At 38.8% G+C, this 288,358-nt stretch overlaps 1 protein-coding gene across 1 annotated transcript; it reads left to right on the top strand.

Moving 5' to 3' along the window:
- The first annotated feature begins 88,338 nt into the window (after positions 1-88,338).
- On the top strand, positions 88,339-272,033 carry LOC129106361 (protocadherin-9). The gene is given in 5 exon segments (XM_054617753.1): positions 88,339-90,365; positions 90,367-91,372; positions 137,149-137,250; positions 216,947-217,148; positions 271,663-272,033. Coding segments are annotated over 5 exon segments (3,708 nt in total).
- The last annotated feature ends 16,325 nt before the right edge of the window (positions 272,034-288,358 follow it).

Below are 288,358 nucleotides of genomic sequence, written 5' to 3'. Positions count from 1 at the left end.
TTCTGTCATCTCCAACGCTCTGAGTAGAGCTACTCTGAGGAAAAATACTATTAGGCCATTTTATCCCACAGTCTTCCCTTCTCAAATAGAAGATAGGACCTATAGGTCTCCTACTGCCAGTCTCAGAGCTGTTCAATAGATCTTATCAAACAGATCTGGTTACACAAGCTGTAGCTCTAAGGAGGTGGAGGACCTCCAAAAACAATATTAGCAGTATTGACATCTGTAATGTGTGGCAAAGGTCTAATCCCAGAGGCCACCGCACTAATGGGGAAATATTGAGTGTTGCCAGAACAGAGGTTTTCTTCTAATCTGTCCATTATGGGCCTCGGACAACCACTTTCACCAGAGACGAACATACTGAGATGGATGGGAGATAATGTGATCATTTTTGATACAATAAAAGGGGTGATAACTCAAAGTCAGTCACACTCTCCCATGATTAGCTCGGGCCTGTATGAAAGAATACTATTAAACTAAAATCTCTGAGCCATTTCCTCTCTCGCTCTCTCTTTCTATGGTTTGCAGAGTAATCCAATCAATGCAACCATATTCGCCTTCCCTCATTTCATCCCTGACTTATTGCAACCTCTTGAAAATCTCTTCCGTGTCATTCATTTTTCTCTTGAAACTTAGCGGCAATCAGCCATTTTCCACATTCCTCCAGTCTATTAGGTCCAGCTCTTCACACCGGGACACCTGAAAGACAGCAGGACGAGTCTTAGGATGTAGGACAGCAACCGGCAGTCTCCAACATTTAAGCCTGCACACACAGCTTTGCACGTTTGACTAAATAAGAGAGCTGGCAGCATGTAAGAGACAGTGAGGGAATTGGGTAGAGCTGAAATTGGGCGATTGAAGAAGACACATCCAGTTCTCTGATGCATAACTAAGACAACATCGTGGGTCTGTGGTTTAGCAACACACACACTGCTCTTCTTTAGCCCCCCGGCTCTATCACGGCACCCTATCTCTCCTGCACATCCAGCCACGCTGGGTCCGCACATCAGACCAGCCAGCCAGCGGATGGCACTGCAGCTGGCGATAACACACTGCATTGTCTGAGTTTGGAGCATGTTTGGCTGCAGTCTTGTGCTGCAACTCCAACTAAAGCTGCTGCTGGGTGGGAGGACGACTGTGGAGCTGAGACCCACGTTTGTGAAGTATTGTTTGTATTATATTTTCTTTATTATGAAATGTGGGGCTGCCACTAATGATTACTTTCATCACGCCTTGATCTATTGGTTGTTTTTTCAATTAATCATTTTGTTTATAAAGTGTTATAATATTGACACATGCCCATCTGTAGTTCTTCAGATTTCTTCAATTAACTGTCCAAAACCTAAAGATATTCAATATACAATGATTGTAAACATAAAGAAAAGAAACCTGGTGCATTGGAGCAAGTTAATATTTATCAATTCAGTAAATCAATGTTTCAGCTCTGATTAAATAACATTACTTTGTGGTCACATAGTGTGAAAAAAATTGAATTCTCATACACTGAAATACATATACCACGCACTGAAAAAGTTTTCAAAAAGCTTGAAGTTTTCTTGTTGACTGGAGACAAAAGCTGTGATTATCTTGAATACAGTCAGTTAACGTTAATGGTGTCCCATTGATGCAGAGATGACGATGTTTTAGTAATTAGATTGACTGCTGTGTGTTACTGAAAAAAACATTAGGGTTTTGCATTTGTGTAAATATTTATTCTTTGTATTCTATCCAAGTTTGTTGTTGTTTTATGTAAATAATTGTTATATCAAATGGTCTGCCTTCCCCCCGCATGGTATTTTCCGACTAATTACCCACAGCAGGAAGCTATAAATGGCAGCTAGACGCCTGCTGAACTTGTTGGTCTTAGTGAAGCTCCTGGTGTCATATATGGAAATCAATAAATGCCACAACTGGTGGACTTCATTTGAACTCAGCCGTGTGCCTCTTTGTTGTGACTTTAATGCAATCTGAAATAAACACACAAGCATCTCATATCCCTTGTGCAAAATGATCCACTTTTACACTGTTTCATCGAATTATGGCTGTTATGAAGATGAGGAATAAAGGTGCATTGATGAAGCTTAACTAATTTGAACAAAAGACAGGCTTTGTCTCTGACTCAAGCAATTATTGGGTGCATATAGGGAGGAAAATTATTTAAAATTAAAGCAGCATTCTTCGTTGACTTTGTTTTCTTGTCGTTCATTGTTTCCCGCTGTCATATTATTCTGCGTATTTCCCTACTGAGCTACATGCTGAGACCTTTCTACCCCTGCCTGCGACCTTTACAAATTTTGCCCTTTGCCGCTGCTTTGTGTAATCTGACTTTATTAAACTTTATTTTATACAATGTGGTCACAAGAGAGAGTCAAGTCCTCATCTGAACACCATGTTGGTGCCATTCTTCATATGGAAAGGAGCCCGGGCACGGAAGACACTCATTAAAGTGAAACTCAAGTCTAATTTAAGTATAAACACAGAGCACGACCCATTTCAAAGGAAAAGAGCAAGACGGATACAGAGAAAGAGGGGGGAGGTGAGAGGGAGGTAGGTAGAGTACAAGGGAGCAAAAGAGAGACGCAGGCTTTGACAAAATTCCAGTACACAATGACTCATTACTCTACATCTGTGTGTCTGGCAGGGCGGCACATCTTCACGCCACAGCAGCTGCCCAGTGCAGTCTAGCCAACCGTCGATACGCTTTAGCAGCCTGCAGGGTGGAGACACCGTGCATAATCTGTACCTCACTCTGTTTGTCTCGCAGTCTCTCGCAGTCTCTCTCTCTGCAGGGTGTTCTCTTCCCTTTTCCACACATCATGAAAATAAACATAAATATTGTATGTATGTAATTAGGAGTGTGTGTGTGGAGGGCCAAGTGTTACATAGTTACGACGGGGAAATGTATGTGTAAGCATGGCTCTCCGTAAAGCAATGCTGGTCTGTCAGTTCGCGACTTTGGTCCAGACTGAAATAGTTTCCATTGAATGATTTCCTTTGGACTTTGTAAAGACATGTATGGTTCTTAGGGGGTCAAACCTATTGACCTTGGTGATCCCCTGACTTTCGATTTTGAAGTTTATTTGATTTTTTTTTGTCTTATTGGATAGTGATGGAAAGGGGAAGAGAGAAGGGACGGCATGCAGCAAAGAGCCACAGGTTGGATCGAACCCAGGACTCAGGCTTCAAAATCAAAATGATTAACTCTCCTATCAGCCTCAGCTAAACTTTATATTCAGTGCTTATTATGTTAAGCTAAGATGATGAACATGGTTACCCTACCTTCTAAATGTTAGCATTTTAGCACCGTCATTGTAGTACAAGTACAGCCTAACAGAGCTGCTAGCATAGCAGCAGACCTTGGTATTGGACTACTAATACTACTACTACTACTACTACTACTACTACTACTACTACTACTACTACTACTACTACTACTACTACTACTACTCTACTACTCTACTCCAGTAGTTATCAACCAATCAATTAAATACAACAACATCCATGTCAACAAACAAGTTCACACACAACTCACTGGCTACTACAAAGCAACCATATTCGAAAAAAAACAATAGACAACTCATTGGTGATAGCGTTGTTTGATGAGTAGATATGGCAATATATATATATATAGATATATATATCTATATATATATATATATGTACTGTGAGACATTATAAAGTTGTTAACAAAAAGAGATCGTGGTACTGTTTATATTGTGGTAACTATTCTGTCTTTTGTGTGTTTAAGGCCATCATGTGCAGTTTTGCAGATAAATCAGCAGGGTTGCTTCATAGCAAAACTGTATTTTGTAATTGCAGGATAATACACTAGAATAAGGATTGCCTGCTGAGATAAGTGACTAATGAATGACACGTCAGGCTCGTAAATCAATAAAAGATGATTTTGTCTATTTCGCCAACTCCTTGTAGGAGACACTATTACACCTATCAACAGCTTTCTGAAGTGGGCTGCAAGACATCAAGCAAGCGCACACCAACTTAATCACATGAAACTAAGAGCTGAGGCTTTGAAAAGAATGACAGGATGACATTCACACTTTTTCATCTGTACATTTTCTTCTTAAAGGTCTCACTGATATTGATGACTATATTTAAACTACACATTAAAGAAGCCATTAGAAGTCCCTCTTCCTCTTTACACAGACTGCACCCCCCACTAGGCTTTCAAGAAGGATCAAGGCTGAATTAACCAACTTCCTTCCTCATTACTTGAAGTTAAAAATAAATGTGCCAGTGTTGGATTGGTAATGACAACAGGGTGGGTAACATTTTTTCCCCATTTAATCCAATCATGCTCCTGATGTCCTGGTAGATCGCTGACAGAAAGATGGATGATTCTTTTGAGGGTTTGATGGCTAATTCTCACAAGGATGTAGTCACCGTCTTCGAAATGCAATTAAAAATCCAGCTAAAATTACTTACTGTGTCTTTAAAAATGTTCTGGCCCCTCAGTGATCTCACAGCAGTCTGCAGCACCATTACAGTCCTTTCAGACCCACCTTTATTATCAGACAGATATCAAATCATGTTTTGAAAATGACTTATTTCAGAGGATATAGGTAATTTACTCCAATGTTAGGTGCTGCTCTTTGTAGAATCATCCTTAAATGATCTGTAAAGACTGAGGCAACATTTTGATACACCCAAAATGAGGCTGCTCTCAATCTCTCAGATTAAACAACATGGGTTGAATTGTTCATTAAGAGAAAATACTTCATGACGGAATCCGCTTAAAATTTAAAAACTGTGGCATTCCCATCGCGGGAGAGTTTCTGAGAAATCTCAAGAAACCATTTCAAAAAACCATTTGAGTCAAATTTCCAGCTCATGAAGTCACTTCTTAGTTTAAATATTAAAGTTAACTTAAACTTTAATTTTAAAGTTTAAATATTAAATTAAATATAAACATCATATCAGGTGTATTGAACTTTGACTCAATTAGTATCTCCAATCTGAAATCACTCTACTGTAAAATTAATGGATTTGTGATGAACCTCAGTTCACGATGGTGAGCCACATTTAGAGTTGTGTGCGTGGAAGGCCATGTGGGATTCAGGTTGCCTAAACTAAGTTATTTTAAAGCTTTAACAACTTAAAATTAAGGAGCTACTTTACTTAGAAATTGTGAGGCAATCGGTTTCCTTACTTTTTTAAGTAAAGTCAACTTATTACATTTTACAGTGTGGAGGGTTTTTCAAATATACTGAAAATGGGTTGAAAGGGTCTTTTTTCTTTGTTTGAGATTAAACTTTATTGAGCCCCATGGGGAGTTTGGGATCTGGCAGCAGTAAAAGTGATTTATCAGGAATCACAACAGATTTGCAAATATAATACAAACCTACACAATAATGTTATTATTTATGCCCAGATAGATGCAGTAGTAGACAGAACAAGGAAGAAGAATGATCATTAACATGTGTGGTTCAATTTGTTAATGGAGGTCCCATTACGTTCCATTATGATGCGTTCAAGCAAAATTGTATTGGGCGAAGCTTAATTATAAAGTTATAATGATGTATTCATATATGTAAGTACAGGTATTGGAATCGGTATCGTAAAGGAAAAAATGGTATTGGAGCATCAAAAAGTCTGCAAAAGCCACATTATATCAATGAAAAAAAAAGCCTCACAGCACGTAGATTAGTTTCAAACTAAATGCCTTCACTACCACAAATGCTGATAGAATTTACTCTGCAGGTTGCTGTTTGGATTTGATTGTTGCCAACATCCGCCTTCACAAAAACTCCATAGAGGTATCATACAAGTAAAAACTGGTATCATGCAACTGTTCATACTAACAAATATTAACAGAAAATGGATTATAGTGTAATTTTTGCAGAAATATGTGCAGGAAAGAAATGCTCCAGTGAATGATGATGAATATATTGATGAGTCCAGAGTCTGTTGATGTGGAGAACAGTGCAAGATATTTGTTAATCTCAGGTCAGTACAGACGGCCTGCTTCAACATCTTCCCAGTTTGCGGAGACTAAAGGGCCATTTAGAAATGAAGGAGTCTGTTGGTGGGTGGAACAAATGAGAACCAAGAGACCTTCATGCTGCCACCTTGGGTTGTTTAAGCAGATGCAGAATAAAACCATGGAGGCGGAGGGAAATATAATAGAGGGTGGAATTTAGTTTTAGTTTTTGTCTCAGTCTCTCCTGCAGCCTCCAGGTCGTCCAAGTTCAGACAATAGAAACATCCATTTTCCTGAAGTTTAGTTTGAGCTCCTTCACTCTTGCTGTTTTCTCCCTTGCACACCCTTGCAAAGAACTGTATGCTGGCCACCACTGATAGAAGTGGTATTTTTGAAGAACAGCATCCTGCCACCTCATGTACAATATGTTTTATTAGTCCTGTCTAGCCTGTTGTTGATATGCATCCCCAGGTACTTGTAGAATTGCACCATGTCCACCTCCTCACCCTGTATTTTGACAGGTGTCACTGGCTTCCCGCTCAGTAATAAGCAGTAAAGCCATCGTAAATGACAACCTTCATTCCATGAGGACAAATTCTCTCTTGATGAGTGGGCCACTTCGAAGGTGACAACTGCCCGAGAGAATAACTCGTCACTGGATTGTTTGAGGAACAGAGGAGTGACAGCCTATATGTGGAGTCTGCTTCAGTTGCCATCTCAGCCCAATGAACACTTGCAGCACACACACTTGGCTGTGGATTTCTCAATTGTTTACCACCACTACATAGCAACACACCAAATATAGTGATAGCTTGTGGAACGCCGGTGTTACATATTCCAGGCAGCGATCCAGACATTTGTTCAAAGCAAACCGCATTGGTGGTTGGTAAAAGCTCGGCTGAACTGGTAATGTTATTTTTAATATTAATTTTGCTTTGACATTTGATCCCATAAAATATTCAAAACACTCATTGAAATAAACTCTAAATTGTTAATTTATATTAAATTAAATGGCAAAAGCAATGTACAAAATAAAGCTAAAATAAAGCTAGACATTTTTAGCTTTGCCTTCGAGTGGAAGGTTTTAAGGGTGCTGGTGTATGTCAGATTTTTGGTCATAATAGCCTTTAGGCCATAAATTACTATTTAGTATTTTGGTAAAATCAGTAAACTCTGGTGTGATCTCTCGAATGGTGTGGTTTGTTTGAACAGTAATGGCTGCCAGTGGAGCTCTGATGATACAGAATGACTCTCTGGGTTCAGTTAAGGCAGTGTAAATCCTGAACAGATTAGGATTCTGTTTAGGATTTAACAAAATGTAGCAGTGATTTTAACTGTGAAGCAGCCCTCATTTAGCTTTCCATCTTAAACCTGCAATAGTTTTTTGGCAACTTGAGGAGAGTGCAACAAGCTGTAAACACAGCATTGACATTTTATCACCTCCTGACTCCACCAAACTCTTTAGCTGCTAAATCACCCAAAATGTTCACCAGCTAGTCACCAATTTTATTTTTCTCTAATGTGGTGCAGTACAATGGGTTCATCAAACATTTTTCATAGAAAACAACTGCCTCCTGAAAATAGAAATGACATGGATTAAATTGAACCAAAACAAAAAAAGCAAAATAAGTCCAAAATCTAAGAGTAGGGCTGCAACAACTAATTGATTAAAAAGATTAAAATTGATAATAAAAATAGCAACAAATATGATGTAAGTACGTCTCCAAGGGGGCAGTAAACCAGCCAATATCATGGCTTTCGTAGCACATTCTGTGAATTACTGGATAGCTTGATAAAGCTAAGGCCTGGTGACATTGAACCATCACAAAACGTAGATCAAGAGAAGTATTTCTGTCCATTACCATTCTTTTAAAATTACCCTGTGAATGGCTTTTGTCCATCAAAATGTACACATACAGCTAACGTTGATCAGCTGATATTAGGTTGTAGGGACGCTGGAGTAACAGTAGATGCTAAATTATATAACCATCTGGAAATGGTAAATATATATTAGTTACATTTCCATTTTATTCTTCTTATATTTTTGAATAAAATATTGTAAAGAAAGTTTTTTTTATCCAGTTAATAATGGATAATTTAAATTCATAATTGACAGATTAATCGATTATTAAAATAGTTGTTAGTGGCAGCCCTAGTTACTGACCCATTGTAAATGTTACAATGATGATTAGAGCATCTTTAATTTATAGATTCTGCAACCACATTTAACATGCCGTTAAAACAAACAGCAAAGTTGAACGTCTTTTTGATAGGGTATTGCTCTAGTAGAGGTTGATAATCATTTAGATCTGTATGCTAAGCCTGTATGATTTTAATTACCATTTACCTATTTATCATCAAGAAAGCAATCCAGCAAGTGTTCTTACACGGAAATACATTTGAGGTTATGTGTTGTATAATATGTAAGTAAAAAGGCAAATACTAATTAAAAACATATTATTTACATTACTATCCATTATAGTATCACTTCCTGTAAGTCGCTTTGGATAAAAGCAGTCTGCTAAATGACTGTAATGTAATGTAATGTAATGTAGCACAATCAGTCATAATCAAGGTAAGTTTATGTTTCCATAGTTTCTATTTATTCTTTCAGCTGTTTATCGTGGAAGAACGTATTTAAATGTTGTTAAATTGAACCCATATGTACAATACTATACATTACGGGCATTAGTGTACAGTTACCCTACAATGATAAGTGTTATCTTAAAACAACATGCATTGTGGTGAGCTATGGATGAACATCAAAAGACAACTTGTTAAGTACAGCAGTACAAGAACAACAGGGAGTGTTGATCGCTTGTGTAATGAGCGATGACCAACGAGGGTTCATGAATAAAACACAGTGGCGTATGTGTGTGTGTGTGTGTAAGTTATAACAAACTATCAAACAGCACACTGCGTATGCTACTACTCGCATACAGATTATGTTTCCATATTGCAGAGCTGACATGAATATTGGCTGGTTCATTAATTATCTGTGTTCATAAGAGAAACCTACTTCTTGTGGAGGAATCCTAAGTTATTCATTTCATTTTACATGCTGAGATCAAAATGACGGAGCAACTGCAACAACAGCTTTGTTTTGAATAAAAATGTTTTGATAGTCAGTTTTTTACTTGATAAATTCTCATTTATCCAGATCTGTGCTTTCAGGTTTCTTTTTTTGAGACATATTCGTTCTTTTTTCAAGTCTGGATGCAACAATTTGATGACCAAAGGCAGTTCAAACTAAAAAAAACACCAAGGCTGATATCATTGGAACAAGAGCACAATGTACTCATGCTTCATATCACTCCTGTTCCAATGATGCCTCACATCATTAATATAGAATAATGCTTATGTTAGTTTTAAGTCAAAACATTTAGTAGCGCTGCAAAATCTATGGCACCTTCCTACTATACGAAGAGGGGCAAATTAGCAGCTTGGGGCGGTAAATGCTGATGGCATCAAAGGTTTGGTCTTTTAAACAACCAGACCAAAGCCCTTTACACACCTGGGATGTTTTTTTCTGATTTTCGATTAATTTGAACGTCAATACATTTTTTGTCATGAGTACTTTAACCCAGCAAATATTTTTCGTAGACAAAACAACATAGTTTTTCGCGCCACGAATAAAGCAACCAATCACGTTGTGCCGAACGGACACAAGGCTTGTATTGTACAACACAGTGAGGCTCAGTAGTCCGAAACAAGAGGATAAACTGTATTACTACTTTCATCCTTGACAAAGGCAGCGCATACAAGATATGTTCATTCCCTTCTTACCTTTCACAATAAAAGCCCTGAACATATACAGTACACTGCGTAACTGTTCACCAGAGAGAACTAAAATTCACTCAGAGCATTTCGCTTAAAGGAAGATCAATGTCAATGTCATTACAACATTATAAAGCTAAAATTAAACTACTGCACAGTCGTTTCCTTTACTCATTCAAAATGATTTATCATGAACTGGCCTGTGAAGAGTCCCAGGTCTTTAAACCTCTGCAGGTCGTACACACCATGTCCCATGACGGGTCGATGAGGTCATAGGGTAATTGATTAAAGGTAAATTAATTTAGTCATTGATTAATTCACTTAGTTCCTGTGACTATAATAGCTCTCACTTGACTGCCTTGGGACTCTAACAACTATCCACACTATTCAGTGTTGGAAGTAGTAGATATCAGATCCTTCACTTGTAAAAAGTCAAAAGTCATGCATTAAATATTTTACTAGTACAGAGGGTATCAAAAGAAGAATGAACTAACAGTATAAAACAAAAGGACTGATTATTCAGCATTAGACCATAACAATACTTCAAATTATTCAGAAGGACTGCTTTGAGGCAATACAGTATATTTAAATAATTTTTGTTTTGCATTGCTATGATGAAGGACTTTGAAATTTGGTGAAAGAAAATTGTATTCATATCTTCCCCTACTGATGCTTAAATGTATAAAAAACAATTAAATGTTGAGGCTAGTCAAGGTGAAGGTAATAATACTTTAAATAATGTACTGTTGGTTTGTTGGATCTATAAAAATATGCATACTTAATAATACTCATATCATAGAAAAATCATATTTCATAATCTCAGCATGTGTTTTAAATGCCAAATACTTATCCAGAAAGTAACCTGTAACTACAGCTGGAAAAGAAATCTAGTGGATTATAAAGTAATGGAACTACTCAATTACACACAGAGGTTTTAGTACCTGAGACTTCCCACCAGCCAGCAGAAGTCTCCAATGAAGCATCTTGGATGAGTGGTGAAATCTTTCATTTTACAACGGACCAGTGGATAGTTTATTTTCAATTTGACAATATTCCAATCCATCATTTTCAACAACTCATATAACTTTTTGGATGAAATTGAGACTAATCTCCTGCTAAATGGGCAACAAATGACTTTTATCCATAAAAGTACTTTTTAACCATGACATTTCGGTCTTAACATTTCTCTACATCCATAATCCTTAAGCACATCTTAATGAGATGTACTAATCATGGGGAATAGAGGTAAGGTTAGGGAGAAAATTAAAGTTCCCATCACTCTGGTTTAAAGACCCATCGCAGCGCAAACACAGCTCCTATACAACATCATTTTTATTCAATAACTGAGATGATTGACATCCCTTTTCATAGCTACTGACAACATAAAAGCCAGCCTGCCAGTAAATCGGCCAACACTCCTAACATCCACAAAACAACAATCAAACATCCCTCCACATTGCCCTTCTAAATGCCCGCCGTCCATCCCCCAGGATTTAAGCGGCCCTAATAACAAGCAAACCAAGGCCATGAGCTCCGCGATTATTCCATCCCTTAATTAGAATTCTCATTATTTACAGAGTGAAGGGAAAGGCTCTGCAGTCACATTCACATCAAAGGCGTCATCCGAAGGCAAAGATGATAATTAGATAGACTAATCTGTTCTCTGAAGTGTCTGTTCCAAATCAACATTTCTGGAGTGTTTGTTTTCCTTCCCCCTCTGCCTTTGCTTTGCTAAGAGACTGATCAATTAAAAAAGATTCACTGGTGACTCATTTTCATTCTGCCATATGCAGCCCTTTTTACTTTGCTCCATTATAGCTGACGAATGTGATTTCTATGCATTTCTTTTTACATTTGTTTTCAGAAAAGAGGCTTGGGAATAAATGAGCTTCACTTGTGATTGTGTAGAGAAATGTAAATTGTTTTCTAGGTATACGCAAGTACAAAAGTTGTCCTTAAATTTGTGGCGTTCCTGCATTGAAACTTCTCTCACTGGTATCAACAGATGGCACTGTTTCCCTGCTAAGTGAAACACCATTCTCTCTCTCCCTCTCTCCCTCTCTTCCTTTTTTTTCTCCATGTCTCTGCCTCTTTGTCTGTCTCATTCCCCTTTTCCCATTTACTTAAGCAGAATGAGGGCACCGGAGAATCATTAACTGTAACCGCTACCTGAGATTAGTGAGAAGGGCTCAAATGAAGTGTCACTAATATGAGGATTACAACAGTAAAGCCACCTGAAGTCCTACCAGATCTGCTTCTAAACATGAGACAGAGAACGTGGTGGTGGGAGACGAGAGGAAACGTTTAAAACGTTTTTATCTTTTTCTCCTGTTTGTTTCTATATGTTACTGTACAATAATAACTGCACGGAATGCTATAACTTTTTTTTTTATCATGGAATAAAAATCTAACAACCTTTATATGATGCAATCAAAATGCTAAATGTATGACATAAAAACTTTCAGTATCTGATTAAATACTTTACTACCATTTGCTCGAATATTTCATTATTGTTTTGGTGGCTTTTCTTTATGAAAAATTCTCCATGGGAATTATTGAAGCATTTCAGAGATTATTTCATGATTAGCATTTAAACTGTCCAGGTGTTTCACTACTGCAGACCATTGTTCACAGGTGGGAAGCCAGTGAGGGATGATTTCCTGGTTTTAGCAATCAGTTTTATGAATAAGAGTCATAATGAAACTTGGCGCAAATACACAAGCCTCACTTCCAAACCGACAGTTAGCTATAAACAACCCATCATAGCGGCCAAATCTCAATCAACATTATTATGAAAGGTCGCAAGAATAATGAATGATTCAGTAATAGGACTCATGTTGAAACAGACTACCCAGAGCAATTTGGGATAAAACAAAAGAATCATTAAGAGGAAGATGAAGACTCAAATATAAATAAAAGAATGATGAATTCATCTAAAATTTTGTTTATAAATTTGCTTTTGATTAACAGTTTATAAAACGATGTGTAGCCTGCAAAAAAGTTAGCTATCTCAGCTAAAACCCTGTGTACGAATTAATCCAAAATACTACAACGTTCTCGAAAGGCACATGGTACGACCTGTTTTTTGTCTTTATCTACCTTTCTATTCAGGATTCAGCTTGTACTGCACATCTGTTACCTGTTTAGTATGTGTTCTTGGGCAGCCATCACCTGGAAATCTCATTCAATCAATCCGTGGCAGTACTTTGCTCAGCACTGGGAAACTAAGAAGCAGTGAAAAGAAACGTGTTGTGACTAAACCTAAGTTCTTATTCTTAAATCATGAGCTCTTGTCCTTGCTGTGCTACGAGAGGGAATGCTTTAGTTAGATGATCAATACGTGTAGGCTGCATCAGCTGGAGAGCCCTAGAAAGAGAGAGACTTTGAGATCTTCAAAAAACTAACCAAACACAATGTTTTATTTGCAAAGGATATTAAAAGAGAATTTTCGATGGCTGCACTCACACAACAGGCTACTGAGAGGCTGAATCCTCAGTTACCACAGTCCACATAACAGGGTATCGAGGGCTGAGGATCGCTTTCAAGTAAATCAAGCTTTTCGGGGCCCAAGATTTCATCAAAACAGAGAACTGTTTCTGAATAATGATGCTGACTGTGGATTGGGAATTGTCTTGTTTTTATTTTTGGGATTTTTTTTGCTGCATTTTGCCTTCATTAGCCGGAACACAGAAGAGAGGGCCGGGACAGAGAAGGAAAACACCATTTCATCCCGGCTAGATTTTAAAACCAGGAAGCTGTGGTGATGAAGTGCGTACTGTAGCAGTCTGAGATGCTGGTGTACTCTTCTTGCTAAGGAAACATCCAACAATCCTGCTGTGAGATTTATTCTGTTTTTCCTCGAGGTCAGGGACGATTTCAGGTGTATAACTCAGTGTAGCATGTACAACATACATTTATTAATAAAAGTCTCATTAGTTCACTGGTGATATTGATTCATGGTGTTTAAGATTAGTGGGAGAAATATTGCAGGATACTGTCGGCCCACTGTAAGTGTAGTCCTGCAAAGTAACCTCACGTTGAGAGTGTCCAGGTATCTCCACAGGGATCAAAGTCACCACAAATACGGTTTTCTCACCGAATAAAGTGAGATTTTTTTTTTCTCCATTTGCCGCAGAGGTACAATCGTCCAAATAGAATTTAGGATTGCCTATTCTCTCGCTCTTTCAATACAGACTTTGCCATCTGTCTTTGGGTAGAAAGTGTTGAAAGTGCTTTTGATTGATTGGTTGTATCAAAGGGAATTCCTCACATCAGGGAACATAAATAATGGAAAGGTGTGCAACGAACGGAAGGAAAGGAATGTGAACTTTTCCCTGTGTCCAATTAATGTTTTAGCTGACTTCAGCTAGGGGGCAGGTTCACACAATCAAGATAACAAGGTGTTCAACTAAAAAAGGGGATGGTGGCGCCGCACAGAGGGGAAGCAGTCACAGGAACAATAGGCAATAGTTACATGGATTTGCTCCAGTGGTTGGCCATGGAGCAGAAAATATCAATAAAATTATAGATTTCTAGGAACCTACATTTATAAGACTTTGTACAGTACGTCAAAGTCTTAACACGAGTATAAAGACGATAAGGTATATATAATATTTTGTATGTGTATGTTTCAATATACTATATGAAATGGGTGATCAGAATGTAACCACTAAGATTAGCTTTTACTCTGGTCCAGAGTAAAAAAGCAAAGCAGAGAACACTATATGTCATTAAAACCACAGCTGTGAGCATGAACAGCAATAAGGTACATTTGCATAAAGCGCCTCATTTACATAAGCCATTGTACTTGCTATTTATTTGAAGTCACATGTTGTGAAATCCAAATCTAACCTACTTTTGCTCACTTACCCACAAGTTTGGTTTGTTTTGTTTATTCTAAATTGCAGGCACATTAGAAAGGCTTTGACAACATAATACACCAGTGCCATTACACAGACTAATTGGGCTGTTTAAGACTTTCAGCAGTTGAGCTACTTTAGAGATACATCGAGCTCATAAAAGAAGAATTAGGGAAGGTAAAAAACAAACAAAAATTCCTTCACATTTCCAACAGTCACATCCACATCTCGGTGTGCACACTATTAATGCTGGACACTTGGCGGGTTCACTGACTTGAGGGTCTGGTGGTTTACTTAAAAGAGTTTCCCTTCCTCCATATTTGTGAAACCTCCATTAGAATATATATTCTATATCTGCCATGGAATAGATGTAGCCTTACATGGGTTTTGATAATATTATGATGATTTTAAAGATTGAAGAAAAACTGAAACTATTGGCTTTTATTTTCATAGCTCTGGCCATTGTTTATTTCTGTTGTAAAATTGTATTTACCAAGTTAGTTGCTGAGATCTAAGAATGTGGTGTAAGAACACAAGAAATAGATCCGTCAGGGCAACAAACATCAGTGATCAAATGATTATACTACCTGGCGCAGGGCTGTGGCTCAGAGGTAGAGCGGGCCGTCCTTCAATGAGAAGATCGGCAGTTGGGCAAACCACTTAACCCCAAATTGCTCCGGAATTGTATGAATGGTTACTTAGGCGCCTTGAATGGTAGCCCCCTGCCATCAGTGTATAAGTGGATGTGAATGTTTGAATGAAGTCAGAAAGACAGAAAAGGCGCTTTACAAGTCTATTTACCATTTTACTATTACCCCGTACATTCATATGAAAGTTGCTCACTGGCACACAAAAAAGGCTTGAATTTGTAGTTCAAAATGACCTGGATCTTTCGGTGAGCTCTTGCATCTATGGGCTCATAGATCAAGAGCACTCCAAGCCCCTCAGACCCCCGCTCATTCACATTAACGGAGGAAGGAACAACAGCAAGTCTGGTTTTGATTATTTGTGCATTTTCCAACTTTTAGGACCTAATGAAGTAAATAAGGGCTATTTAGATGTCCATACTGGGCAGATGAAAAAATAAAAAAATAAAAAAGACAATAGGAAAAAGTAATTTTGGGCCCAATGGCATCCAGTGATGGACCCAGAACTTTTAATTCGATGGTTTGGGCACTTTGCTAGGCCTCTCTACTCTTCCTGGGAAATTGGGTGAATGTATACGAAAGACAGTGTGGGTTGTAATGTAACAGTAACAGCCTGCGATTTATTTTCCAAATTAATACAAGCTGGTTTACAAACTGTAACTGTTGATGATGTGACTATATGTGTGTTTAAACATATATATATATATATTTATATTTATATAAGGAAAAATATATATTTATTCTTGAGCTGCAATTTACGAGACATATTATACATAGACACTGAAACTCATGTCCCATAAAAAATGCATGTGACTATCCTGCGATTAAGGCAAGAGAGATGGACTTAATTAATTTCATGTTCAATTAAGTTTATTGCTCTTCTAATGGTTTTGAGCACTGTGCTTCCTCTACTTGCTATCCGTTTTTTACTCTACCACAAACCTCCAATAAAGCTGACTTGATCCATGTACTCTTACATATAAAATGTTGCATGTGTAGGTACAACATCAAATCCAAATTTATGCATAGAAATAGCCATCTGGATTTGTTTTTTTATTTCTTTATATTTTTGCAGACACACGCTTTATAAATTAGGTCTCATGAGACACCAACATTGCCAAGACGAGGAAAGGGTGAAAGACATGTATGCAGATGCAAATATACACATGCAGATGGATTGCACATGTAAGATGATTAATCATTAATGATGCTTTTGATTATGATTTCAGAGTGTGTTTTCCTCCACGTATCTATGTATCTTTAAAAAAACAAACTCATAACCTTCGTGAATCAATATGTAATTTCTTATTGCTGCTTACAGGAAAAACAAACTCAATGCTCTGATGAATAGATGAAAGTTAAGGCTGACACTTTCTGCTTGACTGCCATGGTGTGTTTGTCACATTTCCTCATATGCTCCACATGAAATTGTGCCCTTAGTTTGAGGATTAAAAAGTTTTCAGAAGTAAACAAGTCAATGAGCTGAATTAACCAGTGCTCTGGAACACAACATCAAATTTCATGTACTTTAAACAAAAGAAAAAAGCAAAGACTTTAGCCGGTTCCAGCAGAAGAAAATCTGGTTCCAGCAGTCACCACATTTGCTAAACCTCCACATTGTTGTCAAGGAAACCAAGTGTTTAGTTTATAACCCTCAAGCTTGTGTGCCCCAGCGGTTCAAACCATGTCACTCTTTAGGAGCGTGCATGCCAACCAGACAAAAGTGAGATTTGCCTGCAGGAACAACAAGTAGTGTGATCGCTCAACTGTTGATGCCGGCCTTCTGATTGATCACAAGTATTCATCTTTGACAAGCAGATATTTGTAGTAATTTATGGGGTATTGCAGAAACCAACAAAAAAGGTTACATTCACCTTTTTTTTTTTGTTCCTGCTGCCACCACATCTACTACTGCCAAACAACAACAACAGAAAAAAAAAGGCAGGCAGTTGTCACTTCTTCAAGCATCTCTGTGTAACGAGGCACGGATCAATGTTCTCATCTAATGGGCGCCGCAATCTTATAAAAGTCTCACTGCTTCTCTCTCTTTCATCCCTCTGGAGGACAAGCGCATGGACATGCTGTCAACTAAACACAATTTGAGTGGTTGTAATATTTACTGTTGGAAATGTCAGTCTGAGAATGCCTCTAGATGCGGCTGTAGCTATCCTTCTGACTGGATGTATAGTTGTGGTTGTGATGACAAAGTAATTCCTCGCCTTAAGTTTATCATATAGCTGTCATCCTCGGTTTGAAGGGGGCTTAAGCATTGTTGAAACATCTGTGAAAATGAATTTCTCTGCAGTATTCATTTTCCATGAAACAAGTAAGAGATGCTCAGCGTGGGAGTAAATGTTCGACATATTTATCACATGACAAAGTGAAAAAAGAAGTGTGATCGCGGTAATCAGATTGTATGTCACCCACTTAATGCACCTACATCATCTTACAGTCCTCTGACGTTCTTCTGCATTTTATGGATATTGCCAGTGGATGGCCAACCTAATGTGCGTTGCATCTAAAGCTGTGGGTCCTCTGCAATGCCACACTGACAATTTATGTTTGGATGTTCAGTAGAAGTGTAACAAATCTTTGCTTTTCCATGTGTAGCAGCTTAAGGGGCCCGATCATTATCCAAGACATTGCCTTTAACTGACAAAGAATCTGTAGCTGCCCTGCGTATAATAGAAATCCGTTTCAGGAGCGGTGGATGATGGCGGGGGTGCTGCCTGATGGAAAATAAATAAATAAATTCCAAGTTCATCATGCAAATTCATCCTCCCAACCGTGGCACATTCTTCAAACAGACACCTCCTCTGGAGAGAGGGAGACACAGTCTGATAAAGAGACAAATGAGCTAGTGTTCTCAATACCAGCCTCTTTCCTTGTGTGCTCTATTCTCCTCGTGTGTGTGTTTGTTTGTGTGTGTGTATGTGTGTGTGCGTGTGTGTAAGCGAGTGACAGAGGGGCGGTGTGGGGGTGGCAGGGTGGGGGCTTCAATGACCTTTGCAATGATGACAAGCATGTCCAGGAACCAGACTGTGCATGTGGGCTTTATTTATACTAAGTGATTACTGATCTCTGCTGTATACAGAGGGGGAGCTCATAAATATAGCTATACCTCCTCAAGAAGCTTCTGCATCCATCCTGTGTTAACTGCAGCAGGACTCATAATTATATAATAACACAATAATAATACATGATTATGTGATGGTATGCTGCACGCTAGAGCAGACGAAATGTTAACGCAAACCTTATTCATCTGCTGTTTGGAAGCTGACAAATCAGAAACAAAAAAAACGGGATTTATCAATAAGGGCAGCAACTTTAATTGAATTACTGATCAAATTAATGTTTTTAAGATGAATTGATTAGTTGTGAAATGTCAGAAAACAGTGAAAAATGGCCATCACAATTTCTTATAGTTCAAGGTGAAGGAGTCATATTTATTGTTTTGTCCATTCAGCAGTCCAAAATCCCAAAATATTCAACACACACTGTTATGAAACACAGAAAAGCAGCAAAACTGTAATTTGAAAGGTTAGATTTAGCAAATATCACAGATGCTCCTCCAGTGTGGAGCTACAGTGCAGCAGCAGTGCTGCAAGCAACGGCACAGTTGCTCACTGAACACCAACAAATATGTCTAACATGTTTCCTCCTCTCCTTTCCTCTCCTCTCAGCAGATAATGTATTCAGATATTCCAACAAGGTGATAACAAAATTGCCTGACATTTCCAGATTTATTGCTGTATTTTCCTATTATCGCCAAAGAAATATACAGAGATTCTGTCCCATAAATCATAGTGAGAGAGCAATGCAGACACCATTGTGTTTAGCCCATTGCCACCATTTTTTGGATTAGAAATAAATTGCTGGCTCATTTTCACAAATGGAAACGAAAACCCACTGCTGGAGCCACAGCGTGACTTTCTCAAGAAAGTGTTTATCAATGGATGGATTTCCTGAGTGTTGCTGCGGCATGGGGATCAATTCCGATTAGCTCTTACTGCTTTTGACAATGTACTGAGATGCTTCTGCATTTTGTAATATTTGATTCCTCTCTTCTCTCCCCCTGCATTTGCCTGAGTGCCTCGCGCCAGTGTTAGATTAGAATATACACATTTCTTAAGAAGAAAAACACACTTTAAGGCAATATAAAAGAGGATTTATGTGTACGTGTCATGACAACGGATGACACACATTTGTGATTAATGTGCCAGCCTTTGCAATAAACATTTCCATGGCCATACCATTGATGCTCCCTGCTAGGGGCTCCCCTCTTTCTTTCCCTCCATCTTCCTTCTACACATACATTATGCACAATGCCACACATGAATACAATTTTATATGAAAAGTGTAAAATAAATATTGCTCAATATCTATTTCATCTTATCTTACAAATAATACTTTGGCTGGTTTTCATGGTGCAGTTGTGAGGCCTGGGGTCGTTATTGGGAGTTACTGGGGGTTCTTTTCCACAGAATGACGATGATGATGATAACGGTGCTCAAGCAGAGACCTTACACACGATACACAAAGTGTCATTTTCTGGTGTTAGAAAACAGATTTAGCCTCGATTGGGCTGCGACCTTTCCCAGCTCCGACGAGGGCAAAGGATCCAACACAGACTTTTTTAATATTTATGGGCTTTTTTTTGATGCCACACAAGGTCAAAGCAGATGTTCTTCCTACACTTCCTAGATAGTTCTACCCTTTGAATCTGAGAAGACGCTTTTTATGTTTGGAAATCACTTTGTCATGCTCAAAGTCAGCACATCACTGGGAAGGGTATTTGAACGGATTTTAGGCAGTTTACTTTTAACTCGGGGACAAGAATGTTGGCCCTAAGTTAAGGATCTGCCTGCCTGGTTGCTCTACTATCCACAGGGTTCATCTTATATTACCATTTCTGCAAGGTTAAAAGCTTCAGCAATTCTCTGACTCCTTTGATTGTTTAATTGAAATGTACAAGACATTGAGCATATAAAGGTTCTAAAAATATGTCCAGGCATTATTCCTCTAATTCATATGAGAATAAAACTCTTACTTTGTTTTTTTCTCTTTGCCATGAGAAGTATTAAACCTAATAGGCTTTATAGCTATACATCAAATAAAATATACTCCATGTGTTCATCACAGATAATGCACATAAATTAAACAACACATTCATTTTAATACTAAACCTATAATAGGTTCAGAGTCTCATATTCACAGCCGGTATTGCAGTAGCTTTAAGAGTGATTTACAACCATTGTGACAATTCTCCAAGGAAGATGAGCCTAAAATGACGTACGAGAAACAGACGGGGGCACGTCGCGTGAATTCATTTTCACACCGCCAACATTAAGTATCCCAGCATGTTCCACTGAAAATATCCCGACCAGCTACATGAGAAACAGAAACAGGGAAATGGTGTCGCTCACAGACTCACAGATGCCTCCGTGTATTAAAGTGAAAGTCCTGACTGCCACGGCTCACAAGGCAGTAAAGCAACAGAGGTCTGTGGACGCAACTATGAGGACGAATTTGGTCTCATCATTTGGAAAGCCACAGCAGGACCAGGATCTCAGGGCCGAGTGTTTGTACTCAATAATATTACATATGAATGAATAACATAAACATGTAGTATACAGTAATGTTACACATAAAATAAACATTGTCAAAGTACAGCCACGGTACCCACTGAGCCAACATATTACCTGCAGAAGCAATAGAATGAGTCCCTCAGTAAACATTTTCATTTCCCCTTAGCTTTTCTTTTAAATGTATTCTGTCAAATAATGCTATGGCTGAGTAGTGTAGCACATCCCCTGCCTTGACTGTGTAACATAACGGCACATTTCACATATCCAAAGGGAAGAGTTTTAAAAGTGGATTCAATATCAGATAATTTATTGTCCACTTTCCACAGTATGTAGAGTCAAACTAGATCCTAGAAATGTGGTCGCTCATTTCATTTCATTCCCTGTAGGTCAATGGCACATTTTGTAATCCAGCATTGCAACAGTCCTGCTTTCTCTTTGTCGTATATCACTGTCAAAGTAAACAGTGTTTGGTATCTGGACCCATTTTTTGACGTTTGATAAACTAAACAATTATCATTTAATTGAAAATAGATCTGCGGATATATCGATAATGAAAATTATGAATAGTTCCAAGTGTCAGATATGGGAATAGAATAGATGAATCAATGGCCACAAAACCCCAAAAAATTGCAGAAAAAGTGGAGTGCAATGTAAGACAAGTGCCTCATATAAGCTTTACTTGGGAGGGGGTTAGCAGTAACCTTTTCCCCCTGCAACCATCTCCCTCATTAGATGTAGGTCTTTCTATCAAGCCAGCAGCTGAGTTATGCCTGGTCTGGCAAATTAACACACCAATAAAAAACACCATCCGTCCACTTAAGTGTACAGCAGGCAATATCACCTGTCCAGCTTCCTCTCACACACCCCGATAACCATCTATTCACCATATGGCTGCAATTTTGAACCCCACAGTGCAAACACTATGGAACTAACTATGCTGTATTACCAGGTTTGTCAGCGGGCCAAATTGATCCACTTAGCTCTTTTAATTCATTGTTTTCTACCCTCTAAAAAAATTAAACACACCAGTGGTCTAGTTTTTAACTTAAAAAACTAGGTCTTAAAGATACAATGGAGCTTTTGTAGAAACGCTCCCTTCCATTTGCAACAGCTAAGGGGATTTAGCGTGCTAGGGCCCATATCAGATTTTGAGAAAGTCACAGGCCACAGGTCGATGCGTAGTGGCAAAGTGCCATGGCAAAAAAGTTTAAGATATGAAATCAGTCCGCTTACAGAGGTACTCCAGTTTTAAAAGATGGACCCTATGACACTTACACCATCTTTCACCTTCATTTAGCATGAAGATATAGTGGTTTACCTCGAGCAAACTGTTGGATACTGTGGACATGGAAATGTCTAACCTACTGAAATTCTGCGAAATGAGCAGTGTCGTACAATACAAAATTAGATTGATGTATAAAAAGTGAGCGAGGGAAATAGATTTTCCTCCCACACAATCATTAAATGAGGGCATGACTAGAAACAGATATAGTCTCACATAGAGTTTAAGGGTGCTTTGGATTGATATGTGCATTTGCATTCAACTCTGACAATCTGTTTAATTCTTAAATGAATATTTTGGTCATGTTTTTTTCTTGCTGAGAGTTAGATGAGAACATTGACACCAGTATCATGTCAATATATGTTAAATTATGAAACTGCAGCGGACAGCTGCTTAGCTTGGCTTAGCGTAAAAACTTGAGATGTGGAAAACATTTAGCCTGGCTCTGTGCAAAAGTAACAAAATATGCGTACCAGCAACTCTTAAGCTAACTAATTAACAGGTTATATCTCATTTATTTATCTGTAGGGAAACCAAAGTCTAAAAATGACTAGTAAAAAAAACAATTATAAATGAATTATCTCTCTAGAAAGGGCTGCGTTCTCAGAGAAATGCTTGGCCCTCGCGATGTTATGTGATACTGTATTGACTCTCAAAATACATTGTATCGTTTTTAATTCATAGTTTACATGCAAGGATTTGAGCCAGACAGTGGATACGATTGCACAAAAAGTGTTGCTATGATGTGTTTGAGAAATGCAGATATATTTTATGCATTTGTTCTTTTTTGAGCGTTCAAATGTATTTGAGTTCAGTGAACTTATTCACCAAGTTGCTCTCGAAGCATGAACTTTAATAATAACCTTTCGGTTGATGGACAGGTGAAAATGGTTTGCCCATTTAATTCTGTTATGTTATTTATTAAATCTAGGCGGAAGGGAATTGTTGTCAAATCTGCAGCCACAAAATGTAGACTGCATTACAGACTTCATGGTTCTTTCTTTTGTTGAAGCTCTGAACCCTGCAGGCAGGATTGTTCCATGCGTTTTGATTCTGCACCTTTATAGTCCTGAAACTAAAGAACTGAATTGTGACTAAATACATTTTTGGACAATATTTACATTTGCGAGTCAGGAATAGAAGCAAGCAATGCACGACAGAAACTGAGAAGTACTGGGGAAGTCAAATCCTTGTTTTTATGTAGGAAACTAGCAAATTAATGAGAGTCATTTGTTCATGCACTGCTGTATTATAAACTGTTCAATGTGAGGGTCAAACATTTCTCTGAGGAAGCAGCCCTGTCTAGAGAGATAACGTCTAATTATTTTTGATTAATGCTGCTTTGATTAGCACTAAACATACAAACTGTATAAAAAGAAACAATGCCTCTGTTTAAATTGCTAGGAAATGTCTTTACAAGGAGTAGCTGTTACTAAAGTGTGTATGGCACAAAAAGAAAAAAGAAAAGTATTTCTGGATTGAATACACTGACTATCACAAATTGGTGCCATAAAATGGTTTGCATTCGTGGTTGAATTCTTTAAAATACAAATTGCCCGACCAATATTCAGATGATGGCTGATGTAACACAAGTTGAGAGGTATTTGTTTGTGTCCGGGAGGATTTTACAGTTACCACTGCTATTTTATAAGACATGACAGGCATTTGCAAGTCCTCTGGATTTATGTGTTATTGAAACAAAACGTGTCTCGTCTGCCTCTCAGCGATATCCATTCTTTTGAATTTGTTTGTTTGACCCTGTGGTTTAAAACAATGGTATACTGAGGAAGTATCACTGCGGATCAGACATTACATTCTCAGTTCAGGGAGGCACTTATCGTAAATTCTCCCTTCTTCCATCAGTCTCTGTCTGACTGTGTCACTCTCTCTCTCTCTGCCTCTAAAGTTTCACGGGCAATTTCTCTTCCTCCCTCTTGCTGTCCTCTTTTCCCCCACACCTCTGCTTGTGTCTCTACTGAAACCAGACCAGGAAGAGACACAAGAACTGCAGTCCATGTGTTGTCAAAAGCATTTGATCTAAATACAGAGATCAACAAATTAATGATGTTTCTTTATTCCTGTCCTTTTGCATCTCCTTAAGCGAGTGTAGTGTTTAAAGTGTTAAAATACAGTCATCAATCAATGATAGATAAAAAAAAAAACACAAGATAACAGATTAATGATACAGCAGAGTATTCATAGGAAAGTTTGTAATTACAATTTTTGGTTCATAATATGCCCACTGAGCGCTAAAGCATGCCAATCTGGAATGTGTAAATTCAGCCATACACCCGTTTGTTGACCTAAAGCGTTTGTTCATTCAATTCACTGTATAATTAAGAAGAAAAACAAAATCTGATCACTCAAAAAACTTGGACACACTACTGAGAGTCTGCTTCCTCGTTACTGGGCTGGTTGAAATGCAGTTGAATCAAGTTTTTGAGTCAAGTAATGGTGTACGTAATGTAGGGAAAATGATTGATTTTGGATCGTAGATTTCCTAGAAGCAAAGCTCATGGGGAGTGAAAGTCCTCTATTCACACATCAGTAGCTGAAGCTGTTAGAGCTTTGAGCAGAGAGGACAATTTATGTACTTTTCAAACACTGGAGTCCAGGAGTCGGCTCTGTGGTTAACTCCCCCGGTGTGAGATCAATTAACTCCCTTTCATGCACAGAAAATTAAAATGTTGGGTCATCAAATGTAGCACAAACCTGCATAGTGGTAGGTATAAGCCTGGTGCCTCACTAGGGACATTCTTGGCTTTTTCACTTCAATTTCTTTTTTAATAATTTTGGTGTATGAATGCGCATGGCACACCTTTTGGCAAAGTAAAATTTTGGAACTTCACCCACAGCTCCTGTAATACGTTTATAATAAACAGTTTTAGCCAGAAAAGCAGACAGTCAAAACCTTTAACGACAAAAATGTGGCTATTGAAACCCATTTCAATTCAAGGCCAGTACAGAATAAAATCATTTGAGGCTTCAAATCTAGACTTTGGCTTCAAAATTTAGACTTACTATTTTTCACCAGATTGAGCCGTTTTCTCATGTTAACATACATGTTATTTTTAATGCTTCAAGTTCAATAGAATATAACATAATATACTCCACCTATGTGCATTAGATTTCTGTGCAATAGATTTCTGTAGATGAGTAACAGTATAGGCTGTTGAGCGTTTTAAGATTTGTGTTAGTACGTTTGTGTATGTGTGTGTGTGTGTGTGTGTGTGTGTGTGTGTGTGTGTGTGTGTGTGTGTGTGTGTGTGTGTGTGTGTGTGTGTGTGTGTGTGCGTGCATGTATGTTTGCTTTACTTCTAGAGCTAAAATAATGAATAGGCTATGATAAGGTAAACACTATGACGAATAATAGGAGTAATACAAAAAGCGAAATTGTCATTTTATTGGACTATGAGTTAACAAGTAAGAAATTTAAAATATGACCCACAAAAATAATAATGCATCAAAATCAAAGTGTTACTAGTCACTGTCATATCCCAGACTGTGATAATCCCCATATAAAAATCCCCCCGTGTAAAGAAATCAAATTACTTTGTTTATTTGTTGTTGTTTTTTCATACCAAGACCGGCATTTTGTAAACAAACTGGCATTAAAGGAGTTAAAAACCAAGGCTGATTTGAGTAAGTTTGTCCTCTAAGGAAACAAGCAGGGTTTTTTATGTAAATCTGAAGCTGCAGAAAAAATAGAAAATGCATCAAAACCAATGCTGTTGCTAATTAGACTCCTGGATTATTATTTATTGTCCAATACTAATCAATCACAGGTGCATTACCATCTGTGTATGTTGAGCAAATTACGCCAGTTGAAAGCTTTGAGTTTTGTAGAATTTAATACAGAAAATGCTGCTTATGGCTATATTTAACTAGTGTCATAACATAGTTTATCTAGCCAAATGCACTTTGATGAATGACTGATGACTGAGACAAATAGTACAACATAAGTGACTATTGGCAAACAAATACAATGTTTACTCTACATCATTCAACTCAGAATGAAAACCATCAGCAATGGAAAATTTAGCACTTACACTAGTTTCAAGAATGAAACAGCCAGCTCACTATGGTTAAAACAATGAATCAGCACAAAATGACAATGACCTGAACAGACAAATTACAATAAAATAAGTAACAAAAACAAACATGACCAAAAAGTAAAACTAGCATTTTTTAACATAAAACAGCTAACGTAACAAACTACTTAGTCCAGCACTAGGCAGCAGGCAGGCATGGTGGGAAATTTAGGTCATACCTATTGTTAAAATAGCACCGGCAGAGTTCATGACTGAGCAGGCTCAAGCCCGACATGAAAAAAACCAACACAATTACAGTGGCTTTATGAAACCATACTAGCAATTAAGAAGTTTAATTATGAAAATTAGTAAATATTTGATTATAATGATAAGGACTTAAGTCGTTTAAAAGATTTAACTCACTAAAGGGGGCTGTCATTATAATTTTTTTCAAAGTGAGGCACAGAGGGTTAAGATGCTGCATAAACACACATTTACATCACAGTTAATATTAAGGTAATAGACTGTGTTTGAAATCTGGTCCAGTCAAATCAAGTGTGATTATTGATAAACTCAACCAAAACTTTTATTGTGAAAGCGTCAGCCTGTGAGCGTTTAAAGCACAATTGGGGAATTCTGGCTGAGAAAAAAACAGCAGCTGAATCTTTGTATATTTACAGTGGCAGTGAGTGAATGACATGAAGCCAAATTAATTCAATACACATTTAAGCCCCTACAAAATCACAGAAACCTGCAAGCTTCTATTTATATTCCGTTGATGTGAATGTGTTTTTGTCAGCTCTCGGTGTCAGTCTTTATCATCCTATGAATCCGTCTGATGTGGTAATCACTATCCCAATTATGTCCTTTAAATGCACTGGCTTGTACTGTATTTACAAAACTGTACGGCCTTGGATATTTGTTTCTGTTCTACTTTCATTCTTTGAAAACTATTTAATACTGTTGTGCATGTCACGGTGCAAGATCAATCGGAAGCATTATGACGAATAGCTGGTTTGATCCAATGAGGAAGAAAAAACAGGACCGAAAAAGCAAATTACATTCATTAGTCCTTGGAGCACACTGTAATTGCTTTAGAGATACATTAGGGGCAGCGTTTTAGGTCTTGTGATGAAGTCCGGAGCTACATGAGACATAATTGAGAGGTTGAAATAATGTTATTGTGTCCGTGTCTCTGAAATAACTTCATTTTCAACAACACATTCATATCCATCATGTCAGACCACATTAAAATCAGCGCAGATGTAAACATGACCTACTCCATAACTCTTGATGCCAATCGGAGCTCCATAGCATATACACTCATGTTTGGGAGAAGAACTTGATGGCATTCATATGTGGCTTACATGTTTGTGTGTGATTCAGAGGGAGGTGTATTTTACTAAACTAGCCAAAATTCATTCAAACTCATTTAGCATACCTTAACTTTAAATCTTTATTAGGTGCACAATAAAAACACTTCCAACAAGCTGAATTGTGACCGTCCTCACTTGTGTACAGAAAAAAAAAAAATCTATGAAGCACTGGCAACATCTCAACCAAGCAGACCAGGAATCTATTAAATGCAAAGCTCTATTAAGTAGTGCCATGAACCTTGATATAGACCCACTTGAAGAACTCGCTGTGCAGTCCACAACAATAATGGAAAGTGTGAATCATCAATACAGTAAATAGGCCTACCTCAAACACTGCAGTTACAAAATTAGAGTTCAAATGAGAAGATGCCCTGCCTTGCACAGCAAAGACATACTCGCAAAAAGTAAAATATCCAAATCTAAGCTGAATGTAAAATCACAACCCAGTAATAACACCCTAAAATGTACGAGGAGACAAAGTAAAACATCTTGGAAGCTTAGACGAGTAAAAAGTGTCAGAGCTGTGAACCATCTGGATCAGAGACAGAATTGGGCTATTATAATTGCTTGTTTATTTGTTGTTGTTTGAATAGCACAATATGTGGCCATAAGGGACAAATGTTACTCTGAATTTCAAAAAAATATATTCAATTAGGCTGCACGGTGGTGTAGTGGTTAGCACTGTTGCCTCACAGCAAGAGGGGCCTGGGTTCAATTCCCGGGCTGGACAACCTTCTGTGAGGAGTTTGCATGTTCTCCCCGTGTCAGCGTGGGTTCTCTCCGGGTTCTCCGGCTTCCTCCCACAGTTCAAAGACATGCAGCTTAAATTGCCCGTAGGTGTGAATGTGAGCGTGAGTGGTTGTTTGTCTCTATATGTCAGCCCGGCGACCTGTCCAGGGTGTACCCTGCCTTCGCCCATTGACAGCTGAGATCGGCTCCAGCACCCCTGCGACCCTTAACTGGATAAGCAGGTTATGGAAAATGGATGGATGGATGGATGGATATTCAATTAGTCCTTGCCATGTCAACCACCTGTAATGCTTTGAAGAGAGAATATATAGTGGTACTTGACAGCTTGCATCCCAAGCTTCAAGGTATAAATATGTTTACTGTGTCAACGGAGAACAGGTACACGCCACTGAGTTTTTTAATTGTACATCAGGGTGTATCTTTACTGCATTTCGTGTTCCTTTATGTTGTAATCCCTACATAATCAAGCTTACTTCCTTGGGATGGGTTGTGTGCTCAGGCTCAATATCAATAAAGTTACAGCATCAAGGATTTAAGGAGCACACTATGAATTCATGGTCCCTAGTTGGAGTGGACTCTGATAGACAAAAATATCCCCCAAAAATTACTTTAAAAACCCTAAACATGCTTAATACGGTAACATTGTTACGGAGATTTTGATTTTAAAAGTGCATTTAAAAAAATTGTACTGTATGCAAGAGAAATTAAGATATGTTTAAAAACAACTCTTCGCGTCATCAACATATTAAAGGTGCAATGCTTAAATCCTTGGGTGCTTGGGTTTGAACTGGCTGAATTAGAGCCAACTGCTAACTGGGGGTACGTCTCCTAGAGCTGCCACACATTCTACTCCCAGCAAAGCAGCCTCCTGGCGGCTGGGAGGTCGAGGCAAGAAATCGTTTTCTCATTTCTGCCAGTGTGAATTTATTTTAATAAACATTTATGAAACATGGATGTTTTATTGACCAGCCCTCTGGGCAGCTCTACTTATTTATTCTCTGGATTTAGGGCAGACTGGACACTACAGTGACTCACTATCGCCTCTCGAGGAACAAGAGGTATTACAAGACAGGATGGGCTGGTGCTAGTATATATATATATATATATATATATATATATATATATATATATATATATATATATATATATATATATATATATATATATATATATATGTCTTTGACATGTCAACACTATCACCTCTTCACATTCTGTTGATAATGAAAAAATCATTTATTTTCATATTACACACATTGCATCTTTAAACCAATCTGATGTTTTTGCCCACTGATCGGCCCTTTTCCAATGAGACTGTGGAATAGTAATAGGATCTAAGGGGCCTTATGGTACTATGGGGTGTTAGTAGATCTATATTGTAAATAGATGCAAGACCATGCAGGGCTTTAAAAGCAAGTAATAACACTTTAATTCAATATTTAAGAGGGGGCCAGTGCAAGGATGCAGGATTGGGGTTTTATGCTCTGTTTCATGGATGGACAATAATCTACCAGCAACAAATGTTTCGGGCAGGAAACATCTGTCTGCAAAATTCAAAATACAATGAAACACAGTAGTCAAGTCTGGAGGATATTGGTGCATGAACAATTACTCCAGGTCAGATGGGGGTAGGAAGTGCATCATTTCAGATATAATTCTACAATAAAATAAACAAATACATTCAATGAAATGATTCATCTCTTTGTAAAGGTTTAGAGTCAAGTCAAGTTTAATAATGGAGCACATTTGAAAACAATAAACGTTGACCAGAGTGCTTTACAAAGAGATTAAATAAAACCACAGGAATGATCAAATAGAAACCCAGACATAGATAAAAAATATAAGGGAATTAAATAAAGCAAGATATCGTGATAAAAATCACAAATGAATCAAACAAATAAAACCAGAGTGTGGTCAGACATGTCTTTATGATGATAATAAAGCGATTTATGAAAAGAGAGGGCTGTTTAGATTTAGTCTTAAATGGTTACATGCACTTAAAGCCTGCGTGCATGGCCAAGGGGCTCTAATCAGCTGCTTGTTGCTACCATCTTGTGCCAGCTCTGCATTCCAAACTTTACATACAGCTCTATCAGGTGGTGAAAAGCGTTGCCATGGAGATTCAATGTAGTACCCTGTTTGCACCCATGCTGCTAATGACCATGTATGTACATGTAATGTGTATGACATGGAGCTCTCACCGGTGATGGCTCAACATGGAGTTAGAGAGAGACGAAAGAGGGGAGAGTGAAGGGAAAGGAAGCAAAGTTGTAACATGCTGGTCTATTGGGCATTACATTAATATATCCCTAATTCCTCTTTCTTTCAGCGTGGGTGGGCAATAAACTGCATTTTCCAAGTAAGCCATATGTGGTTGTTAGTCTTCAGGGAAGTGAGGGCATTAATAGAAACCCTGACCTGCATGGATTTCTATCTCTTAATGAAAGATATTGTACACACAGTAGGGGATGCACTCAGAGTAAAGTGCAACTTTCAGAGTAAAGTGCACCCTTTGGCCAACGCAAAATAAATATGTATTATTTATTTTATTAAGATTATCTAGAAGCTAGGGAATAGTGACTTTTCTTTCTGCCTTTGAATAATAGCAGGATTAAAAGCATGCTGGTATTATATGGCTATGTGGTTAGAATGAAGGTTGGAACTTTTTGCGTGTTGTTCTGTAAAATTAATGAAATAATAATAATACGGATAGCTATTCCGAACATTGACCTGGAATGTCCACCGCAGAAGGCTTCGCTGTGATGTAGCTGCATGATCACATCTCCTCCGCAGTGGCGTCGACTGTAAGTGTTTCAGAAGCAGCGGGTCTTCACGCAGCCTGTTTCTTTAGCAAGCAGATTTTGTGCTACTCGGTTCATTGTCCTTGTTTTCATCTCTCTCTCTCTCTCTCTCTCTCTCTCTCTCTCTCTCTCTCTCTCTCTCTTTGTACTTCTCTCTCTCTCTTGTTAGCTGTCCTCCTTCTGAAAATAGCTCATTAACACCCACTATCATTGTAGTGATATTAGCAGATATAAGAAATATTAATAATGTATTTTTCCTTTCATATATGCCTTTCAACTATTTGCACATTGTAAAGTAACGTCCTTTTAATATTAATTTGAAAACCATTCTTTAATATGTATGTTAAAACCATGGCTATCGTGGCTGTGATTTATGCATGCAACATATAATGGGAAAAAAAGACGAGATAATTAAGAAAGAAAAAATGAAAACATCACACAAAAAGGCAATAAATAAATAGATGTGTGTAAATTGTATTTAAACACAGAAAAGATGAACACTAAATCAGGCTGGTCTTTTACACATCTGCTCCTATGATGATTTTTTAAGCTGAAAGTTCAGACTCTTATTGTCTGTTACAGTTTCCAATGTCAAAAAAAAGGAATACTTCTCCAAAAATATTTCTGATTTTTAAGCAGACTGACATGTGATTGGTCAGTATCAGTGAAATCTGTGTGGGCGCGGTGAAACCTGTGTCCACCGCCGTCACACTGACTGTGAGACGTCGCAGACTCCCCATCTATTGTCTGTCATCATGTCACACTGCATGGGATAAAACCCCCGATTATTATCCCCGATGACAACCAATGCCCGTTAGATTACTCCACTGATATCATGCAGGCTGGAGGCCACACCAGTGAAACAGTAAGTAAGTAAGGTCACCTTGACTGATGTTTGCCCAGAAAAAAAAAAAAAGTGTACTCCATGCTGCGTAAGATAATGGACTGCTACTGGGCTAATTTCACCCTTAAAAAAAAAACGGTGCTATGGAACAGCATGCTCCTCTATTCAGTCATTTAGTTTGAAATCATCGTACATATTACATTTTACTTTTCATTTTACAGAGACAGTGTTGTATACAAATCGATAGTTGGATGGATGGATGGAAGGTTGGAACAATATTTCAACACGATATTGTTTGGCCTTGATAACAGAACAATATTCAATTGTGCAAAGACTGTTATGAATGTAGCTGTATATTCACTCTCCCTCTTTTTTCCGTTGCTTTCTTTATGCTTCATGCATTGCTGTATTGTATCAAAAAAAGATAACATGCTAGCATACCTCTGATTGTGTTTGTGCTTTGTTTGGTTATATTGCGGTTAGACAACCCTGTCAATACATTTAAGTGTGACCGCAGGGATCATTTCGCTTTTGAAAGGCTAAACGCAAACAAATGTAGATTGAAGCATCTATTTTTTATCAATAATATTTCACTATTTGAGTCGAGGACACACCACTGCCTCACTCTCTGTTTGTGTGTGTGTGTGTGTGTTATATTTAAACTCACGATCCAACAGGATACGTAAGTCTGCCAAGGACTCAATCCACAAAGAGAAGCCGGAACTAAAACAGTTACCACACTAAGCAATCAACCCTCAATAGTCGGGGCTTTTGCAAAGGCAACAAAATATAAACGTGACAGTCACCTGTGGCGAAACTGGACTAGGGCAGTAATTACCAGTTTGACAGATTTATTGATCTTAGCCTGCTCTTGTGTAAAATGGTACTTACTTCCAATTCACTTTGGGGCCACTTATGATAGATATCTACGTGAGTCTCTCTTGAGCTTTTTATTTTCCATTACTGTTTTTCTTGAAGCAATATTGACCTCAACCCCAATGGATGGATGTATTGTTTTTCTTACGTCATTGAATGGATCGAAAGTAGATCAAATGTTTTGAAAGAAAAGTAAAACACGTGCACATTTAATTGCTAGCTAATAACAAAAGAAACGGTGTCCCAGAGATTTGCTGCCTTGAAACTTGCAAGGACTGAGTGCACATCTCTCACAAAGCCTGCAAAGTGAAAAAGCCCGACAGTACCATAGCAATTTTATGGCTTGGCAGTTTGACTAGGTATGCCCCTGTGAAATGGTGCTTTAAGATGATGCAATAAATGTCTTTTATTTCTTACACATGCCTACAGCCCCCAAGGCAGTTGCAGAAACACAAAAGGACAGCTGCTCTCTCTATATGCTGATCAATCATAATGAAACATTGCAACAGTCCCTCTTACCATGCAAAATGGCAGCCAGTGCAAACAAAGGCACTGGTGAAGTAAAAAATAATATTAATATTGATATTATTGATTAATATTGATAAAATAATGATTACACAGCTGGACTTGAGACAGTAGCCAATCCTAAGGTTCAGTATTGGCGCTCAAAAACCAATCCTTACTTTACTGTACTCTACTGTGTTTCGTTGTATAACAGCAAGGATCTACAGGTTGGCAAAATGCATGGATTCGCTAAACTCCTACACTACAATACAATACTTTTTAAACAGGAACACCAGTATTTAGATCACGTAGCTTGTGACAGAGGTGTTAGATTTAGTATGCTACAGCTATTACTTACGATGTCGGATAGATATTTATTAGTATTTAAGCAAATACAGGTATCGGAATTGGCAGTATTGGCAGATTCACATAAGGGCAAAGAAAAATTGATTGGAACATCCAGACTACACAGTGAAGTAGAACCACACCTGCTGAAATTAAAGCACCGTTTTGGTATTTCAAATTAAACTGTAAATTAAATCAATCCTAATGCTTATTGTCGTGCCAGTGCCACCGAGAAAACATATTTGGAGCGACGATGCTTTGCTGAGTATATCTACCTGTAACAGGCTGCCCACATTTGATTGTGCCCTGGATCCTCGTTAGATATGATGAGAAGGTACAACTGTTATGTGGAGGTGTATGCAAAAGTCAGTTGCTGACTTCATGTCACAGATTCGAGAGCTACTGTAGTTAACCGTGCAGGCTCAGGATCTATCCTGACTCCACACACTGGTAGCTGACAGTTTTCTAAGATAATGGTAACCATTACATCTTTAGAGGGCCCCTTGCCTCTTGTGAATGGCTGCTGCAATTTCTATCAGATGTGGAGGAGGATGTGAAACACACTACTCCTCTGAAGGCTCCTCTGTGGAAAATTTGCAACTCAAATCATCACAATATGCATTTTTTCCTCTGGCTTTAAAATATAATTCTCTCTGAAACTTGTTATTCTAAATCCTTGTTGCAATCTAGAACAAAGGATAATGTTTGCATGATGATTTTCCTCTTCTGAAACCCACTGTTAGGAATGTCATAACAAATTTGAGTCAAGAATACTGTAAATGACATCAATCAATATGGTCGTCATGACATATTTGTACAACTTGACCAAATGTTAGTCAGTTGCCAGTTTAAGAAGTTCACCTAGCTAACACTGATGCACACTACAACAGCCTGCAATAATCCCTACCTGCATGAAGGTTACAGTGCTCATTGTTTGTTTAAACTGTTTTAGAGAGGTGATAATTAACTTAATGATCATTTTGGAGCTAGGGTTGGTGGTCTGAGATTATGCACACCCTGTTATGCCAGGTGTTTCTCATATTGTGTCCCCCCAGATTAAAAGCAGCATAATGAAAAGCGTTCACTGACAGGTTATATTTAAAAGATCACAATGCATCAATCAAATAAATGACTTACACACTTGTCCTATCTATTGTATACTAATGCACCACCATTGCTTATCATATTACTAATTGTCATTGTGCCCTTTTTACTGCAGAGCACTTTGTAACCTTGCTGAGAAAATATTCTATACAAATACGATTATTATTTCTATACCAGTGTTTGTTATAGTTACACATACTCACAAATTAAAAACAAAGAAAGCTGTGTGCTGTGAGGATCGGTTTGTCGACAAACAAAACATGAATTTCACACAAAAACATAACTCAGTGAATATTTACTGCAAATCAATGTGACTTTTGCTGTTGCCTTTCAGATACAAGTTCAGAAATGCGCGGCTTCACCTTGGCAAGTGCCACTCTCATATCATTTTCGCAGCAAAGTCTGTTCCTTTTCTTAGTTTTCATGTCCACCATCCTCGAAAAGGATGGCTCACAAAGACACGTTGTAACAAACGGTGTGAGTATCTCAAGGGCTTTCTTGGCAATACGAGAGTATGGTACGATTTGGTGACACCAAAACGTTGAGAGCGTTGTTGTTGTTCCGAAGAGTTGCTGTTGAAGCTGCTCTGCTGAAGTTCAATGATTTCATCAGGCATTCATCGTTGACATCTGCTGTCATCTGCTGAACGCAGCATAAGTTTTAGCTTTCTCCCTGATTTTTGGGCTACCCGAGCCACCATACAGGTATGCTGCTCGGTGTGAACCTTAAGGAATAGACGTCATTACTTTTTAAAGTGGCGGCTCACTTGACCGCAGTGTGTGTCTGCCGAACCCCTGAGAGTGACTCATTCGATCGAACCCAGGTTAAGAACCACTGCTCTAGAAGCTACTAACTTACACAAACGTCTCCTTTTAGGAAAAGAAGTGTAAGCAAAATAACCACATCACTACCCACAAAAGAACATTATGTTTATGCAGACATTTAGCCACCAGTAAAGCCATGGAGGATCAGAGGATCATGTCTCTCCTGTCCACACTGTCCCTCTGTCCTCTTATTCTACCGGGTTCAGGTCCAATTTCAGGACAGCAGCCTCTCTCATCACATCAAGTTTTATTTTCGGCCAACCATTTTGTGCAGAATTCTTCACTTTGCTTCTTGCTAGATAAGTTGTCTGCACAGAAGCTAATAGCTAACATAATAAGCAACAATGGAAAAACTTGCTAACAAAATAACTGATGGTGTTAACACACTTTTTCGCGAGAGTCCGGACCTGCCTTCCTCCAACTAGAAAGAGTTCAGTCCATGGCGGTGCATCACCACACAAGTTTCCTGAACCTCATCACGCAGGGCACATTGCGTTCCAAAGGGGGGCGCTGTTTCAACAATTTTAACATTCGTATTCCGCATTCTGAAGACTTTTAAAGAACAAAGAACAAAATAATACAAAATAACAAAATAATTACAAATTAATAATATTAAGTGTAATAAGTACAACATTGTTTACGTAATATACTTTGAATAATTATAAAATAACTGACCCTTCTGGCATTACTTGTGTGGATCTGTGGCATAAACTAATATTCATTAGTTTCCATTCATAAATGCATTCATTTTTTGCTTCATTTCTCGCTCCGTGTCTAACTCAATAGAGGCACTTTCAAACACAACAGTACATCAGCACCACTGCACTCTAAAACACATTATTTACAATGACTTTGGCTGCACCACGGTGGCTTTTCACCATGCCGAACAAAGCATGTGCACGGGAGAGCAGGCCCTCCAATGTTATTGGTGGTGGAGAGCTGTCCTGGTGAGTGGTCCAGTTTGCCATCCCAGGACTACGACTGTGTTTAAAGAATAACAAATTAAATTAAACTCTGTCCTATTTGCTTTATATGACCAAAAAATGGCATTTACATATATGCAATAAAAAAATATGGGTAATATATACGTTTATGTTGCCCAAAGTCAAGTCTTGTACAATTAGATCACTGAAAACTAAAACATAACTATATAGAAATAGTTTCACTTTTACTTCTTTATTTCCTCTTTTCCTTTTACTGTTCCCTTTCTTGGATTTTTGGTGTGATGGTAGTCTAACTAAACACATTCAACAGTTTTCTCAATAATCCAAGGTGGCACTTCCAAGAGGCAATAATAAATCTCTATTTGGAAAGAAAACTTGAGATCGTAAAACATGCTCATAAACGCTGCACAATGCTACTAAAAATACTTCTGGGCAATTCTCACCTTGTAAATGCCAAGACCTATAATTTAAACCTTAACTTAATGTGAAAACCTCCAGCTCACATAATTCATCGGGGCTGGCACACTGCAGGCCGTTGTCACAGGCGTGGATTAATATAACAAAACTGTACCACAAAATCGACTGTAGCAATGAAATGCAACTGTGTTTATCTTGTGGAGTTTGAGCTACGCTGCTGCACCTCCGAGACATGATCAGCTACAGGTTTAGTCACTAACACTGTGTGTTTCAATTCAACAGTTATGAATACTGAAAAGCAGGTAATGTGGATATTTTCCCAAGCTGAAGAGCCAACAGGATACTAGCTACTGATTTACCCAGAAGGCCTCATGCAGCATAGTTCACTTGCATTTTGGATTAATGCATCATGTTACAGACAAATGACAACAGACCTGAATCTGTCTTTCAGCACAAGTTTGGTTTGGCCATGTCATCTGTTTTCAACTAAATGTTGAGGACAAATTGTTGTGAAATTCAGGATATCCGTCTTGTCAACTGTCACATACATTTCTCCATTTGTCATTTGACAGATATTGATTTTTTTGTTTTTCATTTTGTATTCCTTCCCTCATTCCAAAGGTAACAGGCTTTGCAGAATGACACCATGCATCCAAAGTTGTTAATTAGTTGTAATTTGAATCCTTTTACAGATTATAATGTGGTATATTTTAAACTGACCTTTACATTTAATTCAGCAATTAAATTAATTATGAGTCTTGTTTAACATGCAATTTTAAATGAGGTGAGTGAATGCATAATCTTTGGTTTTATGTGAATTATTGTGGTTTGAGCATACATAATTTAGTCCATATATTTTTTTATATCTACAGATCATGATTAAACAGTGTAATTTGCTTGCTGTGAATTATTGTCTTGTTGAGAAAATCAACAAAGGGGCTACCAATGAAAATTAATAATTTAAATTCAGTATGCTTTGCTTTCCCTTTTGCAAAGACAGAGGTGACAAAGCCCTGTTTTCCCCCTTCAAATTGCGGTTCACCTTTCTTTCCGCAGGGCTGTGGCCAACAGCTCATTGCCGAGTGTCCAGAGGAATGTCAGAATGCCGACAGGTTGTTATCATCAGTGCCCTTATCTTCCCGTTGCAGGTGCACCAGCACAGGAAAAAAAACAGCCTGCGCATCCCACCAGTCAAGGTTTTATGGCCTACTGCAGCAGACGTGTAACTCTATCGGGTGATCAACTTCACACTCATAAAAGAGCAACATTCAGCATATTCCAAACTAAAAATAAATATATTTAGAAAAAGGTTTAAACAAAAGGGGGAGTGGTTAAGAATTGGTCAAAATTGTATAGCTTGCGAGATTTTGTACGATGATTGCAGCACCTATTATTTTCTTATGACATTGGGCACAGAGCCATCAGACGATCAGTTAGGGGAAAGTCATTAGTCTAGGAAACAAGACATATATGTATAGTATGTGTATTCATTGTCTGTCTGTGTAGTTGAGCTGCTGCAACACTTGAATTTCCCCCATGGGGATCAATAAAGGAATATAATAATAATAATAAGACACTTCAGTCTGTGACGCTACAATCCAAAAAATCTCCCTTTGGACAGTTACTTTACAGGGACTATTTCTTTGTTACAAAGTAGTCACTATAAAACATCTTCTTGCAGAGACATATTGCTGTTGTTGATGAATGTCTCAAACATGGGGAAATTAAACAAAAACTGTCTGCATGGCAAATGGTACGTCATCAAATATTCCTTTGTAATTTGGATGAACCAACATTTTTCACCTTTATCATTTCTCGTATTTCCAAATATCAGTCTAATTGGAAAAACAAGCTAACATAGACAAGTTTTTAAAAGAGTAAAAATAAATGTAAAGAACTTCAAGCAAACCAGCGCCGGGCTAAGGGACTCCACTTACATTTTAAGCATCCAAATCAAAGCATCACCATTTGTAAAAGAGATCAAGCAATGTTTCTGCATTAAAATTTAATTCAAACTTAATACAGGAAATGATGGGACCCTTTTTTCTTCTAAAGGTTTGTTTAATCTTCACACACATGCCAAAGAAAAATCTCTTTGATCCCCTTCTCGCCTTTAATCAGGGTACATGCTCTCATGCCCCCCTCCCTTTTCTTCTGTCTCTCATTCAGACTTGTTCCTCCTCAAACCTTCTGTCTCCTTGTACTGGTTTCATTTCTGTTGACAAAGCATTACAGAGCCCCCATGTCTTGTCTTGCCTAATTGGTCCATGTGGACTAATTTAGCATCTAATTACCAAGCTAGTTTCATGCTTCTGAATTTTCAGGGTCGTGTTTTGCCTTTAGATAACTTTCCTCCCTCTCAAGGCTATAGTTGCTCACATTTCAATGAACCATATGAATAATTGTATAGCCTTTTGTAATAGGTCTAAATAATAGTTAAAACACAACAATGGCCCTGACTTGGAGCACCATGACTTGGTAGCAACATTAGGGGGTTACAGGAGAACTGGGGCTTTGTTAAAAATCTATAAACATGTGTGAGGATTTCAAAAACGATAGATGGTCATTGAGTTGTGGCCGCTAATGCGACCACATGTCTACTGAGAACTTAAATCGCTCAGAGCTTAGATAGATGTATAGCTGATTTAGTTACAGTATGATCAGATAATGTTACAGTTGTACATGTTAAGGCATACGGAAAATATGATTACTATGGTTTACAATAACAATTTGAAATAAGAAACAACAAACAGAGAAACAAAAATGTAAATTACTCCCATCAACACAGTGTGGTTAAAAACAAATATCTTAACATAAATACTTTCTACATACATAAAATATGTAGGTTGAAGCTTACCCTAGCTTTACTCTTTTTCCATCTTGCTATTCTTTGGTGATTTAGTTTCTATATTGCTGGAAATTAAAATTAATTTGACACCAGAATCTGAAACGAGAGCATTGCAAAGTAATGTTAGAGCCATATGGTTTAACATAACTAAATGTAGAATCGGTTGAACTGCTGTAACAATTGTTAAGATGGGTTTATTTCTAGATGTCCATTAGTGACGTATGAGGCACCAGCAATGTTCATCACCTGTAAAGTGATCTATTACTACGGTGTGTATATTGTATTTTGATTAGTGTTATGGTGTGCTGGACTTTGATTGTCTGTTAATTTAATCAGACCCCATTCAAGAATAGCCTGGTTTGATTAAGCTAATGGGGAACTAATCAATTGAAATACAATGGAAGCTGACAATATAGCTGTTTGTGCTTCATAGGAAACATGAAAACAAAATTGTACACTATAGCAGGCCATACTAAAGCCATATACCATGCTGAACATGCATTCTTACATTTGAATGTGTGAAGGCAGGTACATTACATTAGATTACATTACAGTCATTTAGCAGACGCTTTTATCCAAAGCGACTTACAATCAGTAGTATATTGCATATCATTACATATCATTCACCCATTCACACACTGATGACAGGCTACCATGCAAGGTGCCACCATCAGACTCTAACTAACATTCATGCAACATCCAGTCCACACCGATGGCAAGCCTTCGGGAGCAACTTGGGGTTAAGTGTCTTGCCCAAGGACACATCGACTGCCGAAGCCGGGTATCGAACCAGGTAGACATGCAGGAGGGCCATCCAATCACTACATTGGGGCCCAATGAAATGATTGGATGAGTTTAATACTGTCCTGACACATCCACATATACTGGATATGTGCTCTTTTTTTCTGTCACATCATTTGATTCATTGATTGCTGTCATGATCTAATGAGAATTGCAATAGAAATATCAAACATTTTTAAAAAGAAGAATACAAACCCCTGTTTTTAATGTAACCCCCCCCATTGCACTCAAGTGACCCAAATGTGTTACACCCAACAGGTGCATTCTGGGTGCGGCTAACATGCGTGTGAGGGCCTGTGATGCACTTTCTCGCTGTTTGTCATTGTTGATCTCTGTCGCGCACGCGTCTGCAGAGCGCTCATCCAGCCACATCAACATGTTTGAAAACTTTCAATAGCGCAGTGTCTCACTGACACAGAGATCTACTGGTTACAGTGGGACAGAGGGGCTGACTGGACTGGTTACAGTGGGGCCGAGTGTCTGTGAACTGGATTTTTTAAGACTTTGAGAATGGAGCAGATTGTGGAGGACCCACACGAAGCCAAGCTCAGACAGGTGAGTGCACCAAAGTGACAACACTGTGTGCGTGTTTGTCCACAAAGTTGCACATTCTTTAAAGCTCTGCAATTGCAAAGGTGCAATTGCAAAGGATTGTGGCTGCAACTGCGCCAGAGTTTTTATTGTTTACATGTATGTCTGTATTGTCTGCCTTGTTGGTGATGCTTTATTCTGGTTATTTAATGTCTGTAGCCTAATGGTGTTGCAAACGGCGCGGTGTCCATAGCTTTAATTATTTATTGCCACTGGTTGTGTTTGTCCTCTTTTCTGGTTTAATCTGGAAGGCCTAGCCCAATGCTACATTAAGAAAGACTGTTAGTTGGTGTATTGATCAGTTGTATGTACAGGATGCAAATGTGTACGAAGAGGAATTCATTTTTGGTTTGGACATACAGTAAGGGTTCTGTGGTGTGATGCATACGTTGAAATGTTAATGTATTTTATATTTGTTTGCTTGTTTGTTTGCCAGTAAAGTTGTCTGAGAACATATTTACTGACCTACTTTTTTAAAAACATTTATCTATGTGCATATTTAAATAATTTACTTGTACTTGAGTAAAAAATTGCAGTGCTTTTTCTGGTGAACTAGCAAAATATTCTAGTACTCTTTCTATCCTTTTATAGAATATACCTCTTTTATAAGAAATACAATGATTCCCCTTACATTAGTTTGACCCTTTTTCTTAAACATTCCCATTCCTCTCAGGTCATATTGAATTCCTCTCATTTAAATAAACTGTTGCATATTTTGGGGTAGGAATTGGTTTTATATTGACATGGCAGTTTTGAAAAAAGTCATTTCAAGGAAATGTGACTTAAATGTAATGACAGGGACATGAGAAGCACAAGCTGGGCCTAGAATTGGACCAGTCTAGTAAGAGAAAATTGTCCTAAGTGGATCGGTACAAGATTAATTGTGGAAAGTATATTTAGCATGTGTAATGTAATGTCTGTCTAGACCTGGAGACGGAACACCTGTGAGTCCATCAAAGTATCTTAAATTGCTACCATAGGGTGACTTTAATTTCTAACTAGAGTTTGCTATGGACCATTATGTTATACTGTCCACATCATTGTGTCATCTTGGAAATTAAATTTACAGCAGTGCTCACTTTTATTTCTGGCCTATTAATGATGGCCATTATTAAAAAGGCTTATACTTTATGTGGGTTTTAAGACTTTCCGCACCATAGTTACTTCAAAATTACCTTAATTACACCTACAGGCAATGGGTCTGAGAGGGCGAAAACCTTTAGAGTGCCTGGGAGATGTGAGTGCTGGTGGCAGTGGTGTAGTGGCTATTTGGAGAAGTAGGAGTTTCTAAGAGTGTCTGACAACACCAGCATTTTCAGAAGTATCCACTCTGGGGACCGTTTTTGGAAAAGCAACAGCAATGTGAGAGTAAATTGCTGGCCTTGTGTGGACATGGCCTGAGGCTGGAGTGTATATTGCTAACTACAGCTAGATCAAGAAAAGCAATATCTACTGTTGTTATTGGTTCTTGTCCTCATTACTCGTGCTCATGTTTTCTGTTGAAGAGAAGCCAAATGTCTTCCCTGAAAATGATGCAATGCTAGACGAACGCTGTGGTGAGGACGGTCTTTGGCCCGTGTACTGTACATTTTGTGGAGCCTCACAGTTCGATGGGAAGCCCCCTGAGATGTGACATTTGGAAAGATGCATAACTTCAGTAATCTGGCGGTGGAGGCAAAAAAGCAAAGGTGTTTGTGTTGTTGAGTTTGAACTATCAAAAGTCATCTTTGAATTAGGGCTTAAGGATCCTTCCTTGAAGATAGTAGTGTAGACTATCTGCAGTGGCTTTAAGTATTCAGTAGTATTTCTGTAATGTTTCCCAAAATTTTGTATTATAGACAGAATTTCGGATTGTTTTTGCCATCCATCTACACAAAACCCCAACACAAAATAAACAATATATTCTGGCAGTTCTTTTAATTTATCCTGGAAAATCCTCTTTAGGAGGATAAGACAGAGTGGGATCTATTATGTAAGTTTACAGATATGGAATTCATATGTTTAGAACAGACATAATTACGTTACATGCAGTGTCCTTTATAAATGGCTCGTAATACTAAATGTGTAGATGTGTTATGTGATTGAATGAATACAACCCACGATAGGCTAACCCCCCATCTAGACACCAATGGGCTGTAAGGCCTTGTGAAACACTTTCCATTTACTGTCAAAATGAAGCGGTTATGACTGTAGGTCCAAGGTCTTCGTATAAGATATTTCATACAATCTTTCCAAACACAATATTAAGCTCACCAAGCTGTCTAACTGTATAGAAGCAGCTGAGAAGTGGCAAAGTACTCAGCAGTGTGTGTACGGTTAGTTGTATTGGTTGTTGGCTGTTAGCCAAACACACCGTCCAAAACACTATAAGAGAGCAACCTGTTTTCCCCCATTGTGTCTATGGCTGCAGAGTAGCAGCTGGGGGTCGGTTAAGAGTTGTGAGTGTTGGTTAGCAGGCAATGGCAGTGTAAAACAGGCAACAAAAGGTGTTTTTAGAAAGTATAAATCACAGAAACCAAAAAAGGCATGCAGCCATTAAAGGATACCAAAAGCTTTGGAAAAAGACAGAGGTGCACACTCACTCACTGGCGCATACACGGACGCACACTTAAACAAACGCAAGCAGTGTCATGATTCTCCAGGTAGAGATGACCAGGAAGTACACAGTTTGAGTGTCTAAGATTACAAATCTGTAATAGCCAGGTTCACAATCACTAGACTTTGTATACTGACTTCCATATGACACAAAAATCACAAAATCCTACTTTTAGGTATTTGTCCTAAACTCATATTTGAGGTAAGCATAGAGAAACTTTGAGGTAAGCAAGTTTTTACAAGAAGGCAATTCAAAAGTGCTTTACATAAGACAGAAAAAAGACATTAAAAAAAAAAAAAGAAATACTAGGCAATATAAAAAAGACCATAAAAAGACACATAAATGTGATTTTATAGAGCAAAATAAAAATAAGCTAAAATTGAGTAAACATTACAGTGCAGCTAAAGTGCAGGATAATTATATCTAGTTTAACTTAATAAAAATGCAGTAGTAATGTTTTTGTTTATAAAATGTTTAAGCACAGATTTAAAGGAGGCACATTTTCAGAATCATATTTGTATTTTGTTTGTTCACATTCATTAATGTACAAAAAACTCATTATTTTCCTTTTGCTGGCTGTCTGAATATACCTGTATTCACCCTCTGTCTGAAATGCTCAGTTTAAGTGCCTTTAAGCCCCCTCCTCTCTGTGTTAAGTTTCAGACGTTCATAACTGAGCAGCAGATAGGAAATGTATTTTGGCTCTATATTACTCAGTGCTTAATAAACCAACAGTGGTATTTTAAAATCAATTCTTTGACAAACAGAAAGCCAGAGTAAATACCTGGAAACTGAAGTGATCAGTCATCCACTCTCGTGGTCTTAGTGAGGACTCTGGCAGCAGTGTGCTCAATCAGCTGCAACTGTTACATCCATCTTGAGAGCCCTCTTAAAACAGTGTTAAGACCTGTGTGGCGGTGTATTTTTGTGGTCAAAACAGCCGCACCTATTTCATTCTATGTACAACCCCCAAACCGGCAACGCCTAGACTCGCACTTCATACCAATGTCCTATTTCCAGCCTCACCGCCTTTTGAAAAAACTCATTTTTCCCCCAATCACTCCCTTCTTGTATATCCTGTCTCCCATGGCACCACTTCTTTCCTGATGCTATCATGATAAGGTCCTTGCAGAAGTCAACAATTTCCATTTCCACTAAGAACATAGGTGGGTAGGTTACTATTGTGCTTCTGTGGAAAGTAGCCTGATTTGTAGCTTATAGTGTAAGTTTAGGCTGTATATTGTAAGAAAACAATTGGTATATGGTAGCCTACCAACTATGCTGGTTGATCTTCTTAATCTAATTTCACTGCTAAGAAGTTTTCAAGGTATTAATCCAAAATTGACAACTACTACAGGCATTTTGCCCATGGCATTCCTTTGCTTTTTATAAAGTTTTTTTCTTATCAGTGTGATTGTTTTTTTATATTATTTTTATTAACCAGGGCCTACCTTTACTGCAATGTGGGGCAATGACATCAATACCATTCATATTTTTTGAACTGAAATTATCTGAAGGATTATTGACTGAGAGCTAGTCGAGCAAGGTCGGGTGTGGAAGAGGGAGCCTGAATAAGTCATTCACAGGGGTTTTCAATGCTACACCGTTTTCTGAGTACTTCTTATTTGAACATTTGTGTGCACAGTGAGTATTGATTAGAAAGAGCAACATCAGTTACCACAACCTGAGAAATGTTAAATTCCATGGAGATAATTCCAGAGTGTGCATTGTATTGTGTGCGGTCTTCGTCACTTGCTGAGGCAGTCCATAGTTATCTGTAGGTGGCTTTGCAGATGTTTCAGAAAACCGGCCCATGTGGGGAATTCAACTTGCTTATGCAAGGAGGTGGGAGGGTTTGACTTAATAAAAACTGCTGCACTGGTCTAGCCAAGTTTCAGGTAAAAACATAAAATCAAGATTGTGCTTGATAAGGAATCATTAATTAAAAAGTATTTGCCTGCCAAACACCTGATGGCTTATAGGAATGAGTTAAGTTTTTTCAAAGTGATCTTAGCCAATTTGAAGTGTTTTTTTGTGACAGAGCTGTAGACAAATTTTGGGGGACAAGGATTTAATGTCAACTTTGCAGAATTAGTTGAGTGAATCTCGTTCATGCTACCACTTATTTAAACAGGAATATAAATGTCTTCACAGAGCATTTGATACATTTTGAGGTGTTTACTTAATACTTTTCTTATGTCATCGACCGTAACAACTGGGAAGCAATATGTTTTAATTGGGCAGCCAAACCCTTGTCTAAACAAATGCAGCCAGATTGATTTGCTTGCTTTCGGTTTATGTGGACATGCCTCACTGGCTAGCTCACAACCGCTGAGTTGTTTGCCATGTAAGCTTAGCTTAGCTCAGCCTTCGCCACGTTGAGAGATGTCTTTGGGAGGCGACACAAATGCTCCCCTTTTTGTTTTGCATATAGCACCTTCTCAGTCAAGGTCTTGGTTGGGTTTTATTCACTTCAATGTGCATATCTCTCTTATCTAAGTTAGATTTTATCCAAATCTGTGCAGTTTCAACTCTGGCTGATGTTATTGTTTTATCAGAAACGTGGCTTAACAACGTCAAACTCCATGAGAGGTGGTGGCGTTGCCCTTTATGTGAAGACACCTCCACGCCGGTGACAGCTGTGGATGGAGGCATTATGTTGTGTTCAAAGGTCGAGGGTCAAGTTTAATGTGACCTCACATTAACCTTAAAGCTTCTGCACATTGTAAAGCCCTCACTCATCATTGTCTTCTTTATTCCAGGGCTGGTTTTCAAACACCTCTCGTAGTCTGACTCATTGGTACCTGGTTTATTTGTAAAGCCATTCTGGATAATCTCCCATCATACATTTCCACTTTGATTGCACAGATCCTGACAGGGGTTATAGCCTGAGATTACAAGATATGGTCTTGTTGTCTTTCTTGTGTACAGACTGAATTGGAAAGAAAGCTTTTTATGGGCTCTGCTCCCATCACTTGAAATACCCTTCAGAAGAGTTAAGGGAGGAGGAATTGACCCTTTGCTAAATTCCGCCCCTCGAATGCAGGCTGGCCAATCATAGGGTATAGAATCTGCCAACTGGGACCAGAGTCCGTCAATAAACCAGCTGTGCTCCTTATACACATGCAATTGTTTCTGGGTTGAGCTGGGTTTTTTGTAATACTTGAGCACTTCTATGAAACTAAGTGGTATACTGAATGCTTCTTAATGATTTTAGCTGTGCATAAAGTAGGGCTGCACCCATCCGCCCTGAAAAGATGCCTTAGTTCCCATAAGAGATTTAAGTTTTCAATGGAGTTGATCCTTTTTTCTAACCATAGGTTCCGTGAAACAAGTGTTGAGTCCTAAGAGTCTCTCTGTTGACTGCTGCCACTGATCCACCTTAAAAAAAAACTGGCCTTCCAGTTTGTCCGGACAATTAAACAGTTTAATAAAATCCTGCTTTAGCATTTCTGCATCATTGCAGTGCCCACATGTAGAATAATAGGATTCATTTTGAGGTTTTTACCCGTCACTTTTCACAGACCATAGCATCTGGGAGGCTGTATGTTTTAAATGTCTCACTGCTTATGTTTCTGATAGTGGTGTCCCCCACAACAGTAACAGGTTTAATTTTCTGTTTTAGATGCTTTTTTCCCCTTTGCTTCACAAGACTTTTTAGCCTTTTTCTGTCAGCTGGCACTCTTCATATTTAGATTCATTAATGATTCAAACCTGTTTTTAAGTTGTGTTGTGTCTATGTTTATGCTTACCTTTGGCTATCGGCCAGATGTCTGGGGTCGAAATAGGCTGAGTTGAAGCTAGGGCTGCAGGATATATCGGCTCCAGATGTCTGGGGTCGAAATAGGCTGAGTTGAAGCCATACATTTATCCCTCTGTGGGAGTACAGTCAGGTTTAGCACCCAGGTAATCCCAGCAGAAATCCCATTCATCACATGATCTCACTGGTTTCGTTTCAGTGGGTCTTGGGGAAAGTTATGGTGTCATTTTTAGAAAGCTGTCCATTTAAATCTTGTCGAGTTGAATTCTGATGAACTAGCTCACCGGCAGAAGACACTGACTGACTGCCGTGGAGTTCAGATGATTTCTCCAGCGCGAATATAAAATCTTCTGTGACAATTTATGACAGTCTGTGCACTTCATCGATTCTGATGAGCGGAGATGTGTGATGGAGGGTAAAATTCTGTCAGCAGTGCCACTAAGTTGCCTTTTCGGGTCCGTCAACGTCGTGGGTAGCAGGAGGCAGTAAAAAGTAGATAATCGCAACAAAGAGTTTTTAGAAATTATCCTACCAATGATTTAGTTGATACAGGAAACCTCCTTTAATGTGTTGTAGTTTTAGACAAGACAAGCAGGGAGCGAGAAGAGCGAGTTGCCGCCTAAATATGTTTTCTGAATATATGCTGATCATCTAGTAATTGCCATTTCTAAAACATAAACAATAAACTTACATAAAATGTTATAGCAGTGCAAAAATACTTGTGCTCAAGCTGTTGGCACCCTCTCTGCATCTCCCTGCCTGCCACAGAGTCAATAGTTCCACTAATGGTCATGGTGCTCCACAGCCAGCAGGACTCTTGCACCAGAAAATACTATATATTTATTTCCTTCTCAGAAAGAGCCAACTTTACACGTAGATGCCCTGAGTTCAGCTACATTGAATAAACATCCCCTGTTTTTTATGCTAATTTAGAGGTTTTTTTAACTAAATTATTGCTGTTACAAAAGTGAAGAAGTTGAATAATTCAAATTTCTTCTAAACTTTCGAAAAATGCCTAGAAGACATTGCAAACCATTTTGTACAAACAAATTTTGGAATATTTTACCAGTGTTGTGAAAAGACATGTATCTCTAAATCTATTATCAGGAAAATCTGAGCTGAATTTTTAAGGACTAAGATGCCATACCATAATTACCTTTTTATTCAGTTGCATGGATTAGAGCGGCTTTCAATTTCACTCTTTTGCTAAATGGAATATGAAAAATCAATCCCCAGTGAAATGTTAATACAGTCTGAAGGTACACAGGCACGATTATGTTTTCTAACATAATGAACTCTCCCTGAGCACGGACTTAAGGGAACAATAGCGGTGGGTAAAATGTGAAATCGGAAGTTTGCTGCACACACTTTCTGGCGTGCCTTCAGCCTGTGTCAGACGCAATATTAGTTCAACTGCTCCCCACATACAATTAGTTAATAAGAGTATTAAATGCACCCATGGGTGCGCTCAGTCAATATGGTAATTTGCTCAACTTGCTTTTTCTTCTATGGATTTAGGAGGAAGAGGAACAAAGGATGTCTGTTTATCTGAAGCCAACCTAAAAATTCCCACCCTAGAGTGAAGTTATATTAAGTGGTAGTCGCAAATGATATGGATGTAACTGTGTTGCACTGATGAACTTGCACATAATGAAGTTGTGTTGGGACACTGACAAAATGCTGCTGTATTTGTGCTTTTCAAATCAACTGGGGTAGAGGTGGACAAAAAACATTTGCAATATTTAATTGCATACAAAATAATCAAAATACAAATGCTGTCAATCCGTCCTTCTTCCCTTTCAAATGAAATTCCTTATTTTAAATATAATTCTTAATAAAAATGTTTTAACAATTTGTTATGCAACAATACACTTTAGCCTGAACACAGGCTTATATGTAACCGCAGCCTATATCAGAATGTGTTTGTTATATGTCCTGTCCACTAGAGGGGAATTTAACATTACCTGGACACATTTGGAATAACGAACAGGTGTTAGCTTTCTTGCTAAGTAATAATTAAGGTTAGGCACCACCTGTCGGTGATGGTCGCACGGCTAGGAACCGTGTACCTTGGCTCAATCTTTTATCTCAGACCCCTGCAAGATTTTAATCGGTCTCATATCTTTCATAAACCGTTTCAATTTGTCTGTAATCGCCTTTTTGGCAGGCAGCCTTGTGCTGAGGAGGAGGGAGCCACATATGAGGTAATTCTTGCCTACTTTGGCTGTGGTTTCTGCAACTCTAGATCGCCTAGCTTGCCAGGTTGTAGTGTTAATGTGCCTACTCAATCATTTGGACCTTTGCATTTTCTGCAGATTGCTATATATTTGTTTTGTTATATTTCCGTTTGTTGAAAGAAATCAAAAAGCCTGTCAGTAAACTGCTTATATATATATATATATATATATATATATATATATATATATATATATATATATATATATATATATATATATATATATATTCATATAAATTTATATAAATAAATAAAATTGCATTCAAAGCAGTGCCTCAAGGATAAATGGTTGCAACCCTGTCTCCTATATATTTACATAGTTTGATTTGAACCACATGGTGTGCTGAAAAATATAAGGTAATATTTAAAATTTTAAATGAAACACAACAGATTAAAAGACGTGTATTTTAATTACGTTAATATTAAAGCTAATGCAAATAAAATACTGAATGGAGCACATATACATCTAGTCTTGTACAGAACAGCAGTGCTTTTGACAAAAACCGAATTACAATTCTATAAAACCTACTCAAATATCCTTCTGCATAATGACTTGAGATTAGATCAGGCACTAAACAAACATACTCACAGCTTCCCAAGGGCACTACATGATCTGCTCCAGAGCTGTACAGTAATGATGAGGTGGGAGGAAGACACAGAATAACACAAGGCTGCAGTTCACAATTTAAAATACTGATGAATTACAGGTCAACAACCTCTTAGTGCTTGTATGGGAGGACACGGGGAGGCTGGGACAGGAGAATGGGCAGGGGCAGTTGTGCTGTAGACCGTAATCTGTGCTTACCAGTGCAGCTCTCTGTGGCGGGGAGCAAATAAATCTGCCAAGCAGCAGCAGATTCATAAAATCCCTCAGGTGGCTCTGTTCATTTATCTACATTTGCCAGGGCTTCCAGCTGCCAAAAGCAGGTGGCACACTTTGGCTTGGAAATTGCCTGTTTTTAAGATGTAGAGCTCTTTAAAGGGGTGCGACAGCAGACAGGGAGCGGCTGGTGGGGGGTTAAAAGGGTGGCAGTGGGGTATAGGTGACAAGGTTGTAAGGTGAAGGGTATCAAGTGAGGGAGGGTTCCATATAGTAGCCTTGAAAGGCCCTACATCAAAATTGTCTCATTGGAAAGATGAATTGAAATGAAAATGCCCTCATTTCTAATTTCCTCCCTTCAAATTCAATTTCTAGATTGGGTTGAGGGGGAGGCAGAAGGAACCAGATAAGAAATTATAGATGGAAATAATCTGGGGATCTATTTCCTCTCCTCCCCTCCCTGGCCTGCTGCAAATATGATATGGGGAGGAGGGAAATTAAAAGTCACCATGATGCACCTCATTGCAGCTAGCACTTGTTGGGGACCGAGGTGCTTCTTGGGATTGCACTTGGGGCCCCAAACAGCTGCTAGCCAGCGCACACTGGCTGCTTGATTCATATTAATGCACTGCTAACCTGAGACAGCATCCACAATTTACACTGCTCATTCCTGCACCCAACCACATAATTGGATTTAGTCCGTAGACAGTGTGAAGTAACAAATGCATTAAGGTCTCTTTAATATATTAATCCACATTATTTTCATTCAAATATTTTAATATTTTGGTCACATAATAGTCAACTTGTAGGGAATAACTTTTATATTTGCTTTTCTATTAAGACTAATAGTCTTCAGCTGAGGTGGCCAAACTACAGCCCGCAGGCCAACTGTGGCCTCCAGCCTGTCATTAAATGGCCCTTGGCACATTTCTTAAAATTAACTAGAGTATGGCTTGAGGCTGCACAATGTGACATTAGACTTACAGATTTACATCTTACATTTGCATCTTTAGGACATCAACCGAAACCAATATTTTGCCTGTTTTTAATTCAATTTTTTTGTTTACCAGATTTACATCCTAATATTTTAAGGGGGCACTTTAGCCATGCATCAAATTACAGTTTTAAATTATTTAATTGATTTAAATTGAATTTAATAGCAGCAGATACACACATCCTTTTTAGAATATGCGGGCACACCAATAAACAACTGTAATGTCAAACTGTTTAGTAGTGCTGCATAGTTATTTTGATGAAAAATGTATTTTCTATGGCACAAGGGTATGGCTGGTCTAGAAACACAGATTTTTCTTGCAGTGTAACTGGTTGAAAACTATGCCTTCACGGATTGGGCCATGATTCGTTAATCATTTTCTGTAGCAACTTCAAGATCATATTTGATATAATAGTCTATTCAAAAGTCTTTGCAATGACACAGGGAAGTCTGTAATGCATAAACATCCCCATGCTCATATTCTCCCTCAGTCTTTTTGCATTTAATTGCATCTCCATCTGAATTCAACTGTGGCATTACTTTGCTTTCAGTTGCTTTGAAATAGAATGGGGTACACGGCGGAATGAAATCAGCATAAGCAAACATGGATATGAGTTTTCAAACAGCCTTGCTCACCATTTCTTTTCCCTAAAGAGCTTAAAGATTGACATGAATAACTTTGATGGTTTTCTCTCTCACTACTCTCAGGAAAATGATGGAATACACACAGCACATGGGGAGAAATATCAATCAAAGCCATTCATGATTTTCAACATACAGTATGAAATCATCAAGAAATTAGCCAAATTCATGACCCTTCTATTCCAAATCTGAATGTATTCAATGGTCTATTTATTAAAGCGTGCAAATAAGTCTTCTCTGGCTTTCTCTGTGAAGTGGAGTAGAGTATCACCATCTGCCTAAAGTGTCCCTGGATATCAGTGGGGCTTGATGGTCTCTCCCAACATTGAAGGCATTATGCAGGAAACCACTGTGATTACACATCATTAGAGGCGGTGCAATGCTGCTGACTGTATTTTTTTTAAGAGCAGGTCAGGGGTAAGTAACAAGGAGAAAAGTGCAGGAGTGGCAGATTTATTTCCCATGCATGTGGTCAAGTCTTGCAGCATCACATCATGCCCACTTTGACACTGCTGCATTTTTACAGAAAAAAATGCCTTCAAAGCAGTATCATCACTTCAGAGGAGAGAAGGCTTAGGCCACAGAACGTTTCCTACGTTTCACAGTTACTAATATATGTAGCATCTGCTGTAACAGAAGTATAGCTCATAACTGCAGTATTGTGTGATTCTTCTAAAACATTTATTTTAATTCTCAATTATTAGTGTGCATTGCAGTGAGTTGGCTTCCACTAGATATTCAGTGTTTTTTTTGAGCTCATTAGAAAAGCCATGTGAGCCACTGCTCTGATTGGCTGGCTGTACATGGGGGTCACTGCTTGTCCTTAGCCCCAATTAGTTGTTTTTCATATGCACACAGCAGTGCCATTGCTAATGATACAGTATGAAAGGCATACTGACATGTCTAGGGGTCCAGAGCTGGAGGGTACCCACATATATGTCTGATGTAAAATACATTTTTATTTTTTAATATTTTTTAATCAATCTTCTCATCTAATTCTTGGCAAGAAAGCAAATAAATACATTTTCCAAAATGTCTAACTATTCCTTGAACCACATGTTTTACTTGACTAACCTTAAAGGGATAATTTGGATATTTTTAAGTGAGGTTGTAACAGTGTAACAGGAGTTACAGTAAAATTACACACAATCATTGTGTTTGTGTTTGATAGAATATTTTCATTGCTCTAGCTTGCCATCAGACAGGTGTGGAACTGAAGCAGTCATCTATGCTTTCTTAAAAACAAAACTCCATTGACAAAAACAGTGATTTAACCTCCTAGAACTTGGGACTTGCTGGTCTACTGCTGCCTCGTTTGTTTTTGTGTTAGTTTGGTGTTTTAAAAGATTTTTGAAATTTAAGTTAAGTTCAAAGTCACGCAACAACACAAACAAACTAACAAGGCAACTGTAGACCAGCAATACCCATATTCTGCATGGTAACATTACTCTTTTGATCAACAGAGTATGCTAGCTTTTGAAGAAAGCACAGATGGATATAACTTTCGTGGTTTTTATTGAATTGGAAGACTTGTAATAATTCTGTTTTTGACAGCATGTTCCAATTAGGGCCTCCCGAACAACTTCCTGATTTTGTGTCAATGTTTCTGATATAATCTGTTTGTGTCGTTGTTGTTATGTTGTGTAGCAGGCTCATCAGGTACATAATATCAATTTCTCTCTTTCGGGTCAGTGGCTCTTGGCAGGGCCTATCAAATAACTCGTAAACCCATGTGTGTTAAAAAACAGCTAGTTGAGACACTGTTTGTTGAGCTGCTGTTGGGCTGAGAGAGAGCCTGCACCATTTTGCCTACTTGTCTTTTGTTAAGAACTGCTGAGCCGACAACCTCGAGTCCAGATGGTTTTCTTTTGGACAAAACCTCACTAGACACTGATAAAGACCGAACTGCCTGTCATTCTCATAACATTCTTTTAGTGTTTTGAAGTCTCAGATTGAAACTGCAACATCCCTAATAGCCAATAAGAGCTGAGATCTACTACATACTTCATTAGATCTGCTGTGTTTACTCAATTCAATGAGTAGTACATTTTAATTACTCAATGATTTACTTTACGTTTTCTTTTTTTTTTACATATGATGCATAGTGACTGCTGCTCACATTCCATATAAAGGGTTAATGCAAACGTATGTCTTCATATAACATACAACCTCTCAGCCTTGTAAACTGCATGCTGCTTCGACTTTTTGTTCTGCATAATGTACAGACTCGGCTCCTTTTAGTAACCATGGCTACATCCAGATCTCTCATTTTGACCATTCTTTTCTTTTCTTTAGTGAATAACTGCGCGCACACACAGTGAGTGAGACTGGTCAGTAGTCTTGCAGGATAATTTCAGATTGACTCAAATCTTAGGCTCAAAATTTAGACTTCGATTATAGCGTAGCGTGTGATGCCAGTCCTTTGTCAAAAAATGTTACATGTTGGCTTCAGCAACTAGAAAATAGCTATATGAGGTCTTACATTGGCATTGTAATATCTTCTATAAACTGTTTCAGGGTTTCCTGTACTTTTTGTGTGTGTTTTAAAGGTCTTTGAAGTTCTTTGCATACTGCCTGCTGTTTCCATCAATGGCTCTGATCATGACGTTCTGCCAGACAAAAGAAGGACATGCTCTGGGCATCAAGGTCCCACCACGACACTAAACCGTGTGTTGCAATTTGGGAATAACAAATTATCTAGAAATCAAGCCATGTCTTTGTTAATGACCCTGTGGCTGCACAGCTGAAGAGCGAAATTAATTCACTGAAGTCTATTTTTAGACTCCTGTTTTCAGGTCCTCTGTCCAAAATAATGTTTTTATAAGTAGAAGAAACTATTAGAGTTTGATCCCTGAATTAATAATAATAATAAGATTGGTCTGATATTTTATATATCTAATAGTTTAGGGTTGCATTTTTTAATCTTCATTTTTTATGCCTCTATGGTGGTGACAGCCGTGACCAGTAGCATTATGTTTTGGCGGTGTCTATCTGTCCATCCATCTGTCTGCCGTCTTTCCATCTGTATGTCCAGCCATCCGGTATATCTCAGGTCCACACTTGAAGGAATTTCTTTGCATTTGGAAAAAAACGTCAGTCTTAACTCAAGGACGAAGTGATTCGATTTTGGTGGTCAAAGGTCAGAGCTCAAGGTCACTGTGACCTCACGTTGGCCCCGTTCTCGTAACTCAGGAACACCTTGAGGGAATTTATTTAAATGAGGAACAAACGTCTACATGCACTCAAAAATAAAATTAAAATTTGGTGTTCAAAGATCACTGTGACCTCACAAAACACGTCTTTGGCCATAACTCAAGAATTCAAATGCTAATCATGACAATTTCTCAAAAATGATTGATTGGATTAACTACTTAAGTGATGACATTTTGGACAGACATGGATGTAAAGGGCAACATGACTGGTTGGCGGAGGCATACAACAGCAAGACGGCAATTCAAGTTTAGAATTCATTTTAAGAGTTTCACATCTGTATAGTATGAATTATCATTGTAATTATTATTATTTAGAGAAGCACACTTTTAAGTGTGTGATTCAAAAACCCATTTCAATTTATTTTTTTCAGCTCCCTGTAGAGCCAGCAGAGTTGAGAAGCGGCTACATGCAGTGTGTCAGAGTTTCCACAGGAAACCGATTAAGCTTAATGACTGCCTGGATGTCCAATTATTTTCTTTGAACTCCACAATCTCAGGGAGGAATTTACAATACCATGCCTAGCTGGTACAATATCTTGAAGTGAGTTATTTATGAAAATGTGATCTGACCTGCAGATTATTGCATGGCATCCTGTGAGGAAATAAAATCGACTGCCATGGAAGTCATCTGTCGAACACTCAATCTGCATCTTTAAACATGCCTCCCAGGATATGAGTGGATGTGATTGCAGTGTTTATAGTGCACACTTTCCTGTTTGACTGGGCTGCTTTTCCTTTTTTATATATGACAGTGTGATCATTTTTATAGAAAAATGTGGGGAAAAATCATTAACATTTCATATTCATACAAAAGGATCACTTTTTAATTTAAAATGGTAAAGTTCTATAAAAATAGATACATGCATGATGCTTGTTGGCTCCGAAATATTTTACCACGGTTCATATTTTCTAATTAATCCTCCCCCTGCATGCACAAATGTTCCGATCTGTCATCATCAATCATAATGAGTTTTATAGTGTCTCCCATTGACCCCGTCATCTGGTCTACCTGCTGCCGCCCTTTCATATTCTTTTCATCTCATTAATTTAACAAATTTCGATTGTGTACATTTTTGACAGGTTTCATTTTCTGTCTGAAATTTTAAATGTTTTTTATCACTGTGGAATTAAGGACTGCCAACTTATGCATATATGTAAGGATCAGTAAATAATGCAAGGTTAATAACACTCACTCTGCCATCTCCCTCATTGGCTCGCTCACAGATGTGCCCGCACACGTTCACACACATCAGGAAAGACGAGGGTATTTAAAGAGGAATTAAGAAAAGAATAATGGAATCAAAAGGAAAGTGACATACGATGGCGTTCGCAAACAAGTCAGAGCCACCGAGGTTTTGAACTATGCAAAGACGGATTAATCACCTCAGTATGAGCATTACAATATGCCAGCAATCAATCAAGCCATGAAATTACCAACTGTGACAGCAATCTATTCTCCTGTTTAGCCCCCTTTGTATATATTAATTCTTGCGGTCAAACCACCTCCACTTCAACCTGCTCCACCGCAGGAATCCATTTGAGCAATAAAATGGCCTCTGGCAGATATCCTTTTACTGAAATGCCTTTTGAATACCCTCTGTTTATTACTTAACTTTACATAGAACAGACACGCACGCCGTCATCGCTGAATGCTCTGCAGAATACAATGTACATTGTCCAACACATTCTCCAAACAAAATGCGAATACACACTGTTTGGCATTACCTTCCAAAACAACTCTAAAAGCTTTAGTTAAGCTGCTATTGTTGGGTGGTTGGATGGGTCACAAAACAGGAGTGCAGGCCCTCCAAAAATATGTTGAGTGAAGAACAGGCTCCTGAGAGTGATTCGAGTTTACCACCTCAAAAATATTTCTGTGTACAAAGAAAACCTCAAGATTAAATGAAAACTGGTGCTAATTTTTATATATTCCATTGAAAAGGCAAATCCATCTAAATCATGGTTTTTCAATTTGTTTTTGGTGAAATAGTCAGTAGCTTTAACAAAAGTATATACATTTCTTATTCTATTCGGCTCTTTGTCATATACAGATATGCCGTGTGATTGCTGGGTAAAATCTATGTTGTTATTGTCCAATGTCAAATCTCTATTTAATCATGTGATGGGGCTATACCATTGTATGTTTGTGCTAATACACTCTATACAAGAAGTGGATGTAGCCATTGTGACGTCACCCATTGAAGAAGATTAGATACTAGCAATTTAGAACATTATCTCATGTTCACAATGTTTAGTGGGGTAATAAATTAAGTGAGTACATACATATGGACTTATTTTTGCAACCGGAGGAGTCGCCCCTGCTTGTAAGTATAGAGAATACAATTTTAAGATACTTCCACATCCTTCACTGAGCAGAACAGGAGGGTACCACTCGTATGTACTTCAAAACTGGTAACTAGTATGCACTGTGGCCCATTGTAACTACCGTTCACCGCTGCATATACAATTTAAGACTTAGGCTACTTATTTTCTTTGGTATTTTGTCATATACAGATATGCCATGATGATTGCTGGGTAAAATGTAAGTTGTTATTGTTCAATGTCAAATCTCTATTTAATCATGTGATGGGGCTATAAGATTGTATGTGGGTGCTTCATAACTAGTAACCAGCATGCACTATGGCACTTGGGCCCATCGTAACTACAGTATGCTGCTGCATATTTAAGTTAAGACTAAGGCTACTTGTGTCTTTAGTTGCGTTGACAGAAATAAAGATTTGCGGTGTTACATAATAACACATTAATGTGTCTACCATTAATGGAAATTAAAATATTTCTATGTATGTCTCTTGTGAATTTTCTCCATGGTGTTTTTTCATAATCAACAATCTCAACCAGCATCGCAAATATGGATGGGAAAACAAAACCAGCCCAAGTCGACCAATCACAGCCTCCTTTTGAGGAGTTGCATGTCAGCTTGAGCCTGAGCGGCACTCAGTAAATCTCACAAGTAAGAGTGGTTTTAGTGCAGGTTGGTGTCATGGGGATTTTTTTCACAACAGATCTCACAAACACGATAGTTAAAAAAAGCATCTTGTACTTTTAGTACTTATTTGACACAATCTGAGGATTGATATTAAGAATATACAGTATCGAAACATGATGTGAAATATTGTAGTTTTAATAATGTATGACTCTGTATATCTCGGATTGAAAAAAAAGTCAAATAGAGAATTTCTGATGGACGCAAATAGCACATTTCTCTTATTCATAAGTAAACAAGTCGAATCCATTGATTTTCAAAGCAAGCTGCTTGATTATGTCTTCACTTTTTAAGCATGGTTGATTTTTAAATGAGGTGAGGGAATTTGAAATACAACAGGGAGTCTTAGGCTTGTCAAGGTTGCTTGCATGTACACATATATTTGCAGGCTGCGCTTAATGTGGCAAATGGCTTTTGATGCACATTTTGATTTACATAACTTCGGAGGAGGGATGCGGTAAAGGATTCCCTCAGCACCAAAGGACATGGAAGATACTGCGGTGTATTAATGACTGCATCTTCTCCCCAGCGAAGAATCAAACAGAAATTTCAAGCAGGACACACAGAGAGTGAGGCCGGGCAGGGAGATCTGACAGATTCCTGCATCACACACAGTCTGCCATATTCTATTACTGAATGTGGATGTGTAATACCGTGACCTTCTTTTCCTCAGCTATGCTCTCCTGTTCTCCTCACACGCATTCCAAAACGTCCACGTATGTGGAAACGCACGCACGCACGCACGCACGCACGCACGCACGCACGCACGCACGCACGCACGCACGCACGCACACAGCTTGTTTTTAGCAATAGAACATGTCTGTAAGTATTTGAGAACTGGCTCCTGATACAGCCTGATCATACATTGCGTTTTTTGGTGTTGGACTGGGACCGTTTCTGTCATCATACGGTCACGTATGCAGAGGCTTGCCTCAGAACCAGTCTGAGGATCAATAAGGAATGTTTGCGTATTAACTCTCCCAGGCTCTAGCCGCACAAAAGCCCCATCATTTACCCAGACTGCATTAGCGGCCAGATAAAGGGGCTATGTGTTTTCTTGCTTCGTGATTTAAACACAGGGGGGATGTATTTATATTGCCTCCATTAATATCAAACATAACTAATGAGGCGTGATTATCCTGTGTGCTTATTGTGATAATGATGCGGATCACACAATAATAGAGAGCCAGCTCTCTGTGCGAGGAGGGCTTGGCTTGCCGCTCGGCTATAGTGACATTCGAGCTTGATTCTATTTCAATACCTGTGAGCATTTGTTACCACCATGAAGCAGTAAATCAACTGTAGCGCAGAGGAAAATCCAGCAACAAAATCGCTCCCACTGGAGAAAGTGCAGCGCAGACTTTGCAATGCTTTATGATGGTGATGAGTCTTATCTATCCACCTAACATAAACATGACACAATGCTCTAATATCAGTCATAAGGATCATGCAGCACAAACGGCTTCATGTGGGTAATTAATGTCTGATCATTTAGACGACACCTCTCAGTGCAAGTGTATATCAATTTTAATTTTTTTGTCAGTTTCTCCATCTCTGCCTGTGTCACTATTGCAAGTAAATTACTATTAGTGGCCCACAATTAGTGTGAATGGGTCACCATCGGTTTTCTGACATGGCTTAGCTAGCTAATTATGGGACCACTAAAGGGGAACCGGAGAAAACCCGGTACCAAATGTTACCATGAAGTACTAAAAGTTAAATTACTTGATCCACAAAAGGAAGACATGCTTAAGAAATATTTTATCAGTGATGGATCTAGTGTCTGTTAACCTAGGTCTTTATAAAAAGGGTCAGAGCAGACTCTTATCTGCTGAGGAGACTGAGGTCCTTTGGAGTGCAGGGAGCACTCCTGAGGACCTTTTTCAACTCTGTGGTGGCATCAGCCATTTTTTATGCAGTGGTCTGCTGGAGCAGCAGCATCTCAGCAGCCGACAAGAAGAGACTCAACAAGCTTGTCAGGAAGGCCAGCAGTGTGCTGGGGTGTCCACTGGATACGGTGGAGGTGGTGGGAGACAGGAGGATGATGGCCAAGCTATCATCCCTGATGAACAACACCTCTCACCCCATGCGGGACACTCTGGCAGCTCTGTGCAGCTCCTTCAGCCACCAGCTGCTTCACCCCCGGTGTGTGAAGGAGAGGTACCGCAGGTCCTTCCTTCCTGCTGCTGTCAGGTTGCACAACCAACTCTGCTCCCAGCAGACCACATGACACATGGGTGGCTGTGGCACATGAGGTAGAGCGCTTGTCCCGTAACCACAAGGTGGTTCAAACCCCTCTACCAGCAACATGCCGAGGTGTCCTTGAGTCCCTGGGCGCTTCATTGCAGCCCACTGCTCCTCCAGGATGGGTTAAATGCAGAGAAATAATTTCCCCATTGTGGGACTAATAAAGGATTGATTATTATTATTATTATTATTATAAAAACATGACAATAAAAACCTGTGCAATACACTGTGCAATAATAGTTAAAATAGTTTTTTCTGTCTGTAAATATAATATTTCAGTTATTGTTGTTTTTCTACTGTTTCTTATTGCTTATTTATAATAACTTTTTATTGATTTTTTATCTTGTCTTTCTTCTACTATGTCTCTTGTGTGCACTTTACTCTATGCTGCTGTAAGCCTGCAAATTTCCTTATTCATTATCTTATTTTATCTTATCTTAAAAATGAAGCCTAAAACTGCAGTTCCTCTAATGGCCACCTGTGTCAATCCCCATTGACGCCCCCATGTTAAAATGCCCAACTTAACAGCAGAAATAAACATACAGCCGAAATCATGGCTTTTGTCTCTATAGCTGATTTCACCATTCATCACAATTGTACATGGGGTGTAGTTTATACAACTCGCCTGTTGGAACTATATTAAGCCTTAAACTTATGTATAATTGATGGCAAGGCCACTTTGAGTTACGGGTGGTTGTTTCCTCTGCTGCGTCACCCGGGTCCAGCTCAGCTCCCCAGTAGATCCATCTGTTTCTCAATGTTTGTATTAGCCATGAGTTAGGCTGTTTGGTCGACGCCAAAATGGTGAGACTATGTCTATATTTGATACAGTCTATGGTATCACTCATAAAGTCTGGTATGACTGTTCAAACATGGGTTGAACATGTGTTTAACGACTCAATAAAAAATGACAAAATGACAGAATCAATAATTTGTTCAAACCTTTAGGACATATAGGCTAACATTTGTTTTGCTCACAATGACGGAAGTATACTGTACCACAAAGCTTCTAAGGCAGGAGGTCAGGATGGATTGTAGTCGTACAGAATATCAGACTTTAACGTGAGCGATCCCATTTCCTACTAACAGTCAGGTGCTTTCTTTTAACCATAACCACACGTTCTCCCTAACACCAACCACATAATCTTCTGTTCACCCAAACCAGTAATGATTTTTCATTACTCATAACGGAGTAATTTACTAAATTTTGTTGCCTAATTTTTATAATAAAAAAGGCTCTGTTTTTGTTCATTGTATAATTTGTCCTTTAACCCGGTGTTCCCTGGCAGTGAAGCAGCTTTTGTAAAACCTGTCTTTTTTTCACTCTACTCGTCGACAGCCGTGGCCATTTCTCTTCCTCTCTGCAACAGTCAAGTGGTTTGATGCTTTGTTCAGCTTTTTGGCCTGCCACTCCTTTTGCGACTGATGAGGCCTTGACACCGGTCACAGCTCTGTATCTCGCCTCTCTGCACTCCACCGTCAAATTCAAGTATTTGGATCTTTTGTTTGCCTCCCTCTCTCGGTTTCTGTGGCAGGGCTAATTTGATGCTGCTCCTTTTTTTTATTTTCTGTATAATATTTGCTAATGGGGAGATGTCTTTGTGAGCATTTTAAAGAGATTAAGCATTAACAATGTTTTTCATTGTTTTTGCAGTGATAGTGTGAGACAGACTAAGTGCTGTGCAGTCACACTGGGTTGCCTCACATTTATCATCATTGTTATTGTGACCTTAATAATATTTCTTTGATTGTGTGGTGTGTTATGCGCGCGGTGATTAATAGTGTGTGATTATCTGTTCAGTCAGTTTTCGTCACGGCGCTGAAGAGATTTATTGAGATAGGGGTTGACTCATTCTAGATATATAAACTCGTTTTATACAAAATTCAGAGAATAAAACGCTCAAGTTAAAGATGGGAAGGTTTCTTTCAGTGTATGTATTTGACAGATTGTAATCCTTGGAACTATCCAATTCTTTTTCAATTGCAGGTACTGAAGAGCCATCAGTGGCCATGAATAGATACTGTAAGGACACCGTTATAATGGGACTCTACAGTTTGGATGGAAGTAGAGGCTGAACACTTTGCAGCTCTTGTAGGAAATGGTTTTGAACCTGGTAGCTTCCTGTACAGGACTTGGTAATATGTGAAGCCTGAAGGGCTGCTGAAGTGACCCTTGATTTGTCCTTCCCATATAAATATTGTCTTTTAGCCTGTTCTTCATCCTCCGCCCTATATTGGCTTCACATTATTTCTATAACTCAAGTTTTCTTTGGTGAGGTCTACTTTGGCCAGCTCTCCGCCAGCACACATTCTCTTTGCATGTCAAGTAAACAATGGGGTATTTTGAGGGGATGTGAATTCCTTCAATTGATGATGTATCTAACAAGATCAACCACTTTCTCTCCTTATCTTGTCAATCAATAGAACTCTGCGGTGCTTTTCAGGGCCTTTCCTTCCTCTGGACGCCATTTCATTGACTTGTTTTTTTTCTCTATGTACTTCTGTCAGCTAAATGGTATTGTGGCATGAGCAATCCCTCACGAGGAGGCTTACCGAACATCAGGCACAGAGCGCATGCTGGGAAAAAAAAATCGTTCTATTAATTAATGGTGTAATTAAGGTTTTGTCATTGACATGCCACTAGCTGACAGGGATGGATGGGGTACTTGGTCCTGCACCAGGCAGTCGCACATTCGATAATGAATGGCAGCTATTACCAGCACGTTTGGGTAGTGATGGGGCCACCTGCAAAGGCTCGGCTTGCCCACCTCCACTTGCTCTCTTTCCTCCCCAAGCCCCTTTATCTGTTCCTAACACTTTGGTTTTCCATTTCTGACCTTATCCTTCATTTAGCATCCTCCTAATTTAACACAGTCTCCCGTCCTGTTGTGCTCACACAGATTTACTAGACCCCGCTGCTCTAACTGCCTGAAATTAATGTCAGGTAATTTAACCAGAGAAAATCCCTTGTTCCCCAAATATTTTTGTCGGCAATTGTTTGTCACCTTTGCACATCTTTTGCTGAATTCAAGCTGGGAAAAGTGTTCATGTTGTGTTAATGCGCAGTCCATCTGGATAGTCGCTGTTCCTGATTACGACAATCCATTCCATTGTTTAACACTGAAATGTCCCTTTACAAAATGCATTTCTGTTATATTTTTAGCTTAAACTTCTACACTTAGTCCAGCTGCACCTGCAGAGGTAAATTGCCATTACCAAATACCCATTTCCACCCTGGATATCTTTTTAACAAATTGTTGTAATTTAGGCTCTGATTGTACAAAGAACACGTGATTTACAGAGTTACCCCGGCAACCACAAGGAACATTATTGCAAGGCACAAAGTTTAGAGCTGTCGGTCTGCAGCCCCTAAGACCAGGACAAGTTCTTTCCACCCTCTTTGAAAGTGTACATGAATAGCTTGCTTCAGTACACTCTGGTAACTCAAAAGGATGCTCAGTGCTGAAGTGCATCAAGAATATGTCTAAGATGAAATAACATTTAAAATCATGAAAAAGTGGTGCTTTTTACATGCAGCTGTTTTCCCTTATAAGCCAACTGAAAGCTTCTAATCAACATCAATGGTTCAGTCTTTAATTATTAAAACCAAAAGGATGGCATGTAATATTAAAACATCTTCAGGCACTCCAGAGTTGTGGGAAGGAGGTTGGTGGTGGTGGTGATTGGGGAGTGAATCTAATTCTGAGATAAGGTGTTATTTTCATTTCCTATTAAGGGTAAGATTGGACGGGTTTGGAGCTTTACGTTTGAGGTCAGTGTCAATAATGGCTGTTATCATGATTTATGAGACGGCTAATTTTCTTATTTTACGAGTCAAGATCTAAAGAGCACAGTCTGAATGCTGAATTGTATTAGTCAACACAGATGTTCACATTCACTCTCCAAGCCACTCCTTTGAGGTTTTTTTTTTTTTTTTTTTTTTTTTTTTACTTAACTAGAGCAGCATGTTTGTGCAGCGGGAAAACCAGAGCACTTGGAGGAACCCCACACAAACATGGGGGAAATATGCAAACGCTGCACTGTAAGAACAGGGGCTGAAATATAAACCTGTGTTGTGATCTGTTTATGAGCTGGATGGAAAATACTGAGCCATGCAGCCAAATATGGCATCAAGTGCAAAAAATAAAACGGTAAAGAAAATGAAGGCAGCTCTGTCTTAAAAAAGTGTGTGGTACAGTCAGTGCATCTTGATGAAGGCTGCCATGCTTCAACACCCAGCTGCAACAACTTTGCAAGATTCAATGGCCAATTCAAAAAGGTTTTAAAGGCCTTTCTGAAGTTACCTTGGGTAGTAAAATCTAATTGTAGAAGAAGTATGTGTTCCATTAGCGATCCATGCACAGACCGGTTTTAATATTCTTTTTTCAGACAAAAACTCCTGATCTGAAAAATGGCATGTAAATGCTTGGACATGACAGTGTTTTCCAATTAATTACCTAGACTGTGGCGGCCCGCCTAAGTCAATTTTGTCCCACCACAGTTTCATAATGAACTCAAGATATTTTTACATTTGTCAACCGGTGGGCTGGTTGCTTGATGCCCATTTCGTCTCCAGCGGTGTGCAGCAACTGGCGGTTGTGTGGCTTGGAAAGTGAAAGGCTCTGGTTTTGTCAGCTTTACAGCATCCCTCGCTCGGAATGTGCTGCTTCCCCGGGCTATGAACTTATTGCTTGCTGTGCCCTCTCTCCCTGCGTGGAGTGACTGAGCCCCCTGTTAGCGACTTTAATCCGTGGCTGACTGTCCTCATTGTGCGGTCTGCAGTGATGTCTGCAACCAACCTGTCCCGTCTTGAAAACATGGAACCTGTCCTGTTTAAAAACGAGTGTGACTTTTTTGCCATGTCATCACCATTCATATTTTTTTTTACAACCAATGTGTTTATGATTGAGTTATTCACAAAAGCACAGTGCAAAATATACTCAGTAACAAGTAAAGCATGCATTCAAAATGTTACTTTAATAAAAGTTAAAGTATTGGCATCAAAATATAGCTCCTACCAATATAAGTCACAATAATACAAATATACGCATTATGCAAAATGGTCCATTTCAAATAAAATATTCACAGTAGGCCTATGTCACTGGATTATTATTATTTATGCATTAATGTGTTTATAATTTTTGTGTTGTCGGCTCGAAAAGGTGGAGATAATTTTGACTACTTTATGCCAGTTACTAACTAGTAACTAATATTGTCACACAAATGTAGTAAAACTAAAAGTACAATATTTCCCTCTAAGATGTAGTGGACTAGAAATATAAATCTACAATAAATTGAGGTACTCAAGTAAAGTAGGCTACAAGCAAATCAAAATTGTACTAAAGTACAATAAGTGTACTTAGTCAGCTTCCAACACTGCTAGAACAAGACCACTAAATTGTTTACAAGGGAGCTTTAAAGGTGCTGGGAGGCGGGTTTTGTTTCGTTTGGACATAACCCAGCTAGCTGTTTCCGCCTGTTTCTTTATGCTAAGAAAAGGTAACTGGCTGCTGGGATTATCCCTTTATATTTACCATACCGACGTAGAGCTGGTATCAGTCTCATCATCTAATTCCCCACAAGAATACTAAGAATATTCCAAGTCAAACTATTCCTTTAAATAAAGAACATGTGCAAAACAAGTTACTCTAATACTGACATACAGTGCATGTGCCATGTATATGTTGAACATTAAGTCATCCATTGAATCTTTCATTAATCAACATGTATTAAAATCTTTTTGTAAATTACAATCGGTTTTCTTCTATATTTCTTTTGGTCTTTTGTGTGCATCCAGCTCCATTTTGCTGCCTTCATCATGGTGTTACCGTGCCCGCATCAATTTTAAATTACCTGAAAACCTGTTACGGCCCTTCATCATGAAATGCTGGAGCAATAATGCAACTAATGTGCAGACACAAACCGTAAACAGCTTTTCCTCCAAGAGGGAAAAGTCAGAAAGACACTTGTCCTGTAATAATTTAAGCTCTTGTTGCCTGGCCTTGGTGAAGGTTTATCAGTCATAAAAAATAATCATTTCATCTCTGTGCCATCAGCAGTGTAACGGTTATTCAGCTGATTAGATCAATCACATGCATGGCACGGTGCATCTTTTTTCCTTCGTTGGTCGGGCAGGCTTTTCGTATCAGAGACTGCCAGCTTGTCAACATGTATCCCTATTTTTTATGATCATTCAGTCAAGGTTACCTCCTGCTTTGGATTCCTGACAAGTTAACCTGCCATGTGACCTTTTCCTGCATCTTATTCTCCTCAAGTACCCAATTCTCTCCGATGTAATATCAACTCACTGATACCAGCTGCACAAATGTGATTAGTCATTTGAGGAAATCAATCTTCCTCATATAAATAATTTTATCAAGTTGACCTGTTTCCAGATGAAATATTATAGTGAAGTGATGGGACTTTTAATTCCCTGCTCAAGGGCTTAGCGCTCTCCCTTTTTTTTTTTTTTGAAGGTTGAGCAAATATGCTTATTTGGTTGGTTAGTTTGTTCACATGATGCGCTGTATTTGATTTCGCTGGAGATGGCGGATCTTCCGACGGCTTGAACATGCAATATAATAGTGCGGATGTAAACCTCAGAAAAGTAATTCCACAGTTTTATTAAATGTATTTGTGTGCTGTTTACCAAGCGAAGTAGAAATGCACAAAATATGAAGGTACCTTCCTGTCAAAAATGAGTCAAACGTAGGGCTAAAGCTGTTCAAATATCAATTACCCTGTAGGAGGTAAGAGGAGGAGAGGAAAGAAGGATGGAGAGGAATGAGAAAATAGAAGGGGGGTGGGGGGTTGTCACTGAAATGCGAGAGAAGCTATATCAGTCTGATCAGTCAACCGTCCTCCTCCAATCTCCTGATAAAGCAGGTACTGCAGGAGGTGAAACGATGTGTATCAAAACCTCATGAAGATCGATGGCATCCTTCTGCCGGCGTTGAGAGAGACAAAAGAGAATGAGCGCAAGAAATCAAAAAGAGAGGAAGGCTATCTAAATTGGTCAACACAAAAGTGACAACAGCCGGGAGACGGAGGAGATTGTGGGCTATTAAAAAAAAAAAAAAAAAAAAGAAAAAAAAAAGTTGGAGGGAGAAGGTTTTATTTCACTGCGGCCTGTTAACACAATGTCATGAGATGTGGTAAATAAGCCCCCGAGAAATGATAGAGGGCTGCATTTGGAATTTGGTGTGGATCTTGAGCCTGGTGTGTTTATGTACACAGCGCAAACAGCGGAGCGACAGGTGATATCGGCTTCGAGAGCTTAACAGGCCTACAGATGTAGAGGTCATGTCTTGGTTTCACAAACACACATAGGCATTTAGAGAGCCACTATTTACATTTCCATCCCTCCCTCTTGCATCCCTTCCATTGGATTCACAATAACATAAGCATTTGGGAAGGTTGGTAGAGCTAAAGTGAATGCATGCAAGCTGACATGTTGAGAACATCTCTTAAAATTAGATATAATTCTTTTAAAGCCAGCAGAGGATTAATTACATTACAAAATGCTATAATAAAAAACACAAAAGAATATCATGCAAATTATGTCTCTGGAAATCTTTTTTAATAAATGCAAATTAATTTATTTTTAGTGAACAGCGACTCCTATCCCACAATATTCTAATCATAAGAACAAAGAAAAACATCTTTATTCCAGAATGATGTACTGTATATTATGTTTCCCATGTTTTATGCTATTGATCACAACTGACTTTCATAATGTCTACCATTGCCATCATATCATTTACATTGTATATGAATGATTATTTATTTGCCCGTGGGAGCTTAAGAATCCTTAATTATTCCACAGGGAAAAACTTATCACACACAGTGTCAAAACAAATGCTGTTATTTCTATATAACACAGAGACTGATGCAATGCAAACTGAGACAATTGAAGCAAACTGAGAAACCACAACCCAAGAAAAATTAGTATATTTGTGGACCTTTCCTTTTGCAAGATGCAAATGTCATTTCAGCCTTTTATTACTGGGACATTTGAATGGAACAGAGGCGTCATTAATGTTATTGGTGACACCAAGTCAAAATGTCTGCTGTGAAAAAGGTCAAGTGTTAATATTTATTCTCTCATTTGCACAGAAAAACTATCAGAAGCTGTAAGTGGACCATCACTTTCATATTAAATGTGTCTGTGGTGAGCTTTACCAGCGCTCAGCCGAACATTTTGAGACATTACATTACAGTCATTTAGCAGACGCTTTTATCCAAAGCGACTTACAGTCAGTAGTATATTACATATCATTCACCCATTCACACACTGATGACAGGCTACCATGCAAGGTGCCAACATCAGACTCTAACTAACATTCATGCAACATCCAGTCCACACCGATGGCAAGCCTTCGGGAGCAACTTGGGGTTAAGAGTCTTGACACATCGACTGCCGAAGCCGGGTATCGAACCACCGACCCTCTGATTGGAGAACTACCTTGCTCTCCACTACGCCACAACCGCCACTGAGTCAGACTGTGCTATGCTGTGCAAGTCTGCTATGTGAATGCTCACGAATGGCAAAAGGAAGGTAGTAAAGAAATTTACGCGAATACCATTACTAGACAAACAAAATTCCATTCGATTATCCAATTTCAACTTGGTCTAGACTAATCTCAAACATTTGACAGGAAATGACTAAACAATGACAATATAAATATATATGTAAAAAAATGTATATGTAAAAACAAATATGTATGTAACATACTGTATATTTTACGTTGTTTTTCTATTTATTTGTATGGTTAGAACCTATCAATTCCAAGGCAACAAGCTAAGCTTTGTCACAGTCAAGTTTTCCAATAAACTTTGAAGGGGTTTCTTAAATATATATCTTATTACTGGCAGGGAGATAAATCCCACAGTTGTAAATTTCAGTAAATCCAACAGGGACTGAGACAATTCTTATTTAATAAAGCCTTGAGAAGTGTCCTGTAAGATGTTTCAGATACATGCAGTGAACACATTACAACACAACTAGTAGATTAAATCTCTCACAAATAAGATAAAGTTCCTCTAGGCAGGAAATATCTTCATTTATTTGTCTATTAGATCAACAATGTGAGTGGACCAGTACTGTCTTATTAGAATAGTCGAATATAAAGACTCAGACCATATTATATTAACTTTTTGGCAGTTCAGTGCTGTGACACGTGTCATGCACCTGCTCCCTTGTTGAGTCTAATTAGTGATCGGAGGTGGGAGGGGCAGCAGCTGGAGGGGAGGGGCTTGTTAACAGCCCATGAATTATACTCTGAGCTTGGGACAAAGGGACAGAAAACCCCAAAATGAGGACAAAGAGACTGCCAGTGCACAGTTGCAAAAGAAATGTTCTGATTTAATGCTGTGAGTGTGTACACACAGTTTGTACCACAGTCTGCAAACTTTTAGATATTGTTCTGCTGTTGAGAACAAGTACTTTCTTAATGTGTGAAAGCCAATTTGCCAACCTGTGAAAATTTTTTGCGAACAAACGTGTTTAAAGGGAGGAGGAACAGTTGTTAATTCTTTCGCTAAATTACTGAAAACACTGCTGTCATTTTGGCAGCATCCTCCCACAGAATAAGGTTGGAAATCCAAATGTGTGCGTTTTAAGTAAAAGGGACCTTTGTTGTCTGAGGGATGACTGGAGGGCCGCCAAAAACGGGCCTGCCCACTCTTCACGTAGCCAGCCACAAGTGATGTGCACACGTGTTATTTTTGCTCATTTCACTCAAGCTTCAATAGAACTGCTTTAATAGTTGCTGGCTTTTTTTTTTTCACGGTGGATCCTGTGATCCAATAAACAGAATGGTAATTGTCTTTGCGCCAACTCTGAAGGCATGACTGACTGCAGACGATGAAAGTGGACACAGAGATGATGGTAAACCCCAGCAAGAGCTGCACATTAGAGGTTTATAATAGTGAATTATCATTTGCGCTGTCCAATAGTCATTACGCGTGTGTCTGTGTGTGTGTGTGTGTGTGTGTGTGTGTGTGTGTGTGTGTGTGTGTGTGTGTGTGTGTGTGTGTGTGTGTGTGTGTGTGTGTGTGTGTGTGTGTGTGTGTGTGTGTGTGTGTGTGTGTGTGTGTGTGTGTGTGTGACATCAAGTCCTTCCCTGGTGATTTAGGACCAAACAAATGTACGAGTGAGAGATCAAAAATCTGTGGAAAAAAATCACAGCCAATTTTAAGTGATTGTAGACCTTAGTATCCTCAAACATAATTACACAATCGAAATCAAGGGAAAAAATTATGTTTGTTTATGCAGATGCACATTTGAGAAATTCCCTTTTAATTTTTAACCACCTAACAAATCTCATGGTGTCATTTGAGAATTCTGCACACAAGCATTGATTACTGTTTAAAGGATGCCACTCATGCAGTGATTTCTGTCTACATGTCTGCTATAACATACAGTATCTAACTATAAAGCAAGGACTCTCTCCATTTATTAGTGTGTGTGTGTGTGTCTGAATATCTTGAGAACCATTTATCCGATCTACGTCACACTTTGTAGGGGTGTTGATAGGTATCAAAGAAAGTGCAGTGTCGAAGTTGATGTAATCTGAACACCCCGCACGTTCATTATTAATAAACTTAAAAAAAGACACAGATAGCACTCTGTGCAGCAGCGGGGTGAGCTTCAGGGCTCTGATGGACTGAGTGGAGCATGTAGACCGCAGCGGGCCTTTAGAGGCGGGGGCTAATTGACCGCAGTTCAATTTTTACCGCTGGATGCTGCTGGACTCCTGGTGACCTAGCAATCGGCCTGCGCCACCCGCTGCAAACAGCCACATGCTCCAAATGGGCACGCCACGAGCACTGCCTGCGATGCGAGAACATCGCAGGCAGTAATACAAGGAGCGATGCAATTGGCCTGCTCTCAAGGGGTTGGTGCTCCAAGTGGCCATGCCCTTAGCGTGCACTGCACTAGTCCAAGTAATGATGGCATGTTTCCCAGTTAAGACTTGAAAGTAGCTGGGAGTTAAATTACTCTGATATATAGTATAGATAAAGGCCACAAAAATGTAGTAATGATTTAATAGATGAGACTTTAATATATCATAGCCTCTCATGAATTATGAAGTAATTACTTGCCCTTGGCTAAGTGATTGGAGTCCAGTGGTGAACTGAGACAATATGCACTCCATGGGTGCTTTTCATTACGCTTAAGGCTTTCCTCGCTTCCCTCACTCGCGTCCGGTCCTCGCCCATTAGCTCCTCCCAGTGAGGATGTGAGAGAGACACCCGGGGATGGAGGAACCCAAGCTGCCAAATGAAAAATCCTTCGCTCCATAGTGTCAGTCTTCAGTGAAGTCAGTTACGTATGAGGTGCCAGCTTTATTAACGGTCAAACCGTTAATAAATAAATAAACACTTTAAGTACCAAAAGTAAAAGTGCTTTTCATTTCAGAATAATGTGTATCACAATACTGGACTAATCGAGTCAAAATTACAATATCTGCCTCTGATTGTTCTTGAGTAGAAATATAAAGGAGCAGAAAGTAAGTGTACGAATACCTCAAAATTATAATTGCAGTGCTAGAGTAAACATACTCAGTTACTTTCCACCACTGGTATTATGTGATGTATATTTTAGAATTTTAATTAAAAAGACTCTTCTGGGGTAGGGACAAGTTTGCCTGGGCTGGTTGCCCAGGTAAGGCCTATGTATTGGAAACACTGATCTGGCAAACACAAGCTGTTGGGCAGTTTCCAAGGCACCTCGCAAACTCACTCTTCACGCCTTCCCTCTGCTGCTGTGAAAGCCTCATCCAAAATGTTCTCCAAACACAACAAGAGAGAGTTGGGGCCATGGTGTTGGTCGTGTAGAACGACTGATTAGGCTTTTGTTGGTCTTTCCACAAAAACTGCTAAACCTATAGAGCAACGTCTGATGTTGTATTGCTCTACTCTTACTAATGTCACATTAACAACAACTATATGTAATCAACCATGTCTTATTAAAATGTGTTTATATACTTAACATTTACAATAGCAAGCATGTGCGCGCAAAGGTGCAACATGCTCATACTGTACATTTATTTTTCCTTATTTGAGAGCACAGGCAGTATGGTGCTGCAATGCAAGTCCATCAATATGCATATATTGTACACATTGCATTTTTTTTTTTACCCAACCCTTCTGGCTATGTTGCCTTCTTCAGGGGTTCATGCGGTTGTTTCCATTGTAACTAAAGGGTTAGGATGAATGTATTACATTTTCTACTTCATTTAGATTTATCCTGCTCATTTCTGTATCCATTGGAGTAAATATGTTATTTTATAAAACGTATATTGTTTTGGAAAAAGGATGACAATATTGTTTTGTATGCTTGGTGCCTATAGGTCACATGACTGATCAATGGACTGTGTATAAGGGAACCAGAAACAGCCGCAGACACCATCCTGTTGAAGGTAAGATAACTGAAGACATTTGGTGAATAAAACATGGTGTCCTGGGGAATAAACGTATCTACAAAGCATCCAATAATTCTATTTTATTATATCTGCTCTCAACTACTAAAGCATGATTCATGTTTTCATTGCTATGTTAAAACAACTCCAACCTCTTTGTTATCGTTAGGGAGCGATCAATGTCTTGGTCATCCACCAAGGCCACGTCCACACAACTTACATGCTATACAGAACAATGCTTTTTATATACTGTAAACTGTTTCAGTTGAACTTAATCCATGCATAAATTATGTTTCCTGTAAAACGTGTTAGACTTGACCATTTAGTTTTATAATGAATGTCAGTTTTTATGGCACGGGATTGGTTAGAATACATTTTTGCCTCATTTGAAAAGGAAAGATGCTGTCATGTTTAAATTCAAACCAACATATTGGTTATTGGTATGTTTGTAATGAGCATTTAATCCAACAAGTTATACGCCAATATAACCTTCTAATTACAAATAAATCCAAATCTACCACTGTAAGGCTGGATATCACTGCAGTATTAAACCAGCTATGTACCAAGGAGATGGGAGGCGGAGAGAGGGGAGGTTGTGGGGGGTTGGGGCTGGGATGTTTGTCTGCTCAATATTGCAGAAGTCCAGTCAGCCACAACACAGATCTGTGCGTGCAAACACTTCAGTAATAAGAAATCTGTATCTAAGTATACCTCTGCCTTTCCCAACAACAGTCTAATTTCATGGTGTGTCGTGTTTATTCTCACAAGATGTTTGACCCCTTATGGAACAATTCAGATTTAATTTGTGGCAGAAAGAAGCAAAACACCGCAGACACCGAGTCACAGAGTTAAGCCTTCCATACATGGAAAATTGCTATGGGGGCACAGGGGGCCGATTTGTTGGAAAATAAGTTAATGTATAAGGGGATTTGTGCTGATCTGCTGTAAACACCAACAATGGAAAGGCTATTATCCTATCACAAACCCTAGTACAATAATATGTTTTTAATTATAGTATTTGGTCCCCCAGTTGTATACACTATTTAATGGGAATTCATAAGAACAACTTGGCTTTTACAGCAGTGGAACATGTGTTGTATTGGATCATTTTCCACTCTTGCATATTCCACAATGAGTTTCATAAATTGGGTGAGTGATGTCAGAGACTTGAAGCTCTACTTGGACCATGAACCAAGAAACAATGCAATGACCCTTGGGCTTTACTGTATTCCTGCTAATACCGCGACTCCGTGGTATGATCCATCATGCTGGGTTTCAGCGTTGATACCCTGTATTTCACTAATTTAGTGCACAATAAAATAAACCAAGAGTGTACAAAACATCTTTTTCTTACAATCACACCTTTCACCTTAATCTGACCGCCACAAATAAACCCAGATCTAGCACAGTTTATGTGTTTCTGCAGTCTGTTTGGAGGGACCTTTGGGGATGCTTGGCTCCTCAATATTGTCAGCGATCAGGGTTATCTCCTTGACCTCTTTGTCGTATAGCTACTGTCATTAACATGTCCTAGGTGATTACATTGTGATTGGAAAGTGCAAAACACATAAAAGCCAGAAGCAAACGCTTCAAGGAGGCATTAAAACCTGATTACCTCAGCAAATTCTGATGGTTCATTATGATACAATCTTATACAGGAAACAGCATAAAAAAATGACCAGATAATTAAAACAACATTTGACCTACGTGCACAAAAATGAACATTGACAGCTTCACAAAAGTATTATTTATCAGATTGTAGTGGAACTAAGTCAGTGACTATTTTTGATATTTGATTATTGTGTGGGAAAAAAATGGGTTCAGCTTCTTTTATGTCAGGATTTGCTGCTTTTCTTTGTCATATGTCATTGTAGACGGAATATCTTTGGGTTTCTGAATTACCTTTGCATTTTTTGTTTTCATGTTATTGGCAAAAACAATACAGAAAATAACCTTTACATTAATTGAAAATGAAAGTAATTGGTAGTTGCAGCAGTACTTAATTGGCACCTTCTACTATACTTTGACTGCTTCTTCTTCCTGTTTTCCATGTCCTGCATGTACTACGGGCATCACATGCATTGAATATTCAAAAGCTGTCGTTTCTGTTCCATGTCTAAAGGAATATGTGGGACGAGGCCTTAATAAACTACAACTGAACTTTGAGGAGAACACATAGGTGGAAGGCAGTGTCATGTGTCACGTTTACGCACACACGCTGAGCACCAGCATTTCAACATAATGAAAGGGAACTACTGAACTCTCATTCTGCTTTATTCAGAGGAAGATGCCCTGTACTGTCACACACTAATTTAAAAGCTCATGCCCCGAAAATAAAGGGTCTGTGGAACAACATGCGTCATGAGACACTCCCTGAGAATATCTTCAGCTCTCATATCTACCGTGTGATCTCAAGTAGGGAATGGCTGAATATATTTTGGGTGAATGGGACTGACAAATAATGGAAATTATATCCACCAATTACCCATAATTTCAACCAAGGACATTGCTGCATTCATATCCCACGTATACCCAAGCTTGAAATGTGATACATGGGGCTCACGGGATCACAGTGTGTTATAGTAGAGAATCAGAACTTTTCTGCAAAAATAAAAAACGAACCAACCCAGAGCTACTCCTGAATTGAAGATGCATGCATTATCAACAATAAATGACTACCGTATGAGACGCATTGCAAGACAGCTGAACAGGCCACAGTTCTGTCAGAAACACTCGTGTCTTTTTCCTTTTGCAGATCATTTAGCCATGACAAAGTTGGCAGCGGAGACACAAACAGGAAGTGAGCCATATCGATGCTGCAATGCTCCAATCATGATTACAATTGCTCAGTAGACAAGTAGACGGGTCCTCATTGTACCTGTTTGCAATGCACTCTGCTTGATTGGCTGCTGCTTGGCTCCTGCTATTGCTGCGTGCATCAGTATCTCCTGTTTATTAGGCTACTCTGTAAAACAAAGGGAACAGAGTCAAGTGTTTCAAAGCTGTAATGGAACTTGTTTTTTGAGGAGCAGCTGGAAGATATTCCAGGCTAGTTAGAAAACAGTTTTATTTACAAGGGACACGTGTTGGATAGTCCATAGCTTGGCTGAAATAACCACTAGTCCTAACTTAGTGTGGTAAAGTCCTTATGCTCTGTAGCAATTTGGGCAAACTGGGATAGCTACTGATTAAACCTACAGAACACAGTAATTACCAATACAATTATGCAAAGCATCTTTAAAGGAGTGGGATGGAAACAAACGCCCTCTGAGACACATTTATCCACACTGAGTGCTACACACTAGATCAGGGAAAAGGAAAAAGTGCACACCCAACAGCTCCTTCCTCCATCTCTGCTTCGCTTCATCACTTTTAATTGACAGTGTGTATTTTTCTGCTCCGCTATTTCATTATGGTGTTACTATTATGGCATTATTACATCGAATGCAACACTCATTCGTACTTAGCAGGGAATACTCCCCTGTATCTCTTTGCGCCAACTGAAATGGGAACGTATTGATTCCCTCTGCAGCAAAGTGGCAGTATGCCTGTGTATCAGGCATATACTGTACATTTTTACTGGCATCAAAATGTATAGCTGTGTTGTTGTTTATGACACAGCAGGGGAGAGCTTTCCAAAGTTATCTAATGGGCAACAACACACACTTCTTTCAATTATCTGCATAGGACATGCCGGGGTCAGGTATAGTCTGCATAATTGACGACATGAACCATGCAATTAAATATGTCATGCACTTTGTATAATGGTGGGGCTATGATATCCTCACTGCCAACATGATGACTTCTTGCAAAGATTGCATACAGTTTGCATACAGTTTGTACTGTAAAGGGAAGTGCATCCTTTGCTAAAATAATATTTTTGCAGTCTACAGTTCCCCAGCTTTGCAAATTGAAACGCATTAACAAAAGGAAGAGGACGCAGGGGATAAGAAAGCAGTGCATATAACCGTAACTATATAAGGTATGGGTTAGAGGGAGGGGAGAGATGGATGTGTGGATCCATTTAGCGATTGTTATACAACACATGTATTTATACAATGTTTAAATTAGTACTTGTTCAAGTCGTGGTGTAATAACCTTTAATGGTAATACATTCCATTGGCTTTGATTCACACGTTATTAAACGAGTTATTAATACTATAAGCTTTTAACATTTTTTTTTCAACGAAATAGCTTTAGTTACAGCTACTGATGGATAGTAATCCTACCCATCAAGTCAAACTTGACTTGCTCTGGTGTCATGCACACAAAGGCAGTGATAAACTCGAGAGATTGAGGCGGCTGCAGTTTATAGTCGTTCTTGCACTACTGGTACCCTCGTCTCTAAGGCTATGGGTTTTTTAATGTGTTTTTGGTCAGATGCTTGAAATAAGTTCTGTGGTTAACAAGATTAAGATAATTATTTTCTATGATATAAAATACATCAGTAGATGGCCCTCATGTAAATGTTTTATCTTTTACGTGTCTTAAAAAAAGTTTTTTGCTAACAAGCAACTAAATAGTCTACACAACGTCATCACGCCCAACTAGTCCAACTTCACAGCTTTGTTGTGTGTACCTGCACTCAAGTGGCCTTGGTGAAGTTATTTCATAGCCTAGTTTGCTTTTTACTTCTGCCGATTGCATTCATGCTTAAAAAAATCCTAAAATTGGTGTTCATTTGTGAAGATTATCTCGCTGGACAAAACATCTAAGTATCATCAACTTGTGTTTGCTACAGAGCTTATTTCTGCAATAATCAGAAATCCATTGGCTTTTGTCAAAGGAACCAGCGCCATGGTTACTTCCTGGGTTGGCCGGGGTAGTTTTTGTGGCACTTATTGAAACGAGCAGCAATTACAAAGTGCTTTTCAAGTCGGCCATAAAAAGAATAAAGGATAGATACAATGCCAGAAACACACACATGTTCACATATATATAATTAAATATACATTGATCTGCAACTCGACCGCAACTTTTTACAACACCCCCTGCAGCTTTATCTCGTCCACTTTTCAGGCAAGTGGCGATCTATTCTTAGCTACTTGGTTTATGGAAATATTGGACAGCCAGTCCTTTTGCATGAATTGAGTGAGCTATTTTATTTTTATTGTGGTTGTTCACACTTTCATGCCTAGAAATAGATATACCTCATAAAGAACTGCAGGTTAAAGAAAAACTGCTGCAGACTGTGGCATCCAACTGAAGGAACAGGTCATGTTATTCACTGTTTATGAGTTTATTATGGATGTTTTATGGGAAGAACACAATTCATTAGTCAACAGTTGTGGTTACATTTTGCTGATACCGGTATGTGTGTACCAAAGATCGTAATAAGCAATGTGATCCTCAATTAGCGGGGAGAGGAAACTCATTAGGAAACAATTACAGTCACACATTCCTGTGAATCCCCACAGAGCCCACAGAGCAGTCTCACTGGCTGTCCCAGACTGCAGAATGAAAACCTGGGAGCGAAGAAAGTGAAATGCATCCTCTCTGCACCTGCGATTCCTCTTCCAGACGTCTCCACCAGCTGCAGCCCCTTAAAGGCCGGAGGTAGCAGTTAAATTTAAGTATTATGGATAAAATAGCAAATGGTTTTTCAGTGAAAGGTACCCAGTTTAGCCTGTTGCCACCGCAACCCGGACATGGATGAGAGGTGGAAAATGGATGGATGGATGGTTGGGATATTCAGTGCACTTTTCTGGAAACACAGAACAGCCATGCTCAGACCTAATGGGGTAACAGGACATAAATAGTATTCATGTTGCTGCTAACCTCCAAATGTGGTTTCCTATTTCAGCTGTTGGAGATATTTATACACAACAGAGGATGATGTACAGTCAATGAAAAAGGTAAATTATTAAATAAAATTGACCTAAAGATCAACCCCTAGGGGCTGCCTACTAAGGTTTGGTAACACCCTATTCTCAATGTAAATCAAACAACTTAATTTTGGCTTTGCTTATGAAAACATAACTTTCTCTCATGAGCTTTTCATGCAGATTGTTTGTCCATACACCTGACTAATATTTGAATGTATATATTATCTTTTTATAAAGATCACAAATTAATAATAATAATAATAATACATTTTATTTAACAGGTTTCATCACAAATTAGCCTTTCAGTGCCCTTGAAGGGGTTGAAGATGTAGGGTCGTTTGCTGTGTTCACCATGCAAACAGGGTAATTGGCAATCCCTGCATCAGACATCACACCACACAAAATTAATGACAACAACACATGACACTATTTTCTCCGCTGAATCTGTGCTTTTGGAAACGTGGCCATGGGCAGAGTGACATTTTCTATTCTGCGGCTCATTTGCCAAACATAAATTGTATGTTGTCATCTGATAATACCTTATCACTCTGGACAGTGATTTGAATGCTAAAAGCTTGTGTTGCCTGTAAAATGATGTGTGGAGTCACCCTGGTAAGCATTAACATACAGCAAGACACGGAGAACATAATAATTTCCTGAATTATAAAATAAGGTACATTTATTCAATATAGTTTTTTCTTTATGTTTGTCATATATGTTTTATTATATATGACATATATAATTAATTTCCTAAAATATCAAATCTCTCATCTAACAACTCTATACAGTGTTCTGAGTACTACTTAAGTTAAAGGATAGCTTAGACAAGATGTTGCACCTTGTTGAAATAATGAGCTTAGTAGCATTACGCCAAGTTATAGGGAAGGACAGAGGATGTCGCATGTGCACAGCCCTCTGAGGCAAATTTGTAATTTGTGATTCTGGGCTATACAAAATAAACTGAATTGAATTGAATTGAATTATAGTTGCTGCCCACATTCTATTAAGCACCAACTGCGATTTGTCCAAAAAACCTGCTATAATTACTACTTGAAAAGTATTTACCGGTCAGAAACTGGTGAATAAGTTCCACAAGATGTGAATGCAGTATTATGAAAACGAGACTCAGGGTCAGGGAGACTGCTGAGGAGCCTCATGCACTTTAGTTTAAAAGACACTCTCATTCTCACCGCCCCCACCCCTTCCCCGCCCTCCCCCAGCCCACGTACCCGACATCAGAATTACTTTTTGTAATTACAGGACACATCTATGGCACCTCATTCCGAGGGAGTGAGCCACTGCTGTAGACCAAATGATTAAAAATGATAAGTGGGTGTATTTTACATAAAAGTGTAGCTGCAACAAAGATTGCACACCTACAGGGTGATCTTAGTATTTTGACAGTGTAGATCAATGTAATTCAGCAGAGTGGGTCTTTGTTTCCTTTCTCTCTGTGCCTGTGTTTGATGCAATGAAAGACATTTGGTAGGGGACTCAGTTCATTCCACTATTTTGATGTTACCCAGGCTGCACAAGAGGCTTGAGCTCTTTACTGTAGACCATGTTTCCTGATGACAGCTTCATTAGCACAGGTTAACTAACAATATGAATCCCCAACAATGATCTGGTTTGATGTTTCTGATAAACAGTATGTTTCCTGTGGTATACATTTTGCTTCAATACTTTATTGTCAAATATTAAGCCGCAATTGAGATGAAGGATGCGCAGGACAGTATTGAAAACATTTGCATTCCTCAGGCAATTTAATCAAAGTGTAATATTAAAAAAAAAAAAAAGGTTATGATTAAATATGGAAAAGTTAATTTTCCTTTGCTACTAAGCCTTTGTAAGAGGTACATAATACGAGAATGGTAGCAGCCCTCTCACCGGCTCTCAACATGACGACACCTGAGCCGGCGGCTTGCAGCTAACAATGCTAACAGAGGCAACATTACAAAAGTGCTGACAGAGCTAACAGAGTTTACCTGAAGGTGGTCGCTATGCTTCTGCAACAATACTGTCAGCGGGACGTATTTATCAGCTGTAACCGCCGCACTAGAGCGATTAAATGTGGTGGCCTTGAGTTAACCAGGGGGGCAAGCTCACATGCACTGCCATGCATAAAACACTAAAATAATGAATTTCTGATTTTGATTTGGTGGCTTGGTGGATGGTGATAGCATTGCACAAAGATTTCAGGAATTATTCATTTAGTCAGCCTCCCAGTCTAAGTAGTATTTGAACACATTTTCCACAAGATTCTTTCACATTTTAATTTTGTACCGTGCGACTCCTTTCCCGCTTATTTAATCAACTGTTCTACAAAAAGTATACGATCACAAAAATAGGAAGACTTGTAGTCTTATCTGCCTTATATCAAAATTACAGATTAGCCATATCCTCTAAGTAAATGGGATTCAGCTTGGCTAATGCATGACAAAAACTGCCATGTAGCAGTTTGACCTTTAGGACGACACATTAGAGTCGCAGTGTATATGCAGCCATTTGCCTGCCATCTCCCCGCTTGTCGTGAGCTGTCTTCACTGCTAGAGTCATGATTACTACTAGAAATAAACGAGTTAAATATGCATTGCCTTACAGGTTCATGCAGACATTTAAACACAGATACTGTCACCGTAAGTCTGTAGTAGCACAACTAGAACTGTATGGAATCATACTACATCTCACACCTGACTGGAGCTTGTTTTAGAAATTTCAGAACCCGATAAAGTATGTGTGATGACACACCTCTGAGGAAATGGTTTCTAATTGCTTGTCAGTTATTACAGTTATCTTATAGGCAATACAAAACAATATATATATATATATTTGTCCACCTCTGCACAAACTCAGAACAGAGACAGAAAAGGCAAAGAGGAGAGAGACGGCGAAAAAGGAAATGGCGATCAAACCAATCAGAAGTACCAGAGACATGCATGTATTTAAAAAGTTTGTGTTGAGCGACCTTTGAATACTGTCAAAAAAATACAGCTCAGTTTGACAGGATCTGAAAAATAGAGTATTGGTGTTGGAGTGCATGTCAAGTATTTCATAACTTGCTATCTTTTCATTCATACTGCACAAGGTCAAATCAGCCTGTGCACTGAGCAGAAAAGGATCTTGCTCAACTTTCTTTCCCTGGTTTGCAGCGGTCTTTGACCGGGATCCATTTCAGATACAGGCAGGCTTCTGGCTTTCACATCAGTAAGAAAAGAAAATGGGAGGGAATGTTTGACCTTTTTCGGTGCACAGTCTGGAAAAGGATATGTGATTCAAATGAGTGAGGGAGCAGAAAAAAAAATGAGGAGAGACGGAATGCAAAGCGAGAGAGCAAATTATAGTCAGACTCAGTGGGAAGGTATGAGAACAGAAGAAGCATTTCTTATGAGGGATATCTAAACTCTAATCCTCCCAGGATATCTCCTTTGATCAAACAGTGCGTCAATCAATGTTCAAGGGATTATTATGACTGGCATTATACTTCTCAAATGCCAACCATCAGGCAGAAAAGGATGTGCTGGGTGCACGAAAAATATCTTTAAAAAAGGTTCTACGATAATTAAGAAGTCTCAGCAGCAACCATGTGATGTCTATGCAGTTGCCATATGGTGAATCAAAACATTACCTCGAGCAAACATTTCCATTTGAACTCTTAAGCCCGCAGCTGTAAAATATCACAGTATCTTGTTACTACCTTGTTAAGTAACATCACTTCCTCCAAAGGAATTCAAAGTTTTGATTTCGCTCAAATCCCTTCTCCAAAATCTCCAAAAACATTTCCTTTCTGAATTTTCAATCCTATGTATCTCAATTTTGTAAATTGGAGATGTCTGATTAGAAGCTCTGATTAGTATTCAGGGTCCACCGCATGTGTGATGCCAATTATCCACTGGGTCATTACCACTCTTGAGAGGAGTAGCGCTGGCAAAAGGTTTTTTAAGGGAAAGGGGCCCAAATTTTCATCAGCAGTTGCTCTGTGGTGGTATTGACGAGGAACAAATGGAACCAATGCACTCGTGGGATTAAATAAAGAGTGAGCTAAGCCATATGAAGAGAACGAGGTAACTTTTTATTTACACATTGCCAAAACATTAAAGAAAGGTGATGGAAGAAAGAGTCTCTCTGTTAGCATTTTACAAATTTGGTCACGACTAAAACCACTCAAGATAGTTTATTAATGTCCAATGTTAACTGCTGACACTTGCTTAGCTGGCAGGTGATAGTGGTACAGTATCGAAAAGCAGCAGGATTCAGCTCATAGATAATAGCCCCACTGATGTTTTTCTCTGTGAGTCAGCTGATTACAGGAACTGAGGTGGGAAAGCAGAGAGTAAAAATAAGTGTCCATTACATTACGAGGACGTACAGTGTGTTATTCAATTTATTTATTTTGACATTGCAATGGATTTGGATAATTAGAAATCTTATGGCTGAATTACTTTGCAATATTTTGAACGTACAACGGGGAGAGAGACGGCACTGAAATTCAAAAAGTCTCTCGCTCTCTAAAATTGCCTCTGCTCTATGACTGTTTCTCAAATAGAAGTGTTGGACTTGCGAGAGAATAACCCCAATTATGTTAAAACATAAAATGTTCTTATTAGGTTGCACTAAGTGAGAAGTACACACATGTATAGAATGGCTAGCAGCCTACCTGATGAGGGATTAAAACAATTAAGGCTCAGCCCGTGCAGTTTGGCTTTTAAGACTTATGTTGCTGCTCGCATAAACCCTCCAACAAGAAGCTCTTCACCTCGATTAATGTTATATCCTGTTAAGAAAAAAGGTACACCGATGCTTCAAACCACATTTTTAACTTCCATCAGCTTGTCTAGAGGAAGAATTTTTGTTTCAAAAGTGCAACGTGACACACAAACTCTTTTTAAAAAAAATAGTCAGTGGGACTCGTTCTTCTCCTGATAAAATTTGTCATATTGAAGAACTCTGTTACGGCTGTAGACAGTGTTCTCCGTGAGAACATCCACACAGTGAGGCCAATTTTTCTCACGAGGGAGAGTTGTTATTAAAACATCATGTTGCAGTGACAACAGTATTCTCTCTGTGATGTTCTGGGAAGGTGATAGAATGTTCCACAAGCATACAAATAATGCATTGAAAAAGGTTAAAATCAATGTTAGGTGTTAGCTGTTTTATTAAGGCTTCAATTGCACTCACACAGACAAACCACATTGGCTTCAGCTTTCAGGCGTGTTTGTTGCTTCTTGGCTGCGCATCAACTCCAAAGTTGCGACACGAACAGTTTCAATTTATCCACCTCCGGCTCCTCAGACCCTTATTTAAGTTAGAAAATGCATGAATTACCTGTTTGACCTTGTACTTTATCGGACCCGGAAAATAAACATATTTGTTCCTTGTATTATTCATGAGGCCAATTCAACGGCACGAACAAGTCAATAAGTCAGTGTGAGAATCAAGGTGAATAGTGTGATTGACTGCATCTGTATATAGGAAATCATAAGGCTTTAGGTTTGGACCCTTCCCTTAGGCTCTCTCTTCAATATGAGATCGTAGGAGGAACACCGGAGGACCTAGAGCATAATTTAGCATACTACATTATTCATCACTTGTCAGGAACTTGACTGGCAGAAACATTAGCTGCAGCCGGTTCAAAACAGACTAAATAAGGAGATCACAAACCTGAGAGACGGGGTAAATTTAGAATTAGGAGCTATGCAGTCGCTGCGTCTGCTGATTTAGGCCCCTTTTGGTGTCTCGAGTCAAGGTCACGTGAGAAATAATCACAGAAGAAACCATTCATAAGATAAGATAAGATAAGATAATCCTTTATTAGTCCCGCAGCGGGGAAATTTCCACAATTTGGATAATAAAAGCTTGCGAAGATCAACATATCTTTAAGTACCCATATAGAAGATTTTACTCACCCAAGACACAAAATGACCATTATACGTCTGTGGGGGGATTGGTAGATTTAGTGATCAATACAAGTGTCTTCACAAGATGTTGGGGATTTCTGGCTTTCAAAGTGTGCTATCTGTCCAGTAATAATCACAATCACTGTGTAATGAGCCCTGCACTAACACACACAAACACCTCAGAGCCCTGGCAACGTTGGAAAGTCCTATTAAATCAAAACGTGACTCTTGTTTCGCAGCAGCACACTCCCGGCGAAAGAAGTTAAAGCTAGAGATGCGTTTCCTAATGACTCCAGCAGGCCGGTCGGGCAAGACGGCGTTCCACCACTGTAGACGGTAACGTTGTCACTTTTCCCTCCACGTCAGGGTGTCAGACTTTAAACTGATGTGACAGATCACTCCTCTAGCTGCTCTCTCCCAGCAAAGGACACTGACGGCTGCATCCAGAGGCAGAAAGGTCAGGCCATCAGGTTGGTTGTGATAATGGACTGCTGACCAGGCAGTAAGCCAGCCTCTCAGGAGACAACGGCAGCCTAGTTCTCACCTCAACAGTGTGTGGGTCATTTTGCATCACTCCCGTCGCCGTTTGCCAACACACGGGGCGAATTCTCACTTCTGCTGTCTCTTTGTTCACACTTACTGCTCCCTACTGAGTCACTAACTGCTCCCTTTTATTCTGATGCCGCAGTTGTCGAAGCACATGCACGCTAAAGTGTTGGTTCATGAATGTGTAGTCATTTGATTTCTGAAGCTTCAAAGCTCACAGGACAGTTCAGGCATTTGTGTCAAAGCACCTCAAGATGGCAGTGTTCACCATGGCAGGCCTCTTTTTGGGCTCAACAGCTTGTCTGTCTCAGCAGCAGCAGCAGCAGCAGCAGCACAGGCAGAGAAAGAGAGAGCCGTGGATGAAATTGAGGGTTATCTACTGCATTGAAATTAAGTAATGATTGGATGGCAGTATGCATTAAAGGATGGCTGGATGTGGACGGTTGACTCTGATTTCCATGTTATTAAATCTGTCGTTTTCCAGTCGCATTGTGCCACTTCTGACATGTCATTATTTTGGGGGGGGGCTGGAGGTTAGTCGGCTGAGTTGCACAGTTCAGCCTCCTCTTGTTGCTCTGGAACTTGCCGAGTGAGTCACATCTCAGCCTCCTCAGATCTCAACAGCTCCCGGCACGAGGCGGCAAACTTTAAAACACAAAAGAAAAAAAGAGAGACGCAGTTCGCCCCATTACGCAAAGGGCTCGCACCACACGCTGCTGTGTGGCTTTGATGACGGGGATAACTGTCAAGGTTATTTCTAAGGGACAAATTCTGATGACTGGGCCGGAGGGGCATGGCGAGCGTGGCGCACGGGGAGTGAACATGCACCCCGTGCAAACATGCTTAGACAACGGCTTCTCTGTGTGCAATTATTAGAGACCTCTTCCACAAGGCTTGAATTGTCAGCCTATATGTGTGACTGTGTTTATTCTAAGCAAGTCATACTTGCAGTTCATCTGTTTCATGTGGTTCAGTCTTGTGGCTTTTTCAGTGTGTCCACCCCAATTAGTGCATCCTACCTGACAACAGCCTAACAGGTTGACTTAGTCTTCTGTCTTCTCCCTTTTAGAGGCAACGACTGCTATCTGCCTTTTTATATAATCATCAACAGCGTAAAAAAGCTAGAGGACAATCACTCTGTTTTACTACGTTATCATCATCAGCAGCACTAGCAGCTTCATCGTCCTCGTTCTCATCGGCGTCATCATCATCATCATCATCACCCCCCCAACACACACACACACACACACACACACACACACACACACACACACACACACACACACACTCCAGCCACGGGTTTTTTTTTTTTTTTTTTTTTTTTCTTCTTCTTTCGGTTAAGCGTCTCTGCAGCCTGCAGCATCTTCACGGAGCATCTCACCGCGGACAGCCCTCCGCTCCCCGCATCGGAGTGACGTGACTCCGGGCCAATCCCGTCGCCGCTCGGGCTCGCCGACGCCACTGAAAGAGAGGAGCGGCGTCCAATGACGGGGGTCGGCGGGGTGGAGGCGTCGGTGTGGTGTACTTCACCACCCCTCCTATGGGTTTACACAGAGTTAGTGCAAGATATTCTGCTCCGGGAGTGAGAGTGCAAGGATAAACGGCACATACACGCTGCGCATCGGTGTCACACTGAACAAGCTTTTTCATATTTTTTTGGTTGGCACTTCCAAGTGGGATCGACTCTGAGATCCCCTGTCTCTCTCTCTCTCTCTCTCTCTCTCTTCTTTTTTCATTTTTGTGTTGCTCAGACGCCTTCACGATCTTCTTTTTTTTTTAACCTTGTGTCTTTGCCGGCTGATGAACTTGAGACATGACGGGACACCGGTGTCTCCTCTTGCGTTCGCCTAGTCTGCGCCTTCACCTTAACAGGTAGCCGGGGGGGGTAATATATAAAAAAAAAAAAAAAAAAAAAAAAAAAAAGAGAAGACACCCACCGGTTTCCTCGGGACGTGTACCGGAGATGAGAACAGTTTTTGGAGGACCGGTTCTAATGGAAGACACCACAAGCCGCTGATCACCTGGCCGTGTCTGCTGGACAGCGACGCAATCACTGCAGGTCGCACAGATTAGATCCTGTCCGCTCCTGAAGTTAAATGGGGGAAACGGAACTGCGACATTTGCAGCCTCTTATTTATCCCAGTTTGTGCGACCAGCTGCTTTTGCTCCAAACCTGTTCTTGAGTCTGATTACTCCTGCGGGGCGAATATATATATATATATATATATATATATTTTTTTTTTCATCTTTCCTGGACCCACAGCTTGAGGAGGATATCTTTACCTGAATAAGCTTGCATCCACACTGGAGGAGAAGACTATGAGCTGACACACTCCAGTTTCTTTTTTTTTCTCCTCCTGTGCTCTAACGGATTTGGGTATGTACGATGAGAATAAGGTCTCAGTTGCTCACTAAGAATTCAAATTCTGTCTGAGCTCATTTTGCAGGCTTCATTCATCCGCATGCATTCGTTTGGGGCCCCCCACACACACACAGCTAAAGCTCTTTAATTTCGGCAATCTCAGTGTAAAATTAATACTAGTGTGTAATGTGTTGTGAAGTTTGGGGCAATGGGGGTTTGAGACGCTGGAAATTCTGAGTGACTGTTAAATGTGGAGGATTTCTTAAGGGAGCAACAGACATGAATGGCTGCCTTAATGGTTGCTGCAGTGTTATTGTTGTTTTTTTTTTCTTTCTCTCCTATGAATTGTTATAAAGTCCTATGGGCAGATATAATAGTGAATCATGTAGCAAAAAAATTAAAATAAAGTAGACAAAACAGCCGACTGTGAGATGGGTGGGCTGTTGCTTAATTCTATTTATATGACTGTGCATGGCAAAGTTATTTCACTGAAGATCAACTCTGTCATGTATTTGTAGGTTTTACCGTGGAAGATTCCTGCCATCACATGCAAGGAGTCGCTGCCTGTAACGACGCCGCATAGAAAGACACCTTTTTGAGTTGTGAAGGCTGGAAACACATTCACGCTGTCATGGATCTAAAAGACTATTACCTGTTGGGCGCCCTGCTTGCCTGCATATGGCTAGATCCGTCAATAGCCCAAGAGCTAATCTACCCCATCAGGGAGGAATTGCAAGAAAATGTCCTCATTGGAAACATACCAAAGGACCTAAACATTTCCCACACAAATGCTGCCACCGGAGCAAGTGCCAATCTTGTGTACCGGCTCGTCTCCAAAGCTGGAGATAACCCACTGGTGCGCGTTCTGAGCAGCACGGGCGAGATATTCACTACATCAAACCGAATCGACAGGGAGAAGTTGTGCCCCGGTCCCTCGTTTGAGGACAGCGAGTGCTCCTTTGAAATTGAAGTGGTCATCCTCCCTAATGACTATTTCAGGCTGATTAAGATCAAAATAATTGTCAAAGACACAAATGATAATGCCCCCATGTTCCCGTCGCCTGTGATCAACATCTCCATCCCCGAGAACACGCTCATTAACAGCCGATTTGCCATTCCTTCTGCCACTGACCCGGACACTGGCCCCAACAGTGTCCACAAATACGAGCTGATCAACGGGCAGAGTGCCTTCGGCTTAGACATAGTCGAAACGCCTGAGGGGGAGAAGTGGCCCCAGCTCATTGTGCAGCAGAATCTTGACAGAGAGCAGAAGGATACATATGTGATGAAGATCAAAGTGGAGGACGGGGGCAGTCCGCAGAAATCCAGCACTGCCATTCTGCAAGTAACGGTGACGGATGTCAATGACAACAGGCCTGTGTTTAAAGATAGTCAGATAGAGGTGCATATACCAGAGAACTCCCCTATTGGCACGTCTGTTGTGCAGCTTCTGGCCACAGACGCAGACATAGGGGCGAATGCGGAGATACGTTATGTGTTTGGGACTCAGGTGTCTCCTGCTACTAAAAGGCTCTTTGCATTAAACACAACATCTGGCCTAATTACAGTGCAGAGGCTCCTGGACAGAGAGGAGACTGCTATTCATAAGCTCTCTGTTTTAGCCAGCGATGGCAGCTCCAGTCCTGCCAGAGCTACTGTTACCATAAATGTGACTGATGTTAATGACAATCCGCCTAATATAGACCTGCGATACATAATCAGCCCCATTAATGGCACTGTTTTCCTCTCAGAGAAGGATCCCATCAATACCAAGATAGCTCTCATCACGGTGTCAGACAAAGACACAGACATCAACGGCAAGGTCATATGCTTCATAGAGAAGGATGTGCCCTTCCATCTCAAGGCCGTGTACGATAACCAGTATCTGCTAGAGACCTCTGCGCTGCTCGACTACGAGGGGACAAAGGAATACAACTTTAAAATCGTGGCTTCCGACTCTGGGAAACCCAGCTTGAATCAGACTGCCTTGGTAAGAGTGAGGCTGGAGGATGAGAATGACAACCCGCCTATTTTCACTCAGCCAGTCATCGAGCTGGCCGTCATGGAAAACAACAAGCGTGACCTGTTCCTCACTACTCTGACCGCCACAGACGAGGACAGCGGAAAAAACGCAGAGATAGTTTATCAGCTGGGCCCGAACGCGTCGTTCTTCGATCTCGACCGCAAAACGGGGGTCCTGACTGCCTCCAGAGTTTTTGACCGGGAGGATCAGGACAGGTTTCTCTTCACGATAACGGCGAGAGACAACGGGACACCCCCTCTGCAAACGCAGGCGGCCGTTATTGTAACCGTGCTGGATGAGAACGATAACAACCCCAAGTTCACGCACAACCACTTTCAGTTCTTTGTGTCGGAGAATCTTCCTAAATACAGCACAGTGGGGGTGATAACGGTGACGGATTCAGATGCGGGAGAAAATGCTGCCGTTTCTCTGTCCATACTGAATGACAATGAGAACTTTATACTGGATCCCTACTCCGGGGTGATAAAATCCAACGTGTCGTTTGACAGGGAGCAGCAGAGCTCCTACACCTTCGATGTCAGGGCCGTGGACAGTGGCAGGCCCCCTTGCTCCTCGGCCGCCAAGGTGACCATCAACGTCATCGACGTGAACGACAACACCCCCATCGTCATCTACCCCCTCCAACACGTCCTTCAAGCTCGTCCCTCTCTCCTCCATCCCGGGGTCTGTGGTAGCAGAGGTGTTCGCTGTAGATGGTGACACGGGGATGAATGCAGAACTCAAATACACCATTGTGAGTGGGAACAACAAAGGTCTGTTCAGAATTGACCCTGTCACAGGGAATATTACGCTGGAGGAAAAACCTGCTGTGACTGACATAGGCTTACACAGATTAGTGGTCAATATCAGTGACCTCGGGTATCCCAAATCCCTCCATACGCTGGTGCTAGTGTTCCTGTATGTCAATGACACCGTGGGCAACTCAACGCTCATCTACGATCTCATCCGACGCACCATGGAGACCCCGATTGACCGAAACATTGGTGAAAACAGTGAGACTTATCAAAGCGGCGACTATTTAACCATAATGATAGCCTTTGTCACCGGCGCCTTAGTGGTGATTATTGTCATCTTTGTCACTGTGCTCCTGCGCTGCCGCCATGCCTCCAGGTTCAAGGCTGCGCAGAGGAAAAAGCAGGGGGCTGAGTGGATGTCACCCAACACGGAGAACAAGCAGAACAAGAAGAAGAAGCGCAAGAAAAGGAAGTCCCCGAAAAGCTCCCTGCTCAACTTTGTCACCATCGAGGGGAACAAGCCCGACGACCCTGCCCACGAGCCGATCAACGGAACCATCAGCCTGCCCACCGAGCTGGAGGAGCAAGGGATTGGACGCTTCGATTGGAATGCCACGCCTACCACGACCTTCAAACCCAGCAGCCCAGACCTGGCCCGGCACTACAAGTCCGCCTCGCCGCAGTCGGCCTTCCACCTCAAGGCCGACACGCCGGTCTCCGTGAAGAAGCATCACGTGATTCAGGAGCTCCCATTGGATAACACATTTGTCGGAGGCTGTGACACCCTTTCCAAGAGGTCCTCCACGAGCTCCGACCACTTCAGTGCCTCAGAGTGCAGCTCCCAAGGAGGGTTCAAGACGAAGGGACCCATGCACACCAGACAGCAGGTAAAAGAGCACTTTTACTGGTCTATAAGTACTGCCTATAACTGCCCTGTTCCACAGTGCTAAAGTGCCAGTCTAGATTAGAGACTCACTCTAAGTTACTGTGAAGCAACAGAAAAAAAGAGTGCAGGAGACATACGGTTTCAGCAAGTTCCACTATTTCTCAAACTTAAAAAAAAAAGAGAAAAAGTAAGTCAAACTGCTAATTAATGGAGTTGAATATGGACTCAACAATCACATGCATAATTTTGGGGGAATAATTATAGACTGATGTTTTGTCACTACTATATATTTAATTCATATTTAACAAAAATGCAAGTGGGTGAGGGATTGCCTTGCCTTTTTTCGTCTATTCAGCACCAAGGTTAGATCACTGGTAAAATGTACCAACATAACATTAATGTGACTCAATGTTCTTTGTGAAAGAAACATTTTTTTCTTGCCTATATCTACTCCGATTACCGTTTTCATCAGATAGTCGCTGCACACATTTTTCCCCAAAAATTTGCTGACTTCACCTCCTCATACAACTCTGAGTGTATTCATGTTTTTATTTTATTATTTATTTTTATTATTATTTTACTATTTGTTTTGATGTGTATTATTATATCACAAAAGACTTTGTAACCTTTTCAACACCTGCAGCAATAACAACAGTCAATAATTGGCCTGCTGCGGTGCTATTGTGAATGTCACCGTAGGCTTTGCCACATCATCTAAACTCGAATTAAATGCCTCCTCTCAAAGCACACTAGCGGACTGACTGAAGCTTGTCTGGAACTTGATACGCATCCAATTCAAAACGGATTAGCCAATAATGAGCCTCAAATTTCAACGTAATCCATGCTGCTTTTTATCAAAGCCTTATTAATTTTTCTGCTAATAAAGCACTACTTCACAACACACAGTTGGAACACACGTGGACAAATACAGAAAAAGAGGGGGGGGAGAGAGACAGAGAGAGAGAGAGAGAGAAAAAAAAAAAAAAAAAAAAGGGGAGGCAGAGTGAGCGTTCACAGTGGGTCATGCTTGATGGGTGGTGGTACTGAACCTTTGGGTGGCAGTGTTGAGCTGCATGGCACAGCCTGGCAACACGCCAACCTGCAGTGGACTTATAAATGCAAGGGAGGAGAAGAAAGGAGTGAAACCTGTTTTGGTGTTCTTAGTGAAATACTCTCGCCTAATGATGTAGAGGCTGCACAGGGAAGATTGATAATGGCAGTTAGAGATGTGAGTGATAAGATCTATCCGGAGAGAGAGAGAGAGAGAGAAAGAGAGAGAGAGAGGAATTACAGGGGCGACACTGTGCGGCTGCCATCGATGCGTACCTCCGGGTCACTGCATCTGGGGTTGCGTTTAATGCGTTTCTGTGCGAGAGGTAGCAGTCAAAAGAGGCATTCAGTTTGGCGTCATTTGCCAGGCGAGGCTGGAGAGTGTGTGTGTGTGTGTGTGTGTGTGTGCGTGTGTGAGAGCGTGCGTGTGGTTGGTGATGTGTGAGTGAGACGGAGACGAGACAAGGCGATGAAATGGGTGATGGCGGTGGTGGTGGTGGTGGTGGGGGGGGGGTTCAAGCCCAGAGGGGGACACATGAGATATGACACTATACTGTAAGCACAACTTCATTGATTTGCTCAGTCATCCCACAATACCACACACGATTTATTGGAATCAATAATCCTGACAGATGATTCAAAGAAGCACACAAACGGAGCCGGCGTCGTCTATATAGCTCCCACTGATGATATAAATGATTTACCGTTTCAGATACTTTGGCTCACGCAACTTCCTCCGAAATGTTCTGCACACTTTGATTCATGATTTTCTGTGTACTTTTGTAGAGTGCAGATGTAATTGTTCTAAAAGCAGAGGGTTGAAAACAACCTCAAATTGTCTTAATCTCCTTTCTTTTCACTCCTTAATGACACAAAGCATGTGTCTTGCCAATCCCCATTGTAACTTATTTTTAGATCTGAAACATGAAGCATAAGCATCACCTCTTATTATCATGTCATTCATAAATCAAATCATAATCAAATCAGTATTTATTTATTGATTCAACTATATTATTTAGTTCCAGATATAACGCTCACTCGCATGAAAAGTCCAGAGGAAGTGAGATAGCCCTTCCTTTGGCAGTACCCATGGATTACTCAAATGAATATGCACTAATATATTTGACTGCACACAAGGGAACACTTTCTTATCTTCATTTCATTATTACTAGAAGGAAAAAGTCATTTTCTACCTTTCCACTATTTGCTAATATCGTTCTTTGGAGGTTTGTAATGAACACTATCTGGTTGGTTCTCAGTCATAATTATTCCAAAGCATCGCACTTAAAAGGAGCCCACTTCAGATTTGAGGTTAAATGGCAGTTATTGATTGTGGTGAAACGATTGCACTGACACGTCTTACTTGATAAAGCAGGGTATGTTATCAATGTCATTGCTACATCCATACTTTGATTGTTTTGCACAATGCCACCATTTGTATTGGCATGCGCATGTCATCTCTATTTCACGAGTATTGATAAGTAGAACTTCATCCAGTATCTCTAATTCCTTTTTGAATTCTGCCTGCGTATTGAATAAAAACAGAGAGGAGATGAGCTGTAGTTTAAAAAAAAAAAAGAAGGTAAAAGCCAAAAAAATACCAATTACTTTTGAGTGAATCTTTAAACAGACAGTATATCCAAAAGGTAATATCATAGGATTATCATATCATATTCCCCGCAGAGAAGGAGCGCTTTGGAAAAAGATAAGAACTGCATTATTAAAAGATTTCTTATACATACATAGATGAAAAAAAATGTCAATATCATCTAAATTTATAACCATTTATTTTCCAGATTTAAAATGGGGTTTGATGTCCTGCATTTCAAAATGAGTCCAGTCCGGTGCGATATTAAATAAAGCATCACAAGGGTATATACGATGAAATTTTGCATTCGCTGTTGCCTTACAAGTGACAAACCACCATCGATCACCCTGAAGTTGACACAAAATAAGCAATTAAGTGAAAGCCGACGTTCAAGAGAAGGAGATGTGGGAAGCTGAGGGCAATAGCTTTTAAAACTGACCTTCTCTCTAAGATTTTTAAAAGCCATTTTGCTCCGGTTCTCGTGAGTCACGTCTATGCAACATCAGCACCAATCAATAAATAAGGAAACTGAAAGGGAATTGATGAACAAGAAGGCGGGGTAGGTGAAGAGGTGGAGAACGACAGCAAAGCATGCAGGTTTCAGCGGTGTCTTCCTCTCAGAGAATACAGAACACAGTGTGTGGAAATAGCAGACATCTACAACAGTGTCATCACAGAAAAATGCCTCCTGGAATTGGCTTCATACAGACCCCAAACTTTGCTGATAGCGATAGAAGCAATCCTTGCCTTTCCTTTCCTTTTTTTTTTTTCGCCCCCACTTATTATTTACCCTCCAGGGACCTACGTTAGTGTAAACAACACTGAGGGAGAAAAAAAAAAAAAAAAAAAACATGAAAACACTGTCCTAGTTTCACGAGCATCCAAGAAATCAAGTATAATCGCAGCCGTTTCACTATCAGTCTTACTCTCTCCCTTTCAGTGGTCTTGTGGGGAGACGTAGATTTGGTTCACTAACAGAACACGAGCCCGGTGGCTACGCATTAACCGTGTACGGTGCATCAGATCCCAAGGCCCCATGTTGTGGACACATTAACATGCTTTCACTGAGGGTGCAGGATGTGAAAGCAGTCACGGAGATGGTGGTGTGTGACAAGTGCTACATCGATTACAATCCATATTTTAAGTTCTCGCACGTCACCACTAACATTAACAGAATCCCAGGGTGAATGTGAATTTAAGTCTGAATACTGAGAGAGCATATATGCAATAGACTCGTGTACATCCTTACAGATACACAAGATGCGTCCTCTTCACACTCGCTTTGTTATGGTAATATACATCATATGCTAGAATGCACAATAAGGGCCATTACGTAGGGCTTTCAGTTGTGCGACCATGTGGCCTGAAACGCCTCTGTGCAAAATGGCTTTATTGCTTTGGGTTATTAGTGTGTTTTTCTTGCTTGGCAGAGAAGATGCGAGCACTAAAAGGAAGTCTGTACCTACAGTTCAGTAAGCCCACATGATGTGCACTTCTGCAGCACAAGCCATGCCTTAGCTCTTGGGACGCAGTATAACAGCTCCCTTTTGAGTAGCTTTGCTATAGTTACAGCACGTATAAAACATCAACACATCGGTTGATGTTTTGATGTTTTATATCACAAAAATTTTTCTGTCTGTGTCCGACTTGCATATCTCTGAGTTACCAGTACATTGAAATTAAATTTGTATTACGGTATCATTCAACTAAATATAAGCAAAAAGTGAGATATTAGAGTGAATGCAGTATTTATATAAGTATATTTTTATAGAGCAGGGCAAGAGAGAGGGACTATGCGAGGAAGAACGGGGTATCTTTAGCAGGGTATTCCTGAAGTTCTCTTGTCAGTGCATTTAATGAATGGACATTCTTTGCAAACAGGAGTTTGTACAGACCATTGTAATTATGGAGCCTTGGGGGAGTCGTCCTTCATGTGCAGGTTCATTTGCCACATTAATAAGGGGATTAGTAGTACGTACGGGGGCTGATGGCAGCAGGAGAAGTTTGAGAAGATTAATGAACTATGACAATGTTGCACCTGAGGGGAAAAGTCTGTTGCAATATCTTCTGGGTTGTGCTGACACGGAGTTTGGCGATATGAAAGAGGAAGATGGAGAGAGGCTAGTGATTGTTGCCGACTGTGATCATACATCCTCCTCCTCAGCTATCCTGCCACTTCTTCAGGATGCTGTGTTTGTGATATCATATATTGTACACGTCCATGACACTTTTGAAGGAAGATGTTCCGTTGGAATTTGAAATTTTCTTGAAAAATAAGGACGCCAACTTGTAAAATCTCACACATTCTGTGCATATGAATAGATGCTTAAGCTGGATAAATAACAAAAATACTTGAATTAACAAAATATTTGTCTACAATTGGGTCTGTCGCCAATGATTAAGCAAGCTACCGGTAAATGCAAGAAGCGTAACCCATACTGTGATCGCTTATTTTAAAATGTAGCAGATCCTCAAAAACAAATGTAGCTATCAGGTGATCATAAGCCAATAAGTCTGTGAGTGAAGTTTCTATCAAAGCTTCAAATCATCAGTGGAGGATTTGCAGGGCTCTTTGCTGCAGAGAACATTGGGTTTCTTTAAAAAACTTGTCATGTCTTCTGTGTCTAGGTGGGTAAAAGGAAATGAAATGGATTGCGGGCTATACTAAGGTAGTGGGTGTGAGTGCTACCAGAGTAGATTATTGCCCCAAGGGGATCCAGTTTTGTCTGCACAAAACAACAAAATAAATCAAAGCTCCCTGTTGGTGCACTGGCTGAACTATGGAGTTCATTTATATGTTTTTATTTCCCTCTGTTGAGAAAAATGAAGTGCCACTGATTTTAATATATTTATTTATTTATAGCCTTTTGGTTTTTTTCGGTGTTGTCTATAACTGCCAGGGACAGTATTGCCAAAACACAGATGATGGCAAGTTACCAGGAATGAATTATCTTTTTTTGTGAGCATTTTTTATTAATTTTCATTTCTGTCATAACCATTTTCATACACGTGTTGAGATAACTCTCTTCATCATTGCACTGTTGAAATTTCAACAATACGATTTTGATAATACAAATACTGTCATATATCAAAATGCCTTGCGTGTGCGCGCATAGGCTACTGTACGTGATTCTTTTCTTTCTGGGTTTGTTGTTTGTCCATCACTTTCCGCTGGCAACCCATTTATTTCAAATTCATCATCCATGTCCTCAATTTCTCAAAGCAAATTGATTGATGATCAATCTTCAGGGGGTTTGCTTTGTGGAATGAGTGTTTTGCATGCACAAAAACCAAAGTCATCGCGGCTTTCATTACTTAATTCATCTCCATGTTTTTCGCTAATCCACAAAACACATTTCCCATTTTTCTGAGGCAATCAATCAAGTTGACATACTAGCTTCGTATTTTTCTCCCAACACTGCATGATGAGGAAAAAAAAGACAAACTGCAGCTCCAAACACTTACAGTATCAACACCTCATCTGAATTCTGTCAGATTTATGCTGTACAAGAGTAGAGGGTGGAAGAAAATGTTTCTTGACTACTTGTTGTCTCCAAGAAAGAAGATGATATAAAAAAGATGAAGTTATGATGCTACTTCATTGTTTGACTGCCCTGCCACCCCCCACCCCAACAACCCATCTCTCCTCTCCACCCCTCACCTAGTCCCTCCACCCACTCCTAATCTCTCCCCCCCCGTCTCTAGCCCACACCTCTCACCTATGCTTTATTGGGGTCAATGCAGTTACATGCGATGCTAAATCACCAAGGAGTGTGTTCACTTTTGTGTCCAGATTATTTGTGACAGATGCGGGTGCTTTGTGTTCAGCACGTATCCCCCCCCAGCCGTTACCATCCCCTCTCCCCTTATCATTAGAGAGACGGGGTGTGTGTGTGTGTGTGTGTGAAAAGATGGGCAAAGTGGTGCTGTATGTCCTGACATGACAAAACCCGGAGGGGGACGCGTCCTTGTTGTCGGGTTTGTTGTGTCAAGTGACATACAGGCCGCCGCTCAGTCACTAGCGTGTGCCAGTGTCTAGACTAATAGTTGTGATAATGGCATTGCAAGCCAAACCCCGCCTCCCCTCCCCCCAGCCCCCTTCCCCCTCAAGAAAAAGAGCCACACTTGACTTGAAATGTGACTGCCATTGACTGCTTTGCCACTGGGCCCCATAGCTCACAAAGACTCTGTAACCCTCATCGATGTAAATCTTTCTTGTATATATGAGATGTTTCATGTAAATTGAACTCCTGGTAATCTTGCCTAATGTGCTGTGTTAAACAATAATGGACTTGTTTTATTTTTCATTTGTTTTATTTATTTATTTGCCGTGCTTTCTCGTTTTCCTTTTTTATTTTTTTTCATTGCTGGGTATACATTAATTACATCTGAAATAAACTCTGCCAGTTATTCAGTACACTGCAACTCCTATTCTGTTTTAAAAAAAGCTTTATTTGAACAGTGCTATTCTACCTTTATAATTTCATAATAAATGTTTCAAAGAGATCATTTCTTTCTTGTTTTTAATTCGTCCGTTTGTTCTCCCTGTTGTGATGTTGTGATAAGACAGTATGCATAAAACTGGGACATGTTTCAGTCAAACCAGTACGTGTGAACCAGCTCCAATCAGCGTTTGCCCGTAAACAAGTGCTTCGGCTGATTTTAATGCCAAGTTGTGTATTTTAAGAAGCAAACAGATTTTTCCGGTTTGACTGAATCCAATATTTCAAATGAGGCACACAACGTCACTGACACACCGCCAATGTAATAATTCACTTACAGTGGAATTCCAATTCAAAGTTAATTTAAGAAGGTAGTTTAGTTTGGGGTAAATTAATCCCTTAACGAGTCACAAGAGCACATCGATGTCTTTATGTCTCTAAATGTTGAGTATAGCTTTGCTGACCTAAATACTGAATGTCAATGGGATCAAGTTAGCAGCTGCTCTCAAACATCTGATGCTCAGGCTATAATGTTTTGCACTGGTTAGTCTATACTTGCAATAAATGATTGCTTTTTATTTCGTCTGTCTTGAAACAAGCTCACATGCTGACATGTTCTTTTACAGACTAATAAGTATGTAATTATTCCAGCTGTTAGCTGTGAAGAGATCACTTCGTAGCACAATTTTGGCCAAAGTGCTTGCTTCATGCAGAGATTCATGTTGAAGTTCAGCGGAAGCTTATATGAGGCTTCGGAAGTCAAAGTTAAACATATTGGTATCTTACAAATTTACAGTCCTATCAGTCGTTAAGTTTGTCTTTTTCCTTTATCGCTTGTTCTGTAATTTCTTTTACAGTATCCCCCAAGATCCTTCTGCTGCATTACATTAGAACTACTTCTAAAAAATACTGTGTGCCTTTGTTTACTCGATCTGGCTGGCTGTGAGCTAAATGGATAATTGCCTAACAAGACTTCATAACATGGGAAGTCTCTCATGAGAGTGTCTGAGAAAGAAGGATGAACAGAAAAATGACCTCCAAAAATTCTCTTCATGGTAGAAACTTAGTCCTAATGTACTCCTTTCCTGCACTCTTTTTTTTATCCTGTTTTCACTCCTGCACACTTAATCCAATTCAGATTAAATTGTAATTGGTTGAGCAGCAGAGGCAAGTGTAACTGTACAGCTCTTAATTACATCTGGTGTACAAAAAAAATGTATAATAAATGTCAGTTTTGTGTCTACAGTACTAACTGGAATAGCCTAACCCACACCGTCATCATCCATCATCATCCACCACCAGCACCACCACAACAAACAGTAACACACTCAAAATGTGTTATATATCATAAGAGATGTGAAGGAAAAAAAAACTCAACAATGTTGTTTATTCTTTGTCTTGCATAAGCTGACTTTTTTTTATTTGTTAATCTCCGGCTACCTTCCAGTTTCAGAAATAAAGATGCGTCACCTCTTTGCTGTTTTTTGCAGAAAAAGAGAGGGGGGAGGGGGGCTGTGGATGGAAGTGCCACGCCAACACATCGTTGGAAAGAAGGCCCTAACTCAGCTTAATCTGTCCACTCCATTTGAAAGCCAGAAGCAGGGCTTAGTCTACATTTGAGTGTGGAAGAGGAACAAAAAGAGGATAGATAAATAAATAAATATAGGCTTTAAAGTTTGACCTCATCCATACGGTCACTTTCAGAACGCTGTGTGCACTTACTGACTGGAATCTGAAACCTGATGTCTGACCTAAAGTATAATCACATTGCCTGTCATTTTCAAAGAAAGGGAGAGACATTGCTAGTATTGCATCTTTGATAACTCTATCAGAAATGTCTTGTCAGTGTCTTCCAATCTCATTTCGCAAGATTTCCAAATTTTGTTGTACTCAATGTGGGACGGTAAGACTGTAGATAAGACGGATATTTGAAAATGCTGTGCTATCATTGAATTTGCTGAATTTCCTGTGGCAGTTATTTTTTTCTGCTCTGGCACAGACTATATTTACAAAGTCAGAGATGGAGTCAGATGTGACCTCTATATGCATAGTCTGCTAAGTGAAAGAATATGGATAGTCAGGCCTTTCTCTCTCTGCGAAGCATTTGTTCGATCAACACGCCTGTGGCAAAATGTAGCATGAGTTTTGCCAATGAGGAGGCAAATAGGAGATATAGCAGACAAGACAAAAATTCACACAAGATTTAAATTGAACTGCTCCAGCAACCAGATGCATTCACTTATGTACCCAAAAAGCATGTGTATGTACGCCAACATGCACACAGTCTTTTCGGCAGATTTATAAACCCTCTGTGTTTACATTGTTTTGCTGCACATCTCTGTCATCCTGAAATTGAGTGCACATGACGGAGCATAACATCCACTCTGACAATTATCCACACAGGGATGATGTCACATGCCTTTTTAACCTTGTTTGGACAGAAACCAGATTAATTCTGTCCTTGGTCTTCCACCAGCGGCGTCCTCAGAGCGAGCGCTTGTTTCATTATGCACGGCCATTATGCGTCGGTATGTATAGTAAGCCAATAAAAGGGGACTGAATGATGATCCACAGGTGGTCAAACATATAACAAAGTATTCAGGTCCTTCACTCGAGTAATAGAATAATTAAAACAAGGTAAAGATACTCCGTTGCAAGTAAACGTTCTGCATACAAAATGAAGGCACAGTATCTTCTACTGAAGTATTAATAGAAATAATAATCATTCTGCAGAAAGTGACTCCTGTGGTCATTATATGATCACATTTCATCTTATGTGATTGTAACAGATGCACTAATGTGTGAGTAACATTTTACTTAGGCTAATTTGGTCTGTTTTATAAACTGTTGGGTAGTTTGATCTTCATCAATGCATCATATTTTATTAATTAATATGTTCTGTTGTAAAAATCATAATTTGTAGAAGTTACTAGTTGTCAAAGAGATAAAACAAAATACTAAAATATTAGCCTTTGAAATGCAGTGAGGTGAAATTAAAATAAAATTGAAGTACAAGTAACTCAAAACTGTACTCATGTACAGAAGTTAAGTACATGCATTTGGTTGCATTCACTTCTGTTCACTTGGAAGTTTACCTGCGATCACAGTTTGGATGACAATTTGTCGGCTACATCTATTTATTTGCACCAGAATCAAAGTGTAACTGCACACATTTATAAATGCCAAGACCTCTAATGTGCTGAAAAGATTAAGGCTCCAAATATAAAAGTCCCTCTGAGGGGTTTTTCTTCTCTTTTCCACATTGTAGCATCACACCCTTTCCAGTCAGAAAGATCTGTATACACAGTACAGCAATGTTATAAATATGTGTTTGTTCTGTGCGCATTAATGACTAAATGACTATTATTGAAATTATGATATCATTATGTTTAAAGTAATACTTAATACTGTAAAGGTAAATTTTTTTGAATAAATGTTGGACATATTTTGACAAATGTGTTATTTACAGTCAGTACCATATAAGAGATTTGCTAAGTGTCAGGAAACATGTTTTGTCAAAAAAGAAAAATCAGGAGAAAGCACACATCAAGCCTTTACTCCGAGAATATGAAAATAGAGCAATAGTGACAGTGATTTGATAACTTTAAGTTCAGGTTGACAAACAGCTGAGAGATAAATGCAGGAATAAGCAGAACAACAAGAGATAAGGAGCCTCTAATGTGACATTTCTGTTAAAGAAGGCTGAAAAGCAAACATATTTTGACTCCACCGAATATGCTTACATATGCTGCGTTCTCCTATCTCCCCATGAATTGACAGATGCTTTTGGAACATAGAGCGTTGGTTGGGAGCTTCACTAAATTAGTCATCCACCAGACGCCATTGCACTGGATTAAAATCAGGATCAGTAAGAAGAGGGCCCGAGAGTTTCAGCCACGTCATTTGCTTTTTTCTTTCTTTTTCTGCTGCTGATGCACATGCTGTCATATTTCCCTGTAGTGACAGCGTGGGCTAGTCCCACTGACATTTTCCTCTTGTGTAATCTTGCCTTAACCAGTATCTAGTCATTCGTTTTTCCCCTTTCGGGAGAAAGAAACCAAAGAAAGGGGAATGTATTCTTCCTATTTAATTCCTGCACGTATTTGACTCTAGACAAAGCGAGAAACTATTTTCATTTTCACCCTTAACAGTCCAGAATCCTTCAGGACAGCGTTGAGTTATGCGGTGGTGTTGCAGGGTGGGGAAAACTCCTCCACTCTAATGTAAGATCTTTATTGAAGGAGGGAGCGGTGGTCACACCACTGGGAGCCTGAGGCAAATGTTATTTTTCTGTCTCCCCTTTGTTTCCAGAGACAGGCTGACATATTCATACAGGCACACATACAAGAAGAAACGGAAAGTGGCCTAAAGGTTGCTGAAGTGAACTTTTGACCGGGGGGGTTGCAGGGTCGATTCTTGGACAGGCATGAGAAATTAGACTGGGGAAGAGAAACTACCACTGGGGTGCCCTTAAGCAAGGCACTTAACCCCCACTTGCTCCGGTGGGGTCGCTCAGTGGATAAGACTAAGTTGTACTGGGAAACTACCAGGTGTTGATGTGTGCACCTTTGCTAGTTTGGAGCAGGATATTGATGGAAAACAGCATTCATGCTCTGCGTATGATAAAGTGTCCTACCAACAGAAATAATTATTTATGCTTCTCTTCTATATGTTCTCTTTTGACGGAGGATTGAAATGTAACTTACCAACCTTTCAAGCAGATACATATGATATTAGGATACAGTCCTTTTAGGACTTGGCAGTTGGCTCCACATGGATTCTTACTGGGAGCACACAGACTAAAAATAAAAGCATAAATGCGATTTTAAGGGGATCCATTTTAGCACAGAGTAATGAATAACATGGCAATAAAAGCGACATTTCACCATACAACATCATTGTCTTTATGAACAGCTTGCTTCCAAAAATATAATCTTAAATCCTAAACTATGGTTTGCATCCCTATATTATATCATACGGTGGCTTTTCCAGATTGGTTCCAATGACTGTACACTCATAAACCTCAACATAAAACCAATTCTGCTCAGAAACTGTTTAACATTGACTGTTAACAAAGCCACTCAAGGACTGGAGGTATCTTGCTCTAGATGGGAGCTTTAGCTGTCTGGTATTAACATAGGGAGAGTTTTGATCTTCCCGATTGAACTGTAGCGGATCCTAGAATTAAGTACAAATGATTTCCCTTGGTGAACTGGATGAAGAACCTTGATTAATTGGTGTTAAGACTAATTATATATTTCCTTAAATCTGTACTACATCATTAATAGATTCCCTTCATCACGACAACTAAGAGCAACAACAAAGAGCAACGACACTTAGCGTGGATGGCATATGATTTTCTCTGGCGGAGAGTGCAATGAGAGATATAGTAATGCTCTTCAGGGAGCTAATTAGATTAGAAGTTGTGATGTATGGCTGCTGGAAGGATGTGTGTCAACCCACTCCTGTTCGATGTATGGACTGCAGATTTGTATTGATTGTATGCTTTGTCTTGTGCCTCAGGCATCAGCGGGCTACAGTGTAAGCTGTGAGCCTTGCCTTTGTCTGGTGAGTTGAGCAGATAAGGGTTGTGATAAATCTGCCCAAGAATAAGCTGTCATAGAGGTGCCGCACATGGGAATATTTAACGCAAACATAAAATATGGCTTGTCTGTTGTTTTATCGTCGAGGGTATAAGAAATGGCAGGGTTTTAAAATACTCTCACCTCCTTATTTTTGCACTTTTCTATCTCTGCAGCCCTGGCATGCACAGAAGCTTACACAGTCCTGCTCATCTTTGTTAAGGCCATGGAGCGGACAAAAAAAAATTAGAAATAAGGAAAAGAAGAGATGCTTTGCAGGGAATGGTGAACCAGCACCTTATCGCCACTCAGTAATATGCAGAGGTGTAAAACATTTGGCTAGCTTATTTAGATGAAATGATTTAGTCCTGGTTGTGCAGAGTTAGCGAGGGCTGAATTGAGTAGTGCGTTGGGGATGAGGAGGGAGGAGGTGAAAATTGGTTTCCCCTATCTTACTGCACACATAGAGACCCAGCATGGTTCCTTCTCTCTCCACAGACTCCCCTCTGATGATAACGTGCCCCGATAATGGATATATGCACCCAGATTTATTTTCTATTTCCTGACACAACTGCTTTCCCAGGAAACTTTTTTTTTTCCATGTATAAGCTTTATGGCTGCTTTCAGCTGTGACTTTCAGAATGCAGAGCTCCAGTGCCAGAGTAAGGAGGGGGGACATTTACCATGCAAGGAAAATAGAGAAGGATGCTCTTTTGAGGGCTGCGACTTTTACTGTAACATATACAAGAAGGCTCTAATGCAAACTCATAAACAAGGGAAGGGAAACTTTGTCTACTCTGTTGGGTTTGTCTTCCAACTTTGTGAGTGTTTATCCCCTTCAGGAAACATTGCAGGGAACTTCCAGAAATCACCCCCTTCCCCTCTGATCTTTATAAAGCGGTGGCTCCCTCTGTCATGTGACATGTGACCCCGCTACATGCTTGGTAGGGTGTCTCAGTGTCCCAGAAAACCGGCCCAGGCTCTGTACCGGGAACAATGAGGTCCCTTCACCGCCACAGACTCAGGACTCTAGTTGCCCCAGGCCATACATCACATGGAATCCCTCATGAATGGTGCACGTGTGTCTGAGTGTGTGTGTGTTTGTGTGTATGTGTGTGTGTGTATGTGTGTGTGTGCGTGTTTGTGTGGTGATGATGGGACTTTACTTCCTCAACACTTATTCAACACTGCTCTAAGCTGTTAACCCATGGAGATCAGTGGATGCCTTGTTCTGGTCTACATCTTCACAGTGGGAAGTGTGTGTGTGTGTGTGTGTGTGTGTGTGTGTGTGTGTGTGTGTGTGTGTGTGTGTGTGTGTGTGTGTGTGTGTGTGTGTGTGTGTGTGTGTGTGTGTGTGTGTGTGTGTGTGTGTGTGTGTGTGTGTGTGTGTGTGTCCACTTATTAATAGCCCAGCCTCCGGGATGATATTCATAACCAGAGCAGGACAGAGGGGATTTCAAAGCAACACACTGGGCAGATTGAACTGATTAATATCTTAGAGGAGCATGTTCTTTGATCTTTTGTTTACATTGTGATTAGACAAACTGTTTGGAGCCATCTTTGTCCTGCAGACAGAGAAGGACATTATTGATTTAGTATTGGTCATGTGGTTATTAATGCATCTATTATTCTGTCATGATGCTAGCTATATTTTATTGGGATCACACTCTATGCACTGTTTTTTTCTGAAAAGAAGCCAAATCAATACTTTTAAACTTGCATGTTCTTTACTTTCCTATAATAAAAATAATGATTTTCCTCGAACAAAAGGGAGCTTTAGCAGTAATTATCTCAACTTATTGGCAAAAAGAGTTATCACAAATACATATAGAGTGTTGACGACTTAGAGTGGGACTAAACGAGTTAAGACAGGTGTCCTTTGCCAGGGTCCGTTTGCCGTTTTATGCATGAGCACACACACACACACACACACACACACACACACACACAATTGTATTAATAATGTACCTTCTCGACAGCCTTGACTTGGCCCCCTTCTTTTATCAAACAGGCTCTTCTACTCTGGTTAACCTATTATATACAGTATGTGCCAGTGGCCTATAAGCTGTATTTCTAAAGCCCATGTGATCCATAACTGACCTGATTTGTAACCTTAAGAGCAGAATATCTATAGGCTGCCATATATACTATTGTGTCTAAAACTCAATATGGCTTTGTGCTGACACAATATGATTGGTTCAATGTAGGCCGACTTTAAGACCGTCCCGACAAAGTATCATCAAAATACTAACACATGTTACCTGTAAAAAGTTGGTGTTTAAATTTGGGAATATTATATATATATATATATATATATATATATTTATATATATAGAGAGAGAGAGATTGTACAATTCACAAGTGCTCCACGATTACGACTTAATTGTCAGTACGTCCAACACTTTGTTCCAGACTATTAGATGTTTTGCTATTCAATTTTATACAGACACTCAAGCTCCCCAGAGGATCAATCCTACTGACTTTAGTGATCCCCTGAATTTTGCACTGGTGCTACCAGCAGGTTGACATTTGTGGTTTCAAAGTAAAATGTCTTAAATGAATTGCCATAAAATTTAGCACAGCCGCTCATGTTCCCCTCAGGATGAATTTTAATCACTTTGGTGATCCCTGATGTTTCTTTAAGCGACACCAACAGGTCAAAATTATATTTTATAATAATAATAATTTATCTTTGGTTAGTCACCACATACCCTTGTGCCTGCTAAACATCAGCATTGTCACAGTGCATATATTAGCATGCTGATTTTAGCATTTAGTTCAAAGCAACACTCTGCCACACACAGATTCTAGCATGCTTGTGGACTTCCAACATATGTGGGGCTTAACGAATTAATGATACAAAAATGCATATTATTCGCCCATTAATATATTATATGTCTTGGGCTTTTATTTTGAAAGGTAAGGAGGGAAGAAAAGGATCTGGTATGCTGCCTTGGTAAAGGTTGAAGGGAGTAATAAAACTTGCTGTCCAGTTCATACTACAGGGCATCCTTGTCGTTATATATATATATATATACAGTACCAGTCAAGTTTGGACACACCTTCTCATTCAATGGTTTTTCTTTATTTTTATTTTTATTTTTTTCTACATTGTAGATTAATATTGAAGACATCCAAACTATGAAGGAACACATATGGAATTATGTGGTAAACAGACAAATGCTCAACAAACCAGAATATGTTTTATATTTTAGATTCTTCAAAGTAGTTGAATGAGAAGGTGTGTCCAAACGTTTGACTGGTACTGTATATAGCAACTCTACCGATTCCACACACCGTGATTGGTTCGTTCATTTGCAATGCAAAAGCTCAGGAAAATCAGCATCGTTCAGAAAAAAAAAAACTTTTATATTTGTGTTCTGTGTTAAAGTACTCATGACAAAAAAAAAAAGCAAAAATATATATAAAGCATAATTTGATGTCACAGCTTCCTATTCCGCACCTGGCTGCCTGCATCAGGGCTTCACTAGAAGGAATCCTTTCTTCTTTGTGTGTGTGTGTGTTAGTGTGTGTGTTTGTGCGCGTGTGCAGGGGGTGTGGAGAGGTCACTGCCTTAATTGAATAACTGACTGGAAAAATGCTATCTTGCCAGAAAAAACATAGGCATAAAGAAAAAAATTAGAAGTGACTTACTTGAAAAAACAGCTAAATTGTCAATGAACCCTAAAGCTAAAAAGAAATGGCAAGTATTTGCTAATCAGATGACGGCTTCCTCCATCATTCCTCATTGTGCGGATGATAACGCACAGGTTTGTGTTTAGTTTTCCAATTCCTCAGGCTTTACCAAATGCCATCTCTAATTTTTGACGAGGATCTGGCCTTGAAGGCCCCGGTAATATCAAGCACAAACAATCAATCTCGGCCAATCTCTTGAGGCCTTAATGGACTTGGAAAGAATATTAAGAGGTTTTGTCTGCAGAGAAGCTTTCTGCCACAGCAGTCGTCCCTCAGCTAATTTGTGTTTGTGTGCCAAGGGAGGCCACACACTGGGACTGCTGTAACAGGCTCTCAGTCCTACTTTCTGAGGAGCTGCTGCCAGGCCAACAAGCACACACACACATGCAAATATGTGCTCCCACATAGACACAGAAAGACTAAACAGGCTTCATTCTGCAGTTTTCAGTCAATTCCATAAATCCCAACAATACATTTTTTGACTGTTGACACTCAGGATTTAATTCTTTTGTGTTTCAGTATTAATGTTGGGCATCTGTGACAAACCCGGGCTTGTCCATAATGCGTATTATTTTCTGTGTGAGGTTTCATGTGTTTGTGCAAGTGAGACAGAGAGAGAGAAAAAATGAGAGAGTGGCATTTTGGGATGCCAGACTGAATGTGGGGTAACCATGAGAATGTGGGACCAGTGCCCAATCCCTGTGTGGTCCAGTTGTAAATCCGCCCGTTGTTGCCGCACATCGCTAATGAAACTAAACACCACCCCAGAAGTGTCACCTCGTCTTAGCCTTACCTTTCTTGTTAGCATAAGAAAAATCAGCACTAAGAAATCTAATTAAAATGGGCTATTGTGGACCCCCTATCCTAGTTATTAGGTTTTCTGGAGAGAGCGCCTGTCTGTGTGGTGTGAGATGAGAGGGTTGGCTTAAGATCCTGACTAAATACTAGCCTGACATTTGTTTTTGTTTTTATCCTTTATTCCCTGTTCTTCTCTCTCCGCCAGTATTCATTTCCCTTCTCAGCCTGGGTGCAGGGAGCAGACCACAGGCTACCTCAGTGACAAGCTCCTCTCTACATATATGTATTTTTTTGCCATTCGCTGAAGAAGAATAAGCCATCGGCTTCAAATGTTATCAGCCGACTGAATGGGCCTCATCATCGGTTATCAGTTACATAGATTTGGTTTATAATTGGCTAATTACACTTACTTACTCAAAGGTTCAGAAAGCCGTTGATCACCAATACAAATACAAGAGGATGATGCTGACCTCTAGTGACCACAAAAATCATGATAGGAGAAAAGAAGGAAGGCAAGTGATGAAGAACAATGAGGAGGAGGTGGATGTGTTGGTCAAATAAACACAAGACTTTCACCCAGTAGACTGCTGTCCGCGGCCCGAGATACCAAAAGTCAACAATGACTTATTTTACTGTACTTTTGTTGCGTAACTTACGTACGTACCTAACGCCTCGTACCCTGATTACATAACAAACAGAAGCTTCTTATTTTAATTTTAATCTTTGTTAACCTAACCTAATTCTAACCAAGAAGTTGATGTGCCTAAAAGAAAAACAGCTTTAACTTTCACATCATGGTAGGTGCAGTCGGCCCTTTTGAAGCATTAGAATGCCACTGGTAACCAGTGATAACGGCCATTCAATCAGGTGGTAACATTCAAACTGTGTGCACCAGTCAACAAGTTTCTCCATTATTTGATTTTAAACTTTTCTCCTTGCCCCTGTATCTTGTCCCTCTCTTTGTCTTCCTCTTTCCTGATTTCCAATTTTCATGGCTGCATTTCGTTCTCCATTTCTTCCCCGCTGCTCCACTTGTTCCATTCTCCTTCTGCGTTCCTCAATCTTCTGTCTTTCAACGCCCGCATTTCATTCCTTCCTATGTATTCCTCATTTTGTTCTCTAATTTATTTCTCAATTTTCATCATTCGCCATCTGCCTGTCAATTTGATTTCACCTCACCCCTCTCTCCATCCCATTGTTGGAAAGCAACGCCTCAGCGTTCCAATTTTGCAGTATTCCACATTTTCTTCCCTTCTTATTTTCAATATGCACTCACCCTAAAGTGCATAACACAGTATATAACTGTTTGATTTTGCCCACCTGAACCTCCCTTTCTAAGTGGCTGCTTAGCTGACTGCCAATTTAGAGTTTAACCTCAGGAGAGGAGGGCTTGTGCCAGAGAGGCAGATGGTCAGAGGCGAAGGCAAAAGATGCTGGGAAATTCATCCCTTAACCTCTATTGCCCACTCTCTCATTCTGTCCGTCCTCTCTCTTTATTTCTGTGGTTGCATGAGTGAATGAGAGCAAGAGGCAAAGAGAAAAATACAGAGAGATAAAAAAAGAGGAGAGAATGGATGATATTTGGGTGTGTTTGCAGGGTGGCAGCAGCAGTCCGTGCACTAGGAACCTACTTCGGAACCTACCTGCATATTTCAAAACCCTCATGCAATATTGCCTTTTAGTCTTCTGCCGTTGTCTGTTGTCGTTCTCACCAATTTTCTGCCTCATTGTCATTCATGTGAAAATGTTTGTTTGGCCAACCTCCTCATATTCAGACCATCTCAGCCGAGCAACTTCGTGTCCATGTGTCACTGAGTGTATTCCGTGCTATCTTTTGTATAATCTGCATCGCCCTGATGATTCACTCAATCAGAAATGCTGCAGGACTTCTTTACAAGCTCAAGGCTTTCACAGCGCCTTGATGTGTAAGATTGGAACAATAAAACCTTCCAAGAGGTCTTACAATTGCACGATTGCTTTTCTTTACTTTGCCTCAGTAGGAGGGTGCCTTTATAAAAGTGTTATAAAAGCCGATAACCTGTACCTTTGCGTTATGGAAAGATTTAGAGAGGTTACCCCCACTGATACCTTTGTACTGATTGAAAATGATTGATATCTGCTATTTTGATTGCATATGACCCAGCAGGATACTTCTTTATTGTACACACAGCCATACTCTAGAATCCGCTCCGTCTTATCAACACTAATTAGCATATGCAATGTGAATTTATCTCTATAAGCCTACTGCACTATTTTCTATTACTATCAGCAGGTATATATGTGGAATATAGGAATATATGTGAACCTTAAGAGGTGTCGATGTTATTTAAATGTTGCTCGATATGTAAGACTTTAAGCTGGCACTGAACAAATATTAAGCTAATGTCAAAGAACACATTGGTTTGCATACAGCCGCTGCTATTCTTAATGTAGCTGGTGTGTACCAGTCCACTTTCATCATGAGAAACATGCTCAGCATAAAGTCAGGAACACAGGTTTTTCTTATTTATAGTCTGAGTGCAAGATGACTAATTTGTAGATATTATTAAGCTTTTTCATGCAATGAAAAAAAAAGGTCCAGAAGTGATTTCTCATGCTGATTTTCAAATGAAGATGAGACTCATTATGACCCTTCCGGTGAACATATGGAAAAATATCTGGATCTTAGCACTTATTTGCTGCCTTATTATAAATGCTACAGTAGTTCTGCTGTGCTTTGCTGCTCATGTCAGAGCTTGTATGGTTTCCAATGGTAACCAGGCAGGATAAGAGGATAAAAGGCTCATTATAACCCCACTGAGTGAAAATTAGCCCCTCTCTCTCTGAATAGTTCACCATCCTCTTCTTCACTGGACAGTCCTATATATCTGTTGTCATGATAATAGACTTCTTGTCTGCGAGCGGGGAGGCCATTTTCAGCTCTGTGGGTCTTTTCTTTTCAGGCTGAGAACGCTCGGTGTTCAAGAGTGTGCACAGCGTAGCGTGCATGCGAGTGTGTGTTTGTGTTCATTTAATTCCATGTTAATGCATCTGTGTGAGTAACTGCTTCTTTAATGATAAAGCATGAATCACTTTGCAACATAGACTTGTGTAATTAAAATGCAAAGCTAACTGGGACTGGGGAATTATGGGATGATCCCTCCACCGTTGGTGTGCTAAACATCAGGTGATGTGCTGTTCGCATCATGACCTTGACATTCTCAAACACAACATCTTTTGTGGTGGTTTGGTTGTGTACATTGATGGCCATATTGTGTTAATCTATGTAGTGTATGTTCTGCTATGGGAAATGTAAATGTACATTATTTGTTCACAAACAAGTCGGAACAACGTTTCTAGTTGAGTTCGGGTTGGAACATCCTAATCAATTTTTTTGTAACATGGTCCACATAAATGGAATTTAACTAACTAACTTAATAATAGTTTTTTTTTGTTTATGGACAGGGGCAAAAATATATACTCATAATGTTCAATAGCCACCCAGTGGCTCATAATCACTCTCATTACTGTGACTAATTATTGTGTGAACACTGAACACATTTTTGTCCTAAAATCCCACTTAAGAACAGACTATTGCTCAGTGTTTAATTATTTTCATTATCAGACCGCTAAAGTCCTGTAAAATAATGCTATGCAAATCCCACAAAATAAGCTCCTGCAAAATAATACCTCCAACTAAGGATTTATGGTTTTTATACATAAATGTTTCGACACATTGTGAAAAAGGATTCAGGCCTGCTCGTGACGGAGTCATTCATTGGCCATGGCCTGGGAAAAAGTTCACTTTCAGACTAGCTGGAGGCAAGTTATGTTCCTTCATCATACAGGCAGAGTTGCAAAACTCCCTTTAAAGGTCCTGCGGTTTAATTTTGCAGCAAACATTATATACTTTGTACAATACTGTCCACTCCACATTCTGGATTGTTGCTGTCTTTTGGTAAAGTTGGCATTAAGATTAAAATATCGAATGTCTTTCAGTTTTTTGCTGAATGTTTTTTTGCAGGAAACATTCATCTTTAAAAATCGTTCATTATTGTTCGCTGCTTGTTTCTTTCCCTGCTTGTACAAAGGTTACTCCATGTTGATCATTTCAGTCAATTTCTTTCATTCAGAAAATTGTAGAGTGTCCCCAACAACAGCACCTCTACAATTTGCTCCATATACGTATAACCAACCTCCGACAACTGTGAATAAGCCTCTTATTGTATATAGCAAGTATTTAGTCCTTTTTGAAAAAGTAGCTTGCATGATAAAATTGGCTGACCCTGCAGTTATTTTTGGATTATTAGTCTGTAGAAAATGCCCAAATGTTAAAATAGCAGAAACACAGATATTCTTGTCAATGATCTATGAACGCAGAGTATACGGAATACACACTTGAAAATACATCCATCGTTTTAAGAAATACGTGTTTCAAAACACTGCACAGGTACTGCAAACTCAACCATTTAGATGATCACAAACCCATTTTAATTTCTCCTCAATTTGAAGTTTTGATAAAATATTACAGTTTTGCTCTAGGAGTTTTTAGCTTTTCAAACAAGTCTTAATTTTATTAACTCTTAATCGCTGTTTGGTGAAAAGAACCACAATTTAACAAAAAAGCAATTAAAATCACATTGCTGTGGCCATCTAATTTAATAAACAAAATATGCTATGGTTCCTTGAGTTACTTGATAGTACATGCATGCCTGAACATCCAATCTCAACACAATCTTGCATCTCATCGGGTCTAACACTGTGTTTCTATTTTAATGGGGCAGTCACTAACACCAGTGCAAAGTGCGAGGTCATGTGCGCAAGGTCAATGAGGCCGGCTATTTTCGCTCGAACAGGCCCGGCGCACAACATGGTGGGGTTGTTGAGCGTATGTCGGGAGGGTGTGGTGATTAATCATTTTGTCCTCACCCAATTACATGACTGGCAGCGGCGCTGTTATATTTGTAAAGGTGGAAGAGTGCATCCAAGCACATTTTATTTTTTGTGCTACATCTAAGGGACACTTTTCACCAAAATGCCAACACATGTAATGGGCACCAAAATACCAAGTAGCCAGACAGTGTCTGTTTCAAGGTCAGGAATACGGCAAAACTTACTTGGCTGTCTTTGTTTCTGTGCCTGTGCTTGTTTTTGAGCTGTTCCTATATCCATAAATATCCTGCACTTACTGTATACTGTATCAGTCTTGCTAAGTAGCTTTTGCTGCGGCCATGTACGTGCAGAACAGAGTGTGCTTATTAGATAGTTGTTGACAGATAGTTATGATTAGGATTCCTCTTTCCCTGTTAGACAAATCCAGAAGAGCTCCATCGGTTCAGTCAGGGGCATGGTCACGAAAAGCAGCTGAACAGAGGAAATTAGGGGATGTCTGTTTGTATCATTATGCCTCAGCTGATCTGTAGAATCACATGAATGCTTTTGGTTTGCTTGTATGTTGCTCTACAAAGACTCAGACATATGCTACTTATGGGCAAGGACACTTAAATTGGCTTTATTTTTGTAAAAAAAGAATGTAAGTAAATAATTAAACCATGAGCTAAAAATTCAACCATCAAGTCTTTTCAAGGATTACTACATTATTTCCTTCCAACACATCCTACTGTCTAAATGCAGTAAATCATAAAACACTTTGTAGACTTTCCTTTTATTCGTTGTCTACCTTGTTTTTGTCTGAGTTCTTGTTTTTAAGCCATTTAAAATGTACAGCTTGTTTGCTCGGAATATATATTCATATTACAGTCAGTCCAAATGAGTTGACTTCAGAAAATCCCACCGCAATTATATTTAATTCATAATTAATGCGGAGCAGACTGGGGACCTAATTTACACTTGCACATTGTCAGTTTCCCTGCATGTGCTTGTCATTCTGCATAAGAGTAAACACGGCTTGCTTTGGAAAGAGGGTAGCATCTCCCCACCATTACCTAGGCTCTGGGGAGCAGTGCACTGTGGCACACAATTGTGCCATTAGATGATAAAAACAAAGGAAATTATCTGACTTTCCAGTTGCTCCAAATAGGAGCAGGTGTGCACAGCTGTGTTAACAACGGGGAGTAACCTCTTATTGTGTTGCAGGCAGCATTGTTTATTACTGAACACCTTCAAAAATATGACTGCCGCCTTCACTTTGACTTGATGCAGACGAAAACAAAGACTTTGTTCATCTGCAAGTCACATCCTCACAGAGCTTGATATTATAACAAGACCTGAATACATGTGCATTAATGTGTACTGTACGTGAGTGGGTGTTCATACATGAGTTTGATCTGATTTTGCGTGTGTGCTTTAGAGAAAGAGAGAGAGAGAATGGGCGTCTTCGACAGTCTTTAGGAGTGTCATACTGATATGGTGTGGCTCTTGATCTGCCGTATTGTGCTGAGCTGTGCTGAGCCATATAGAGTGGTATTTCTGACGCGCTGCAGCCGATGTGCACAGACAGAGGCTGCTTTGGATAACCACAGAGTATTAGTCCAATCACAGCGCTGGCAGTCAAGCTGACATCCTGAATTTGTTATTCTCCTTTATTCAAACTCCAACATTCACTCATATCCTGTCTGTTGGATCAGACTTGTCTGAGTGCACCCTTTCTCAGGCTCAGTGTTGGTTATGTACAGTATGTCTGCGCCATAAGGTGCAGTCAGTTTGGAATTGGAACAGGTTCTAAAAGTTGTTAGAAGTCAGGATTCATAAAGAAATTTGTTACTATTTTCCCAAAGCAAAATTGACCCACCTAATACAAGTGTGCAGTGTTTACAATATGGAATACTAGAACTAGAAAGAAGTGTGACTAAACTTCAGTGATACAATAAAATGTGCTCACTTTGGGAAGATAATTTCATGGTTTTAGAATCTAACATCCAAGACCATCTTAAATCACATTTACTGGAGCATGGTATAAAAAATGTTTTTTTGTCCCTAGAAACAGCAAGTATAGTAAACAACAAGATAGAGATTTCACCTCCTGAATTCCCCATACATGTGACTGTTGTAGGTCTATGGGCCATGCTAACTTTGCACTCTCAAGTGTTTGAAATTATTTATTATTTGCAGTACAAAATGCACACGCACATGCACACGCACACAGGCATTCACATTCCCACCTACCAACTGCTGCTTGAACTGCAAATGTTTTTGACATGGGAAGTTTAAAATTGCTATTTGTAACAGTCTGTGTGGTTCTAATCAGAGGGTAGAGGCAGAGTCGTTTTAATTTCATTACCACTGCTGTGGTTATTTTTAGCTCAGAACGCTTGTGATCCTTCTTTTTTGTATTGTAAGAGTTTGACAAGTCCTATTATTCACACAGCCGCTCATCCTCTGAGCCTGAACTTTTCAAAGCAACCTTTCCTGCTACTAATCACACACATTTTAAAGGCTGCATATAAAGGTTTCGAGTTGTTGTTGATTTTACAAGCGAGTCTGTCTGCTGCGTCTTAATGGGGGATGATCTCACCCAGAAGCAAATTAAAAAAGAAGATGCGTAATTAAGGGCAGACAATTGTGAACATTTGTTTCACTTTATTTGATTTACTTCTAGTAGATTGGACAGTAATTAAATACAAAATAGAGCAAACTAAGAAAACATGTGATATTCAAACTATAGATAGTTATCATCAAATGGCAATTGAAAAAGGGGAAATTAAACAATCAGAAACTTGGCATTTATCTGTTTTAACTTTTCATCTTATTTTTCTTTGTCAAAGTAAATTTTTGCTTTTACATTACAGTTTTTCATTACTAGTTGGACTGTGCCTCATATCATAAGCCAAAAATGTCAAACTGTTCCTTTAAAGCACTCGCATTAAATCTTTTCCATTTGTGATTTCAGGATTCTCAATTTCACTGCCCATTTGTATTTACATTTAATGACGTCATTACACATTACTATAATACATTTATTTTTATTAATTGATTAGTTTTGACTTAATTATACTTAGACGTCTTTAGTGGATGAGATGGTTCTCCATACTGTGAAGAACATGTATTTTAACGTCAATGTGTGAAAAGAACTTGTTCTTGGACTTTATCTTTTTTTATCAATATAAATATGAATAATATTATCTATACATAATTTTTACTCCTAGTTATTGTGTGTTTATATTGGGTACGAACACGATTCTCACTGTATTTCTTAACATCACAGAAGTCTTGCAAAGGAGTCTCTGTAGAAATGTTGGAGTAGAGCTTGTGAGAAGAAGAGAATTGAACATAAAACACAAATGTGTGTGCTCTGTGTCCTGAGTGATTTCAGTTTCAGTCTGTCAAATGTATTAGATTCCCAAGCAATGGTTTAATTGACTTCCGGTATGTGTGTGTGCGTCCATCTGTGTGACTCCATGTTTGCACTTTTGTTGATTCATTTCGTCTCCGTACATGCGCCGCCAAGTACAGACACGAGTGAGTCACAAGCTGGAACACATGCAATGGGAACACATGTTAGCGGAAGAGATCAGTGAGAAGGAGAGGGAGCTGGGACAAGAGGTGACCAGGGTGTCATCGATTGCTAGAGGGCTGAGGAGATGTGTCCCTCGCTGCGAGGCGAGTCAAGACGAGGCAAAGCTGCGTGCCGCCGGCCCTTTTTGTGCCTGATGACTCGCAGCTGATGTCTTATCTTGGACAGTCAACACTGAGGATTGAGTGTGTGCACAGGGAAAAAAGAGAGGTGGGAGAGGGAGGGGTGACAGAATATAAAAAGAAAAATCAGTTATCTTGCTTGTGATACGACAGATGCTACAGATTTGTAGCAGAGCCTCAAGATTCCGCCTTGGTATCTCTAAACATTAACGTTTAAGTTGAGAAACGGTGAATGGAATGAAATGCAGTAGAGCACTTGAATGCTTTTAATTCTTCAGCATTTGTGTTTGGATCAAGTGTAAGATGCTAACATATGTTCATCACACCAGCTACTCACAGCTTAGTTTGTTGTTCTACACAAATGAATATGGATATTAGGTGATATTTTGTGTAGCAGCTGATAGGGTCACTTTTTTATTAAATATTTACGTTTTCTACTCATTCACTTTCCTATTGCTAATTCATCATCTTACAAACATACAAACCAATGTCCTATTAAATTTCTATGATACAGCCTCTCTCTCATTTAGATAAATTTCATATTGCATTAAAAAGGTGGAATAGTTTTATGTGATGTATGTAATTCTGAATGATAACAAGTCCAAGAGGATTATTTCCTGAACTTAGAAAGTTACAGTCCAGTCTGCTCCCATATGAGCGCTGATGTTGATGGAGAAGATATATTTCAGAGCAGACATATAATTTTTTGGCTGCAAATTTTTGTACAAACCCTTTCATTTTCAAAAATTAATCCACTAGATTTGAATATAAAAAAACGTGCCCCAGGGCAGGAGCATCAGCTGTTGCATCTTAAGGGCTTGAAAACCATAATATTTCCGCCTCAGCCCTGCATTCCAGATAGTAAAACCCTATGGGAACATTAGCTTGTCTTGCATTATCTGAGTCAGATTCATCAAGTGATTTGGTGATTGTCTTCATAATATCATGATCTGGGACCACTTAAAACATTGTACATGGGATTTTATTTAAACCAGTTGGATGTTTAGGCCTGGCTGTCCTCTGGACATAATATTTTAAGTGCTGTCAAAGTGTAGTTTTTACAGCAAACTTTTAAAAATGACTTAACAACTGCCATGATACCTGCAAGTATCACCATGTTTGGAAGGTCACTACTTTGCATTGCAGGGCTCATACAGGCCCTATAATATTTACAGTCTTTAATGTCATTAATACCAAAATGTTTGTGCACTTATCGAGTCATACTTGCATAAATGTGAAAACTTATCCCAACATCTCAAACATGTATAGGAACATTAAAAAGGTCCTTCATTACTGTGGTTCATTATTTCTCACCATGGGTTAAAGCTGATGAGACAAGTATACTCTCTAACCAGTCAAAAGTAACAGCCATTAGCAGTAACTGCCTTGACAGTTATTAACAAGTGACAGTAAAAAGTTGCCTCAGGATCTCAGTAATGAGTGAACAGTCATTTCCATTCTGACCTTTTCCTGCTTAACTGTCAAAGTTATTTTCATGTCATAGTAACGTTTTTGCATTATCTTTAATGTCATTGGTTTTAATGTCAAACCCTCATTCTAAGGAAAAATGGGATTAATGGCATCGCTGTGACTTATTGATCATTTCTTATTTAAACAATTTTGTAATGATCCTAAAACAGGAACTAGAATATATGTCATCTTTTCATACATTTACTGAAGAAAAATATCTTGTTTTATACAAAATATATGCTAAAAATGTGGGTATATGTCCGTGTTATCCTAAGGTTTTACAGCTAATGTGTTCTAATTGAGAGAATGGTAGAGCCTTGTGAATGTAGCATACTGGGAAACTGGCCATCCCTATGACTTAAGAAGCATCTTTTATCTCGGTAAACTGTCAACCTTTAAGATCGATATGAGCCACTCACTATCTGCACTTACAGTGCATTGTGGTAGAAGAAGATAAGGCAGTAGGAAGCACAGCAGTCCTCAAAGTTTAAATCTTCTTGAAATAAGAGCTGCTTTGCGGATGATGGACGATGACTGCCTGACCCTAGCAATTGAGAAATGGCCATAGACTTCTGGCGCAGTCATTGTCTAATGTTTGAGTTTTGTGGCATCGGTCTCTGGGTTTAATGTTAATTGACTATGCATAACATCCCGTATGCTTATTGATAAGGAGATTAGGGCCAACATGAGGGCCGGGGACTTTCTGAGATGGTTTGGACCACATTATCAGAGCACAACACCTTCTGCAAAAAACTTGCAACCCTTCCCTCCCCCAAAAGAAAAGTCTGCCCTGCATTATCACAGACCTTGTGACTCTACACCAGCCAAAGCATGTGACAATACAATACACAGAATTGGCACCTCCTCCACTCTTCTTCACTGTCCTCATTTTTCAAAGCGCTCATAAAAGACAAGATCCAATTACTAAGCCGACAGATTCAAGTACTCTGTGTAAATGCAAGGGCATGATCAGGTTGTTCATTGTCCATATAGCATATCCAGATTCACATTACACTTTTATAGTAGGTGTAAATAATAGTCATAGTCCATTCAGCCTCTCAGTCAGGTATACAGTCAGTCAACGCTAGTGTAAGCATGAGCGCCGGAGCAAACAATGCCAGGGACACATGGGTAATTTTTGTTTTGTCATCATGTAACGGTAGGTTGACCAACAAGCTAATCTCCCTAAAACTCAGTGTAGTCCATTAAGCAAAGCCTCTTTATCCGTGACTGGCAAGGCTTACCACATAAAAAACACAAACATACAAACACAGACAGCACACAGACTGGTTCGTTGTCATTTGGCTGGTTTCATATGAGACATGTATACAATGAAAGAAAATAAGCAGAGACAAAACTCAGCGGAGAACATAATGAATAATAATCATAGCAATGGTTATCACTCGCGACAGCATGTGGCTGGTATTGTTTTCAGCTTGTGAGTCGCTGTTTGTGCCTGTCGTCATGGCAGCATGTGGTCCTGGAGAGACACCTACTGCAGCGAGAACTACCACGGAAGCGAACATGAGTACTTTGCGAGGTGTTTATATTTCTGTTTGTCACCGCTACAGAGCAACAGATGTGCAAGATGCATTCATGAAACCTTACAGATGTCTAGCTGAGATCAGAATGAAGGTCCAGTTAATGGTAAGGGGGTAGGAAGTTTGAAAAGGGCCATGGCCCCCCACACACACTTTATGCGTCAGTCGTGATTTGGTGTTGTGGCTCATGTGATCCTATTGCAAGATGGTTTCTAGTTGAGACTTACCATATTCATATAAGCATGTCCGGTATTATCCCTTTCCCTACTGTCACTTTATAAATTACAGGGATGATAATTGTTCCTATTGAATAAATGGGTGAAAAGGATGATTTTATGTACAACATATTTAGAACATAACATATATGGTCAATACACAGAAATATAGTAAGATATCAAGTATTTTTTTTGTGGATTTAAGATAGTGTTAAATTTGAACTTTAACAACAATTCATAAGGAAAACATGCATGAATGGATCCGATATAATACATAATGCAGTTCAATGCATTCAATGAGACAAAAGAACACAATTATACAATTTGTACATTTTTTTTTGTTGAGTCATTTGCATGTGTTATTGACAGTTCCCAAAAAAAAACTGACTATAGAATAAAGAAAACCACTGATCTAATTTAAGAACATGATTTGGTTTCCATCTCGTCACAACATCTTGTATAACAGCTTTGAGCGCAAAAAGAAAATAGCTGTTGATAGCTTGACAGTTTAAAGGAAAAGGAATCATTCAATAGTATAACATGGGATGTGTTTGTGATCAAAACTGATATAAACCCAGACAGCATACTGTTGGATTTTGCCAAAACATATTAATAAAGGTAATGAGTGACTTGTTGTGAACATGACAGAGAGGAATAGAATGTATTTGTTATTGGCAGCAGAAAAAAATATTACCCACTCTACAGGTTTGAAATGTAAACAGTTAATTACTTATAGTTTCGTCATATTTTTTTGCAATTCTGCACTCCTCTCTATTCCCATGTGATACTGAGTATATTTTCGTGCACAAAAACTTACATCTAAATGAATACTGGGTATTATTTCTATCATCTATACATGGCGCTATGTACCTGTACTTGGCAGCATATGAAAAAGGATGACCCAGGCCAATTAGAATAATCTTTCAAATATTCGAAAGCTTCAGTCCTTTATTATTTATATCCAAGTGGGTTTGAATCCTTTGATTTTGCTAACAAAGAAGGTAATTCTGATTGTCATCTGATTATACACTGAAGAAAAAAGAAATTCATATTATATTCAATTTCTGCCAATAGTTCCCCCTAAAAGCAACATACTTGTTTCTTTAATCCACATCTTGTCTATTACCTAACTTTAATCAATAAACATAAAAAAGAACAAGCAATGCATGAAAAGACCAAACATGAAACATGAACATTTAAACAAATTGGATCTAGAATGAATTGTTTCATATGCAACAATTACTCCTGGGTAACCAGGAGAATGTCATCCATGCAAATAATAATTTAATATTAGACAATGTTCTAAACTAGAAAACTGGTAGGATCAGTTATTTGAGATGTGGGTTGCGATGCTGACAAAGAAATTGCATCTGTAGCTCCTTTTGGCAGGAGCAGCAGCACAACAGCTCTTTGGCTTGCATACTGTGGTGTTTTCATTTGATTGACAGGTGTGTCATAGCCAGAGACGCACTGGGCAGACCCCCAACTGCCGATGCCTCTCCTGTCAGTGTGGTTGGTTTGAAGCTGTCTACATGGATTGTCTGGCCAACATGGAGAACATGGTGAATTAGAGAAGTTGACATGGTAAATCAGTGGAGTTGGCACTACAGTGCACTTCACTGAGGCATGCTTTTTATCACCACAGAGGCTGGCTTTCAGGCTATGAGTCGTACTTATCAACCGGCAGACGCCAGTGAAGGTATTTGTATGAGTGCATTTTAGTGTTTTTATATTTTTGGTATCATAAGCTTACTGTTCTCAGTCTTTTCAGACATCCAAAAGCGAGTAATGGGAAAAGGATCAACCGCCAAAACAAAGTATTTATAGTAGTGTGTACATTGAATTGTATGGTATTATGCATGAAAATATGTGGAGATTGAGAGTTACTTTACATTTAATTGTTTTACCTCTTAGTACAAGTTTTGTCATTTCGTCAAGAGTCATATTTTTAGAATCTCATATCTTGATACATATTAACAACATACATTTCCAATCACAATCCTTGCTGCATTGTAAAATGGTATGAAGAAGTCATCAGATCTACTTACAAGGAAACTAGCAATTTCCCTTTTCAAAATCTAACTATGGTACAGAAATATCAAGTAGCAGAAGTAAAAGTACTCATTAGGCACTAGAATGCAGCCTGTAAGTGTGTTATTATATTGTTATATTATTATCACAGATGGTGGTAGTTAAATCTATAACAAAGCATCCTAATTTATAGCCAATTGGGTGAAAAATACAATATTTCCATTCTGAAATGTGATACATGAGAGTATAAATTAGCATAACATAGAAATAGTCAAGTACCTCAAAATTGTACTTAAACAAAGTATTTGAGTAAATGTACACTTCTGGCTGTGAAATAATGTTAAGAAATTCTTCTGGCTACAATTATGATAAAAATTGAGGTCCCATTTAGCTGGCGTAGATCTGTTTCCCCGAGGGAATGACTGACATAGAGCACATTATGATATGCACATCATGAAAAAGATGAAAGGAAATTGGTGAAAATTCCACCTCAGTCAAATTTGCTGGAGGTATTAAGTTCTCAAAATGTGTGTTTACTGCAGAATTTCAAACGGTTAAAATAACACATGTATGGTTGAATTAAAAGAAGATATTTTGGTCTTTTTTTTTTGACATTTCTATCAACTGTTGCAAAAGATAAGCTGTGAAGAAGGCAGACATGAGTGAGCGTAATTTGAAATTGCTTCAGTCACCTGTAGTTCAGTCCCCTCGGGTTACGTTTTGGATACCGTGGATACTGCGTGTGGAGGCTAATAGCATTATGGCAAGGAGGAAAATAGAGATATACTGTACCGGAGGGTCTGTGTTTATGTGTTTGCGTGAGCAGACAAAGAGAAAGATAGTGACGCATATTCTTAGAAAGCGATAGCACGGTGCAGTGACACGGCAGACAGAGAGTTTATTTCAGGGAGAGAGAAAACTGCAGCGTTTTTGATTAAGCCCATCACACTGGGCTCAGACCACGCAGACTACAGACGCCCATGCTTGGCTGTCTGTTGGTGGTCAGAGTCGCTCGCTCCCTCCCTGACCTCCCTATAGCCAGGAGCTCTAATCACTGTAAAACCGATTCATTAAAATCTGCTGTTAGTGAGAGGACACACACGCGGGTGAGCAAATGGACCACGGCCAATTATGTGATTCCCTGCCAGTTAGGAAGAGATTTAGGCATTAAGTATCTCTGAGGAGGGAGACAGTGATCACTACAGCAGATCTGCACATTATTATAGGGTTTGGAAGAATGTGTGTGTGTGTGTGTGTGTGTGTGTGTGTGTGTGTGTGTGTGTGTGTGTGTGTGTGTGTGTGTGTGTGTGTGTGTGTGTGTGTGTGTGTGTGTGTGTGTGTGTGTGTCAGTGTGATATGTAGAGGATGATCAAGGTCCACTCTCTATGGCTTGCACAGCTGGAGTGATGGAACCTGAAAAACAAACACTGCACGAGAAATCACTGAAAAATGAAAAGTAAGTATAACGAATCGAATTATCAACAGCATAAAAGGCTCCAGGCTTAAACAAATGTGAGCAGGAAGATCAAAGCGAGCTAATACAGAAGTGGAGATATTTTTTTTAATGTTAACTCTGAAGAATATAGTTCTGATACAAACAATAATCGCACCTGACAAGTTATCTTACAATTCTAAGTGTAGTTTGAGGCAACAGCGAGTGGTTTCTGTTTGTACCGCTGCGAAAGTAACATCCCCATGGAAAATGCTTTCTATTTGCTCTGTTTGATTCTTCAATATGATAAGACAGGCAAAGGACTAAATTAGAGGCCTGTGGGCAGACCAAAATCCCAGGAGAAACCAAGGAGCAAATACAATCAGGACTTTCCGGTTGGGCCTAGCCGAAACAGTTTGATAATATGAGAGACACTTTAAAGGGCGTACACTGTTTTTATAGATATAATCAGCTTACCTTTCATGAGGGGAACTACTTCTCCTCACAACCTGTGAAAATAGTTGTATGATGTCCTCTGTGGATCTGAGGCAGGCCTGCAAAAGTCTGAGAAAATAACCCTGGTGATGTCACAGTGATGTCATCAGGGTTATCTCCAATTGGGCTTGAAACATCTAAACAGAAAGTCTGTGTTAAAATAGGACATAGAGTTTGGAGGGTGAGTTCATCCACCAGGTGGGGAGAGTCTAAGGAAAGCCACCTTTCCAGTTGTATTATGGGACATTAGGTATCTAGTGTTTTTGTATCTTGACCCATTCCAGGGACGAAGAGTCAGCACATCTCAGACTCTGTAGTGTAGATGATGACGTTTTTTGTCCCCAAATTAACAGGGACACTGTGGAGATTTCTTATCTCTCTACATTCATTATTATTACATTATTATTATTTTCAAAATCCAACTTATTTTTCTTTCACGTCTATCAATCACATCCAGTCCTTATGAAAAGATTTGCAAAGCTGATTTTTAAAGTATTCTTAATCAAGCACTGTCAATATCTAGGGCTGGGCAATACGGAGAAAATCTAATCTTTTTTGACACATATTTATGACCAGATACCTTCATATCGATATTTCGACCAAATTGTAGGGTGGACCATTTGCATTATTTGTATCCATGATCTTTGGCTTGCAGTCTTCTTTGACTCATAGCATATTTTGGCCTTACCACCACCTGTAGGTCAGCTGAATAGTGTGACAAATGAAACGGGATTACATTTTTAGAAAATTCATGGTGCTGCTAGAAGTTCCCCAGATAACCTTAAATGAAGGTGCAAGTGGAGTGTGGCTCCAACATTTTAATGATTACTTTATTTCATAGTATTGTGGCCACAAGACAGATATGCCCTGAATTTTCCAGCCCCGGCGATTTTCAGTCCAGGGTCTTTTACAATCGTTGTGCTCTCTTTTCTGCATAGTTTCATGCACTGTAACAAACTATAAAAAGAGATTCAAATCAGTTATTTTTCTCTTTTATTTTTTCTTGTGGTATATCTTAGGTTGGGTACACGTTTTAAGACTGTATGGGTCTTAAAATTTGCTATATCTTGCCGGCTCTTTTTTTCTGCATTATTATTGAAAATGTTCAAAGGTGCTTCATGTTCAACTCCACTTTTCTGACATGTTACAAAGAATTATGAGATAGTAGTACAATTAGAAGATTGGCAGCCTCTACAGCTTTCTACAGTGCTTCTCACATCCCCTAGCTCTAGGGTTGGATTTCATGGATAATATGCCGGATTGCATTCATTGCAATGAAAACTGCTTTATGGCACAGAACAGAGGGAGAGCCAGAGACCTGCAGCTTTTAGAATTTATTGCAAAAGGAGATTGAGGAACAAGTGAAAGGTTGATGGCAAAATCACATCTAGCCTTCTTCCATCTAACAGCCCTTTTAAAGTCTAACTGAACTTAATTTCTTCCCAAAGGCTTTGAGAACTTGGATGTGTGATTTCTTTCCCTTTTTATTTCCTCTTGTTACCTTTAGGGCCTAAGACATTTGTCTAAAGTATGAAGCCGAATCAATACTGCAATATCAAGTGAAACATTCAACTGTATTTTCCCTGACCAGAAATTGTGAGTGTTTACTGTGCGAAGCTGAAAACAGATCAAGCTGTTGAAAGATGAAGTGAACCACATTGAAAATTGTATAGTTGTCCAAAATGATTACATAAAAACAGTTATAACGCACAAAGTATGTTTCTAAAGGTACTGTTTTTACCTCTGGTTGCAATTAGTAGTACTATTGCTGCTTCCAAAACTTTCTTAAGAAATATCAAAATGCGTTTGCAGATTTAACTTCATCAAAAACATATATGCATCTCCCTTTTCACCTCAAATCAGACCTGGTACCCTAACAGTGATAATACTGTTCTCAAGGCAGTCATCTGCAGCACTGCTGACCTACTAAATCTTTTCTCTCACTTCCATTTCTCCTTCCATGAACCCCTAGATTCTCAAAATCCTGCAGGTTTATACTAGCTGTAAACCTTGGTGACACTGACAGGAACCATTGAGTTAGCCGACGCTAGCCTGGAGATAATCTATCTGGAACATTAGCTCTGCTGTCACACTTGACTTCATCTAATTCCCCGACATTAGAGATTGACCAGAGCAGATAACATCTGACGTCTCCTGTTATTAATTGTGGATGTCCTTATGTGGCACTACTGTTGACTCATTTGAATCTAATATTATTTCTTATCGCTTTGTGATTTATTACCAGGCTGTTTTTGGCCCTCGGCTTTAGGTAGATATATATATATTTTTTTTTTCAGGTTCACTGTTGCTTTACATATTCATGAGGAGAAGGTGCACTGCAACCCACAGATGAAGCTGGCAGATGCTCCTTTGATATAAGAAAGTGTTTAATTACAGTAAATTTGGTATTTTTGACATTCAAACCCTGGAGGATGGTTAACAAGATACTTATCTGTGATGTATAAAATCCTTCAAAATCTTAAAGTAGCTTCAAAGGTTAGAACATGACTTTACATCTTATGCTAGTTCCCCCTTATCTAATCTTCTGCTTAGTCATTGTTTAATTCCAGCTGCAGCATTTCTCTTAGGATGACATTTGTTTATGCTACTGTACTCTATTCTGCATCAAAAGGAGAAATATTGGAGACAGAATTAAGTGCATATACTTAAGGCTGTCAAATGGCATCTTGTGAGGATTATGCATCTGCAATAATATGATTATAAAAAGCTAAACTATAACCATTTCTTTTAAGTATACATCAACAAATAATGTGTTAACAGTGCAGTGCAACATCTCTAGTTCACATTCAGTACATAAACATGCACAAAATAATCTGACTGAAACACATCACACACTATGCAGTGACTTTAATTAGTATGTATCACCTTACTATGACATTTTAGATAAGATAAGCATTGTGATTCATGGAACAATGCAATAAATATACCTTAACGTCGCTGAATGTCAGACAATCACAGATTTTTTTAAATCAGATTTTTAGGATGATGCAGGCTGGATCTAATTGAATCTCAGCCCGCTGAATAAAGTAACATGGCTATCAAATGATGCATGCAAACTGGGTTACTGGTTGAAATAACGTCACTTCAGCGTGACTAATAAGGATTGTTTGCATGCAAATGTGTCCGCCGTCTAGCTAGCTTTTACATGTTCCCCCTGCAAGCACTGGAATCACTGTGTTTGACTTGCATCACGTTCAGAGACAGAAACACTGTGTGGAAGGGAACGCATCTGATGATAAAGATGTATAATTACTGCAAAACATCTTTAAAATTGATCTCAAGGGTCTTTCACGATGTGCAATCCACATTAATGGTGCAACTTATATCCAAAACAAATAAAGTTCATACCCACCAACTTTAGATGCCGTGGATGTTGACATAGCTAAAAAAACAGGGAAGGCTTTCCTCCCAAGTGATTAACTGTAACTATAATACCTTATGTTCAGATACAGTTCAGTCTTGAGAGAGATGTTTACATCAGCAAGGATAATGATCCCCTCAGTGTCTCATTTGAATGCACAACAGCAAGCACGGAGTCCATCTCAAATTGTAAGAATGTTTTCTTTTTTTTCTGTGCATGTTGACTGTTAAGAAACTTTCTGTATCCAAAACATCCTGGGGAGACCATTGAGAGCAACGCAAATCAGTTCAGTCTGCAATTCAAAACTGCAGCTAAAAAAAATTGTACAGGACCACCATATAATCTAACTTCACCTTGGTGTCATCACAGAAGACATTGTGCATACAGCATACAAAATGACGGTCATGTTTCCAATCCGAATTAGTTTTCTTTTGCTAAACTTTTTTAAAGGCATCAATTGTGCATCTTACCGGTAAGCATGGGAATTATTAAGACAGCCAACCTAAGTGTACATTCGTCAGAAAAATACAAACGCTGTCGTTTATAAGGACCAACAAAAACATAGAAATAAAGCTATAAACTATCCATTAACAAAGCTGTCGGACTGTGTTTCAATTAAAGACATGAGGAAATAATTAATACAATCATCTCCACGGATGAACATCGTTTTACCTGACCCTAGGCAAGAAAAAGAACTGCATGGATGGGATTTATATCATAATTGTTGGACTTTTCGAAAAGGGTTTGGACAGCTTGATGACAGAAAATATGTCTGACAGACATTATATGCCAGGAACACATCTCTAGGCCAATGGCAACTCTTGAAAACTCCTGTTCATTTAATATACTTAATCACTTTAGCTTGTGCACCCAGCCTCTAAAGAAAATGTTTATTCTGTTGGCATATGTCTACAGAAATGTCATGTTTTGATCAGTGAGTGTGAAATGAAACAGCTTCTCTCTGCTCCCCACCAGACCCACTCCAACTCACACACCCAACTCCACTAATAGAAAAATGTATATACTGGAACTATGCAATGTAAAATGTTCAGTGTTTATATAACTACTTTAGGGATTCTCATTTTTGAGACAATAAATAACCTCACGCATGAACATCATGACTTTCTAAGTTGCTCTAGTGTTAAAACCACTGAAAAACAGACCGCTCAAATAAAGAAAAGAAGACTTCATACCCCCATTATACTAGTCCCACATTTCTTAAAGTGCTGACAAATACGAGTATTTTCTCACTCCATCAGCTGTAACTCTCCCCACCACTTAAACATAAACATTCTCAGGCAGCATTTGCATGCTGACAGACACAGATCTATGAATCATTTCAACCAATTGATGAATATTTAATTGACTATCAGTGTCTTATCGTGAGGCTTTTGTTTGAGCCATGTGGGTACCCGCCTTACATTCGGCACCCAACTGTGACTACTAGTGTCTGATAAGAAAAAGAAAGAAAAAAAAAACACAGAACAAAACAACTGCTTCCACTTGCAAATTTCACAGCGATATTATTACCATTTCATGATTTGATACGGTTATTCTTTGAGAGAGAGACAGAGGAGAACGTTAACAGGGACAAGTTATGTCTGAAAGGCAGGTGGGAGCACACATGGCTCATCGGGTTCACATTTTTCTACTTAATGAGTGAACATTCAACAATTAAGGCTAGAGGACTGTAAAGGACATGTGTAACGTTTTATACATCCAGTAATAGTCGTATTACATTATGTCACCAGGAGCTGGCTACTGATAAGTGCACAGACTTCAGCTGTTAACTCGACAACCTGCAGTTGTGGAACATTTTGGCTCCTTGGTTTTGAGTATCATGTTCTCCTGTGCCACTCATTATAACATGGATAATGAGTGAGTAGCACAGGCAATAGTACGTTAAGATGTTGCATGCAATTACCGTCTTTTTTTAATGTTTTATCAGTTTAGTTAGCTTATCTGTTTAGCTCTAAACTGAGGTTTAAAAAGCACTTCAGCTTACTTCCATCCGGATTAAAGTGGTTTGAACCGACACTGCCGTCCTTGGAGCCCTGCACTCTTGCTTCTGTTGCTAAAAATTCCCAAAAAGTTGGCGCAGAAAAAGAGAAGTTGCCATTCAGTTTACATTTACAGTCTGTCCTACCTGAAGGCTGTACAGGACATGATCTTGTTAGTCAGTGTTTTTCAAGGAAGGAGGTTATTTAATGCGCTCAGAGCAGGAGGTTACAGAATAATGTCTCACATTCTATGTAGCTCTTACATTATGGCAGATGATGTCCGTTTGCATTGTAACCTATACTCACAAAGTGAATACCATGGATTTAGGCTACTTTTATTTCTTACAACTATCCGACCCTTCATTGTCCGGTGCTAGATTTAGTAGGGCGGGGTGGAATGGGTCTGCAGGCCTTGTAAATTGGACCTATATGGTTAAAAGCTTTACTCGGCCTCAAGGGTGAATGCTCAGTTGACTTAAACGCAGCTCTCTTACTGCAACGGCTCCTTCAATTCGCTGAGCTCTTTTGAAGCAGAGCAGCAGTTCCAGAATGAACAAAGAGCTTTTGACTAGATGGAGAAACAAAGACAGAAGCAGACGGATAGAGACATACAGGAGACAGACAGAAAATGTCTGTGTTGTGTAGGGACGGTTGTGGAGCTGTGTAAAACAGCTGTCACTTGCTTCTCTTACAATGAAACAGAGCGTTATGTTTCTATCAATCCCTCTCTCACTGGATTCTATCAGATCACCTGTTTTCCCTTCTTGTTTATGCTGAACTTTAACTACTTTAATTTTGGATTGTAGTAGTTTAAGTTTGACAGTAGATTAATTAACATATTTAGCTTGTTTGAAAAAAGAAAGTTTTTCAACACCGACGGTGACTGTTAGTGCCTCAAAAGAGAGCAGATACTTTTCATAATGTTTATTTGAATTAGAAATAAATATTTACAGCTAGAGATGCAGATAAATTAAGATAATAGAAAGGATTTAATGTTATTTTGCACTCACAACTTGTCTCAGCATGGGGAACAAAATAACAGTCAAAGGATGATTTGGAAAACTAAATGATGCCTAGAGTTTAACTATCCAAAAAGATACTGTTTTCTCAAGAAGAGGGAGCAAGACCTACCGTCTGCAGAAGAAAATTAAGGTCAGAAAAGTGCTCAACAGACTGACCACTAAAAACCAAACTGATCTCAGGGAAAAGTGCTGCTCTGCAACAACTTTCTCCTCCTTTTGTACATGGCTCCTTTGGGGAGCACTCCCTGGGTAACTCTATTCTGAGGCTAGAAGCTCAGACAAGACCCAGAGTGAGATGAAGTTCTTCACTTGGAGGTTGAAAGGCTCTCTTATAGAATATTTGAAGGGCGAAGAAGAAAAATAAGAAAGAAAGGAAAACTGAACTCGAATGACACATATTAGTTTGGGTTGTTGATAGGAATCAGCTTTTAAATCAGATGAAATGTTTGTTAATTCAGGTTACAATTATTACTATTACAACCTGTTTCATCAGAAAAACTGGCATCTCTATTACCTCAATCTAATTTCAGCCTTAGTTCCAACTGTGCAGTAATGGCAGAGAATTGTTGCCAGCCACGACAGCGTTTGCTAAATTGTTTTCACCTTGTGTGTCTCCAAGGCAGAATATGGTCCTGGAGACACTTTGTCACAGCGATAGCGTCACAATTGTGTAAAATGCAGTCATTAAACTTTACAGGTGTGTAGTTGAGATCAAAATGAATGGCGTGTTGGAAGTCGGGTGTGGTCCTATACGGCGCTTGAAGTAGTGGGTAGGAAGTGGGGTCCTAAAGCTTAAGGCCCAATTTGCCCCCACAGCTGGTATGATCTCATTGCAAGATGGCCTCTACTTTTGTTAATGCATTCGCTGTGTTCTCTGGACAACGTGCAGCGTTCTGCCTTCTCGCCCCTGCACTCCAAATTCATAAAATGTGCTTATTAGAATTCTGCTACAAGTCCGGCTCAATTCCTTTAAGCCATTAGCGGTTGTTGAGAATGGTTTGGGCTGGCCTCAGCATCGACAGTAATGACAAGGACAGGGTGCCAGGGAGAATCAATGCTTCTCTGTGGCTCAAGAATGAAACTGTAACAGCAAGGCTGCCCCCATTGAGTGCCGGACCGCCGTCTTTTTTCAACTTAATTGATCAAGGCTTTATTTATCTTGTCACAAGACTTTAACCTAATTTGTTTTCCATTCGCTCACAAAGCACCTTCATTGAATAACCATGTTAACAATCCAGAGTATCACATTTATTTTTTTCCCCCTCGCTGAACACACTTAAGACGCTGTGTCTGCGTTAATTTGCATGTGGCAGGGGCACTTTTAAACTTGTGTTATTAATTATCATATCAAACATGAGCTCTATATAATTTTTCGCGGGTCGCACTCACAAACACAGAGTAGGCTTTTCATTAGAGAATTTTCTCATTGTATGTGTTTTAATGCAGCAGAGGGAGTGGAGGGGCGGAGTGCTGAGATGAATTCCTCTCCCTTTGTTCTTTGTGAACAAAGCCGAGGTGCATCATGCACACCCTCTTAACTCTGCAACTATGCAACGTGCCCTTGTAATTGGGTGATATTTTTTAACTGCGATACCCGCTGCATGCATTTCCATTACATTTCTGTCATAAAATACCCTCCTCACTGTCGTCAACTTAAATGAAATGTCAATACTTAGTGTGTGGAATGGGGAGCGTGGAAATGGGCTTAACACTGGGACCCATAAACATAAAGTTTAATGCCGCCACCAAAGGAAGGGCCAATTGCAGCATAGCTTTGCAAATAAAAGAATAATAATCACAGATTTTCTCGCCCAGCCATCTCAACAGCTTAATATGAATACTCTCTTGTGCGCTCTCATTTTCTAATCATCCCCGATTTCCTTCCTTGCATTCCATTTTCTTTCCATTGAGAACTTTGCCTTTCCTTGCAACCAAACTACAAAATCCTCCAACAGCACCCCATCTGTGCATTGGGCAAAATATTGGTTTAGGGGTTGCTGCTCAGCTGATCTCCACCTGGTGTCCAAAGGAGGATTCCCCACACAGGAACACTTTATGGGCTCATTTAAACTTCAGGAGACAGCCGTGCCAGCACAGGGCGATTAAGGCTTAATATATTAACCCATATTGGGCAATATCCAGAGACAAGTCAGATGATGCTGTGATTGGTTTTATTCTGCTTTAGGTGTAAACTATTAACACTACTCTAAGTTTAATTTTGGCTTTGTTGTTTATTATCTGTTCAGAAGACTCTAATTAGTTGTCTTTGTTCTCCAGTTATAAATTCCACAACTTCACATCCATTTCATAAAAAAGTTATTTTCTTATTAAAATGTTACATAATAATAAACTTATTGTCTTAATATACTGATGTGATTAGTTAACAAAATAAATGGCTAAGTAAATGAGTAATGATCGAAGAGCTGAGATAAGTCATCCACACAACACGCCCTGTATCATTTCTTTCCCCTCCGGAGCCTTACCACTAGTCACAAGATAAACATCATGTTCTATTCTTAGCAGCACACACACAAACGCACAACACTTGTTGAGAAATGAATGTTGTCCTGTTATGTCAAGGAAGAGTGCATACAGTGGTATCTCTAAGGTAATTAAACAGAACTAAAGGACTACTGTGACAAGGAGGGCTTGGCAGGGGAAGACTAATGGTAAAGCTGATTAAAGTGTTTTATCCCCCTAATGAAACTCATCTTTTCAGCTTACAGTGTACAAACACGTTCAACAGAGTAGCTGCACGGGCCCACTGCGACTTTCAGCAGGATGTTATTCTCACCTTTACATATTGGTCATACAAGTTCATCTTCTTAAGGGGCACCAATGTGATCCGAAGCAACACTAATTGCTTGTGACAAACATGAACTTTTACAGCTACTGTATTGTAATACTTAATACACCTGTAATTTCATTTAAAATATTTTTTTTGTTCAAAGCAACTTACAGTGAGCACATTTGTCCTGCATACTAACACCAGCTAAATCTCAACAAAATATAAAGTGGGTCCCTCCCGAAGAACAGCTAACAACATGTCCTTTATGTGCTACAGTACAAATGCTTAGAGTTTTGAGGAGACACTCATCTATGGGAAACACTTTTGGGACACAGAGATAATGGAACTAGACTCAATTTGGCATGAACACCCAGAGCTCTAATCACATGATGACACATGGCTGAGCTTTGTGCTGACAAAGCCACATGGTCGTAGAGTGTTTTCCTACTCATGCCCATTTGGTAATTTGGTGACTCACTATGAACTTGACTCTATTCAGTCTGAAAGAGAGGTGCAGTACGTAGGACAGTGGCTCTGTGGTTTGAACTATCATTTAACAGCAAAGGGTTTCTGGGTTTGAATCAAGTTGCGTTTCATGTGCACCACTCTCCTACCGCAGTTAAATGACTAACAGTTTAGCAAAACTGCAAACTCTAAATTGCCCATAGACATGGATAACATTGTCTATCGACGTGTGCTAGCCCTGCAACAGAATGGCAAAATTCCCAGTGTGTACCCTGTCTCCTGCCCAGTGCATGCTGGAATGGGCTCCAGTAGCCCTGCACAGGTGGAGCAGGTATACATATGAAGGTGTGAAGGTTTTCTTGTGGATTTTTTCAGCTTGTATGGCTCAGCTAATCACACCTATACTTGTAACACGTCTTGTCTAAAAATGTGACATTTCTTTTTCTCCAGTATGTATTCATGCATAAATGTGTTTGTGGCGCGAATGACTGTCATCCACCAAATTGTGCACTGGGATGTGTGAAATGAGAACTGTGGAAGTGTCAGCACCCTCTGAAGATGTCAGGAAATGGCTGGTGGATGCCCCCCCCCCCCCCTGTCCCTGCTGTCCACCACCAGTCCAGACTGGCTCTTTTTCTAATATCAGTTAACCTGTTCATGTATTGAGCAATGGTTTCTCTGGGACATGAATAACACAGTAAGAAAATGTGTAACTGTATATCCTCCCACACAAATATAAGGTGCCATATATTCATTTGTCACAAAGCTTCATCATCTCCCACAGAGGACAAAATCTGCTTCTTTTTGGGAGGGGGCTTTAATGTCCAGACTGTTGTGTTATAACTGGTCATGACGAATGCCAGTCCCACTCACACCATCTGAAAATGAATTCCTCAAACCCTTCTCCACTGTAGCATAGATACAACGTGCCTCTAGCCACAGAATTACCAAACGTCAGTAGCCATAGGCTGTTCAGACTGCATTATGATGCGCTACTGGTTCAATTTCAGTCTCATTTTGTTCTCCATTTGTATTGCAAATGTCCCCTCAACGGCACTGTACATTTCTGGAGTACTTTCAATGTGGGACTCTCCATCAGTCATGCTACCCTCAGCAGTCCCTTCAGCCTCTGTACCGCTTCAATTAAATTGGAAACCAAATCAATTTCACCCCCAAGAGACCAAATTACCTTCACCACTATTTACCATTCAGCAGTATGTTTTGGGCAGAACTTCTATATGTTTAAATACATCTCGTTGCCTGACAGTTCATGTTAATTCCAGATATCAATTTTTATGGGAATTTCAGGTAAATGAAGAGGAAAGATGGGCGAACTGCTGAACATATCAAAAGTAGACCCTCACTTTAAATACCCGTTTTTCTTTCACTGCAACATTTCGATCCAAAACGTTCTACTTTTGCATTTTCAGCTAATGGAAAGTTACTGAAACCTCATGTAACTGCCAGCAGTCAATCAATCTCTATAACCTGTTTCATTTATGCACCCTTAGTTTTGTTGTCAGCTTTGACAGTATTACACACCGCAACCAAGGATCACTCTGACATTGTGGACGGAAAAATGATCAATTATAATGTTGCCAACTCTCACTTCTCCTCTCTCTGTCACTTATCCCACCGGTGATAAACACCTAGGTACTAATAACTAATCTCACATTCTGAGCGGTTTATGGAGATGGACCGCCATTAATTAGAGTGACAGACAAGTGGAATATATTAAGACGACGCATAATGAGATAAAGGTTCCAAGTATTGCTCTACCTCTCTTTCACCTATTTCCCTCAGCTTCCGCCAATAATTGGAAGAATTTGTGAGGGCATAGTGTTTTTAACACTGAAAGTCATACCAGAAAAACACACCTCAAGTAAGATGAACAGCCACCTGAATATGACACAAGGCTTAGAAAAACAATTGCCAAATTTGGCATGGTGTTAGTGTCCAATTGTATCTTTAAAATCCAAAATTCAAATGCCAATTGGCATTGCAACGGCCACAGTAATAAAACAACAGTCCTCTTCCCTTTTGTTTTTTGCTGATGGCAATGTTCCCACCAAGGCTGGCATTATTTATTATATTATTTTGGGGAGAAACGTGATGATGCTGTTGTATCCTGTTGAATTGAAGTGTATGTTACAATCAATCCAATTCTGTATACGGTCCAGTAATACTCCTTTAAATAACTGTTAACTGAGCCTGTGTGTCTTGTGGTGGGGATGGTAGTTGTTTATCTGTTTATGTTTGTGTATGTGAGTCAGACGATGGAAACAGTTTCATGCCAGTGACAGCAGACAGTCTGACAGATTGACTGGCATGGTGCCATTCAACATAGCTGAGCCGAACACAGCGTCAGTAAAAAGTCTCCACCTGTGTTGCATAGTTAAATAAAGCTGCAAGCAGTTAATATTTTCGTAGACATGCTCTAAACGGATAAATGACTGAGAATAAATGCAAGCGGGCTGACTATTTTTAGGGGACCGAAAACTGTCTTAAGTAAGCAAGTTCCGCTTACAATATGGCCTTTGCTGATAAGAAGCACAAGTCGGATGCTACAGTATATAGTGCTGCCGCCCAGATAACCCATTCCCTCCGTTCCCTCCGTTCTCTCTGCTTCTGCTCCGTGGTGTTGTTGGTCATCTGGAAGTCAGTTAAAGACAGTGATTTATGCCTGGGGCTTCATGCAGCATAGCCTCATTACACACAGCCATTTTGAGAATCAGCAGATAATTACAGTATACATCATAGACCTCATGGGGCCCAACAGATTCAGTCTATTCCACTGGCCTGTCATTTGTGCCACAGGGCATGGAAAACTGGATTCTAACCTCATTTGGAATATAAGTTGCTCTCCATTTTACAGGAATTCTTTGAGGAAATTTGTTGTGGAATGTTGAATTGGCATGCTTTAATCGCTCTACTGTGAATAGTCATTATGGATAATGATTTTTCGCTAATCGTATATCTTTATTCAATGAAAAGACAGTAAAGACAGTACAGAATCAAGCTCATTTGAGGGGAGTTAAACAGGTTTAATAACAAATTTAACGTTTATTTTTCTTGGCACCAGAGGGATAATCCATACAAATATGTTGTGTTTGTGAGCTGTTACAGCTGACAAGTCTTCATCCACAAATGACAAACGAACGAAAAACCAAGCAAAAACTAACAGACTTTTTCTTCCAATCTTGAAGGGGACATTAACACGTGCCCGAACTGAACTGAACCCTGAATATCTGGACCTCCGTCCGCGAGCCGAGCTGAACCCTGAATATTGGACCCCTTGCACCCCTTTAGTGAGTACTAACGGTCCCGTTTCTCACTAAACGATCACCATAGCTTCACTTAATACCAGTCATTACTACCAGTCATTACTTTTAATAAACTCAAATTATGTTGTACAGCAATTTACTTCACCATCCCACGCAATGGCATGTTAAGCTCAGTTATGACTTGTTAGATTCACTATCATTTTGTCATTCATGACTCCATCTACGTTTAGGCATGCTTCTACATTAGACACTGAACTGACACGGACTCTGCTCTCTCCATATCTTCTCCATCTTTCCTATAAAATGTTATAAGTATATTATGCCTCTTAGTTACTGTGACATTGTACCCACAACATCATTAAATTCACAGCCTAATGCAATGCTAATATTCATGCCATTTCTAGTTGAGTAATACGTATTTGTCTCATTACCTCCATGCTTAAAAAACACAGTGCTTGATAGTCATCTGGGGGTTGGTGGAGGTTTGCTTGCACACTGGTGAATCTCAACGATGTCAGTTTTTCTTACTCTCTGTTATCAACTACAGTATATCAACATGGGGACCTTTTTTTATTTTTTATTATTAGTCTAACTATATTTAATATACTCATTTTCAGGCATATTTTATGCTGCCCTGATGTTATTGATCTGTGAACTATAGCTGAGTGATTGTAATATACATAACAAATAAGGGCAAAGATTCTGAACCGCTAAAAATCAATTCTAGCTTACAAATACGAATACTTTATAAATACATATATACAAATATGCAAACAGTATTGATCCGTGAATTTGACATTGTGCCAGGGCATTGTGGGATATATTTGTCATTTTTTATAAAGTCTAATGGAGAAAACTGTATCATAACATGTTGTTCAACAAATCATTGCCTTGCAGTTATATTCTCATTAGTCATAGTCTTAGATTTATCTACATTAAAAATTCATTACCTGTTGTGCTCCCTTGGGTCCAACATCAACAAAAGGGAAAAGCTAACAAGACGGAGGTATAGACACAATGTAAACACAGGGGAGTGAAGTCCCTCCTACCTAAACTCCCCTGAGCTGGGATCAACCGGCTGAGAGAAATACTCCAATGTGCATGCATTATGGGAGTAGAGAGCCACAACTTCTTTCTGTGAACGTGCTTGGTAAACAGCTTTATTTGATATGAATAGACTGCTATGTTTATAATCTCTATAAACAGATTCCACATTCATTCTTTTATGCAGAATCTGCAGACAACGGGACAAGATTTTGGTATCGGAAGCAATTATGGTTTCTGTTTGTAGTCTGAGTAGTATTGACTAATCACATTGGAGCAGGCTTTGGTTAATTGCAGGTAAACAGTTCGTGTGGAGAGCCAAAGAGGCGGAACGCATTGGCCTAAATGCAATCTCAAAATGCATTGACTATTGTCTGACGATAATTTAGCTTTTTATTGGTTTGAAATTGAATGCCACAATCCGATTGTACACGTCCCCTCTCAACTCCAACTCCAGTCTTGCATTTCAGGTTGCTAATCGGACTGTAAACAGTGAGCAGCGCAAGGAAAAGGAATTCTTGGCCAGGAAATATTCACTGACTTATTAGAGGCTTATCCGTCGTCAGATAAATACAGTCGCAGTAGCCCATAAGACGCCATCATGATGTGGACATCGTCATATGCCAATTCAGCAGTCATTGCCCAACCCTAGCAAAGTCTGAATACTTCATCCCCACATTTTTGGCTGTGAGCACAAGATCAACCTTTTCAACCTCTGCCTGCCATATTCTCCTGCCCCTCTACACAGTCACACATACTATCCTCAGGCCAAGTTTGACTATGTTAAACTCACAGAATCCTGGTCACAAAGTGAAAGCAAGCATAGAACAATCTTACTGTTAAGTTCCTCTGGCAGCCTGCTCTACACTGTGAGTGCTGCAAAACTGACTCTTTCTTTTTTTTCTCTCCTCCTTTCTCTCTTTTCCTGTCTCTCTAATGATACAATTAATCAGAATGTTACAGATGCAGTAGTTCAACATGTAAATATCTCAGATGGTATCCCTCAGGAACCCCTTTAATGTCCATGAAGCGGCTTGGAGACATTGTTCCTGAATTTATGCGATTTCATCAAAAGGAAACCCCATAGGTGATTTGAATTAACAGGAAAAAAGAAAATCTTTTGTTACCAGTCCGCTGGTAACACAGCCCCTTGTCGCTTGTGCGACTACGTCATTGCGGCTTCTCTTATTAGATCACAATTCATGTTAAGTTCCATTAGCAAATGTGACTTTCATCTTCGCTCTGAGACATCTTTCTTTCATACTCCCCAAACATATAAATGGTTGAGGGAGCTGTAATAAGATATATGGGACAGTCTATGTGTTGTGTCTCCCTACAGTCAATATTTGGACTTTAGTCTGATTTAATGAACAGAATTTCTCAGAGATCTCTCCCAAGCTGTATTCAACAGGAGATCTCTCTGGCTTCGTTAAAGCACAGCGCTGTTTGCTTATTGGGCCTCAATGGACTAAAAAAGCTCAAAGACAAACACATGCATGTGCACACACACACACACGTATACACACACACAAACACACACTCACACACTCACACACAAAAACACATACACTTGCACACACCATCACCACAGAGGAGGCCCCTTTCTTCCAGCCCAAGAGGGAATGATGACTCTCATTATCGCCTCAAAGCAAGATGGCCACAGCGCCCCTACTCAGCAGCCCTATTAAGTTACCAGACAGCTTCATTGTATTGGTGTTCGATAATTTCCTTTCCTCTGTCATTCGTAGTGCATCAGGGAGTTGCATCGTGAGGGAGGGGTGGGGAAAGCAGCAAGAACTAACGTGAAAAGGCACAGCTGGCTGAAATTACGCCCTCCCATGGTTGGTGAATCTCTGGGCTTTCTGTTGAGCAGTTCACACTAGCACCTTCCTTTCGTTAACTGTTTAATACCATGCTAAAATCATGTGCACTGGAACAGATGCTTGAGTTAATCATGTAATCTCGTCCCAACACACAACAAATGGCATTCTCTACATATGTTGTTTTTCGGGCAGGATAAATAGCCTATAGAAAAACTGGGAAAAGTCACCTTGTAGACTGCATATGACCGACTGATTTATTGGGAGTTTTTCCATGTTCCCCAGACTCAAAGAGATCAATATATGTACTGCCATGTATATTTATTACCAGTGTCTGGAACGTTGGAGTTTCCAAATGTATTACAATATTGACGTGCAGGGAATCCAAAACAATCAAAGCTGTATGCCCGTGAGGATTTTCTCTTATGCCACTGAAAATAAACTATGATACATGAACTTCTCTTTCTTTAAATTTTCAATATAAGAACAGAGTGTGACTATAGCTTAAGCTACTTCTTTTTTTTGTTAAAAAAGTAAGACAAATGACAACTTTTGGTTACACGATGTGCATGAGCAGTGTAAGCATGCTCTGTTCTAGCTTTACAAGCAGGTATTTCAGTTTGAAGAAACATCTGAGCTAACAGAGAGAACAACTTTCTGAGATGCATGCAGTTCAACGTGCTTGCGTAGGTTTAATCAGCTTTGATTACCAACCTTTAAATGGCAATTTGAATTGAATGTTACGTAATGTCATTGAAAACAAAATATGTGTGGTAAAAATGAAGGGGGGAAGGAAATTATGCTCACCACCTCTTGACATATTTTTTTTCACACCATTAGAGAGAGACACATGCCGTTACTCTGTACTGTAGGAGATGAAATAGCTTTTTGGGTTTTAGTTTCCAGAATATGGAGAGAGGTTTTTGTAAAACTGTGACCTTAAAAAGTGACACATCCTATCACAATCACTTCTACTGTTCATACAGTAACGGTGCAGTTTGGCGAGCAGTGCAAGGTGACATTAGGCAAGTTGTCAAGAAAAATCCTTGTAGGTGTCACTGTGGAGGCTGCAGAGGAGCCAATGATGAACACGGTTACGTGGTTTACTTTTATGGTAAATGCATTACTTTTTAAAATGTGCTCATTGACCAAGCTGGAAACTTGTAGCCATTAATGTTGACAGTATTTGGACCTTTTAAGACACTGTGATTGAGTGCTCCATGTACAGTAAATCATCTACGGGTCTGAGCTGAGACCACAAAGGTGACGTCAGGTAGTTTGGAAATGCAATAGCCAGTATTACTACTTTTTACTTCAATTCGTAAACTACACAGTTTTGGAGCTGCAAAACTCTTAAATTCTTCTTTACGATTCATTTTCAGATTTAGATTTAGACCGCTGTTCTGTGATTCTGGGTCTCAAAAGCTTGGCCAATGATAATGATAATGATGGGCATTATCATGTTATGAACTGTAACTAAATGTGGTACAGTGTCAATTCCAACATCTTATGCATTATGGAACTGTTTTTCTTGTGTTTTAACATAATTCAAGGACAAAGTTTCAAACTCTAAAAGGCCATATTTGCTACATCACACATCTAATGTATTGTTAATGTATGATGCATCTTGCTGCTGATTGGCACATTTGCCAGTAGTAGTCCCAGTTTGGTTTGACATGTTCCCTTGCTATTGGTGCTTTTTTCTATATTTGATTTCTTTTGGGATTTGTATATGAATCATTCACAACCAGAAGAAGTGGCATAAATTTTCTTTTTTAGAGGTCATCTTTTTGATCTTTCACAGTAATTGCTACTTTTTATAAAAGAAATAATGTGCTACATGAAATACTTTCCAAGCTCTAAGACGGGATGCCTCTAAAAAATTTTTAAGAAAATAGATTTTTGCGATTTCTGTATTTAGGAATGTGGATATTTCAGAAGATGCTTCTTTTGAATTCTTTACTATTACCAAGGACTCTCTCTGAGCCCCTATATTGGATATTGCCTTGCCGCACAGTATGCATCAAGCTTATGTTACCATTTTGAATAGTCTTCTGTGAACCAAGTTAAAGAAATCACCATTCTAGACCACGGTAGCCTTTGTACGGGATGTTTTTTACTGCAGCAAAGCTTTTCTGTTCGGATTTGGAAACTGCTGCATGTTTTACAGGCTCTGTTGACAAGGAAACTTGAAGGTGAGATTCAACAGTGATCCGAAGAAAGGTGCAACTGTCATTGTGCATGTTTTCCTGAGACTATGTCGCAGAGTGGAAAATGTGATAAAACCACAGGGAAGAGGAAAGGCCAGGGGTGTTATTACTTTTTATGAAACCGATGTTGCTCTTTTCTTAAACTCCAAATGATAACGCCTCTATACAGTACATTACTATGCTTTAGTCTGCCTTTCTGCTTCTTGAACACCAATATTATATTCATGAGAAACACTATGTGTTATTGTCTTATTATGGTAGAATATAAGCTAGCTAAAAGTATTGAAATTAAGCCAAGGAGTTTTGCCTTGGGAAAGCTAAATGTGTTTACATTCAGCAATTACTAAATAGTACAAGCTGTCTCAACAGTAGGCAGTATTTTTGTTCTCTTTTCCTTTTTTTTCAGCACTGCAAAGCACACATAAAAAACCCACACTCACACTTTTCTTCGCATTGGTTGTAATACTCTTATCCAATCCCTCATCATCTATGTTGTGTCTTATATTGCATATGTGATTCCAGTTGTCCAACACACACAGAGTAATCAATAAAAATCCATGAGGGCGGAGTCATACACACTGTTGCTTATGACATATTTATGTATGGTGGTGGTTATTGGAGACAGATGCACAGTGTTCGACCCATGAATGCTTGCACTGTGCATCAACATCCATTGTGTCAGTTGAAAAAAAAACACGTGACAACTATTCATAAAATACTGCTTTATTGTATACCTCCATTTGGTTAGACTGTTAAGGGTTTTTGTACTTTTCATGATAAAATACTTCCCCAGGGGCCAATAAGACAGCAGATAATGTGGGGAATGAAAAGGGCCCTTCCGCACTTCCTATCCCCTACATCCAGCGCCCTTGCTTGGACCACACCCATCTTTGTATTCAAGCTTCATTCTGATCTCAACTACACATCTTTAAAGGTTTTTGACTGCATCTTGCATGGTTGCGAAGCTAGCGTGGTCACAGACTGTTGCGGATGGTGAGCATTGTCACACTAACTAGTCAAAGCAATAATATAACATCCACAATTAAACATACTCATACTTAAGAAGATATTTTCTTTACAGAGTGGAAAATGGTTAACTGCCTCGAATCATCTTAGTGAAGTCAGGAGTAATGGCAACGACCTGGATTAATCCGCACTGGCTTTGTATGACACACTACTTACTCTTCTCACTGTCTGACTTTCTCTGAAGGTCAGTTTGGCCATTAGCCTAACACTGCGTGCCCCACCTCTCCACTCCAATTCTCCTCATCTCCCCTCTCCTCACTTCCTCACTCCTCCCCTCTTCATGGTCTGAAGAGGGATGTGAGGGGACTAAATTTATCTTCACACAAACCAAAGCTAAGATGTTAAAAGAGAACTCCTGCCAGCTCGGTAACCCCGTTCAGCTTCACCTTTGCGAGGCCTCTGTCAAAATAACATTTGGCCATTTCTCCTCTACCCTTCCCTCCGTCCTTCTTTCTTTTTATCCTCCTCAACTCGATCCTCCCATCCCCTGTTTTATTAACAACGGAGCTGGTGGCTTGTGATAACTGGTCACTCCTCCAGGCGTTGAAAGGCAAGGACACTCTATTATCCTAGCTAGATGGATGGGTTGAAATATTGCCTGCAACTGGTAGAGCCTGCCAAATCCTCCAGTCTTAAAACCTCTTTGTCTCTGACAAGGAGAAACATTAGTGAGAGGGCCAGGATCTTGGATGGGGATACGCTTCTATGAATTCAACTTGGAGAGAGTCAGGCGGACACAGGAGTGCATATGTGTGGAACGGAATCCAGAAATCGCATGATGTCTTTGTTTACTCTATATCTAAGAGAAAATGTGCAAAAAGTGGCTATTGCTATTGTAGCCTATAACTCTCTCTGTCCTCCCAGCTGTGCACCTGTATGACAAAGAGAGGGAGAAAGAGAGAATACTTTGTATACATTAAAATGATTAACATGTTGCAGGAAGACAGACGGTCAGCCAGACAGCAGGGTCACTATTAATTAATGTTGTAATTATCAGTGACCTTTACCACACTACAAATGCAGACTTGTTTCACCCTCTGTGTCTCTGCCAATACATTTATTGAAATTAAGCCTATTTGCAACTGGCAAGGGTCAGTAGTTTTCGCATCTTAAAAGCTTTAAAGCTTTGAGAAAAAGCTGTTGTGTTATAGGATATCTGTGCTTCTATATTTCTTAATCCTTTTGGCAGCATGGCCGTTAGTCTTTGTAGACATAAAGAGAGATAGCATAAATGCTACCTGATGCCTTATAGCTCTTGCCCACCCGATGGATCATTATGTGAGGTTTTGAAAAAAGGGTGTTGAGACCCAGGCGGCAACCCCTGGGTCTGTAAAGTGAAGCCAATGCGTAAGTGCCTTAAACCTGCATTCTTTTTCCAATAGCCATCAGGGATGACTTGTCTGGTTGCAAAAAGAAGCTTGATTGTATAGAAATCAGTGAGAAAATGACTCGACTTCTCAATGGATTATTACCTCAGTAAACTTTGTAAACAAGAGTTAAAGGTCTCAATTGCTAGATTCAAGACTTCTTCAATACAGTCAATTTTAGAGTAAAATAGACCCTAAAGCAGGGTATGCTTTAGGATGTGGCTACTTTGTTAATGACAGACTGCTAACACAACATTGTCCGGTCTGGGAGTTGTTTGTGTCTTGATTTTTGAACTTTAACCTTTTCACAGTGTGTTTCAGTTCATGAAAGTTAATAGCAACATCTGGTCGCTAAAAATGTCCTATTCACATTAAGTTGTATGTAGCTCCATCTTCTCGCTTCACATCTGGTTCCAAAAAAAAGAACCAGATGAGAACCAAAAAAGATTGCGATGACCAAATGCCGAGCTCTAGGCTTCATGACGGCAGTCCACAAACCAATGGGTGATGTGACGGGGACTACGTCCACTTCTTACTACATCAAAGAGTACGAAACATACATTTATTCAGATTTCGGCAAAATCCAGTCAGTTCAGCATGAGACAAACAAAGTAGATGCAGACGCATGAACCAAACTATTCTATTTTACCAAAGAATTTGCGCAGTATAAGACATGTGCTTTGTAGCTGACAAGTCTGCTGAAAGTTAAATGACAATATTTAATCCATTATTTCGTGTATTTACATAAGCAACACTACGTTATAATTGAAAATGGGAAGTCGCGCTCCTTGTCACCCGCTCATCACAACTTTTTGCCAGAAGGATTGCCTCGTTTGGTTTGCAGCGCACACTCTCGCTTTAGTGCAGACAAGAATTTGAGGAGTATTTTTTTTCAAATAAATCAAGGGATATCTAAACGGCCCAAAAAAAACAACAACTCATGTTTTGGGGCAGCTACAATCTTGAGGGCAAATCTATGTTTATGGGCTGTTTACTTGGAATATAGCAACAATGGTCAATTGTTCTTCAAAAAGCTTCTTTGTTTATGTTCAGTTGAGAACATAAACAAAGAAGCTTCAGTTAAGTTAAGTAGCTTGATGATCTTACACAGAAGGCAGGGAGTAGGTCAGGGAGGATGGATACATGGATGGATGGGCATACAAAGCATCCGACTGTGACACAACAGCTTGAGGTCTTCTATTTTAGCTATGATGTTGTCCTTTGTGACGGCCCCAGAGTCCTGTTGCCCTGGTACTGTGTTTGTGTGTTTTCCAGGTCTTTGGCTGGGTGGAGTTGAGGTGCAATAACCCTAACATGGAACCTGTCCAGTGTTCCTGAACCATTCAACACCGCCTGCCCAGTCGCCCGTTGTAACATTCTTATATTAGTTAAATTATTGCATAGGGCAGCAGATGTTTTTTTGAAGTGTTTATATTCCATAGTCCAGTCTTTCACTACCACTTTGTAGTATATTACTAAAGCCAGGGGATTCAATGAACTTGGACAACTCTTGTTCACTTCACATAGTCCATTTATGAAGAGACACAGCTTAAACTTGGATGTATCAGTCTGTGTAAGAACACCTTTATATACAACCACGTTTTGTTCCGAGGACACTATAATGATCAGTGCAATTTTTCCATTTAGAAAAGTAATAGGTTATCAACTACATCCAAGTTCACAAGCAATTCAAAGAAACATGTCAATCAAACCTGTGAATGAGTATTACTCCCTTGACACGAAGTAGGCATTCAACTAAACATACCAGGTAGAGAATCGAACAAGCCACTAAAGACTCTTACCTACACATTTTCTACACACTGTGCACATTGAACTGTTAATATGCACAATTATAAAAATGTGCAAAAATGCTTTCAAAACAATTATTCCTGTAGAAGAAAAGTACAAATTTACTGAAATGAGACTTCTCTGTTTCTGAATCAGCCTCCCTTTAAAGCACAAGATTCACATAGAATGTCCATTTGGTATCTCTCACAGAAATGTTCAGCTAGAAGTTTATCACTGCCTCAAGGACTTCTTTTTACACGGCATGCTCATCGTCCATGCTTTTTTAATTGAATTAAGGAGCACTCAGTGTGGCATCTCTGTTATTGTTATCTTGTAGGTGTACAGGGTTATTAAAGAGGGAAGCATGTTAAGTCATTTGTTATCCCTGGCATTCTAATAAACATGTTAGCTTTGGGCAAGGCCTGCAGGTTGTCTGTGCATTTCAGATTGATACTCTTGCCATATCTAGAGCTATACACCTCATTATACTAAGAGGATGCTTAAGAGGAGATGAATCTGGGAGAGAGTGTGGAAGACAAAGCAGGAGAGATGAAAACTGCTCCACGTATTGGTGCTTCTTTTTTTTTTTTATAGGAAAGAGTCAGGAATGCGTTTCAAACCATGCATGCTCAAGAAAGAATTTACTGAAATGTATCTGCAAATTATGTTGTTTTGCCATTGGGTATTTAGAAGGGTATGTGCAAAATGACAGTCAAAAGGGAATAAAAAACACATACAACAACAATACATCCTCATCGCCCCAATTATTCCCAACTGAGATCTACGCCTAGTTTGCTAACTTGTTTTTTTACAACTCAAGCACTGGTTCTTGACACATATAACCCCATGGATTTTGTGTCAGGGAAGGCTTGATTTTACTAATTGGTGCCAAAGCTGTTAATTGGAGCTGTGGAAACACGAAATGGAGAATTGGAAGATTCTCTCATGGGAAATATGTGTGTTTAACCTCATTTTCCACCTTTAGTCATTGTTTTTCTAACTATCTAACTGCATAGGACATCAATTTGTTGTCACAACAAAACGGCCAGTAGAGAATTACAATATGAAAGACAAACAAATTACACTCAGCCCTGTATGTATTAAGAGTGAGATCTAAAGGCCTTAGCTGTATACTCCCTTAATTGTGACACAAGATGATTATTACAATGTTTTTTGACAGTTTGCAATGGAGATGCAATCATTTCACTACAATATATAAACCTCTCTATGAGGAACTGATAAAAATATGTAAGCTATTGTGAGAGGATGAGCTCATGACAAAAAGTGCAGAAAATGTCTACATCTACAAAAAGCTTTACAGATTAAATTCATTGACAGCACGTCCTCAGTGAAGTATGCTAAAATGCAGTCACAGTGGCAAAATATCAGGAGCAAACTATATTTATATGATTGTGATTCAGATGCCACTTACAATGACCAATATCAAGGAATCATTGTGTCCAGTGCTGTGATGGCTCTTTCCGCAGATGTTTTGTTGCACTATTGATGGTTGTGCTATCTAGAGAGCTCTCCTGCTATTGGTGCTTTATAAGATCTAACGTGCTTATGAAACAGAAAAAAAACATCTAGGGAATGTTTTCTCTGACTGTGATCAGCTAATCTCTTCCAGCCATGTTACTTCCTCCTAAGGGTCATCCCCTCAAATGCTCAAGTGATTTTCGATTGACAGCAACATTAGCCGCTTTCAACTCCCTGTCACCCTGCGACGGCCTCATGCTGTGCACCTTGGGAAATACAGTACGTACAATTTATCATGGGAAATCATCATCAAAAGCAAACAGAGTAAGCAAACTAAGTAAAAAAGCATCAAATGTGAAATAACAGCATTGGAAGAACATATTTTTCCTCACTGCTGCAACAGTTTTTGTTTTTGTTTGGAGTTGTTCGCTCTAACCCAATATGTCGCAACACTGACAACCAAACAGCATTTTTATTTAGTTATCTATCTATTTTGTGATGTGGTTTCAGAGAGACAGATTGTCAACTCGCACACATCACTGCTTGGTGAAAAACATGTAGATCCGACACAATGTTCTTTTTAAATGTTCCACCTGATTTTGAAAGGGCTTTATGAGCCTTAGAGAAGTTGAGAATCTTCTAAAACCTTGAAAAAGCATGATATCCTTCAGATTTTCTGAATAGTTGCACCACTTTATCATTTGCTAAATGGCTGTTGCAAGCTGAAATATAGTAGCCTATAATCTATAAACAAATATATAATAGAAATATTGTAATAATGATACCTTAACGGGGATAAGCATATTAACAATTTAAATTTACCACATTCATGTATAAAAATATAAGTAAGCACTTTGATTGTAGTTCAATGATTGTAATTCAGCTTTTTCTCTTTCTTTGTATCGTCAGCCATATTTATTTTGTCACTGACAAGTCACCGTATATTTATTAATAGGGTCCATGGGACTAAGTGTCATCATCAACAACTTTCCAGTGACAAAATTCTGCCTCACAGGCAGCAGATGCTGCAGCAGCTTTTAACATGTTGCCCAATACTGAGATCCCATGCAGTTCAAGTGAGGGTGCTAACAAAGTGTCTTGATATGTATAGCATACCCACATGAAGCCAGCGGTGCAGACGACAGTGCGTTGGAGTATTTTCAGATGTTTGACTTGTTTAAGTGGACCAGGATCCTTTGTGATATATACGAACCCTGCATCTGACACTGCAACATCAATTGTTGTGCTTTAAGAATCATTTTGAAATATTTTACGACGTTGTTGAAGGTGGATTTAAGCAGCTTTTCTGCTGAGTTCACAATTCAACCATAGCAGCATATAGGTTTTGTTACTAGTTAGTCTTCAACTTCATAGATTTACTTTTGTAAATTGAATTCTTTCTCAGTGCTCCTGTTTCCTTTTGTGCATGGAGTAGTGACAGCACGCAATGTTAGCGTTCATTGCTTATTTATGAAGCACAAATGAGTAAGAGCTATTATATAGTATCAGGTGCAATCAGCACCTACTCTGTTCTACATTACATATCAGTATATCCTATAACTATTGAAGAGTTTTCGAGAGCATTCCTCAGCTACAGATAAAACATTTTAAGCAGAGAAAAGCAACAAATGAGTAAAATAATTGGTAATGAAATTTGGCCATGGATTGTCGCAATCAGCTATCAGGCAGCACAATCAGACTTGTCCTTGACCACATGTATGCTCCAAGCTGCTGAGTATTTATTATATTAATTTGAATTGTGTACCAAATAAATGTTGGTTTATTTCTTAGTTAACCACAGAACTGCACTCTTCAGTTGTTGGCATTTATAATAAAGAAGCGGTGGTTATTATGAGCCTATAGATACAGCATCCATTTCACCAATTTCACATTAGGCCCTGGTGTAGTTCCAGTTATTGAGAAATGCAGTCAAACTTTTAATAGGTTTGTGCAAGGACATTGAAAAACACAATTATAGTCAAACACATTGTGGTCCTTTTGAATCTTTAAATATGCTCCTTCCAAGTGTATTTAAAGTAAAATTCGGTGGAATTTCACACTATTTAGAATTTTAAGGTCTCTTACTCACAGCCAATCTAATCTCATCTAAATGTTCACATGGAAGCATGTGAAATTAACAGAAGAATTGTTACAGAATTTTGGCAAACCATAACCTTGGCGTGCTAATGAAGTAGAGGATTTAGGTAATTCATGTGCCCATCAGATATTTTGGGTGGGGCCCAAAGTGTGGCAGAACACATTTGGCTAAGAGTTCTTATTCTAGTCATGCAGACTTGCCAAGTCCCATATCTTAATGCACTTTCATTTGCACAACTGAGTGGGTGATGTCAACATTTGACAAATCAACAACAAACAAATAGGTCAAGGAAAAAATTTGACTTTATACTCCAACATACAATGCATTGTGGGTTAACCTTTTGTTATTTAGAACAAAAGATATTGGTTGAAAGTCACTAAAATATTGTCACTAGATATTAGTTTGTTGAAATAAGTTAATCAGATATGTCCCTGTGCAACATCAAAGGCACAGATTACGGTATGCATTGATAGAAGTTCTCTTGAATACCTATGTTGAATACACTTATTGTAAGTCGCTTTGGATAAAAGCGTCTGCTAAATGACTGTAATGTAATAGAAAATGTCAGGAATTCCCTGGACTTGCTTGTTTTATTGTAAGTTTAAAGCTCAAGATTAAGCAGCATGTTAAACATAGCCAGTTTATAACAAATGGAGTCACAGAGCAGTGGTGATTTTGATCAGTGGTTTACCTGAGGGCCCGTAATCTATTTGAGGGTATAAAAAGGATTTAGATTTATCTTGCATGTTGTTTTTGCACAGAATGCCATTTCAACACCTAATCACATTTATTAAATCAGGGCCCTTTCCCATATTCACATTCACATTAATACAAGCACCCACATGTATCAACAAGCTCACAGCTGTCAGTAATCCTTGGCTGATCAGTGGCCCCTGAGACCTGCCAAACAAAATCAACTCACAATCTGAACAGCGTTCTGTGATGAATATGAAATGAAAAAGCTAAAGAATTAAGCTAAGGTGTTGGAGGTTAAATTAATAAATAAATGGGCTCATATATATTTATAAATATAGAAATAAAAAGTTGAATCTCTTGTGGTCAGCCTCCATAGACCTAGTGGTCTTTGAAGGCATCATTAGCTGGTTTTATCAGCACATTGACCCTAAAACTAGTACCTGAGGGGCCTGACTGTAGTGGTGCGGGCGTGAGCATATGAGTCTTGGATGGATGAAATAAGACTTTGAAGTGGATTTTCTATTTGAAGGATTATACATCAGGGGTTTTGATTCATGCCCATTTTTTTGTCCTCGAGGCTATATGCTTGTGTGGGTGGAAAGAGTTATCATCCACAAAATTCTTAATGTATTTATGTGTTCAACTAAAACAATGCCATTTAGTTAATGAGTGATCAGCTTGGCAGTTGTTGCATTTAAGTGGGTCTTCTCCTTTAATGACAACTGTTTCTAGGAGTAAAAAGTAATACAATGTAACTACTGTTCTAGTGAGGGAATTTCCAGGATTCAATCCTCACAAGACTCATATTCATATTATTGATTTCTTTAATCTTTTAACAAATGTACCAACAATTTTAGGTCACAAGACAAGGATTCCTGAAGCATTGGAAAATGTTGTTTTATACCAGTCTCCAAAGCCTATAAACCAAACCAATCGTCTCTCACTTCCAGTTTTTTTTTATCTTTGTTTTGATTGTACCATAAATTGGAAGTATAAATACCTTACAATAAAGATGATTATTTCCGTACAGATGAAAATCTCATAACGTAATCATTTGATATGGATTTTACAAATCCTAGTGTATGTTGCAATGACCTACTTTAGTACTGAATTTTACTGAATACCCTTACTTGGTAATCCTAGTAGGCACCCTTTCAGCTACAATGGCCTATTTCAAGAAATAAAACGTTTTGTTTTGAAACAGTCCTCTAAGCCATGCCATCAGGACTAGGGCGTATGTTAAAGAGAATCCACTGCAATTTTCAGGTTTCATTATAGAATAGAAATTGCAGTGTGCAGAATACCCCTGCAAACAACTCCCAATATCATGACAAAGAAAATGTATACTGGATCAGATATATTGACAGACTGTGTGGATAGCCCGCCGTGCTCACATAGCTACACCTTAATTTCCCTGAATAATTTCCATGACAATGGGGTCTTTGTATGGTTGCGGATTGTTTTGGTTTACTCAAATAGTGGAGGGGTTATTGTTTCCAATATGTTAATGCTGTTTTTTCCTGCAGGAATACTGTCTTTGAAGTAATCTCTTTGAGTGTGTTTGGTTCAAGTACTATTCTCAGGGGAGGGGGTTCAACTCCCAAAATGTAATTTTCATTTTACCACCCTTGAATAGTCTTAGTGTGTCAGTTCTAACCTTGAGCCGTCAAAAGAGATAAATCCTCGCAGATTGTATTCTGATTAGATTATCTGCTTAATCTGTAACACATGCATGGAACTGCAAGCAGTAGAAATGCCACTTGCAAGGCAGAGGAAATGCAATAATAGCTTTGTGCTAATACTTGCTGGCAGATAGGGAGGATACGGGGGGCAAACAATATTAATGGAGCACTGATACAACAAATAACCCAATTTATTACAGACAAAAGCTGACTTTCCTGCATGAGCTCTCCAATGGCCCTTTTCACCGTAGCAACCTCAGAAACTGTTTTAGGTACTCAGGAACTTTTATACCTTCAGTTTTGGGCTGAACGTTGTCCTGAACGTCTTTGAACGTTTCTGTTTGGTCAAAGACAACATGTACAGGGTTCATTGGACTGCAAGCAACACTAGTAGTAGTAAAGATATACAACCAACTTCTCTGCAAATAAAGCAAGATAAGGAAACACATGAAAGTGGGACACAGTAAAGGAGAAAACTTAATTCAATTTGCTAGTTGTTTCATTATGTTGACATTTTACAGCATGAAAATAACAATCAGATGCCAAAATCCTCTCATGTTTAAACATTACAGTTGTGCAGTAATTATTAAAAAAAACCTGATTTGTCTGTGTTGTTGTCTCATCAGTCTACACCTTAAGCTGGATGTAGTTGGACGGGATCAACGATCAGCTTTAGAGTACAAACATTTGCCAATAGCATTTACATATATAGACAGACCTATAGACGTGTCCACAGGACCAACCTAGGTTATATTCCCGTCAATAAATGTGTGTGCATATACATTTGTAAGTTTGAGTGTGTGTTGTCAATGACTGATAGATGTGTTTCTGTAACTGTTCTGCAGGCTCCGGCAGAAAATCTCCGCTTTTTTACCTTTTGATTAAGGTTCTCTGCAGTATAATTTTGACACCTGCCGCTGTTCTGCACCACTCAACTCTGAAGAGTTCACTAAAATAAGTGTTTTCATCCTAGATATAGCAGCTATTAGGGCTTGAAATCCTTGTCTCTGGCAGTAATCCATAGCTTTGCCTTTGATGGATTTGAAAAGAAGTAATGAAAAAGGTTTGATTTGTTATATTTAGCTATTTCCCAACTGTCCTTTTGAATGCAAAATAATGTATCCTATGGTTTCTTCTCCTTATTTGAAAATTAAAATACCTGTTTTCCATATTTTGGTTGTAGTAACATGACTGTTGTATATTAAGAAAATTGAATGGGGTCTGATACAAATGCTTGATGGATTGACGGGGTGGATTTGAAAGATAGCATTCTGACTATAATCCGCTTTGAGTGGATTTAAGAACAACAAATTGTAAGGCCAACACAACTTCAAAATCTTGTTAAGATTGTCCAGTCGATGTTGTTCGAAACACTGAAATGCAATTACAATGTAATTTCATTTTATCGTCCACTCTAGGCAGACCGAGCGGAAAAGACACAACAAACACATGTACTCATTGCGCTGTTTGAATCACTGTAAGAGGGATGCAAAAACTTTTGTTGTCACCACTTAGTTTGATGGTAGCAATTGGAACATCTCAGGACTGTGAGCCCTCTTAAAGTCTATAAATTCTGATTTTCATTGTTTGAACAAAGCCCTTGAACTATATTTATTGGAATACTTATTGGGATTGCGGAGCTTTCGCATGTCGTAAAGTGTCCAACTGTAGCTTATTCAATCGTTCATCCAAGGCAAGGTTGTGCCGTAACAACCTCACAGAGATTTTCCTTTATTGATTAGATGAGTGCCTTTGTGTTCAATGCAGTGAGTGACAAAATGCATTCCCAGGATGCCACTTCTAATGACTTTGTGTGAAGCTTTTCTGTTAAGCGAAGTCAATCAAGCTTCATAGTGATGGTCCATCCTTCAAAACACTTTACACCATGAAAAAAGGCAAACAAAAGCTACTAGTCTGCACTTCTTACCTGAATATAGGAAAGCCATTTGACAGCTTAGGTAGTATCTCTTACGGTTTGATGAGTTAACCTCAGTGACTGTATGGTTCTACTCCATTTTTGAAAGTGGTTCCATTTACATCATCATCACATATTTTGCATCATTATCATGAGGCATAGAGAGACCCAAGAGACAATTCTGAAAGGCTCATCCTGGTCAGAAAGATAAGTTTAAGGGAGTGGTATTGTTTTAACAACCGCCTTTCCTGTTTTTGTTGTAGCAGGGTAATTGTGCTTGTTTTTTATGGAACAGCTTCGTTTAGCTTTGATGGGACATTGGTTTCATAACAAGATCTCTTGGCTAGCCTGTCAGAAAGTTACTCTTATTGTTTTTGCATGCTATTTATCTATTTATGTTACAAAATTAAAGGATTTACCTATGACCTGCACTGAGGCAACCTAACATAAATAATGAAAAACATACATCAATTAATTAAATTACCACATTAAAATAATTCATTTTCACAAACAGGATGACGCAAAGCTTGCCTTGCTGAAGTAATTTTAAGAGAAATATATACATTTTTTTATCATACAGTCATAAAAGTATTACCTTTAGTGTAGTCACTGTAACTCCAAGCAACCCACAAGTCCTTGATGTTGAATGATTTCCATAATATGTTCACTTAAAAAGTCACATTCTTTGTTAAAACAGAATTCTCAGTTGTTAATTGGGTTAATATCTCTTAACCTTTAACCACTCAGAAGGTAAAGTATATTCAAAGAAAATAATTATTACAGGTGTTAAGTACTTATACTGTATACAGTATTTATACAGGATAAAAAGATAAATGATTGAACAACTGAGAAAGAAATGGAGAGTTGTGGCAGAGTACTCGGAGCAGTTGTGTAGAGGTCTGCTGTTTATTTTTATCAAAGAAAATGCTTACCTCTCTGCTAAGCACCGTACCTAAAGATACACAGAATGGGGTTCTTCAGCCTACTAGGTTTGAGGTGATAAGTACTGAATAAAATGGCCAAATAATTACATAAATATTACCTAAAAAAACACAATCGCCTTAAATTGCCAAATATGTTTGCACATACAACACATTTGACCCACACAAAAATGGAAAGAACAGCTGGGGACAACAAAGCTGGACGAATAAAGGTAAAGAATATTACAATTTTTTTTATATAAATGTATGTTAAAAGCACTTAGAGATAAAATGTCTATGTGAAAGTCAAGTGTTTCTTAAGTTGTAAACTATACAAATAGTGTAAAGAAATCGATATATAAAAAAATCAATATACATGGACTGGATGTACAGTATGTACAGCATGTCAGATTTATATTGACACTTACAGATGATATTTTTTCAGTGAAGAATTCACTTTATTTTAACTTGTCGTGACATACTGTAGGAGAACACACTGTAAAAGGATTCTGACACCAGGGATATGATCTAAGTGTTAAGATATTTGAAATTTGTTAAGGAAGGAAAGACTGAATAGAAAACATAATCAATATATGTTTGGCTTGTTACATGAAGAGCTTAATGCCTTTTAATGTGACCCACAGTAAGAAGTGCAGAGAGCTCAAATGTTTGTGCGTGTGTGTACTTGTGTGTGTGTGTGTGTGTGTGTGTGTGTGTGTGTGTGTGTGTGTGTGTGTGTGTGTGTGTGTGTGTGTGTGTGTGTGTGTGTGTGTGTGTGTGTGTGTGTGTGTGAACTGATGAGGGTGATGTTAATCAACTTGAACCACTCTGCCCCTTGTTTAATTTACCCATGTTTAATTAAGAAATCCTGACAAGTGCACTATGGGCTCACACATCTTTATTTTCTCTACAGACTAAAGCTTTTCTTTGTGCACAATGAGGGAAACACTATGGCCATACTTTTCTCCTCATAACATATTGCAACTATAAAAAAATAAATACTTTTAATAATTTTTGTCATTTTACCTAATCAGGAATGTCATGCATATTCTGAGCACCAGTCAGTGGACTCATGGAGTCTTGCTACTTCTCCTTTTTTCTTCCCATAGCTTATATCCAAATGTTTTATCCTTTTTTTTAATGAATGAAAGTCCGAAGAAAAGTCAAGAGCTGTTTTATCTGTTGGAGACTGAGTCTGAGTTTCAGTAGTAGGCTAGAGTTTAGTCAGCATGTTGCCACCTTTCGCGAGCCTGTTCATACACATATGATGCGGTGCAACACAGCCAATCAGTGCATCTCTCTGTGTGACAGCTAAGCTGTTGGAGTGTGGATGAGATGGTGATGAAAATAAAGAGTGAGGCTTGTTGAGCGAAATATCGTTTTTCCTTAATAAATAATGTTTTTACATTATTGTATAAGTATTTACAGTAGGTACCAATACCACTAGCTGCTTTATGACAAGTTTCGGGGAACTCTATGGAGGTACTGTTCAGCATTTTATCAAGTCTTTCATTCAGTAGTTTTTCTGGTCACCACAACATCTTTCCATTTTCTGTGAGAAGTCCCTATTGAAGGAAACAAAGTAAAAGAAGAACCTGAGTATACTCCAAGAGCAGTGAGAAAGTTGTTTGATTCATGGTGGTTGTCTCTATATTTCTACCCATCTGCACTATGACACAAGAGAATATGCAAGTTATTCAGATCTTCTGCTTACAACATTTTGTTTAAGTGTCGTGCAAGTAGGAACTCGGGTATAACCACCGTGGGTATGAACATGTTTTCCCATGTTACATTTGGTTTAGAAGTTAAGTGTTTATAAGATTATCAGATAATTAGGTAAGGGATAAAGCCTGATGAAGTGTCCATTATCAGGAATTAATGGACACAAAGGAAGCTTGCCTCTGCGAAGTCCATTAATACCTTATTATGGACACCCAGAAGGGTATTATCCCGCTTGGACCATGGTCACACGGCATACAAGAAAAAAGATGAAGACCGTTTATTTATTGTATGTTGCCTTTTATTGTGCGACCACTGAGAAAGTGTCCAGCATAAGCATGACTTTGATAACTTCTTGTACTAGACTTGCCCTTCATTTTCAGGTGGAGGTGTGCTGCTTTGTGTGGCAAGGATGTTGCTCCGCTTTCTCTGGTCCTTAAATTTCAGTTGTCAATTGCTCTGGAGAGAGGTTTCACACTTGTGGCCACTTATGGCCGTAATCTCTGTCATGTCAAGACCCGCATCAGAGAGTATCTGAATCGTGGTGCTGCAGGGACACAGGTTAGTGTATTACTGCTCCGTTCCTGCTTGCTTACATATTCTGGGAACTTGTTGAACCTCCTCTTTGTGTAGCGCTACATGTGCTTAGCAGGGTGATTTTTTGATTAAGCTACACATTTCAGAATAGAAGTCATCAATTATGATTTCCAAGGACAACCATTCTGGTTAAAAAAAGAAAGACGAACAAAACACATTATTGTTAGCCCTGGTTTAACATCATATACTGCCAAAGTTGCCCTTGTCTAAACATTTCTTTTGTGATAACTGATGCCTAATAAAGTTATTTTTCATAAAAGAGAAACAGCCATCTAAATCCCAGTGATCCTTTTTCTATTTTGAGTGCAGATGTTGAAGGATTTACAGGACATGCTTATAATTATCCAAACTTAATGATCTGCATTGATGACACACATCTGCAAGTGCAGCCTAAAATAGCCCACACTTTCCGTATTAAGATGTTTAAACAACCAGATAACTCTCATTTATCTCAGACTAATGACATAACTGTCCGTACCATTTAATGTCTTACTAGCTCCGGCAGTGACATTCCAACATTTGTCTCATTTAAGGAGCACTTGAGCTATATTTCATTCAGTCAGGCATATTGTTAGTTGGATATGTGTAGTTAAGAGATACATTTGATTGTTTCTGTGTTTCTGGGGGACTGCAGGCATTAACAATTGTCAGTGTTTCAATTATTTCAGTTAAATAGTGCACAGTTTGGATTAAACATACGAGAAGGGCTTTCTGATTTAACATAATTCTCTCTCTCCAATTTAACATGAGAGACACAGACCTACTGTACCTCCTCTCTTTGGTCTTATTGTTTGTGTTGGAAAATCACAAGCTGTCACAAGCTGTCGTCTCACACACATAACTCAAATTATGTCAGCAGTCAACTAAATAATGTCCTTACAATGACTCTACAAGTGATTAAAATAACGCAATAAGCGAGGACAGCACATATCAGAAAACTGAATATATTTTTATTTTTACATTTATATATTCACCCTTCGTCCAGGATAGTCCCAGTTAGATTTAAAAATCTGTTTTCTGAGGGAGTCCTTGCCAAGACAGCATAACAGTTCCACATATAAAAGAACAGATTTAGAAACAAAACAGCAAAAAATTTATAACAATATAAGAAATTTCACATACAAGAGACAAGTTACAGACTTGAAACAAACAGCATGGTGCATCAACCAATGAATAGCAGTGTCGGTCAGTAACATGACATGTAGATTTAGTGCTCAAATAGTCATTAATTCTTTTTTAAGCCTAGCATGCTTTTAAAATAATCGATCATAAAAGGACTCTGTAGTTTAAAGATACTAAAATGCTCTGTAAAGCTGAGGTCGACCTGCAGAGTTGGGTGATATTTATCTGTGGCTTTATCACGACAAGCAGCCCCTTTTACATTACACATGGTAATTTGATCAATAAATTATATATTATTGAATAGCTTAACTATTAAGGACCGACACAGATTTTTTTGGACCACAGGTAGTTCTATAGCGCTATCTTTTGATGTCTCTATATTGCATTGCATGTTTTATCAGCGCATGCACAAGGATACACATCCAAGCCTCAGGGGTGATGTGATACACATTTCCATTTGGCAGTAGTTCTGTGGCAGTAATGTGCTGTAAAAGGCTCCAGTGCACAAGTGAAAAAGGAAAAGTAGAAGACCAAAAACCGTTGTAAACAAAACATTTTTAAAGACGTATTTTTTTATGAGGTAAACATGTATTCAGGAGGCTTGTTTGGGTTGACGGACACTCTGCATAAGTACTGAACAAATACTGAACTAAACTGGTTACTAACAATGTCAGCTCAATGAGATTAACCTCCCATCCAAGTAAGTGTTACATCGCTATACTCTTCAATGCTACAACTTTGACAAGCACAGTCAGATCACCTCTGTTTTGGACACCTGGTTGGCATATAAAATAACTTATTGATCACGTTTGAAACGTGATTGGATTTGGCCTCAAACTACAACATATTAAATCGTTTTTAGCCCCCAGACACATAGTCTATGGCTAAAAGACCCTCAAGCAGGATCCTTACAACTCCAAAGATGAGGGTGAAGACCTGAACGCAACAATACCCCCCCCACAGATGAGCCCCCAGGCTTCTACTTATCCTTCCATTGACAGCATATTGAATGCAGTCAGAAACAGGATGTTCATTGCAAAAGCCATAGTTGTCTCATTTCCCAATGTAGTGAGTGAATGGGGTTTCTGCTCACATTCATCTGTTCCAGCAGGTAAATAACTACAAATAACGCTTAAGTTGTTTGATGTAAAATAGCTGTAACAGGGCTTCAGGAGAGCTTGTCTTAAAACCACTTACTTGCCATCACCCTCCGCCAGCATAACACAGCAGTGTATCTTTCCCCTCTGTGGTTGTTTGTCTGTCTCAACGGTGACCACAGAACATGGTCTGAGTGTGCTTTGCTGAACCTGTAACAACACTCAACAGTGATGTCACATTGTACTGAAACATCCTGGCATACACCTCTACATCACTGTATCAAGGTGGGAATTCAAACCACCCAGGGTAAGTAAAAACAAGGATAACAGGGCCTGCTCAGTTATCTTGTTAACTGTTGCATATGCTCAGTCATTATCAGTTAATGATGGCATAGTAGTAGTGGCATGTATGATCTCCCTGAGTCCTGATGTATGGCAGTCAGAAAATGTATGCATTTGTTTGGAATATGGGGTACCATATTCCATGCAGTACTTTGGCATCTTGTCCCTGGTGTTTTTGTGGCTTCTTGGTAGTTTCAGGCCTACTACTCTACACTGTGCCTGTTAAATTTGGTTCATTCGATATTTATTTTCATATAATTACATCTACTGCAAACATGATGGTTTTCATAATGATATCAGATCTACCAGCCCTCACCACTTCTAATAAGCATTTAGTGTAATTTGCCAACTCTTGGCAACTTCTCAAATCATTAGAGGCTTGAAGTTCAGAGTACTTATTGCCTCAAGCTAACAATTCTTTTTTTCAGCAATAGAATAGCTAGATGACTAGAATAGCCTGTTGGGATGTTACATATTGGGTAATCATCATAGAATTATGGTATTCATGAAACAAAAAGGGATTGAGAGGAGAGATACACATCAAAGCAGTTGTGCTATTTGACAAACCTTTGCTTTAAGGTGTTGTGCACTAACTCGAAAAGTTGTCACTATAACATGTTCTAACAGAGTATCATGAAGACCCTGCATGTATTCAAGGTCTTATAAATAAAGATCCAACTTCATGAGTATCTTGAAAATATGGTTTTCTACTACACAGGTCTGGGGTTATCAAGAATTCTGTCAAAAAGGCCTTGATTTCTTTGTAATGTCGACACCGAAACGGTCCCAACTCATATTGACTCATCCATCTTTTGAACCTTGAGGAAAATGGATTCAGAGATTGGGCAATAGAAAAAAGGAATAAAGGAAAATGAAAAAGAATACTTACCTCGCGTAACTTTCTTTAAGTACTGAAAGATTGCTTTCCTTTCAAGCCTTGTAACTCTCATTACATACCACCCAGGGGGTGAGAAATCAATTTGTGAAGCTTAAACACAAATGCAGTTTTTTTATGCGGTCACTATTGACTAAATAAAATAAATAGGAATAATCTAAATCACTCTATGTGTCATGTGGACTGTAAATCAATCTGTTATTCTTTGTTTTCAGTGACTACTTAATAATAATACCGTTAAACCTTTTTTCTCGCACATTGTTCCCCGTATTATTTTTAACAGTGCTGTTTGTAGTCTTTTAGCTTCCAAGTTATACAATAAATATCCTAACATTGGGTCATGGTGATTCTGATTTGGGCCCTAAAATCTAAATACAGGGAACAAGTTACTGCCTCAGAGTTGTCATATCTGAAGTGCAGAGCTGAACATTTAGTCACCTAACAAAGGCATTGTTTACACATAAAAAATTGAAACAGTACCAAAACTCACCTTCTGCTGTTTCGATTCTATCCATTACAGATGCGCTTACTTACCCACTGCGTCTTTGTGCTACCTACCTACACACATACACATCTAGGGAAAATGCAGCTGTATTAGGAACAATGGTAACCAATACCAAAAAATCTGTATCATTGTAGGCTAAGTGAACTGTGGCAAATGACTAGACTAGGCTAAAATGGTAATTAGTATAGGTTAATGCAAAAAGATATGCATCACAGAAGAAGCCATTAATTATCCAGTGTTGGCATTTTGGCCAAAAATCTTTGCATTCCTTTTCGTAACTTTCGTAACTGTTATATATATATATATATATATATATATATATATAGGGGTAGTCTTAATAAACCTACTTTTAAGAGGAAATGTCCAGATCTCACAAATTCAAACAATCAGATCTCACAACCAAATGTCAGCAGTTGTTAAAAAAACATATTTTTGCACAGCACACCACAAGCTCATAAGTATTTAGTATACATGCACAATGGACCCGAGCATATTGCTTTTTGTTGTTCAATTTGGTTTTATATATTTCAGGCTCTTACTAAATTGTTTTTGTCCCCTCATCTCTGAAATCCAACCTCTGCCCTTGCTCTTGGTCTAACTAATGATTGTAAATGATGGGTCTTTATGTTTATGTCCTAGACTGTGATATTTGATATCAAATATGCTCTTTTCAAATCTATTGTATTATAACTTTACTTATCTTACATTTTACCTTTTTTTTGTGATGCCTGAAATAAATAATATAATATATATATATATAATAATATGTTGTAAGAATAACTTAAAATAGACTTTATTAAGTTGTATCATTACATTGTATCAATCCAACACATCATATTTTCAAGATTCAATTTACTTGTGATGGGGTTTAAGATATGTTTTGAAATAGTGTAGTTTGTCTTTCATGACTTGAAAAGGATTTTGTTCTTAAAGCTGTGTTTCCATAGGCCCATGTAATGTCATGGATAATTCCATGTTTACTAGTTTGATAATCATGTCTCAAGGAGAAATTTGATTTTATCTCGGACAAAGGGTGAATCAAGGTTGATTGGGACACACTCTGTTGGCTGAATGGGACAAAATAAAGATAACCCTTATTCCAAAAATAGAAACATGACATTAAGACATTTTTAACGGATAATGTTTGAGTAGTGCATCATATTAATGTTTCCATCAAAGTTTTTTGCAATGACAATTGTTGTTTTAATTTTCACTCATCAGCCGAGAAATTACACGCTGTATAGCTATACTGTCCCATTTGAACTTATGTCCCACTCACCCTTCGTTAACCATATTTCTTTACCATGAAGACCCCTTTTCTGTTAGTAAACATGATGACACATTCTTGTGGGTGGAGGCAGAATAGCTCTATGAACAAGTTATTTTGTCTTTTTTTAAATAATGGATAAAGAAAATATGAATTTCTCTCAAATGTAGGCCTACAGTCACTCATTTTCTGTAACCGGTGGAATGTTAGCATGAAAGTGTGGTGGAATTAGCAAGGTAGCTAGCTAACTAGCCAAGGAGAGCTAAAGGAGAACACTTTACAACTTAATGCTTCAGCCAAAGGCTCTTGTCATATTATAAGAAAGCCCATTGCTATCAAAAGATAAGTGACAACATTGTTGTCACTGGTTATTTCTCTGCAACCAGTGTTGGATGAAAGCATGGCGGAATTAGCGACCTAAGCTAGCCGACTTCTAGTTAGCTTGCTATGCTTTGGTGCTACACTGGTTTCATTAAAATAAGCCCAACACTGCACCATCTCTTCATCTCTAATAGTTTAGCCAATGAGACAACATTTCCCTCCATCTCTTCATTAGTTTAACTGCTGCGGTGCATCAGCTTTGACCGCTTATGAGGTTAGCAGAAGGCTAAGCTAAACTATTAGCAATATTTTCTCTCTATCTCTCAGACGCTTTGCCAATATTGTAGCTTGCTAGAGTCACAGGTTATCATCTCAAATGTATGTGGTATCGATTCTGGCACCCTGCAACACAGCAAGATGATATTTAGCTGTGTAACTTTAGCCCACTATTCTGAGATGGTTCGTGTCAACCTCAAGTCTTTACTTTGCTTTGCCTCAAGCAAACATCTTGACGTAATCATGACGTTGGCTGTAAAAGGGTCTTTTATCCTGATGATTATGTATTGTTACTTACGAGGTATGTTTTTCTACTGCTGGTGATGTGCTGTTCCAACATAGTACACAGGTGTTTCCACTGAGCGCAAGTGATGGCTCTGTAGATTATGCTGCTGCTGTGGAGACTTTGTGCTGTAGCTTTTAATAAGGAGCACGATCCCTGAGCTCTATTGGTTTTGTTTAATGAATACTATGACTCGAGTTGTGCTATATCATCTATCAAAAGAAAGAATGCACAATGCTTGTGTTTGTTCTCTATACTCTGTTAGTATATGTTTGCATTCATGTTTTATTTTTTCTATATAAGTTGCTTTTTTGCATCATTTATCATTCAAAACTGGATATTTCTTTTTCAACATGAAATTGCAGCTAACCCTATACAGTTTCTCTCAGATACTTAAAATATACCAGAATTTCTCTACGATTCTGATGATTGATTCATCTGCACAGAAACACCTGTACATCACAATCCAAACTCCAGCCCTTACTTTGTCTCAAAACATCCCTCCTTCTTTCTCTCTGTATCCCATTTACATTCTAGTCCTCCTTTATACTTTGTTTATTGTCTTCATCTCTCTCATGTTCCCTCTCTGCCCCCAACCTCCTACCCCATCTCTTTCCTTTGTTCCTCTCCCTTATTCTCTCTGCCTTGTGCTGTCTACTTGCCTCATTCACTCTGATGTCTGCATCTCTAATAACTATTGAAGGATGGTCACAGCTATCTCTTTTCTTCTTGACTCGTATCTACCTCTGGGAGCTGGTTAGGCCCACCACATGAGAGATGAATGGAGGATCAAATGCAATGAAGTATTCTCAGATTTTGTATTTCCCAACATTCTCTCAGGAGAGGAGCAGGTATGTTGGGAAAAAAAATCACTTTCACAGAATTGCCCTTGTATTGCTCGAGGATGTCGGGAGACTTTAGGGTTTCAGAGTTTGTATTTCTGTAGTTTGCCATCAAACTGCTGCGTGCATAGATTAAAAAAATATATAAAAGAAAACATTTAAATGAAGACTTGGGAATCAGATAGTGGAGAGGCATTGATATACAGTATATTATTGTTTGAACACTGGCCATTTGAGAATATACTGTAGATGTCCCCTTCTTCTGTGTGGTTTATATATATATATATATAATATATATATATATATATATATATATATATATATATATTTGCAAGTCTGTGTGATGTTCTGTCATGAGGAAGGATTGTAAAGTTTTTTGTTTTTTTTAACAGTATCAACAGCCGCAACACTGCTTGTGGCTATAAAAGCTTAACACCAATCGGCTGGTGTGTTTTCCTGTAACATTTATAGAAAATCTGCCTTTCCATGGTGCTGATCTGTAGGTCAACCATCAACATAGTGGTGAGTGGGCGAATGCCAAGCATATGACACACATACAGTTTCAATTGTATACAGTGAGCTGTTAAAATTTGTGTTGAAGTTCTGTTAATTGCATGTCATAGCTCAGAAAGTAATTCCTTGTGTGTGGACCTCAAAACTCTCTCAAAGAGATACATCTGTTTGCTCTGATGCTTTTGCTGAAGCAACTGCGCAAAACAAGAAGTAAGAGGTCTTCTATGTTATTTGGAGAAATGTGAATATATTTACAGTTCACTATGACACTGTGGCGGGACAAATTAGACTTGCCCCACTCTCGGTAAATAATGGTAAAAACTGGTACAACACATGTCCAACTCTGATGTCATTTTCTCTTGTCTCCTATGCAATAACCATTATTGATGACTAAATGTGCATACAGTTCGATACAGTCCACATGCCACATCTTACATAATAACATTCTTTGCATCCACAGGTAAGGCAAGTCCAGTTTTGGTCATTCTAAGTATTGGTGAAGGTCTCAGCTAAAAAATGTTTTTCTTTCTTCTCAAAAATCTGAGAATAACATCATTTTTATTGGCTTTCCTTGTTTCTAAATTATGTTTATTTTCTTAGAAGTTATGCTATTCAAGTAAAATAGATTATTAAGCGTTTTATCTGTGTGCAGCCCTCATCCTTTTCTACCAGCTTAGTCAGAAGGGTAGTTCTTGTTCTATAATTCTTGCATTCCTATGAATAATGGAGGAGACTTTCAGAGCGAAGGTGCATCCTGCACTCCTGAAGCCCAAGGTTCCCAATTAGAAGCATGGATTGGTGCCAGAGCACATGTTTCTCCACTGTATTTGTTGGCACTTTTGAGATATACCCTCCTGAAGAATTAATGAAACCAGCAAACAAAGCAGCGCTTGCCACAGATATTTCATGCTGCCTTCACAAATTTGCCACTGTGCAGCAAGAGATTGTCACATAGCAGGCCTGTGTGCTGCTGTTTTTCTAAATGGCTGAGGGAGCATAAATACATTGCCTTTGTAACTGTTTTGTTATGTGATAGTGCTAAGTGAATTACTTCACACTGTATGTCATCAACAGACATGGTAATTGTACTGTGAGTCACAGGGCAAAGGCCAGTCACTGCAGTTGAGATTGGAGAAACACAAGTGAGCAAATCAGAGCGTCCTTTTTTCAGAGCGGCCAAAATTCTTTTTCATTTAACTCCAGCAATGAGTCCAGACAAAAATGTGTTTGGTGTTTTTAATTTTTGGAAAAGGACTTATGTATATTGAATGCAGATAAGTCCCTTTCATTTTGTTTTCTGAGCTTCACATTGTGAACAGCTTTGGCCCGGCAAAATTTAGTTGGGACCCCTCAGAAATGTATCTTAGATTTAAACTGCATGAGATTCAGCGAGGTCTTGTTCATTTTATATTTATAAAGGAAACATGGCCTGTTCCTTACAGAAATAAAGCATGGCTTCTTTGACTTGCTAGTGAGTATGTCAGTTTTCTTGTTTTCCTAGAATATTGCCTCCCACGGAGCACAGCAGCTTTCTCTAAGACACACTGTGACAAAACTTTAGAGAAGAAATTGGGTTTTGGGCAAGTGTTCGTGGTATGAGCTGCCAGAAAGTATCCTCTGTTTGGCGGTAGACATCCTTATCGCATTATTTTAGGTTTCTATTCTGCATTGCATTTTTCCTTTATTTTGTTTTTGCATATTACATGATGCCTCCTGCTGTTCAGCTCAGCAAAACATCACCATTAAAAGCATTTGTGTGTTTATATGCCTGAAGGAGATTAATTATTAAAATCTTCACATCATTCATTAACAATTGAAAAAAGAAAACAAAATGAGTTACAAAACAACTTGCTGGAAAGAGGTAAGCAATTAATACATTTTGATACTTTTGAATTCGAAAGTGTGAGTGTTGAGTAAATTTGTTACATTTAAGTAATAATTATATTTCACCGTGTTCTGTTTTGGAAAAAACATATGGAAAAAGTGTATTTTCCTTCAATAATCTTGCATTGCAACTAAAGAATGGTTAAGGTTTGGCTGCTGAAACCACCTGTATAAAGTCGGTAAGGATGTGGTCATGGTCATAAAATAGATATTTCAGCTATAACTGCTATAATGAGAAACCAGTATCCCAGTGTTGGAGGCCATCACTTCTCTATGCCCATCCGCTATCAACACACCATTATGACCTCCGCATTTCTGGCAGAATTAAATGAAATTACACTACTTGTTGCAGTGGCACTACAAAAATGCTGGTTAAAGTTTTTGCTGTTTGCAATTTTGCTTAATATGACCTGCATTGCATTCGTTCCCATTGTAATTGCTCCTCCAGAAATAGTTGCATGGATGTAATTGGTAAGAGAATCGGAATGTCAGACATGTAGTCACACACAAACACACGTATATGTGCATACACTCACATAGTCTCCCCAAAGTCGATAAGACAATTAATATGCCCTTTGAGACACACAAATGGAAGGGCGAGAAAATGCTGACACACAATGTCCTATACAATGCTCTTCCAATATAATTATAATATAAGAAGTCATTGTAAAACTTCTTTGTCGGTTGTTTACTATATAAAAAGTGTTGTGTTATCAGTCCGAAGATGGCCGTCAGCATCTGCTTCACAGTTGTCATTGTTTCAATGACGTTGGTGATTGTATTTAAAGTGAAGGGTAATAGACGTGTGACGCTGTTGATCACATTTTCTTTTGTTTTGCCTTAGAATTCTTATTGATAAGCTTGTTTGGATTGATACGCTACATTTCATGCAATAGCAATATACAGTTGTGGCTTTGCTCTGCAAATTATATAGAATGGTGAATAGATAGACGGCCAGGCGGCTTGGCCTTGCAATGCCTCATGTTTGAGTGTTTGTGGCCTTGCTATGTTCAATAATATGCTTCTATTAATGTGAAGGCTGTCCAGTGTCCTTGGACCGTCAGCGGAGGTCAGCTATCACAGATCTCTCTCTTCCTCTGTTTCCCTCCTTCACCTTCTCTCTGTGGTTGTCTCATTCACAGGCCTGCTCCGACCCTGCAACCATGGCGAATAACTGCCGTCGCCTTTGTAGGTCGGGCGAATTACACAACGTGTCATGTTGGTCTTGTAGCAGGTAGCAGGGCCCATGGGAGATTTAGTGGCTTTAATTACATTTCTCTTGCTGGCCGTTGAGGAGAACGGAATTAAATGGGACTGTTTTCTTAATCAGCTCTCGCTCGGTGGGTAACCACCCTAGCTTTCCAAATGAAAAAGTGCATTGAAGCGTAAACTCTATGCTGCATCCAGTCATGCTTATGTGGTAAACAATGGTGTGTGTGTGTGTGTGTACTTGAATGAAGTGTGTTTTCAGTTTTGAGGATGGACATTTATTGCCATTTCCGTGGTCTGTTCAGTGTAGGCTGTACTTTTTTTGTCGAGTTGGATGGAAATACGTTTCCATTGATTGCTGTTTTTGGAAAGTGAACAGATGCTGGCGGTGGTGTTGAAATAGTCTCAGCATGAGGAACATGAACCTTTTGTGTGAGCAGATAGATCTCATACTGCAGGGTGAGGCAGGACTAAGAATGGCTTTAGGAAATGGAATGCATGATGCATTGGATGTATAAAGCTTATTACAGAAATACAATAGATTATTGTAACATTGAGAAAGCCAAACCAATAAAGAACTGTTCATGCTGGCTGTTTCTCTTCGTTTTCCCCCATCAGCTCTTAACAGTGTTTTTCTCAATATCTCCAAAGTTGACACTGGTCACTAGCTCACATTCTCACGTTTTCCAATGTAATTCTTTACACTTTTTATGTTTTTCTCCCCCCTTGATTCCCTTTTTTCCATTTCCACTTTCCATTTTACTCTTTCCTTTTCTTCAGCATCCATTTCTCCTCTGGATGCACTCCGAGATGGTCGAGCTGCAGCTGTGAATTTACTGCCCCATCAGGTGCTTCTAATGTATAAAGTAGAGCATATAATGGTTATTGAACAGGAGAGAGTTATGGTGCGTGGTATTTATATCCTTGGCCCCTGAGTCCGATAACATGATATTGAGATTGAGCTGCCCGCCAAGTGCAAGGTGATTTGAGGAATGCAGGACAATCCACATACACAGTGAAGAGAAGAATGGGGAGTGGGGCTCCTATAAATGAAATAGGGCAAGAGTGGTAAAAGATAAGAAGGTCCAGAGGTAAGCCATTAATCCTGATGTATTATGACATGGTAATATCAGAGGTCAAGAAAGATGTGAAGGGTGAAGTTGTGATCTTTAATCTGAGGCTGGTGTTGAGGTTAAATTTGATGAGGCTCGACCTTGTCCTATGGAGAAGAAATGGCAAAGAAGCCAATAAAAGTTAAACCTCTCGTGGGACTAAGCCAGAGATGGAAATTGTGTGTGTTCGTTTGCCCATGTGTGTACATTGTGCGTGTGTCCAATGGCAGCGGAGGTGTGTTTGTAAACACAAGAGAGAAACCTGAGAAGCTGATGATCCCGAGTTCAGCGCTGACACTAAGAGGGGTGCCACAGTATGGATCAATAGCGCAAAGTGTTAGGTAAGAGACACAAACAGAGAACAATATCTAAAGAGCAACACAGGGCAAGAAGTTAAAAACAGCTGTAGGATAAATTTTTGCAGAAGGCTCACAAAAAAGAAAACAACACACACTCCAACCCATTCTCATTCCCAACTCCCTCACATGTGGATGCTTGGTGAAGATCCGTTACGTAGCCTACGTTACGTTGAGCACGTACATAACATAGAATGTTGCTGTCACACGGGACACCAACAGCGGCCTCCTAGGTGAAAGTCCTGTGTTTGTTTGACCCATCCATCCACACCATCTTTCTTTCTTTGTGGACTTTGTCACTCTTTATACAACGTCACCTGACCCCCGGAGCTGCTGCAGACTAAGTCCGGAAAAAACAAGTGCTCTTGCATAGCTGTCCTGCAATGTGCTGTCATTTGTATCAAAGCTGTTGCTAATGCAGAGTGTGCAAACAACAGAGACAGAGGTTGACCTTGCGTGAAAAATTTATGGCACGTCACTGGACTTGTGGATCACATCAGTCTTAGAACATGGATAAAGGGGTTGACTGTGACACCTTGAGGGTTTGTTTTGCTATGTTTAGTAAATTACTCTTCAAATAAGGCAACATATAGGTCAGAAAGTGACAAATGAAAAGGGCACTTTGTTAGTTGATGGAAAAACCTCAGATAAAGAATGTCACCAAAGTGCAAAACTGGGACAAAAGGAGCCACACTATCACTCGTTGCCTTTTTTTTCTGGCAAAATTAGAGTGGGTTGATTTGATTCTGGGCAGTAATTCTTGGGATGCTCACAAACAAATATTTTTTTGATTGCCAAGCTCACAAAGCGATGTGTCAGTCGTGTTTATCACTGGACAGAGTAATATTTGCTTCACAATATCTTCAGAAAAATAGATCCTGGCAGTCATTCTTCCAGAAGAAAAATATGTCTGCTGAAGATGCCAAGGTTTATTGGTTATGCTGAAATAAATAATACAGTTATTATGGGATCTTGTAGCCAAACAATGATTTATTGGGACGGTGTATGCGAGTCATAAGCGGACCAAAAGAACAGGAAGACACTGTAGGCTTTATTGTGATAAAGCATAGTATAGTCTGTCTTAGCTTTTCTATTATCCTTGTGCATTTTTTTGGTATGCACATCATTCGTGGCCGTTTGTGCATGTGTGTTTGGATGGTAGTTTCATCAATGGGAATGGATTCAAGATCGCCCAGGCAGTGCACAATTTCGATAATCCCTTGGTCAGTTACAGCCTCTAAAAAATGAAAACGCCTCCACTCTCTAAGAGATTTTCCCAGTATTTGCCTTTGTTTCTGCACAGCTTCTGGATTAGGCAGCATGGGGTCGGTATGCGCGCTTGTTTCACAATTTGTTTTTGTTTTATCCTCCTTACAACCCTTCCAACGACATATTGCCCCTACTGCCTCTCTTCCATAGGCTATTGCCCTGTTCAATCCTTTCAGCCATGCAGGGCGAAAGGATAATAAATAATATCATCAAATATGCTTTCGCTGTTTTCAAACACCAGCAAACCACTTATGGTAATACTTTTATCTACCATTCCCCATGTGATGTTTCTGTTTGCATTTTTAGCAATTTTTTTTAACAAATGCTGATGTTTCCCACCATGCTGATGTGTATCTAGCATTGCTGTAACTGCACACTGTGTTTTGCCTCTCAGTAAAAAATGTAATTCATTATAGGTACAGTATGAAACAAATCACTTTTGCTCTGTAATCTAACACTTTCACTCCTTTTAAGTCATGCTAAAGTGGGAATATTGAAAGCACCAATATATCACATTGCCACATGACTACAACGATCTACATCTAGTAGCTGAGGATGTTAAAATATGGTTCACAGATGGCCCATATGCTTTTCTGTTATACTGGCAATGTCATCTCAATCTCATGAATTTGTATGACACTAGAATTACCATTATATTGTATCATCTGCACTTACCTCATCAGAGTGTGGGCAAGCATAAAGTTTTGAGTCCAGTTTGTGTAACATATCCTAGTTAGTTGTCCAAACTAATCTGGTCATGTAAATGGTGAATTGGTTAGGAGTGCATGAATCTGTGTTTACATTATTGTGTGGCTGAGGTAAATGCACATGCCCCTGATCACGACTACTATGACACTATTTTGCATCTCGACTCGAAAAGGTACTCGTTAAAAAGTTTCGGCACTCTGCATAATGTGCTCAAGTTCTCAGCTTTCTCATACATTTGGCTTCCACTTGAGTTCTGTCCCACTTCTCTTGTCCAAGTGAATACAGTATGGGTTCCAGAGTTAGGAATTGAAGAGCTAGGTCGACCAGTGAGGCCACTTTCGAGATGCGAGGCAGTGGACAATTATCACCACTTTTGAAACAACAAACAACTTCAGCTTGACAGCATCCTGACCTATGTGTGTGTCTGGGATGCTACACCCCAGCAATACTAAAAAAGATCCTCCTACGGCTTCCACGCTCAGTCAGTACTCAGTACCATACTTTTTGCTTAACAATGAGATATTTTCCTTCACCAGTCTTCCTATAGAGAAGTGTGTACGTGCCCACCTGCACTAAGGTGGGAGGCATCAGGTGATTTTGAGGTTAGCCCAGTTTGACACTAGATTTGCACTGAGGTTTAAGGCCGTATTCTGTGCGTTGTCACAACCTGCTGTGAAGCCTCAAGGAGACAAGCTTATCCTGGTTCCCGTAAGCCCCCTTAGACAGAAATCAATACTCTGTCTTCCTTCACAAGGCTGACCCAAATTAAATAGAAAATCTATACAGATGTAAAACAGAGGAAAACAAAAACAACCAAATGAATGAATTGATCCCAGAGTATATACGGCTGAACATATGATGGCACAAACATCATTATGGACGTCGATATATAAACAAGTTCAATCACTCTGAGGTCACCCCAATGATTGTAGACGGATATAATTATGATTTGTGACCAAAGTGTTGAGTAGTCAGGGGAGGGAAGTTACGGAGAATAAAAAACAACAGGATACAAACCAAAAATCTACGGCAACAACACTGAGGAGTAATATATGCAGCATTTTCCGTTCAGTTTTCTAGATATGAAGCAGATTTGTTTTCATGTCATTTTATTTAATGTACCAGACGGGGAGAAAAAAGCATTCGATTCTGTCTCTTTGTCCAGTCTCTGTTCCTGACCAAAGGCCAGAGTGTGTTCAAGCGGGGCGTGTTAACACTGAAACTGTCTCTGTTTTCTGTCCACCAACACATTTGTTATTTCTCAAAGGTGTTAGTAGGCCAGAGCAACAATGTGACAAAGCAATAATTACTTACTCACTGTATGTCACTCCCAGAGCAGAAAAGGCAGATCTTTGGCCATTTTTTCAGAGAGGGTTCATTGTTCCTACCGTTACAAGCCAGTAGTCCCAAACTAACCTGGCTGATTAAAGGAGAAGAATGTACAAAATTATGACCCTAGCTTGTGCTTATTTTTTATTCTACCAACTATATTCTTTTGTTATTTCCTGTAGTCACAGTAGATAAGGTATTTCCCTTAAGGTCCCCTTTATCCAAAAAGTCCTCATACCTAAGCCGCACAATAGCTCATTTATTACTTCGTTTTTAAATGACCCATATGAACATTTTCGAAATAATTAATTAAAGTTGTTTGATTTATGATTGGATGATTAATTAAAAAAATGTAATCATTAATTACTAGTAAAATGCAGGTTGTTAGTACCATTTTCTTTTGCCCTTCCAGCTATTTGTCATCAATTGACTGTTGCACTCATGCAGACCCATAGGGCACATTAATATGAAAGCAATGGACAGTTATAATGCCTTAGTGCAATGGCTTTGAATGATTTGTCAGTAGCATCTTTAAACTATTGGGATAATATGTGCACATTTTGACTAATTGTAGAAAAATCAAACTATGAGAATGATTGAATATTGTTACTAATAACTGTTATTTCCAGTTTGGGGCATGAATTCAAAAACTCTTAACATTGCATCAATCTATCAAACTTGACTTCCTTGTTCAGAAATTTGTAAATGCCATTGGAAAACCAGGGAGTACAGGTTTATAAAGGAAACTCCCTGAATTACCATGAGATCAGACTTTTAATTAACATGCTGATGTAGGTAAGATTTACATCTACTCCATCTTGAGGGAACTACAGATACAGGCCACTCCTGTGCCACATGTTTGGAACCCATTTTTCCTTTTTCCTCCAGTTATCTTGGTAGAAAAGATAGCAGAAAAGGACTTTCCAAGAGTGAGAACACAAGGTTTACTCCCACCATACCTTTTTGTGTAAAAAACAAAGTAGTTTCAAGATCGTTTCAGTGTGAGACTCACGTCTAGGCTGTGCCCTATTGAAGATGAAGCACTCGTTTGAATTATGGCACCTATTTAAAGTAAAAAGTAACACGTGCAGTAATGATACAGACTGCTTTTGATGTCACAAAGGATCCATTAAGTCACTAACATGCTAGAAAGGAGGCTATTCAGGGAAATAAATTGGTGGTTTTAGGCAGGCATGGCTCAACCCATTCCTGGCATGTCATAAACATCAGACATCTTCATGAGACACTCGAAGCCATCCTTGAATCGCTGACAGAATGAGGACCCGGTATAAATAATTAGCACAGTTTTCAACATGTTTGTCATTAGAAGTGGAGAAGGCCTGGCATACAAGGCTACAGATTAGTAGACATAAAGATGATTCCACTTGAAATAATGGACTGAACTGGAGCAGACATGACTGAGTGCTTCAGAGAGAAAGCTGTGGAATATAGAAGAAATTCAGTCTCTCCACAGCTGTGTGTCACTCTGGATCTTTGAGTGGCACTGGCACATTACCGTGGTGTCAGAACAGAAAACCGTCCTCCCCCTTTCTCTCCCTCTAAAACTAGCACAGGTCCCTCGGGGGCAGAAGGGAGATGGCTTCAAATTGATAATCACCAGTGTTCATTATCGTGGTTCCTGGATTTACTCTTGAGTTCATTTCCTAATTACTTGATTATGTATCGAAAATTATTCATTAATGTTTTCCACTTGCAACAGTTTGCACAAGTCATTAATTACTTTAAGTGTCTCTCGATAAGTAATGATTGTTTCCCCCCCCCGATATACCCCCCGCTGCTGATTCCTTGTCACATACAGGCGCGTTGTTCTACGTCAAGTGTTGAAGCATTTCCCATTATATTGATGCAGTAAATGAATTTGATACGATGAAAACCCACCGCATCAAAATCACTCTCACAGCTTGACATGTGACACACTTCAGCAAAATGTTTTCTCACAGCAGGCCGTTTTTTGGCTTCAGCTCTTCTTTCTTTGTATCAAGTCAGATTTAACTTCGTGTCACATAAGTTCCTTTGATTATCTCATTTTAAAGGTGCTTAATAATAGATTGGGAGCATTTTGATTGCCTTTCAGCTGCTCTCAACATTGCAACGGCTGAGCCAGCAGCTTGCAGCTAGCAGTGCTATCAGCGCTAACAGTGCAAACAACGGCAAAAGGAAATTACGGAGCGAACAGTGTTCACAAGAGGGGGAACTGGAAGGTGGGTGCTACACTTGCTCACTAAAGGTGTTATCAGCCGTAACCCCCGTATGAGAGCAGGTCAGAGCGGCGGATGTGAGCTAGGCAGTAGGGCACGCTCACATGCACAAACATGCACTAAAAGCATGCGTGGTTGGCCTGACTATGCATGCTAACAAACAAAGGAGAAGCTAGGACAAAAGACATGAAGAGCAACTTTATTCTCTGTTCTGGAAGTGTCATGTCATAAAAAGAAGCAATCCAATATTTGTGTCAGTTTCCTCGATTTTGAGTTGTAAGTGCAGTTGTAAGTGCAGTTGTAAGTATTTCACCGCTATATCTTTTTATAGAGAATAGTTGTTTGCTGCTATATTAAAGCTCTGGATATTGAATTTAGCATTTTAAAGCAAGTTTCTGTTTAACGTTAAATAAGTAATGTTAAAGGCAAAATGGCTCATATACTGCATCTACAGTTCATCATCACTCTGTCGGACAAATAAAATATTGATTATGTCCAGAGAAAAAATGAATTCACTCGAGGAAATGTTTCTAGTGATCACAATCCAGGCGGAAATCTTTACATACTTTACTTGGAATAAAAGCAATATTTCATAAAAAAAAACCCAAAAAACCCATCTAGGATGATACTATAGGCTTGCTGACTAATCTGTGCGGATAATATATTGTATTTTGTTAATGTAAGCAGGGTAGCTGTTGATGATGAGGCTATTCTAATAGTATGTTCTATATGTTACCTACTTCATGAATATTAAGATATAACTCCCTTTGGCAGGCAGTTTTTATGTTGTGAAAAAAATAATTATCACACATGCACACATTACTATAGGGCCTAATTGCCCACCCTTAAATTCCATGATGCCATCCAATTACAAAATCCTGGCCACAGTACTGAAACAAAATTAGCATCTAAAAATGTCCGACAGCATGTTGATCAATGTGGATGGAAACCAAATTAAAGACAGAGAGACACAGAGAGAGTTGGCTTGTTTACTCACTAATGTCAGATCAAGTGTGCAGATTCCAGCCAGGTAATTGGCTATGATTGGTATGAAATCACAGTTTAGTCCACCTTCAAAATAATGACATACGATTTGAAATGTTTTAAGTGAAGTGCTCATTCTTCAGATGATATTTGTCTTAGCTCCAGTTTTGCACAGCTCTGATAACATTAAAATGTCATTTTTATCTGTAGTAATAAAAATACATTAATAAAATAACATGAAGGAAATCGTCATTTCTCAAACTTCCAGAACTACTACAAGTTAAACCATTGCACATGTCATCATATGACACCCTGTGCTTAGAAATTAAATTATAGCAAAGATTCTGAATGTATCAATTATCCATTAGTCCTTTTGTCATCTTCAACCCTATATAGCCTCACTTTTGTCGTGTTTTTTTTTCCCAGTTAAAAAAAGCAAAGTTGCAATGCCATTAGAGTGCTCTTGGATTGATATTGAATTGCTTTACTTCCTCTTTAAGTGCTTTTCAAAGTATGGCAGGCATCCTTTGGGAAAACACAGATGGACTGTTTACCATCCCAGTGTCATTTCATATTTTCCTCATTTCACATGTTTAGTTTTGAATCCTCTCAGTTGGACATCTCTTACCCGTTTTCCTTTTTTCATTATTTAAAAATGATTCACCTCAGACATACTGCATTTGACATTTTAGGGCAGTGACTAAGAGACACATCCAGGCCTTGCATGAAATGTTGACAGTTCTTTAAAAGCTTTTATTCGGCTGGAAAAATTGACGTTGCATGTGGGCAACTTGTCGTATTTTTAGTTCTGATGATCAAATATATCCTCAACACTGTTTATGGTGCTGATAACAAAAGATTTTTTTTTTTTCATGTGAGTTAATTATTTCATGTTTGTTGCGGTATTAGTTTGAAATGCAAACAACAAATAATTATTGGCATCAGAGAGCATACATAGAAATAATCTTGCTAAATGGCTACTATAAGTCAGCCGGTACTTAGTACTGTACAAAGGCGGATCACAATGTTTAACTGGTGTGAGAGTTTGTGGGTGTACTTGGCGTTCATCACAGTGTAAGGAAGTAAAAAGCTGGTCGCACCAAATTTAACTATTTATGTTGGGTTATGGTTTAAGGCTTGAGAATGGAATAATACTTGCATATGGTTAGAACAGCAGTTATGCATAAGGATAGTATTAACTCCGGTACGTTGATACAAGTTCAATGTAGTAATAGCAATGCATGCGTGTATGTGTTTGTGTGCCTTATACTGAAATATTTATTGTTCTGTGTATCTTTGCCCATGGACATACCCGTGTTGTGTATTTGGTTTTGTGTCTCTCAGGGCACAGCAAGTCTTATGTGTACTTACAGTATGCTGATGCATTTTTGCATTGTTTCAACTTTTTGGGAGTTAAGCAGTTTGAGAGAAACTGAGGGAGGCAGAGAGAGAGAGAGAGAGATAGAGAGAGAGAAAGAGAAAGAGAGGCCAGGGAGGGGAGGTGGGTCCTCGCTGCATCTTGAGCAGATTTAAACAGGCAGAGAACAAAAGGCCCGTGGAAGGAAACGTATGAGGAAGGCGTAGAGTGTATAATCTGGCATATACTGTGACTCGTCTTTTTACCATTTCATGTAAAAGATAGATGCATCCCTTCTTTTTTTTTTTTTGCTTTTCTTGTAAGTTGGTGCTCCCACCCTCCAGAAGTCAGGGGAGATCACTGTAAAAGTCATTTTGAATCATTTGTAATTCAGAGCACTTTAGAGGCCCAGGACTGTGCAGCCAAGGCCTGAACTGAAATTAGACTCTGTAAGACAGCAAGAGGGGGAACTCTACCTCTTTGAAAGTAAGAGTACATTACACGTATTACTTCTGCACCATTTGGCCAAGCTTCTTAGCGTGCAAACGTACAGATCTGCTGAGTAAACATGTCTGTCTGATGGTGGAGTCAGTTTGGACTGCGGTGTGCCCTTAAATGTATCAAATGTGTAAACTTGAGTTCATCGATGCTTTAACTTAATTGGGACTCCATAAATATATATTTTTTTAATCAAAGGTCTTGGTATTGACCAAATAAAGATGACCTTTTAAAGTTTAAAGATTTTCCAATCGAAATTTGAAACTTAATAATGTATCTGACCTCTTCAGTCCTATCGCATTTTTCTATCACTGTCACAAAGAAGACAAATATCCGTTCAGAGGAGCAGAATGAGGGACTGAAATAATACAAATTGATTGATACAGACCTGGAAAAAAAAATTGTTGTGCAAGAAAAAGAGTTATATATTTTTTCCCACATCACAATAGGTATTCATCAGGAGCCAAATTCAGGTCAGCAGTCTGTTCTGTCACCTTGTATTCAGTCAGTAGAATTGCTGGTGTTTGTATGGCCACATACTGCAACACACAGCGATAAAGCTATGTCAGCCTTCTCCAGAGCAACTGAAGTGGAAGGAAGCTGGTCTTAGACGTCAGAGAAGGGCAACAAATGAACACAGAATTATTACAATTTATTCATAGCTTTGTTTGAAATTATATTCACTATATGGTTAATCTAGACCATATTTGCAGCAGTGTGATTTGCACACAAGGGCATGTTAACATGACCTGTTTGTGTAATTTACTGTATACACTTCTGTTTAATCTTATGCAAATAATTGACAATTGGCAAAGCTCCTGGGGCAAAGTTTATGCAGGTTTATAGGACAAAGGTTTTCTATCTTAATGCATGCTGGGTAGAATGTTGCATGTAGCATGAGTGAGATTCTCCCGTTGCCCATTGGCAGTCATTGACATTCAGGACTGTGCCTCAGTGAGAGAAATGTTGTTTTCTACAAGGCTCCGTGTGCACCTGAGTCACTCGCCGAGCAGTTCCTTTATCAGAGCAAAGCAGCAGGATGGAAGAGCACATCTTGGGCTGATAGTGGGGCTGCCACTCCTGACTAATCCTGCTCACCGCCGGAGAAATAAAGAAAAAAATAACCAAGGTCTTGAAAAAGGAAAGGAGAGAAAAATTTAGTTGTATGGAGAGCAGTTCAAAGGCTTTCAATCATATAGAGTAGATCTTCTTCTGATCTCTAGATAAAGATGAGACTGTAGAGACAGTATATTGTCTTGGAAAGACAGACAGATAGAATGCAAGGTAGTGGAAAGGTGTGTGTGTGTGTGTGTGTGTGTGTGTGTGTGTGTGTGTGTGTGTGTGTGTGTGTGTGTGTGTGTGTGTGTGTGTGTGTGTGTGTGTGTGTGCGATCACATAGTACATTTAAAAACATCCTATTGATTTTCACAAATCAAGTTTTCAGGTTGGCACTGTAAGTACATTAAATATGAGAAGGCTTCGTGTGTATTAAAAGAAGTACATTCAATTGTAATGGCTTCTACATAACCTTCTGGTGTACCTTTTATGGTGTCTGAGTTCAAAATCTGTTATTGCATTACACCCGAGACACACATTAATGTGGGAGATGGAGAAGGAGAAGAAGAAGAAATGCAGCGAGTTCGATCATTTTCTTTTTAAAGCGGAGGCCATATTTCAGTTAAAGATGTTTAGTATTGGAGACTTGGCTTTCGTAGTTGTTTTTTAAAATGTGCAAATAAGAAGATCTGTGCAATTTGCACCTACAGTATGTTACAACATAATTTCTTCTTCTGTGCCGGTGAAGTGCTAAACAGGATAAGAAATGAAAAAAGATAAATAAAAATAAAATTTATAGTACAAACAAAATTGTAATGCCACATTCCAAAAACAGACAATCTACAGACAAAATGTAAAAATATAATACACTGTCATTGTTTAACAGTACGTTTTCTTGAGCGTTAAACCATCGGAGTCTCTGTAAATGATGTGAAGTGGGCTATTGCTCCAATCATGTCAGACACAAAGAAAACCTGGATTCAAAGTCATTAAAATGGTTCATTGCTCTATTTTCTAATTTACTGAGATTAATAACAGGCGATTAAAAACATATACTCCAAGGAGTTCTCTAATTTGCAGGAATTTACCACAATACATTCCTCAAGGAGACTCCCCAGTTACTGAACAAAGCGAAGAAGAAAGAAGAACAGAACTAAACAGAAATTGCAGCTGACGATTAAAGAGGAAAAAAAAAAATACCATAATGTAATAGCTGATTCTTTCAAACTGAAACAAAAAAAAAAGACTAAAATATCTCTTTTGGTCAATTCTTAAACTTCCACACAAACATTACAGAGCAAAGCGCTGTGATTTATCTGCCAAAGGCAAGCCGATGTGCAACATCTACAATCCCAGTGGAGTGACTGGAGCTTTGGGAAGTATTGTACTTCTTTGTAGTGTCTTTTCTCCACGATGTGTGTTTTCAATACTAAATAGATAATGTAGCAGTCTAGAGCCCCGGAAGTAAGCCTCCGTCAGCCTGTGCAGAGCGTGCTGAATAAGGGTAATGTACTGCTCCGAGGCAAACTGTGGCAATAAAGAGCCTTTCAGGCGGACAGGTTGTCAGCATGCGGTTCAGTCACTGATGGTGCGATGGCTTCTCGTGCTGGATCCTTGAAGACTCTTTGACAGTGATGGCTGCATCTACATCATTCAAAAGCTTTGCAGTGGCCATATTTCCTATTGGTACCAAACCTGAAGGTACCAAAGGATTTGTGTTCAGGAGTGAACCCAACTCTACTCTTTTTTTGTTTTTTTAAACAACACATGCCAGCAGTTATCTACATTCCATCTCTTTCATTCTAACAGACGTATTCAGGCTTACAGCTAAGCTCAAGCTGCTGTAAGCAATTTTCTGGAGGACATGACTTACTATGGCATAAAGCAAAATGTATGAACTGACAGGGAATAGAAAATAGCTTTGACCCATAACTTTATAGTGACGTCTCATCTTACCACATTTCAATCACAACTGCTGCCCAGGTTCAAGACAATCAAGCAGGCACACAGCATCAATATGAGATTTGTTTCAGCCCGTGTGACTGCCATGACAACTGCTAAATCAATGTTTTGACATCTTGATATACATCACTATTCCTTTCACATTATGTGAGATTTCTCCTTCAAAGATGCTATCCGAAACTGAATATCAACATCACATCACCGCTCAAACTACACTCAGAAGAACAGCTTCAGGAATGACATGTTGAATTATCGCTCAGCTCAGCATTCTTTCCATTGAAAAGGAAGTCCTGCATCTTCCTCTGGACTTTAGAAAAAGCTCAGTGAAAGACATGGTACATGCACCCATTCCCCCATGCTACCCACTTCCTTTGAAAGGATGACAGCTACATCACAGCGAGTCAAAAAATTTGAAGCCAATACTTGGCAGCCCAGCAGTATTTCTTTTTTTTTTTTCACTGAGCAGCGGAAATCAGGGATCTTAGAGACATCACAGAATTCACTTTATTTCCCTTGCTGCCTGTGCTTCCTCTGTTGTTATCCTCTGAAGGCTCAGTATGACCCCCAAACACACAAGGCACACTTTGTTGTTATTTTCAATATAAAATATCCATTCAGGGATTACTTGATGCTTCTCAGTGTTTATTCTCTACTACGCCTACACGGTTCTCACTAAATGCAAGACAAATTGAGCATTTTCGGGACTGGCACTTCAGTCGAAGTGTTTGTCAGTGTCATGCCCCATATTGAAGCGTTTCAAAGTTAATACAGCAAGTGTGCATGACCATTCTGATTAGCTTAGGGCATATTTTAGGAAGAGCATTAACACTTTCTGTCCTTACGGTTGTAAACCGCTGAGAATTCAGTAGTCAAGGAGGAAAGGGAGAAGACAAAAAGTGTTAGAGGGACAGAGGGAAGACAGAAAGGAGAGACTAGAAATGGAAGAAGTGTAAGAGTGATGGTCTTGGCTGCCCAGTTAGCCGATAAGATGGAGCTACATGCTTCTGTGTTGTGTTATGCATCACTGATCTCCTGCTGCAGACTCACCCACTAAGCTGTGGTCATGGCCACCATCTTCACACATTTCTCACCAGCTCTCCCTATGGCTTTAGTCCCATGTGCTTCTTGGAAACCAATCCAGTAAAAGCCCAGCCCACAACACCAATTCTGCAATCACACACACAGGAAATCACTTGTATAATCTCCACATATAATTCATGTTTTTTACGCTGCCATATCACTTGAAAGCAATGAACGAGTAAAATCATTTGACACTAGGCATAGCTGTGTGAAAAAAACATGATCTGTTGTCTTCTGTTGTGTGCTTTCATGGGACCAGTGGGAACCAGCACTGCTGTTTCTAATCAGACAGAATGCTTTACAGGACACTCACAAGGGTAGGGCCAGGGTTCTCAGAGGTGAGCACTGTTCCAGTGTTAGCCATTTATCACCACCGCAGTGGGGATGGAGGAAACGCGCTGTGAATGCAGAGTGGTATTATGGGATCCTGGTCTCTTGATGTTGCCAGTGATAAACATTATGCTTGAGGCCAAGTGTGTCTTCCGTCATTATTTAGAGGACTCTGAATTGGAATTCCTTCCCTGCAGGCAGAACCAGGATTACTTAGTAGATGGGATGTTTACAAACACACATCCATGTTTTTTATGGGGCAGATAAAGGATATGATGCATATTATTTATTTTATCCTTTAGTATACAATTTGTACTGTTACAGGTTATTGGTTGATTCTAAATATAAGGAAATTTAATGAAATATGTAAGAAATTGTATTCTGTTTTAACATTATACTGGGTAATTTAAGTGAAAAACAAATGTTTTTTGCAAAGTACTTTATTTATTGAATACAGCCGTAACTTTCATGGCATCTGGTAATCTATGTGATTAATACAATGTTTCTTTATGAGTTGATTTTTATTTTTTATCCACTCTACTTGCGTTCTACTTGGGAACTTTGATGGAGCACCACTGAACTGTATGTCTTTTTTGACCTTCCTTACACAGCCATAAAACCCAATTCTTAGTTTTGTTTACTTTTAGAGAATAGCCTATTCATTGTAAATCTTTTCCAACTATGGTTTAGTTTTAAAACCTTTTTCCACAGTTTCTGCTGATGTACCAGTTGGAGTCACATTGTTTGAGCACATTCAAAAATGGATGCATTAGAACAGGGAATTATTACAAAAGATGAGGCCAAAACAAAGAGGGACAAACTGTTCACATGTGTACCATTGCAGATTGCAACGAGTTTAAAAGAGCATCTGATGCCATGCTCCAAAGATGCAGAGGGTGCTGCAGTGAATAAGAGCTGTTATGGCAAATGTGTCCTCTTCAGTGAATAGATTCCACATTCTGTTGTCTGTTAGTGCCCCACAACTCTCCAAAGAGGCTCTGACGATCAAGAATCATTTTAAAGCCTAAAATGTACACAAAATATGCTCACAGCAGATCTAGTTTATGTATATAGATGCATTAATATATACATTTATAGTTGTTGGCTGTTGCGGCTTCATCAAGATGAGTGGTCTGAACTTCTGAAAGGATCAATTAGTGATTCCTCTTTGAAATAAAACAACAATAAAACCTGTCGGCTTCAGCTGATTGCAGACCTTTTGGTCTCTATCTTCAGTTTCTTGTCACTTATATCAAAAGGACACATTTGACTGGCTTGTAAACATCCCATTTCAAAGTCCCATTCCTGTTTGGAGTGGTAGGGCAAAGCAGAAACAATATATCCTTCACATTCTGACAAAGTCTGTTTCAAAAAAAAGAAAAAAAAAAAGGGGGGCAGTTTCATGATCATTCCTTACAAAATGACATGCTTTCATCCTTGCCACATCCTCCCTTGGTATGTCACTGTATCTATCCCAGCCTTCTTTTGCCCTCCTTTTTTTGCTTTTGGCAGAAAAAGACAGGAGACATGAAACATTTCCCCATTTCTTTTCTTATCTTTGACAAGGTCTGTGAAGACAAGTTGGAAAGAGGAGGTGTGCCATTTTTCTGCAACCGCCAACCAACAAAATGTAACAGCTTCTCTGCACTGGAGAGATCACCTTTCCCTCAAAGGCCCAAACAGCAGCAGCACCTTCTTTGAGACTCCTGAAATGAATGTTGTGAAGGGACATCAAGAGCATATCCTGTACTGCCTACTCATGCTGCAGCAGCTTGCAGGCAGCATCTCATTTTCCGTGTCTAATGTATAAATTTCCCCCCATTTTCTTTTTCACTCTTGTAGTTATTATATGTTAAGCTGTTACGCGAGTGTGGGTGAAATTTTATTTCAATTATCCACATAGAGATTTTGATAACATCAAGCTGCCGACTTCTACCCACTTAAACCCTCCTGCTCAAACTTCCTGGTAATAGGCTTGTCTCAGACACAAAAGGCTGAACTTGACATGTACCTGGTGATGTCCGTAGCTATTTGGCAGGTTGATGGACAGCCAAGAACAGCAGGGTTGCCCCCTCTCTTGCTAATTAGCTCATAGGAAAAAATGAATGCAATTCGAACAAGGCTTGCACTTATCAAAAAATTCCAGTCCCCCCCGCAAAAACAATGATAGACTTTTTACACCATGGCTAGCCTTCTAGACAGGACTATTATCAGGAATTGGAGCCGTTTAAATGGGTACAGTGAACACAGATGTTATCGGGAGGTCAGGCTACTTGAGCTAAAAGATGTATGAGATGGTAATGGAATGCTAGATTTTCGAAAAAATAAATAAAAATATTACAAATGCTCTAGCTTGGAAAAGCTGGATGTAAGTGTGCAACATGTCCAGTGGAAAGATTAAAAGGGCAAAAAAATTGGGTTTCATGGGACCAAACATTTATCAGCTCAGCTTCCCACAGAAGTGGAAGCCAGACGACCCTGAAAAAGCTGCCAGCGTAGCACAGGGCAAAGCAGAGAGTCTGTTTTGTAATGGATGGAGGATTTTTTCTTTATATATTCAGTACACATAAACACATCAGAGCACACCTCGCTTGGGGGAGGCGACAGGGGCTGCAGAGAGAGTGTGTAGTGGCATAGAATTACCATGAATAATTAAAAGACTGGTGTGAGCATTCTGGTAGCTCTTTGATTGACTCTGAAAGCCCCAGGAAGAAATTGGCAGATGAGAGCAAACTGCAAAATGGCCAGCTCTTTGCTCTCAGCTCCCTGCCTAAGATTTGCTCAGCTAAAACCTTGAATCAGCAGTGTGCTGGGAGGCCCTTTTTGTGTCAGTCTGCCCCCCAAATTCTGCTCATCAAAAAAGGAAAAAAGGCAGGGAAAAAAAGCAAAAGGACATAAGTTGGCATGTTGGCCCTGCAACACGCTTGCTTTATTTATTTTTTTAGGGTTTCTGTTTGTTCATCTAATGATCGGTGAAATTGAATGGCTGGCAAACTGTTGAAGATGTCTCTTTCTTGGATTCTAGTCTTGTCACAGAATTACAAAAGAACAAAAATGGCTGACACATGTCACAGCCGGGGAGAGTGGCCCATGGGGTGTCATCTGCAAATTTGCTGAGTGCACAGGAAGGAGAGGTCAACAGGGACTGGGGCTTGGCAGCAGCCCCTCACCTTCCCAGAGTGTCCGGATGTGGGCGGCATCCCATTACTCATCCATATCATTTTGCCAAGCCAGCACCAATGTCCTTAGATATGTGACATGAAGGCCATTCAGCTAAATGAAACCTGCAGGTGACTCATGTTGTTCGGTTATAGGCCAGTGGCAATCCCCAAGATGCACAAGTAAAAATGTTACGCTTTGACTGATGCTGCTATGCAACAGGTTTAGTTAGCCAATGAAGAAGTTTTTCTATACTTTACCTCAAATTGTTCAGGGATATCCATGTGTGCTCTGTTGTCATTGTCATATGTATTTCATTAAATCACCTCGACATTCCTTCTTTTAGTTCTCACCAATGTCACCATGAGAAAAAGGACTGAACATTTCACTTGTACAATAAGTGGAAGATTCACTGTCAGCAGGTTTCCATGAATAGTGAAGGATAAGAGCTGTACTGTTTGCAGTCTGTATGACCTAAGGGATAATTGATACAGGAGGGTGAGCAAAAGGGGATGTCGTCTTCTAAAGGCCTTCTATTACCTAAACATATTTAATTTTCTCTGTGACCATGATGTAAAAATCCATTTAACCACTTTCAAGATCACCTGCTAGGAAAAACAACAAGTCTATAAAAGATAATCATTGAATTACAGATGATTTTTATTTAAATTATAGTTGATCTGTTAGCCATATTGTATTTAGGAAGGCAGTGATTTATCTGCATGTGTTTTTTTGGGGGATAATTTAGCAAGATTGAGAACAATTCTGACCAAATAATGGAATGTATTAAATATCTGAGTATTAGGAAATGATGGCTCTTGCCCTATAAAATATGCATATTACCCAATATCCTCTGCAATATCCTTTACCATATTTGACAATGCTGAATGAGCTTTCATTTAACAACTGTCAGATATTTCACCAGCTACCAGCAGATATAACACAGATCTTGCCACTCAACACAAAAGCTCCCATTCATTGACAATCACCTTTAATGAAATGTCAGATGGCTGCCTACCTACCTGACTGCCTGACCTGAATTTGCCGTTTGATGCCCCTTTGTGGGTTGAGAGAAAAATAGCTGGTTGCCGGGGAAGATTCTTCCTACAAAAGGTGGTATAGCGGGGCACATTTTAGCCTCCTGAAAGCATATCTTGACTCGCATTTAGCCGTAAATAGTGGACCTTTATCATTGTGCTGTTTGTACACATAGTTCAGTATGTTTCTACCAAGGCTGCATCTCAGTAGGACCACAATTCAAGGCTGTGTATTTTGTTTTGCCTATGTAGAATACATAGTCTTAAGGGCAAGACATCTCTTTTTGTCTTGATTTATCCATCCATCTTCCGTAACCGCTTATCCAGTTAAGGGTCGCGGGGGTGCTGGAGCCGATCCCAGCTGTCAATGGGCGAAGGCAGGGTACACCCTGGACAGGTCGCCAGCCTATCACAGGACAGACATATATAGACAGACAACCATTCACACTCACATTCACACCTATGGGCAATTTCAGAGTCATCAATTAACCTAACCTGCATGTCTTTGGACTGTGGGAGGAAGCCGGAGAACCCGGAGAGAACCCACGCTGACACGGGGAGAACATGCAAACTCCACACAGAAGGTTGTCTGGCCCGGGAATTGAACCCGGGCCCCTCTTGCTGTGAGGCGACAGTGCTAACCACTACACCACCGTGCAGCCTCTTGTCTTGATTTAGTGTATCTAAATTTGTTTAGAGACCTTGTGCCAGACAAGTCAATTTTCCAATGGTTCTTATTGAATTCTATTTTAATGGTGCAGTGGTTTCAACATTTATTTCTATTGCTGGTGATGTAAACAGTTTCTAAGTTGGTGATGAAGAATATAAACCAACTGCATGCGTAAGTCACTGCTGTCCCTTCCTTCAGCTCCCCTCAAACATGCACCCGTTGAGCTGTCATCAAGAATTCATATGCAATACAGCTTCTGCTAAAATGATGTAAAAGCAGTTTTTGTCCTGAGTCAGTGTATTTAAAAACACTACTGTTATTTAGGGAAGCAATGAGTCCTCTAAAACCCCAAATAAGTTAAGCATTTAGAGTGACTGGGAATAGGAGGCACAGTACATTTAACAGAAAAATTGTAAATTCTTAACATTGTCCCTATGCGTAACAAATGTAATTCACAGAGAGAGATGTATGGAAAGGAATGTACCATTCTTCTGCCATGTTCGGTCTAACTGAGGCAAGAAAGGTTTGACAGAATGACAATAAAGAGAGGTATGCTGATACAATTGCAGAGGTGTGAATTGCCACTGTCAGTCATACGTTAGCAGGACTGGCATCGAGAAGTATTGACGCCATTGACGACCCACAATTTTCCACTCTCTTCCATATTACCCATGACCACAAAAAAGCCTCTGGCAAAATATACCTTGAAAGTAGCTTGGGATAGGAAGGAAAGTGTGTGCGTCTGTGTGTGTGTGTGTGTGTGTGTGTGTGTGTGTGTGTGTGTGTGTGTGTGTGTGTGTGTGTGTGTGTGTGTGTGTGTGTGTGTGTGTGTGTGTTTGTGAAGGGGGGGGATGGGAAAAGAAGGAGAAGAAAGAGAGAGAGAGAGAAAGCACTGTAGGTAGGCAGAGAAAGTAATGGTGCTGTTTATGGATTGGGGCTATTTTGTACATCAAAGTACACAGAAGAGGAGAGAGAGACAGTGAGGGAGAGAGAGGGAGGGGGAAAGTCTGCTGCAGGCCATTTGATTGTCATTGTTTCTCCTAGGTCATGTGGGAGTGCATACGCCTTGCTTTTATTCTTTTTTGTTTTTCCCTTTTTCTGTTCTGCCTTTCTCCCCAGTAATATCAAGCAACACTGTCGAAAATGCTATTGACATAAGACTATAACAAGCACAGCTCGCTCTTCTTTGTTGTTTCTGTGGATCAAAAACTCCAGATTGCTCTGTGTCCTGCCTCTCTCGGTGTTTCTCTAATATGCTGTGTGCGACCTACCCTCCTAAGCCTTTCATAATCATTTTAAAGTAGTCAGTCTTAATCGCTTCATCCCTCTCCTTAATCTCATCATACGTATTCTTTAATCTCCTCATAGGAATACTCTGTCTGCATACACATTTATTCACAACGTAATTGTTGCAGATATATGGTCTAAATGCAGACGTTTCATTTTTCTTTTGAGACCGACATTTGATTTCATTATTGCTCTCTAATCTGGCTAACCACCAAACATCTGTGCAGGTAGCCACACACAAACACGCGCACAGACACACACAGACACACACAGACACACACAGAAACACACGCTCAAATGTCCTACTGATATCTTAAAATGCACAGGATATTCAGCTGACTGCACATTCCACATGAAAGGTTAATTTAAGTTTGAGAAATTATGGTTTCTAAGCCGAATCACAAGTGCAGAAAGCCACTGGAAATCAACCAGAGAAGGTCCGTCATGCTTTGACGTACATTTACACCCATGTTAATCACAAAGTCGCAAAATGGAGCCTCTTCCTTTTTCTTGACACTCCGCGGAGTGTCCTTCAGGTCTCCTTCCAGCGTCATGTGTGAGAGCCTGTCCAAAGAGATTTGACAAGGGCCCTGCAAGGAGAAGGAAATAAAACCCAGAGAGATGAGGCAAACATATTAATCTTGTTAAGTTAAACGCCGACCCCCAACCCGCCCTCTCTCAGTGCTCCCCCGCTCTGCTCCTCTCCCCATTCCACACCCAGATAATGTGCAGTGCTGGCGGTGAAAAATCAGCTAATTTCAGACCACGACTCAGTCTGACTTACAGAGGCTCTTAGGATGGTGCTGAGCTCTGTGCTACTTCTCCATTAGTCGCCCCCCTACCACTGTCTCTGCCTTTGTCTCTGTCGCTGATTCTGCGACTGACTGTGTCTCTCTCCAACACACAGACACACTCGTTCAATCATCAGTCTTCTGCGCACACACTTACTGGAAAAACACTCGGGCACATTTATCTCGGCCCTTCATCCTCGGCCCATCCGTGACCTTGAGATGTATGATGGATGCGGGTCTCTGATGTAAGTGAGTTTTAAGTTTTAGATTGACAGGGATGGAACATATTGATTATATTACTGAGAGAGAGAGAGAGAGAGAAAGAGGAGTGGGGTGATAGACAAACAGAAAATCCCACAAATTACAGGGTAAAAAAAAAAAAGAGAGGGAAAAATAAATGCTTCAATGGAGCGCATAGAGTTGATGGACAATGTTTCCCCCTTGTGGTGCTGGCAAGCAGGTAGGGTGTATTTGTAGTGTGTCTTTAAAACCCAAACAGGGAATCTGAGGAAATAGGAGTTGGAGTTCTCCGTGTCCCCCGGGGAATAAAAAGGGCATGGAAATTAAGCTCTGTTTTGAACTCCGATATCTCTCTCTGTCTGTCTCCCCTACTAACCTACTCTCTCTTTCGCCATCCCTCTTCTCTCTCTCTCTTTTTTACCTCCTCCTCATGCAAAAATCCAAATCTATAATTATCATGAAAAGAAACATCAGTGTTACATTTGTGATTCACACTGTTTGAGTAAGCCTCAGGCCTGAAACCACAGCCCTCTATCTCACAACTGCCCTGATTGAACCATTACAACGGTTCTAAAGGGAAAGTACTGTGTGCAAAAAAAAAGTATGAATCAAATACATTAGATAAGTGTGTCGGTCACTTCTACACATAAAAAAATGTAAAACATAACTAAGTTCAAACTTCAAAGTATATGACCTTTTCATCTTGTGTCACGAGCAACAAAGAAATGAACTGAATCTGCCGGATATTTAATTTATTCCTCATCCGTCAGTAGGGCAAATTGGGAAATCTTATCAGTTATCTCTGGCAGATGTTGTACAGCAAAAGGGAAAATGGCTTTTTGAATTTCACTTGAGTGACTGTCTCTGCCATTCCATGCTTTCTAGTGGTGCAGTATGTTTTCTCCCCACTGAATAATGAGATTATTCTTAAGCTTAAGTGACCAGTGAGAAGCCCACATCTCAGTCATATCCGGACAGATTTCCTTTTTACATCCTCTGGATCTCCTTGATTCTCCAGGACAATGGAGGTCAGCCCATTAATGCTGACCACAGCTTTTCAGAGGGCAAAGAAAAAGACAGAGACAAAGAGAGAAGCAACTGCAGGAGATGGTAGAGCAGAGCGTATTGAACCGTTGCATCTCTTCACTTGTTGCAGCACTATGCCATTTAAAGCATACAAACTGTGTGTTTTTACATATGTTGAGACAAAAGTGCAAGGAAAAAGAATAGCACTATTGTGTAAGTTAAATGCTAAGTTGCATCTATAATAATATTACAAGGTGCAGCTCCTGTATCTGGCTTCATGAAATACGGTGGGAATGCATCTGAACTGACCAACAGACGGAAGGGAGACACGTCTGGGCTGAACCTTGTGTCACTTGGCTGTTAATGCTTGCTGGTGCAATGTGTGTGTGCGTGAGAGCGTGCGTGCGAGGCATGTGTCCTCACCAAATGCACAAGCATATGGTCACCCCGTGACTGTAGAGATGCCATTAATGCCGCACGGCCCTGAGAGCTTATACCGTGTGTGTCTTTCATTCTGCGATGCCTTGATGGCACTGCCTGTCTCCACCATTATGCTGCTGGTTTTAAGCTCTTGATGACACTCTACCATGAAAGATGAAGATTATTCCTCAAATGTGCAACAGTGATGGGACAGATTATCTCCGTGCAGATATCGCTACACTGCTGTAACTTAGTACCGATGCTCTCGGTTTCCCCGGCAGCCTAATGTTCGGCTGCATGCAGCTGAAAGCTTTAGTTTATTCATGATATCAGAACGTGGCACTTTTCTGCGAGCTTTCTAAAAGGAGTTACATAACAAAACAACTACAGTTCTAATGCCTCTAACATCAACACAAATGGTATTCAGTCAGACATCAAAGATACATAGAGTCTATAGTCTTATGAATATATGCCTTTTGGTGACCTCATATGAGGATTAACTCTATTTTAGGATGGAAAATCTGTTTTTTATAGATGGCATATAAGTGTTATGCCACATGGGAAAAGTACAGTAAAACCATTGGTACTTGACCACTAACACCACTGACTGAGAACTAGGGCTGTGAAATGATGGCTGTGTGTTTATAGTGTAGGTATAGGCCATGGCATTTGTCTGAGCATTATAGATCATAAACTGAAAGGCTTTGTCTGACAAAGATCAAACTCCCAGCTTTACTCGTTTATAAAACACATTCTCCCATCATTTTTGCTTAATGGCTCTCTAATGTATGCGCAGGTATTCAATAGTGTCTCTGTGACTGATTAGGACTCACATCTGGAACATCTGCGGCATGCTAAACTATTTGTGTTGAATCAATTTCAGGTCAAATGGCCTTGAAATGTGCATTTGAAAATGTATGAGTTTGAAGAGATGAGCTCTGGGAGGCCCGTGAGAGTCCAGCAGAAATCACAAGGGGTATGACATTCTTTAGCTAAGAGAGAGGCAAGAACCCTTTCAAGAACAAGTACAGGAGAATAATTGGAGTACAAGTGCTAGACTCGCATTACCGGATCATGAGGGTAAGTGCTCGGGAGTTTGTGTGTGTGTATTGACTGCGAGGAATGCGAGAATAGAGACATAGAGAGACAGACCGATGACGATGGAGACACAAAAACACGGATATATACTCCTAAATGTTGGTGGATGCCTTGGGAGGTCAAAGCAAAGGCAGTAACTTGACCTGAAACAATGTTTCACAGCTGTTGAAAGAGAGACGGAGAGGGATGGAACCTCATGAGATGTGTCTGGGGTTAACAGCCAGCTAAATGCCCAGGCTGTGAGTGTCATTGATACCATTTACCCTCTCATACCTCCCAGAGATGAATGGAAATGTTTTTTGCTGTGCCACTCATTGCGTTGGTAAGTGCAGCCCCACATAGCTTTGTCTAACAAACAGATTATTCTTCTCGGAGAGGTGACACGTATTATTTATTTATTTTTTAAACCCAAGAAGCCAGTATGAGTCAAAATAGCGCAAATGCACGTCATTTATTTTCATTCTCATTCTGCTCTGATATAGTGAAAGGAGTTTGGGAATTTCCAAGTAGGGAACGTGACATTTATTCTCCGGTGACATTGAGAGTTTTTGTTGTTGATTAAAGAGCAAAGGAAAACATGTAAGCGCGAAACGGAGCAACTATACAGAGAAGGGAAAAAAGTCTGTTTTGGAGGTATGTTTGTTTTTGTTTACAAAAAGATATATTATTTAAAAGAAAAGTAAAAATGTAATTAACAGAGTTACAAGACATGACAGGAATCCTCCGTGGATAAACATCAAGGCTTATATTATTTTCTCTGCTTGTGGAGAATACCAAGAAAAGCGAAGAAAAGCAAGGATTTGACTAGGTGTTTCTATAACAGCAATGAAAAATTATTTATTTTGTGTGTGAACTTAGGATTTATGTATTTAATATGTATAAATATATATATATATATATATATATATATATATATTGTACATATATATATATATATATTTTCGATCTGTTGTACATATATATGTTGTACATATAGCACATTGCACAAGTGTGTAACATTTCATGCAATTTCATGTTTTTTTTTACAATTTATATATATATATATATATGTATATATATATATATATGTATGGAAGATTAGTTTGTGTTAGGGTTTCACTTACTGTTTGTCTGTTATTGGTTTGAAGGTGTGGCCTAATGCACTTTCCAATGATACATTTGATTGCAACCACATTTCGGACTGTTGTACATATAGCCACATAGTGTGTAACATTTCATACAATTTCACCAACAGGAAGAGCTACAGTTACATTAAAACATGTTTTTTTTTACTATCTAACAAATTCTCTATAAGCATGTGCATACCATATTTAAGAATGGCACCAATGGCCCCACCTTGGGACCATTAGTGCCTATTAACTGCCGATTGTCTTTAACATAATATTCCATGGTAACCATATCGAGTAAAGATTTACCTATGTCTCTTGTACTTTCTGTGAAAATGTAATATGTTTTGACAATATACAGAACTATGATTATGCAGCAGATGCAGGAATCACACCCAATTTCTTTAGGAATTGCAAATATTCTAGCTCTAAAAGAATTTCCATTATATCCTTTAAGTAGTGTAAACCTGGCAGCATGTGTGCGGTATAAAACTGTCATTCCCAAAATAATGGGAAAGTAAATATAGGCTGCCAGTGAACATAATCCAGACAGCAATTACATTTCCTCAAAAAAACTGTTGTAAACATATTTTGTAGGAGATACAACAGGGTGGAATATTGGAATGTACGTGGTGGGTTTTGATGCCAAGGAAACCACAGGACCTTTACCACTTGCCAGTCCAGTGGAGCCCGGCCTTCGTAAACATTACAAACCTCAGTTCACAGAATGAACAGAAACTGTCAAGTGTCTGCTCCTTTCAAACACTACTAACAAGGATGCTAATTTGTTGTAAAAGGCCACAAGGCTTGTTGAGGTGTGAGTGAGGGAGACAGATAGAGTAGGAGAGACAAAGAGAGATGAACTTGCCATTGCAAGGTGAAGGCACAGAAATACACTACTTACCAAGAAATATAGACTGCTTCTTTTGACTTGGAGAAAAAGACACAATTACATCTTGCCACCTTGTGAAAAAACAGAAGGCATGTTGTGCACGTCGGAGGTGTGTATCTTCGTGTCCTAAGGGCTAACTTCTCAACGTTTCACCTGCTGACTGAGAGCTGAAGTGTTATTTTAGTTTTATTTAATGGTTGAAAAGCAATGGAAATGCAAAGTTTGTTCCTAAATAATGGCAAATACAGAAGAATATTTTTCTTCTCTTGCATCCCTACCATTGTTCTGTGTTGTTATACACTGACTTGAATTCTACTAAATGAATAGAATTGATTTATACACTACTATGCATTCATATGATATGATTTATATTGACAGAATACGTTTAATTATTTATTAGGATCCATCATTTATGAATGTCTTGTTCCATTATTTGTCTTGATGCTTTGTATGCTCCTTGACAGTATACAGTGGATCCTTTCCCTGTCATGCCAAAGAGGCAGATTCAAACTGAACTGAATTGAGAGAGACAGAGATAGAAAGAGACAGAGACAGAGAGACAGGGAGATATTGATAGACTGATAGTGTGTGTCTCTCTCTCTCTCTCTCTCTCTCTCTCTCTCTCTCTCTCTCTCTCTCTGTGGTGAACTTTATAAGCTGACAGCTGCAGTGAAGGGTTATCATGATAGCCAAGCAATCCGCACCTTGGAAAACAAAGGATTTTGCTCTTATACAACTTACCTGTCTCAGTACATGCTCGCAAAACACATATGGAATCTCAGTGCTCCTTTTTTGTCTATTTGTCGCCCCCTTGGCTCTCTCTCTCTCTCTCTCTCTCTCTCTCTCCCCTCCCGTCTTCTCTGTTAATTTTTATCTCCCTTTTTTTCCTTTTCTCTCGTTGAAAACCCGTCTTTGTTTGCTTAATGCTCTAAGTGATTATAACATTGGATATTGAATACAGAAACAGAGCCCATCAAACTAATGTTTGAGAGATCACTGTTCGCAGCTGTACCCTTTGAATTAAGTACAACATTATTTCCCAAGACAAATGATTAAAAATTGAATTCTTTTTGATGTACTTGAGACAAATAGTATTTTAGGAGCCTCACTATTTTACTCCCTCTGTGCTTTTATTAAAGAGAGCGCGTACTTGAGATGATTAAAGACCGAGACCTCTCTGGATGCGCATTAATTAGCTGTATCAATTTTGCCTCGGATTGTGATCACCTTGGGTAAGTGTTCAATGTGCTCTTGTCATGTTAAGGTGGAACGTAAATCCATTTGTGTCTCCAATGTAATACAGTTTAAAACAGCCGTGCCTGGAAGACAGCTTTTCTAAAAATCTCTTTGATGCGTTTGCACTAGATCTTATGATTAGGAAGAATTTTTGGAGGCTGGAGCATTGAGATGATTCGTACTTAGAAAGTGACCCTTAAGATGAAAGCCGCTGATTAGTGAAGAATAAAAACCCACCGAGCTGTCCTCTACACCGCAAAGGAATTTTTTATCCTCAGCTCCAAAAGAAAGATTATTTTGGAGGTCAATCCTGAATGTTTGATTGTTGGCTTTAATATCAAAAATGTCTTGTCAGTCACAAGTTAAAAAAAACAACCTTTCAACAGTACAGACTCATCGTGGTCATTCATACATGTATACATTTCTATTTCATAACACATTTGATGTTTACCCACTGGAGCTGACATTGTACACATACAAATAGAAATAACAATGGAACATAATGGAACCTCGATGTAACCATTACAGAGGTGTCATCACTTTGTCCATCTACAGTATTCTGCTGTTTTGAAAAATGGCAGAATATTTTCCTTCCACATTAACAAAAGGCAGTGAAGACCATTTTTGCAATATATAGTGTGGTGGATAAGGTGGATTGGCTTTTTTGTGAGAGCAATCATATAGCAGAATAAATGGGCTTTCACTGTGCTCTACGTGGCTGACATTTCACAGTAAACAAACCAGAATGTAAATGTGAAGAGTAGCTGTTGATATGTGCGTAAAATGTGTTGTTTCTCTGACTCAGTAATGAGTAGCCTACACTGACTGTGCTGTTGTTGTTTTCTCCACATATTTGTGTCAAAGAACACCTTAACTATAATGCATATCTAAAGGATGACAGGTTCTGATCTTCGTAGTTTGCTAACTCTAATTTAAAAGCCATATATTGCAAAGATTCATTCTGAGCCGAAGCAGAGCTCTTAGTCTATTATTCCTGATCAACACAGCCTTACCAAGGAGAAACCATTCCATCCATGGCCAGTGATGTGGCAGTGACACTGATGACACTCAGCTGAAAAGGAATCAATAGAAGAAAGAAGGTTTTAGTTGAATCAAGGCTGATGTGTATACATGTGAGTGTAGATAGATAGACAGACAGATGAATGGACAGATAGAGTCGGTGATTATTGAATTTGAGAAGCTGTTACTGTCATCAGATGTGATACTCTGATTGGAAAGAAATCCTCAATAGAATAATCCCTCTTATAATTCTATTTTGAAACCGTATTAGAATGACTTGCAGGTCATGAATCTGACTACCTTGTTATGCAAATTCTGATTAAAAATCTTTGTCCGCTTAAGACAAAGAAGAGATTCTATCATCTTTTTGCTCTTGTGAAATTAAAGGTAGGCTTGTCCTCTTGAACCATTGTCAACCTGTCTCTTAATTAGAGTCTGTGGGGGGAAAAAAAGGTTCCATACTGAGATAGGATTTGAGGATGAGTCTCATAGATGTGTGTTCTCATATTAAGCCTGTTTGAGGTTGTGGCTACATGTCAGATCAGGTCACTTTAATTGATTTATCTGCCTGGCACAGCTGGGTGCGCTCTACAATCTATCTTGTTTTCGAATGCAATTTGACTGGCTGCGTTACAACAGCTCCAAGACAGAAAATCAATATACAGCATATACTGTATATCCATGCATATAGAGGGAGGTACAGATAGGTAGGTAGATAAAGGGATGGATGGATAGATAGATGTCTCTACCATGATTCATTTGATGATCATAAACTGTCATTCTGTTATGGTGTAACCAGTCTTTTGGGCGGGCCTTTGACCTGCACACACTGAGCCTCTTTGCCTATTGCTTCTCAAGGTCAGACCATCTCTCTGAAGTGATCTAGGCCCCCTATGCTACCATGCACTTTTACTTTTTATTTTCCTTTACCTCAGTCATTTCCATCTACCACTGAACCTGCCAGGGTGAGAGGCATTATACACATCACTACCCTTCAAATAGAGACAGGAGCAGGAAACTGGCTTGGTGCTGTAGAGAGACAGAGCTCCACACTATCCTATTATGTCTCAGGAGAAAGTCATCTGAATTCATCTGAACATGGATTTCTCTCTTTTTTTTCTTTCTTTTCTTACAGCAGCGGTTCTAAACCTGGAGGTTGGTTTGCTAGATCATTTTCGAGGGTCGCCAGATGGTTGTGGAGATAAAAAGTAAAATAACATATAAAAAATCGAACAACCCTTTTTTAGACTAGGGGATGTTTTTTTCCTTACTTAACATTGCATCGCCTGTACCAGTGAAATAGTGTTCCTTGGAATATATTTAATTGAGTGTGTTTGTGAGAGTCAAAGTGTGCATGCACATGAGTTTCATACCTGATTATTATGGGCTGTCTCCACTCAATAAGGGTCAGAGTCACTGTCATTAACTTCTAAGTATCAAAAGAACCTGGTTCAAAAATGTCTGCTGTCATACCAACGGTGCTAAAGAAATCTGCCAATCATTTTTAGCTTTGTATCAACTATGACTATTTTCTTAGGATAAATGATTCAGAAACTGAAACTAGCTGGCATGCTTGATGATCATTTACTGATAGCTCTATTCATTAAGAACAAAATATGAGATTAATTCCTGAATACTGATGCATAGCTATCATTTATTGTCATCACAAGTCATAGTTGATTCTCAATCAAGATTTTTGAATGTAGGCGGAATGTTTTATAACGCTCTTGAAATTTTAATTTACTACATATGCAGTGTTTCTAGCAGAGTGTTTGGTCTATCGAAGCTTACACCAAAAGATCTGAAGTGAAACAGTGGACATACTATAACATATTGTTTGGTTTGGTTGAGTTCAATAGTAAAGGCACCAGGGCAACATAAATGTGTCAATAATTCCAACTTCATAAATATATTACCATAATATGATAAAATCTGGGTTTACTTATATATTATGCATATTATAATGCTGGCTTGATGAGATAATTTCATGCAGCCCATCTTTTCTTTCCATTTCACTTAATTCATTTGAAAAAAGAAAAGATGAGCCTTACTGGAAGAATTCATCATTCACTTATGAGGTTTCTTTACTTTCAAAATATATCCTCGTTGCAATTCAACACATTAGAAGTCAGTGTTCATTATTGGTTGATATGAATGATGAAATGCGACAGATCTTAAGTCAGATATATTCATAGTATCATTTGACCAGGCTATTATAACTCAGCACTCTACTCCAACCTTTGTAATCTTCTTAAACTGAAGCACAATTAGAGTCAGACTTTAATATTTGCATTTACTAAATAGTTTCATAAAAGGTTATAATGCAGCATTATTAGTGAACAGGAAATCACCCTTATCCCCTACATAATTTCAGGGTCACAGAAAAGAAATTCCATCAGTATCTTCCTCCCTGGCTGATGATTGGATCGATCAGGTAATGGAAATGATAATTTAGCCATTTGGAAAAGAAGGACAGAAGATTCTTCTATATTTCAGTGCAATTTCTTAGCATGTATCTGTGTAATGTCCTTGGAGCTAAGTGGACCTGTGAATGTCCAGCTTGCTCTCTCCCTTCGTTGCACTCACAGGGTGCTGTCTCCCTTGTCCCCCATACACAATGGATAAGCTTCTGGCTTTGTCCCTCTGGGGCTTTTTGATTCACTTGAAGAGAGCCAGAGCAGACACTGCAAGCGATTGCAGGGCATACCATGTCTGTGCAGACTAAACACACTCTGCAGAAGTCATCTTTGCTTTAACTGATCAAACAGCTCAAAGGATGTAAGGGTGCTTATGAATAGAATAGAAGTTCAATATATGGATCAGTCATTCTGTGCGGATGAGGAATTCAATGAGTGTTGATGTTTTAGAGGCAGTACTTTTAATGGTTAGAATAATGTACTTAAGATATTTTCTCTGTTTATTAAATGAAATTCTGATTTGATTATACAAAAACACTAGAGCTACAGCTTAGTTTAACACTAGGACGGCCAGGATTACCCAACCCCTTACATCAGTTGTAAAGATCTGCCAGACCGCCATATGTTATTCAATTGTTTGTGTCCACTAGCACAACAATAATGCATTTTTTGATGAGGATTCTATACATGATGGAATCATGTATAGAATCATCATAGAGCAGGATTGGCAACCTTTTGGATGTCCCATGCCAATTGAAAATGTTTATATATATATTTCTTCATAATGAGCCTTGATTTATTTACCACTGCTGCATGTCTCCAGTCCAAATGGATCACTTTGGTTTCTAAATTCACTAAAATGCGACATTTAGCCTACTATGTTGTTGGCTGCAGGTCAAAGTCGTAAATTATCTGCCTTTCCGTGATGAAAACAGCTATTGTTGTTTTCAGCCTGCCACTAGCAATCTCTGTTACCAGGGTTGAGTGTGTCAGCCAATCAGAGGCTGTGTCTGGTGGCAGCTCTAATCTCAAACGCATTGCCTGATAGCTTATCATGAGATCAAAGATGACTATGTATGGTACTTATGTATGATATGGCAACTGTTGTCAGAGGTATAAATGCTCAGACAACTTGTGTTTTATAATAGTTCCATCTAGGCTTTAGACAACACCAACATGACACATTTAGGAAAAGTCATGGTCTGAAAGCTTTGTAAATTTCATTGGAACAGAGTCATTTGCATTATAGAAACCCAAATAATCTGTTAAATCATCTTGGTATTACAAGTGTAAAGAGCTACCATGATGGACTCTACAGCAAGTACCGAGTCAATGTGTTTTTTTTTACTATGCTGCCTTTGTAATAAAAGGAAGATGAAAGATGAAAAAAAAACAACAGCTACAACATGAAAAACAGCTTTAGAAATCTGTCTTAATATAGCAATAAATTGCAGTGGCTCACAAGGCTAAATAAAAAAAAAAGGAATAAAAAAAAAAAAAACAGACATAGGTTTGAAATTCCCCAGCTTATTTGTCTGGCTGAGCGGCCTTAATTTCGTTGTATCGCATTTATGCCTCGTGGTTGATACTGAGTGAGATGAATCATTGTAAAATATGAGCCAGATCAGGCGCTTGTTTCCTGAAGGTAAAAGCTTGTAAGACCGCTGGTAAAAACACCCAGAAGAGAGCATATCCTCTGAGACAAATAGGAGTAAAAGCAAGAGAAAATTATAGAGGTTGATGTGGGAGCATGTTGCACTCTCCCCTCAGCCTTTTTTGATTCCTGATAGAATATTCTGTGTGTTTGTGTGTGCAATTTTATGATTATAAGGATTTTAAAGTGCCTTTATTAGAGGGTGAAAACAAGGAAATATTAAAGCAAGCTAACATTTTAGGATATTTTCCTGTTACATTGGACAGTATGTGATGAGCCCTCTTTAGGACCTCACATTTTGCCAACACTTAATCTCCTGCCTGTCATCTAGATCAACTGAAAGTGCTGAGAGGCTGACCCCCCAGCCCCATCCACAGTGTCTGAAATCAGAGAAAGATCTTTGCAGTTGTAGCACATTTCTCAGGCCAGCTAATACCCTCAGTACAATCTGCGGGGTTCTGATAATGGCTTGTAAAATCTTTCATCTTGACATAAGCTGGTATATGCTGAGTGGCGCGTGTTTATCTTAAGGCAACAAAAGCAAGGCCAAAACATGTAAGGTAATCACTTCAAAGACCTTTATGCTTGACTCCAGCGTTAGATCCTGTTTTCTTTCTAATCAGCCGTTGACCGTGCGGGCATTATGTGCATCTGAAATTTGTTTACAAGATGTTGCAACAGTGTGGTGGGAGAAACAAATTGGGTCTTGGCTCCTGAGAAATTATGTGGATGGAAATAAGCTTTGTAAAGCGAGCCCTAAATTAATCCAACCTTTTATGACCTTCCCTTGAATAGCCAGCTGAATACTGACAGGAGTGATGACACGGAGATGGCTCTAACGTATCTGTCCGCCACAGACTCCCAGTTATTCTGCACACCCCACCCAAACGAAGGCAGGCAGCATGTTTATAATAAAAAAAAAGAAAAATGAATTAGCTTATTTTTATAAAATTGAACCACTTGCGTCCCTCATTTGGATGGTAGAAGAGGATCAAGCCACTAAGTAGTTAACCACGCTTTGGTTTGGTTGTCGCCCGGCAGAATACTGCAAATGATAAAACAAGCAGTGTCTTAAAAAACAAGCCTTTCTTTCCTGTAGCTCTCGCTGGGGTTCACATGAACAGAGCGAGGGACGGAAGACAGACAAATGTGACAGGGCATGAACCTCCCCTGTTGTGTAATGAAATTAAATGACAGCTCTTGAGCGAGGAAGGGATGCTGAGAGAGCGAGAGCAAGGGAGAGGAGTGGGGGGATTTTGTCCAGCCAGGAAATTGAAGCCATCACAAGCAAATTGAGTTCAGGTCCTTTTGGTGGGCAAGAGCAGACCAATCAATTTGGCCTACTACTCAGCCTCACAGAAGGACACCTTGGCATCCAATAATAAGAGCACAGTAAACAACTGAAGCCCTGGCTCAGTAAGTCTCAGCTAACAGCTAGCTATCCATAGTAGATTCTCCTCAGGGGAAACAAATATATGACAGTAGTGTGCATTGTTCTTATATGAGCTCAGGAGATTGTTGCACTGCAGCGTGTTTGTGTGGATAGTGGTTAATGGCTGCCAAGTTAAAAGCTGGACCAATTCCTCAAACTGTAGCGTCCGTACGATTGAAGAGAACAATGCATGTCATAAGATGAAACAAATGAAATATCTCTTCTTTGTATCCTTAACGTCAAGGACACAAACAAGGTAAATAAAATAAGACACAATCCCTGTCAGTAAATACATTCTATCAAGCCTCTAGGATGGAACCATTTTAATGAGCCTTGTTTGGCCTTTCCCTTTGCTAATCTTTGGACAGTGACACAACATTCTTGCTAATTATCTCGATTACACAGCAGGAACGCACTACATCACAGTTCTGAGGCAACAGTCGACGTTGGGTGGGATCATACAACCCCAAAGGCCTAATTATCTCTGTTGGTTCCCAATTAATCCATTAAGTTGTTTTGGCTCAGCTGCAAGACCTAAGGCACTGTTTTATATACCAATACATTGCACCATCACACAGCCAAGTTACGTGAGCTTTTGTTTTGTAGCAATTCACCGCTGGTACTGGAATGCTCTGCCCTTTCTTTTACCTTCAAAGTGTCTTAACAGACATATCCGGGAGTCCACGGTGAGTTCAATACATACCCTTTCCACGGAATATTCTCAGACAAATAATTAACATTTACGCTAATCCTCAGCAACCCACATTCAAATTTAAGGACTCCACGAGTCTGCAGAGAATGCCACTCCAGACTCTTTTAATCTCATTCTAGATCCTGGTGCAGCTTCCCAGCCTCTCGGCTTCCTGCCTCCACTGGCTTACTATGATGAAGTTGCTCGGCTTACCATATGTAAAACTGCACTGATGGTATTGACGGCCTGCAAAGCAGTCGATAATCGTTTATGTGATAAGCCACTGGACTTGTGGGGGAGGCTGAGAAAATGCTTCGGGGCCAAGATGGGTTATGAGATTCATGGTGATACAGGCGGCAGACATTAAGTTTGTTTATACGCTGCCAGTGAGCCATTGGAGTCAGCGCTTGTGAATGATTGTTTGAATATTGCAGCTGTCTCTTTAAACCAATATTGTGACTTTCATCTTACATTTTTTTTTCTCTCTCTCTCTCTTGGTCCTGTCTGTCATTCTTATTTGCCTCACACTAATATCGTCTTTCTCCCTTTGCTGCTCTGTCATAAATTGGTAACAAGGGATGGTGAGAGGAAAAAACAATATACATCACTTTTTTTTATGATGGCAGTGCTGTGTCCCAGTTGGAATATTATTTGGCAGGTTGTACGAGAGTCCCAAGTGAGCACATGCAAATTTACAAACACTTATATACCAGTTGTTCTGAGTCCGTGCCGTTTAGTTTGTCTTTTATATGGATGGGGAACCGAGGTACCCATCTTTACAAATACAGCTGAGCTTATGTTACAGCTTATGTAACTGGCAGACTTCCTTGTTTCTCTCGCTCTCAAGGGATTTTATTACTAGATGCGTAATAAGTTATTGCTCCAGGATATTCTTCAACTGTAAACATTATTTTGAGTGTATATCCATGACTTCGTAAGCACATCTTTGTGCCAAACTGAAAATATTACTGAGAAAGAATGACACCTTCATATTATGGGGGAGCATGACAAGCCTGCAGCCCTAACCAGGAATGCTGCAACTGACTTACTCTGATTGTGGGATTTCTAAGCATTAAGTGACAGGTTTTTAAATGTGCCCCGTAACTTTGTAATACAGTGAAATGTATGAATATCTTATATCTAATATCTGTTCAAACTGTCACAGTAAAAATGCCTTTTTTTACAGCAATCAGATTTCTCACTTTGAATGTGGGATAAGTGCTCGAAGCTGCCTTTCCTTAGATCGGCTATTATTCCTTTTCCATTACACCTTCCAAAATCGTGGAGTATAAAATGAGTCAGTCAGCTGTTTCAGTTGCATACAATTTTTATATTAAGGCCCTGGGATTGTCCACAGTTTGGATACCATACCAGCATTCACTGTTTTTGAATGCTTTATACATGAATGTGAACACAATGCAGTGTCTGTATACAGTGTGTAACACTCTCAAACATAAATGCAGCATGGACTGTTTAATTCCCTTTAAAAGTATTGTTTTTCAAACAGGCAAAAAAACTAACAGAAATAGACCACATTGTGTTGCACAATGATATTAAACCTGAACAAAAGATAGTTTTATACAATGTGGAATAGTACTTAAGACTAGCATACATCTTTCTCTGTGATTTTTTACAGAAATAATCATTTATTCTCTTTAAATTATTGTATATATATAAAGAAAATGTCGTTCTTAGATAGAAAGTGTAAACTGTAAAACGTTCCTGAATTTTAAAAATATGGGCAGAGATCAAACGTATTTAGAATTCTCTTCTAATAGGGGTTGTTTTGGAATTTATTGAATTATGTAGTTATCATCTGTAATTTATAACCTTCCAGGGAGACAGACAAGCAATCTTTGCCAGTTCTGCTGACATGTTGACCACTGGGCAAAAAGCAAGCCGTAGGCTGTTGATTTGACGGCTTCAGAGATGGAGCAAGGCTGCACACCGATGATCTGTCATCTTCACAAAGCTTCACTGACACTGTGTATTAACGCAATTCCGCATTGGTCCCTGCTGGCTTATCTCACCCTTACTGTAACTATTAGATACGACTTCACCCATCAAAGCCACGATCATGCTAGCCTCCTCCCTTAACTAGATTTAAAAGATTTAAATTAAATCAATAAAAGGTGATTTATAACTGAAGATAACCTAAAACTTGAAAAGCCTATAGAGTTGAAAAGTCTGCCAATGGGGTTGATGGCAAGAGAAGATTAGCAGTTGAGTACATCAATCTATCTGCACAACCTGACCACCAGTATAAAAGTCCTGACCGTTACAAGTAGGCCTTTCTCCCGCTGTGGGAAATCAGCGCATCCTGCCTCGGGCTGTTGGTGTAAGTACTTAGACTACAGAAGCTGTGGCTGAGCGAGTCACAAAAGAAGTGCATAGGGAAAGAGAAAAGTGACCAAAGACCGAGACAAATGGAAAGATGGATAATGGGCTGAAAGATCAAAGTGAGCCTGATGCAGTGCATGCTTTATTCATTTCACAGTTATAACCGACTCTTTGAAAACACACCAGTGTCGAGAGCAACATTGTGCGAAAAGAAGATATATATGTTTGTGAGACACTGAAGTTACACATCTGTTTTGTTGAGGCTTTTTATTAAAAGTTGTCCATAATTTACTGGAACATGAGATGAAGTCAACATTGCTGTCATTGTGCATTATTAATGGGGACCCTTCTGTGAAGCTATGGCGGATATAGTGGGAAGACTCCAGTTGGACTAACAATAGACATGGTGTTCAGGAGATTTTGAGAAAGCCTGCAGCAGGGACAATGTTTGTATTTTTAAAGCCAACTGTCAAACCAGGAAGCAACAGCGCAGATTAGCGATTAGACCAATAACGTCAAACCAAGAGACCTGTTCAGATGAAAAAAAGCGCAAAAGGGAATAGGGTCGCAATGTTTAGGATGTGACCAAGAAGTGGGAGGTGACTGCAACGCCTGTTATCATCTGAACTAGGATTACTTGGAAATCCGGCATTGAAATGAAAAGCTGAAGTGCAGCTGTACTAGCTTGGCTTTTCCTAGCTTTGTTCGTGAGCCGGATATGAACACGCCCCTGTGTGTGCAGCAATTTTAGCATAATGGCCAAAGTTGTAACTGTGGGTCAGGTGATGCTCATGCGCTTAGAGGGTTGTTCTAAAAACAGCTGCACAACAGAATCAACAGACACTGATGTGTATGAGTTCTGATTCTAGGGATCAATAGACACTTTTAGTCGTTTTTATGCGAATGGGCCAACAGATGTGGATATTCTATTTTTGTATACATCCATGGGATAAGTGGTGATACAACTATATTACACTGACCATGGTAATTGCTCCTACTTCTGCATTCATCCAGACCCAGTAAGATACTGTTTCAATTGTATAACTAACACATCATATTATTTCAAACACATTTTACAATGGCAAAAAGCAGATGTTCACACCAGCATGCCTGTCACTGTTTTCAAATTTACACTAAAAGCAGGTCAGAGGCATAATGGTACCTTGCAGGCAATATTTGCAACTGAATGTTTCTGGTTTTGTTAATGTTTCTGGTCATATCTGAGGAAAGCAGACATTTGTTGAATTTGATTCAGTTTATTTTAGTAGCTCTGTGTCTATAAGAATGTCAAAGGTGTACCCAAGGTAAGAATAGGCCAACTTATCAAGTCTTTTATGGGCTTCTGCTGCATACAATGCTAGGCCAAAGTTTAAGAAACAGATCTCCTTGTGCTCTTTTACTATATTTTTGTCATCCTTTTGAGGAAATTGTTCAAGATGAGTACTTTATTTTTAACTCCTCTATGAGGCAAACCTTATATGTACTGTTTAAAATACAGCCTTACCCTTCTTTGGATTTAAGTTCAGTTCTGACAGCACCATTTAAAGGCCTATTATACAGAAATATTTTTTATTATTTTTATGTATGTTGTATCTTAATAATCATCATCGGTAATCATATCTATTCAGTGTTGTAAATCTAAAGAAAGAAAAATGAAAGATCCTGATGGGAACCATCAACCTCACAAAACAAATACTTAAATGGTGGAAAATGTCTTCTGGCCCATTCATATTCATTCCTTTTTTTCCCTCATGTTTCTTCTTCCTCTGTTGACCATGTGTAAATCCAGTCTCCATCCTGCTGCACAATAAAGGTACAAATAAAAGACATTTCTAGAAATTCAACAATGCTGAAAATTGCCACTTTGCTACTGTACATAAACATATAATGCTGCTTTGGTCTACATTTTGGCTGAATGGTTTTCCATCACTGAAAAAAAGAAAAACACACAGAGAGAGAAGTGTTCCTTTTTCTGTCACAGTCTCGCGAAATGCAAACAGGCAGGCGATCACATACAAACAAAAACAAATTATGCACTGCGACACACTATCCACCACTATGCATTACGCCGGCGCCCGGCTTTCACTAGAAACTGTTGGAGGGGAATTGCTGGCTGCTTGGCAACAAAACAAATGGAAAAAGGTCTGGGTGATTCTTATTTTCCAGATGATTAGTTGCATCAGAAATAATTGTTGGTAAGATCATTGACCATAAAATTAATTACAAAGGCTTGAGTTTTCCCTCATTCTGACTGTCCTCTTAGGAAAAAAGTTAGTTTCTAATTTCCTGATGGGTGAAATAGCAAAACAGCAGGTGTGTGTATGCTGGATGTTTTACAAATCCACTGTAGTGTGCTATAATGAGGATGAGTATGAAGCAGCTTTGATTGTCCACAGGAATTGATGCATTAGGAAAAAGTGCTTCTGTACCATACAGTTTAAGATATGTATTGATATATACACAATAAATATACATGCAAATATTATTTATATGTTTTCATTTCAGTCTACGGTAGTATGTACATGTTTTTTGTGGAAGACATTTCCATGTGAACACCGAACACATACAAGGTGTACTCATTTCTCACAATGCACAAAACCACAGTGTGTACTGTATGGAGATCCAGAATCATACTGGCCCTGCCATATATTTAATGTATACTATAATTTGCAAGGCATTACAGGGGTATGGTTGTCATTATACGCTAACTCTGAATGCAATTATGTGAATGCATGAATGTAGATTAAGATGTACAATATGTAACCAACACTTTAAACCCTTTTGAAATATAAAAAAAAGAGGAAGATATTTCGAGATTTTGCGAAGCTCTTAAGTAGACATTTCGCATCTTTGCATTCACAGGCATAAGTGTGTCTGGTGTACATGCCCATGTAACACCACGATGGCTGGCACGTTCAGTAAGTGCAGGGTGTCAATAGTGATATTTGGTCGCACTGTCAACACCTTGCCAGGGTGCATCAAACATCACTCCCGTTATCACTTTCTTCCCGTCATCACGTGGCATGAACATCTGCTGCTTTTAGAAGAGGTTACAAGTTGCCTTGTCAAGTGTTTTAGCTCAAGTACAGATTGTCCAATGTCCTTCTCATACTATTTGACTGACAATTACATTCTGTTATAGTGGAACAGCTTTAGAGTGGTGTACAATTTAACAAAGCCTTTCAATTCATTTCAGGCCATAACTAAGGAATGCTGGTTAGAGTAGTGAGAGATATTGCTTTACATTGCCTTTTATTGTTTCATTGTCTTTAAACAGCAGCTACTGTGCATACAGAATGTCTTTAAGCTGCAGTATCACACTAATCAGTTGTTGCCCATGTCATTAGGTTTTAGCACTTTATAGCACTTCGCTAATTTTCCAGTCAGTTGGATTCAGCTTTTAACAAGAGATTGTGATAATGTAGAAGCTTGTGAATTTTACGTGTGGATTAGTTGCGTACTTCCAAACTAAAGTTATTAGATTAACACCCTCATGATACCTTATTTCCATGAATAGGATGGATAAATTAAATCATTGTTAATAGGGATATGCAAAGAGAAAGGAAAGTGCTATGAGATATAATAAGAAGAAACAACTCTTTTTTAAAGTCTACAGCTAAGATTTGATCAGATTTTTGGTAGAGCTGACGAACCTTACACATTGCTTTGAGCCTACACTGGTGTGACAATACAGGCACAATCAGTCAAGTAATGTATGTATCATCTAGGTAGAGTGCTAATTATTTACAATATTAAGAATATAAATGTAATTAACTACAGCTCATTGTTAATCCAAGCCCCTGATTTAAGGTGAGGGAGCTGTCAAATCTGGAGCAAATATACATGATAACTATGTATATTTGCTCGGTTTTATGAACATTATATTCAGTAAATAGACAGTCCTTTTGAAGGTTATAATATTCTGCACCAACCTTCCTCTTTTATCATCAAGATAAACCAAAATATATATCTTTGTTTGTTTGCTGTTCTGGAAAAAAACAAAAACAATCTCCCAATCAAACAATATTCTTGAGTGGATGCTTAAAAAATAGTGAGAAATTAAATCAAAAAATTTAGATCACCAGTTGCCAAAGTCAACCAGACCTCCCTGCTGCATCGATTTACATTTGATCTCTCAAAGCTGAATAATCATGGGCTGTGTAAATAGCTATCATTTCCACAGGATAAACAGGGATCCAACTAAACAAATGTGTGCCTCTGTACCAGTTTGGTGTAATGGAATCGCAAATAGGATTTAATGACAACTAATAGGGTGGTAGGTTATTATGAATCATAGAGTACACTGTGATTATGCATCGGTTATTGTGTGAGTACAAATAAATGTGAAGGTTTTAATGCAGCATGAATGCATTGTATTTACTTTTGATTACCTTTTAATATTTCAAATTCTTTTGAACAGTGCAATAGCCCAGATGTTTTCTGGTGAGTAAATAAAAGAGGAAACACCCTCCAAAGTGAAGTCACAGAGCAGTGACTTCACTGTGAGCGCAGCACCGAGATCACATGGACTGTAACTCATAAACACATCAAGCTTCCCCATTCAGTGCTCAGGGCCTAGCCCGCTCTGCTCTGTAGTTAACTGTCTCTGAGTGTCAAATCCTTCATCCTGATGCAGGAGACACACATAGAGAAGAATTCCTGTGTCTCATTTTATGGCAGTGGATGTCTGCGGAGGGAAGAACCGATGAGTGAGTCAGTAGTGGTTAACTTTGTAGCTAATGCTCTGTGGCAGTTGCACAGGTTTCTTCAGCTCTGCTTAAGGCACAGAGGGAAGCTGGTTGAACTACTCCTGTCTTGCAGTTCTCACTCAGCCAAGTCAGGTTATTTAACAGCACGCCAAAGTTGGGATGAAGAGGGAGAGCGAGGTGTAGAGATAGAGAGAGAGAGAGAGAGAGAGAGAGAGAGAGGTTACTGCAGGGTGGAGAGGGAAAAAAGGAGTAGATGAGCCAATGATGTAGCTCATGTGGTGTTCGAAGACATCAATTATAAATGAAATTTTCATCTCTCTGAAGAAGTCTGTTCAGGTAACTTCAGTTTAGTTTAGTGTTATTTTCATCCTGAGTTGGGAAGATTTGCCCATCTGTACGTAAGCAATGTATGTCAGACATGCATATCTAAGGCAATATTTTCATTTCATATTTCCAGCTATAGGCGGCCTGTCTTGTCAGGTTATGTCAGCTCAACCATCACCGTGCCTGTTAGTTGAATCACTAGCCTAACTTCAGATACGTAGAGAGCTATTCTGAAAAAATAATACAAGAAGCTTTGGTCCTTAAGCTTTTTGTAGCCTACAAAGGTTAGTACATTTTTCTGCACTTGCCTATTATCAATAGTTCCAAGCCACTGAGTTCAGCCTTTTTGAATGCTTCATTTAACCCCATCCCAGCATCTATTTTTTGCTGGAAACACGATTTCTGAAATCCAAGATACGTGTTAAGAGGCTATCTCTTAACACGTATCTTGGATTTCAGAAATCGTGTGTCTAGTACACAATGTTTAACAATCTTGTTGTGCTAAGAAGTTATAGTCCGTGAGATTTTCATCAACCCGATTTTTGATACTATTGATGGCGATTATATGATATATATAATCAAACGTTTAGCATGTTGGATAAAATGTTATTATCTAGCCGCATATTGCATTGGATTTACACTTGCAACTTTACTGTTTTGATTCAGTCTCACTGCTTTAATCATCTTTACCTTTTAGCCGAGGCAAACAGCTATTTTTGGTGAAGAAAAACTCCCTGTACGCTACCTGTCCAACACTAAATGCCAGAAGCCAGCGACTAAGTGGAGCATTTAAAGGCTAAAGAGACAGATTTTTCGCTCATGACTTGGTGGAGGCCAAAACAGAGCAAAAAGGAGAGGGTAGATGTGACTTAATATTTTCTGGTCGGTCATAATTCCTAACATTGCTGCAAGTCTGCTGTCACGTTCGTATCAATTTTAAAAGGACAGGAAATATGCAGCATTGTTCTGCTGCCCCCATGTGGCCTAAAAATAATGTAGATTTAACAATAGACATTTTGATTCTTAAAGTTTCAACAAACTGATCAATGATATCTAACACAAAATGTTCACATTACAATTTGTTATTCAGTGTGTTACAGTGCTGTCCTCTGTCATTTTGATGTATGACTAGTGCAAAATAGGCAAAAACCCAAATATCCATTAAAGTAACCAAAAAAATGCAGGGACAGGTGCTCATGCTCCAGAGTGAAAGTAGGATGAGATGGAGGTAATTAGAGGGGTGTTGACGGATAAAAAGAAAACAAATCGGACCAAGAGGACATTAGCAAGAGGGAACTTGTCGCAGCAGTTGTCACTCCTGTCATCAGTGAAAGATGACAGGTGAGAGTAGTGAGTCTGGTGACGAGCACACTGCGCGACTACATACATGCTTTTTCATGAGAATAAATTCTATGTGGGTTAGACAATAAATGGTTGAGGGATAAATAAATAAACATGCATGCTGTATGCTGCATCCATAAATATGCACGAGATAATTTAGCCCAGAAAGAGTCAAAATGATGGACTGTGTTGATAATCACATGCTAAGCAAGTGTTATGGAAATGACAAACGCAAAGCACACTGCCGTTAGACATTAAACACACACACACACACACACACACACACACACACCACAGCACATGTCCACTCTTTCAAGCTTGCAATTTGGGAAATGGGTCAGATGTGACTTAGATTTATGTATGTTTGTGTTTGTCTATGTGTTTGCGTGTGTGTATATTTCTGGTGAACCAAAGAGCAAGGGAGTGACTGATCGAGCTTCATTGTGAATGTGGCAGAATGCAGATGTTTCTCTGAACTGCCTCGCTATGATTTAATGATGAAAAGCAGAAGGCAGCAGACTTAGACTCTGGAGAGGCAGCAGGAGCAGACTACGTCAATATTAGAGGCGGAATCAAAGACGGGGGAGATTGTGATTTATTTGTCACTTTTTATTTGAGTGTTGCTTACGGAAACAAGTTTGGGAACTCTTTTTATCTCAGCGTCTTTCATCTTTTTTAAGCAGTCTGAAAAGCTTGTTTTTGACTGTGTTTATGTCATGAAAATAGAGCCCTGCCTGACTGAGATCGTGATGCACTTTATCCCAAAGGAAATCCGGATGTTATGTTGACAGGAGGCAGTGTCTATCATCTGCTAATGTTTCACTTGATTTGATGTTTTATGGAATGTTACAGCTTGTCAGGGTTGTGGAGGAACACTACGGGAAATAGAGTGTGACACAGAAATTTACTCTCAAAACATGATGAAAGATCAAGAAAAGTATATAGATTATTTTATTTAAGGGTTAAAAGCATCAAATAAGACTCTGCTTTGTCATTTTGTTGTTTCAGCAAGTGTTATAGTACAGTAATAGTAGTGCAAAGGTGTAAGATAGAGAGGGGACGACAGTGAAAGAAAAAAAAAATCAATCAGCATGACCATGAGGAACAAAGAAGACAATCACGTTTGTGGCCTTTTATTGATTTAAAAAAATAAAAGGGAAAATGTATTTTCCAAGGTGGCCAGCAGATGGCACAGCACCTTTGGTCTCCAAGGGGAAGAGAATGGGTGAGAGAGAGGAGGGCAGAGAGAGAAAAAGGAAAGAGATATTTTTGTGAGTTTTGTTTTCCTGCTTGACTGATCTCCCTCAGTGGTCTGATTGTGAGAACGGACTCGTGGGAAGTGTTCTCTCACCGCAGGTGTCAGACTGTTGTTAGATAAGATTATTTGTGGGGGTGACGGGGTTGCATTATTTTGTGTGTGTGCCTATGTGTGTGTGCTTTCATGTCTGCTCAGTGCGTGCTTCTGCTCATTAAATGTCTGCCTGATAGAAATGTAGTGTTATATTGACTTCATGTGGGAAACAATACACCACAGAAGTTGTTTTCGACATGCACACTGTGCTCCATATGGCCACACTCAGGAGGAGAATGAGAAGCAGAGAGAGAGTAAGAAAGTGCTCATGAGCCCTTTTCCTATTTGTTTTCTGTCGCATAAAACCAAAGTTGTATCAGTTTTGTGTTCTGTGGGATTGAGTCTTTACTGCGCAGTGATTTAGTATATTTCACCCTCTGATTGTGATTTTCAACGGAGGTGTTGACATGAGGAGCTACAGTAGCACTGAAACATGTCGAAATAATCAGTGATATCATGGTTGGTATATACAATGGGTGGCTGACTGCTTTATGTATCTATTATTTTTGCCATCTTGTTACCGATTGTTCTCTGTTTGCAAACTTTGATCAAAAACATAAATAATCTTTGTTTGAATCAGGTATTTGTCCTTAAAAATGGATTTGGATCAAAATAACTATTTGGCGTTGGATTAATATATTATACTGCTTTACTTTCACACCAAATAATAGCGATAATAAGGATAATTATACCCATAGTGTGTATTGCCCCTTCTGGAACCAAATTGCCATTCTCTCCTGTCAGATTTTACTTTCAGTTTGCTTCACATTGAATCCTTTCAATGAAGACTCAAGGGCGAATGCCATTCTTCATAATTTGCAGGCTTGCTGGAATTTAAACCCTCCAGCAGCAAAGCAATTTTGCTTAGTGTTTGTTTAAGTGTGTTTGGTCAGGCAAATTATAAAAACAAGCGGATAATAAGGGTTAGCAGGCGTGATAAGCCATAATATCTTGTAAACTGGCAGCAGGGATAGTTTAAGCCGGTGTTATGCTAATGTTACTAGTGACTGTCAGCAACAGAGAAATACAAACATCTTCAAAAATGCTTAAACCCCCAAATAAGCTCATGTGCAAACATATACAGACAACACAGTGATGAAGACAGCCTATTTAAAACTGGACCTTTTTTTATAAATGATTAATTATAAATAATTTTGCTAGGAACAATCCAGGTTATTGTGAAATATTTATCCAAGAAATCTTAATAATTTTATCATTTTGGCTTGTACAGTATGCATACAGTATATTCTTCCGTTAAACCTTTTCTGCTTCTCTCAAACAAACCCCAGAATGAACTCTGACAGGACGCTGAACAAGATTTCATTTAAAAGTCCCACCAGTCCAGCAGTGTTTGACAGCGCACACCGAAACCATTAACCCAATCAATAACAAGCCTTTTTTTCCCCTCCGCTAAAAGTCAAAATCAAAGGAAATTACATTCAAAGTTATTACCGTTTCAATTATTGCCTGCACATGTCATGTATATGAGAAGACCTTTTTGTAATATCAGATTTGTCATTGTGATTAATTGAGAATTAGCTGTTTTTTTCCCTGGGCTTCAATCAACAGCATTCATTTTTCCCACCGTCACACTGTCTACTGCATTTCCCTTTGTGTTCACTAACTCCATGTATTAATCAGAGGGTTCTCATGAATGTCTTCATACTGATGTACTGATCATGAACCTTTTTAAACATTTTTAAGAAAAGCTCCCGTAAATTGTACATTTTCAATCCTACACCTAACTCAGTTTAATGGATAAACACCATGTTTCAAATACCCTTTGATCAACTAGAGTTTTAGCATATTTCTTTATTTATTCAATACATAAATCCAGGTTTGCTATTGGGATACACACTATGAATAGTATTTTCATGTAAAAATATAAAGTTGGCTTCTTAACTCTGGAAAGATGTGGTAAAAAAGCTGCCAGTATCAGTATAGCTATAACTTGACACTTCCAGGGCAGCCAACAAATATATGGCTACCTTGCCTAAGGCCAACTTCTTTGGCATCAGCAGGAAGAAAAACATATGAAGCAACTGTTAATTAACTGCAGATACACCAAACATGTCAAATCTTTAAGGCTTGCCTCACCCTCCTGCTTCCATGGATTCATTTTCATGATAACATATTTTTTTTTAAACTATGCACCCATAGCATGCCTCACCTTTTGTGAAAATGATAACTATATGTCCTAATCAGTATACTCTAGCTGTCACAAAAACAAACAAAATAGGGAGCCCCGTTAGAGCTAGATTTCTCCCCATTATATCATTTTCATTTCGAAATGCCACATCTGATCATCTGCCTCTTTATAATTACTACCGGTGACATTTATCCAGATTCCTACTGTTTTACAAGACCTTTACATTTAATTGTACTTGATTCTGTACTTTTAGTTGTCCTTGGAGACTGCAAATGTGCAGCATTGTTTGAATATGGATTTACATTTTTGGGGATATATACTGGATTTTGGTTGGTGTTATTTCTGATAGCCCTTTTAATATATGGCATATTTAACTGAGAAATAAGATTGATAGATGTATAGATGTTTATCTATACATTTTATTTAAATGTTGATTGCAACAGATTTCTGTTTAAAAGGGCATCAAAATAGCTAAGTACATAATTAAATCCACAGTGGCTTGTCATAAATGACACCCAAGCAATACACATAGCTGTCATAGCCCCACTTTCATCAAACATTCTTTCTTGTCATTTCAATCCATTGTCCCTTTTGTCATATGAGTATTATCAGTGTCAGTGCAACACCGCTGGGCATGTAAGGCTTGACAACTTCCACCAGAGTTGTTATAGCAGACAGGTTTTGTAGAGTTTGAGTTGCAGATTAAGAGCTATATCTATCTATCTATCTATCTATCTATCTATCTATCTATCTATCTATCTATCTATCTATCTATCTATCTATCTATCTATCTATCTATCTATCTATCTATCTATCTATCTATCTATCTATCTATCTATCTGTCTGTCTGTCTGTCTGTCTGTCTGTCTGTCTGTCTATCTATCTATCTATCTATCTATCTATCTATCTATCTGTCTGTCTACATCATCCATCACTCATGAAAATTGAAGACCATGCATTTACATCTGAATCCATTTTTTTTCCCCCACCAAAAGCCTCCTAGGTCTGCCTGCAAGTTCACAACCCCCACCCCCCTCACCAACCCTCCTTTTTTCTTTCTTTATTCCCTCTTTTTGGTTAATTGAATGTTGCAATTTTTTTGGAGCAGTTCTAAAATATATAATGAGGTTATTTGCATTAGACTGCAGATTGGGTGACCTTTGCTTTTGCCAATAATTACTGTAAAACCCGTCTCTGTCTGTCATCACCAAGGATGTGGCAGGGACCTCTCTGTGCTCACGAAAGGTTAGCTGCAGGCTTGTGTCTGGACTTATGAAAAGCCTGAGGAAAATGTCATTAGAGCAAGGGGAAAAGACACTCGGAAATTAACAATTGGAAATTCAATCAGGATGGCTTTAAGGACGGTGTGTGCGTGTATGTGTGTCCGTGCGCGTGTGCGTTAGCATGCATATCTCCAACAGGAGAGCTATGCGACTTGTATCAGGAACAGGTTTGGGTTAAGAAATGCCTCTCGTCAGTGAGAGTGCAGAATGTGGGAAGAAGGACACCCTGGGGGCGACTTCTGTTAACTCTGCAGGCCACTTTGACTTTGCCAACACGCAGACAAACTGACAACACAAACTAAACACTCGGGCTGTAAATGCCTCTGAAGCAGTCCTCCCGAACATGATAATATGCTGCCACCAATATCTAGAAATTTCCCAGCCTTGATTAATTATCCCTGACATTAATTACACTATGCATTACCCATGCATTTATAAAAGGCTTACCAATTTGCACCTTTCACCTTGCTCAATTTTTGTAGCAGTGCATGATGTTTAATTTGCATGCTGTTATTGGTTGTCATTGTGCAGTGAAACGTGACTGTATTTACCATGTGTTGCCTCCCCTTCCCATCAATAACGCGGCCCAAGTCAAAATAGACATTTTATTCTGCAATCATTCTCCGTCTTCTGAAACGGGAAATTAACCCTTCTATCCGTCAACGCCTTCCTGACTTGTAAATGTTTAATACATTTTACATCGTTCAGACAATCTCTTAAGGCCGCTTGTTTCACACTGCTGTACCGATCAGTGTGTCAAGCATGAGCTTGCTCAGCTCAGTGTCAAATCATAGTGTTAGAAGAATAAAACTTGAGGGGGCAGAGCAGAGCACTAACATCAGAGGCTCTGTTTTGTGCTCTTGGTTCTAGTCGCAGCGGCGCGTCACGTTTCACCTGCCGGATGGCTCTCAGGAGAGCTGCAGTGACAGCGGTCTGGGGGACCACGAGCCTGTAGGCAGTGGCTCCCTCCTCACACAACCTCTCCCTCTGGTGCAGGCGCAGGATGACTTCTACGAGCAGGCCTCCCCCGATAAGAGGACTGAAGCTGACGGCAACTCCGATCCCAACTCTGGTGAGTTGTAATGATATCTAATGGCAGACTACCATTGCTTTTTAATATGAATGCATGGTCAGTTTCTTTGTGTTTCTATCTCCCTGTCTCTTTTTATTTTCTCTTTTGCAACATGTGGGAGTTTAAAGCGCCATTGTGGGCATTTTCAAAAGCTGCAAAATGTTCAGTTAGTGGACATTGTGTGCTTCGTGATAGTATCTTTCCTTTGAAATACAATATGACTTTGACTCAATTTTCTGCTTATTGTATGGAAGACAGCAAATACTGAACATGATTTGTCTTGAAGTGCGTTGTGAAGCAAATTAATTGTGTTTCGGATTTTTCTTCGGGGAATGACTAAAACTCCTTAAACTGAGATGATAAATAGTCATGAAAAACAACATCGGTCTCTATAAAGAACTCAACGTAACAAATATCATTTAATTTGGAGTCATTTGATTGCCCAAGTAGGTTTCTAGTGGATACACGAGCAGGTCATTCATTTCTCAGTTAATCATCCAGACTTGTTCATTCCTCCCAGGAGCAAACCTGGGCCTCCCATAGGCTCCTCACCTATTTGTGAAACTCATTTGATTTATTTAGAGATGATTTCCCAGTTGGAAGTCTTGGTGCTCAGCTGAAGATGTTAACTTCCCACTATTTCTGGTGGGAATGTACATCTCCGACCCAGTTTTCTCATTTTATCATTAAGAGGTGAAGCGTGCGCGGAGATCAAGCGCATTGCCCCAAGGTCGATGCCAGCTTGCCTGCTGAGGGTGGAGCAGCCAGCACCACATACATACAAGTGCTGTGAGTAAACTGTGCGTGTGTATGATTTCATACAGACTCTAAGTAAGCAGATGTACTCACAGTTGGCAGATGTACTCAGTGAAGGCCTACTGACTCACTGTCTTCACAAATGAATGGAGCTGCACATGGCCCGACCACGTGCAGTTGTAGTACAGCTCACTGACAATGTGTAGACTGCCTTCTGCATGTTCTTTTGTATGTATTTCTGAATGTTTCAGACAAAATATTTGAATAGTTGATATGTTAAAAAGGAAACGTAACGATGCCTGGAATCCTGCCTCTTGTAAGGTTTTTTCTTATTTTTCTAATTAAGGAAGAAGTGGAGCATTCTTGAATCCCAGTAAAAAAGATTTGGGAGCATGGTGGATGTTCTTGAGTGCTATTTGTTCAGATGAGCTTTTAGTTTCTTGAAGTCACCTTACGTCTCATACAGACGCTAAACGGTGCCTTGTGCTTCGGTATCAGACGGCATGGGGCATGATAAATCTTCGCTATTTGTCTCGGGAGTGAGAACGGGCTGTCCAGGCGTTGTTACATGGTGTTTCCATTTAAATCAGCCAATACAAATGAATTGTAGAGCATCATTTTCAGTTCACATTTTATTGCAATTTCAAGTAAACAGATAGCCGATTGAAACCACCAGTAATTCATTACGTTACAATAAATGAAAGCCGTAACTATACCATCAGCACTTATCCGCCAGTAGTCTTAATGGGATATATATATATATATATGCAAGTATATATGGTCTACAGATAGACATAGAAGGGTAAAGAAAGTCAGTGTTGGTTCTTTGAAGCTGCATGTGTACAGCAAAATCAAGTGTGGAACATCTCAACTGTAAAAAAAAATACTTCATTTTACACAAGCACTCATGCAGGTAACAGGACTGGTTCACATTACTGTAACTGTTTCCAACATAAGGCATCATTTCTGTTTTCTTAAGCAATGGCATTCTGTTTTGTTGATGTTGTTTGCCTGTCAGGAAAACTATTAACAGTGACAACAGTGGTCTTTGATCATTGACCTGCTGCTTGGCATTATAATGATTTTATGTCTTGTGTATGAGGGATGTGTTACCTGCTGGTGGTGCTCTCAAATATGTGAACTCAGTGGTCCCCGGTTAACTAGTTCTGAGTAAGTCTGTCAGACTTAAAAAGCCCCCCTGACTGCACGATATGACTCTGAGTCTGTTGACAGAGGCAAACTGTATCTGGAAGATATTTGACACTGTTATGTTCCAAGTTGACGTTTAAAGTATTTTTCTAACACTATTGAAAACAACAGCATTTCAGATGGGGACCTTGACAGAGGGTGGTCGTGTTCTAGGTTTGACAATAATATCAGTATTGCCTTTTTTTCTGACATATTAAAACCTTCTTAAATTTAAATTATTTATTAAATTATTATACGTCTGCGATCCTCACTTTTTTGTGCAGAAAATAAAAAAAAGAGGGAGCCAGATAAAGTTGACTTCAGAGGGGGATGATCAGTATGTAGTCCTCCTGATTATTAAGGCAAATGGTGTTTGAATTGATATTATACCTACAGAGACATTTAGAGACATCTAAACAGGATTTATTTTATACAAAATAGAACTATGTTGTTTGGTGATATAAATTAAGTGATGATGATTATAACAACTGCATTGACCTTTTTGCAAATTCATGCTAAATCATAGTTTTCTGGACAGCAATTGCACACCATAACTGATTAGATTACAAAGTAAAACACTGACAGCCAAACAGTCACCTGGGGTTTTCATAACAGACTGCATTTGTCACATTTTAAACTGATTTAATGATTGGGAGTACACTTACCAAATAACCTTATGCTTTTGGCCTCCATAATTGTTTTAAGTTGAAAAAGGTGACCTTACTGATTATCCTTTATGTAATACAGGAAAGTGGTTAGACCTTTGCGTAGGTTGTAACTTTCATCTGAACTAAAGAAACACAGTGTGGGAGTTGTGAAAGTCTGAAATCTAACAGTTTGTTTTTGTATATAGAGATCTATATGAGATAAGATATCATTGAAGCTGTGCCACACAAAATAAATTAAGTTTGTAAACAAAATAGGAAAAAATTAAATTAAACATGAGAGTGGAGAAAATAACAATAACAGATGGATGGTAATGAGGGACACAGCAGTTTCAGTCAACATTATGATATTTCTTTGTGAAGAGAGAAACAACGTTGATAGTAATATATGAGCGAGTAGTATGTGAGCTGTGTTGAGAGAGGGAAAATAATTCATGGGTCCTGTTTTCCAATAATGATTAACTTCAAAGGTTAAGAGTGTTTTTTGTCAGAGCATTTTTACAAAAAAGCTCATAAAATGTCACGCACAACTCCCAAAACAGCGCTTACAAAAAAGGTGCACGTGCAAGACTGTTAGGAGCTTCTTATCATTCGCTGTCCATGGTGCTGAAGAGAAGAATGGGTTGTTTTTAGGCAACTTACTGTAATAAATTCCCCATGAACCATGTTAGATTAATTAAAATGACAAAGAATAAATGAAACAGAGAGTGTATATACCAGGATTTTGCAACAGAATCATGATGAATCTGCCAAATAAAAAAATTGGTTTATTCCACCTTGATAGTTTCAGCTGCTGCTATTGAACTTAAAGGTGCAACATTTACAATTCAGAGCATTAATATAGCAGTATTTTGGAGAAATGGCGTCCTTTTCAGAGAACGCTCTCCCAGCATCTAACCAAGTGTTTTTGTCCGAATTCACAACATTAACCAAATGTTTACTGCGACCATGCGCTGAGCTACCCTGTGCGTAGAAAGAAATGCAAAGGGGTCTGATAAAGCATCAGTATGTGACAAGTTGGATCGAGAGATTGTTGCTTAAAAAGGGGCTAATCTTACAAAAATTACTAATCAGGGGATATAACTTCAAATAGTCTTTTAAAAGAGACAGGTGTAACAAAAGTGGAGTCCAGGACAAAGAGTGGGCAAGGAAGGGTTTTAGCTGACAGAGCAAATGTGAATAACAGCAGATAACATGGCATGCCAACGATCAAGGAATTTAAGAAAAGAACTGTGTTGAGTCAGTTGAGACCCTTTTGTCATAAATCTAATCCCTTCATTAATCTTTTCAGAGACACAATCAAGTACTTCCCAAAAGCACTAGATTCAACAGCAACATAACATATTCAACTGTCAATTTCTGGAGTTAACACTATTAGTTCTGTCAGCACTGTTGCCATTATTTGCACTATTCTCGCTTTTAGCACTGTTAGCTTCTAGCCGCAGTCTCAGCAGTCGCCATGTTGAGAGCCATTAATAGGAATTCCCTCAAACATAGACATGATCTGAATTATTAGATTAAGCCAGACTGTTGAAACAACATTTCGGTATTTAACAAAAATTATGAGAAGAAAAAGTAGAATCACGGCTGGATTGAATTAGTATAATATTGGAAGTAAAGGCAAAAATCCTCATCCAAGCAAAGAACAGTAAAGTTGACACATTCGATGGGCACATATTCATCGATGTTTCTGTCGTAAATTAGCAATATTCTGTTGGTTGTCTCACAAAATTTAACAAATAAATCTGTCGTGTGTGCTTGTGGCTTGACAGAGGTGCATCATCACTCCAAACAGAGACTGCATACAAACAGATACCTGCTGCTTCCAGATTGCTGTAAAGTTAGTCACCCGTGTGAAGGAAAGACCTGCAGAGAAATAGCAGAGAAATTGTAGCAATCACTCACAAATCAATCAGCATAATTGGAATCAAAAAGTTTTGTGTGAGATCGCATGTAAGCTGGTTTAAAAAAGTAGAATGAATGTAGAAAAAAAATTACTCCCACTGTGGCACACGGTGAGTCACCAAGATACCATACTGGCACAATCCGGGAAATAACCTCAGACAATCCCAGGAAAGTACCAGTTGGCCGGTGTGCCACTGTGTTCCACACCCTGTGTTTACACAAGAAAAGGAGCTCAAAGACTTAGAACACAAGATGTTGCATTGCAATTGTTGGTCCTCTTACAGTTATTTCTGTGAGTTGGTCAAAAAGAGTCTTTACTTCCAACGTTTTTTTGGAAACACCCTGCAAATGTATATAGATCTGCAAGAGTGGTTTAGGATTACCTTAACTGTTAAGTGCTTTCAGGTAACAGACCCACGGAACATCTCTAAAATTGAGTTAGTTTGCTCGTACTTCCGCTTGTGCCTTACTGAGTACATACACACACATATTGACTTGAAATTGAAGCCTCTATCCCTATTAAGAGACACTATTAAAAGTAAAATCAAATTAACAGTAAGGAGGAAAGTAATTGTCATATTCTGAATATCTATTTAGAGTGACGGTAATCTAGCTGTCACTCTATAGTTGCAGAGGGATATGTGGTGTTCCTAAAAGATATTCAAAGAAAAAACTGAATCAAATAAACAACCGAGTCACATATTCACCAAATTGATGGACATTTTAGACAAAACTCTGACATCAGTTACATTTAAAAAAAAAAAAGAAGGAATTATTACAATTGATGAGGGCTGTGGAGGTCTGTCAGATTGTTTGTGCATGCATGGGAGTCCCTAGACTACAAAGAAGCTGAAATAATACATGACAGGAGAGTGCCCAGAATAAACAGAGAGGAGAGTGGGGTGAGACAGGGAAGTCATGTTTATTTATAAAACATTTAAAACAACCATTATTGACTAAAGTGTTATATGAATGATTTAAAAAAGCATGGCAGACAAGAAACACAGGGCAGTTAGATAAAAGGATCACTTGCACAATCACGCATATACAAACACTCAGAACACACACACAGAAATGGACTGTGAGATGAGATTTGAATGAGTCGTTGGAGTGTGCAGAGCAGATATAATGAGAAAGGTTGTCCTTCTTGACTAGCAACAACCCTTACACTTCCTATCTAGACGATGAAACAACCAAACGCCCCATGTCTAGTGACCTGAGAGTTCTACAGGTCAAATGTGATCAAAACAAAGAGAAACTAAAACAAATCACGCTCATTAACAACGGCAACAGAATCTTAAAATCATTTCTGAATTGTCCCAGAAGATGAGTGAGGAGAGCCAGCAAAACAGGTGAAGAGGTCACGCTGGGATGCCAATTGGGCTGCATTTACATGATGTTAAGTAAGAAATTCATTTTTACATCTCTAAGGGAGCCTGATCATAATTACCTTAATATTTTCCAGTCTGTGCATTTTAAAGTCTCAATATGTACATCATTTTGAAATGATTTTGGTAAAGGGGTGTGTGACCATTTTCACATCCCTTTTCAAAGCATTATATTTACAGATTCTATCTTGGAATTGTGCGCTATTGTACAAAAACTAATTTATTTCATGGCAACACATGACTCAGCTTGTATTATCTGTATGTATATGAAAAGGTCAATGAGTCAAAGTAAGTCAGTTTCAGTTGCTTACTTTTTTACTTTACAGAGTGCCATCTAACGTTTTGTGCGCAGTTCATAAAACGTTGGTCAATAACACATTTGTTAAAGATTGTTGTTTATTTATCCTCTGCTTTTCAATACTTATCACACTGAAAGTTTGACTAATGTCCTATAATTAAATGGGCTTTTTGAGCAGTGTGGTGGCATTGTAAGTACAGCCTTTTAATCATTTATATACTCTAAACACAGTCTCTGCTGCCTACCATCTAAACAGTCAATGTTATGTCATGGGCTGTGATGGGGCGATTATCACCGTCACTGACAATTTAAATCAAGAGGCTGAGGACTCTCTGTTTAAACAGTTTTAAAATATCTGTCAAAAGTTAGGAAATGGCAGGGTTTCCGTTTAAAAAGCTGAACTGATTTTACAGTTTTTGACACTGTTATTAAATAAATCTAGAACAAGAAACACACCATAAAGCCATCAAGCCATTAAGCTATGTTATTTATTGAACTTAAAATTCAGAATGCTCATATTTAACAGCCAACAACATGGCTACACAAACAGCATTCTGAGTTGTGTGCTGTTTGTGGCTTGAATCCCAGGAATGGTCTCCGTGGAGGAGGGGAAGAAGGACAGGATGGAACTGGGAGAAATGCAGTTAGTTGTGACTGACTGACATGTCTGGCAATATCTTGACTGGTAGAGCTGGATGTCTTGTAGCTGAACTGGCTTACTCTGAAGCACTTGTTTGTAGAAATGTTGATGGAACTGATATTTGAAAAAGACAGGAGTAATAAAGTCTAGACCTGGAGAAAGAGCAGGCACGAATAGATCAAAAGTAAGTAAAAGCATATAAACAAGCATGCCAACAGTAGCCTGCAGGGGTGGATTCAAGTGAGACCCTTTGTCATGTTTAAATTATGTAATTTGGCTTATCCATTCATCCGTCTTCTCCAGAGACAGAATTCTCAAAAGCACTATAAGTTCCGCTATTGTTAATTTCTGGAGTCACTACATTTTCTTTGTGTAGTTCTTCAATGTCCTATTGATTCACACCACATTTACAAATCATTTACAAGGTTGCTGCCCTACTTTTTCTCATGCAGGTCAATCAGATTGCCTTTTAGTGTTAACAAAGGTTTGATGAATTACTTTTTTAAAATGTATGACAGAGTAATGAAATTGACATCTGTAGCTTCAAAAAAAAAAAACAGCCAGCCCATTGTGCAAATAAGCTGCATTGCAGATGATTGTTAAATTAAAAGGCCCACTATGTAGGTTTTTTGGTATATCCCTCATACATATTTTATTACCCAACATAACAAATATATAAGAAATATAACAGGTAAAACCATTTCAACATAAATTAATGTTCTGACTTAAATGCTAGTAATTAATGTTTTTTTAAACAATAAAACGTATTATCAGACTATCTCTAACACTCACTAAACTGAACAGTTTACCAAAACTTGAAAACTTTAAACATTTATTTCAAATGTAAGTGAAGACCCTTGGGTCATGAAAAGCAGCACTGTAATGTATTCAGTAATGTATCTAGTGAGGTGGAGTTGTTAACAAACATATTCACAATACATTAAAAACCCATACTGTAGAATAATAAATGCCTTACATGATAAACTGAATGAAGCAGAGAAACCAATGTAAGCAATTATTGTATATGTTTGTTTTTTCTGCTGGGGATTACAGAAAGAATATAATACTAGGTGTTGTATCTACTGGGACAAATAATCATCCTACTCATTCATAATTAAATCACATTTAAGGTGAATCAGAGGTGAGTCAGCACACTGTACCTCTGCACCTCATTTTGTTTACACATGCATGAGGGAGATTGTTCTTTGTGTGTTTTTCTTTATTTCTGTTTGACTGTTTATCTATTTTTTTCTCCTGAAACAGAAGTTTTATTTTGCATTATACGTAAAAGATACATAATATATTTCTGTAGTTACTGTGAATGCACCTGCAGCTCCTCTTTGCTGCCTGTGTCGTTCTGCATTTATTCCATGAGTGGGCAAATTTATATGTACCCTTCTTCATCCTTCAGTATGTACCGCTGGTTTTCTTGCTACATTGTTTATCATCTTGACATATCAGAAGGACTGTCCTCTCCAGACAAAACAACAGCTCTGGTCATTTTTTCTTAAAATGTCTTGAAAATACCCCTGTATTTCAGGCAACCTCATCTTGTCATCCATATGATTACTGAAAACTGAAAGTATTGGTTGCACGCTGAAATGGCATGTTAACAGTAGTTAACACTCTACTACTGCTGGTTATGTATTGAATTTGTATGCAAATTTGCAGTAGATTAATTCATAGGCTTCTCTAGAGTGGTTCCATCCCTTTCTATGTAGCAGGGGTCTGGGCAGGTAGTCAAGCACTAGTTGAACTGTATCTGTTTGAAGATGAGTGATGTTAACAGGAACACGGTTCACCAAAATGGTTGGTTGCACTATTTATGCTTAGGAACATGACCAACTGACAGGAACAGAGGAAGCACATGGGGAGAAGGACTGAGTGGACGGGGTTGCTTGTTGAAATAGCACAATGTGACTGGGAGAGGATAGCTGTTAAGGGGCTTGGCAGAGAGGGCCAAAATGCTCAAATGCAAGATATGTTCTCTACCATGAAAATGGAGCCACTTAAGCCATTAATCATTGATGGACAAAAGATGATGGATAACTCCGTTATTGAGATGTTCTGCTCCATTCCAGTCTGTATTGCTTTGTAGGACACATCTTTTCAATATATTCAATATGTATTCATATAAAACAACACATAACAGTTAAATTTGATGCTTAAACAACCAAGTGTTTTTTAACCAAATATCACTGTTACACTGGTATAATAACTAACACATGTGTGTCTATTCGGACTAGGTAAAATAAGGCATTTATGATGTTGATGTTGATGAAATATGATGTCTCCATATTTAATCAGGATGCTGGCATTTATTTCATCACAATATTGTAAAAATATGCTTGCAGGCAAGCAAGATGGTGACGGTGCCATGTTTTTATGATTGTTAGCGCCAAACTGCTGGTGATATATTTCCCTGGCGTCCCAATTGTCTCTCTGTGGCAGAAGAGATTGGCAGCTTCTTCACTGCATTTTACCTTTTTGCCACCAGGCTTGTTGTCATGGGAAATGCTGGATTACTTTGCCACAAAAAACTGGAACTGATTTACTTTGCAACTTTACTAAGCAGTCCCACTATTTAGCGAAGAAAATGTATGTACTGAGTAGTTTTCTGCAGACTGTGACGAGACAACCATTGATCCCCAATTTCAGAGGTACTTTTAGTATTCATTAGCACCACCATACTGACTCAAGTTGTCACCGAACAGGTTATGGCTGATGAACACAACTTGTTCTATATGGTTTTATAACGTCTGCTGAATATTTCTACAATAAACAGGAAGTAGCAGAGCTTTTGTTATATCCATGGCAGTGGAACTATTGCTTAGTAATGTACACAAACCATGAATGTTCACGGTAAGGCAACTAGCTTCTTAGAGCCTTTGTAGCACTCACAGCAGGAAGATTGATTCACTGGTAGAAAAACATACCTTTTAAGACTCAGTATTTATCAAACTACAGAATGAATGGGCAATAAAACATCTTTCGGTACCTCCGCGCTACTATGTATTTTTTATGTTTTTTTCAATTCATTCATCGAGAGCTCTCTAATAAATGGCAGGAGAGCAGGAGAAATGTATTTTCAGATTTCCGTGGTGTTCCATCAAAGCCAAAGATAGAAAATGCCCTGGACATGATGGCAGTTATATTTGAGTTATTCTTATTCTGATTGTAGTGGTCTTGCAAAAATTATTGTATTCCTCAAATTCCCTTGTCTTTATATCTTGTTCCATTGAAAGTTGACACCACAGGTGTACTGACCTAATCCATCATTTCGTATCAACAGAGAAACTTGTTGTTATGACCAAGATGGCAATTTATGTGTTTTGTCTTTTTCTGTACCATTTTTCAATTCAATCATGGGTGGAATGTGTGTATATTTTTACTTGAAGGCTCTAGGCAGCAATACCATGACAATATACATATGCTGCTATGTGCCAGAAAACTTTAAGCTAGTTAACATGGATGTTAAATTAATTAATTCAAAATACTCCACAATTGGCTTGGCAAAGATGCATTTAATGTGTTTGTAAGACTTCAAGGATACAAACAATGCATTTTGGTGAGCAACATTGAATGTAATGATAACTTTTGTATTTTTACAAGAAAACTCCACAGTGCGCCTTTAAGGTGATACCCAAAATCGTCTTCTCAGTGTGCTCCCCTTATACTTTTGCCAAAATATGGCTGAATACCCCACTTAAGTTTGTCATTTAGACAGTGAGGTACTTTGGTGTATTTAGCAGTATTTAGCCATCTTTCGGGCAAAATTTACAAAGAATAGGCTCTCTGTTTTCACTGCAGTTGGACAAATGGAGAGTGTGTTGAAAATTAAAAAAATTGGAGGTTTGACCACTTTGCCATAGAGAAGAGAAAATAAAGAGTGCAGAGCTCAGGCTGATTAGTGGGCTTGGATTATGTGCTGAATTTACATTAACTCTTGGGCACAACCATTCAAGTTCTGAATTCAGTACTAGCTCTTGTACAGTATATGACCAGTTGCTGGAATATAGGCAGTTACTCAGTATGCGTTTGATTTAGTTGGACAAGAAACAGACTGCAGATCTCTGGATGAGCTGCAGGGGTAGAAGAAAGCACTTTATTGTCACAGCCAAGAGCATGTTGCAGTAATCCATGACATGACGTTGTGGCCATACAGAAAACAGTGGCTAGTTTAAATGCTAATCCACCTCTGGGTAGTAGTTAGACCCAGATAAGAGATCTGTGTAGCCCTTTATGTTGCTAGTGTTTAAACATCAACACATTATTCATACTTAATGTATGTTACAACATATTGACATCTGTATATCTATATGTTTAAATTTCATGTTCACTGTAGTTCAGATAGTTATAAGTGATGACCAGAAATAAAAGGCATATGAGTGAGATTCTAATCCAGCCCATCAGTTACACCATGGCTAATTCATTTTCTATACTGTTTATCTCAAACCAAGTAAAATTATATTTTGTCTGAGTTACACTAATAGCAGATGATAAGGGAAGAATGTGGGAGACACCACCAACAAAAACAGTGGGACCTGCCATTGTTGAGCAGCTAATTAGGGGGTTGGCAGTCAATTAAGCATGTAACATAATGGGCCACAGAAGACAAAAGCAGTCTCATTAAAAGAAGATGTTTATTCCACTGTCATAAAAAGAAGAAAAAAGTAATGAAATACAAAAAAAGGTCACAAGAAAAAAAGACAAACATCTTCACCATGTGTTCAGTACCATGCCACAGGTTGGGCTGCAGCTGAGTCCCGTCCACACAGACACATCTTTACATATCCTTAGGCCACCCCGCATGTGCTTTGATTGCAACCATAAAGCATATGTTTCAAAGATGTTGCCAGCACTATAACTGTCGGATTTTATTGTTGCGTATTTATCCACAGCGATACATTACATGATGCCTTTTATGAATGTGTTATTGCCGAAATTAGGACAATTTAAAAGCATTCTCTGAATTGAATAAGAGTAAAAGACACACCCGCTGAAAAACACTGAACTCTGTGCCAGCAGCTTTGTTGTTTCTGTAGTACAGATGCCCAGCAATTGACTATTCAGGATAAACAAATACCAGGCTGTCACTCAGTCTGGCAGCCATCCGACCACCTCAGTCACAGACAGCCAGTGATGCCAGTGAGATGGAGGGTTGCCAAAACAGTAGATGGATGTCACACATCTTTTGACTAGAGCTGCATGCTGCGGTGACAGACCTGGAGTACCTGTTTGCATATGCTTCAACTGTATACCAAAGTGTTGCATCAGTATGGAGTTTCTAACTATACATTGTCAAGTTTGTTTCTGTCCAGGAGATATCGTCTACCATAAAATTTAGTTTTGAGTAATTTCCACTCGCCGGCAGTAGCATGAGACAGCCTGTTTTACCCCTCGTCGATCTGTATACTCTTTTCTTAAGGGGAATTCTGAGGGATGATCTATGCATATTTGCAATTTAGACTCCCCTTAAACCCAGTTAAGCTGTATCTGAGTAAGTGTTTGTTTGTGTGTTCCTTCTGATACCTAAATCCCATTGTGTGAAGAGGAAGTAGCAGGGTAGAGTAGCTCGGGCCCCTGACCAAGCCTGTGGGTGGGTGGCATGGATTCATAAATCAGGGAGCAGTGTTAATCTCTCTCAGGTATTGGAAAGCCAGCCCTCAGTAAATATGTTGCCCCAGGATAGAATGGGGTTTAAAGGATTTCTGTCTCCAAAGAGAAATTAGGCAGGAGCTTCAGAAGTGAGCTAAATGGAAATGCTTGCTGGAGCATACAGAGAGCAGGGTGCTGCTGTCAGCTAGTAAACATCGTCTCAGAGTAGCCTCAGTCATTATCGTGGCAGTCGGTGCCAACAGCCAGTGTGAGCAGACGGGTGGGCTGATGAAGAGCATCTTCTATGCTGATGATTAGTCACAATAGGGAGGAGAAAAATCTGAGGACTGTTGGATTACACTGTTGGGAATGAGAATTATTTGTGCAATAAGTTAATTGGCTAATTATAGTGACTCACACTAACATCCCACCCACTTTGTGATATGGGACTTTTGGGAAAAAAAGACTAAACAATTAATTCAATTTTGTCCAATTTTTTTTTTTCTTGACGCTTAGGCTTACATAATTTACGCTTGTAGTGTATATGTGGAATGGCACAAATTTTCAAATGTTAACCTATTGCAGGAATCCCAGATAGAAAATACATAGGAGAAAAGATATACTGCAATTATCTGCAGAAAATTTACTTCAGGCATATTTCTTTTTTTATTAAATGATACGCTCTTGTATATATAACACCTGAATAATTGTAAATATGTTAATGATTATAAGGCTTTCAGAGTTAGACATTAAAAAGTTACTAAAATATAAAAACAAATTGAACAAATAAAAACATTCACAGCGATGAGACAATTTGAAGCTTACAATCCCCTTTACCTGCATGTATGTGGGCTGTGGGAGGAAGCATGAAATCAGACATAGTAAAACCCCATTAATTCATTGTTTTTTTAGTCTTAATAGTGTAACTGTGACATTGAAAAGTTGAAGAATACTCATATGCTATTTTTCCCCCAAAACAATCAGTTCATCTGGGACTGATCCATGGAGACTTTATAGCCATACTGTTTCTAGTGTTAAATACAGGATGAGCTTTTTCTGGAAAATTCTCTTGTGCAAGATGCTTGCAGATTTGCAAAGGGCATGTCTTTATCAATTTAAGCAACCGCAGCTTTTAAGTTTCTTTTTTTTTCTTTGAATCATTCAGCTCCCATAAACTATTTTTATATAATGAAGATAACCTTATCACTAATCTAAGCACTGATATCACATGTCATATAATTCTACATTTTGTTTACATCAGTAAGTTCAGAGTGAAAAGGATTGTTGAGTTACTGTATGAAAGGTTTGAATGCAAAATATAAATTATACTTCATATTTTATCCTCAAAAATGTTCCTTATACTGATACTGTTTTTTTCTGTTTTTAATTGTTTAAGAAATGTAAAATTGTATGCTTTCTGTAAAGAGAAGGTAGATGAAAAGATGCGTAAAATGAAATTCCATATAATAAAGGGGTTGGAAATTATTGTTATTATAACGTGATGTCGAAATTGAAAATGAGTATGCAATATAGTATGCAGCTTTCCACCCTGATGGAGAAACCTTGAATACCCTTTATTTCTTTATTCCTTCTTTAAAAAAATCTGTTAAACATTCATAAGGAATTCAAAGCTTCATAAATAACCCTGGAAGCCAATGAAGTGCTGTTTTTGGTTTGGGGCAACATGGTAACTTGTCTTAGTTCCTGTCAGAAGTATTGGCTACATTAACTTTAGTTTTAATATTTTATGATGGGAAAGACAAGTGTTCAGGGAGCTACAATAGTCAGGGTATGATCAAGATGTTGAAAATCTTTTGATGTTACATTCAATTTGGGCAATTATGGATGTGGTTTTCAGTATTAAAAGTTTACTACAACATTTTTAGAAATCATTTCATTTGTTGTCTAACAGGAGAGAGAGATGAATAGTTTCGGTCCATTGAACACAGGGTTAACCTTGTTACATGTAGCCTATGGCATATTTAGAGTACAAGAAGCAGGTGAAGATTATTCTTTAACCAAAGATAGACCTGATAAAGACAACACTGAAACTTATTTCCTATGTTATGACTTTAATGAAGACTAGCTAGAAGCTGCAATAGTTTTATTTATTTTTCTTAAGTGGGCATGGGTGGATAGCCAGCATCTTTATTGATTGAGGAAATGTCATACAAGACTGTATATCTAGACCCTTATTAGGCATAATGCTATAAATAAATGATCTTCTGTTAAGCATTGTGCACATCCAAATATGATACCAAAAATTGTCATCCATAATCCTATCTAGTCTGTAAACAATGATTATGTCACTTCTGCTATCAGTCTATTGAACCAACATCTTGGATCCAACATCTGGCATATCTGGTGGCCATTGCAAACAACATAAATTGTCAGAGAAACAGGCACATAATCTAAAGCACTTTGTTCACTTTTAGTGCCCACTGCCTTAAAAGAAAATCAATTTCTATTGAGGATGGGAATGACTCATTTTAAACAGAAGACAATGTTGTTGATCGGTCTGACAAGCATCATGAGCAAGAGCTTGAGGGATGGCACGTCTATGATTTATTTTTCAACCTTGCGGTAAAATACATCCTTCTTAATACATAATACCCAGAATTTTAGCCAAATGTTAAAAATTAGAGACGGAAAATTGTATCCTGCAGAAAGACATCGATTTGGACCTTTACAGCTCATTGTATTATTTGCCCAGACAAAATTCCAGCTCTGCATTTTTAAGAATAGACAAGAGATTGGTATCAATGTTTTCATCACCGAAAATGTTGATAAATCCCCTATCAAAAATGTGAACATACATATATTGTTGCACATCTTGGTCATCTCTTAATTTCTTTACCCCTCTCATTAGCTATAAGCTTTAATACTCCATCTCCCAGAGTGTTTTGGCAAATGACAAACACTGTCATCCTCTGTTGCAATGTCAAGCAGCAATACAAACCTGCAGACTCTGACACTCGAAGGGACAGAAAGAGAGAGAGACAAAGAGTGTGCAAGAGAGGGAGTATTTATACCGAGACAGCAACTTAAATGGGTTATCATAGCATTAAAGTTCCACTCTGACTGGGCTCCTTCAACATGTCACTGTGAGAATTCTCACAAAGAAAGCGGTATCTTCAGAGAAAGCTGCACCTTAACCCTGGTGAACTGATCTGGGGGTAGTGAGCGCTGTGATAGGGACTAATCCCCTGCTGTGTGCTTTGAGCGGGACTCAGAGCAATACACGAGAGGAAACCAAGGAGAAGCGAGGAACTAGCGCTAAGAAAGAGAGTTCTGACAAACTGAAAAATATGTTGAAGTGCTGCTGTCACCGTGATGAATCCTTTCAGGCGCCGTCCCAAAATGGTATGGAATCTTAATGGGCATGTGTACATGAGGGTAAGGGGAGATTGTGTTTGTGTGTGTGTGTGTGTGTGTGTGTGTGTGTGTGTGTGTGTGTGTGTGTGTGTGTGTGTGTGTGTGTGTGTGTGTGTGTGTGTGTGTGTGTGTGTGTGTGTGTGTGTCTATGTGTGTACTGTGAATTTCTGAGTGAAGCATATGGCGTTTAGCTCATGGAAAAATCCACCAGGAACCAAGCTGATGCCTTCTGGTTAATTGCAGAAATTTTGCAATTTAGAACTGAGAGTGTGACACTGAGAACTCCAAACTCCAGATGTTTGGAAGGTCCCAGTTAAATAGAAAATTAGTGCTTCCTGGTTGCACATTAGACTACAGAGTGTTGACATGGGAATCAAACAGTGGTTTGATTGCCAACATGTAGACAGAATAATTGTATTTACAGACTGACATATTCTGGTTAGTTGATCTGTGTTTTATTTACTGTTTGTTTTGTTTTCATAAACATTTCTGAATGGGCCCACATCAAACCTCTGCACAGACCATTTCTATCTGCTAAATTCACCAAAAGTTAATATTAGTTTGAATATTTAAACATGATATCTCAGAAAATGTCTTTCAGAAAAATGTCTCATGGTGATATTTTTTATTTTAAATATTCACCTGTAACACATTTTACAATATGTAGCTTTAAAAAGGCTATTTTATCAAAATATTTTTCTCTTATGCTCTGAGCCAGAAATCTCCACTTTAGTACCAAATACATACACCAAACCGTCCAGCTTCGTTCCTATCTATATTCTGACGGTGTTTAAGAAGGGTTTGTTCATATATCATTCATAGCCAGATTTATAACATTTTATTAAAAACATGGTGACATTGTTTAGTTTTTTTGTCTGTCAATGGTATTTTCTGATTTATGGAGTGATACACAAAGATATATCCAAATTTATTTTAGTAAAAAACGCTAAATATTAGTTAATAATTTCCCACTATTCATCAGATGTGTCTCCCATTAGTATTGAAGACTGTAGATACAAAATATTGAAAACTATTTAGGTCAAACCTAAACCAAATATGAAGCCCACTCAGTATCGTAATGGGAGCACAGTGTGGCTATGGAGTTGTCATTGAACATTTGAAAACTATAACAGTAAAAGTCACAAATAGGTTACTGTAAACATGCTCACGTCACTAAAAGCCACAGTGAGATATAATATATGATGACTCTCCAAATACCATCTTGCCTCACTACTGATAAGCCAATGCAATTCCACACGGAGAGCTAAAGACTTGCTAACATAAGAAAAAGCTCAGGCATCACATTATTTGTTTGCTCATCAATGTGTCATGCACAATATCTCAGAGACTGTTGATTTGCTTTTGACACAGCTCGGTGGAATGATGCATCTCACTGCTGCATTCAAGTATTTAAAATGACACTGAATAGCTGAAGGGGGATCAACAATTAAGGGTCAACAAAGGTGACATATTTGTTAGTGACAGGCTGACAGGGACTTCAACAATGGTAGAGGACAACATGTTTACTGTTGTTGTTTATTGGATCGTACTGCCGCAACTTTTTCTTTTTCATATCCCAGAAACTGGGTGTGATATTTTTTTTACAACAAATAACCGATGTCAAAGCCAGTTGGCTGCTCCTTCTTGTTCCACTACTCCTTTGCAATATTAAAAAGCGTTCCACTGATGGAAAAAAAAATAATTAGTTTTGTAGGCGCATTATTGACAACACACACTTTTTTACAGCACTAGCTGAAGTGAAAATACATTGTGTTTCCTACAGCTGCTTCACAATATAAGTATCTCTGTCTATCGCCAGTTGAATGCTAATGTGTTATTATATCTTTGTTTGCAGTTACTTAATGTAACTCTGATATTGAAGAGTAACTGTGAGAATGAACAGTAACAACCAGACTGCATTACATGAAAATATTATTTTCCACTGAATGCGTCATGCTCAGGTAAGTGACTCTCCCACTACCATTGAAAAATACTAAATGCAAATATATTGGATTTTGCAGAAACAAACTTTGGGTATTGTATCACAAATAGAAATTGATTTGATGACAATGTTGAGGATCATTTCATTAATTTACATTAATTTACTTACATTAAAGTAATAATAGGGATCTGTGATCCTCCACTGTGTGTGTGTGTGTGTGTGTGTGTGTGTGTGTGTGTGTGTGTGTGTGTGTGTGTGTGTGTGTGTGTGTGTGTGTGTGTGTGTGTGTGTGTGTCTGTGTGTGACAGAGAGGAAGACAGAAAGACGGGTACACAACAGAGACAGATGGGCACAACTAATAAGAGGTGGGGAAAAAAATATCACATTGAAAATAGATGGAGGGATGACAGGTGAAGTCAAGGTGAGCTGACAGGGTGAGAAGTAATCACTCCGAGAGTAGAATGCAAACTGATCCTGCAAGTGAGAGAAGGGAAAAGGTCATAGACAAAATAAAGCAAGTTTGAGAAGAAAAAGGGTGGCAAACCTTCATAGCTCCTCTGGGAGGTCAGTATACAGTGAAATTAAAAGGACAGTCGTTCCCACAGGCTGACAGTTTGGTGGTGGTTGTAAGTGGCGTGAGGGTTAGGTCTGGCGATTACAATATATCATGGCCTGTTGAGAATTATTAATACATTTCTTGTCCTTTCCCTACCTACGCAATGAAGGCAAATCCAGTGGTGAATAGAGAGCTTTGACAAACCCCCATATTTCCTATGATGAGTGTGGTTGGCTTCACTGCACCAAAATATGATCACATTTTATTGTGTGAAATGTCTATCCATGCACTTGACTGCAGGGTGTATCATAAGAAATGACATTTCAATGAAAAAAGAAAGGATAGAATTTTGTTATTAAAAAATGCAACAATGTATCATGTAGACATGGAGGAACAATACACCCAAGGTAACAACAGAGAAAAAGCATTTTTATTTAATGAAACATTTAGAAAGAAGGCTCAGCTCAACTGTGCTCTAAGTGAAACACTTTAAACACATTGTGCTCTGAAGACCACAAGATCATGTTTTGCAACTGGATAGAGGTGCACACAGACATAATGCAAATACTCTCAGGTGTTAATCTTGAATGAAATAGAATAAAACCCTTTTGGTTATAAATGTACTAAATATCTGTGAGGATCAAGGTTTCCTTGTCAAAGAACTAACTGCAGACAGATGAGTTGGGCTCTTACACATTAGAGGTGTAGAAAAGGAATTTGCAGGTCACAGGCTGAACATTTAAATGTCATTCATCGTCAATCAGTTCCAGAAGAAGGAAAGTTGATTGACAGTATTCTGACTCAGCTGGTGTCACGGCCGTTACGCCAACGCTCCGTCTGAAGCATTCTGCGGATGAGCTAAAACATCCTCCCTATATGTCTTCTTCTCTTTTCCATCCACACATCCACTGATTCCTTTCATTTTCTCCTGCCACCTCCCTCCACTCTTTCTCACTTACCTGCCCTCCACTGTGCTTCATATAACCTTGCAGTGCTCGCCATGCATCACCCCCCAGACCACATCTCCATCAGCAGCTGTTGGCTTTTTTTCTCCTCTAGATTTGATGCTGTATCCGAACTTGTGGCTTTGCATCATTTTCATTTTTCTTCCTCTCTCACTTCACTCTGCTGAACTTGAGGCAATCACAATCAAAAAGAAGATGAGTTAGATTCCAATCAAGTGCAAGTCAGATCTTGACTGAAGGAGAAAGAAATGCAAATAGAAAACTAAAACAAAAAAAGACTAAGTCATATCTACATTTAATTCCCTTACAAAACAGTGGGCAGAAAAAAAACAGCAGGTCGGGTGATGTATAAAGTAGGCGCACTCACATATACACACATAAATGGCAATGGGCTACAAACAAAAAAATACAGTCAGCATACAGACAACCTCTCCAAGTAATTTTAGGTTGCACTCTCATCTAGAAAAGCAAGGTTTTGACATCCCCATCTGTTCATTTTTGCATCTGGCAGGGGCTTTACAGCCAAGCTGACTGTATACCAAATTCAATAGACGTGTGTGCATGTGGTAAGAGGTTGCTCTCACATAAAACCTTCTTTTCACAATTGGAGTGTTTTTCTGTTTTGTTTTTTTGATTAAATTGTTTTTGGTTCCTGAGTTTTATTAGAATTCTCTGTTAATTTGCTTAGTGCAAAGCAAGCAGTTTATGATTTTTATTTAGTTTATGATATGAACTAGAATGCCTCGTGTGTGGGTATATGTGTGTGTGTGGATCTGGGAGGGTAGAGGGTGTTATGATGCTGAGCAACTGTCCCTCCTACTGGGACCTGCCTCAACCCTAACATCATGAGCTAATCCCTAGAAATGTCACCCAGAGCTTGGCAAGCTATTTGTTGCTTACTGGTGTGGAATTTGCCACTAGGTGAGAGTGATTCCATTTAATCTGTCCCCCATTACAAGCTGCAATTTTGCATGGTAGACAGTATTACCCAGATAAAGTGTTTATTAGACTTACACTATGATTTACGAAGGGCAGTCCTTAAGGGGCTGACCTCAAACTTTTTACTTAAAAAAGTCAGCATTTTGCTTAGAAATGCTAGAAAACAGTGGTAAAAATATTGTACAGTGAATACATGTTTGGTCATTTCTAAGCACAGTTGGGTTCTTATAACATTCTCCGGTGTGAAAAACATGCGGGAGAACTTCAGAATTTCTCTCTCTAGAGCCTGTTTTTTTTTGTACGTTCTGGGCTACTGTAGAAACACAGCAGCCGGCTTCGTGAAGAGGACCTGTTTCGTATGTACATATAAATGACTCGCTCTAACGTGACAAAAATTCTTATTTTCTGATGATTATACGCTTAAGAAAACATACTTATTAATAATATATTCCATCTCTGCAAATAGATCCCCCTAAATGCTACACACTATCTTTAAGGAAAAGTGTGAAGTAAAATTTAGTTTTTGGAACAGGTATTTGGAAGTTCTAAGAACACTTTGTATTTATATTTTTTTGGCTGCCATATTGTCTCCCAATATGGACTGTTTGATTGTTCATTTTAATTTAACATAATTCCTTATCCATGTAGTGCACAAAATGAAATAGTCATTAATGGATAGTTTCAACAATAGTAACTAGATTACAAAACCATCACTAAAAAATTGATGTTAGCTTGGATAAAGAGGACTGAAAGAAAAAATGTATCTATTCAGTTATTGATAAATTTAACAAACACAACACAGAAAAACATTTTACCAAGGGCAATTACAATTAATTTGAAATTATATTGAACTAAATTTTCCACACAATTACATATATGTATGTTCTGTGTATTCTTTATCTTTATCCGGGCTCTACTGGATAATGGACATTCAGCATGTCTCTTTGCATTGTTTATATTATTTGGAAATAAATCATCAATATTACATTTTTTAATATTGCCAGATCAAAAGATTATATTCTGTTCCACGCTTAACTGTTGTGTGCAGGTCTAACTCATAAAGTGAGAGAGGCACAATTATGAATCGATTACAACATATATATATTTTTTTCTGATCTAAAGCCATTTTGTCATTCTCAATGACTAGGGGCGCTGTGGAGTAGTGGAGAGCAAGGTAGTTCTCCAATCAGAGGGTCGGTGGTTCGATACCCGGCTTCGGCAGTCGATGTGTCCTTGGGCAAGACACTTAACCCCAAGTTGCTCCCGAAGGCTTGCCATCGGTGGACTGGATGTTGCATGAATGTTAGTTAGAGTCTGATGGTGGCACCTTGCATGGTAGCCTGTCATCAGTGTGTGAATGGGTGAATGATATGTAATATACTACTGATTGTAAGTCGCTTTGGATAAAAGCGTCTGCTAAATGATGTATATGTAAATGTAATGACTACTGTGGCCTTCCCTCCCAAGAATTTATCCCGCCTCCATAATATTTTGACTACGATTAAAACAATTTGTAATCATAGACCCATCATTCAGTCACTACTACACGGTTGATTCACTAGGGTCAAGGTGCTGACCGGACGATTTATACCCCGAGTGCTCTGTGCCAACCTCTACCCATAACTTTTATTGTACAAGACTTTCCTTAAAAAACATGAACCTCTCTCTCCCTCTGTGCCAAACTGCGATGGTACGGAGCAAGTCAGTATAGACAGCTGGCAGGAAAACTCATACCCATCTGTCTTCCCTCTACCTCGCACTTCAGCCCCACTCCTTACCAGAGATCAGAGAGCGCCTTGTCTGACTTTCTAATTCTCACGTGGAAGAGCTAAGCTGAACATGTACGCTGGCACACCTGTTCAGTGCCGGCTCAATCAATGCAGGAATGTAATGTAAGGTATGTCTAAGCCTTTCCACTGACAACACGATATCGTGTTGTAATACGGGATCGAAACTTTGATCCCCCTGAGTAGTTAAGTCGAGGCTTAGAGTATGTTGTTGCTGCATACGTAGTGTGTGTGACACTAATGTGTGCGTATTAGTATGTGTGTGCTGAGGAAGAGATTGACAGCAAGACTTTTATTTTGGAATATAGAGTTGATAATCTCTGTGCCATGTCAACTAAACTTTGTCCAGTTAGTGTGTGGAAACCCAACTATAAAAATGATCTACACGTCACGACAATGCCTGTTTCAATAGTGAGGAACTGAATGTAATACTACATACTAAGCAGCATGCAGTAATACTAACTCTGACACCTTTGTAAGCAATAACAATGAGGGAGTGACGCTTTTTTTAGTTGGCTACGGGCAATGTCAAGACTCAGCCCACCTCTGTCTCACACTGCCCACTCTCTTGGGAGTGTGGGAGTGCAGAGCTCCGAAGGGTCTTCAAACCTGTCACATTATCACACTATTGATGCTCAGTATCCAATCACTGAGGGTCTTCAGTAAGAAGAAGTGTGTATTGTGTGGCTGATGAAAGAATGGCAGATCTGGTGATTAGTTAACATAATGTCCTTAACATTTCAATTGATACTCTTGGAATGACCGCATGATTCTGTTTACATCCATCAAACGCTTTAATTAGAGATCTCAAACTTTGACAAGTAACCCCTTTCAGCTGTAATATAATTAAATTAGGCTGGGAAGTACCTTTTTATGAAATCGCCAACGACTCATACTGTATGGTACGTCAAAAAGCTTTCTCATATGGAACCATCTGATTTCTAGTTTGGTGCACTTGCAGCAAGTTACATTCATTTCCAACTCAAACCCTCAATATCAGTGAAAAGATGTTAACTTTAGAAGTTAATGTTTGAAGTTCTAATACATATTCTGCACCACATTAAAAATCTGACCAGTTTCCTTTAATACGGCAGCAGCCAATAGGCAGAGAAGTTTTCACACATAACTTGGGTCCCTAGTGTGTTAATTAATATTTATATTTGTCCACTGCCTCAAACTCTGCCTTCAGGCATTTATTAAATTATCATGAGTTTGGGCAGAGGCATTACTGTGTGTGTTACTGAGAGCACTACAATGCTGTGTTGGTATGTGCACGATCTGTGACAAGGCCGCTCCCTGTTTCACCAATCAAAAAAAAATTCCACACAAATTAAAAAGAGGAGCATTAATGACAAACAATATCAACAGCAGCAGTGAAGTGGGGGTGGGGCATTAAACACTTGTTTGTTTACCCATATATTTACATAAGTCAGTGATGCAGAGAGTTGCCTTTGGCAGCCTGAACCTAAACACCCATAACTTTACAATCTCCACAATTAGAGTCAGTCCTGTGAGGTATCTGACAGCGTGACCAGGAGGTGCACGCTACCTAGTGCTGAACACGGTACTACTAAATGCGAGCCAGCCATGATAATTAGTGTTTCTAGCCAGGAGCTCCTCACTGGCGTCTCACCCCCGCACTGACCCAGGGAGATTGGAAAGAGGCCCAGTAGCTCCCAAGAGACGGAGCCTGTCAGGTCCGTCACTTCTCCCACGACATAGGAGTGAGCGGAGGTGTTTTAAATGCCAAACAGGACACAGTTGCCAGGCCTATCGGCTCTGCCTGAATACAAGGCCTGTCTGTCTGCCTGGTGTCCCTACTCTGTAGACCCTGAAGCAGAGCTGTGGCTCATTGTCTGGGGACAGTTAACCTGCTGGGAGGGAAAGAACAAATCCCAAATAGACAGTGTGGCTGGTTGGTATGTTGCATAGTCCTCACACACTCAAATGTGCTGCAGAATTACCCAGAAATATATATCTTGTTTGTACACTTTACAAATTGTATGTGTATTTCCTTTCCTCTTTTGTTTTGTAGTGTAATGTGGGCAGGATGTCATTTTTCTTTGTTTGCACTTATTTGTATGGCTTTTCAAAATCAAAGAATGTCAGAAAAAAGTAACATTAAAGGGATAACATTGTGCAGGCATGGAGACTGACTTGAGATCACAATAGTGGCGGCACTGAAACGTGTGCTCAGCTGCATACTGATATTTGTTTGCACTGTGTTTGTTCTCACTTAGACACAAATCTCGTAGCGATTAAATGCAAATTTCATGGTTCTACGAATGAAGGGAGCTTGTGCTTCAGGTTTGTCTTAAGTGAATAAACAGTAAAAGTGCACATGCTTGATAAAGAAAAGTACACAGAACTGACCTGTTGTACACACTGGATAATAAATTAACAAGCTGTACGGCTATGAACACACTGAAATTATCCTAAAATACTTCACTCATTAGTTTCTGTGGAGGGCACGCTTTAAGTCCATTCGATTACATTAATATTCTTTTCCCTCAGTGTTTCCATCTTATGAACAGATAATGGTTTTCTTGTTGAAGTAAAGCCAACAGTGCAGATTATTGCAACGATCTGCGACTGTATCTGCCAGAGGTTATACTGCTTCATTTAAGGGCATGACCCTTGTATTAATTGCCATATCGTAAGCAGCTGAATTTTACTATAAGGAGGGATGACACCTCAAGTAGCTCGACTCATCTCAAGCCATGCATGCAAATTCACCTTGAAGTGGTTTCACAAAGATATTTACAAATGAATTATTTTCTTTGCATTCTAAACAACTTTATGGAGTTTATGCATATTTACAATGTGTCCGAGAGCCTAAGACCAATATTTATGAAGAATTGTTTTGTTGAGCTGAGTCTGGCCAAATAACGGTATTTATGATATTGTCTTTTGCAATATAGAGAGCCAGACTTCACTGGAATTATTGGTCAAAATATCGATCCATCTCTCTCTCTCTCTTCACCCAATCATTGTATATACTGAATGCATGACTGAATTAAAAAAAGTTAGCATGAAGCACATAAAACAGCGCTTTGTAACACAAATTGATTACATAATCAAATATCTGCAAATTCCCCCAAAAATATTTAACATTGGTATGAATTATTTTTATCATTTTTTTAACCATTTTTTTTAAGACCAGAAACGTTGCTTAGTGTGGCAGGACTTACGAAAATCACAAACCAATGAAAATTTGATTGAACTGCAACATTGCTGGTCCCTCTGAGGCATGAGTGAGTAGGAAGATGTGCTGTGGGGATTTTAAAGGAAACCTTATGTAACCAATCCAAATGAACACCGGACGCCAATGTAGAGAGGAAGAATGACCGACTGCAACTGGTTTAATAGCGCGATCGGAATCGGCCTGGCAAGAGTCAATACCTATACTGTTAAATTAGCTGGACATTGGAGAGCCTCTGGATCTCGCAGGTCGAAGTTCAATCAAATTGAATACGGTTTCAATCAATATGTGACCAGGAGGAGAATACAGAAAATCTCCTCTTCTTCCTTACTGAAATAAATGGGGAGCAAATTTAGGTTCGACCACACCTTTAGCAGTGAAGCAAAAAAAATAAAAAAATCTATTTTCCTGGCCCAACTCCATCCTCCAACCACAACCTAATAGTGCACAAATTAAGCAAATGCAGCCTGCAGAGAGAGTATACAACAGTAAAGCCACTGAACAACAGTCAAGCACTCAGTGTTTACTTGGAACAACTTCCTATGTCACTCACTCACTGGCATACACCCATGAGGGTTTATTTGGATTGTCCCTCATCAAAGCTGAGGGCTAAACAAACATGCTGGGCTCAAAGGGCTTCACAGTGCTACCATAATAAAAACAATTAATGCAGTGCAACATTAAAAATGAAATATTAATAACAAAATTGGAAATAAACAGAATGGGAGCACTTTGGGGAAACACTGAGACCAGGCTCAGGGCATCAAGGCCAACCTCGTCATTATCATCATCGTCACATTACAAATACGTGCACAAGGCTGTCCGGATCTGACATTTTTAATAAAGGCTGAATTTTAGCAGTGTTGTTACATTTATGTCATTTATTGCACAGCAGAAAATGAGTCTCAAATTATACAACTGGTAAACCTTTCTTTGCGTGGCCATTTATTGCAGAAAAAAAAAAGTGTCAGCTACAGGTGTGTAAGCAAATAGGCTGGAAATATATACCTCCAACTGGCATTTGATTCTTTCTTTTTTTTTCACGGATCACAACGGCTATATAAATCCTGATCCATTTCCAATCCCTTATTTGTTTGCTCCGGGGTCCTGCAGCTGTTGAACGTTCGATTGAGCTCAGTTAAAACACTGGAGCGTCTCCTAACACATTGAGAACAAGTGAACCGCAGAGCATCCAGCAGCTTCAGTTAATGATATGTCTGCGAGGGATACAAGAGAAGAACTAAAACTGGTTAGTTTGGCTCCATTTCATGCCTCTAAAGTCTACACTTGACAATTTCATTTTAACTATTCTTTTATGTTTATGTTATAATGAGGAAAGGCTGTCTAAACCTTGCCATAATAGATCCACACTGACACTACGCTTCTCGGTTTCTATTATACAACATACACAATACAATATAAGACACTACATTATACACGCAAATTTCATTTTTTTTATTTTAACTAATCATCCGTCATACTAGCTACTCAAATAGCTTTAAAATTTTAATGTGGTCCCAATGAAGGCTAAGTGTGCAGTTAAAGCTGCATTAAATGTTGCTTTGCAATACTATGAAAAGTGAAACAAATCACAGAAGCCACAAAGCTGAGAGAGTCACTAGCACTTATGACCATTGCGAGTTGTGGTGGTGTCAGACATAATGTGGTTACTCGTTGGCACATTTAAAATTTAAAAATTTATTTGGAAGTAGTGCAGTGTAAAACAGTATGCAAATATGGTATAATGAATAGAAGCACATGATCTTTCCCCTTTCATGCCATTATTTGTCACAGTGGATGATGTATCATACATGCTAAACAATTGTTTGGTCAAATTTGCACTTAATAAAGCTTGGTAATTTGGCATAAAAAGTATTTAAAAGTATGATTTATCTCAGTGTATTTTTCTCTATCTGATCTAATAAAAATCTCTTGCATCTTGCACTTGCATCTGATTTTGATCTTGAACAGTCTTGGAGGTTGTTTAGCACAAGCAGAACTAAGTATTCCAAATTATTCCAAATATACACATGTACAAAACCAATAACTTTTTATTTGTATTCCTTTTAGGTAGACAGTCCCTTTCTGTGTATGTATTTTTCCATCAACTGAAAACACAGTATGATCTCCCCATACTAAACTGCATCATTGTATCATATAGTGTTAATCAAAAACTGTCTGGCTGTCTTTAATGAATACATATTGTGAATTCCAAAGCAACAACTGTCCAGCTATTTGGGCTAACTGTGCTATAACCATTCATTGCTAAAACATTCCTGTCTTTATTATCTATAATGCTGTATGTTTGCTCTAACAAAATGGCTGCTTGGAGAGGAAATGAAGTCTAAGTGTACAGAAAGACATGATGTAACAACAACAGCAGCAGATGGGTTTACAGAAGAGACAAAGAGTAAACCTACCCTATCAGGGGGGCCATATGTGCCTTGGATAGCATCCCAACTCTTGGTGCGTGAATGTGGCAGATGTTTGCTTAAGATTGCCACACTTAAAAAACAGCAACAAAGTGGAAGAAGTAATACAGTATGTTGCAAAGCAGATAACTTATTGTATCGTAAAAACTAGTTTTTACGACAAAATTCCATTTTATAAAAAAAAAAAAGAAATGTTGAGCTTATTGCCGAATGATTAGAATCAAATTCCCTCTTAGGCTCTCTCAAACTGAATCTGTAAATCAGTTTGAGAGAGCCTATTGTTTATATGAGTATGGGTAAAGACTTGAATTAGCATTTAAGATGTATTCTTAACATACTTAAATAATTAATGTCGCTGCGCTTTTTACTGTCCTGAGATCAGAGTGTCTAATTGAAGCTGTTGAGCAAAAGAGCCCCAGCTATCACATGAGGACATGTTGTTGATCCAGGCTAAGAGGACAGAGATAGGACGGGTTTGAAATTGACAGACTAAATGACAAGCATTCACTAACGTTGACAACTGCCAGTTACTGCCTGGGGTGTCACATGATCAGTGATGATTGGCCCTGATATGACTCACTTGGAGCTGAGGCCCTTCAAAATGGGTCGCTGTGACCTTTCCCTTGGGTACAAGAGCTGTCTGGGAAAGAACAGCTGATGCAGCTGTTTGTACTGTATCACGTTTGCCATTTGCACATGTCTTCAACATTCATAACCTTTTCTGCCAAAAGCTTTGCTATTCACAACTTTCATGATAAGGGCTGATAGGCTAAGCGTAGAAGACATTCAGGTCCAAATAACCTCTAGTGTCAACAATCCCACTTAGAGAGTTTGGCCCCAATCACACTGTGTACATGAGGAAATTGTGTTTTTGTCTTGGATACAAAAAAATCACAAATCGGTTTATTAGTTTACCCAAATGGGGTCTAGGTGGTGTTAAACTCATGCGGCATCTTACAGTGGCTAGTAAATTATTCACGCTCTTCAAAGCCCCACTGCACAACCTATGTGTACGTACGTGTAGTGAATTCTTTCCCCATCACTCAGTCTGCTGTGTTACTTAGTGCATGCGATTGGTTTTCTGCATACTGGCTAGTATTGTGTGAGTGTGTTTATGTGTGTGTGCATGGGAGAGAGAGAGCGAGAGAGAGAGAGCGAGAGAGAATAAGGCCAAGCTATATCTGATACCTGTGTCACTTCTACTTGCCCTAGAATGGAAATTATATTGATATTTCACACCGTGAATGTAGATATATGTAAGATTATCCTTTGGGGCCTTTTGCTCTCCTTTCAATTAGGACTCGGAATAATCAAATACTATGAATTTTTATTCTTCTTAATCATGAAAAGGCTATGTGGAAACAGCGGAGCCAGAGTTGATTAAAGTGCAGCTGAGATTCATTGAATCTGGCTCAGAGCTCGAAGGAGTGTTTTAAATAGGAGTCCATTTAACAAAATGTTATGTTCTTAATGGGAAGGTAATAAGATGGTCTTTATCATTTATTGAAAAAAGTGGAGCCGTTTCCCAGCATGATGTATGCTCTTAAAGAGAACTACTTTGAGCAATGAAGGTAGAGATCAGAGCTATAAGATATCATGAAAGGAAGTGGCTTTTGATTATGCATTAAGTGTATGACAAGCAGTAGTTACTTCCAGGGTTATTATTAGAGGCAGTAGGGAGAACCATAAACTACATTATCTATAAGAAGTATTTTTTCATGCAGGTTCAGCCCAAGAGCTAGAAAAGGGTTGATAAGACAAGTCAAGTTCATTTTTCTCACACTAACGTTCTGCCCTGAAAGGCCATTGTGGGATTTTTTTTCCCAAGGTTTTACATTTTTTAATTTTTGTATGTTTTGCTTACCCTCTGATCCATAGTGAAGGAGCTGTATTGTGTCTTGCAGCTCTACCGACCCCTCTTGCATCTTTACATGTTTATTGTATTTTTTTTAATCAACTTCAGTCTTCACAAGAAGGGTATAGAATAGGCACAAAAACACGCAGGTTAGGGCAAAGAGCAAAGCTGATGTTACTTGAGTTACATGACTAGTTCCGTGACAACATGTCGACATTTACTTTTAGGCTGATTTCTCTCCTGTTGTTCAGTTCATTTGGTTAATTACAAATTATTGCATTTTAGTTCTGTTCTTGTTCCTGTTCACAATGAGTTTTTTTTAACAAATGAACCAGAGGAGTAAACATGAAGTTATACAGACTCACAATTAACACATTAATTGGACAGTTTTTCCGATTGTCATTCTCCATCATCAGGACCCACAAGAGGATAACAAATAATGGTGGCTAATAGAAATGTTTTCAACACTTTAGTGCTTCTGTTGTGTATATTTATGTCCTTTGATAAATAACTGATATTATGGTGGATAATAGTAGAGATAGGACTGTACAAAAGCCCCTTTTCGCGCTCCCAGATGACTTGTACGAATGCATGGTGTGAACGGTGAGGACCGCACGGACACACGCATGATCCATACTACTGTGGGTGGCTTCATTTGTTTTTTCCACACCAGGGTCTGATTGACAGTGATACTCCTCAAAGCCCAATGGAATTGTACTAACTAACAAACAAGGCTTGTTTTAACCGAATTAGATGGGTCAGATGTTAAAACACACTTAGTTTTGCACAGGACTGAAACGGTTCACTAGTTGCAAGCCTGGTTCTTCGGTGTGAGATAATGAGGAGCACTGACCAAACAGTATTTAACGCATCGGTAGTGAGCATTGGTTGGTAGTATTATGTATTATGTAGACCGCTGCTGGTTGTTACCATAGAGCATGCTAGTGAAGCTAGCTCTCTCACCGACTTCTTCAGAGGCTTATGGAGACAGTCTGTAGCTGTGACTATGACTATAGCCATGGAATAACAAAGCTTTGGCCGATGCTGTCATTGTGTTTGTTGCTGTAGCCAAGGCTGTGCTTCGGTTGTTATGATTATGACTGGGACACATTAGTTTGTAATGGGTGTAACTCTGACTACATGTATTTGCTGTGTGTGTGCGGTGGGTTGAGATGGCAGTGCTGTGCAATGTATTGAAGCTACTGTATTCCTGAGCTCCTGTAGTGGTAACACATCTGTCATATCTGAGAGAAGAACCGCAGGCTCACATCTTGGTTGGCTTAATGATGCTCTCTTTGCTAATGTTAACAGGAGCAGTAAAGAGCAGTCACAGTGCAGCTACTGTAGCCATATCCATAGAATCCTCGATATCCACAACCACAGGCTCAACCACCACAGCCAAGCAGAGCAGCAGCTGTTCACACAGCCAGTGGCTTTGGAACTCGGCCTTTTGAAAGGAGTAATGAGCGATAAATGCATAATGTAAAGTGACTTAATCTCTTCTTTTTGTTCTAATTGCAAAGTGTTTCCCTAAACTGGCAGTGTCATACTGTATAAATGGGCTGGATCAACACATGGAGGAATGCATAGAATAATGCGGGGGAAAAAAAACAGTATTCAACTTTTATAACAGTCGTCATATACTAGCAGGTACATACAATAAATTTGACCGCTGCGTTAAACCCATCCTAAGCTTTTTTAGGAGCAGTGGGCCCCAGAGAGAAACTTGGGGTTCAGTCGTTTTGCTCAAGGATACTTTGATGGACAAAAGGAGCAGGGTGTCGAACTGCCAACCTTGTGGTTAAAGAAATACCTGCTCTACCCACTGAGCCACAGTCACCCCTCCATACACCTCACAAAACGTAATGCAACGTAAAACAAAGGTAGTTGGGGGACTCTGCAGCTTAAAATAAGAATTGGGCAACTCCTGCTTTATTTTAGGTGCAAACAGCTAAGATGCAATTCATCCCCCAGAGCTAATATGGTAAAATAGTCCATTTAATTAGAAGGAATTATGATAATTATCACATTAAGATTATTTGTCATGCTGCCAAATTATGGAGGAGTTAATAAAATGTATTTCACAATTTGGACATGTCATGGGATCCAATGAAACTTAATCAGCATGTCCAGGAGAGTAAAACATAAGAGTAAAAATGTATTTTGTTTTCAGAACATTTGAGTTATGTTGAGTTGAGCACTAAATATATTTTGTTTCTGATTAAATCTGTTTTTCGATTACCCATCATTATCAACTTACAACCAACAAAATACAGGCAATGTTTTGTATGAAAGCAAACTTGAGTAACTTTGCCTGTGAGTGCTGTAAATGTGGTAGAATAAACTATAGATCAAATCACCTTTTATGTTTGTTTTTTTATTTCCGTGTCCCCATTTAGAAAGAAGTTTTAAACAACCCCACACTTTCACAAAACTGGTCTGGTTTTGAAAATGAAAAAAAATGATATATGAACACGGGTTATTGCATTCTCGCAACAAACTCTATCCCATGTCTTGGAGCTTAGTTAAAGGGCTGAAATGGCAGCAGTGTTTGGATGCATAGCACTTTATGAAGAATAGTAGAAAGAGCCTTGGGTCAAAACAGAATGAAGGAAAAAGATGGAGGGTGGGAAAAAAGATTCAGCGCATGCATACATCTTATATCGTGTGTCTTCTTTACATCCCCAGAGATCTTTGAGCAATTTCAGGAAAAGGCTGTGGTTTATTTTTCAAGATTAAAAGACTTTGTTCAAATCACTGCTTGCAATGTCACTAGAATTATGGGAACATTGGATACCAAGCCTCCCTCATGTTGTTCAAGGCTAATAATCCTGCTTTAGATGTGTATTCTCCTGCTTTAATAGAATCTGTCCTGCACTGTTGTGTATTGATGGCCCCATTGGCTGAAATGATAATACGGGCAGGTTAATCTAGCGGGCCTTGTTGTGGTGGCATGAGATGAAGGGGAGGATTTAGACAAGGCTCTCCTGATGCCCCCTTGTGTGTGCTAATTAACTGGTTCAGATTGTTCCCCCCACCCCACTGCTTCCTCACACACAACAGTCCAGGCCGGCCCCTCCACCTCTTGCAAACACACAGAACCTTGTGTTCTTTAAAACTCTTGACATTCATTGTTGGATATTCAGGCTGCTTCACCTTCTAATGAATTTTCTTGGGACCGAGAGGTCAAGTCTTTAAATAAAGGCAATTAGAAGTGTCAAAGGCCTTTACACAACCTCATGTTTCTACTATTTACGCTTAATTACTCCTGCTTTTAGCTGGTCAGGACATTCTACCAGAGACACTTTTTTATTCTGTCTCAAACAATTTTACCTTTGACTTATCATCCACAATAGTTAAAAAACATTTCAGACTGAATTCTTATACTTCACCTTGCAATCGTGTGGCAAAAAAATATATATATTCTGCCTTTACATACATAGTTTTGTACTTTTGAGTCCATGAATAAAAATCATCTCCAGCACCATCAAGCCATCCACAGGTCAGCTAAATAATGCCCGACAATATTTTGAACCTTAATATTCGCTTGCCAGTATAGTGCTTATGTGTTAAAAGAAAAGGCTTTTTTTCTTTTTGCTTTAAGGTTTTGAGAGCACCTGTAGGCAGGTTGAGGAGGAGGATATCACTCAGTCATGTGTCATTCAGGGGGCAAAAGCTGGATGTGAAGTATCTTTTCAACAGACAAGTTTTTGCTCTTGATGAGTAACTCTTTCTGTCCTGACTTGAGTGGGAAGTTCATTCCACTCGAGAGGCAGAAGAGGAAGAATCAAGGCCAGGTGATGAAGTAATGACAAGGGCACCAACGAGGATGGAGATTGGTTGGAAGAGGTTGAGTGCAGGGCTTAAGGGATTTTTGTCTGTTTTTCTTTTGATTATTATATTAATGTGCAGGATTCATGAGCATGCACAGATATTTTGCGAGGCATGCATGCAATCAGAGCACTCCTGCAGCTACAATCATCTGCCAGGGTGCAGTTGTTAAAGAAGAGCATCATCTTCCTTCAGAAAGATTGCTCTCTCCGTCTATGATGCCCCCCTCCCCCCCCCCCTCCCCCTCCCCCACCAATCCATGTGTATCTGTGAAAGATGAAGTCTTTAAGACCTACACTAATCCTGTAATTATGCTGTCGTCTTCACTGGCATATGTTATCTTCTCACTTTCTTGGTTATCCTGTGGACTAAAGCAATTATTGCGCTGCAATTGAAACATCAAGTAATTAATTCATTTTCCGTGTTGAGCATACTTGGTTTGATGCCATGCTTCAAGTGTGAGATGAGTGTGTTTATGGGTCAGCTGTAGTGAAGGGTAAGAATAGCAGTCAGGATTTTCTGCATCTCTTGGCACATGGGACACCCACCCAAGGCCATGAAGTATATAACATGCAGAGTAATGTCATTTAGACCTTGGCAGGCTTCTTGTTGCCCACTCAGGGGACTATCTCGCCTCCTCAGTGGTATCTCTCTCATCCTTTCTATTCCCTCTATGTCTCCTCTGCCTCTCCTTTTCATCTGCTCCATTGCTGCACGCCATATTGTTGAATTCTCTTTCTTCACCCTCCTCCTATTCTCCATTTCCCTCTCTCCCTTCTCATCACTCTTTTTACTCTCCTTGCTTTCATTCTAATTTCCTACCCCTCTCTCTCCGTACATCCGCTGCCTCCTGGTGCATGCCTGTCATCTGCGACCAGCCTGCCACAGAGCGCCGCAACGCACTGCAGTGCCATGATCCAGAAACCCCACATTAACACTGGGATTTCACCCAGAGATTATTTAAGTGTGGCATGCCTGCCAGGCAGGGTTCTTCTCTGTCATCTCTATAGCCCCATGAATAGAGTAGGACTGGGAAAGAGGGGATTTGGAGGAGTTTGAGGGCTGATTGGGTTCTAGAATGGGTACAGTATGGGCTTTTAGGCATTTTCAATATTTTTGTTCCATATGGAGTTGGATTTAGGAGGTGGGGGTGATAGCGCAATGTGTCACAGAGAAACTGAGGTTAAATCCCTGGCAGAATGATCCTCTTCTTCTCAGTTAGCTATGTATCCTTCAGAGATTTGCAAAGTAATTTAATTTGAGGTAATTGTAGCAAGGAACCATAATTAAAAGGATTAAAATGCATGCCATTTATAGATGGGCTAAAGGAAATGAAATGATGAGGCCGCTGGCAACGTTTTTGCTCATGCCCCATACATGTCTTTCCTTTCATATCCACTCCATTGTCAGTGAACTCCGATTTGCATTATTATATATAGTCACAGAATCCACATGTAGAATAAAAATAGGATCTGCAGACAAACACAGCAATGACAACACATGTCTGGCTTATATTTTATATTTATATTTTCATCACCATCTTGTGTACATTTCATTTAATTTATTTTATTTTTGAATGCTCTAAACACCGGCTCGTAGTGTTTCACTTGAGTCTCAGGAAATGTGTGTCTGTGTTTCTACGTGTGATGACAGGGCATGTCCTCAATTCAACATGGTCACCCTCTCTCAGCGGCAGAGGTCTTTGACCCCATCAGAGAGTCAGAGTGCCTGCTGATTTTTTGACATTGAGAGGGGAACAGACAAAGCTACTCATCAAATGTCCAATGACTGAGAGGACTGCAGGAGGAATGGGTTTTGACAGAGTGCCATTTACAATTTACTAGCTATTCCTCGGTTCTTCAATTGCTGAAAGCTTTCTCTATGTCAATTGTTTTGCCAAAATAACATTGTTGCCAGTGTACCTTTTTATATAGTTTTATGAAATACATCTTAAACAATCTCTTTTTCCTCTCAATCAAAAAGATTACTGAGAAAATGCAAAAGATAGATGTAAGAATAGTGAAGAGAAAAATGCAGGGAAGTAAAAAAAATATTATAACTATATTTTCTACCTTCTCCAACAATGTATTACCAGTCATACAATCTTTTCGAGTTGTATATCCTTTAGGATAGAGCCAGTGCCCAGTAAAAGTCAAGGTTTTCCATTGACTGAAAAAGAAATGAGTGAACTAAATTTATAATTATAAAGTTTAAACTTGTTTAAATAATAAGGGAGTTAGGAGAGCAACCTTTATGTAAACTACTGTGTTGGGTCAGCAATGTCAATAAAAACCAGTGGCAGCACCAGAGTTTATTTTTGCTGGTGTTATAGGGTTGCTCAACTTTTTACTTTTTTTTACCACTTCGCAACAGTTACAATGTAATTTTGTTTTAACATGAGATATTGAACACAAGGGATATAGATGTAAAGTCCACATAACAACACCTTCACATAAACTTTCACACAATTATGCCACAGACAGAACATACACACACGCAGCAAGCGAAAAACACAGATAATTCTCAGATTCTGAGATCAAACTCACAGTTTGCTGCCTGTAACCAGCTCCTCAACTAATAAATCAAGAGTTTAAGTATAAATGGATTTTTCAATAACTACAGCATTGTAAAGTCCAAAAGTCTACATATATTGAAAGGAGATAGATGCGTAACCTGTTTTTATCTAACAGAATATTCTGCTTCAATCCATGTTTGTTGGTGTTGAGCCTTTCTACACAATATTTCCAGTGTGGCCAAAATACTGTTTGCCGTCTATTCACAGCACATAAAGGACACACATTTAAGCCTATTCAAAGGGCGTTCTAGCAGCAATCAAATGAAACTGATGGGCTATATTCATCAAAGACAGTTGATTTAATAAAAAAAGACTTGCTCATCAGCTTTATCTGATTAATCACTATATTCAAATTTAGACTTTTGAACTTTTTTGTTGGCTGATTTTATAATAAATAAGATGACAAACATTTGAAACTTCTGTTGAATAAAAAAAAATAAAAAACATTTGGTACAGCCCTAATTAAAATACTACACAGCTTGTTTTTATATTTTGGATTGAGCGCTGAGTTTTTTTAGTGGAGTGGGGTGAAGAACAGAAGAGCGCAAAGAGAGGAGCAGCCTGGAGCAGCTTTGAGCGGGGGAATGGAGGTAACAGACAGCCCCGTCAGCGCGGGGAGGAGATTCTCACCGCTCCACTGCTCATATGCTCAGGTCCAATATGCTTCAGGCACTGTGGATTTCTGACGCCTTCTGTGACTCTTTCCCTCTAAATAAACCACATACATTTATTGGGGGTACTAGGTGGGTGCTATGGCTGTCCTTGGGGTAGCTACAGCAACCCAACGCCGCTTCCTGTCAGCGCCTAAGATATCAACCCAAAAGCTAACACCAGTTCCTACCATTGTTACCACATTGTCAAAAGCATCAAAAGTGTGAGAAGTCAGCCTAAAGGATGGTGTAGTGTTTTTATACAGTAGCACATTTGTTATAATTACCCACCTGATGGTGCTGACCGGGTTCAAAAAAGCTGCCTTGGTAATAGTGTTTGTTAGGTAAAAAGCCAGTAAGATGAAAATGCATAAAAATGCAATTTCATAGAACTGCTGTTATTGCTGCCAGCTGTTTTGGATAATAGAAGGTAAAAGACCAAAAATGTATGTCAGTATAATAAAGAAAAATGTGTTTAATGCTGATGATCCCTATCATGTTATCAGTATACAGATCATTTTAACCCCTCTCAGCTCAATATTCTAATATAAATTAGACCCAATAGGGTCTTCACTACTAATGAAAGTCCATGTTCTTCTGCCTTGTACTTTCATGTTTTGGTGACATATGGAGGGGCTGAGACATGTGCTCCGAATGCACCTGAGTGGTGTGCAACTCTGCTTTCATCCTCATGATCCATGTTCTGCAGTTGCATGGTAGAAAGAGCCATTACAAAACAAGTGGCAGGGGAGAGTCGTGGTGGTATAGGCACAGATGTATGGATTTACTAGCCTCATGATGCTCAGCATTTACACAAGGCAGCATAATAAAAATATTCTCTTATCATCACTCCCTCAGAGAGCCAATGAGGGAACATAATCCATGAGATTAGTTTGATTGATTTGTTTCTTCCAACCAGGATTCAAAATAGCAAGGTTATTATGATCTTTCTTCTTTATCAAAACAAGTGAAATGGGAAAAGGGAGCTTACACTGAAAGCACAATGAATTCTACTTTTATTGTGCAAGTGCCCTATTAACAGAAATGACAGAATTGAAAAAAAGGCTTCCTACACTTCCAAAAGAGCCTAAACTTTTCTGGTTTACAAACGCAGGTACACAAATATGAGGTCATTATAGTGGAATATTACAATGAAACATGAGTGCTGTAATTTAGCACAGTTTAATGCCAAGGCCTTAAATATAAAATAATTGCATTCAACCTTCTGTTGGTATTTGTGACAGGATTCTCCATGGCTGAGGTTTAACACACATTACCGTGTAACACACATTGAGTTAAAGCAGCATGAAACTGAGACTGCTAAGAATCTTTTTTTTTTTAGCTTTATCTAGATGATTTTATTTAGCAAACTACAATGTCTTTACAACATGTTATCCCATTTTTTGCTTGCTGTGCTTGCTCATTCAATCATTCCCAGTTGTCCAAAACATGCATTGAAGGTTGTTATATTAACAACTTGCATTAATTTAAGGGATAACCCCCCCCCCCCCCGGAATCTAAGTCCTTATGCTCTACTGCTTTTTAGCCATGTGATATTCATATATTTCTGGATGTTTTCATTATTGTGTCTATCCTGGTATAGGCTCTATCACTCTTAAAGCTGAGTGATTTGCCAAAGGAAGAGGGATGACTGCACAGGAGCCTTCCAATGTAGGTAACAGTTCAAATGTCCTTGACAAGTGCACAGTTTGCAAAGGAGCAAATTTAATTTCCATGGTTTGAAATTTCAAAGGTATCACCTGCTGTAATTGCTTGACGAGGGAATCCATAAATCATTGTTCAGTAAGGTCATCTTGTAATTTCTTTCCTAATGCTGGCATTTATTTTCCTAGCATCCACTCTTTCTTCTCATTTAATCTAGCCAGGTCATTTGAGAGATTAATTGCTGCCATCTTCAAAAACAACAAATTAGTTTCACACATGTTCCGACATTAAGAATGAGTAACCACACATCCAGGCCAGTCAAAAAAAGGTTGTACTACAGCCAGATGTCACATGCGTTTGTCACTGCTTCGACTGTTACAAAGCAATCATGATAAACGTGGTTTAAGCCAAGACTGAGACATGCTTTACTGGCAGTAGAAGGCACATTTTACAGCCTATATCTAGTTAGGGTTACAGCCAGTGTGTGATTTGTAATACATCACCATCACATATCAATTGATTTTCTTTTCCATTCAACATTTTGCCTACAGTAACCTCATCAAAGGTCAGAAACCATATCAATTAAATCCATGTTTATGGTTATCACACTTAATGATCTCTTTTGATTACATTCTTCAATTATTAAAGGTGAAAATGTGAAGGTTGTTTATGGCATTTGCTAAAACTCATGGAGCATCCTAAAGGTTCTTTGTCTCAGTAAGGGCTTTGTTGGAGTCATGCAGTCTTGTCAAAGTAAAAAAAAAAACACAGCCATGTGTCTTTTAGGCTGAAATGTAACCAAGAAAACAGTGTTTTTTTTACATTGATCAAGCACAAGCGCCAGTGCATACTGTTCCTCACTACTGTATAATTACTAACTAATTACAGTCAGAAGCCTGGGGACAGCTAGTGATGTTTTTTAAAATTGCAATAGGAAACTCAGACTGCTGTTTGCCCACCTGCTTGCCTTGATTTGACTTCTAATATGACTATGACATAGTTTATTTCTTTTTTTTTGGGGTCATTTTCTTAATTTTCTCCCTTCATTTCTTCAATCCTTCACTTAATAATTCTAAATTCTTTAAATATGTTACATCAAGGCTCACATTTCTGTTTACTTCTGCGCAGATTACTTGATATTTTTGCCAAGTGATGGTATAGATTCACTGGTCATGTGTAGGGCCATATTGTAGCTCCAATCCTCCTCACAGATGGAGATTGGAAGAGGCTTTGGGGTTGCACAGCCCTCCTGCAAGGATGTGATGGACACTTAATTACTTGGCTGACAGAAGTTATTCGCCACCTGCACCCAACAGGGGTCCCTGCCAGGCCCTGACCTCCACTTCCTCCCAGTGCACCCACCATCTCACAAAGCAGATTTATGCATATGGCTCACATTATCAGGTTTTCATTTCCTTCATGTTGGTATTTTTTTTTTTTTTTCCAAAGCCAACACATACAATGAAAGTATAATATATGACACATTGTTTTTAATGATGTGGTGAATCTGCAAACTACACAATCACTCACATATTTCCCTAATTACCTAACAATCTAATCAGTGGAGATGTAGCATATCGTGCATATTGTGCTTTGTGTGTGTGAGTGACGCTTTGAAGAAGGATTTTTTTTAACTTTGAGACACTTGATAGGTGGATTGTGCATTGAAAGTGGCATCAATTTAACATGGATTTGTCTATTATTCCATGCATATATTCTGTACTGAGTACACAGCTTTCTCGCCAATTCATGTGATCCAGTGACCCTATATTTGTAATTGACATTTTAAGTCAACACCCTAACACCACTGCAGCCGAGGCAGACAGTTCTTAGTGTCGAAGAGGAGGTGCTAACTTTTTCCATCACATCAAGATTTTACACTTCCGCTTTCTTAATGGGTAGACATGGTTGCGAACTATATGACACATTGAAGCTGTGCTGTGAAACAAAAAGTGTTTCCTGAATTCTAATTAAATAACAGAGAATTTACACTTTCATTGTACATTTTGTAAAGAGTATGGCATAGAATTGTATGGATAATCCATACAACATATTCATGACCTTGAAACGGAAAGCAAAAGAGCTGAATTATTTTACAAAATCAATAGTTGCTGGCTTTCATTTTTCATGCATACCCTTAAATCAGGGCAATTTTAATAGACAGTACAGCACTATCCATTCCCTCAGGTAATTATGAATAAATGTATATGTGGGCAGAGCATGCTCTGAAATTACAATTATTAACAGAGAGGAGATGTACCTCAACATTGCAATTACAGAGCTCTCAGGGGATTAACAAGGTTCTGTTTTATTATCGAATTCCTTCAGGCTCAAGGTAATGATCAACATAGAAATACATGTCTCTCTGTCACTACTTCACTGTAGAACTTATCAGCCTCTCAGTTTTTTCTCTCTTTCACTCTCACCTCTTACTTTTTTTTTTCTTCATTTTACCCCTTTTGCTGTACCCGTGCAAGTAAGCAGTAACGGGACCTGCTGCGTCCCCTTCCTCTTTATGCTAATGCAATGTGCTTATGACCGCATGTGTGGGTTTTACTGGAAGAGCACATGCCTAGAATGTACTCCAAATAATTTTATGAATATTTAGCACTATATCTGTTACACCGGTGTTGCTTTCTGCTGCAGGCCATTTACCCCTCCTTGATGCTCATTCGGACTCTGCACTCTGAGTCTTTGTTGAGCTGTGTCTAGTGACTCCAGGAGAAGGCCGTGTAAAAAAACAGGGCACATTAATTCAAAAATTTCAAGAAATGACATCCAGCGTTCCCAAAAAATGAAACAATAATGCTAGATTCATAGGTATTTTTTGGCATAGACTGCTAAATAATGATGAATTACTTATGATGAATTAAAAATACTGCTTAATTGCTAGAAAGAATAAATGTATGTAAACACAAAAGTTAAAAATATAGCAGTTTTAACTGGAATAGAAATAAGTTCATAATGTAATCATTGATTTTTTTGACCTTTGCAGCAAAATTTGCAATGCATCAGTTACATCTTTATATTATGACAGGGCATTAGCGTTATTGTGGTACAATATCTGTGTGCAATGAAAATAATCCATGCGTCGTGGCAAGCCACAAATGGTCATCCTTGTCTCCTACAAATTGTATTCATATGTAGCTATTTTGCAACTGCAATTTTTATGATGCCAATTTTACATTTAGTGCCAATACAACAAATTAAAAAAAGTAATCATATATATAACTGGGCAAAGGAAGGTTGGTGAGGGGGATTACTGGATGACTGTGACATCTCAGTCTCAGATTCATGACACATTTTATACTGGAGGTCAGTGATGATATTTGTAATGTCTATTATCACACTATGACCATGACCTTATCTTTGGTTGTTTTCGTCGGCTTTCTTAACCATGTTGTACTTAAACTGCCATATTCTCAATGTTCTGACTGTAATCCAAACGTTAAATGAATGTTTTAGACGCTTAGACAATAACAATTGGACATATTATGTTGACAAATACATTAGTTTGACATTTATAAAATATTCTAGAGATTTTAATATTTTGCCTAATATATTTATTAAATTCTTATTTTAGCTCTCATTACACTTACCCCAGATGTACTTTGCATATGCAGAAAATAAAGTTGCATTGAACAATCCCAAGCATATGTTCATCAGTCTAAAACAAAAATATATAGAACATAGTTTACCATAAATGTTAAGTAATCATTTTGGAAAAGCTTTTATTATAGTTTAAGACAACTGCATGGCTGTAACCAAGTAATTCAATCACTACTCTAAATTAAAAGGTGGCATACACTTCCATTATACCATCACTTTGCAAGACACTTAATGCTCTGCATTTAAATTTGACATTATTCAACAGAATATTTAACAAGTTTTTGGTTTAATAAAAATGTTAGTTTGGCATTCAAAAGAGAAGCTCTTCATTTCAGTTTTAAGGTTTACAATCCATTAATAAAACTCAACTCAGTTTAAGTTCTGACTGCAAAAATAAATTGTTTTAAAAAAATGTTGTTTAAATACATACAATCCTAAATATTGATTATTTGAATTAGTACATGTTTACCAGCTGCCAAACAACAGTCCATGTCCATTAGATCTTCTGTTTGGATAAATATATGTTATACTGATCTGTTATGGTTTCCAGTAAACACATCTTACATTATCATTTTGCAGTAAAAAAAACAACACAATTTCTTATTTTGTCATTCCTTCCAGATTGAAATCAATACTCGCTGCATACCACAAAGAACCTAATCACAAATAAAAACATGGACACACAGTGTAATATGCCACTCCGTGAAGCAATTGGACCGGACCACTAAGCAGCATTGATGCTTGCATTCATTATTTTCTCGCATTTCATGGTTGAATTTCCTGGTGTCTTGTGTATATAAGGCAAAGTGAATTGCGGTCATGATGCAGTGTTACTGTATTATGAGGTCAACATGATCATTATCTGTAACCGTTAAATTACTTTCACCATCACAGCCACGGCAAGCTCACAATGATTAAAAGATTATACCCTTGTAATGAATTTGAAATATATTCCTCATAATTCAAATGTCAACATAGAGACTGTTACTGACTGTCGTCTGGGTGTATGCGTGTGTGTTCTATGTAAGTGCTTGTGGACTTTTCATTTATTTATATTTTAACCACATTTCTGGCATGGCCTGTCAGTGCAACACTTTGACCAGGTCTTAACATGGAGTGTGAGCGAAACATTAATATACATAATATACATTACAGGGCCAATTGTAAAAACTGAATTATTTATTGAATACAGTATCTGCCTTGTTTTTATCATCAGTATTACTAAAGGTCTTTGACCAGAAATGTATTCGATCCAAGATTGAGATGAGCAGGCAAACTCACTGATTTAGGGCAGAAATTAGATTACAAGGTCAGTGGCTGAGTCTAATGCAGTGGAAGATTAAAGAGGGAGAAGAAAATCATTTTTACATGGCTATTGTTGTCATGGGGACTGAGCACCTGCACTGAGCTGTGTAAAACAGCAATTCAAAATGTGTTTTGAAAACCTGTGTTGTCATCCCTTTTTGCCTCTTTTTGTCTAAAGTAATCTATATTTACTAATTTAAATATTGTAATTATTATACATTTGATATTGTGTTGACAATGTTTTTTAGTAAATTAAGTTGTCCCACTGTATGTACCATTGATCAAGGTATCAGAATAATGGAATAATAGTACTTGTGATATGCTTATCTCATTATAAAGCATATGAGCAATAGTCCCTCTCAGACATGGGAACTCTAACACTGCTGTCTTAATTTATCTGCTTATATAATGAATTTGTCCTTTCAATCATACATTGCAGAAATATTGAATAATGACTATGTTTGAAACTATAGTTACAGACTCCAATGCATTCACACTTTTTGGTATCTGCCTTCCTTTGCCACCCAATGCACAATGAACATACAAACTGTACCGATTTTTCTTTGGTATCCCACACTTTAGCTTTTTTGTGTTACTTATATACATAGCTATAGTTATGGAATGACAAATTTGTTTCAATCAAAGATGATTAAATGAATGGACAGTGACAATAGATGGATGACGGAAACATGACCATGGCAGCATGGATGACTATCAAACTGAAGGTCTGAATGTCAGATATGTTACTTGTATCAGATGGCAGCGCTGTCAAAACATTATTTCAGACACATCTACTAACAGACTTAAAATATTCTCTTTGTTCTTCTAGTTTGTATTTTGTAACATCAAAAAACCAATATTTTATATACCAATGTTCAATTGTATGGTGGGTAAGTCTACAAAAATCCACAACCAGGTTATGCCTGAAAAGGTATGTTCTATATGAATTTGTAAGGAACAATACATCATATCAAATGTATAGACTTTGGTAATTCGTATTCCTAGCTGTCTTCTTTACAAATACTCAAGGCCAGAGTTACCATATGTAGAAAAATATCGGTATGCAAAATGCATCTGCTTTATTTTCACAATTCCACTGTATTATCCAAATGTAAAGATATCAAAGGTAGCATAGCTACAGTTGAATTGCATTATGTACCAACTGACGCAGATAATCTGCAGGAATATGCAGGAACATGTCTGGAAGAAAGATTACTGCAAAAAGCTAAAATGCTGTCTGGTGCATACAAATGCACCAAGCAGTCCATGGTGACTTGTTCAGTTTCTTCAGTGCAGTTCAGACGTCCCGCCTCACTTCCCTCGCTGTTGTCTAAGGTTCGAGTTGCTTGGTCACAGAGCATTGTACAGTCAAATAGCTGTAAGCTGAAGTTTGGATGCTGAGACAAAGAGTGAATATGTTTTGTACTGTAGTATCATCTCATCAAAAGGGTTGGAAGGTGTGTTCTACAATGGAGTTTGGTTTAGTCCTCATCATCTCTTTTGCTGGTGCCTCCAGGCCAGAAGGCACTTTTTCTTACTGTTAATCAAGCTTATGTTCTGCACCTTTTATACTAGCAGACCACCACAAAGAACAGTGTTCTGGTCTCCCCAAATTGATTAAGAATATCTGGTCTGTTGCATCGGAGCCCCATGAGAACAGTCAAATCTGCCCATCCTTGTACCATTCCTCCATGTTATCAGTACAGTACAGTTTTTTTGCAACTGCAGCAGTGCCACATTTCCATTGTGCTTACTGACACTGTGTAAGATTCTTGTTGCTCTCTCAGAACTAAAAAAAAATCCATCCAGGAGGTATGTTGGTAGACGATACCTGGGATTGGGATTGATCCTGGCATTTTTGATGGATAGGTATGGGCTATGTGTAGCCCAATCCATTTTGGGTCCTTTGTCTGTTTGTTTGTTCTAAGTACTGCAGCTGTCAAAATCTCCCCATTGAGCCCATTTAAAACAGTTGACAATTTATTAATGCCGTCAACTTTAGTATTTACTTTGTTCACGTGTAAATCTGTCCAAATCTTTTCTAACCTTTCTGCTAGAGGATGACACTCATCTCTCCAGATACATATATATTTGTAAATGCATAGTTACTCAGCAATTTTAATTTAATTTCACAAAATGTGCACTATGCAGACGTATCATGTAAAACACAAACACAAATACTAACACAAATAGATTTAATTCCATTTGGGCAGATATGTAGTATTACTGCAATGAAGTTCAATGTGGATTGAGGCCCCCAAAAAGAATATGATTGGTATATCTCTTATTATAAGCTTTTTCTCGTCAGGCTGCTCCAACTGACAAAGCTCTCCATCGGTCTCATCCACTCCTCTTCACTGCTGCAATCTAAAAAGCAGGAGCCACCTAAAATTCTGGAGGTGGCATGGCCCAGAACTACAAATGAAATTTGCGGTGAACAGTAGAGGATGAGCAGGAAAGGTCAGAGTCTTTTTGAGCTCCACTGTGCTGTTACTCTGCAGTGTGTCTGACGCTGTGCTCTTCAGATTCAATGGCCTGCCCACAATATCTGATTCATGACAACCTTAATCTTCTTTCCAAAGCATGATAGGTCCGATGGTTGTGAATGCACTGGAGAACCCATAGTATATGATTCATCCCATATTAACTTAACATCTTTATTGAAAGTTAAGTCTAGAATTGAATATGCATTAGGCAATGCTTTTGAGAATACAGTCTCGTTGTCATTGAATTATATATCTTGGAGCTACAAAATAGCAACAACAACACTTTAAATGAATAATCATTACTATTCCATATAGATGAAACATCAAGTTAGCTTTTAAATGAGGTTAGAAGGAAATATATTGACTCCTAAAACAACTGTTTAATTTTTAATGTTACTTTGCTAAAATTCAACAACTTTGATAGAATATTCCACTTAAAGTGGATGCGAAGTTAAACCCTAGAGTGGTGCAGTGGAGTTTTGAGGGAAACACGGAGTGAGGAGAGCATCAGGGGTACAGGGAAATATGTTTTTGGATAACTTGGGTTTTTATAAGTTCTCCCCACCTAAAAAACAAAAGTGAAGTACTTATCAGAATGGATCTTTACTGTTACATAGTATCTACTGACTCATGACTCTAATAGAGGGGAAAGAGAACGAGGAATGAATTAATTGAGTCTCATGAGAATACTATTCACCAAATGATTCGATGTCTATCACAAGATTAAAAATTGTGATTGTCCATTGGAAGCCTGAGCTGTCAGACCACATGCAATTTTAAAGCACTGTAGGGTATTTAGGCAACAGACCGTGAATGCTTCTCAAATCGTACATAATGATGCCAACCCTGAAACCCATTAGTGCAGGGCAAGTTTGGGAGAAATGAACATGGTTGCTTCCACAAAGAACTGAATAATGAGAGGTATATCTGTTCAATTCCTGCTACTGTTTAATGAACTTTAGTAAATAAATGCAGCATACCTGTAGAGTGCATATTTGCACAGTATGTGGTATGTGCATTGTCCAGTGCATATCTGTTTAAAGAAACAAGCCGAATTACTTTTTGACGAACAAAACAAATGAAAATGCAAAAATATTTCCTGAGCTTCATTTCCACCACACTAGCATCAATAGCTCACTTATTCAGTCACGCACGATGCTGTAAACAGGAAAAAATGTGTGGGTCCAATACAAAGTACCTTGGGCTGAAAATTTGAATTTCAAATTGATCTTAAAATAGTTTTAAGTGAGGTCTAAGCCAATAATATTTATCAGGGATCATGGAAATTATGTAAATGAGGGACAATTTTTGACGGGCTTTGTGCTTTTGTTTTTCTTACTGTTCCTCACCTTCACTTTGCTTGTCTTCTATTCCATCTTGCTCGCTCCTCTTTTCTATATATCTGAACACCCTTATCTTCCATTCTCAAGCTTTGTCTTCTTTTTCTATTTTGACTGCCTACTGCCCTTCATCTCCTCTCATGAGAAGCTGCTGCCAGGCCTCAAAGGGAGCACTAGAAAGGATCCATCAGCCAGACTAGTATTCTCTTGAGGATGCATCCAGCATGTTGCTCTGTTCTGCTCCGCTCACTATCATATTTATCCAACCCCAGATAGCCTTTACTGTAGATCGCAGGACCTGTCTTCGACATTGCTGCAAAACTGTATGGAGCTGTAATTCTATGCTTTGTTGAACACCAACCACCATACCACTCACGTTACCCAAAACCATTTGCAATATATTTGCTCTTGCTCTTAGTATGAGGCAGATCTTTATGAATACAGGCTATGTTCATAACACTGTATATCATTATATGCCTTGGTGTATACAGTGATGGATCGGCGGTATATGTCTTGTATGTATGTATGTTTTGTAGTGAAGGATGAACAGGTCGCAGAGAAAACCTACAGCAGATTTAAAGAATTAATCTCCCAGACGTATGTTGTGTGTTTTTGAGCAGCAGCTGGAGATAGTGGTATGGCAATTTCAGCCTCCATGCTGGACCAAAACAAAGCCTCATTCATCCTCAAATAACAACATCTGGGCATGCTTAACAGCATGGATAAATAAACAAGCCCTATGGACACTAATTCCCCCGCACTCAATCACTCTCACTCCCTCTCCACTCGTTCCCCCTTGCCATTCTGAAGGCTGTAGGTTGTTGGTGGTGGACTGGCACATCAGCACTGATAGTGTGCATCCAATTAATTAGCCAAACGTTATCTCATTAGCAATAGCCGGCAGACTAAAACAAGAATACTCCCTTATAGTTGCAAACAACCTCTGGCTTAAAATGAGTATGATGCTCTCCTCCTCTCTAACCTCTGTGATCTGTTGATGCTGAGTAGGAGGACTGAAAGAGAGACATGTGAATATTGTTTGGTCAAAGTGTCCATTGTTAAGCAGCGATTGCTCGTGGCTCACATTTATTCAACAGCTTTTGCAGAATTAAACAGACCAGCCCCCAGCACATCCTAATGACTCCTTATCAGGAGGCAATCTAATGGTTTCTTCGTCTGTTAGTTATCTGTCTTTGTGGACATCTGCAGCATTTGCACAGAGCTGTAAGCAAAAGTAAGCATCATCTGACACAGTTCTGAATCCCTTGCATTCCTCAACACCTGTGCCTCAATGTTATTTAAAGCACTCAGGGGCTCTGCACCAAACATCAGCCACCGGCTATTTGCTTGTGTGTGTGGTGTGTCTGTGTGTGTGTATGCAGGGAGAAACTTGACTTCTTGAGCATAGTAACCAAGAGCAACGAGCTATGCACAGACAAAGTAGTACTAAACAATGTGAAAGCCATTTTGTGTGAATGATTGGAACTTAATGTTACATTCCCAGCTTTATCTATGTAGAAATGCTGTGACTTTGCAAAATAGCTGATTATGCATGTTGCTGTTGAACTGAGGTATGTTGATTCTTGGAGGTGGACATCAATACAAATAAGGTTCTGTGTCGCACCATCACTAAATTAATTTAAGTGAAAATCTATCTATCTGTCTGTCTGTCCATCTGTCCATCTGTCCGTCCGTCCGTCTGTCCATCTGACATAATGGCAAAATGCAATAATACAGTCTCTTAAGTGATCATAGGTGTAGAAAACCATGTTCACAGCAATGCTGTGGTGCTTTTACAAAACAGGGTTCCCTGTGCATGTTCCACTAGCATGCAGCTGAACCAGGTGCCTCTTTGTTGCTTAAACCTTACAATTTAAAATTAATTTAAAATTCACATAAAAGCTCATGTACAGTAGAGCTACTGACTTAGCTTAAAATCAAGTGTATTTGCCTTAAAATCTTTTCCTTAAGTAGCGTATACACTTATAAGCAATGTGCAAAAGTAAAGAAAGTGTTACATTTCTACATTTCACTGGGCCGTACGGGATCTATTTCAGATTTACTGCGTGTTTGTCGAGCTGCAGTACAATGGAGTACATACCCAGCAGCCTCTTATCTGCAGTTGTAGTGTCATGGTGTGCTGGTGCTTATCATCTGTCCACAGCTCTTCAAGGTTTCAGCAGGAGTAGCAGGATGTCACTTGGCACCCTCTGGCCTTTTCCAAGTCACAAGGTTTTCAGCAGAGACTGATTATTGATTAAGCTATTTGCACGTAGAGCTATGTTACTGTCCATGGAAACGTGTATGTATATGTATACAGTATGTTGTCATGAGATGTCACTGATTACAGAGTGGGGGCTCGGAATGCAAACAAGCATATTCTTGGACAAAATACAATACAGTTAGCTGCTAATAAGCCTTGTTGGCCAATGTCTGTCAAGTTAAATAAGATAGAATGCACATAGGTCTATTCATAGTAGAGATTATCACGACGAGCTATGCAGGAAAACCCGATATAAATAGGGATTTTGTCTCTGTGAGTATGTGTGTAATGATTATGTGAATATAAAAGGACTGGACATAGTAGGCCAGGCCACAAGAGAATTAAGGGTAGGTCAATGACAAACTACAAAAAAGTAAACAAAGTGAAGACAATGGCTAATAAGGCAGGAGCTCAGGAAGGCTACAGGCTGTGCTTAATGTAGTAAACAAATACTGAATATCGACTTATTTGTCAGAAAGTTAGAAAGTCTGATTCAAGGTGAGGAGGGCTGATGGGAGACGGTTCTACCGCTTTCAATTTTTGTCTTTTCAATTAAATGGATCAGCATCACCTGCACAATGTTAATGGTAGCGCTCCCCCCTACATATGCATCAATAGGGAGCCAGTAAAGAGAGATCCAGGCTCCAGTAATGTGTAGTGTTGTGTTTTGGCTTTGTTTGAAAGATTTGGAATGCTGAGTCAAGGTTTTGAATAAGCAAGTGTAAAGTTTCTGGAGAGTGATATACCACAGTAGTTTATTATGAAGGGAACAAAAAAATGGTCTGCTTTTTTCTTAGTTGGTAAAGGAGATGATATATCCTTACCCTGGAGATATTGCTGAAGTGCAAATGTGCTTTATTGTGCTCTAATGAGAAATAAAAAAAAAAAGGTTGAGACCTGGATTTTGACTGCACAGGCACAATGTTTCATTTTGAATATGCCCTAAAAATATCTTATTGGATAACTGATAGGTTTGGTCAAGTTTGCATTTTAACTACTACCACTTCTAATGGCAGACGGGGGACATTCCAGTCATTTATACTTTAATTTAGCCATTTGGGCTTCTCTGTTTACATCCTAAATTGTTTTTATGCACTCATGGTCTTTAAGGTTCTGCAAATAACAGAGGTTGGCAGCATTTCTTGTGTAGTAAGCCTACTGTAGCTGGTAGTTTAGTATCTCTGCCAGGAGAGTGTGAGATCAGTTGTTTATGTGCTTGTTTGTGTGTGCGTGCATGTGCATCTATGTGTCCGCAGCTAATCTCACATACTGCTGAACCAAATGGCATAATATTTTAGGTGTGCATTTATGAGCGCTCAAGGACTTCTCGTGGTTGCAATGACTCACACTTTCTTAAAACAACTTTTAAAAACAGTTCGCACTTTTAAACACTTTTATCGTTTTGGACGATGCTATCAGCTAAAGGAACTACCAGTACACACACTGATGAGTACATTACGGTTGCTCAACCATTGCTAAGCAGGCAGACAACTTTGTGAGATTAAGTTTGGTTTTTTTTCAGTTTGTATGAAGTGTCCTATACGACATCTTCAAGTCAATTACCTTGTTAGGTTACCACAAAATACTCCTCAATACCAAAGACGTTCCCGTGTCTTGCTTCCCAGCTGCTGGGCAAAATCAAAGGGAGAGTATGTGGGATTATAAGCAAATATCTGGACAGAGCCAGAGAGCAGCACACTCTTTACCTCAGTAGGTAAATGTAAATACACACTGTATATTCATTCTATGCCTTTTTATTGGGCATCAAACTCAAGATTATACGTGTATTAACAAAAAAAATGGTCTCGAAGCCCAAATAAATGCTTCCAGTCGCGGTTGCGCCCGTGAGGTTGGAGCTGAGACGCGGATCTGCAGGGAGCCGGTGCAGACATCCGCATAGTTCAAAATGAGAGCATATCTGTTGAGAGGTGTGAGTGACAAACAAGTCTAATACACTTACAGTCTAGACGAGGGGTTAGCCAATTTTTATTCAATCAACATGACATCTGCACTCTACTGAGTGCACCTTTCTAGTTGGTTATTGTGACACTAAATATGCCAAAGATAGACCTCACTCAAATTTGTAATGCTATTTCGCTATTTATTTTCCCCTTGAACACAAATATGGGGATATATTTTTGGAAGTATCTAAGATACAAATGCAAATGAATCACTGGTTGGGAAACACTGGTCTATATTATATACATATTACTGTTGGATTTGTATAGGTTCTTTTTCTAATCATACCAGCTCTATGCCTCAAGTGGTCTTTCAATCAGGTTGTGTCTCAAACAGCAGGCATGCACAGATTAGAGGAGAAAATGGCTGATTCAAATTATCCTCTGCTGCCCACTGATTGTACCAATCTACATGCAAATGGTCATGTTTATTGCACAAGGGGAATAGCAAAGCACAAAGTGCCCTTGATTAATGGCTGGCTCTGCTTTTGTTACAAAAAATAAAATCAAAATAGAAACATTGACAATACAGTCACCTAATCCTGCTGTAATCAATACACAAACTGTTAATATCAAAAACAGATATATTATGAATAAAAAATCAGTCAGGGTATTTCTTAGTCCATTTTTATATTTTTTTTCCAATGACCCCTTGATTACAAAGTTGGAAGAAATTGCATTGGTGACATCATCATGATTATGACTTTATTATAATAATTTGCCGAACAATACAAAAACAGCAAAAGTCACATAAATGGCAGCACAGTAAATTGCTCCTCTGCTCGACACTCCATACCATCTACATGTGCACAGTCCTTTCTCTTTTTTCCTTCTCTCACCCGTAACAGCTCCTCAGATGTCTGCTCACCCATCTACAATCTCATTTGAGTAATTCATCTTACTGTCTCCCGGGTACCATGTATTACGGCTCTCTGTGGTTCTCCATGCAACTATAGTAATGTGTGTCTTGGTTAGACTCCTCACATGCCAATCATGAGTTTCTGTTATTGTGATGGACTCCACATGCATGAAGAAGAGTGACTGACTCTCTCTTTGGGGTCCCGTCTATCTTCAAATCATGTATACAAATGTGCTGTCAACACAGCATAGTGGAATATGAGGATGTATTCTTATTTAACTAAAATTATATTAATACATATTGTCTGACACATGAATACCACACAAATACCCTGTTATAAGAACATGGCAAATGAGACAATAGGTAATAAACTTTTTTTTTCGTCTTGTTTTGGGTCAGACAAAAGCACAGGAACAAAAAAATAACATGAATATGCCTATTTTCTCTAATTTATTTCATAATGTTGATATTAATTTGAATATATTTGCAAAATATATTTTTTTATGTACATATCATTAAATCCTTGGTTCTAAGGCATTAAGTATAACATAACGACTCAATATAAACAAGCATAAGGATATCTCTGATACGTTCTGCTCCTACGATAACGGTAAGTAAAAAGAAAAATCTTGAATTGTCTACGTAAATTTAAACTAAAGAGGAAAAAAAGGTCCAGGCAGAAGTTTGTAAAACAAGCTATAAAATATAAAAGTATTTACTCACCAGCCAATTAGCTTTTTATGAAGCAATGGGACAAATAAGGACAAATAGTTATCATTTTCTTTTTTAAGACAAAAACAGATGAATTCATTACCCTTTCAAGCTTGATTTACAAACAGTGACAGAATCGGTTGCCTCTCTAAAACTGGAAAATAAACCCAACTCAAAGGAGAAGAATCCTTTTCTATCAAATGAGATCTAAACAAATGCAACCTGAAACACTTTGATTTATCATGTCTGAAAGGTGATGGATATTCATCAGATGAGTAGCTAGAAGGTATGAAAGCGTTAGAAAGCAATGTCTAGCTGATGATTTATTGTGATGCAAATTGACCTTCAACATTTTTTTTTTTTTCATTTTTTCTGGTTTAAGGTAAGGGTGTTATGGAAATTTCCATTGAGAAATAATTTCCACTGAAGAGAGAAATAGCGAGCATCTGCAAGTGTGGACTGCAGACTGCAGGAACAACTGACATATTTACATTGAGTTGGTCAAAATCATAGATAGAATCAAACAGACCCTATTCATACTGACAAAGCTTAGATTTTGCCTGTTTTATACACTTAATACACAACTTTATTCCCAAATGTCTGAGATCAAATGATACAAGAGTTGAAAGACACGACGCAAGTCAGCTTATTGGGGTAGCCTAATTACTGAGGTAATATCAGACACTTTCAATACAGTAAGGGGAAAGATTGTGGTTTGGGCTATTCACACAGTGGCCGCTTTATTAGGTATGAATGGATCAATGTTGTGTAAGGCAAATTAAGACCCTAGCATCTTAAGCAACATCTTCTACTTCCAGTTTTGGAGAGCCCATGCCCACTGTACTCTTGACTCTTGTTCTTAGCCAAAAGGAATGGAACCAGTTGTTGTCTTCTTCAGCTGTAGCCTATCTACTTCAAGGTTTGAGTTGTTATGTGTTTAGAAATGCTCTTCTACATGGCAATGTTTGAGAGTATGGTTATTTGAGTTACTGTTGCCTTCTTGTCAGATTAAATCAATCTGGCCATTCTTCTCTGACCTCTCTACTTAACAAGGTGTTTCTGCCCATAGAACTGCCGCTCACAGGAAGTTGTTTTTCACACCATTCTCTGTAAACTGTAGAGACTGCTGTGCTTGGAATCCCAGGAGCTCAGCAGTTTCTAAGACCATCCCGACCTGCCCCAACAATCATTCCAGTCAAAGTTACATTTATTTTCCATTCTGAACATCTGCACCTCTTGACCATGTCTACATCCTTTTATGCACTGAGTTGCTGTCATAATTTTTCCTGCTTAGATATTTACATTAACAAGCAGGTAACCGGTGTATCTAATAAAGTGTTAAATATTAAGTATACATGTCCTATTTTGTGCTTCAAGTCAACAGCAAATGTTTTAACTATGACACCAATATTCCTTAACTTTAACTGAGAGCTTTTAGTACAGAAACATAACATCAATAATAAAGACTTTGTACTTAAATATCAGAAATTGTAGGAAAAACAAATGAAATACTAACAGTATATTGTATATTGTTTTTTAACTCAGAAGAATAGCCTACATGTACTCTACAGGTACATGCCATTATTAATGCTTGATATATTTCTTCCATAAAATTCTGTCTGACGAATCAACACCTGAGGGTGACTAGCAGTTTCAGTTGTATTTTGTTTGTCATGCATACGACTGTAACAAACAGATAATGATGCAGGTATTATGGTTGATCTCAATATTTTTTTACCTTTATTTTTGTTTTTGTTTTTGTCTCCTTTAGATGGCCCCCTGGGACCTCGTGGCTTAGTGGAAGCTACAGAGATGTGCACACAGGAATGCTTAGTCCTGGGACATTCAGACAACTGCTGGATGCCCCCAACATTGGGAACATACCAGCAGCCCAAGTCACCCGTGTCTAGCTTTGGGTCTCAGAGGGAGTGGGGTCCAAAGGAAAAACTCCTCAATGGACATACTCTAACCAGAACCTGGAAAAATGAGAGTGGGCGATCAGAGCATTTCGGTGACAGGAAGCAGTTTGGGAGCGGTGAGGGACACTTCACAAGCAGTGGCATGGCTGATATTCCGCTGGTGAGTCTGAAGTCCTGTCAGCCAGCCTCCTGTCCAGACAGCCCGAAGGACCAGCAGCTATAAGATGGACTTTGCTCTTGTGCTGTGAGATGTCCACCTGAGCTCCTCTCCTGTTTTGTTATTGTTTTCTTTCTTGTTTCATCTTTTCCCACTTAAGTTGATGCTTCTGCAGTGTGATAGCCACATGTACTTTGTAGGCCACAAAACTATAGTGCTTATGCTGTGTTCTCTACAATTCAACTTTATTATGGCTCTGGAGGAAAACTCTTTTTTTTATGAACCTTCATGGATTTCTTCAACTTTACACTTTCTGTCCACCTTATGTGTGATTTGGACAAGTGAAGGAAGGACATGCGTAAAATGGAGAAAATGAAAACAAATTACAAAAAAAACGAAAAAAAAAAAAAAAACTACCATGGCTGACCAGTATATACAAATATTTGTGGTGTGGTTGTTATTGAGTCTTTCAGGACTATATTAATCAACACAATCAAAGAAAATGGAATTACATTTCTGAAGGTGTTCTAATAACACTGTTAGTGGACACTTGTTTATTCTGTCATTGTCTGTGAGTTTGTAAATAAGACTTATTAACCACTATCATGTACATGTAATAACCACAGTGAATAGGACAGTTCTTGGCTGTCATCATAATGGCTTTTCATCAGGATTTGGGATTTCAGCTGGACAAAGATCTATAATTTGGCATAATGTACAACAAGTAAACATTAACCTAATTCTTTAAAACCCGATGGTTGATTTTGAAACATTTTTCCATCCCGTAATATACTCAATGTTGCCCATATTTCATAAAGAGTTTTGTCAAGTAATGCAAAACCACAGGCAAACATTTTTTAAAGAAACATTTTGTATGAAGGATGTCAGTGCTCAATATGTGCATTATAAAAATGAAAAGCTCTGAAAGCTCTCCTCTATAAACTGATTTTGAAAGTGTTCAGTACAATTAAATAGCAATATATTTGTAAATGGCTAAATGTTTTATCTAACGTTGATCTTATTATTGTATAGATTTTATTCAAATTGTGATTTTACTGAGTGCAATCCCTCAGTAGTACCTGCAATCTATTGGCATATGTATATATATATTATTTCCACACAGACTATTATTTTCCATACGTAAGACAACACAGGTTAAGATAACAATTTAATCACTGTGCCTTCATGATGTTTCTTCAACCACTGAATTGTGCTTATTTAAAAGATGAGAACATGTTGGCTTCAGAGACTATCCTGTCTGATAATCAAATGTCTTATGCATTGGATGTTCGCCAAATTTAGAGACATAATCACACAGATATTAAAGTACATAATCAAGTATTTGGTACTGAAGAAAAACACAAAGGCATGTGCAGATAATGGGTCAACCATGAAAGATCATCTGTCATTCCACTGTCTGAAAAAGTTTGTTTTATTCCACAGCATGGAAGGCAAATTACACAATGGAATAGCATGCTAAAGATATAGCTTTTAAAAATGAACTTGATCATTTTGTGTCATTTTATTTTGTTGGAATATAGTTGATTTGTGCATTAAGGAAACATTCAGTTTGTAAAGCACTTTCATATTTATGTCACAATATAAAGAAATTAAGTGGGATGGAGTGATTTGCTTATCGCAGTATGTTTGTCAGTTGTGAGGGTGTTTGACATCACAGATACTGAAACAGTTAATCCTTGTTACTACTCTACAGGTATACAGCTACTGCAATAAATGTTTTAACTATGTGTATGCTTAATTTGTGTGCAGGATTATCACCTGAGGAGTTATGTGTCTGTTTTGTGTAGATGCTTACCAACCAATATTTCTAAATAATTTGGTCAAATTCTTGTTGTAAAATAAGTCAATAATTAATTTCTAGTGCACAGCACACTCATGAGGTACAACTGAGTTATTCCTTATATTTTCTGTATTTCTTTTTCATGAAACAGCCAGATTGTTCTCATTAGTCAGTAGTCATTGAATTAGACCTACTGATGTCCTTCACCATCACATGAACACAGCATTACTGTGTATCTACCAAAAGCGAATCCTGAAGGAGGGACTTTTGGTATGATGAAATTTCTAGTAGGGGGTTGCCATGGAAAAGGTTTTGAGCCATACAAAGGCAGCTCTCATTTAAATAATGAGTTTTTCTTTTTTTTAAAGAACTTAATCATATGATTCTAACTCACACAGCATCTACCCTCTACTGGACTAGGGTAAAACTTTCCTTCAATCACAAGCACGCGATCGCCCACGGAAAATTTGCATACATGTAGCTGGCCAACCAGGAGGGTCAGCCGAATACATCCGGACCCTACAGTATATGAGTTAGCTTTCACCTCTGTCTGCCGTTTTTTTTCTCTTAAAGGTAACGGCAATATGTCCACTCACTGCTCATCTCCACTTGCCAAGATGCAACGCCAGCAGTGGTGGGATCACTCCGACTCTCTGATGTGATGCTTGGCTGTTGCAGAAAAAGGCTGTGTCTGTCCTCCCACTCAAGACAGATTGATAGTTTTATTCTGCGTACCTCCTGGTTCCTAAAAGGAGAGAGTTTGGGCCCATTTTGGAACCCTACTTCCTAAACAAATGTATTGCCTGCAAGATGTTCCTATGTCCTAAACTAATGTATTGCCTACAACATGTTCCATATGATAACCATCCAGTGGTTACTGGAACTAGTTCTAGCAGCCAAAAAAGCTGCTTTATTCCTTTATGTGCTTTGCAGTATTTGGTGGACTTCGTCCTGCTACAAGAGTTTTGGTGACAGACCAACCTTTTGACACCCTCACTCACAGCAGTTCTTGCAAGGGGTCGGGTGGCAGGAGTGATGCGTGCCTCCTGCCCACTGTGGACTGCCATTGATGCTCAAGGCCTTGGTCAATGGGTGCCATGGAGCTTCTGGAGTACTCCTCTCTGAAGAAGTTGCCAATCAAGACACCTTTGATGCTTGCAATGACCTCAGCTAAAAACAATGTGTGAACTAACTGTCCTGTTGGTTCACCCCAATGTCTTGCTGCTTCGTGGTGACCGTATTAGGGCTACCCTCAGACCAAGTCCCTCCTTTGTTAGCAAAAACTTAAGGTGTTCTTTCAGGGCGAGGGATATAGAGTTGGATCCTTTTGTCTTCCACCCCATGTTAAACTGAGAGGCAAAAACACTGCCCTCATCAGACACACTGCACAGCTGTTTTTGTGCTTTGAAAAGATGTTGGTCTGCGGTCCACTCATATACTACACTCAGCATTGCAGGGTCAGTAGCCTTGTTTAGTGGGGTGAGGGTCGAGGACACATGCACTTGCAGGAACGACTGGTGAAAGGGGAGGCTTGTTGGTCCGTTATGTTGTGATGAACAAAGAAATGTGGTGTGCAGGACGTCTGCTGCCACAGCCTAAACCCTGCAGGTTCTACCCAGTTCAGTTGCATTGGTGGGCTGCGGCAACTAACCCTTTCCAGCTAATGTTCAGTTTTGATGGGTAAATATTATGTTGCAGCAGGATGTGCACTTTTTTGGCTCTACCCACTGACCCCTTAGAGTCCAATAGAGGTCAGAGCCTGTGTTTGAACAAAAGTTACAATTTTGTAACCCTCAGTGGGCACACTGGTGTTAGCTGAAGAGAAAAAGGATAACTGAGCAGGAAGGTGTGTTGCATTATATACTGTCGGGTCCCTACGTATTTGGAAAGTCAGGGGTTACAATATCGTAAACTTTTTTATGAGGTTTGATTAGGTGATGAAATAATACAATTTCAAATAGAGGAGGTCAAAGATCTGGACAATGAAGGTGGGCTTCTGCTGTTCCTCTAAAATGGTTTCAGAGACAGTTTAGGTAGGGATATTTGGTAGAGGCACAGCAGGCATGCTGACTTTGGGGAGGCTGAGAGACCCAGGGGGGAAGTCTCAATATGTTGCAGAAGTAGAGGTGCTTGTAACAGCAGAGCTAGGAGCTTCACTTAAAAGGGTAGTCACACCAACATTGTCTTAAAGCCCCTAACTGTGTGTGAAATCACTCCATCGTTGACTCACTTCACTTCTGTCATGGTATAGTCACTCAATATAGAAGAATAAATTAAGATTTCCGACACTTACAAAATATTGTAATTTTGCGTCACCACTGACAGATGTAGAATTGCACGAATGTTGATTTTCAAATATATAAAATGTGATGCGTTGCGTGATTGTTAGCGGAGAGCTGTGTACAGCCAACGAACACAACTTTTTTATTTCAATTGTGGGGAATTTCTCCAAACCAACTTCCTATAGCTTCCCTAGTGTAAGTCATGTTAGATTATTCATCTTTCCCAGGTTGTTTTGATAATACTGCAGGGTTGTTCTTATCAACACACAGGCAATCAGCAAAACATTTGCATGCTACCACTGGCCAGTAATGAAGGGCCAGTCACCCAGCATAACTGGTGAAGTAATTATATTTCTTTATTCTTTTAGGTTTTCTTTCTAGCTGTAACCTCATTTAATATATTTATCAGCTGTCGCCCAATGGACCTGCTTAAATTCTTATTTGCCATGCTAGCTATCGACTTAGGCAAGAATAGTTTCTGAGAAGCTTCAAAGCTAATTGCCTTGGAAGTGTGAGGGGAAGTAAATTAGTGTCACGCCACAACCAAGAAAAAAGGTTCCCAATCGCATTTCCCTTTTATATGGCTTTGAGAATATTTTTCTCAGGAAACCCTCTGTGCACAAAGTGGAACAGAATGAATGTTCAGCGGGGAATCAGTCACAGAGAAGGCATGCACTTCAGACAGAAGAAGAGACAACTTTCCACAAAGATACAGTCGACAGAAACAGCACCATCTACATATTTTGAAGGCCATGTTTGAAGATAATAAGAGCTCAAATTAATGTTAGTCTGCTCCAAGACTTCAGATAGTTTCATATCATTTCTTGAAAGTCTGCGAATTCTTACAGGGTCTGTGGCCTTGTGAGCCTAAATATCTTCAGCCAGTAGGGATTCCTGTTTGGCTCTCTGGAAGAGGAGCTGTGTGGTAAGCCAATATTTTAAAACTGGTTACAGTGGAGTTTTTAAAAGAGCAATTTTCTCTGTAGACTGCAGTCAAAAGAAGGTAAGGGTTGTGCAACCAAAAGCTATATAATCCAAGTTGTCTTCCTTGACCAGATACAGAAGTGATCACCCTTTCAGTGACATAGTAGGTATTTTTCCTGCGGTACAGTATAACACATGTGGCTAAGATAGGCATAGAAATTCAGAAGATTCAAATATAGATTAGTGTGCAAATTATAAGCACCAACTGCTTTTCACAAGAATAGCTTAATTATTCAGACCCTGATTAAGTCAAATATTGAGAATAAGTCTGGTTTCATGAGTTATTTTAGATATATTTAACAGCCATAAGCATTAAAATGTCTTGAAAATAAAAAAAATAAATGTTTTCTTTTTTATTCTAAAGCCATATAGATAAAAACATAAAGCCTAGAAAAGATCAAGGAACCGAGCAGATATCTACAAAGTTTCAATGCATTTTGACAGCAGGTTTCCAGTCTTATTACATACATACATTATACTTATCTGTGTTCTAAGCCTATTCTGGATAAACCATAGTAGCATTGTCAAATGTCTCAGGAAGTCAGGATAAAGAGGAATGGTTTGTTCTGGACTTTCACACCAGATGAATGTGTAGTATGATGGAAAACAGTTAAAATGGAAAATGTGAGTTGCAGTAATGTTCTTTAGATATGGGCGCATTGTCTTGGACAGAGCTGACAGCATAACCTTTACAGATATCTGAGTGCATAAAAAGTAAGCCTCTGAGACACTGTCAGAGACTAAGCTGAGGCCTATGCATCTTTGACCAAAACTCTGAACGTGATGGTCTCCATTTAAATGAACAGCAGAACAATATAATAATATTACATGCCCTGAGGAAGAGGAAGATGACCAAATTAAACATGAAGGTCAACGGAGAAGATGATGAGAGAACATGAACTGTCATGCAAGACCCACAGCAATAACTATGACAGATTAAGAGTCTGTCAGGAGAAATTGTACCTTAGCCAGCTCCTTTTACTATGACCTTACCACAAATCTGAATCATTTGAGTTATTACATTCCCTGAGGTCACTCTGAAATATTGTAGGTGAAAACAGTGAGTGAATACTGAGGCTTTCTTATGAAAAAGCTTTTAGAACCACTGTCACAAATAATGTAAACTAGAACTAGAGTGGCTCTGAGAGACTGTACTAGTGGTTGTTATTTTTATATGTTAAATATATGATTGGCATGTGACACAACACAGATGGTGACCCTGTTTAGCATTACAGCATGTTATTATTGTGAGCATTTTGAGATTAGCATTTAGTAGCATTCAACTCAAAGCATAGCTGTGCTTAAATGCAGCATAGGTGTCGCAAGGGAAGGGCTTGGGGCTGCTGTAGTTCCCCCTATGATAGCTATAATCCTCTAGAACTCGAAAAGTTTGTGTGTATATGATGAATTCCGCCGGTTCGGGGGAGAAAAAACGTCAATGAAACCATCAAAAGATCATATTGCCTGGAACAGCTCCATCAGTGAGGAGCGGTGATCATTTCCGCTTTTCCTTGATGGAGCTGTTCATTCTAACTCACACAGGCTCAGCTCTCTACTGGACTATATAAGTAATACTCTCATCAAATCACAAGCATACATTCGCCCACTGGAAATTTGAACCTCGTAAGGGCCCATCATGGCCTTAACCCAGGGACGGACCTTCACAACGGCTGATTCGAGTGTCTTGGCATGGACCACGCAGAGAGTGATGTTTAGCAGCCACCAGTCTCGTCCTAACTTGCGCTTCCTTAAGATTCTACTCAGCAGTGGGATAACTTCAGACGCTGGATGTGATGCTTTGCTGCAATGAGAGCGAATGGAGCCGCTGCCTCCGGTTAACCCTGCTGAGACAATCTGCAGATGCTTATGACAACATCTAACTCCTGCCCAGTACATCAGGTTTACAGGGAAGTCAACCTTCGACATGGATGTAAAACCTGGTGGGAAATAAACCTCACGCAAGTTTGTTAACCTTGGATGGAGGTGAGTACACTCTTGTTTGTTCCTCCATCATCTATCTCCACCCAGGGAGCCAGGAGGGAAACGAAGTGCCAGGATGTCAGCTGCTATGTTTACAGGCGAGTGGATGTGTTCATGAACCTTTATCTTTTGCCTCGGCCCTTTCCATGTTCTCCCTCACTGATCTCCACAAGGAAAACAGGAGGGATTGGAATCAGTTCTGTGACGTCTGCTGCAACTTCTCAAGCTGTTCAAGCAGTAATGCATTCAGGGACCTCATCTGTGGCTCAGAGTTTTCCATGTCGGTATCCCATGGGCCAGCCTATCATTTATGGAAGGTCTGGAGACTCTGGGGTGTGAGACAGGAAAACCACAGCTTTTGCTGCTGCCCCACAGCTGTTTGTCTGTTCTCTAGTGCCGTTTTACAAGGAGTGGTGATGCAACTCCGTGTTAATGGAGTGGATGGACAGGATACCGGGACTGGGTTATTTCTCCAGCTCTACAGCGTTTTACCGATGTTAATGGGCGTCAAGAAGGTGTATCTACCCGACCAGAAGGAGGTGGACTATCTCACAGCGGAGATCCAAATCCTGTTACATAAACAGGTTATGTCTGTCATCCCCACTCACGATGGACAGAAATTGGTTTATCTCCGCGTACTGCCTGTGTCCCAAGAAGTCAGGAAATTTCAGACCCGTGTTGGATCTTTGCATTATAATAGGTGCTTTGCCACAATGGACCTGATGGAGCATGCTTTCTGTCAAGTAGAGAAAGAAGCCTGTGGGAGTTAGAACAAAGTTTACATTAGTGTAACCCTAGTTTTATAAGCACAGGCGGTGCCCTCAACCAATCGGGGTGTACTGCTCATAGCTCCTCCAGCAGGCCTCCTCGATCCTCGTTCCTTGAGATGCATTTTAAGAATTTGGATGCCCTTCAAAAATGGAGCATTTAAGGTTATTTTCTGGGTCACAAGCTGGAAGATTGGGAAGCAAGGAATCAAGGAGGAAATGAGAAAGACTCTTTTTCTTTTAGATATATTCATCCTTGTTAACAGACTCTTGTTTCTTAAGATCTTCTCCCACAAAACTAAAGATGAGAAGACTGGGCTCACATGCTACTTCTGTCGCTCTCTCCCATCCTATACATATAGACAAGGGCAGCACGGCGGATCAGTTGCTAGCACTGTCCCCTGTGTGGAATTTGCATGTTCTCCCCAGGTCTGTGTGAATACACATCATAGTGTATTCTTTGCTGTGGTTATTTGTGTGTATTACATTCTTTAGATATTTGAGGTTTAGTATTTTCTTTACCACATATTTTCTGTTTTGTGCATGTATGTTGGTTGTTCCTTCTACCAGTGGAACATGAACTATAACATCAGATACACAGTTAAACACTTTTCAAAGCCAATCCCTTCCAGACTGGAGGTGGTGACAGACCAATGATGTGGTTGTGTGAGATGACTTCTGCACCAGATATGGAAGATGAGCAGCCAAGGAGGGCCGAGTGATGGGACTCCCAAAACCAAGTTTGGGTAGTTGTTTTATATATTTTTATTTTATCTTTAAAGTCTCTCTGAAAAAGCTGGATAAATCATGTTTACATATTTTATCATAAACAAATACTTTTTTTCTTTAACCACTGTGACTTGTGAACTCATTCATCACCTTTGAACTTATTTAAATTGTACTTGTTATGATCCTAATGTACTTTATGTCAGCATTTTTGTCTCCATTAAATACTATTAGGAACATTAAGTCACAAACACCAAAAAGCTTATTTTTTTGGTAATTATGACAAACTGATGCTAAAGGGTTACAAAGCTTTCAGTTCATTATTACTGACGTTGAATTCTGAAAAACCTTCTTGATGTCATCTTAATGTATTTTCTCTAGCCTTTGATTGTTTCAGATATTTCTTGTTCTTTGGTTGTTATATATCTACTGCTCTTGCTGGCTAAGATTTTGCCATTTACTATTTTAGTTAGTACTAAACTGGCACATGGTACACAAGTATGACTAGGATGATTTTTTACTACTACCAATCTTAAAGGAGAATCAATACATTTAAATAACTTATTAAATTGTTGAGAGAGATAACTATCACAGTTTTATGTAATGTTCAAATGCAAAGTATATATTTTTTATTTAATTGGCCAACAGTTAACACAGTTTGTGATGTATTCTCTGTTCCCTCATCTATTGCTGTTAAGATTAATACATCTGTTGCTACATCATGAGAAAGAACAATATTAAAACCTGACAGTTCATGAAACCATTGATATAAAGCCTTGGCGGTTTCATCAAGCGTTAATGCCTTGGTGAGGATCAATGACTGACCACTCTACTATTTGGGAAACCCATTCCCTGGACCCAAAGGCCATTTAGAGAAAGATCTGATGGCTTCAGTCTGTCTTGGCCCTTCAAGAAATCTGATCCACATTGGCACAACAGACACATCTGTATGGATCGTTCCCCCAAAGCCAATCAAGGAACAAACACTCTGCCAATATTCCCTCCAGATGAGAGCTCTGGTCTCATCTGGAGAGATGAAAGAGAGAGCAGAGAGGGATTGTTGATTAACCTCTGTAGTCTGTAGTAAATCTGTGCACACGAAAAGAGAAACCAATGTGCCAGCACAGGACTCATACCTGTCCACCAAGCCAATCTCAAAAGGATTCTTGTCAACACCAGCTGTCTTTAAATACAGTCTGTTAGAACAGGTTGTAGACAATTTTTTCCACTCCTGCGATTTCCTTCTCTTTGGTACCTTGTAATGACCGAGACCCTATACTCTCGGTACTTTCAAGTAGTGAAAAAAATATTTTTGTATGTTTGATCAGTGTTCTGTAACAAAGCAAACAATACATCTGATTATATTAATGCCATCAGTCTAAGTCTAAAAAAAAAAGAATGTAGAGAGTACCTAACTTCATCAAAATACTTGCATGCAGGGTGATTTAACTTGCGGTCAGGATATTTTGCCAAATTACCCGTAGTCCCAGTAACTAAAATGGTGACAAGAAAGTAAGGAAATACATCTTGGAGTGATCCCAATACACAGTGCAAAAATATCACATTTATTACAAATTAAAAAAAAGACAATATGGGTCAAACATTTTTCTTGATGTCATTCTAACCAAAAAGGGTATGGAGGAGCCACAAAGGAATGTTTCCCGATTGTCGTGGATCTTGAGAGATCATGTAGAATTACAATAAGTCAGTGACCGATCATTGAACATTGTCAATCATTTTATTAATATAGAGATTGTTGCATCAACCTTGGAGTGAATAGCTTTAAGTGCATTATGCTGTACCCTAATGTTACAAAGCAGGTTATACTTATTATTGTTATAATAATTATATATTTTATCGGTTATCCAGCAGCTGAAACATACAAGTTAAATTATGTCTTTTAAATTTGGCCCAAGAAATAAAGATGGAAATGTAATCTGAATATCTTTAAGGGAACGAACTATGAGTTAGAAGAACGAGCAGGTGTATAAAGGCAGTGAATAAAGGCAGTCACAATATACGATTAAAGTTGCGTACTGTTCGTGTATGAGGAAACCTTACAGATCTAAATAAATTGTTGAACTTGAAATGATAATAGTCAACCCATAATGTTTTATACACATACAGTATGCTTACTGTATGTGTATAAAACATTATGGGTTGACTAATAGTCAACCCATAATAGTCATTATGGATTGACTATTATTATTTCAAACCTGTTGAAACAGCATAACTTAATTTGAGAATTGATATTTTGATTCTATTAGTACTCTGAAGGTACACAGACAGTACTTTAAAAGCTATGGAGTTCAAATCAAGATCTCCCTTTCAGACTTAGTCCCCATAATTGAAAACAAAATTTCCTTTTTTACTACCCGCAGACATTTGAAATGTGCCCTGTCTCGTCACCTTTTGACTGAATTAAAATGGAATTAGCTGTAATTGTGCTGGCTTTGGGGATTATTTAACTTCACGCAAGGTCTTTTGAACACCTGAAAGACAGGACTGAGATAAGCGATTTCCATTAAAATTCTAATGAAAAGTCTGCAGTTGAGCATTAACAGAAATAAGAGCTTTTAGTCATTCACATGCTAATAATTGGACACGGATTTTCAGTGACTTCCTCAGTGGCATTTGATTTGGAGAAAAAGATTGATAAATTAAGATGTAATACCGTGGATTGTTTACTGTAAAATGTGTATTCATTATTATGAGTGTGTCTGAATGTACACGTCATTGCATTACATGTGGATTATATTTGTGTATGTTAATTAAAACAATAGTCTTGCCATTCAGTTTGATTGGCACTCACTGTTTTACTGTGGCTAAATATAACTCAAGGGCATGGTATATAAAAATCTATTCATGTCTACACAAGCTAAATGAATGAGCAACTGTTTCTTACTTTTCAAATGACAGGTAGTAATGTGTTTTTATAACAAATTGATTCATTTCTCATTGCCATTACTTGTGATATAGTAGTACCAAGCAGGACAAGTTGTCTAGCATAATTTTCTCACTGAGTAGAGTTTATCTCAGATCGTTTCCAATTTAGAATGTATCCAACATCTGTTCATATTAGGCACATTTCAATATATCAAACATGCATGCACAAATACCTGTGCATATATATGGAAAGAGATATCCAAACAGAGGTATTAACTCAGAGTAAATGGTTAAATATATTATGTGTATTAACTTGAATAAAAACACACAACATGATCTAATTTCTACATCTAACTGATTTCTGCACATCAACCTATCGAGTTTTGTACTTGAACAGCAAGATCTTTGTTTGGTGTGTTTATTTATCAATGCTCTTCTTTTGTGAACCAAGTCTAAATTATGAATTATCCGTTGTTGCTAAAACATGAATTTAAAATACTACTACTGAGGTGCGGCTATGAAGCCACATTCACCGATTCTTGACAGTGCATATTTATTCTAGCGTGGATAGAGCTTGAAGAATTATGAGGAATCGTGTTGTCTTGACATGCATCTGTAACCACTGGCTTCATTTCATAATTGCTCAAAGGACAGTTCAATTGAGAGTTTTTTTTCTAATGCAGACCACTGCAAAAAGATAAATTGAAGAAGTAAGATATTTTTTTGCTTTTCAATTATAAGGAATATAGGAATACGTCTTATTAAAGGACTGGAAGATTCAGAACTACCAGAACTGTTGATTTTTCTAAGCTTTGAGATCATCATAATTCAGACAAGTCATGGTCACTCATCAGTTGCTGCTAAACCAGGAAAGGTTGATTCCAAATGTCTCTTCTTTGCATCTTTTCGTTAACATTATTAAGGTCTAACTCATTAATAGTTACTCTTCGTCCTTTTATCCTGTCTTAATACGCAGTCTGAAAAAACATAATCTCTGAGAAGGACCAATGAGCATGAGTCTTTTTCTGTGCAGCATCAGCATCATCATTCTAATGGTATGCAGAGAACAGAAAGGGCTTTTCCTGACCTTGTGCCTCGTTCGTAATCTCCTTTGTGGAAATTACACTCTCACTTTATGAATATATTGTAATTAGGCATATGTATTCTAACGGGCAGTAAGATATAGTTTCTGCCTAATCTCTCATTTATATGCAAAGGAGCTACAGTTAAAGAGCTTAGACTTTCTTCCGTCTTACTGATTCCTTTCCCCCTAATCAAGTTACTTTTTTATGTCTCTTTTCATGGGCTGCTGTTTCATTTGCCTTTTTTCTGGTTAAATAACATTGACTAATTATCACCTAGTTTTAGGTTGTATAAGAATAGTGTCAATGTTCTCATGTTCAAGAGGAAGTCAGGATGCATGGAAGTAATTTTGGCCTAATAAAAGTTTTCTGTGAAAGAAATGTAAAAGTGCACTAATAAGTGCAGAGGTAAACATGGGGATACACCTTTTGTAATTAAAATTTAAACATTTAAGGTAAGATCTTATCTTTATTTTTAATTATTGAAAAATGCTTTAAATGGATCACTGATTATTTTTAAACATTTAACATTTTAGTTGCTCCAATGTTGCCCAACATTGACAAAGATGACATATTAAAATGTAAATGAATAACAAGCACTCCTTGTAAATGTGGCTTACAAGTAATTTACATGGATAAATGCTTTTATAATTAGATGCGTGTCATAAGTATTTTAATTTCATGTAAATGTACCCCTATGAACGCAATATTTTTCCAGAGAGAACTACACTTTTCCTTTTTCTGCCTCAAAATTAATGTAAAAGGTTAGACTTATTCACTTGGGAATGCCCCAAGGGCAGCAATCCAGTAGACGTCTTGCTTTGATCAAAAATCACATCAATGCTTAAACAAGCAGAGAAGACATAACAAGCATAGATGATGGCTTGTTGAAAACTAAGGCCATTCAAATACATTTAAAAAATGCTCAGATAAATGAGTATGTACTTTAATTTTTAAATAGTTTTTGAAAAAGCCCAAAGCAGTTTGCCTAATCGGCTGGTAACCTTAAAATAACTATTTTTATAGATATTTTTGAAAATATCATTTTTTTAGCACATAGCAGCATAAATAGTGTTGTTGTTGTTGTAGTGGTGGTATAGGTATAGGTCAATCTGCATCAAGAAGTTAGTTTACCTAAGCATAAAATGTAAGGACCTCAGATAGGTCTGATGAAATCCTCTTTAGAACTACAAAAAACTAAAAGCGTTAAAGTGCAGCAAGTATGCTTGTTCAGCTGCTAATTAGCAAAAACAAGCTTACTTGGAACAATATTCCTATTTCTAGTTTCATTTTTTGTTAAAAAATAGATTATCTGGCCTGAAGAAAAGAAAAACATACACACAGATTTAAGATTTAATAATGATATAGAGGCTAAGGTGTTCATCCAGTGCCCAGCCAGGAAATACATTACCTTAGAAGGAGGAAAGAGAATGCCCCACCTGTTCTCATAAATAACTTGGTAGCTAGTTTTCATCCATTGGAAATTAAGCTCCAAACAAGTTAATTTACTCCCAGACATGTTCAATTGATTTTGCACCTCAACTTCAAAGGGGTAGGAGTCAGCCTCTGTTGGGCATGGCAGGAAAAGTAGAGGCCTCGCCTGGCTGGTTCTTCAGGCATGATCAAACTCCCACCTATCTGCTACACCAACTTTCCCTGCAACCACAATTAGTATTCATGGAAATGCTATTGATTTATTATACTATACTCGGTGGCTACTTGAGGCATAGAAAATGAAATAATTAAATTCAGCCTTTTATATCCTTTCACCACAAGTACTGACAAAAAATGTGCAAACTGTCTAGCCTTAGGCACAATTTTCACTGGTAAAACATTAAGCAAAATATCAGCTCATTGCTAGATAGATCATTGCAATAACCATTTCAAAATTCCATTTAAGTTGCTATTTACACTACTCATGAGAATATAACAAGTAGTGGATTCAGAAACTTCTATTAGCCTTGCTACCTTACAATACAATTTACATTGGTAATTAAAAACATTCACTACAAATCTATTGAGCACTAGGTAAATGCTCAGATAGCCTAGATACACAGCTTGAGAAGATACAGAAAAAAGGAGATTACAAGGTAAAGATGTTAACTTTTAAATTCAAAACAAATTTCTGTGAAACTTTCTCTTTTAAAGACAGTTTTTAGTTCAAGGTTAGAATTTTAGTTCAAGGAAGTGCTGTGGAGGTGAGATGCATGGGTGGTGGAAGATCCTCCAATTGATAAACCATGTTCTAATTAATGTAGTCTCTCAAGGTCCTGCGTTTTTTGTGTGCCCCACTCATTTGACATAGATTCAGAGAATGAAGTACAAATCCATTTGTGTAGGTTGATGAAGCTCTGACTTGGGAATGTTATGTGATAGCAAAAATTGGACACTGGCTGGAGAGTGTCTTTACTGTTTGTGTTTTTCTACAATATTTTTGTTGCGTGGATACCTTATAAAAGAAAGAAGGACAATTAAATATGTGAAATATTCAGAGCATCATGGTTCAGCTTTACTTTAATTGTGAGTGCATTTGTGAGCAATCCACAGAATGATAGTTCTGTGCTCCATTCAAATTGATTACATTTGGGATAACCTGTTTTTTGTTTTTAACTCTTAATACTGTATCGGGACTGTTCTTTAAAGGAATGCACACTGGATTACACATTACACAGAATCGTCTCTCAAAAAAAGACAACGAAAAACAAATCGGGGGAGCAGAAAGAGCTGGTCTCCATAAAATCCTCCAAAAAATAGTCACTTCCCCTCCATTCAGCCACTTCACACACCATAATGAAGATTTTGGTCAACTAATTTTATATTGGGGAAAGCCTATTTCAGGTAGGTCTAATGTGAATATGCTTGTTTGAGTTGTTTGAGTTCACACTGGGACTACTCACTGTTCACACTGTCAGCTTAACTTGAGCTATTATTAGGTTTTTTTTCCCTAAATATTTTTAACCCTTAAATGCAGAATACACTTGACCTTGATCAACATTTTTGTTACGTTTAATGAAAAAATAAACAAAGTGAAATAATGAAAACCCTAAGAATAAATGATTTGGAGTATGGATCTAAAATGCCAAACAAACGGTAAAATATGATTAAAAAGTCCTCATAAATGACAATTCAAGGCCCACTATGATATGACTTTTAGTGTCATTTTTTGTGACTTACTATACTTTGCCTTTTTTAAAGATTGTTTTACATTTATTTATGGCATTTTATGACTTTTTCACTTTTCACATGGCTATTTTCATCACTCTAAACTATGACATTGCAAGGACTTTTATCGACATAAACTCACTTTTCTACAAACTATACTACTGCTTTTTAATGATTGTATTTGAAATACCATTCTACGACTTTTTTATACAAACTTTACTATATATTATTATGGCTTTTCATGAACATTTCCTCACACGATAGCATGACTTTTTATGTTTTTTTAGTACAAACTACATTTTGATTGGATTAGACATAACATACTAGGAACGTACTAGGAAGTTTTTTTTCAACAAACTATATTATGAGTATTTTGTGACTTTTTCCATTGCACTTTACTTACTACTGAGATTTTCAGACATTTTACTACTATGACTTTTTTAAATATAATTTACGACGACAATTTTATGACTTTTTCTCCATTCCTCGTGACTTTTCTCCATTTACGTTCATTTTTTGGTTTTATTTTTTAAAATACTATATAACTTTTCTTGTGAATTTTATGGCTGTTTTGGATACACCCTACTAAGAATTTTTCAAGACTTTTTCAACATACTTTACACTATTTATTCATGTACAATACTATGCCCTTTTAATACTTTTTTCACATACTATAGTATGACTTTTTTTATGGATGTTTTTGACATACTATACTTTGACT

This window comes from Anoplopoma fimbria, chromosome 2 (assembly GCF_027596085.1).
Source record: "Anoplopoma fimbria isolate UVic2021 breed Golden Eagle Sablefish chromosome 2, Afim_UVic_2022, whole genome shotgun sequence".
NCBI classification, from domain to species: Eukaryota; Metazoa; Chordata; class Actinopteri; order Perciformes; family Anoplopomatidae; genus Anoplopoma; species Anoplopoma fimbria.
Note: the sequence above shows the minus strand (reverse complement) of the source record. Positions and strands in the feature narration are given on the sequence as shown.